This window comes from Panthera tigris, chromosome A2 (assembly GCF_018350195.1).
Source record: "Panthera tigris isolate Pti1 chromosome A2, P.tigris_Pti1_mat1.1, whole genome shotgun sequence".
NCBI classification, from domain to species: domain Eukaryota; kingdom Metazoa; phylum Chordata; class Mammalia; order Carnivora; family Felidae; genus Panthera; species Panthera tigris.
In genome coordinates this window covers 59,153,171-59,441,528 of record NC_056661.1, presented here as the reverse complement: position 1 = coordinate 59,441,528, position 288,358 = coordinate 59,153,171, and the positions used below count along the sequence as shown (strand labels likewise).

General features: G+C 43.9%; 1 protein-coding gene, 1 long non-coding RNA gene and 1 other non-coding gene across 6 annotated transcripts; 1 reads left to right on the top strand and 2 right to left on the bottom strand.

The window, feature by feature from the left end:
- Positions 1-14,251: 14,251 nt before the first annotated feature.
- LOC122232658 lies at positions 14,252-38,480 on the bottom strand. 2 transcript variants are annotated; one of them, XR_006210031.1, is made up of 4 exons: positions 38,450-38,480; positions 28,880-29,007; positions 16,570-16,852; positions 14,252-14,325 (listed from the first exon to the last, which is right to left on the bottom strand). It is a non-coding gene; the product is annotated as an uncharacterized LOC122232658 (long non-coding RNA). The 2 variants fall into 2 exon arrangements; XR_006210029.1 differs by lacking the exon at positions 38,450-38,480 and adding an exon at positions 29,534-29,757.
- A 13,882-nt stretch (positions 38,481-52,362) lies between these two features.
- ALDH1L1 (aldehyde dehydrogenase 1 family member L1) lies at positions 52,363-182,756 on the bottom strand. Of its 3 annotated transcripts, none has more exons than XM_042962562.1 (23): positions 182,704-182,756; positions 135,936-136,087; positions 133,401-133,635; positions 132,468-132,633; positions 130,579-130,680; positions 129,656-129,745; positions 128,575-128,712; positions 125,771-125,896; positions 122,525-122,616; positions 93,644-93,791; positions 91,903-92,022; positions 90,497-90,624; positions 86,390-86,540; positions 85,155-85,225; positions 81,951-82,056; positions 80,392-80,479; positions 66,035-66,128; positions 63,519-63,618; positions 62,134-62,232; positions 59,014-59,179; positions 55,879-55,984; positions 54,507-54,706; positions 52,363-52,702 (listed from the first exon to the last, which is right to left on the bottom strand). In XM_042962562.1, exons 2-23 carry the CDS (start codon positions 136,060-136,062, stop codon positions 52,647-52,649), a joined length of 2,709 nt encoding a protein of 902 aa, XP_042818496.1. In that variant the 5' UTR covers positions 136,063-136,087; positions 182,704-182,756; the 3' UTR covers positions 52,363-52,646. The 3 variants fall into 3 exon arrangements, with proteins under 3 accessions (XP_042818496.1, XP_007097456.1, XP_042818506.1); XM_007097394.3 differs by lacking the exon at positions 182,704-182,756 and adding an exon at positions 182,539-182,647; XM_042962572.1 differs by lacking the exons at positions 52,363-52,702; positions 54,507-54,706; positions 55,879-55,984; positions 59,014-59,179 and adding an exon at positions 59,830-59,975.
- Positions 96,441-96,547, top strand: LOC122236745. Its single transcript, XR_006214997.1, has one exon. It is a non-coding gene; the product is annotated as a U6 spliceosomal RNA (small nuclear RNA).
- Positions 182,757-288,358: the final 105,602 nt, after the last annotated feature.

Sequence of the window (288,358 nt, the reverse complement as noted above, 5' to 3'; positions counted from 1 at the left end):
TCCAGACTCTGATTTGTCAGCACAAAGCCCAACATGGGACTCAAACTCACAAACTGTGAGATCATGATATGAGCCAAGACCAAGAGCCAGAGGATTAAGCGACTGAGTCACCTAGGTACCCCCTTTTACTCTTCTGACAACACACAGCAGAGATTGCCATGCTGTCAGAGAGCACTTAGTGCCTGGTCTCAGATTCTAAACAGCACATATTCCATGCATACGAGGTATGTTCCAGGACCTAGTCAGTGCATACAGTGGCAATTCAAAACCTAATGGGCCACAAGAATGGTTCCAAACACTTGAGCAAAAGCCTGGGGCATGGACCTACTACCCCCAAATCTCTGCTGCTTCTATCCCCTGTAGGGAAGGACAGGAAAAACAGCTAAAGCCAGAAGCTTTCCCTCCTTTTCAGAAGGAAATATGGAGACCTCTTGCAGACTGGGCTTTCAGGAGGTTTCCCTTTAGAGATTTAGTTTGTCTCTGGCCACAGGAGTTTCTTACTCCTTAGACAGGACATTGCTAGGAAATCGTCCTTCTAGACACTTCATTCTACTCTGTGATCATTCTCACCAATAATGAAGCACTTTTGCCTTCCATATTTCCATTTCAATGAATACTTTTTACTGTTTGCAAAGTCATTTCTCCCTGGGTGCAATTCAGAGACAGTGTCTCAGAGAAATATCCTTTCCTTTAAGTTGGGGAATCTGGCAAAGTCCTGATGTCTCTGGCATAGTTGGGACACAGGACTCCTCATTATGTGCCTTTCAGAAGTGTGTGGACAATGGGAGGCATAGGGCCCTTGAAGGTGCCCAGCAGAGTGTCCATGTGTAGGAAATGCCAGGGTTTGGGAGGGAGCTGGCCTTATTTCTGGTCGAAGGAGAAACTATGTTAAACATTTCATTTCCAGCTTTATCCTAACCTCCTCAGGAAGCTTGGCCTTCCTTATAGCCATCCCCATCCATTTTCTGTTTTCATAACTAGGTCATGGGTCACAAACAGGAGGAATTGGTCTGTCAGCCACACAGCCAACAGTTTCTGATGAACTACCACTCTGGGCCTGTGCTATGTGAGGCAATCAGTTACTTTATCCCAGGGAACAATTACCTTCTTGTCCATGAGCCCTTGTTGCTTGACTGGCCCTGGTAATCTCTGTCATGGAGCTTGCCTCCCTCCCCTGGCTGACTGAAATATCTTCATTCTCTAAGGCAGATGGGTCAGGCATGCACAGTGGACTGCAGGATGATTCAATTCAAAAAAAAAAAAAAAAAAAAAAAAAGCCCTCACAGGGAATACTGGATCGTGACTTGGTTACAAAACCTAGAGCCTCAATGGGATCTCGGACCTGCTACCACTGAATCACTGCTCTTTCCTTGCCCTCAGGAGTAGGGCATTCAAAGGAGCCCAGGTAAGAAGCCTTCCTTCTCTTTCTGAACAAAAAGTGTAGGCTTCGTGCCAACCGGGCACCCAGGTGTAGGCAATGGATGGTTCCCTTTGCCCCAGCCCACAGGTGTTTCTTACTACAGACAACACTTAGCTTCTTGGGAGATTGTGCTAGGCACTCCCTTCTCAGCTTCATCCTGCTTTCATTTATAATGAAGCATTTTTGCTCTCTGTGTATTTATTTCCATCATTTTGCTCTTTGTTTTTTCAAACTAGGGTCTCACTGGAGTCCATTCAGAGTCCGTGTCTCAGAGCAATATCCTCCACTTTAAACTGGGGGCTCTGGCTGAGTCCTGGGGACTCTGAATAAACTGGCAACAGGACACCTTCTAATATCCCGTTAGAACTCTGTGCACAATGAGGCCTAGGGCATAGGAAGGTGCCAAGCTGTGTATGGCTGGATGCGTGTAGGCAGTCCCAGAGGTTTAGGGAGGGACTGGCCTTACACATGCAGCTGGGAGAAAGAAGATAGATGTGCACAGCAGCATAACCTAAGTCCCATGTGTAATGTAGAGCCTTGGCCTCCCTTGTAGCCATCCCCACCAATTCGCTGTTTCCTAATTCTTGGGTCACATTCAGGGACAACTGGGCTTCCACTCACTTCACACAAGCAGAGCCCAAAGATTGGTGCTAAACTTCCTGTGCTCCGGTCCTGTGCTCTGTAAGAGCAAACAGTACCTTTATATCAGAGGAAGGATGGCCCTCTTGTCCCTGAGTGCTTGGTACATGGCCAGCTCTGGTGAGTGCAGTGAAGTGCAGAGATGCCTTCATTCTGTGTCACCGATGACTCCCATATGCACATTAGGGCTCGGGACCTGGTCAGCACAGAAAGGGAGGGCCCTTTCAAGATCTACTGCATCAGGTCCAGGTTGCAAACACTTGATCACCTGCTGGCAACGGGAAGCCCTGGCTCTGAATCAATGCTGCATCTATTCCCTGATAGGAAGGACAGGAGAAACCACCCAAACCCCTTTCCCCTCTGTTTCTGAGGGAAGAGTACACAGCTACTGCAGAATATCACTCTCAGGTGTAGCCCATGGAGGTTTCCTTTGACACCAGCCCTCAAGTGCCTCTTACACCCCGGACAGCTAGCCTGCCAGGAGACCAGAGTAGGCACTTCATTCTAACTTTAGCCCATTCTGTTCTGTAAGGAAGAACTTTAGTCCTCCAAGTGCCCATTTGCATTTGATTGCTCTCTGTTCAAATTGGGGCTACCTGGGAGCCATGAGGAGCAAGAGCCTCAGAAGAACGTCCTGTGTTTCAACAGGAAGATTCCAGGACCCATCGGGCTGTGTCAGGTGCACAGCCCGGGTGCACACATTGGTGTGGCATGCCCAGTCAGTTCCTGAGCCAATGGACAGCTCTCAGTGTCTGGAATCCCAGAGGAAAGCAGGCCTCTCTGTTGCTGGGGGCTTGGTGCTTAGTCAGCTGGAGTCATTGCAGGGATGGGTAGCCAGCTGGCCTCCCTCCCCTGGCTGGCAGAGATGCCTTCATCCTGCAGAGTAGATGATTCGTGCATGTGCACCGTGCTCCAGGTCCTGGTCAGGGCACAAAGGGACTTTGAAAGGAATACTGCACCAGGCTGGGGTCTAACCACTTGATCATCAGGCACAGCTGAGTCCCTGCCGCCCCTGTCTACTACTGGGAAAGGGCAAGAAACACACCCAAAGGCAGGGCTTTCTGTCTCTTTCTGAGGGAAGACTGCAGCCCCCTTGCTGACAGGCCTCCCAGGTGTAGCCTGTAGGGGCCTCCCTTCACCAAAGGCCACTGGTGTTGCTTCTTCCTGAGACAGCCAGCTTGCTAGAAAATGGCACTAGTCACTTCATTCTCCACATCATCCCATTCTCATCCCTAATGAAGAACTCTGGCCCTCCATGGATCCATTTTCACCCTTTTGCTCTGTTTCCAAACCAGGTCCTCTCTGGGGTCCATTGCATGTCGTCTCTCAGCAGAATATCCTCGGCATTCTGTTGGGGATCCTGTTGTGACTCTGCAGGTTTCGCCACAGGGCCCCTGGCAGGTGGGTGTCAAAACCATGCAGGCATTCAGAGGCCTAGGGCACTGGAAGGGCCCAGAAGGGAATGTTTGCAATTCAACTGGGCCAGAGGGCTGGGAAAGGAACTGGCCTCCTTTCTTAGTTGAGGGGACGTGAAGTTGCATAGCCCCTTACCAGATTGATCCTAGTGCCACTGGCAATATTGATCTTTGGCCCTCCTTATGGCCACTCCCTTGCCTTGGCCCTAGGTCTAACATTGTCCCCATTGAGACTTAGAAGTCACTTACTCAGCCAGTGCCCAGGGATAGGTTTTCACAGAAGCCTGTGCATATGGAAGGTGGGCACCAAGCAAAGCAGCCCACCCACTGCTAATGGCAGCACTTGCACTTACTCAGACATGGATTTACCTTCCTTCCAGCTGGGGCAGAGGGGCCAGCAGGATCACAGGCAGTGCTGGGTGCAGGGCACGACCACAAGGAGGTTTCTAGGTCAGGTGCCAAGGCATGAACAGCCCTGTGCATTAGGCAGTGCCATAGGTGCTTCAGTGGCCCTGCAAAGTCACCCTGTGGTCATGGTGTGGCAACCATGGTATTGGCCTGTGCAGCCCTGTCCTCCTTCAGCATACTCAACAGCAGCAAGGGTAACAGTTCTGGCTGGCAAGACGAGGTTGACAAGAGCCCCCAAAACAATGGCAGCAGGCAGGGACTGGCAGATAGGGTGGAACCCACGAGGGCAGCACCTGGCCTTTGCCTCCATACCAGTTCACTTCTCCCATCCCACGTTGGAGGACTAATGTGCTCCCACACGTGTACCCTCACATGAAAGGGCTATGCATGATGTGATGTGTTGAACAAGCCAGGAATAACCCATAATGAGGATAAACTGAGTCAAGATGTTGGCCAGTGTGCAATATGCCTGGAAGAAATGCAGAGGGAGATACTAGACCAGGGTTGCCTTGCCTGTTCACATATCATGAAGGTTGCACTGGTTTGCAATAAATCGATCTTGCCCTGATTGTCCTTCACATATTGCAACAACTTCCCATTTTATACTTATTCTTGTCTTTTCAAGATGCTTGAAAGCCTGAGAGGGTCTGAGGGTCTGTCCCTGTGGCAAAACAAAAACAAACACAAAACTACAGGCCTACTTGGCCAGAACTCTGAGTCCTGAGAGTCTTACGCAGAGACAAACCATCATACAGGAAGGACTATCCTGCTGAAGAGCCAAGGGCCCTTTGGTCAAACATGTGCCACAGTCACAGGGAATGGACCCGAATCCTCAGTTGGGGGCCCAGGGTATGACTCTAAGACACCTACATGGAATGGAGCCCAGGGAGGGCTCAGAGTGAAAACAGAGCAAAGGGGTGAAAATGGATAGAGGAAGGGCCAGAGTTCTGCATCAGGGATAAGAATGAGATCAAGTGGAGAGTGACGTGACTAGCACAAACTTCCTCAGCTCGCTGACTGACACCTCGGGAATGAGAAACATCTGTAGGCTTTGGCAAATGGTGCCATCTGTAAGTTCCACCCGAAAGCCCTGACCGCAAGAAGCCTGCCCAGATTCTTCCTTCAGCATCAGAGGGAAAGACCTGGCTCTGGGTTGGTGTCCTGTCCTTGCCATCAGTCCAGAGGGGCAGCAGTGATACAGCTGTAGCAGCGTTGTGCTCTTGGCAGATGAGCAAGTATTTGGAAGTGGGACTTGGTGTGGTATTCCATCCAAAGATACTTTCTGTACTGACCAGATCCTGGAGCATCCCGCCCACACGAAAACCTGCTGTCCTTCCAAAGGAAGGGGGTCGCCATTAGTGAGGGGAGGGAGGCCAACTGGCTACCCGTGCTCGTGCATTCCCTAGCCAGATAATCAGCACCATGGGCTCTGGGATGGGAGGGCCAGGTTTTCTTTGGGATATTAGACCCAGAGAGCCTTCAATTTCCTCAGCAACTGACTGGGAAACTGGCAACATTCATACAGCCATGGCTGTGTAAGTGACAGCCCCATGTTCCTGGAATGTGAACAGAGACCTAACTAGAAAAGCAGCGATGGCATGGGGATGAGTGCGAGCCAGCAGTGCCAAAGTTCTGCATCTCCAAAGGGAGTGGTGCCCATCTAGGAAAGAGATCTCTTTCTGAATTCAGTCTCGATCCAGACAGGAGGCCGGCTCCCTTCCTCAACCCTCGGGCTTGCCTACACACAAGCGTTCTCCACTGGACACCTGCAGTGCTAGATGCCCTAGGCCTGGTGATGTCCACAAAGTCTGAAACCCAATGCCCACGGCCTCCGTGGCCAAACCCCTCACACCCTCACCAGGATTGTACCAGACTCCTCACTGAATAAGAAGAGACATAACTCTGAGACACTGACTCTGACAAGATTCCAGGGAGAACCTTGTTGCCAAGGAAGAGCAATTCCTTACTCTTGCTATAATACCCTGCTCAGCAACAAGAGCTACGGGGCAGAGTGTCAGCTGACCTCTGGGACATCAGACTCTGAGAGCCCTCTATTGACTCGGGAAGTACTGGAAACTCACCTCCAATCCTTGGAATTTGGTTGTGGACAGGGCAGCCCCTCGGTCTTGGTGGGTGACTGTGACCAGGTGAGAAAAGCAGCAACGGGATAGGAAGTTGAGTCCAAGTTCTGCACCCCAATCGGCATGGGTCAAATCAAAGAGGGGCACATGTCTATCATCCCTTCTTCTTCTCCCACACAGGAGGCAGGATCCTCTCCTAACGACTGGCTTCGACTACCCTCAAGCACTCTCCCTGGGTATCTTTACACACATTAGGTGTGGGGGTGGCCACAAAGGAAGACCTATATCACCATCCAAAGGACACCGCCAAAGTCCCAAGCTGAAAGAAAAGGATATTACTCTAAGACACTGGCTCTGCATAAAGTCCATGCAGAAACCCTTTGGACGAAAAAGGCTAAGTGGTAGAAATGGAGACACAGATTCTGAGTTCTTCATCACACTTGAGATTTGGAGAATGCTGAGAATGAAGTACCCAGCACAGTCTCCTATCAAGCTGCTTGTATCTGGAAATAGAAATGCCCATGAGCTTAGGAAAAGGGCACCCTCTGAAAGGGCACACTGAAAGCCCTGTCAGTAAGAAACCTCCATTCATTCTATTGGAGCCAGAGATTTCTGGCTATGTCTGTCCCTCCAACTTTTTGTAGCAGTTGACGGAGGCAGCAGTACTGGAGGTGTCGCTATTGGGTTCTACTGGCTCTTGCTCAGGAGTCTGGAACAAGGACTTGGTTCCCTATTGCTGGACAAGACTCTTCCTGTTACTGACCATGGCCTGGTCCATACTGCCCATGTACAAACTGTGTGCTTCCTGGAATGAAGGCAAATCAATCACCCAGCTCAGGGAGGAAGGTGGCTCCCCCTCACCTCCCATACCCCAGCAAGCCAAGCAACCAGCACTCAGGGTCTGAAGGCCATCTTTCCTTTGTCAGATCAGAGCCTGAGAGCTCTCCCTGAGCACAGAAGCAGAGTGGTAATTTGATGCCTACCCAGGGGTGCCAGCTGAGTGACTGATGGCTCCGTGGCTTTTAAAGGGGAAATAAAGTCAGAAATAAAGATAGGGGAAGGAAATGGACCCAAGTGGTGCCCCAAGCCTGACGTTTTTGGTGGTAATTGAGACCCACTTGGAAAGAAGGTATCTTCCTTCATTGGCCCTTGGCAAAAAGGAGGCCAGCTCCCTGCCCAAATCTCTGGCACAGTCTTCACACAAACATCCGTTACTGGGCAACTAAAAATTCCTGGGCCTATCGAGAGCCACATACTTCTGGAATCTAATGAATTACTGAAGATGGAGCCCTGTGGCCAAAATCTCTCTCACAGTCTCAAGGACTGAGTCAGACTCCGGGTGGAAGGCAGAGGATACGACCATGAGACACTGACTCTGAACAGATTGTGGGAAGAACCTTGTTTCCACAAGAGAGCAAAGATGTATTACGGTGGATAAGGAGGGTCAGAGGTCTTCAGAGATTGAAAGGGGAATTATGTGGAGAAGGGTCCAGCACCAGCTCCTGGCAACCTGGCTATGGGAAAAAGAAGAAACACTAGAAGCCTTAGGCAACATCGCCATCTAGCGTCCGCATCTCGGACCATGGGAGCAACAGGCCTGCGTTCTTCCTTCAGAAGGACCTAGAGAGTCCTGGACTTTGCTTTTCTCACATTTCCAATCATTGAATGGAGTAAGCAGTGACAGTGCTGTAGTCAAAGGCTCCCAGGTCTTCCTCCAAAGTGTGGAAAGGGGCATTTGGGGCCCTCTTCCTGTAAAGGGCTCTTCTTGTGCTGACCAGCTTCTGGAGACTCCTACTCCTGTGTGAACTGTCTGCTTTTCAGAAGGAAGGCTCCTCCATCAGGCAGAACAATGAGGCAAGCTGGCTAGCCTCCCCCACCCCTTGCTACAAACAGCCAATCACCAAGCCCAGGAATTGGAGGGCTATTCTCCTTTCGGATATGCCTTGCTCATGGATGTCACTGAGCGAGGGACTGAGTGGGCAACAAAACCTCATCCTTTGGTGCCCTCTGTGTCAGTGCCAGCTCCATGGCTCAGAAGGGTGAACACAGACTGAGTCAGAATGACAAGAAGGAAAGGGAATGGCTCCAGTAGACCAATGTACGTTCACCATTTCCATCCAATGGGAATGTGATCCATTTGCAAGGGCATGTTAAACTTAATTTTCTATGGGCATCGAGGCCAGCTTCCCTCAGTTACATGTGGCTCAGCCTCCACAGAAACAGTTCTCAGCTGGACCCCTTCGAATGGCCTAAGGCTCTGGATGTCCACGGAATCCTGAAACCAAAATGCCAGGGCCCCTTTTTACTCAACCTGTCCCACAGACACAAGGGCTAGTCCACATTGCACATTTGGGAGCCAGTGCTATGACTCTGGGCAACTGAATTTGTGGGGATCCCAAGAGGAACCGTGGTGAAGAAAGCAATGTCATGAAACTTGGTACACCGAGGGCCAGAGTTGTTCATTAAAGGAGATCGGGTAATGTTTAGAACAGTGTGATCAGCACAATATATTAGCACGCTGGCTCACTAAGGCATCAGAAGAACCCTTGTTGGGTTGGCTAAAGGAGTACCTCAAAGGATGCCCCTTGGAGCCTTGTGAGCAAGAAGAGACCCACATTATCTCTTAAGAAATAGAGGGAAGCTTTGGCTTCTCTTGTCCTTTTGCACATCATGTCGGGAGATAGGGGCAGCAGTTATTCTCAGTCATGAAGAATATGCTTTCCTGTGATGATCAATAGGGTTGAACGAGGCTATGGTGCACCATTGATTCAAAAGGCTTTTTGTGTGCTGATCGGTTCACTGTGCACATTCACTGTCTTTTATTCCAAACGAGGGTATCTCAGGCAATGAGGGTCTGGGGTTCATGTGTCTACCCATTCCCACGATAGTGTGGCCTGCTATGCATCGAGCGCTCAGGGACAGGCGTGCTAGCTGTCCTGTCAGGAATCTGACTCTGAGAGCTCTACATTGACTCAGGAAAGGCCTGGTTCTTCACTCCAATCCTTGGACCTTGGTTGGTATGGGACAGAACGTTGGTCTTGGTGTGTGAACTGAGGAGAAGTTAGAAAAGCAGCAATGGGATCGGAATCACCATGAGGTGAGTCATGGTGCTGCATTTCAAATGGGCATTGGTCAAATCTAGAAAATAGGTATCTGCCTTCCCTTTCTCTTGTCGCACATGGGAGGTGGGATCTGCCCCTAACCACTGGCATAGCCTATCTACAAGCATTCTCCCTGGGAACCTTCAAATAAACTAGTGTTTTGGTTGGCCACACATTTCTGTCCATTTCTTCACTGGATTATTTTTCGGGTGTGGTGTTTGGTGAATTTTTTATAGATTTTGGATACTAGCCCTTTGTCTGATATGTCATTTGCAAATATCTTTTCCTATTCCCTTGGTTGCCTTTTAGTTTCATTGATTCTTTCCTTCGCAGTGCAGAAGCTTTTTATCTTGATGAGGTCCCAATAGTTCATTTTGCTTTTAATTCCCTTGCCTTTGAAGATGTGTGAAGAAATCGCTGTGGCTGAGGTCAAAGAGGTTGTTGTCTGCTTTCTCCTCTAGGATTTTGATGGTTTCCTGTCTCACATTCAGGTCTTCCATCCATTTTGAGTTTATTTTTGTGTATGGTGTAAGAAAGTGGTCTAGTTTCATTCTTCTGCGTATTGCTGTCCGGTTTTCCCAGCAACATTTGTTGAAGGTACTTTTTTTCCATTGGATACTCTTCCTTGCTTTGTCAAATCTTAGTTGGCCATACATTTGTGGGTCCAATTCTGGGGTCTCTATTCCATTGGCCTATGTGTCTGCCTTTTGCCAATACTATACTGTCTTGGTGATTACAGCTTTATAGTACAGGCTAAAGTCTGGGATTGTGATGTCTCCCACTTCGGTTTTCTTCTTCAATATTACTTCGGCTATTTAGGGGCTTTTGTGGTTCCACACAAATTTTAGGAGTGTTTGTTCTAGCCTTGAGGAGAGCGCCCGTGAAATATTGATTGGGATTGCATTGAATGTGTAGATTGCTTTGGGTAGTTTTGGCATTTTAACAATGTTTATTCTTCCAATCTGTGAGCATGGAATGTTTTTCCATTTCTTTGTGTCTTTTTCAATTTCCTTCATAAGCTTTCTATAGTTTTCCACATACAGATCTTTTACATCTTCGGTTAGGTTTACTCCTAGGTATTTTATGGTTCTTGGTACAATTGTAAATGGGATCAGTTTCTTTATTTCTCTTTCTGTTGCTTCATTATTGGTGTATAAAAATGCACTGATATCTGGACATTGATTTTGTACCCTGAGACTTTGCTGAATTCATGGATCAGAATTCATGGATCAGATTCATGGATCAGAATTCATGGATCAGACTTTTAGTGGAGTCTGTCGGGTTTTCCATGTAGAGCATCATGTCGTATGCAAAAAGTGAAAGTTTGACTTCTTCTTTGCTGATTTTGATGCCTTTTATTTCATTTTGTTGTCTGATTGTTGACCCTAGGACTTCCAACACTGTGTTAAACAATAGCAGTGAGAGTGGACTTTCCTGTCGTGTTCCTGATCTCAAGGGAAAGCTCTGTTTTTCCACATGAAGGATGATATTAACTGTGGGCTTTTCATAAATGGCTTTTACGATGTTTAAGTATGTTCCTTCTATCCTGATTTTCTTGAGGGTCTTTATTAAGAAAGGATGCTGTATTTTGTCAAATGCTTTTTCTGCATCGATTGACAGGATCATATGGTTCTTTTCTTTTATTAATGTAATATATCACATTGAATGATTTGTGAATATTGAACGAGCCCTGCAGCCCAGGAATGAATCCCACTTGATCATGATGAATAATTCTTTTTATATGCTGTTGAATTTGATTTCCTGGTATCTTGTTGAACATTTTTGCATCCATGTTCATCGGGGACATTGGCCTGTAGTTCTCCTTTTTTGTTGGGTCTCTGTCTGGTGTTTGGGAATCAAAGTAATGCTGGCTTTTTACATGGAGTCTAGACATTTTCCTTCCATTTCTATTTTTTGGAATAGCTTGAGAAGGATAGGTATTAACTTTGCTTTAAATGTCTTGTAGAATTCCTCTGGGAAGCCATCTGGTCCAGGACTCTTATTTGTTGGAAGATTTTTGATAACTGATTCAATTTCTTCACTAGTTATGGGTCTGTTCATATTTTCTATTTCTTCCTGTTTGGGTTTTGGTAGTGCATGGTGTGCGTGTTTAGGAATTTGTCCTTTTCTTCCAGTTTGTCCAGTTTGTTGATATATAGTTTTTCATAGTATTCCCTGATAATTGGTTGTAATTATGAGGGATTGGTTGTAATAAATCCATTTTTTATTTGTGATTTTATCTATTTGGATCCTCTCTCTTTTCTTTCTCAGAAGCCTGGCTAGAGGTTTATCAATTTTGTTTATTTTTTCAAAAACCAACTCAGTTTCATTGATCTGTTCCTGTGGGGTTTTTGTTTTGTTTTGTTTTGAATTCTATATTGTTTATTTGTGCTCTGATCTTTATTATTTCTCTTCTGCTGGGTTTGCAGTTTCTTTGCTGTTCTGCTTCTAGTTCTTTTAGGTGTGCTGTTAGATTTCTTATTTGGGATTTTCGTGTTTCTTGAGAAAGGCCTGGATTGCAATGTATTTTCCTCTCAGGACTGCCTTTGCTGCATCCCAAAGGGTTTGGATTGTTGTGGTTTCATGTTCATTTGTTTCCATATATTTTTTAATTTCTTCTCTAATTGTCTGGTTGACCCATTCGTCACTTAGTAGGATGTCCTTTAACCTCCATGCATTTGGAGGTTTTCCAGACTTTTTCCTGTGGTTGATATCAAGTTTCATAGCCTTGTGGTCTGAAAGTGTGCATGGTATGATCTCAATTCTTTTATACTTAGTAAAGGCTGTTTTGTGACCCAGTATGTGATCTATCTTGGAGAATGTTCCATGTGCAATCGAGAACCAAGTATATTCTGTTGCTTTGGGATGCAGAGTTCTAAATATATCTGTCAAGTCCATCTGATTCAATGTATTATTCAGGGCCCTTGTTTCTTTATTCTGTGTCTAGATGATGTATCCATTATTGTAAGTGGGGTATTAAAGTCCCCTGCAATTATCAATAAGGTTGCTTACGTTTGTGACTAATTATTTTATATATTTGGGGGCTCCCGTATTCGGCACGTGGACATTTATAATTGTTAGCTCTTCCTGATGGATAGGCCCTGTAATTATTATATAATGCCCTTCTTAATCTCTTGTTACAGCCTTTAACTTAAAGTCTAGTTTGTCTAAGTATGGTTACTCCAGCTTTCTTTTGACTTCCAGTAGCATTATAGATAGTTCTCCATCCCCTCACTTTCAATCTGCAGCTGTCCTCAGGTCTAAAATGAGTCTCTTGTAGACAGCAAATTGATGGGTCTTGTTTGTTTGTTTTTTTAATGAATTCTGATACCTTATGTCTTTTGGTTAGAGCATTTAGTCCATTTACATTCACTGTTATTATTGAAAGATATGGGTTTAGAGTTATTGTGATGTCTATACGTTTCATGCTTGTAGTGATGTCTCTGGTACTCCCCCTTAGGATCTCTTGTAGGGCTGGTTTAGCGGTGATGAATTCCTTAAGTTTTTGTTTGTTTGGGAAAACATTTATCTCTTCTTCTTTTCTGAATGACAGACTTGCTGGATAAAGGATTCTCGGCTGCATATTTTTTCTGTTCATCACATTGAAGATTTCCTGCCATTCCTTTCTGGCCTAAGTTTCAGTAGATAGGTCTGCCACTACTCTTATGTGTCTACCTTTGTAAGTTACAGCCTGTTTATCCCTATCTGCTTTCAGAATTGTCTCTTTATCCTTGTATTTTGCCGTTTTCACTATGATATGTCGTGCAGAATATCGATTCAAGTTACGTCTGAAGGGAGTTCTCTGTGCTTCTTGGATTTCAATGCCTTTTTCCTTCCCCAGGTCCGGGAAGTTCTCAGCTATGATTTGTTCAAGCCACCTTCAGCCCCTTTCTCTCTTCTTCTTCTGGAATTCGTATGATATGGATATTTTTCCATTTGATTGCATCACTTAGTTCTCTCATTCTCCCCTCATACTCCTGGATTTTTTTATCTGTCTTTTTCTCAGCTTCCTCTTTTTCCATAATTTTATCTTCTAATTCACCTATTCTCTCCTCTGCCTCTTCAATCCATGCTATGGCCAGCTACATTTTATTTTGCACCTTATTTATACCATTTTTAACTCCTCATGACTATTTCTTAATCTCTTGATCTCTGTAGCAATAGATTCTCTGCTGTCCTCTATGCTTTCTTCAAGCCCAGCAATTAATTTTATGACTATTATTCTAAATTCTTGTTCTGTTATATTGCTTAAATTGTTTTTGATCAATTTGTTAACTGTCACTACTTCCTGGAGTTTCTTTTGAGGAGAATTCTTCCATTTTGTCATTTTGGGTAGTTCCTCCAGTGGCTCCAAACTGCAGGACACTTCCCCTGTGCTGTCTGGAGTTACTTGTGTTGGTGAGCAGGCCACAGTCAGACCCGATGTCTGTCCCCAGCCCACCACTGGGGCCACAGTCAGACTGGTGTGTACCTTATCTTCCCCTCCCCCAGGGGCAGGACTAACCGTGGAGTGGTGTGGCCCCTGTCTGGGCGACTTGCACACTGCCAGGCTTGTGGTGTTGCTTGGATGGAATCTGGCATATTAGCTGGGGTTGATCCGCAAGGTGCACAGGGGTGGGAGTGGCAGGCTTAGCTCGCTTTGCCATCAGTGGTCACTTGCGGGAGGGGCGCTGCAGCACCGGGAGGGAGGCAGACCCATTGGAGGGATGGATCCACAGAAGCACAGCATTGGGCATTTGCGTGGTGCAAGCAAGTTCGGTGATGGTAACCGGCTCCCTTTGGAATTTTGGCTGGGGGATGGGAGACGGAGATGGTGCTTGCCAGCACCTTTGTTCCCCCACTGAGCTGAACTCTGTCTTCCGGGGCTCAACAACTTTCCCTCCCAGCGTCCTCTTGCCCTCCCTGCTCTCCAAGAGCAGAGTTGTTTACTTTTAACATTCCAGATGTTAAGTCCCACTGGCTGTCAGAACCCATGGAGTCTGGCCCCTCTGCTTTTGCAAGGGGCTCTGCCTTGCCCAGCGGGCTGCCCCTCCACGACCTCGGCTCCCTCCCACCAGTCCGTGTAGCAGGCACTGCCTCTCCACCCTTCCTACCCTCTTCCATGGGCCTCTTGTCTACACTTGCCTCCGGAGAGTCCGTTCTGCTAGTCTTCTGGCAGTTTTCTGGGTTATTAGGCAGATGCAGGTGGAATCTAAGCGATCAGCAGGACGAGGTGAGCCCAGTGTCCTCCTAAGCTGCCATCTTTCCAGGTCTCCTCAATTCTAATTTACAGATTAGAAAACAGGGGAAAAAAGAACAACTTGTGTAAGTGACAAAAGTTGGACTCAAACCAAGTGGGACTAGCTCTAGACTCTGCGCTCTCAAGCAATTCATTTCACTATTGTACTGCCTCTCCCTATATAATTTATAAACCTATGTGTGTACATTCTAAACGAATATGTGTATGCTTAGGGGGTTGATATATATGGATGTATATACAAATATAGAAGTGTGAGGTATGTGTGTGTGTATAGAGGTTACATGCCTCAGTGACACCATACTGAGAACATTCAATAAAATTGAGAATGGACTGCAGGGAATAGCACCTGAAGTAAGTAGGGCGGCAAAGAGGCTGGGACACTGAGGTGCTCTTGAGGCTACCACAGTGCTGACTGACCATGTCACGAAAGATGTGGACTAGGTCACCAAGAAAAAGGAGAGGACTGGGGTCTGGAGGGCACAGAGAGACCAAACATGCAGGCAGGGACTGAATCAGACTGGGATAGGGGCTCTGGTTTAAGAGACAGCCATCCTGGGGCCGGGCAAGGTCCAGGTGGATTCTGGGAGTGAGCTGGTGGTCACTGGTGCTGTGACATCATGAGGAACTAGACAGCTGGGTACTGGAAGGGTCTTTGAGAACTCCAGACTGGGGCAGGGCCAAGCAGGTGACGGAATGCAGTGGGATGGTGGGGACTGTGGCAAACCAGAGAACGTGGCCACCTAGAGGCAGCTGCAACCACCCACTGTGCCATGAGAGGAAGTGGGGCCAATGCTGTGAGAGTTGCCAAGTTTTCAACAGAAAACAGAAATTCAGACTTTTACATGAAATCTCTTGATTTTAGTGTTGGTTTAAAAAGAATTTAGGGGCGGCTGGGTGGCTCAGTCTGTTAAGCGTCCGACTTCAGCTCAGGTCATGATCTTGTGGTGCGCGAGTTTGAGCCCCACAACAGGCTCTGTGCTGACAGCTCAGAGCCTGGAGCCTGCTTTGGATTCTGTGTCTCCCTCTTTCTGCCCCTCCCCTGCTCACACTCTCTTCCTAAAATGAAAAAAAAAAAAGCATTAAAAAAAATTTAGGGATAGTTGGCTCAGTAAGTTAAGCATCCAACTCTTGATTTCAGTTCAGGTCATGATCTCATGGTTCACGGGTTTGAGCCCCACATTGGACTCTACACTGACAGTGTAGAGCCTGCTTGGGATTCTCTCTCTTCCCCCACCCCCCCACCTCTCCCGCACTTGCTGTTTCTCACACTCAAAATAAATAAATCAACTTAAAAAATACTTAAAAAAAATTTAAATCACCAGACTTACTGCTAAGTAGTAGAACTGGGACTTAAATCCATGAGGGGCAGGGCCTAGGTTACCAGGCACAGACACCGTGGAGCACTGAGTGAGGCACAGGCCAGGAACTGTCACACACATCAGCCCTGCTTCTCCCAGCCTGCCTCACTCTAGAAAGCCTTTGTTCTCTGCTGACTGCTAACTAATAGGACAGATCTAGCCAGTTATGAATTAGAATATTCTTAGGGACTATGCCTTTCCAGGAAGAACCTCTGAAGACCACACCAATGAAAGTAATGACAGTAGAAGAACAGGAAAGTCAGGGTACACTGGCAACTTTTTTGTCTGATAGGTAACTCCCAGTTCCTCACTCTGTGGAATTCTGGTAGGGCTGCAAATCAAGGTGCCCTGCCTCCCCTCCAAGAGTGATGACAATGTAAGTCAGGTGAGCCAAACAGAGAATGTTCTCCCTCAGGGAACAGGAACTGGAACAGGAGTAGACCTGACATTAGGATCAATCTTTAGAGGCCGATGTGGACATTGACAAAGAAGTCTCTCTTTTTTCTAAGAACGCATGTATTAAGTTGAAATTAAATGCCAATGGCCATCTTACCCTCTAGGTACAGAATCCTACCTAAAAATAAATCATAGATGAGTGACAGAGAAAAAGCCAGCATCCTGTTAATCATTTAAGCACCTGGATCATGCCATGCCTAAAATCTAACCCCTTACATATTTCAATTATATGAGCTAATAAATTGTCTTTTTTAAGCTTAACCTGGGTTAAATTTAGTCCCTGTCACCAGTAACTAAAAGAATCTTACTCAATTTGTAGAAAAATGGTATTTAAGAAGAGGACGTCCTGTCCCTTGTCCCTCAAGCTGGATTCAAAGTGTAGAGGCCTACTCTTCAGGGATGGCATTCAACAGTGCCCCTGACACCACCATTCCCATTTATTTCCCTCTTACCTGGAAATAGTTCAAAAGCACACCAGCCCCGGACAGTCCCGGTCCTGCAAACTTGAAGGGCACCATCACCTGAAGGCCAAGGGACAAGGCAGTCTCCCTGATGAACTCAAACCCCAGTGGTTCAGGGACCACCCTGTGGCTCTCAGACACACTCATAGGTCCATCATCTGAGGCTCCAGTCTTCCAGGGCTGAAGGCGTGTGGCAGAGCCAGGTCCTCTGGCCTCTGCTGTCGGATCTCTGTCCCATCCATGTGAGCAGAGCTGAACCCCTGGCAGCCTTAACCTGGGAGACACAAAGCAACAACGGCTGATCAGCAAAGTTCCTGACTGCCATACAGCTGACACCCTTTAAGCCCTCAGGCCCTTCTGTCCAGCAGAGGCTGGCATCATTCTACCCAATCAATAGCCCCTTCATGTGTTGGGATGAGCACTGGGTGTTGTATAGAAACCAATTTGACAGTAAATTATATTTAAAAAAATAGTCCCTTGCTCAGGGACTGCTCCACACGGTCTCCTGCAACCTCAATTCAAACAGTTTTTATTTAATATGCACAGGTTTGAGAAAAATAACATATCAAAGAAGAGAGCGCTAAATATTCATGAATTAGAGTCAGCAAAACTGGTGGTATAGGGAACTCTGAAAATTCTTTCCTCCAGAGAAGAACAAGATAGCTAGCAAAAAATGTCAGAATCCACTTTTCAGAACTCTGGAAATTCACCAAAGGCTTAGAACAATGCAGGAGTATTTACTCAATAAAAAAATGCTGAATCCTCAGCAAGAACAGCCACACTGTAGTATCCATGGTGTTTGTGATGTTTTTACTGTGCCTTAGTCCCAACCCCTGCTCTGTGGCTCTGCAGCACCCTTAAAAACCAATATCCTGGAGAGAGCAGAATGGGCTGGAGCTCCTTCAAAGCCTCATTCTCAAAGAACTGTCATCATTTGACCTATCAGGTGGTTCACCTGAAAATGTCACTTACAGACTATCTGTATTTCACCTGATTTATTTTTTTTTTTATTTTTAACATTTATTTATTTTTCAGAGACAGAGTACGAATGGGGGGAGGGACAGAGAGAGGGAGACAGAATCTGAAGCAGGCTCCAGGCTCCGAGATGTCAGCACAGCACTTGATGCTGGGCTCGAACCCATGAGTGAGATCATGTCCTGAGCCCAGGTCAGCAGCTTAACCAACTTAGCCACCCAGGCGCCCCTCACCTGACTTATAAAATTCACTTCGTGTAAAAAGCCTTTTCCCTGGGGGACATTTGTGGAAAACAATCACAGGCACTTCACAACTACCTAAAGCAGTGGGTAATAGCTGAGGTAAATAATATGCAAACCAAAAACCTAAAAGGAAAAGCTGGGGAATGAGATGCCTAAATTTTGAAAAGTTCCTAAAAATTCCTGGGAATCTAGAAGGCCACTCATAGTGATCTGGGCATATGCTCAGGAAATAGCTGAGAAAGCTTGAAACTGTAACCCCCCAGCTGATCTGGAGGCTCTGCATAAGCACACCATGAAGGCTAAGGCAGGGCGGTGAATGACAGCACTATGTACTGAAGGTGTGCCCCAACAGGCACACAGAGCCTCCAGGCAAAGACTGGGGGACTCATCACTTCCACACATGGCATTCAAGGAAATCTCTATTCAAGAATTGCCTGACCACAGAGCAGAGTCCTCAGGGGCGAAGTACAACACAGAATACAAACCAAAGAAGTCACTTAGAAAAGTCGCTAAACCAACAACAGCTACAGAAAGCAGCAATAACAAGAATCCCTGAGAAGGGGGAGAACCTTATTTCCAGAGTCGTCACCTTATAGAATTTTAAGCGTCCAGTTTTCAACAAAAAATAGGCATGCAAGAAAACATGATACTGTGACATATGCATAGGGAAAAAGCAATTAATAAAAAATATGCTGAGGAAGCCCAAATATTGACTAACTAGACGAAAACCTGAAATCAGCTATTTTAAATATGTTCAAAGAACTTAACCATCCCTGAAGAACTAAATAAAGTACAAAAAAACGAAGTCTAACCAAAATGGAGAATATCAAGGAGGAGATAACTATTTTAAAGAAGAACTAACTCAAAATTCTGGAGTTATAAAATATAATGGCCCTAGAGGAGTGCAATGGCTGATCTGAGCAGGGAGAATAAAGAACCACTGAACTGAAAGCTAAGTCAACAGAAACCATCCAATCTGAAGAAAAGAAACAAAACAGAATGAAGAAAAATGAATAAGTCCTCAGAGCCCATGGGACAGCATCAAGCACGCCTGCATGTATAACGGGAGTCTCAGAAAGGGACGAAAGAACAAAGGAGTCCAAAATAATATTGGAAGACATAATGTGCAAAAGCTTTCCAATTATGATCAAACTTCCATATTCAAGAAGCTCAACAAATCACAAGAATACAAGAACACAAATTACAAGAGATCCACCACAAGACACATCATTATCAATCTGCCAAAAGTCAAAGATAGAGACAGAATCTTGAAAGCAGGGAGAAGTGACTCTTCTTGCACAAGGACTCCTCAGAAAGATTAACAGCATACGTTTCATTGGAATCCATGGAGGCCAGAGGCAGTGGGATGACATGTTCCAAGTGCTGAAGGAATAAGAACTTCAACCAAGAGTTCTGATAAGCAGAAAAAGGATCCTTCAAAAATGAAGGACAAATTAAGAGATTCCCAGATGAACAAAAATCAAGAGAATGTGCCACTGGTGTGCACCTGCCCTACAGGAAAGACCAAGACCGAGAGGCTGAAATGAAAGGATCTAGATAGTACTTTAAATTCATATAAAGAGTGCTAGGCAAAGGTAACTACATAGGCAAATTAAAAAAAAAAAGTATAGGGGTACCTGAGTGGTTCAGTCGGTTGAGCATCTGACTGCAGCTCAGGTCATGATCTCATGGCTCGTGAGTTCAAGCCCTGCATCAGGCTCTGTGCTGACAACTCAGAGCCTGGAGCCTGCTTCAGATTGTGTCTCCCTCTCTCTGCCCCTTCCCCAATCATGCTCTCTCTCTGTCTCTCAAAAATAAACATTTAAAAAAAAATTTTTAATAGCCAAAGAAAAGAAAGTATAAATGCACTGTTGTTAGTAACTCCTTTCTCTCTTATCCAATTTAAAGACAACTGCATAATTCAGTAATTATAAATCACTATGTATGGGTACAGAATATATAAAAATGTAATTTGCATGACAGGAGGAGCACAAAGGAGAGCACAGAGCTATATAGGAACAAAGTTTCATATATTAGTAACATTAAGTTGCTATTAATTTAAAATTTTTTAATGTTTATTTCTGAGGCAGAGAGAGACAGAGCATGAGTGGGGGAGGGTCAGAGAGAGAGGGAGACACAGAATCAGAAGCAGGCTCCAGGCTCCAGGCTCTGAGCTAGCAGTACAGAGCACGACACGGGGCTCAAACTCACAAACTGTGAGATCATGACCTGAGCCGAAGTCGGTCGCTCAACCGACTGAGCCACCCAGGCGCCCCAAGTTGCTATTAATTTAAATTGCAATGTTATCTAAGGTGGGAATTGTAATCCTCAAAGCAATCACTAAGAAAATAACTAAAAAATATATATTTTAAAAATAACAAAGGAATAAAAATAATACACTAGAAAATATACATCTAATACAAAAGAAGATACTAATGAAGGATAGAGGAACAGAAAGAAACCATGATATAGAAACAAATGGCAAAATCGCAGATAGAAATCCTATCTTATCAGTAATTATACTAAACATAAATGGATAGGTTGAAAGTAAAAAGGCTTTAAAAGACATACCAGGCAAAGAGTAACCAAAAAAAAGGTAGGGGGGGAGGGTGGGAATGACTTTCCTAGCATCAGGCAAAATAGACATTAAAACAAAATTGTTATTACAGATAAAGAAGGGCATTTGATAATGGTAAATGGGTCAATATTATCAAAAAACATACCAATTATACACACCTAACAATATAGCCCCAAAGTACATGAGGCAAAACCTGACAGAATTGAAGGGAGAGAAATACAATTCAATAATAGAAGACTTCAACACTCTACTTTCAATAATCTACTGAACAATTAGAAGATGGACAAAAAAGGGAACTTTTTATTGCTGAGAAATTAAGGCTATTTGGACCTATTGGAAAACATGCTTTGTACTTAATTGGTTCATGAATTTACCATCTAAAAAAATTCTGATGTAAACACGTCTCAATTGGTTACTAAGTCCTCCACTGGAGACTAAGGTTTCCTAAGAGTTAAAATTCTGCTGAATGTACTTAATACTGATGAAAATAAAGAAAACAACACTGTATGTAGGAAAATAGGAGGTATATAAGAAAGATAGAAGGAATGGAAATACAGTTTTGTTGAGGGTAGAAGAAAGTAATTTTGTCCTAAATGAGACTAGTTATTTGGAAGGAAATGGTTTTGGGACAAAATTTGGAAGGAAAAGAAAGTTGTAGAAGGTTGATATGAATGGAATTTTAAAAGTATACTGGTATAAGGTTGAAATTCTGCTTTTCTTTCTGCTAAAATGACAAAGTTTTCTTGAATTGTTCATCTGCTCTTGATAAGACAAGGCAAAAAAAGGTTTATCCTCCAGGAAAATCAAAGTTTTAGGTCTCCTCTCTATCAGGTCTTTGATTACTTAGTTAAAACTTCTCAATGTTAAAAGACCTAGGTTTTAAAGCAGGAGGCATCACAATCCCAGACTTTAGCCTCTACTACAAAGCTGTCATCATCAAGACAGCATGGTATTGGCATAAAAACAGACACATAGACCAATGGAATAGAATAGAAACCCCAGAACTAGACCCACAAACGTATGGCCAACTCATCTTTGACAAAGCAGGAAAGAACATCCAATGGAAAAAAGACAGTCTCTTTAACAAATGGTGCTGGGAGAACTGGACAGCAACATGCAGAAGGTTGAAACTAGACCACTTTCTCACACCATTCACAAAAATAAACTCAAAATGGATAAAGGACCTGAATGTGAGACAGGAAACCATCAAAACCTTAGAGGAGAAAGCAGGAAAAGACCTCTCTGACCTCAGCCGTAGCAATCTCTTACTCGGCACATCCCCAAAGGCAAGGGAATTAAAAGCAAAAGTGAATTACTGGGACCTTATGAAGATAAAAAGCTTCTGCACAGCAAAGGAAACAACCAACAAAACTAAAAGGCAACCAACGGAATGGGAAAAGATATTTGCAAATGACACATCGGACAAAGGGCTGGTATCCAAAATCTATAAAGAGCTCATCAAACTCCACACCCGAAAAACAAATAACCCAGTGAAGAAATGGGCAGAAAACATGAATAGACACTTCTCTAAAGAAGACATCCGGATGGCCAACAGGCACATGAAAAGATGTTCAACGTCGCTCCTTATCAGGGAAATACAAATCAAAACCACACTCAGATACCACCTCACGCCAGTCAGAGTGGCCAAAATGAAGAAATCAGGAGACTATAGATGCTGGAGAGGATGTGGAGAAACAGGAACCCTCTTGCACTGTTGGTGGGAATGCAAATTGGTGCAGCCGCTCTGGAAAGCAGTGTGGAGGTTCCTCAGAAAATTAAAAATAGACCTACCCTATGACCCAGCAATAGCACTGCTAGGAATTTATCCAAGGGATACAGGAGTACTGATGCATAGGGGCACCTGTACCCCAATGTTTATAGCGGCACTCTCAACAATAGCCAAATTATGGAAAGAGCCTAAATGTCCATCAACTGATGAATGGATAAAGAAATTGTGGTTTATATACACAATGGAATACTACGTGGCAATGAGAAAAAATGAAATATGGCCTTTTGTAGCAACATGGATGGAACTGGAGAGTGTGATGCTAAGTGAAATAAGCCATACAGAGAAAGACAGATACCATATGGTTTCACTCTTATGTGGATCCTGAGAAACATAACAGAAACCCATGGGGGAGGGGAAGGAAAAAAAAAAAAAAAAAGAGGTTAGAGTGGGAGAGAGCCAAAGCATAAGAGACTGTTAAAAACTGAGAACAAACTGAGGGTTGATGGGGGGTGGGAGGGAGGGCAGGGTGGGTGATGGGTATTGAGGAGGGCACCTTTTGGGATGAGCACTGGGTGTTGTATGGAAACCAATTTGACAGTAAATTTCATATATTAAAAAAATAAATAAATAAATTGTATTTCCAAAAAAAAAATAAATAAAAAAAAAATAAAAGACCTAGGTTTTGATAACAACTGTATAATGCTATACATTCACCTATGAGATCTTTTATTGCCACTTTGGTTGAATAAATAAAATTGTAAGATTTGTAATGATCTTTATTTAGGATGCATTTATGACTTCTGGGGTTTTAACAAACTTCTCAGGATTTAAATGGTAAATGAAGTCTTCTTGACCAATTAGGCCCTTTTATTTGGGATGCTAAATTACTTGGAAAAGCACTGTCATACAATGGTAAACCTTAGGTTGTATTGCACAGGTAAATGCAGTAACTGCCCAAATATATGCAATTCCTAAAGTTTTAATGTTTTGATATAAGGTCAACAATATTCTGATTACTTGAGATGTTATGTGTCACAGAAATAACCACATTTCTTTGTCAATTGCATCGTAATGAACTCCCATCAAATCTTTAACGATGTCTATTTCTGAGATTTTGTCATTTATAATTGTTCTTATTCTCTCACAAAACGTATATCTTCTTCAAGGAGATTTATTCAAAGGACTTTGTGGATAAATACAGGTATCTGACATCTTAAAATTAATACTAAAATGGGTAAGAATTTCCAGAACTAAAAAGCTGCATTCAAATTGAACAAGAATTAGGAACATGGGATTAAATGAACTGAGGAAATTTAGTTTTATGATTCTTGTTGAAAATATTGTTGGTTCTCTAATATTTCATCTCCCAGATTAAGGAAACTTTCTCTTAAGATATCTATGATATACAAAAATGTCATAAAGTATGCATTTGTAAACTGAAGCATTTATCTTTTTCTCTACATAACTCCCCTGAAATTCAAAACTCTCAATGAGTATTCTTTCTTTCATGGGAATTACAATTTTTTGCATAAATTCAATAATAATCTGTTCATCATGCAACAGGTCACCATTGGAAATACTGGTTATTTTACCAAGGCTTCACTGGAATGTCATACTTGAGGATGACATTCATAAACTCAGATATGACCAGACAGCTTTAAGGAATTAGGGTTGGCTTTATAAAACATGGAGCCATAATGCCCCTTGGAAATGTTGGCCTGGTGCCTTGCTTGCTGAGTTCCCAGCAGCCTCAACAGGTAGGTAAAGACGGCCACTTCCTGGCAGGTGCAGGAAACTCAGGATATCTTGGGGACCTCACAAAGAGGAATTTGCCCAATTCTACAGGTATTGCAGGCCTGTCTGATGGCAAGTATTTGGCTTGCTCCTGGCCTGGATAGGCTACTAAAAATTCAACGCAGAGATTGGTTATAAAAAGCTCCAACAAAGAAAATTTACAAGATCCTCATGACCAATTGCTATTCTTGCTGAGCTAATGTAAATAATTAGGTCAGATTTGTTAAGACTGGATTTGTTCTACAGATGCATTGGTCTCTATTTAGCTATCTCTGGAAAGGGAGGGGTGTGTGTGTGTGTCTTTAGAGAACAACTGTTTCAACAATGCACCGTTAAGAATGTTAAATTCTAGTCATGATCACCTTTAAATGTTTGGTTTTTGCCTAAACAACTTGAGGTAAACGTCAGAAAATTGTCAAACTATTTCATGTATAGGAAATTTTCTGTGCTTGTTATTCTATAGGGATAAAAATAACACCCCATGGGCATATGATTATTTACACAACTGGAAAACAGGATGGATCCCTAAATATGCAAATCATATCTTCCCTAAACCTGATCTGACAGTTACCAGAAATCCGCCCTTTCCAAAACTTGGAGATAGACTTTACAGACATACAACCAAATAGAGGATTGAGTTTCAGGTATCACCCCCCATGGGACCATCACTCCAGAGCTAAGAAGGACAACTCAGAAGAACCCACAACCTGGCGAAGTGATCCAGATCCAGTCAACCCGCTTAAACTGACCCTCAAAAGGGAAACTGGCCCTTGAGACCTCCAGCCCTGCTCCAGCCACACCCCAGAAGCTGGCTGGCCTGTGCATGGCAGAAGCTTGAGGAATCAATGCGTGAACCTAGCCCAAGGGTTTGGATGCAACTCTGCCAGCCCTTGCCCCTTACCGGTGTCATAGCCCTGATCTTACTTCTTACCATTGGGCTGATAGAGACTGCACCAACAAGCTGGACATGGGACAAAAAGATGCATTCTGGGCCTTGCATACCTCCTCTGGATGGGAGGATTAGTAAGTATTGCCTGTATGCTAGGATAACCTCTCTCACCCTCACAACTGCCACTTACCCACTTTGCCCCCAGGATTGTTATATGACAATAAGGGGGTCAAGGGCATCCAGCGCCTTCACCTCCCTCCACAAAGATCACTACAGGGGAAAAACACGCACTGTCAGTCACCTGGTGTCCCAAGGACTAAGTATTGGATCATAGAGATAACCCGAAATGTCAGGAACCCATGTCACAACAAGGGCCTCTGGAGAGGGAAGTGAGCTTGCTACACTTACCTTCCTCAATGGGGGAATCTCAGATGGGGGAGGGGTGCAAGACAGGGCCCTTCAAATAGTTATAAAGGATAGGGGAATGCAAGCCATAAAGGCGGCCACTCCCCTGGCAGCCTACCAAGGTGTGAACCTTTCAGCCCTCAGTCAGATGCTTACCAATTCCCCACTCCAACGTTGGGCCAACACTACTCTACAAGTCCTCCATAAAATATATAATCACATACAAATCTGCTGGATGTGCTTGCCCCCTCAGCCGGAGGGCTTAACTTAGCCACTCCCATCCCTTTGACCTGGGAAGCTCCTGAAAATCTCAAAACCAACACCTCTGTCTTAATTGGACCCCTGGCCACTGGGATCTATCTCAAATGCCGACAATCTAATCTGTACAGTCCCTGAAGGTATGAATGGTACCTCTCTATGTGGAAGAAATATAACCTTAAAGAGGAATGCAACCCTATGTTCAACCCCTGGGGTGGTCCATCTGTGTTCTAAATCGGCCTACTGATGCCTAGAGCCCAAGTGGACTCAGCTTTGTTATTCCATCTTCCCAACCCCAGAAGTATCTGTATACACTGAAGATCAGCTCTTAACAGCCTGTAGCCCCAAGTCCTGGGCTAAATGGGCAGTCCTGCTACCCATTCTGATAGGCACAGGAATTGCGACAGGAATAGGAACTGGAAGAGGGGGCATAGGTTCATCCATAGGACTATACCATAGACTATCTGAAGAGCTAAGTGAAGACATCGAATGGGTGGAAGATTCTCTGGTAACCTTACAGAGCCAAATAAACTCTCTGGTGGCACTGACCCTCCAAAACAGGTGAGCCCTTGACCTCCTTACTTCAGAAAAGGGAGGGACTTGCATCTTTCCAGGGGAGGGATGTTGCTATCGCGTAAACCAGTCAGGAATAGTCACAACAAAGGTTAAGGAGCTCAAGGAAAGAATTCAACATAGACCACAGGAAACTATCAATCAATGGAAAGGATGGGACCTCACGGATTGGGAATCCTGGCTTCCTGCCCTGGTGGGGCCCCTCCTCTCCATAATTTTACTTGGATCCATTGGCCCCTGGATACTGAATGCTGTGGTACGTTTTATTGAAAACACTGTTGCTCGCCAAACGACTGCACGTATCTTAGTCTTCCAAGAGCACCAACCTGTAAAACTGAAAGATTATGCCTGCTAAAAGTTTTTTAAAGGGCACCAAAGGGGGGAATGTTGGACAAGTGAATAAAGTATGCCAAAGATGGCCAACGGAGCTAAAACAGACTCCGGTCTCTAGCTTCGAGACCCCCTCCTCTGGGTTCTTCTTCCTTTGTTTGCTGTGTGCGCCAAAACCCCCACCCACAGATATGGAAGCTGACAACTATAAATTACCCTCCCCACTTGCATTTGGTGCTCAGATCTTTGGAGAGACAGTCTTCTCTGAGCCCGCTGGTGTTAAATAAATCTCCGATGCACCAAGATCTCCGAGTGCCACTTGGTTGTTCCGCCAGTGTTGCAGCCTGGTTCCGTAACACACTTGGTTCCCTGATCAGGAAACCCAACCACGCTGGCCCATTGTTGCCACCTGTTTGGGAGAACGGCGAGGTGGTGACAGAGCGAGGGATTGCAAGGGAGAAGGTGCGCCCTGCCTGGATTTTGGCAGTCTCCTTCTCGGTTGCCTCAGGCTGGCCCCGCTCCCTTGTTCCCGCCGGACTCAAAGACAGCTGGTAGGTGAGGACCTGGACCCAACATTGGAACCAGTAAGGCTGGGGCCCCAAAGAAGTCAGGCCCACCCAAGAGCCTGGAAGAGGGACGTGATCAATCTCCGGAGGCCTTAATAGGTCTCACCGGTAGAAAATTTTGTGGAAGGCAATGTAATAGACTCTGGTGTGTGTGTGTGTGTGTGTGTGTGTGTGTGTGTGTGTGTGTGAGAGAGAGAGAGAGAGAGAGAGAGAGAGAGAGAGAGAGAGAGAGAGAGAAGGAGAATGAGCAGCTCGGCCAGGATTGCCAGCCGAGTTCGAGTTTGTGGCTCCATGGACAGGCACCCTTAAGGTCCCCAAAAGTCTACGGAGTCTGAATGGGCTCTCCTGTGTCGTGGTGAGAGTATAAGGTCTGGGGCAGTATTGGATCAGATTCTGATCACAAGTCACAAAGCTGAGTCCGCTACGGCCAAACCTCACCTAACGTTTCCCTCGGGAACATGACCAGAGGAGTATCTGATTGGCCCTCTTATCTAAAGGTCATCTCATTTGTCTGTGTTTGTGACACTGAACACGAGATAGGAATTAATAATGGGATCAAAACAGAGTAAGCCTCTGCTTTTAGAGGTCATGCTCAAAAATTTTAAAAAGGGATTTTCAGGTGATTATGGGGTGAAAATGATACCCAGGAAGTTAAAGACCTTTTGTGAACTAGAATGGCCCATATTCAATGTAGGATGGCCCCCAGAAGGGACATTAGATGCTCAAATGGTGCAGTGGGTCGGGCTAATAGTCACTGGGAACCCAGGCCACTCTGATCAGTTTCCATACATCGATTCCTGGCTTGAAATTGCCCAAAATCCCCCACCTTGGGTGCGATTCATCATTAGCAAACAGAACCAGGCACAGGTTTTAGCCACCTTATCCGGAGGCTCACCCAGGGAGCCAACGAAGCAACCTGCCACTCCTCTAAGATTCAAAGGAGACACGAAGGAAGATATTGTCTTTCCACCTCCTTATGACTCATCAAGCTCCCTCCCTGCTCCCCTTGAACCTGAAACTCCTCCCCCATCTGTCTTCCCCCCCACCCCCAAGGCCGCTGGCTGCTCTTGCTGCTGCTGCCAAAGTCGCCGCCAAGCAATGGGCACCACCGCTGCTGCCGCTGCCGCCACCACAGTTGGCGCCACCCATCTCCCTGCCCCTCTCACACCCGGAGAATCCTCCCCAACAGGGGCCAGCAGCCAAACTCTGCCCCAGACCCAGACCTAATGCTCTCCAAATGCCTGTAAGGGAAATGAGAGAGCCTGAAAGACAGAATGAGGACAGAACCATCCAGCCCAGCCATTCCATGACGTATTATCAACCTTTCTCTACAACCAACGTCCTCAATTGGAAACACAACACTCCATCATACTCTGAAAAGCCTCAAGCAATGGCCGACTTGGAGTCCCTCTTCCAGACCTGCCAACGGACTTGGGAATATTGTCACAGTTACTCCGTACTCTGTTTAATACAGAAGAAAGAAGAAAGAAGAAAGAAGAAGGAGGAGGAGGAGGAGGAAGAGGAGGAGGAGGAGGAAGAGGAGGAAGAGGAGGAAGAGGAGGAAGAGGAGGAAGAGGAGGAAGAGGAGGAAGAGGAGGAAGAGGAGGAAGAGGAGGAAGAGGAGGAGGAGGAGGAGGGAAACACAACACTACCTAGAAGATCACGCACCGCCGGGATCAATGACCCTGCTGTCTGGGCTCAAGCTGCCATGCATGAAGAACACCCAACATGGGATTTCACCACAGAAGAGGGGCAGGCTCACATCTGATGACACCAGGAAGCCCTCCTTCGGGGAGTCCTAGTTGGAGCCAAAAAGTCCATGAACATGACTCAAACATCAAACCCAGTCACATAGCACCCTGGGGAGTCTCCCAGAGACTACTATGAAAGATTATGTGAAGCATGCCATGTACACACCCCATTTGACCCCAAGGCACCAGAAAGTCAACAGATGGTAAATACCTCCTTTGGGGCACAGGCTTCCCCAGATATCAGAAGAAAACTCCAGAAGTTGGAGGGCTTTGCCGGGATGAAAATCACTCAGTTGATAGAGGTCGCCAATAAGGTTTTCATGAACAGAAAAGTCACAGCTGAAAGAGAAGCGGAGAGAAGACTAAGAAGCCACCCTTCTCGCAGCAGAACCAAAAGGAACAGACGCTGCGAAGGTGGGAAGACCCCAACCACCAAAAGGGCGGAAGCCCAGAGCCACCTTAGCAAGGGACTGATGTGCATACTGCAAAGAGAAGGGACACTAGGAGAATGAATGTCCAAATCGGAAGGGACCCTCAAAACCCAGCCAATATTGGGAGGAACCTCGAGGTGAGAACCTCGTTGGTCTGGCCAGGGTAGAATCGGACTGAGAGGGGCCGGGCTCTTTCTCTCTTGGCCCCCATGAGCCCACGGTTGAAATGAAAGTAGGGAGCCGAACAATAACTTTCATGGTTGACCCTGGGGCTGAACACTCCGTTGTTACTTCCCCTATGGCACCCTTAAGTCAAAAGGCAACAGCCATATTTGGGGCTACTGGGACACGGGCAATACAGCAGCTCTTCTGTCAAGCTCGACAATGTGGACTTGGGGGGGGTCACAAGGTCCGGCATGAGTTCCTCTACTTACCTGACTGCTCAAGTCATCTCCTGGGCCAGGATCTGCTCTCCACACTTGGGGCCCGGATGACTTTTGAACCCACTGGATGCACTCACCTCCAATTAAACCCAAGGCAGAAGGAAACCCTGGTCTTGGCGATTACCCTGCCAAGCGAAGAAGAATGGAGACTATTCTGCACCCAGGCCTTATTCTGTAACCCCTCAGAATTCAGGCTCACATTCCCCTCCGTATGGGTTGAAGATAACCCACCTGGACTAGCTTGAAATCGGGCCCCCATCATTGTTGACCTGATCCCTGGAGCCCAACCTCAGAGACAAAGGCAGTACCCCCTCCCACTCAAGACTAGAATGGGTTATACAAGAGCACCTGACCAAGCTCAGAGAAGCAGGTATTCGAATTGAGTGCCAGTTGGCTTGGAATACTCTGCTCTTGCCAGTCAAGAAGCCAGGAGGAGGAGACCGACCAGTACAGGATCTGAGGGCCATTAACAAAGTGACTGTTTCCTTACACCCAGTGGTTCCGAACCCATATACTCTCCTCAGCCAAATTCTGGGGTCAGCCACATGGTTTACATGCCTCGACCTGAAGGGTGCTTTCTTCTGCCTCCACCTGGCTCCTCAAAGTCAACCATTGTTTGCCTTTCAGTGGACTGAGCCCGTTACAGGGTGCCAGATGCAGCTGACCTGGATAGACACAACTTCCCCAAGGTTTCAAGAACTCGCCCACTCTTTTTGGGGAAGCACTAGCCGCAGACCTCGCCAACGTTCTGAGGGAAACCACAGGGTGTGTCCTCCTCCAATACGTAGACCACCTCCTCCTTGCCAGCGACACTGAAGACAACTGTATGAAAGGTACCAAGGCCCTCCTGCAGCTCCTATCCTACTTGGGGTACCGGGCCTCTAGGAAAAAGGCACAGATTTGTCAGCAGCAGGTCCGCTACTTAGGCTTCCTCCTCACAAAAGGAAAAAGAGAACTAGGACTGGAAAGGAAGGACGTTATCACTACACCGCCACAGCCCCAAACAAAACTAGGCTTGCATGAATTTTTAGGGGCCGCGGGGTTCTGTCGCATTTGGATTCCTGCATCCTCAGCCATAGCGAGGCCCCTCTATGACCTGTTGGGCGGGCCAGACCGGGAGCCCCTTGCATGGACTGAGGAGGCAAGGACCACTTTCACAGAAATAAAGTTGGCTCTGGGATGAGCCCCAGCCCTGAGTTTGCCTGACACAGAAGGCCCTTTATCCTCTTCGTGCATGAAAAGAAATAAATATCCCTTGGAGTGCTCACTCAGGGCATGGGGCCTTGGCAACAGCCAGTAGCCTACCTGTCAAAAAAACTTGATCCCGTGGCTGCAGGATGGCCACCGTGCCTCAGAGCGCTGGCAGCCACAGTCCTGCTCATCAAGGAGGCAGGCAAACTCACACTGGGACAAACACTTAATGTTAAGATTCCACACATGGTCGTGTCCCTCACAAGCGCTCAAGGATATCATTTCCTCTCCAATTCTCAGCTGACACAATACCAAGGCCTTCTCTATGAAAACCCAGGGGTCACTCTTGAAACAGTAAGAACATCAACCTGGCCACCTTCCTTCCCACGGAGGAGGGAGAACCCGACCATGACTGTTCCAAAGTAGTGGATGAAGTCTACACCAGCCGCTCGGACCTCCAAGACCAGGTTATAACAAGCCCAGAGATCACCCTGTTCAGCGATGGGAGCAGCTATTTACAAGAGGGCAGCCGAGGAGCAGGATATGTGGTAACCACAACCACCGACGTTCTGGAAGCCAAGGCCTTGCCGGAAGGATGGTCAGCACAAGCTGAACTGTATGCCTTAACCTGGTTCCTCATCCTTAGCAAAGGTAAACAAGTTAACATCTACACTGATTCCCATGAAGCTGATGCCTTCGCTACTGTGCAGGTGCACGGGGCCGGCTATAAGGAAAGAGGCCTCCTTACCACTGCAGGGAAAATGATCCAAAGCAAGGAAGAAATACGAAAGCTTCTTGAGGCCACCTGGCTGCCAGACAAGGTAGCCATCCTACACCATAAGGGACATCAGAAAGGAGACAACCCCATAACTCAAGGAAGTCACCCAGCTGACAAAACAGCCTGAGCGGCCACCTGTGGTGACCCGGGTGAAGCTCCTGCCTACACTATGACTCTTGCACCCCAGAGGGAAGCCTCCCCTCCCCTGTATACCAAAGAAGAAATAAGTTGGGCCTCGACAGAAGGGGGCACACTAAGCAAAGAGGGATGGTGGGTCATGCCAAATGGGCACATCTTTGTCCCCTTTGTTTTCTGTGGGAAATCACCTAGTGAAGGAACATCACCAACTCACACACCTAGGAAAAACTGCACTAGAGGCCCTCCTCAAAAAGAACAACTCTGTCAGCCAGCTGCCAGCACTATGCCGAGCTGTCAGTGAACAAGGTGGAACGTGTGCCAAAACAATGCTTCGTCTGTCCCCACAGCCCCTGCCTGGCACGTGATGGATGGGGGCCGCCCCTTTCAAAGACTTAGAGGTGGACTTTACTGACATACAACCAAATAAAGGTTTCAGGTACCTTCTTGTAATAATCTGCACATATTTGGGATGGGTCGAAGCATTCCAGACCAGAATGGAAGGAAGTCGCAAAGTGGCCAAAGCTCTTCTACAGGAGATTGTGCCTTGGTTTGGTCTACCCTTAACCATACACAGTGATAATGGGCCTGCATTTGTGGCAGACATTATACAAACCCTAACAAAATCCCTCAATGTTACCTGGAAACTGTGCATTGCTTACCAACCCCAGAGCTCAGGGAAAGTAGAGCGGACGAATCGCACCCTCAAGGAAACCCTGGCTAAGTTCCACCAAGAGATTAATCTCCCATGGCCAGATTTACTACCGCTGGCCCTCCTGTGTGCCAGGTTTTTCTGCCAGCATTCTAGTCTGGTTCCATACAGATTCACTAGGGCATGAGAGACTCAAGGACTTGAGACTTGCCCACTGTGGTGTCCCCCCCAACCCCTCCTGCATGTGACTTTAGCCCCTGCTCCTTTTCATCCCTTCTCCTCTTTCCTGATTAAGTTTAGTCCATCCTGCACAGAAGAGCTGCTGACTATCAAGTATGATGCCCTGCTCTCATTTCCGAAAATGGCCGCACTGGTGCTGACCCCTTCCTGCAACATCTACAGGAACTCTGACAAATACCTTCCCCCTAAAGCCCTTAAAACATTCTGCCCACCTCCCCCTTGTTAAAAGGCTCTTCTGGAGCTTTCCTGTGTTCAGCACTCTACAATAAAGTCTAGGTTAATTGTGCTGGGACTGATTTTGTTTCTCCTGGGGCTCCTAGTGTGTGCATGTCAAGAAGCCTTTGATTGCTGAGGCATCCATGTCAAAGGCAGCCAGCTCCTAGCAAACCAACCCCACAAGGTCACCCACACACATAAAGCTCCCCTTTTAGCAAGTCCTGGGTAATCTAGATCACTGACTGCTTGAGTGACTCTGCTTCTCCCTTCCCTTATCCTACTTCTTGTTCTCATGTTTTAAGCCATCCAATAATAAGGAACCCATGAAACCCTAATTATCTCATCCCAACAAATGCAGAGCCCCAGGCCCACGCATCCTCCCTCCCTCTCCACCTGAGACTATACTGTGTGGCTGTGTGGCCCTCGCATGTGCCACGGACCTGCCAGGACCTGTGAGTAATAAACCTTGTTCTCCAAAGTTCCCTGATGATTTTGCTGACGCTCTTCCTACAATATAACAAGAACCACAAGGGCTGATCCAGCTTCAACAATGGCTCCAGGAGGGAATCCGCTGGGGAATCATCACAAGTAGTATAGGCCCAGCGGGCATTCCTGGCCTGTAGCATCACTGTGGAAAGGCTGAGATGCCTTCTTCCAGCTTAGGGTTGTCAGATTTCGCAGGTAAAATGGGACATAGTTATGCTGAAAAGTGAGTCACTGTTTCTCTCAAATTCTGTGTTTTATCTGGCAGCCCTTCCCAGGTTTCCATGCATGCCTCATTTTGTCCTACTCCACGGGTGTCCTGTCTCTTTTCCTGGTGTGGCTTCTTCCTCTGATCTCTAACGCTGACACTCCAGACTCTCCTCACTTGTTTTCTGTCTACAGCCTGTGTGTGGACCTCCCCCAGTCCCACAGCCTGAAGTAACAATGATACGCTGCTACTACCTCCCAATCACATCTCCCAGCTCAGCCCTCAGCCCAGGATCCAGACACGGAGAGCCAACTTCCCATTCAGCGGTCTGAGAGGCATCTCAGGCACCCTAGGTCTAACACAGAGCTCCCAGTTTCCCCATTCCACCTCTCAATCTCATCTTTCCCATGAAAGGCATCACAACCACCCAGCCAGTCAACACAAGAGGAGCGGATATAAACAGAAAGGGCTTGGGGTGCAGAAGGTATGGATATAATCCTCTGGACTTTATATGTATGTCTATATTGTTCAGACTTCTTCCCAATGGATGTGCACTATTAAAAAAAAAAAAAAGAAAAAAAACACCTTTATTTTTTAGAGCAGTCTTAGGTTCACAGAGAAATTGAGAGGAATGTACACAGAGTTCCCATATACCCCTGCCCCCAACATCCCACACGAGACAGGAGCATGTTACAACTGATGAACCCACACTGGCACATCATGATCACCCCAAGTCCAGTTTACAGTAGGGGTCACTCCTGTGTGGTACAGTCGATGGGTTTGGGCAAATGTAGAATGACATGCATCCATCATTATATCACACACAGTAGTTACACTGCCCTAAAAATCCTCTGTGCTCCACCTATTCATCCCTCTCCTCCTTTGGTGCATGAATGATTTATCATCCATTCAACAAATGTTTTGTTCCTTCCTTTTATGCAAGGAGTTTTCTAGGCACCAAGAATGCAGTGGAAAGCAAGACAGATAAAGGTCCTGCTCTCAGGAAATTTTTATTCTAGAGGCAGAGACAGAAATAAACAAGAGAACAAGTAAGTGAACAAGATAAATTAAATGCTGTGAATTGACAGGGACTATCCTGGGAAAGTGTAGGGTAGGGTGTGGATGAAGGATCAAAGACTCAAGAAGAGAGGGTGACATTTTAATGAACCCTAAGTATAAAAAAATTTCCCCTGTGCAGGGGTGCCTGGCTGGCTCAGTCAGAAAAGCATGCAGCTCTTGATCTAGGAGTTGCAAGTTTGATCCCCACACTGGGGTAGCAATTACTAAAAAATACATAAGTAAAACTTAAAAAAAAAAAAAGCCAACTGTGCAAAGATCTAGGAGAGGAGCCCTGCAAGCAGACAACAGCGAGTACAGAGGCACTGAGGTAGGGCAAATTTGGTGCTTCCAAGGAAGGAAAGGCAAAGAGGCCAACAAGTCTGGGGTATGTAGATACAAGAGGATGGCAGGAAAGGAGGACAAGGCAGCCGGTCACGTAGGGTCTTACAGGCGAGCAAGGAGTACATGCTTCTTCCTCAGAGTGACTGTTTATGTTTTCAAAAGACAACTCTGTTGCTTCCCCCACTAAAAAGGGATCAGGCCCCTGAGTGACCCCAGATCACCCTCGTGAAGCCAAAGATACACCCCAGCAATCCACAGAACATTGAGAAATGATAAATCACTGTCTGTTTAAGTCCCTAGGTTTGGCAGTACTTTGTTATGCATCAAAAGATAACTGACAATGTTCCAGCTCTGTGATTTCATTTACAGTTTAGCTGCCCTCCTCTGGGGGTGAGAGATGGTGCTGAGCTGAGGACTGCCAATGTGGGAGAAAAATCTTAGCTGCCTGTGACACTATGTACTTCAAAGATAGTTGGGTACAGAGCATCAAACCGCTGGAAGTCCATGTGAACTCTAACCTTAAAACAAGATGTATTTTCTGGCTCTGACACTTCTAAAAGTAGTCCAAAGCAACAACATGTCCCCCTAGCCTGGGGGCCATGTATCTCTGCACTCAGATTTTCATGTCTAATACTCAAAACAGGACTCTTGGAGGACAATGAATCCCATAACTTGGGGCAGGAGAAAAGATGAGACGGCTCTGGAACCCTCTGGGGTTGCTAGAAAATAAGATGCTTTCAAAGGTGTCAGAGGAGGGACTAAAATGACAAAGGAACAAAACTGTAAAGACTACCACTGTCAATCGGTGACAACTTCAGCATCTAATAATAATATAGTATAGTTACCACTTCACAAGTTGAGTCTGCAAAGGACCATGAGTTCATTATGATATCAAAACAGAAAAGTTAAATTAATACAAAATGTATAAAGCCAATAATGAACAAAATAAATCAGCAGACAAAATCATTCACTAATTAAAGTCAGCAAAGGATGAGATACAGCCTACCAGAGAATCCTTCCTTTGTTGACTTTAGTCAGCTGCTTTTGACAACTTAATCACAACTGCTTCACTTCAGAAAGACTCACGCATGTAAGCAGGAAGGAGGGGAAAAGTCAAGACAGCACTGGGAAAAGCAGGAACCAGAGGAAGGGGAGGAGAAATCACCCATCACCACAGTCACAGGATAACCAGGGAGCGGGAAGGCTCACCGGCTGAAGGGCACAGATCAGACAAGATAACCAATTAAAAAGAGGCCCAATGGGGAGCCTGGGTGGCTCAGTATGCTAAGTGTCTGACTTCAGCTCAAGTCATGGTGTCACAGGTATGAGTTCAAGCCCCAGGTCGGGCTGTGTGCTGAAGGCTCGGAGCCTGGAGCCTGCTTCACATTCTGTGTCTCCCTCCCTCTTTGCCCCTCCCCTGCTCGTGCTCCATCTGTCTCTCTCTCTCAAAAATAAACATTAAAAAAAGAGGCCCAAAAGCGTTCACAAACATTAGACAATTAGACAAGCATGAACCACAAAGCTTCGTTCTCTCCTCCCAAAATGAGTGAAACCCTCTGGATGACTCATGGCGGTGGGATTCAGACAGAATACAAATGAATTTCCAAATACGCCAAGAAACCAGGTAGGCACCAGGAGGCAAGTGCCAGCAGCCGAGCTAAACTGAAGGGTTCCCTGACTGCTAAGGAAGAGGCCTCCTCTCAAGGTGTAGGGCAGAGCTATGGGGACCACACAGAACAGTTCCAGAAGAAACTTGTGTGAGGGAAGCACACTGAAGAATGCCCTCTAAACTCATCAAATGTGCACCAGAGGCCCAGTGTGGTCAGCACCCAGCACACATTCCCACCTACCCTGTGCCCCTTACAGTGTGGGGCCTCCGTGATCCCCAGCAGGGACCTCACAACCCTGTGGATGGTAGTCAAGGGCACTCAGCTTCCTTGGGAACGTGGGGGTGTGTCAGAAGGAGAATGTGTTCAGATGTCATTTGCATCGACAGAAATGAGTACAGATGAACACACCAGGTCCTGAAGGACAGGCCTGCTGGTGAAGGCGGCCTCTGTCGGGAGAGTGGGCTGTGGACGCAGGAAAACCCTGTCCTGTAGCCCCCAGAGGGGGGGGCACCTGGGGGGGGTGGCACTGACTCCAGGGCAGAGGTTCCCACCCAGCCTTTCCCCCAGAGGACACAATATGGAGGCGGTGCCCCAGGACAGGCCCCCACAACAAAGAACTACCAAGGTGTCAGACCCTGCCAAGGTGTCAGAGTGTGGAGTGGGAGCCCTGCACAGCCCGTGTGCTTGGAGCCCCTTCCTCGGGCACAGGCCTTGAGAAGGGCTGGGCAGGGGGACCAGGGCCCACCTGGCTGCCAGTCACAGGAATCTGTAAGGTCATTGCTCTTGCAGATGCCTCCTGGAGAGTCTGTACCCATCAGACTGAGGAGGACACTGATGCGGAGCCTCCCCGTGAGTCAGGGAGAAGCTGGCCTTGAATCTAGGGCCTTTGGGCACCCTGGGGCCAACACATCAGGTCTGAGACCTGGTCACCGGGACCTCATACAAACTAGTGCTCACCCCAAGGCAAGAGACAAGGCCAGTTCTAACTCTTCACTGCACAGCCAAAATGCTGGAACCGATCGTCTCCACTCAGCTGCCCACTACCTGCTGTGAGGCCAAACTGCCTCTGGACTTTACAGGAGACCTGGTTCAGTGGGAGAACCCTGGAGCCTACCTTGAGGGTCTGAATCCCAGCTCTTCCTCTTCCTAGATGCTGGTCCTTGGAAAAGTGAAATTTCTGTGCCTCGTCAGTTAAATGGGGACAAGAGCACCAACTTCACAAGGCTGTGAAGATTAAATGTAATAATGCACTTGCATCACAGGGCACCTGGCTGGTTCTCCCACTTCAAATCCCTCAAAGCTCTAATGTTTCAGACCAGTGCCTCTTAAATTATAGCTGCATCAGAATCAGCTGGAATACCCACCTGGGTAGTTTCTGATAAGTAGGTGGGGGGACAGCAGGCCTAGTAAGCCAAGATACTGGATATGCAGGAGAGAGAGCCTCACAAATACCTGAAGACTTGCCCAACCCTCAGTCTGGATTCCCCTCCCCTCTCCCCCCACCCTCCCCCGGACACCAAACCCGCCTTGGGCCCTGGGTTTGTCTCCCTCCACCCCAGGTCCGTCATCCAGGACCCAGCCCTGAGCCCTTACCTGGATACCTCCCCAGGTGCCCCCTCTGCCCGAGGCCCCTCTGGGACCACTTTCTCTTTCCCCTTCCCGCTTTCCCTTACTTTCGCCTATTTGCAGGCCCCTGGCGTCCCACCGGACTCCCCCAGCTCTGGGTTCACGTCCTCTTCTGCGTTGCCCAGGCCCCGGACTTTCCAGGTGTGCCCCACCCCGTCCCGAGGTCCCCCTCCAAAGGCCCTGGGTTTACTCCCTCTACTGCTCATCCCCCACTCCGCGCCCCAACCCCAGCGCTTCCCCAGGGCCGGGCCTCCTCAGTGTGACATGTCCATCCACCCAGACCGCCCCCTTTGGACTCCATCGCCGCTTTACCCCAGACTTCCCGCACCCCTGCCCAGGCCCGCTTGGGGCGCAGCGCCACGCTTACCCGATCCCCTCCCGGGCAGCAGCGCGCAGGAGGCGAGCAGAAGGCGCGCGGGCCAAGGGGAGGGCTCAATGAGGAAACAGGGAATGCCAGATCTTCAGGCCAACTTGCCTGGCGGTTTCAGGACCCGGCGAAAGCGTGACGGGGCGGGGACTGGGCGGGGCTACCTGGAGGCGGGGCCCTGTCGCCCAGGGCCCGAGGGGAGGTGGGGAGGGGGTGTCCCCAGTTCCAAGGTCTCGCTGCTCGACCCAGAGCGCGCCAGAAGTCAGGGCCACGCAGACTCTGCCCCCGGGACCCTGGAGCTTGGCCTTTGTGGTGGGGACACGTGGAGCCAGAAGTCTTTCTGGGCTGTAAACCCGATTGTTTCCTGAGCGTGCCAAGCTCCTCTCCTCCTTTGCTGCAGTTAATGCTCGAAACAGCCCTTAGGGGGAGGTCGTGTGCTGAGGCCTGGTTTACAAAGAAGGAAACCGAGTCTAGGGCTGTAAAACCACCCAGGAGGAAAGGGGGCTTGAGGATCCCGTCTGTAAAGGGTGTGTGAAGACTGGCCATTCTTAAGGGACAGCTGCTTCGCCTGCAGCCAGAGCTCCATCAGCTCTCCAGGACAGCGTTTTGTTCTTGTGTTTTAACTTCTTTATTATGAGAAATGTTCACTCACGCCAAAAGTAGAATAATAAAATGGTCCCATAAACCAATAGGCCAGCTTCCATCATGGTCTGCATCTTGCCCTTTTTTTCCCCCATCTATATCCCTCCCCCTACACACACACTTTTTTTTTTTCCTGGAGTAGTTTTAAAGCATTCTGGCAGACATATTTCACCTTTAAATTCTTGAGCATGTTTCTCCAATCATTAAGGTTTTTTTTTTTCAAACATCCTCAATAATACTAGTATCACACCCAACAAACTTAGCAATACCCAGTCCAGTTCTATTTTTCCTAGTTGACTCAAAACAGTCTTAACTGTTGGCCTCTTCTGACCAACATCTAAAGAGGGAGGAGAGATTTTGGGGGGACACAGCCTCAGGCAAAGTTCATCCTCATGGTTTTTGCCACAAACCTGTTCATGATCACAGAGCCGGAACATCAGTGGAATCAGACAAAAGTCCAAAATGAATGGAAACACAAGGGCATGTGAATGCTAGATATTTAACAAGATTTAGTCCTATGCTATATTATTTCAGCAAAAGACAAATCTGCATGTTAAACACAAATACATATATAGATATATATAGATATATTCTACAGGTTTACAGACACCCTGATTTTCAGCAGGTGTCCTGTCCTATATCTGGGTTGGGTACTGCCTGCACACCTCCTTATCCACCTAGGCTTCCGGGGCCAGCCATCCTCTGGCACCTCCTGCCCTCCCCAAGGAAAGAGGATTCATGTCTACTGGTAGCCAGTAATCCTGCCCTAAACTTTCCAGACAATGCTCCAGCTCCCAGTCCTGGGAATTCTGAATGGCTCCAAGCCCACTGCTAGGATATATACTCAGATCAGTGCCCCAGAGAATGAACCAGTTGTGGGGCATGACCTGTGTCTTTATACAAGAGTCCAAGAATTCTACATTTGAACCTGACCTCCCAAGTTGCTATGGAAGTACATTTGTCAAGGCCAGAAAACAGAATAGACTATTTTACAGCTATGTTTTCCTTGCATATGTATTTAAACATATGGTTTGTGGGGCCCCCATTTGTGTTTTTTTTTAACTTTTTTTTTTTTTACTTTTATTTTTGAGAGACAGAGCACGAGCAGGAGAGGGGCAGAGAGAGAGGGAGACACAGAATGTGAAGCAGGCTCCAGGCTCTGAGCTGTCAGTACGGAGCCCGATGTGGGGCTTGAACCCAGGAACCTGAGCCGAAGCCAGATGCTTAACTGATCCACCCAGGTGCCCCTGTGGGCCCCCGTTTGTAATCTTGCCCTGTAAATTTTGAGGTGGGCTTATCTTGTGTCAATATACTTATGAGTATAAGAAACATTTTATTTTCTACTTACCTCTAATGAAAGAAAAATAAACCATCAAAAGCATGAGGATAAATGGCAACTTAAATAGTAAATAGTAAAAATAGTTGACTTAAATAGTAAAGAAACCATAGGGAGAATGTAGCACTCTTGCAAAGGGGGCAGCCCCAGCTAAGTTCCAAAGGACAACTGCAATACCCGGACACAGGACCCATTCTTCAGGGCCTTGGTAAGTGGCCGGCAGTGTGCACCAAATCCTGCAAACTAGCTCGTGCCCCATTCTCTTCCCCTCACTAACGGGCATCTAGAAGTGCCCAGAGTGCTGCCTTGGGAGTCCACAGGCCTGGCTGAACTTTTGGCAGTGAGTAGCTTTACAAAGAGATACTATACCAAACTGTAGTCCTGGGATGGAAATTTAAGATATATAGACACAAAATACATTTGTAAATGATAAAATGTTAACAGATATTATGGACCGAGTTGTGTTGTTCCCTACCCTGAATTTGTATATTAAAGTCCTAACTCGCAATGTGACCGTACTTGAGGATAATACCTATAAGGATGTTATAAAGGTTAAATGAGGGGCACCTGGGTGGCTCAGTCGTTTGAGCTTCCGACTTTGGCTCAGGTCATGATCTCACAATCGTGAGTTCGAGCCTCTCATCAGGCTCTGTGCTGACAAGGCAGAGACTGCTTGGGATTCTCTGTCTCCCCCTCTCTCTGCCCCTCCCCTGCTCATTCTCCCTCCCCTCTCTCAAAAGTAAATAAACATTTTTTGAAAAGTTTAAGGGGCTCTTGGATGGCTAAGTCGGTTAAGCGGCTGACTTCAGCTCAGGTCATGATCTCATGATTCCTGACTTCGAGCCCCACATCAGGCTCTGTGCTGACAGCTTGGAGCCTGGAGCCTGCTTTGGATTCTGTGTCTAACTCTCTCTCTGCCCCTGCCCTGCTCTCTCTCTCTCTTTCAAAAATAAATAAACTTTTTTTAAGTTTAAAAAAAATTTCACAAGCTGAGCTTAGGAAAGATGTGAACCTCAGTTTTCTCATCTGTAAAGTGGAGTTAATGTTAGTACCTACCTCAAAAGGTTGAGGACGATAGGAAGCAATCCAGGTAAAGTCCTCACATCGAGTGCCTCACATGTAGCAAGGGTTCAATTCATGTTTCCTACTATGTTTACTGTTACTATTAATGTTCTAACAGGACAAATCACAAGCAGGGGTGATTCTAGGCACATGGATGGACTGTTGTAGCAGGCTTGGGGCACAAGGAGGGCCTTACCCTGCCACAGCTTTCTCATGCCTGTTCCAGTTTCCTGCTGTTGCTCTGCCACCATACCGTCCATCCTTCGTTCCCAACCAGTCCTTGTCTTCCCCAAATGGCCTTCAGCCTGGAGGCAGCAGCCCCAGTTCAAATCCTTCCCAGTCCCCTGCTCCACCACTGCACTGTCCCCCACAGTCTCAGAGGCCCGTATGATGGGCTGGCCAAGCCCTGACTGCCCCACTGCCCAGACTGGAGGGCCATCGCCCGGCCTCGCAGACTGACCCCACAAAGACATACTATAGGTACTACAAATCACTTTGGAGTTTAGGAACAGCACCTTCTTTCCACAATCCCACCAACACCTGTGCTGCCACTCAGCCATCCTTTCAGAGACCACACCTTGCAGCAAGGTCAGCCTCCTACCTGGTCCTGCCCTGCAGTGGTTGCCCTCTGCAATGACTCCCTTAGCCTCTGCTCAGGCTTGTCCTCCCCTGGGAAGTGTCAAGCACATGCCCCTCAGCCTCTTTCCTTGGAATCCCCCAACACCTCTTAACTATGTCATTGTGCTATATTAGGTGGGATATTTTTGCCTCTCAGACTGTGAATTCCCCTAGGGAAGAGACCCTGTTCATCTCTGAACATCTCCACTAGTACATAGTAGACACTTGCTTTAGGTTGCCCCCACTCCCAGCCCCCAGAAGTGACCTTGAGATGAAGATTCAAGTGCAAGGAGTTTATCTGGGAGATGATCCCAGAAAACGTTGGTGGGAGAGGGAGGAGGTGAAGCAGGGAAAGGAGGGCAGCCAATGAAGTTTCGTTACCAAGCAAGTTACCTCCGTGGGCATCTGGAGATCAGTCCTGCCTGGAATTCTGGGAGCCTCAGAGATATTGCCCCTGAAGGGTGTACAAATCCTAACTCCCACCCAACTTTACATGAGGACTACTTCCAGGGGACAATAGTGCCCTGGTCCTTCAGGCCTGATGGACTGTCAGGCAAGGTGGGCCAAGTGGCTCCCACAGCAGAGAAGGCTTTCCTGGGAATTGCTGCAGGCCCACATTAAGAAGTCAGACAGGTGTGCCCGGGGCTGGAGGCGGAACCTGAGTGGGGCAGTGGCGGGGACATCTGCAGCACTGGAAAGACATTTGCTGATTGCAGAATAAATAAAAAGGTGCAATGATGGAGGGCAAAGGGTGCCTGCCAGCCACTTACTCCAGGTGCAGATTGCCATCTGCAAATCAGTGCTGACCAAGCCTGTGAGGGGAATATCTCCTACCTTTTTTATGGATGAGGAAACTGAGGTCCTAAAGAGTTCCTCCACTTGCTGGAGGTCACAGCCCTGAGAGGCATAGCCAGAATTCAAACTCCATTCCAATTAAATCTAAAGATGACATTTTCGTGGAGAAACAGGAACCCTCTTGCACTGTTGGTGGGAATGCAAATTGGTGCAGCCGCTCTGGAAAACAGTATGGAGGTTCCTCAGAAAATTAAAAATAGACCTACCCTATGACCCAGCAATAGCACTGCTAGGAATTTATCCAAGGGATACAGGAGTACTGATGCATAGGGGCACCTGTACCCCAATGTTTATAGCGGCACTCTCAACAATAGCCAAATTATGGAAAGAGCCTAAATGTCCATCAACTGATGAATGGATAAAGAAATTGTGGTTTATATACACAATGGAATACTACGTGGCAATGAGAAAAAATGAAATATGGCCTTTTGTAGCAACATGGATGGAACTGGTGAGCGTGATGCTAAGTGAAATAAGCCATACAGAGAAAGACAGATACCATATGGTTTCACTCTTATGTGGATCCTGAGAAACATAACAGAAACCCATGGGGGAGGGGAAGGAAAAAAAAAAAAAAAAGAGGTTAGAGTGGGAGAGAGCCAAAGCATTAGAGACTGTTAAAAACTGAGAACAAACTGAGGGTTGATGGGGGGTGGGAGGGAGGGCAGGGTGGGTGATGGGTATTGAGGAGGGCACCTTTTGGGATGAGCACTGGGTGTTGTATGGAAACCAATTTGACAGTAAATTTCATATATTAAAAAATAAAAAAAATAAAAAAAATAAAAAAAAAATCAAGCAAAAAAAAAAAAAAATAAATAAAGATGACATTTTCCATTCCATCAACCAAGCTGCCTCTCTCACACAAGGGAACAAGAGAATGAAGGCATGAACGGATGAGTGCTTTATAAATACGGGGAGGCTCCGATTCATCTAGTGTTCTGGCTCAAAGATGACTACTGACTGAATTAGCTGCTCTTTGATTTATAATCAAATTTACACAGAAAACTATAAAATTCCAAGTAAGAAATCTGTTGTCTGGTGAGGAAGATATTTTAAAATCAGGGCCTGCCCCTCACCACCCCTGCTTGGCATGCTGAATAATCCAGGGCTGGTTTAGTTGCCCTCCATCCCAGCCTGCCCACCCACACCCAAAGGCCATTCCTGGGCTTCATGCACACGTGGAGAAATGAGCTATTGTTATTGTTGGTCCTGCCAAATCCATGACCCCATGACTCAGTGACAGCAGGACGAAGCACATGGGCCTCAAGGTGGGACAGGACTGCAGCAGTTCTCTCTGCCCTAGGCCCGGACCACCACCCTTGTGTCGAGAGCTGCCAGGAAGGAAGACAGCGCCACTACTCAAAAGCCTCTTGTAATTTGCATAAACATGAACAAAAATATTTATGCTCAGTCAGTTAAGCGTTCAACTCTTGATTTTGGCTCAGGTCATCATTTCATGGTTTGTGAGTTCGAGCCCCACGTTGGGCTCTACGCTGACAGCACAGAACCTGCTTGGGAGTCGCTCTCTCTTCCTCTCCCTCTGCCCCTCCCCTGTTCGTGCTCTCACTCCCCCTCTCTCAAAGTAAATTAAAAAACTTAAAAACACTGTTCATGCTATAATGGAAACAGTACCTTGCGCTTTACTAGGACTTTCCAACACATGCTCACATCCATGATATCATTGAATCATTGTGACAGACCTGGGGGCAGGCAGAACAGACATTACCATTCCCATTTTCCAATGAGGAAACTGAGACTTGCCCCTAGAGAGTGTCTGGCAGTGCTGGACTTACAATGTGAGGGATGATCATGCCTCTGTTAGAAAACCTCCCTACAGCAGACCCTAGGAGTCTTCTCCACCCCCAAAATGGCTTAACAGCCAGGGACATTCTTGTCTTTGTTGAGATTCATGCAAGCAGACTTACAGTGCCCCGGTAGGGGCATGGACTCAGGTGGGCCTCAGTGAAGCTGCTGGTTTTCCCTCCGGGTAGGAATGTCACAGCAACTGGGCTCACATCCAGGCCCCTGACAGCCTGGGGACACAGGAGGGAATAGCCCCACGAAGGAGGATAGCACATGAAGCTGCTGACACCTCAAGGGTTATAGGAACCTCAAAAACAACCCCTAGGCTACTGGGAAGAAGCCTCAAGGCCCCAGAAGGAGGGCTAAGGTCACTGCATCTGCCACTAAAAATAGTCCCACAAGTTTTGTTGATTTCACTTTGAAAAGCAGGTGGCAAAGGGGAAAAGACTAGAAGTCAGCCACTCACCAGACACAAGAGCCTAAGGAAAGCCTGCTTCCTCACCTGTAAGATGCAGACCAGTGCTGGGCCACATGTCTCTTAATCTCTACCAGTCTGGCTCAAGCTTGTTCATAGGGGGGGAGGTAGCTCCAAGCAGAGAGGGACTGAAAGCTGCATATCTTTAAAAGAAAAAAAAATTTAACATTTATTATTGAGAGACAGAGCATGAGCATGGGAGGGGCAGAGCGAGAGGGAGACACAGAATCTGAAGCAGGCTCTGGGCTCTGAGCTGTTAACACAGAACCTGACTCGGGGCTTGAACTCACAAACTGTGTGATCATGACCTGAGCTGAAGCTGGGTGCCCAACTGACTGAGCCAGCCGGGTGCCCCTAAACTCCATTTCCTGATGGAACAGCACCACATATTGAATGGTGTCCTACCTCATTCCCATTTCCTGCGGATTTCTGCTCAGATCCCACCTTACCAGAAGGATCTTTCCTGAGCACCCTGTACAAATAGTGCCTCACCCAACCCACCCTCGCCCACAGACAGCATTCGCAATTCTCTCACTAGTGTATTTTTTCTCCATTTTTCTCCATGGTATACACTAGACTCATTTGCTTATTGGTTTCCTCAGTTTTTGCCCACTAGAATGTATGCTTCATCAGGGCAGAAACTTCCTCTTGGAAAGTGGCACATAATAGGTGCTCAATATATGTTTGTGGAGTAAAGAGATACATAAGTTCTGAATCAGCTATTGACTCAATGCCATGATAATAATAGTAATAGAATCAGCTGGCACTGAGCACTGACATCACACACAAGAAGGTGCTGAATAACACTTCATATTCATTGTCTTAACCTCACAATTACCCTGGGAAGTAAGGATGGTGAAGATTGCACTCTACAGATGTGAAAAACTAAGGATTGGAGAGGTTATATACTTCTCCAAGTCAGAGTTATTAAGTGGCAGACTGTAGATTTGAACACAGGTACATGAAAATGCCCTTTCATTGTCAGTGGAGGGGATTCTATTTTCCTTTCAGCCATCCTTGTATTCCTAGGATGCTAGAGTTTGGTTATAATGAAATTATTCTCTCTATAGAGATGAATTCAATTTATGAGCATGTTATTGCAAACATTAACTATGTTGCCATTTTTATGATTGTTCTATTCATTTGGTTTTATGCTGTCATTGTCATATTTGGACACTAGAGACATGATAGTTCTACAGAAAGAATGATAAAACTTTCATCTTTTCCTATGCACTGGAACATAGATATGAAAATTATCTATTTCTTAATAAAGAAACAACTTTCCTTGTCTGAGCTGAGAGCCTTATTGGAGGTAGTGATTCATCCTGCCCACTGATCCTCAGTTTTCCCACTTCTGGACACATGGAGACTGAACTTCCTGTTCCCTGGGTTGGATGGGTCACTGTGGCTAGCCTGAGCCAGTTGGTTAGGAGCAGAAGTGATGTGTCACTTTCAGTGGAGAGCATCTAAGTGCTGACACAGACTCACCAGGGTGTTTCCCCCTTGGCCATGGCACATGTCAATGTCTTAGACCAAGGAGCCCTGGAACAGAGTCCCTGACCATCCATGATGGACACAGAGCATAAGTAAGAAACAAGTTCATTGAGTTGTGAAGCTAGCCAATCATCAATGATACAGAAGTAACTCCTTGTTGAATCTTCCATGTTTTTCCAAAAGTGAACAAATCTGGTCAGGTTCTTTACTACCTCTTAAAAGAATTGTAGTCATGTATCTTTTTTTCCACAAGATAACCCAATGCAGTGAGAATTTAGAATGATCAGCATACAGATTTATTCATTTGGTCAATAAACATTTATTGAGCACCTATTATATATGAAGCCTGTCCTAAGCACTGGGAATAGTGAAGTAAACAAGCTGTGTGTTCTGCCTTCATTGTTTTCAGTTAGAACTCAACACTTGTTCAATGAACAAATACAAGTTTAATATAACCTAGACCTTGCAATTGATTTAATCCACTCCATGAATCATATGGAAGCTAACATTTATCTTGTCCTCACTGAGTGTTAGGCTATTTTCAAAACACTGTGAGGTTTTACAGATGAGGGTATTGAAGCACAGAGCAAGTTCAGTAACTCATGTAAGGCCAGGATGAGACACGTTTACCAAGTCATTCATTCCTAGGTACTTATCAAATGTTTACTATGTACCAAGACTGTGTTTCCAAGTGAATGGTCTCACATGGGTATTCTGGGCAAGACTGTTTACTAGACAGAAGGAAAGCTTTCAATGTGATACTCTTTGTAGAGAAATGCGTGTCCTCATGCCCTTAATATATTTATTGTAAACTCCTTTACCCATTTGAAACGCAGTTTATAAGGACACTTCACTCCTTGGTCCAGCTCAGTGGACCCCACAACACTAGGGTTGTGGTTATAGTGCCTGCCAGGGACTCACTGCCCAATGCACCTTACACATTCCCTTGGAAGAAGTGGCACTTTTGGAGGATTACCAATGGATATGCAACACAACCTTGTGCCTAAGTTTTTACTCACATAACCAGATGTTCTCTGGAACGTTCTTTGCTCTTGCACTCTGCTCTGCCTGTATCCCCTTGGGCACACAGACCATCTCTTCTTTGGGGTTTCCCCAAGAGGAGCAAGTTCACAGGAAAGCACAGTAATAGTGAGGAATTGTTGACCTTGGAGGGAGAAGGGAAAGGAATTTCCACCACCTATTCCCCGATATATCTCGACGTTTTGCCTTGGCCACCAAGGGATCACCTTCCCCACCTTTCCCCCCGCCTGCCAAGTCTACCTCCTTCCTTTGCCACCTCATTCCTACACACACTTCAAAAATCTTCTTCCCTGTACTACATAGAGCAAGCCTGTGGCCATTTTCTGATCCTGAACATCCCCACCAGCCCCCTTTTACCTAGTCAGAACATTTTTCTGCATGACAGAAGGCACTGCCTGAAATGGCTTCTGGTGAATTCCATTTCCTCTGGCTCATCATGTTTGGATCAAGACAGATCAACAGAATGCTACAGTGGGCTCCAAGGTCTGTCCTCCTCCTCACCCCACCCCACTGTAGTTGGACGAATATGTAGTGTTTCATGCTACCAGGGGGGTCGCTTGTGCCTCCAGTAAGTCATCGTGTGCTCAGCTACCTTGGGGAAGGTCATAAGAAACAGCCATCTGCAGCGTAACGCCCTACTATAAAATAGTATAAGGCAGTGGTCATCACATGAGAAAACATATTATTTTCAGGAGGACATAAAAAATGGATTTCTTTCTGTACTCCAGAAAAACTAGTTTGTTTCTTCTGTCACATGGACACTGTGAATTAGGCCACAGATTAGGTTCCCTCACACTCTTGTCAGCTAGAAAGCTCTGAGCTAAATCGTGCTCCAACTTTAGAATGGTATAAAATTTCACAGAACACAATTTTGATACTAACCACACTCCTGATTTTATCTTTGTGCTGTGTTCCTCCTTGGCCCTATTCACACATGCATATTTTCATTTTGTTCATTATATTTCTTAAATGCCTTTAACATGGAAAGATAAATGCATTTAAAATTACAAAAAGACAAGTTTATTTCTCCCATGTACCAATGACTGCTGGCAGGTCACCTTGGATCATATTCACCTCCATGATGTTGGGGATTCAGATGTCTGCCACTGTGTGCAGCTCCGTCCGCCTCCAAAGGTAGTGCCATATCCGCATGGTCTGAAAATGCCCACCACCCTCTTTCCTGGGTCTACTTCCAGCCAGTCCAAGGGAAGGAAAAGAGGGAGAGCAACAGCATGACTCCCTGCTTTAAGGGGCACGTCTCTGGAGTGAGCACTTCTACTCACATTCTGTCCACTGGACTTGGTTCTATGACCAAGACCTAACTGCAAAGGAGGTTGGGAATTCTGTCTTTCTTCAGGTCAGCCATGGACCCATGCAAACTTTGGGGTTCTAGAACTCAAGAAAGAAGGGGATAAAGGAATGGAAATGCATAAACCGATAGTCTTACCATTCTTACTGTGAGATAATAGAAAATGTGTACTGGTCTCTGTCCATGGTTCCTGGCACAGAGCTCCTGACACCCTTGTAATTTCCTAAGTGATAAGAACGCTAATATTTGTTTCTGACCCTGACACAGTGCTCCCCAAACCCTTGTAATTGCCCGTGAGAAGGGCATAGGAGCATCTTTTATTCTATTGAGGTGACTCTGGGTGGGCTCCTAGATGGCAGCCAATCACCAAAAAGACCAAGCCATGATTAGAAACTTGGCATTTTCACCCCCTCCTGCCCCACCAAACCAATCTCCCGAGAGGGGAGAGTGGCTAGAAATGGAGTTAACGATGAGTCATGACTATGTGAGAAAGTGGCCATAAAAATCCCAGCAGTATGGGTTTTGGAGAGCTTCCAGTCCTGGTAAAGACATCCACACTGTGTGTGAGAGGGCACTGTGGCTCACCCCAACTCCACAGATACAGAAACTCCCATGCTCAGGACCCTCCCAGACCTCACCCTATGCATCTCTTCATCTGGCTATTCATCTGTATCCTTTATCATATCCTTATTAAAGTGGCAAATGTGTTTCCCGAGTTCTGTGAGCTGCTCTAGAAAATTAATGTAACTCAAAGTGGGACTCATGGGAACCTCCGATTTATAGCCAAATCAGATACAAGTTGTGGGTAACCTGGACACCTACTACTTGTGACTGACATCTAAAGTAGGTTGGAACAGTATTTTGGAGTTGAGCTCTTAACCTGTGGGATCTGACACTGTCTGTGATGGATAGTGTCGACAGTTGAGTTAAATTGTAGGACACGCAGCTGGTGTCACAGAGAATTGCTTGATGTGGGAAACACTCCCCACATTTGGTGACCAGAAGCATCAGAAGTGAAGTGTTCTATGTAAATGTAAAGGAGACACAATAGGAAAGAAGTACATAGGAAGGGAAAGCAGGGTAGTTTTTCTCAAGTACTTACCTTATAGTTTCAGAAGAATTCTTGAAGAGAGAAGGTGAAAAAGGTAGGAGCCCAGCTGTGCACATTCAAACCAGAGGTGTCAAGATGGAAGTGTAGTGGGGCAACCTGGCTGAAACCAAGCTCTGTGTGTGTGTCTAAAGAGGGGAGAAGAAGGTTTCTGGGCTCAATTTGGGTTTGGATCAGCCTGCGCTCCAAATGTTTCCTGCTCTTCTACTGTGAAGAGCTGTTTGCAGGGAAGACAAGGCTGACCCCGCCAGACACTGGGCAGGCTTCTGGGTGCATTAGTTGGACCCCCTTGGCCCTGGGGCTGTTTGAGGTGAAACAAAGGGGACCTGGGAAAGGGGAAGATAAGGGACTCATCTTGTTGGATGTGTGTTAAGGCAGATCTGCACCACTTTGGGACAGGAAAATTCTTCTCAGCATGCCTAAATGGCTAGACCAGTTGAACATCTGACTCTTGATTTTAGCTCATGATCCAACAATTTGTGGGATGGAAACCTACATTGGGCTCTGCGTGTAGCCTGCTTAGGGTTCTCTGTCTCTGTTTAAGATCCCTTCTCTCTCTGCCCCTTCCCCACTCACACACTCATGCCCCCTCTCTCAAAATAAATGAACTTAAAATAAGCGGGTGGGGGAGAAGGTCTTCTCTCAGAGAAGTGGTTCTCTGCCATCAATCATCACGATCAATTCCCAGGGAGGAAACAGGGTCCAAGAGGCTTAGGCTGAGGTGAACAACACATTTCTTCCCTTCTGTGGGCACGAGCATTGAGACCACAGTTCTGGTGGTGGGGTGAGCTGGCCCTGCTGCAAGCAGCCAGGTGGGAAATGGGTACAAGTGCCTCCCATGGGGCCTATGCTTCAGGGCTATGGGTCTGGGCTTCGGGGTTCTGAGTTGGCTCATGGAGTAAGAGTTGTCAGTTCTTCATGACCCTCTAAGAAGCCCTCATGAGAAGTTACAGCCTCCTGGCAGTGGTACATGGGGGTTTGATAGAAGAGCCCACTTCCTGCTTGGGCTACAGCAGACATGGGGAGGTAGAGGACCCCCACCCCAAGACGGGAGCAGTAGCCAGTGGATTAGCTTGCTCCCCCCAAACCACAGCAGCTAAGCCCTGTCAAAGAGCAAATCCAAGTGGGCCTGACCCCCAGCAATGGAGGGAGTCAGGAACTCAATACTGAGGGGCTCTCAGAGGGGTGAATTGCTCTGTAGGCAGAAAGGGCTTCAGAGTCCTTCTCACTCAGAAACTAGAGGGAATGCAATTTCAAGTGGTCTTGTAACCTTGGGCAGGTAAATGTCTCTGCCTCAATTTCCTTGTTTATAAATGGGGACAAAAGCAGTTGGGCTAATGGAAGGATTAAATGAGATAAACACATAGTGAGGGCCTGGAACCTCCATGCCTCCAGTTAGTACTACTCAGTGAACTACTGCTTCTCACTACTATTACCACTCACTGTTACCAGGGTAGTCTGGACGGGACTTCTGTAAAAGTGTGTCCTGAAAGGAAGAGAAGCCATCATGGAAGGTAGCCAGGCATAGGGACCTCCCATTGCGGGAGGGAGACAGATTTCATAGGTCCTGGGGGACAGACTTGGCTAAAGGAGGAGGACTGAAGATGTTCCCAGATGAGCAGAGGCTGGGCCAGGACACACCCAGCATGGCCAGGACTTGCAGGGGGAGGAGGGGAATTTCAGAGGGGCAGAGCCGGGTAGGGGTGGAGGGGTGGGATGCCGAGCAAAGTGCTATGTGGGGTAAACTGGGGCAACAGCAGGTAAGTGAGGGTGTAATGTTTGTGCCCTCAGGAGTGGGAGTGCAGAAGGGAGGGCCCCAGAGTCCTGCGGGGTGATAGGAGAAAGAGTGAACAAAGTGGAGGGCTGGGCAGGCAGGGCAGGGCCTGTCCCATCCAGGGAGGCTGCTGCAACACAGGGAGACAGCTGCATCCTGGCACAACGCTTCTGCTGCCCATCCTTCTTCCTCTGCTCTGCATTTCCCAGGTATCGCACCACAAATATCTCACACTCCTAGCTTCATCTCAGCACCCATCTTCTCAGGCTGAAGCTGATGAACATTTTTTACTCCTGCACCTCTCCCCAGGACACCTTCCTTGGGCAATGCCACTCAAGTGCCAGGACTTGCAGGGTCACCAGGGGTACCCACAGAGGGAGTGGAGAGACACGGAAGTCCTGCTGCCACTGGTCAGAACCTTTATTTGCCTTGGGGCCAATTTCTCACCCAAACAAAGGGCACTGTGATTGGGCAAGGGTGGGGCTGTCCCAGCAGAGACAGAGAGTGTGGACAGGAAGGTTTCCAACAGTGTCTCAAGTGGGGTGCTGTGCACTCGGGAGGGGGTGAGAGCATGAGACCTCTGGGGGAGCAGCCTAGGCCTCCCCTTGAGAGGGCAGGCCCGGTTGTGCAGGGCGAGGACACATCGTAGAGAGCGGGGCATTCTCTCAGGATATCTTTCTTCAGTACTCAAAAGTAACTGTCTTGACCCGCAGGTACTCGTTCAGGGCCTCCTCTCCTGCAAGACACCACGTGCCATTGGGAAATATCCTCACAGCAGCCCCTACAGCAGGCCTGACACTGTTCTGAGCACTGCACCCCTGTTGTCACACAGATCCATGCAGCAACCATGTGGGGTCAGCTTAGGCTCAGCCCCAGTTACAGATGAGAAGCTGAGGCCCTGGGGGGTCAGGAATCAGTTGGGTGGATAGGCGGAGGTGAGGATTCCACCACAGGTATCAGAATACAGACCAATCTGGGGCAAATGTTCCAGAAACTTCCCTCCTCTGACTACCTCCTCTCGAGGGATGGCAGCCCCATCAGCCAGAGGGCAGCCAAGAGGCTCTTTTGGGGCCCTTACTAACCAGAGGTGCCTGTCCCCACTGCTGCCCCCCAGCTAATTCCAGGTCATGCCGTTACTAGGAAAGGGAACTCACAGGCACCCAGAAGCTGGCTGTGTTCTGCAGCTGTATGTCTGGCCCCATGACCAGTATGTTGGGTCTGTGGTTGCCTGACATCTCCCCCACCCACTAAGGTTAGCTCCAGGAGCCACACTTCACCAGACAGGGCCTGCTGAGTTCTCTTGGCTCAGCCTCAATGGGCTATTGGGGATGCCTGGTTTATGTGCACAGGACACTGGGGATGAGGTGGCAGCGGAGAGGATGAGCTTGCGGAGCTCGGGGGGCATAGCCTTAAGTGCCAGAGATTAGACCCTGGGGACTTGGCACCCACAGTCTCCTGGATGACAATAGCCCTTGCATATTTCCATGGAGGACACCAAGAAGAGGAGGCGGGAAGAGGTGACAGACAAGGACAAACGGAGCAGGACTGTCCAACATCACACCTGTGCACGTGCATGTGAGCGAGCCCCACCTCTGTGTGCACAGTGTGGTACCAGGCTTTGGGGGGTGTTGTTGGGGTCCCTTTAACCAGCACCTTTGGGGGTTCCCACAGCATGTGAAGGATGGATGGGGGTGGGGGAGAGAAAACAAAATAGCAACCACCTCCCTGAGGATCCTGAGCTGGGTTCAGGGATGGAGTGTTGGGAGACAGCTGCTCTCCCACGCCTTGCCCCCCTCACCACGGCTGGGCCTCAGAGGTAGAATCCCCAACTGGAACCAGTCTTCAACTGCTAGACTCCATAGTGCCAGGATGGGGAGAGTGGCATTCATCCTAAATCATGCAACAGCCCAGGGAAAGAGGAGTGCCAGACCAGATCTCCACTTCTCCTGGCAGGCCAGGCGGGTTGTATGTGGCTACTCACTTGGGTGACATTGTCTCTACACTGGGGACTCACACCACCCCATAGGCCTCCATACTCAGCCTCCATGGCTTCCCCTATTTCTGCGGATGAAGCTCTGACCATGGCCACCAGGACACTGCTCTCTGGCCCCTGCCAGCCTCCCTAGCCTCTTCTCCTCCGGTCCTCCTGTCCCTGAACTGAGGCCCTTCTCTGCAGCTCCAAGACCAAAGCTGGTCTCTCAAGACCTGCTGTCCCTTCTGCCAGGAGCACACACCCTCAGGTCTTTATTCTGCCTCTTCCAGACACTGGTGTCTCAGTGCAGGCACCTCCTCCTGGGAAAGGCCCACCCTGGTCCCCGTTAAAGTCACCTTCCCAGTCTCCCTGGCCAGATCACTCTGTCTTGTCTGCTTCCTGCAGTCCTCACTTTCTAGCAGGATCTTGCATACCGCCTGAATTATCGCTTGTCCCCTCTTGGTAAGAGGTGAGCACTGGCAGCCATCTTGTCAGTGCTACACCCCTGGCCCCCAGGACTGGGCGGGCGGGGGCCAAGAGGCCTTACAGGTGTTCAGGATTAGGTTACCAAGGTCTTTGCCAAAGCCGGACTGCTTGAACCCTCCGAAGGGAGCGGCCACGTCGGTCTTGTTGTATGTGTTGACAAACACGGTGCCTGCCCCCAGCTTGTCGCTAACATACAGGGCCTTGTTGATGTCCCTGGTGAAGACGCCAGAAGCCAGGCCAAATTCTGTCGCATTGGCCCGAGACAGCACGGTGTCCACGTCACTGCGGGGAAAACCCAGGAAGAACTCTGTGAGGAGGGTCATGGGGCCACCCGAGCCATGGGATGCAGGGAGACCTACCCCCCTCCTCCGAGGGGAGGTGCCACCCACTCCAAGCTTCCCATCATGCAGGACCCTCTGAGAAATCATGCTGGGCCGACAGCAAGTATGGAGGAGATAGGGCAGCTGAGAGAAGAGGAAAGAATGACAGGCAGGAGGCAGAGTAAAGTCAGACCATTCTGGTCATCATGGGTGAACCCCTCACTTTATAGACCAGGGGATAGGAGCCCAGAGAGCGGGACAGGCTCAAGCCACACCCACATGGAAAGGAACACCTGTCAGGCATTCCTCATGGAGCTGCCCTGGGGGCATCCCCACCACAGACATTATAGGCTTGAAGATTCAGCACAATATTTGCTTGGTAGATGGCAGAGAAGTGTCTCATTCTAACACAGCATGTGAAGATAATTTTGATAATTTTTTGACAGCTGGAAGTATGGTGTATCGAGGATGAGGTGCCATTCTAGAATCTGCTCAGAAGTGCTACTTTGAAAAATAATAGTCAGGAAAAGAACCTGTGGTAAAGCAATTATGGCCGGTCCCTATTCCTCTCCTGGCCTTGATGACTTGCTGGACCAATAGGAGAGGGGAAAGTGAAGTTCCGGGGTGCCTGAGGCTGACTGATGGTTCTTGAGGAGGCTTACATCTTCCACTGGCCCTCTTTGGGTGAGTGAGGTGCCAAGCAGCAACTGCCATGCCACGGAAAGCCTAAGGGGAGGCCCTGACATGGAGGTAGAGATGGCCAGTCCCATCGAATGCTGACCAAATTGAAGATTCACAAGTGAAATAAGTAACTTGTTATTCCAAGCCACTGGGGTTTGGGATGATTTCTTACACAGCAGTGGATAATGGGAACAGGACCAGCAGGCAGTGAGAGGCATCAGAGAGATGAAGTGGATGCTCTCAGTTGGACCCAGCCCTCCTGGACCTCCTGGGACTCTCCTAACTTCAGTGGTTGACAAGGACTGGGAAGACTAGGCTAGGCTTCATCCTTAGCCTCCACCCCACCTGAATTCTCCTTCTGGCCACACCCGCCACCCACAAAGCTCAAGGGAAGAACCCAGTAAAGCATGGAAGAGGATCCGGTTCTCAAGAGACATAAGCAGGGCACACTACCCATCAGCAAACCGAGAGATGATCATGATGGGCCCAAAGGACTCCTCCTTGGCTATGAACATGTGGTCCTCCACATCCGTGAAAACAGTTGGCTCGAAGAAGAAACCTAAGGGGGAGACAGAGGTCCGTGGTGTGTAGGTGGGTGGTCCTCTCCCAGGCCAGACCTGGTCCTGTTGGCCACCATGCACACATTCCCACTCTGGCACTGCAATTTGTGACACCTGTGTGGTGAAGACCACATGCTGTGGGTGCCTTTCCTGCCTCAGGAATATGAGTCCATGGGATTATCACAACTCTTTCAACTAAACGTTGCTGAGGAAAATGAGGCTAATGCTCAGTGTTGGTCTGTGATAGAACAGCGATTCTGTACCTAGTATAGCCCTTCAGGTGGCTCTCCATCAGTCTCTGTGGAGTAGGTTGAGTAGGGGGAGGTCGCACACGAGTTCTGATAGGATCTCCCAGAACTGCTTCCCATCTCCTTCCAGACACCTCAGTGTGGGAGCTGATGCCCCAGGCACAGAGGCAAGTGCCTCCTGCTCTCCTGTCAACACATGCCCACCACCTACTCCCATCCAGACTGCTGCCCCTACAGGCCCTGGTTCTAGGTGGAACCACCTCTGACCGCAGAAATGCTTCCTCTATTTCTCCTCTAGAAACAGAGTGCAGGGGCCCTGAGACCCTACCTGACTGAGATTTCATTTAGCCTCACTAGGGAAAATTGAGAGACGTGAAATTTTCTCTTTCTGGTTTTTTGAAAAACAAAAAGAAATTAACTTAAAAGTAACTTAAGGGGCGCCAGGGTGGCTCAGTCGGTTAAGCAGCCGACTTCGGCTCAGGTCACGATCTCACGGTCCGTGAGTTCGAGCCCCGCATCGGACTCTGTGCTGACCGCTCAGAGCCTGGAGCCTGTTTCAGATTCTGTGTCTCCCTCTCTCTCTGGTCCTCCCCCATTCATGCTCTGTCTCTCTCTGTCTCAAAAATAAATAAACGTTAAAAAAAATTAAAAAAAAATTAAGAGTAACATAAATAAAATATTCCATATTTTTCACACATTTGTAAATTATATTGTAACATTAATTACAATTTTTAAAACCAAAGTTAGGTATGAGGGGTGCCTAGATGGCTTAGTCGGTTAGGCATCCAACTTTGGCTCAGGTCATCATGTCGTGGTTCGTGAATTCGAGCCCCGTGTCGGGCTCTGTGCTGACAGCTCAGAGCCTGGAGCCTGCTTCGGATTCCATGTCTCCTCTCTCTCTGCCCCTCCCCCACTCACACTGTCTCTCTCTCCCTCTCTCTCTTTCTCAAAAATAAATAAATACTTTTTTTAAAAGTTAGGTATGAACACATATTGGCTCATGTGGTGTGGCCTGTATTCACTCAATCTGCAAACAAACTGTTGCCCATCAGGTGCTGGAGGCTCTGGGCTGGCCAGGCTCTGTCCCTTTCCTGTTCCTTCATATTCTTCTCTGCCCTTCTGGGCCCCATGAGGGGGACTGTATGGCCACGCTCCCTCATCTTCTGGCTTCTAGTAGAGTTTGTACCTCATAGCTCTACCCCTCACCAGATACCAGGAATTCTATGCCTTCCTCTTGGCCCTCAGGCCAGGGGGTGGTGATGGTGGCTCCCCACTGTTCCTGGTTTCGAGGTAATGCATTCCCTCCCCTCACTGCTCTGCAAACCATGCCTTCAGTTCACTCTCTCCAATCAGCCTCTGAACTCTGCAGAGAGTGGCAGTCAGTGGCTATACAATTGTCACTGTAGAAGATGCCAGGGAGCAGCTGTGACACAGGAGCACATATGGTCTGGGTCTGGCTGTTATTTGAGCTGGTTGGTGAATTCACCAGGTGGTGAAACGGGAGCTGGTTGCTCATCAGAGGAGCAGCAAATGCACAGGGAGCAAGAAAAGGGGAGATGTATTCAGAGAGAATAAAAAATGGTTGGAGCATGTGTCATGGGCGAGCAAGTTAGAAACAGATCATGGAAGACCCTGTGTATGAAGTGAGGAGATTGAACTTGTCACTGCAGGGGGATGGGTCCCTGTAGAAATTGCTCCAATGTTGGGGAAGATATAAGCAGACTTCTGGCAGCTACATGAGTGAAGGGTTAGCATGGCTCAAGAGGTTCCTCAGGAAGCAGACATGATGGTCCAGGCAGGACAAGCTGTGGAGAGTTGGCAGGATGGTAGGAGGGATGCAGGGCAGGCAAGAAAGATTTTTAATTTAATAGAATCAGGCAGTTAATTTAGAGTAGGGGATCAAGAAAAGAGAGGAGTCTAATATTCATTGTTTCCTTCCCTCCTTCATTCCATGAAATTAACTCAGGTTTCATATGAGTCTCAGTGCTGGCATGAAGGACCTAATGGTGTAGACAGAGACAGACACAGTGTCTTTCCCCATGTAGCAGGCAGTCTAACAAGGAAGCAGTTCAAATAGTCCATGCTGCAGCTCCTGCTCCTCTGGCTCCAGTGACTTGATCAGATGGAAGATTCCAGAGAGGCAGGTGTATGCTTGGGTCAGGTTGGGGCTGGGGGAACTCAGATGTGACGGATTCGGTACCCATTCAGTTCAAAGGGGCCGTGGACATACAGGTGGAGGTGTCCAGGTGGGCAGGATTTCTGGATGAGGAGGAGCTTGGAGACAGATATTTGGGAGGGTACGAGCCACTGCAGGGGGTGAGATCCTCCAGGGAAAATGTCTGCCATAAGCAACACTCCAAGCTCAGGAGAGACTTGAGTATACCTCCATTTAAGGGACAGGTGGTGAGGGAGGTTCAGTGAAGAGTGGCCACTGAGAAGTAATGCCAAAGATAGAAAGCCATGAAAGCCAGTGCCTTGGAATCCATAGGAGGAGAGAATTTCACAGATGTGGAGAGGTTTATGGCAAATCAAAGTCCACTATGATACACATTAAACCAGCACTGACTGGATTTCAGCTTTGCTGTCTTCACCTTGCCAGTACCACGCCTGGTCTGGCAGGTGTCCAGATAGCCAAGGCCATGGCATCCAGTGTCACAGATGGGCCCTGAGGCCTGGGAGCCTAACCATGGCCTTCACATACCTCCAATTAGAAGTAGACAGGAAACCAGAGGCCATGCTACTGGCCCTTCAGTTCACCCAAGTGGAGTGCTCTGACTGACCTGGCCGAGGGACTTGACTCCCACCACAGACCAACGTGGCCCCTTCCTCCACGCCACGCTGGCAGTACTCTATTAGCTTCCGTAGGTGGGCTTGATGGTTCTGCGGCCCATGGTTGGTGTCCCGATCTAAAGGGTTACCAATCTTCATCCTCTTCACCTCTTCTACCTGTGGAAAGTTCTCCCAGTCAGGTCCTGCTCAGGTGCCCAAGTTCCTGGCAATGCTCCAAACCTGACCCACTGACATTTTTGCATTTGGCCTCCAGCCACTGGCCCCTGAAGAAATTCCACACACCCTCAGGATGTTCCATATTCTGGTTCCAAACCTGCCTTCCAAGCTGAAACCCAAGATGTATCCTATGTGCAAGGAGACCTGAGCGTAGCATCAGATGAGCTGGGAAAACAGAGGTGTCCAGGGATATGGGTGAGGGCCGGACATGGGGCTGGGGGTGGTGTCAACAGAGTGTGTCTCTACACTGGTCCTGTGCCCAGCTTCACAGGCCGAGAAGCTGAAAGAACATTTGTCTGGGGACTCCAGAACATGGGATGGGGATGGGGATGGGGCCAGGAAACACCAGTCCTGCTGCAATGCCCCAGTGGTAAGAGTAGAGCAGAGGGGCCTGGGCCTTGAGTCCACCCACTCCTGCTCCCACTTCTGCCTGCTTCAGGGCCCAGCTTCAGGGCCTCCTCCTTCCAGGAAGCCTTCCCTGTTGCCTCAGCCAACACAAAAGTCTTTGCTACCTGGAGACGCAGGTCTGGGTCTCCACAAAGGATGTGCCAGATGGTGTCTGCTGGATTCTGGGGCTGAATGCAGAGAGTCATAAAAGCCTCTGAGTATGGGATGCTGTGCTATGAAAAAGAACTCAGATGGCATAACCAGTGGGATGTAGACATCAGAACTTCTGGGCTCCAGGCTAGGATCCACCCCTTCCATTTTTCTCTCTCCAGGCTCCTTCCTTGGTTTCCTAAAATCAAACAAGGTCATCTACACCCTCCCTGTGGCTGCATCAAGGTCAGGCCTGACTGGCCATCTCCTCTACCTCTGAGGCGAGGGCTGTCTCACCCCTCCATTCAGGCTCTGCGCACACATTCCAGACAGGCCTAATCAGATGCAGCAGACACTCAAGTCCCCGAGAAACACCCTCTGCCCTTTCACCAAGAACCCCTTCTCTGTGCTGAAGGGGGTTCCCATCTCCTGCTTTGCTCCCCTTCTCTGCTCTCACTTGGCCACCCTCCACCCAATCTCCCTAGGACTCCAAGAGCAATGGTGCTGACCGTCCTGGGTGCACTTCTCCCTTGCTGTATTTGGGAACTGAGATGATCCTGAGAGTTATCCTGGGATTCTGTCCCCTGCCTCACTCTGTGGGAGTTTCATGACTTCCCTGCAGTCTCCAGAAGGGTTGTGCTCCCCATAACCACATCCGCTCAGTGAGCTGCCCCCTCCATCATGATTCTCCATCCGTGTCCCAGGTTCAGCTATTCCTGTGCTGGGCGTGTCACAGCAAAGGACTTGCTCAGCCAGGCTTCCCAGCTCCCAAACTACAGTGGGTTATACAAGTGGACACCACTGTATGCACTTCCCATCGAGGTGGAGCTGGTTTCCCACCCTTTGAAACTGGGGTGGCCTGTGACTTGCTTTGGCAGGTAGAATGTGGCATGAGCAACCTTTGAGAGATCCAAGAGGGCTCTCAACTCCTGCTCTCACTCTTGGGAATCCTGCCACTGGCCCCGCATGTGCCCGAGCACACACTGTGAGAGGAAGCAACACAAGGACAAAGATGAGCCTCCCCAGTGCAGCCACCAGTGCTCCTCCTGGCCGCAGATGCATGAGCCAACCTCAGGTGAACCTGGGTTGGTGCCCACGGTGCCAACCCACAGGACTATGACTGCACAAACAGCATTTACCAAAGCCACTAAGTTTGGGGACTAGCTTATGACATGGAAAAAGCTGTTACACTCCCTTTTCTAGAAGGTCTGCTCCTTTCCTCCCTGCCTTTCATATTTTTACCCATTATGCAAGACCCTCTCCAGGGACACCTGGGTGGTTCAGTGGGTTAAGTGTCCAACTTTCAGTTTTGAACCAGGTAGTGATCTCGCTGTTTGTGGGATCGAGCCCCATGTTGGGCTTTACACTGACAGCATGGAGCCTGCTTGGGATTCTCTCTCTCTCTGTCTGTGCCTCCCCCACTCAAGTGCACATGCACTCTCTCTCTCTCTAAAACAAAAGACCTTCTCCAGAACTCCTTACGAACGCCTGTCCTGCCTTGTCTCAGTCCTGCTCTCTCTTTTTTCCTGGCTTCATACAGTGTGTTTAAACCTGCACACAGGGGTTGTGTTCCAGCATCCCCTCCCTTACCCACTGTGATCAGACTCTCCTTTCCAGGATGTGGGGAAGGGCTCTTGGCTGAAGCTGAGCCAACCAGAGCCCTGTGGGTCCTGCAATCGCTAAATGGACCAGAGATGGACCTGGGACCCAGTCATGCCAACCAACATCCTCCCCCACAGCCTTTTCTAAGAGAGTCAGTGGGGACAGGGTGACTTTCCCTCTGGTTCTATGCTATCAGCGCCATGCCCCTGTGGGCACCCATCCCACAGCAGCTGTGAGAAGTGGTTGCTGATGGTCCCAGGTCCAGGGGGGAACTCCTCTAGTCCATGGACTCTCACAGCCAACAGCTGTTGCGAGGGGATAAATGCCTGGCCCTTGACCCAGGGGTACACCTAAGAGCTGTCCTTCTTGCTCCAGAGCTCCTATGTGTGGGTCAGGCTAGGGCTGGATGTCACTTGAGACCATGTCCTGTCTCTGTCCTCTCCTAGTCCCTCTCACCTCTTAGTCTTCACCTGAGAGCTCATCCTTAGTGAGCCACATGCACCTGAATTCCTGGCTCAGGCTTCACTGCTGCAGACGTGCCCTAGCACAGGCCCTTTCTGGTTATGTCAGTGTGAGCTGCAGGGTTGCTATTTCTTGCTGAAACAATAAAAACCAGTAAAAATGATACGGCTTTGCCTGAGGGTTTCCTTGCTCAGATGAACAGTGCCCGACTCCACCTGGCCCAGCCCTGTCTCCCTGTCCCCAACCCCCTGCAGCCCAAGTCTTCCTGGTGAGGACTCTTCAGCATAACTTACCACCTTCTGCACAAAGTGGTCGTGGATCGAGTCCTCTATGAAGAGCCGGCCCGCCGCAATGCAGTTCTCACCTTTGTTGAAGAAGACAGAGCTCATCCCCTTCAGAGAATGGATAAAGATGCTGGCTTACAACCTCTCCCAAGGCACCATCCCCCCACATCCCATCGGCCCCAGGTAACCCCTTCCTATAAGGAAGGGGAAGAATGTGTATGTCTTGACCTTTGACGGATGGTGGGCCAGACCCAGCCAGTGCTGGGCATACAGGCTCCACTCATTCCTCAGTCACCTCAAGAGGAGAGATGAGTCCTATCCCCTGGGGACACCTGTGTCCACACTGCAGAGAGTGGAGAACAAGTGGGAGTTGGGGAGTGAGCCTGGAGACCCTGTATGCAGGCTTGCTCCCTGGGGTGATACAGGAGGAGTCAGAACTCACCCTCTTGGGGCTGAGCCTGGAGGGTCTGTTAGCTTGGAGCAGGCAGCAGCCCCATGTCTTTGAGGGACAAGGTGCCAGCTCAGGCCTGAGAGAACTCCTGGCAGGGGTCCAGAATGACTGTCCTCAGTGGCTCAAGGGAGCCTGTATTTTGGACCTGGGGAGCCCTATGTGGGGGACCAGGGGAGGAGGGTGAGCCTGACTGCTCTGGGTCAAGCTCAGCTCTCATGGCAGCTGGGATTGCACTGCCCAATGACATGGCCTGAGCCGCTGGCCCTGCAGCAGTGGCCTTGGCACCAGGGTCAAGACCCTTGGGCTGATGTACTTGTCTCCCTCAGTTTCCCTGAGGCTGTACTCTCTTTCCTGTCCATGCTGGGTGTCACATTGTGCTTCAAGACACCTTGAGACTTAGACAGAATGGGGCATATTTGGGCACATGGTTGAACATGGCCTTACTGGCTTGCTCCCAAAGTGTGGAGAGGGGGACTGAGGCGTAACAATGAGTGACAATACGAACATAAGGACAACTGACACACAGCACCTGCTACATCTTCTAAGCCCTTCAGACTTAATAGCATGTTGAATCGCTGTAACAACCATAGGTGTATTCTCCCCATGATACAGGTGAGAATGCAAGGGCCAGAAAAGTTAAGTAACTTGCCTGAGGCTGCCCAATGAGTCAGTGGTGGAACTGGGCAAACAGACATAGCAAAAAGGAAAGGGTTTCATGCTGACCAGAACAGATGGGAACATGGCTAACATTTCCCATTCTGTGAAGCTGATCTCAAATCCTGACAGTTATGAAACATCTTGGGAAGTTTGTTTTTCTGGAAGGCATATGGAATTCTTTGTCCCCTAGGCCCCTTCCTGCCAGTCTAGGCCAATTTTGTGAGTTTGTGGAATCAGCGATGGGCACCCCATGTCCGCCCCCCACCCCCTTCAGGCCGGCCCTCACCATCTGCACAGCCTTGCTGAGGTCACAGTCAGCAAAGATGATGAGCGGCGACTTCCCGCCCAGCTCCAGGGAGACCTTCTTCACGTTACTCAGGGCGCAGCTGAAAGGGACATAGGTTGGTAGGGCTGAGTCCCTGGGAGATGGGGACACAGGGGCTCCAGGTGGAGGAGCCGAGGGAAGCTCCAAAGCATGCTGTACTCAAAGAGCAAGCAGAGGGTCAGAGGGGGCTTCTCCCCACTCCCACACTCATCTGCTCTCCCTGCCTCACTCCTCTCTCCACACCACTGCCTTCCTCCTTCTCCGCACCCAGGCTACGCCCACAGCGGGGTCTTTGCTCTCACAGCCCCTCAGGACCCTTCCTGCTTCACATATCCTTGAACTTCATTCATCACTTTCTTCTGGCCTCTGCTCCAATGTCCCCTTGCTGGGGTGCCTGCCCTGGTTGTTCCCTATAAATTGCATGCTCCTGAGCTCCGTGCCTGATGTGCTTTGCTGTGTGGAGTATTTGTGTCTGACCCTGCCCATCAGAGAATAAGCCCCACCAGGGTGGACAGGCATGTGTCTGGTCATGCAGCTGTGTTTATCCAATGAATAAACCAAACACAGAACCATTTCCCCATTGGCGTGGCTACAGTGTCATAGGGCCTTTGTCCCCTTGGATGTTTAGTGACAGGTGCAAACAGAGAGAAGGTGGGGGTCCATCGCATGCTATATCAGTGGGCACAAAGTGGACTTACTGACACTGTCCTCAAAGGGACACTCACAGGAGTGGGTCAGTGAAACACAAGCATGGCACAGGGTGGGAGTGGTGGGGGGGTTTCCTTGCTCAGGACTTACCCAGGAAGAAGGCTCTCATCTCAGGCGCCAGCCTCAGGGTATTCTTGGAATGTCCTCAGGTGATGGCAGTCCCAGAGCCACAGGACACCCACCCAAGCCCTCCTGCCCTGAAGTCCTCAGAGCTGACATTTACTGAGCCCTCACTCACCCTAGCACATATGTGCTTACATAGGACTATTGCCTACACAGCATTGGGAAGACCAGATGATTTACTTGTAAATCAACTGCTGTGACTACTTGCAGTTAGCCCCTGCCCCCACTCCCTCATCCGTCCATCTGCACCCCAACTATCAGTCTTGCACCACCACCAGCCTCCCTCTCTTCAATGCTGAGGCTTGCTCTGCTGCACTCAAAACACTTCAGAGTTGCTCTTCCTGGACCCATTCACAGGCTGTGATGTCAGCCTCCACTGACCCTAAAGATACACTCTACCAGCCACATTGGCTGTGGCTCCTGGCCCAGAAAAATATGCCATATAAAGCTGCTGTGATCCTCATAAACATGGTGCCCACTTAAGGAAGGCACCAGGGCCCAGGATGCACCCTGTCCCACAAAGGGCATGTGTGGGGCCAAGGGGTGAGAACCCCATCTTGTGGGGGCACAAAGAGGCCCCTGGAAAGCAGGGTCATGGGCTACAGAAGTGTCCCAGGGAAAAAGAACACTGCTCTGCACTGGGGGCTACAATAAGGTGGTGTTTTAACACAAGAGAAGCCTTTCTCCCGTGTAATTGTCATGTCGTAGTTGGACTGCTCTGGAAGGTCTCACACACGAGTCTTATAGCACAGGCAGTGGTGGGTGTTCATGTGACCTCAGAGAAAGGCATCACTATGTCCAACAGAAACTCCAGCTCCTCTCTATTTGTAACTATTACTCAAGTACACATGCCTGAAACCCATCCCCAGAATTCAGCTTCAGTGGGGTGGTGCTGGGGCATCCAGTGTTTGTCTTGGGACAGCCAGGGCTATGAGGTACTGTCCTGCAGTCCAGCCCTGTCTGTAGCCCCAAGCTTGTTGTCTGCACAAACCAGCACCTCGGAGCATGCAAACTCAACTGGTGGGGAAATTGAGGCCTGGAGGGTCAGGGCTTGGCCCTGGTCCTATCATGAATTATTAACAGAGCCAGGGAATAGAAACCCAGGTGGTTTGAGGCAAGTCCCAGGAAAAAGAGACGAAAGGATGTTCTAGAACAGGGCTGTCCAATAGAATAGAACAAAAGCCTCAAAGACCAGCCACAAATGTAAGAGAATTTTTTTTTACTAACCACTAAAAAACAAAAGTAAATTCCTTTTAGCTTTAAAAGAAACACTAAGAAGAAACCAATGAAATTAATTTAAATGTATTTTATTTAACCCAATTCATAAATTATTTCAAACTGCCATCAATATAAAGTTATTAATCAGCTACTTTGGGCACTAAGTTTTCAAAATCCAGGGGGCCTTTGACACTTGAAGCCCATCTCAATTCAGAGCAGCTCTGTCCCAAGTGGCCATGCATGCTCAGGGCCCCAAATCGCATGGAGCCTCCAGCAGCCCCAGGTCTGAGTGTGCTCCGTGGAGCAGCTGCACTGGCCTCCACAGGGGCTGGTCAGAAACTCAGACACTGGGCCTGGACCTGCCTCAAGCTCACACACAGCACTGTCCACATCTTCACACTGTGGCTAGGGGTATCCCCAACACCTACCTTTTCATGATGTGTTTTCCCACCTCTGTGGAACCTGTGAACCCAATTTTCCGCACATCGGGATGGTCTGAGAGTCTCTGGCCAACCAGCGAGCCTGCAGGTTGGAGTCAGTGAGGGAGTCAGGGCAGCCAGCAGGTGCTGAGGGTGAGGTACAAACTCTGCCACCCCTCGCACGTGCCTCTTTAGGCCAGGCCTCTGGGCTGTGCACCCCAAGTACTTAGTACCCTCCATGCCCAGGGCCTATTCCCTCTCTGCTGTGGGCAGAATTGCATGCCCTAAAAATTCATTATGTCAACCTCTAGTACCTCAGATCCGACTGTGTTGGAGACAGGGTCTTTAAAGAGGTAAGTTAAAATAAGGCCATTTTCTCCTTTCTTCAACGCACACTGTCTCCTCAGCTTGACCTCACCCTGGCTCGCCTCTTCAAATGTCATCTTCAGACACATCATCCTCTAAATCTGCCTGCAATCCAGATCCATTTATGATTCCTCTGACTGCTCGGCATCTCCACTTGGATGCCTTGCAGCCTCTCATATTCAACATATTTGACACTGAACTCTTAATCTTTCCCCAGACGTGTTCCTTCTCCGGGTTCTCCATGTCAGTAAACAACCTCTCTTTGCAACCAGTTGTTCAAGCCATGAACTGGGAGTCAGTCTTGATACTTCCCTTCCCCACCTTATCAACTGCCTATTCCTGGTCTCCTCCACCCAGTCACCCCTTCATTTCCATGGCTCCCCTGCCTCTGAGCTTGTAAAACTGCATATGCCCAGGTGCACCTGTGAAGATTCTGGTTCAGTTGGTTTGAAGTGGGACATTCTCATCCTCTACATATACTTAAGAAACTAATTCCATTCCACAATTCTTGTTAAAAAGAAAATAACTGTTTGGGAAAGAAAATATTTGCAAAAGACACATCTGATAAAGGACTGCTATCCAAAATATACAAAGATCTCGAGGCGCCTGTGTGGTTCAGTTGGTTGAGTGTCCAACTTTGGCTCAGGTCATGATCTCATGGTTGTGAGTTTTGAGCCCCACATCAGGCTCTGTCCTGACAGCTCAGAACCTGAAGCCTGCTTCAGATTCTGTGTCTCCCTCTCTCTCTGTCTCTCTCTCTCAAAAATAAATAAACATTAAAAAATATATATATAAAGATCTCAAAAAAAGAATCAACACTAAGAAAGTAAACCACCCAATGAAAAAATTGCACAGGCAGTGTCTGTACACACACCACATCAAGAAGATATACTGATGGCAGATAAGTATATGTAGAGATGCTCAATATATGTCATTAGGGATTGCAAATTAAAACAACAATGAGACACAACTACACAATTATTAGAATGGCCAAAATCCAATACACTGACAGCACCAAATGCTAGAGAGGATGTGGAGAAAAAGGAACTCTCATTCATTACTGGTAGGAATGCAAAGTGGGTCAATTGCTTTGTGAGGCAGTTTGGTCATTTCTTACAAAAGTAAACATAACCTTAGCATATGATCCACCAATCACAGTCCTTGGTATTTACCAAGTGAGTTGAAGGCTTATGTCTACAGAAAACACTACACATAGATGTTTATGGCAGCTTTATTCATAGCTACCAAAACATGGAAGATACTGAGATGTCCTTCAGTAGGTGAATAGATAAATAATCTGTGGCACATCCAGACAATGGAATATTATTCAGCACCAAAAAGAAATGAGCTATCAAGCCATGAGAAGATGTGGAAGAAACTTAAATACATATTACTAAGTGAAAGAAGCCACTCTGAAAAGACTGTATACTATATGAGTCTGACTATATGATGTACTGGAAAAGGCATAGCTATGGAGACAGTGAAAGATTGCCAGGGGTTGGAGGGAGGGAGGCAAAGTAGGTGAAGCACAGGGAAGTCCTAGGGCAGTGACACTATTCCATATGATACCACAATGGTGGAGGCATGTCATAACACATTAGTCATAGAATGTACAACACCAAGCGTGAATCCTGATGAAAACTATGGACTTTGGGTGATAATGATGTGTCAGTGTAAGTTTGTCAATTGTAACATATGTACCACTCTGTTGTGCGATATCGATAGTGAGGGAGGCTGTACACACATGGGGATATGAGGTATATGGGAACTCTCTGTACTTTTTACTCCATTTTTCTGTAAACCTTAAACTGCTCTGAAAAATAAAGTGTATATCATCATCATCATCATCATCATGTTTCAGGCTGTTCAAGAAATATTCACAAGAATGTGTCATATGTCAGACCACAAAGAAATTCTCCATTTTAAGGTCACCTGGGTGGTTCAGTCGATTAAATGTCTGACTTTGGCTTAAGTCATGATCTCACAACTTGTTGGTTTGAGCCCTGCATTGGGCTTTGTGCTGACAGCTCAGAGTCTGGAGCCTGCTTCGGATTCTGTGTCTGTGTCTCTCTCTCTCTCTCTGCCCCTCCCCTGCTTGAGCTCTTTCTCTCAAAAATAAATAAACGTTTAAAAAAAGGACATAAAAAAAAAAGAAAATTTCTATTTTAAAGATTTTGTTTTTAAGTAATATCTACACCAAATGTGAGGCTTGAACTCACAACCCTGAGACTAAGAGTCTCTCACTCCACTGACTGAGCCAGCCAGGTGCCCCAGAAATTCTCCATTTTAGAAAGCAGAATGTTTACAGGCTATTGTGGGTTGGATTGTGTCTTCCCCCATTCATATGTTGATATCCTCAGAATGTGACTTTATTTGGGAATAGTGTTGTTACAGATGTAATTAGTTAAAATAACATCATTAGGGTTGGCCTTAACCCAGTAATGGATTTATTAGGTCAATGGTATCCTCTGACACAATTTGAGAGGTGCCTGGGTGGCTCAGCCAGTTGAGCATCTGACTTTTGGTTACCCATTCAGGGCGTGATCTCATGATTTGTGGGTGTGAGCCCTACATCGGCCTCTGCGCTGACTGTGTAGAGCCTGCTTAGGATTCTCTCTCCCTTTGTCTCTGTTCCTCCCCTGCTGGCGCGCTCTCTCTCTCTCTCTCTCTCTTATCTCCAAATAAATAAATAAATCTTAAAAAAAAGTGGGAGGGAGACTTGAATACAGATACACATAGAGACAAAGTACCATGTCAAGATCAGAGCAGAAATCAGTGATGCTTCTAAAGCTAGGAAAAGGCAAAGAAGGATCATCTCTAGAGCCATTAGAGGGAGCATCGCCTTAGTGACACCTTCCTCTCTGATTTCTAGTCTACTTGGTCAGTATGATTCTGTTGCTTAAGCTACCTAGTTTGTGGTATTTTGTTATGGCAGCACTAGCAAACATGCAAAGGCCATATTCTCTGATCATGACATAATAAAACTAGAAACATAGAAACAGAATTTTAGAAAGAAAAAACAATTGGATTTTTTTAAGTATTACTGAGTCAAAGAAGATGTCAAAACTACAGTTGTATGTTATTTAAGAATAATAAAAATATGAACACAATAAATTAAAAAAGCATGAGGTTGGAGTCACTGCTGAAGATTAGTATGACAATTCCCAGGGAAATAACCATAACTGGTGAAAATGATTTACAAAAAAAAAAAACCAACCATATACAATCTCTGAAAGTTTTCCTAAACTTCCATTTAAGCAAATGAAGAAACATTTATTCAAGTAAATTTACTAAATCTCAGTAAGAACAGTGAGAGTCTGTGGTAACCAAGCCATGAACCATTCTCTCCCTCCATGTGATGGAAACTCTACCCCAGACAGGTGTGGCCACGAAGGCAGGGTTCCTCTCCTCCATTTCCCACTCCAGGGATATAACATCTCACCATTTTTCACCTCCTCCAACTCTTTTAATTTTTTTTAACATTTTTTAAAATTTATTTTTGCGAGACAGAGAGAGGAACAGAGCATGAGCAGGGGAGGGGCAGGTAGAGAAAGAGGGAGACACAGAACACGAAGCAGGTTCCAGGATCCAAGCTCTGAGCTGCCAGCACAGAGTCCTACGCGGGGCTTGAACCCACAGACCGTGAGATCATGACCTGAAGTTGGATGCATAAACGACTGAGGCATCCAGGCGCCCCCAACTCTGTGTTTTAGAGGCTAAATTCTTGCTGACTATGGCTTCCACCTAGTCCCTACTCTAGGGACTAGAGAAGGCTCTAACCCAGGTGTGGCAGGCTGAGACCAGGGGGCCTCATCTGCCTAATCCCAGCTCCCTCATAGGACCCATCACTTGTGCCAGAGGTTCAGAGATTTGGGGCAGGGGGAGAAGATTTCTGTAAGAACCGAGAGCTCCTAAAAAATACTGACTTTATTTGAAACTGTGTGGTGAGGTTGAATTTTAAGGGCATTCTCAAAAACAACGGAGATTTTGGGGATGAGCCCTTAAGAGAAGGCTGATAGCTCTATGACAGCATTAAGGTAAGCATAGGTCAGTTAGTTTACCAGAGAGAACCAGGGGAGAGCCCTCTGGGTAGAGACAAACCTCAAAGTCTGGCCTCAAAAACTACCCCTGCAAAGGGGTCCAAATTTAATTGGATCTTATCATGGAGCAATTGATGTCCCAGGCCATTGTTGAAAACAATAGAGCAACCAGACTAGTTAGTGGAGCTGAACTGCTGAGTATGACACCAAAAGGGCAGATAGCAACACAGAGAACAGGGGAAAAGAGAGTCATAGAGAGCCCTGCTAAAACTGCTATCATCCAATGCTCAAGGCTGTGTCCCTGACGAGTGCCATCACTGGCTACACACCACAGGGCAAATAGACGTCACTCAAATAGCCTGGCCAAGTCATTAAAGACATAAACAAGCAAATAATGAAAACACACTTTGCAAAGGGAAGAAGATATTACCTAAATTGTGCCAGCTTTTAACGCAGCAATGATGCATGCAAAGAAATAGGAAAGCATAACCTATCACAGGATAGAGAAAAATAAGCAGGCAATAGAAGCTGAGAGGGCCCAGACGTCATACTCAACAAAGATGTCAAAGCAGCCATTATATATATGTTCAAAGAACTAAAGGAAACCATGCATAAAGACCACACTTGTCTTCATCTAGTAGACAATATCAATAACAAAATATTTTTATATGTAATTCATTGTCAAATTGGTTTCCATACAACACTCAGTGCTCATCCCAACAGGTGCCCTCCTCAATGTCCATCATCCATTTTCCCTCTCCCCCACCCGCCATCAACCTTCAGTTTGTTCTCAGTATTTAAGAGTCTCTTATGGTTTGCCGCCTTCCCTCTCTGTAAATTTTGTTCCCCCTTCCCTCCCCCATGGTCTTCTGTGAAGTTTCTTAGGATCCACATAAGAGTGAAAACATGGTATCTGTCTTTCTCTGTATGACTCACTTCACTTAGCATAACAGTCTCCAGTTCCATCCACATTGCTACAAAAGGCCATATTTCATTCTTTCTCATTGCCAAGTAGTATCCCATTGTATATATAAACCACATTTTCTTTATCCATTAGTCAGTTGATGGACATTTATGCTCTTTCCATAATTTGACTATTGTTGAAAGTGCTGCTGTAAACATTGGGGTACAAGTGCCCCTATGCATCAGTACTCCTGCATCCCTTGGGTAAATTCCTAGCAGTGCTATTGCTGGGTAATAGGGTAGATCTATTTTTAATTTTTTGAGGAACCTCCACACTGTTTTCTAGAGTGGCTGCACCAGTTTGCATTCCCACCAACAGTGCAAGAGGGTTCCCGTTTCTCCACATCCTCTCCAGCATCTATAGTCTCCTGATTTGTTCATTTTAGCCACTCTGATTGGGGTGACGTGGTATCTCAGTGTGGTTTTGATTTGTATTTCCCTGATGAGGAGCGACGTTGAGCATCTTTTCATGTGCCTGTTGGCCATCTGGATGTCTTCTTTAGAGAAGTGTCTATTCATGTCCTCTGCCCATTTCTTCACTGGATTATTTGTTTTTCGGGTGTGGAGTTTGGTGAGTTCTTTATAGATTTTGGATACTAGCCCTTTGTCCAATATGTCATTTGCAAATATCTTTTCCCATTCCTCGGTTGGCTTTTAGTTTTGTTGATTGTTTCCTTTGCAGTGCAGAAGCGTTTTATCTTCATGAGGTCCCAATAATTCACTTTTGCTTTTTATTCCCTTGCCTTTGGAGATGTGTCGAGTAAGAAATTGCCGCAGCTGAGGTCAGAGAGGGTTTTTCCTGCTCTCTCCTCTAGGGTTTTGATGGTTTCCTGTCTCACATTCAGGTCCTTTATCCATTTTGAGTTTATTTTTGTGAATGGTGTGAGAAAGTGGTCTAGTTTCATTCTTCTGCATGTGGCTGTCCAGTTCTCCCAGCACCACTTGTTAAAGAGACTGTTTTTTTTCCCTTGGATATTCTTTCCTGCTTTGTCAAAGATTAGTTGGCCATACTTTTGTGGGTCCAATTCTGGAGTCTGTCTTCTATTCCATTGGTCTATGTGTCTGTTTTTGTGCCAATACCATGCTGTCTTGATGATGACAGCTTTGTAGTAGAGGCTAAAGTCTGGGATTGTGATGCCTCCCACTTTGGTCCTCTTCTTCAATATTACTTTGGCTATTCGGGGCCTTTTGTGGTTCTATACAATTTTTAGGATGGCTTGTTCTAGGTTTGAGAAGAATGCTGGTGCAATTTTGATTGGGATTGCATTGAATGTGTAGATTGCTTTGGGTAGCATTGACATTTTAACAATGTATTCTTCCAATCCATGAGCGCAGAATGTTTTTCCATCTCTTTGTATGTTCTTCAATTTCCTTCATAAGCTTTCTATAGTTTTCAGCATACAGATCTTTTACATCTTTGGTTAGGTTTATTCCTAGGTAGTTTGTGATTCTTGGTGCAGTTGTGAATAGGATAAGTTTCTTTTATTCTCTTTCTGTTGCTTCATTGTTAGTGTATAAGAATGCAACTGATTTCTGTACATTAATTTTGTGTTCTGCGACTTTGCTGAATTCACGTATCAGTTCTAGCAGACTCTTGGTGGAGTCTATCGGGTTTTCCATGTATAATATCATGTCATCTGCAAAAAGTGAAAGCTTGAGTTCATCCATGCCAATTTTGATGCCTTTGATTTCCTTTTGTTGTTTGATTGCTGATGCTAGAACTTCCAATACTATGTTAAACAACAGCGGTGAGAGTGGACATCCCTGTCGTGTTCCTGATCTCAGGGGGAAAGGTCTCAGTTTTTTCCCTATTGAGGATGATATTAGCTGTGGGCTTTTCATAAATGGCTTTTATGATGTTTAAGTATGTTCCTTCTAACCCGACTTTCTCGAGGGTCTTTATTAAGAAAGGATGCTGAATTTTGTCAAATGCTTTTTCTGCATCGATTGACAGGATTGACATGTTGTTATCTTTTCTTTTATTAATGTGATGTATCACATTGATTGATTTGCAAATATTGAACCAGCCCTGCAGCCCAGGAATGAATCCCACTTGAACATGGTGAATAATTCTTTTTTTACACTGTTGAATTCGATTTGCTAGTATTTTGTTGAGAATTTTTGCATCCGTATTCATCAGGGATATTGACCTGTCGTTCTCTTTTTTTGCTGGGTCTTTGTCTGGTTTGGGAATCAAAGTAATGCTGGCTTCATAGAATGAGTCTGGAAGTTTTCTTTCCCTTTCTATTTTTGGGAACAGCTTGAGAAGGATAGGTATTATTTCTGCTTTAAATGTATGGCAGAATCCCCCAGAGAAGCCATCTGGTCTTAGACTCTTATTTATTGGGAGATTTGTGATAACTGATTCAATTTCTTCACTGGTTATGGGTGTGTTCAAATATTCTGTTTCTTCCTGTTTGAGTTTTGGAAGTGTGTGGGTGCTTAGGAATTTGTCCATTTCTTCCAGGTTGTCCAGTTTGTTGGCATATAATTTTTCATAGTATTCCCTGATAATTGCTTGTATTTCTGAGGGATTGGTTGTAATAATTCCATTTTCCTTCATGACTTTATCTATATGGGTCCTCTCCCTTTTCTTTTCGAGAGGCCTGGCACAGGTTTGTCAATTTTGTTTATGTTTTCAAAAACCAACTCTTGGTTTCATTGATCTGCTCTACTGTTTTTTAGATTCTTGTTTATTTCTGCTCTGATCTTTATTATCTCTCTTTGTCTGCTGGGTTTGGGGTGTCTTTGCTGTTCTGCTTCTAGTTCCTTTAGGTGTGCTGTTAGATTTTGTATTTGGGATTTTTCTTGTTTGTTGAGATAGGCCTGGATTACAATGTATTTTCCTCTCAGGATTGCCTTCACTGCATCCCAAAGTGTTTGGATTGTTGTCTTTTCATTTTCATTTGTTTCCATATAGTTTTTAATTTCTTCTCTAATTTCCTGGTTGACCCATTCATTCTTTAGTAGGGTCTTCTTTTACCCCCATGCTTTTGGAGGTTTTCCAGACTCTTTCCTGTGGTCGATTTCAAGTTTCATAGCATTGTGGTCTGAAAGTGTGCATGGTATGATCTCAATTCTTTTATACTTGGTAAGGGCTGTTTTGTGACCCAGTATGCCATCTATCTTGGAGAATGTTCCATGTGCAATCGAGAAGAAAGTATATTCTGCTGCTTTGGGATGCAGAGTTCTAAATATATCTGTCAAGTCCATATGATCCAATATATCATTCAGGGTCTTTGTTTCTTTATTGATTCTCTGTCTAGATATTCTATCCATTGTTGTAAGTGGAGTATTAAAGTCTCCTTCAATTACCACATTCTTATCAATAAGGTTGCTTATGTTTGTGATTAATTTTTTATATATTTGGGTGCTACCGAATTCGGTGCATAGACATTTATAATTGTTAGATCTTCCTGATGGATAGACCGTGTAATTATTATATAATGCCCTTCTTCATCTCTTGTTACAACCTTTAATTTAAAGTCTACTTTGTCTGATACAAGTATGGCCACTCCAGCTTTCTTTTGACTTCCAGTAGTGTAATATAGTTCTCCATCCCCTCACTTTCAATCTGAAGGTGTCCTCAGGTCTAAAATGAGTCTCTTGTAGACAGCAAATAGATAGGTCTTGTGGGTTTTTTTTTTATCCATTCTGATACCCTATGTCTTTTGGTTGGAGCATTTAGTCCATTTACATTCAGTGTTATTATTGAAAGATATGGGTTTAGAGTCATTGTGATGTTTGTAGGCTTCATGCTTGTAGTGGTGTCTCTGGTACTTTGTGGTCCTTGCAACATTTCACTTACAGAATCCCCCTTGGGATCTCTTGTAGGGCTGCTTTAGTGGTGATGAATTCCTTCCATTTTTGTTTGTTTGGAAAAAACCTTTATCCCTCCTTCTATTCTGAATGACAGATTTGCTGGATAAAGGATTCTTGGCTGCATATTTTTCCTATTCATCACATTGAAGATTTCCTGCCATTCCTTTCTGGCCTGTCAAGTTTCATTAGATAAGTCTGCTACTACCCTTATGTGTCTACCTTTACCTGTTAGGGCCCCTTTATCCCTAGCTGCTTTCAGAATTCTCTCTTTATCCTTGTGTTTTTCCAGTTTCACTATGATATGTCATGCAATTCAAGTTATGTCTGAAGGGAGTTCTCTGTGCCTCTTGGATTTCAATGCCTGTTTCCTTCCCCAGATCAGGGAAGTTCTCAGCTATGATATGTTCAAGTACACCTTCAGCCTCTTTCTCTCTTATTCTTCTTCTGGAATTCCTATGATATGGATATTGTTCCATGTGATTGCATCACTTAGTTCTCTAATTCTCCCCTTGTACTCCTGCGTTTTTTATCTCTTTTTCTCAGCTTCGTCTTTTTCCATAATTTTATCTTCTAATTCACCTATTCTCCCCTCTGCCTCTTCAATCTGCACTATGGCTGTCTCCGTTTTATTTTGCACCTCACTTATAGCATTTTTTAATTCATCATGACTATTTTTTAGTCCCTTAATCTCTGTAGCAATAGATTCTCTGTTGTCCTTTATGCTTTTTTCAAGCCCAGTGATTAAGTTTATGACTATTATTCTAAAATCTTGTTCCATTATATTGCTTAAATTGGCTTTGATCAATTCATTAGCTGTCACTACTTCCTGGAGTTTCTTTTGAGAAGCATTCTTCTGTGTCGTCATTTTGGCTAGTTTTCTGCCCCTGATGTATTTTAAAAGCTTGTGTGCTCTACACCTGAGAGCACTGTTATATTAAATGAAGGTTATACACTGTCCAGGGCCTGGCCCTTCAGGAGTTTTTTCGGGGATTGTTACTTGCTCTCTGTTGTGACTTTGGTTGTTTTATTACCCTATTCATAGTGATAATATGGACCCTCCACCAGATGTGCTTTGATTTGTTCCTTGGAGTAGCCCTGTAAAGGAAAACAGATAGACAAACAGGAGACAAAAACATGCAAATACACAAACAAATAACACAAACAAACAAATAAACAAAAACAAAAAACTAAAGACAAAAAAGAAAAAAAACCCAGAACACCAACTACAAGTAAAGGAGAGGATGGAGGTGGTGCTGATGGAAGAGCACATACAAAGGGAGAAACAACAGGAGCGGGGTGGTGGGGGGGGGAGGAATAAACATTGATTAGGCAGAGAGACTAAAAGGCTTAATCCAGAGAGAAGGGAAAATAAAGAATGAGGCAAGGAAAACAAAACGATAAAGTTACCCAGAGAAACTTATGGCTTAATTATTCCAGAGAGGGAGAAGGGAGTGTAAAGAAGCAGGTGTAGAACATGTATCAAGACAATGGATTAAATATGTCTGTTTAGACAGACTAATAACCAGAGTAACCAGCCTAGGGGAGGGAAGAGATAAGGAAGAGAAATGGTGGGGGAGGAGAATATATCTATATATCCAGAGTGGACCTAGAGTTAATCCAGGTAATGCATTGCTTGTCAGGAGTAGCTGTTTGTAGGATCCGTGCAGCTCCAGTGAATACAGTTACCCAGTGAAAAGGGGCGTGGTTTGGTGTAACCAGGACCCACCTCCACTAAGGACCCCGGGGAGTGATCCCTGAGGCCCAGCCTTGGTGGTGGTGTTGGTGTGGGGGGGAAATGGTGATGCCCCAGTCTCTTCTCCATGGAGCCGACCCGATGGAGTCAGTTTGAGTTGTCCTCACTGTGACAAGAGTGCAGATGGGGTGGTCCTTCTCGCTCCACCAACTCCCCTGACCCTGCACTTGGCTAGCATTCAAAGTCCCGCTCCATGCACTCTGGCACTGGGGAAGTGCCTCTCAGTGTGGTCTGATATGTGGTCCTGGCTGGCTTTGTCTGTGCCACCGCATTTCAGGGAGGACCACCTTCTCCTACTGCGGACTGAGAGCTGCTGCCCTCACCAGGAGACCCCTGGGGTGGCAGACGCAAGCAGCCTTTGTCTTTTCCCACAGCACTCCAGGGAGATGGCCACCTTTTCCTCCTGCAGACTGCACGCTTGGCCCAGCCACTGTGCCCAGGGGTGGCGGACACAGGCAGGTTCTGTATTATCACACAACCCTCTAGGGAGGAACCACTTTTTCCAACTGCGGACTGAGCCTCTGACCTACCACAGCACCCAGGCCTGGCTCCCCTCCTCCCCAGATGCGCGAGCAGGGAGCCGGCTCCAGTTGGAAGAAAGCTCCACAATTAGAGATTGAATCCTTCTCAGTCTCAGTCGATGTCTTTCTCCTGTCTAGATACAGTCTTGCACTTCCCTAGCCGCTCTTTCTCTTCCCTTTGTCTCTGCACAGAAGGGGGTCCCTCCCCTCCATGCCCATCTATCTTTTTTCCAGCTTTCCCATTTTCTTCCTTGTAGTTTCAGTCTATTTTCCTCCCAGGCTCTGGTGTTTTCAAAGTCCTTCGGCTTCTACACTTCTTTGTTTGAGAGACGTGGGAAGTATGGATTCCGCCTACTTCTCCACCATGTTGGCCCCTCCCCCAATAATAAAATTTTTAAGAACCAGCTAGAAATTCTTGAACTACAAAGTACAGTAACTGAAATAAAAGTATCAGTAGAGTGGCTCAACAGTAGGTTTGAACTGGCAGAAGAAAGAATCAGTGAACTTTAAGATAGACATTATGCAACCTAAAAATGAGAAAAATAATTTCTTTAAATGAAAAGAGCCTCAGAAAGGAATGGGTAACCATTAAACACGCCAACATATGCATAATGGGAGTTACAGAAAGAGAGAAAAACAGAAAGGAGCAGAGAAAAATGTTAAAATAAATAACAGCTGAATACTTCCCAAATTTGATGGAAAAACATTAGTCTAAAAATCCATGAAGTTCAGTAAATAGCTCAATCCATGAAGCTTAATGTAGAATAACCATAAGGAGATCCACTCTCAAACACATCTTAGTAAAAATAGTGAAAAACAAATACAGAAGAAAATTTTGGGAGTATCAAGAGAAAAATGATTAATCATTTATAAAGGAACCCCAATAAGATTAACAGAAACAACTGATTGTTCATCAGAAACAACAGAGGCCAGAAGGTAGTGGGATGATACATTCCAAACACTGAAAGAACAAAACTGTCAACCAAGAATCTCATATTTAGCAAAGTTATCTTTCAAAAAATAAAAGCAAAAAATAAAGACATGTCCAGATAAACAAAAACTTTGATAATTTGTTGCTAGCAGACCCACCTTGTGAGCAATACTGAAGGAAGTTCTTCAAGCTGAAAGCAAGTGACTCAGACAGTAATCCATAAGAGACCACCAGGAAAGGTAATTATATAATTATAAAAAACAGCTTAAATGTATATTTTCTTTCTTTTCTTAACTGATTTAAAAAGCAGTTGTATAAAAACAATGTGTATATAATTGTATTGTTGGATTTACAACAAATATAAATGAAATATATTTGACAATAATAGCAGAAAAGAGGTAGGTGGGAGCAAAACTGAAAAGGAGTAAGGAAGAGATACCAGAGTAACTCAACAAGAGGAACAAATGAAAAGAACCAGAAATGTAAATAAGGTTAATATAGCAAACTACGTAATTATATATTTGCTTCCCTTTCTCTTTAACTTCTCTCATAGACATAAAATTATAGCAGCATACTATTGGGTTTATAATGTATATCAATGTGATGTGTGCACAAAAATATGTGGCATAACAGCACAGACGTAATAGAGCGATTAGGAATAGTATTTGTATATTTCCCTGGAGTTAAATTAGCATAAATCTGAAGTATTTTCTGATAAAATCCTAGAGAAACCAACTAGGAAAATAACTAAAAGTTCTATTGTGAAAAAAATCATTAAAAGAATTAAAATGTTACACTAGAAAATATTCACTAATGTAAAGAAAGCCATAAAAGAGACATAGAAACAAAAGACAGGAAACACAGAAAGCAAAAAGTAAAATGGCAGACACAAATCCACTATGTCAATAATCACAGTACATGTGAATGGATTAAACAATCCAGTCAGAAAGGCAAAGACTGTCAAAATGGATCAAAACAAGATCCACATATATGCTGTCCAAGGAGACATCAGATATAAATATATTGCAAGTAAAGGGATGAAAAAAATACATCATGCAAACAAGAACCACATGAAAGCTAGAGTAGTTATGCTAATATCAGATGAAGCAAACTTTAAGACAAAAACTATTAAGGAAATAAATAGAGACATTTATAATAATGAAAATATTAATAAAAAAGTATGAGGTGTTGTCAAAGTTCTATTTAAATACTTTCCTTTAAATGACAAAAAAAATAAATGAATTAAACTTTCAACTCAAAAAGTTACCAAAAAAAAAAGCACACAGGAGGACAGAGAAGAAAATAAAAATGATAAAAGCAGAAAAAAATGACAGAATAGTAATGGGATGGGTAAGGAAATTCAAGAGCTATTTTGTTTGTTTTTTGAGGGGAGTACAGGAACAAGAACTTTTCACAAATTTAATCAATTTTAAAAGAGAAAGAAAAAGTGAAAAGTATAAGGGGATATTATAACAACCAAAGGGAGAATAAAAAAAGGAATTAGTTATAAGAAATTATTAATACGACTCTATGCCAATGTATTTTAAGTGTGTGCCAGAAGGGACAACATTTCCAATAAACTAGACCACTAACCACAGAAGAAACTAAACAAGCAATTCATGTAATACCTCCCTAAATGCTCTAAGTCTAGAATGTTCTACAGATAAAGTCTCTTAAATATAATAATTCCCAAGATATGTAATTTATTCCAGAGCCTGTATATACAACACACAAAAAATGGAAAACATTCGGGGAAACATTTGAAAGCTAGAACCCTTCCAGGTCTGGGTCCCTCCCACGGTGGGAGAGAGCCATCTCCCCAACAGGCTGGCCACCCCCACTGGATCACTGGGCCAGCAATCACTCTTCCCTACTAGAGCACATCATGCAGCAAGCCCTGTTCTGACCAAGTGCATCTCTGACTTCCTGGAGCCCTGGCACCTCCAGATGCCCCTGTCCACATCCCTTACCAGATCCAGGGAGGATGTTGACCACGCCCTTGGGAATGCCAGCCTTCAAGGTCAACTCTGCAAACTTCAAGGCTGTGAGTGGAGTCACCTGGGGAGGGAGGGAAGAAGACTGGGTCAGGAAGGACCAGGAAGTGGGGCTCGGCCTTCCTCTCCCAGCAGCCAAGGTAGCAAGCAGGGAGGAGCAGTCATGGCAGGAGGACCCTCCGGGGTAAGCCCCATCATAGTGGGTACTGCCAACCCAGCCAGCTTCCCCCAGAGCTTCAGTGGAAAGTGGGGAGTAAGGCCTGCTACCTCCTGTGTCTTCTAGTGCCTTCTCCTGGCAGGCTCCAGCCCTGTGGCCAGGCCTGGCCCCTTCCTGAACATTCATACCTTCTTCACTCAAAGAGTGCAGTGTCCCAGGACTGCCTGGAAGCACCTCAGTGCCAGGCAATACCCAGAACTCCCTGGTGGGTGTGAGATTCTAATTACCATGTCGTGGCTGAAGGCCATTCCTCTCCCCTGGCCTGCTAGCAGTGGTTCCTCTTCTGGCCCAGGTAATTTTCCTTGTAAAGTTTGGGTTGTGTCCCACCTACCACCTGGCCTTAGGCTGAGCCTCCAAATCTGTGGGGTGCTGGCGCTGGGAGGGCACAGGCCTGTTACCGGGTCTTCCAGGGACAATTGCCTGGATCTGTGCACAACAAGCCCCCAGTAATGTGAGAGGTTATGGGTCATCTCAGAAGGTTGTTGTCATGCTCAAACAAGCAAATGTGTGCAAATTTTTAATTTTCATGTAATTTGTTATGGACTAAAATGCTGCCTCAGGGTGAATACTATAAATGCTAGCTGTCGCTATTGATGGGTTTTAAATTATAACTTTCTCGGAGCCAAGTTTCCCCAAAGTAGCCAGGACACCTGGGTACGCTGTCCAGAGCCACATGATGGAGCATCTTGCCTTCAGTTCCTAACACCCCTGGGGGCAGGCAGGGGACAGGCTGTTACTTTCAGTATACAGGTGAAGAAGCTGAGGCTCGTGCAAGGGGTTCCTTGTCCCCAGGGGACCCTGCTCAGGCCCTTCCAGCCTGCCTGAGTGACCCTGACCTGTGCAGCTTCCGTGTGAAGGGCTGGCGGGGGTGGGGGGGGGAGGGTGCAGGTGCACAAATCCCACCACTCCCTTGCTCCCTCCAGGACTTTCAGTCTCTGAAGCCAAATAAGCGACCAAAGCTGTCTCAGAGCATGGGGCCTGGACAAGGGACCAAATAGGGTTTCTGCTCCCCCAAATCCAGAGGGCTGGTATCTGTGGGAAAATAACTCTGCTCACCAAGCAGCTGCAGGTACACACACGGCTAACCTGACTCAGCCACCCCATGGTCGAATGAACAGACTCTGCCTACAGCCCACATTGACCCTTGCTGCCTGCTGCCTCTGCTGCTGTGAGCCGGGCCCATGGAAGGCCAGCCCTCATCAGTAGTACCTTTCCTCCCTTGAGGAGGAACCAGTCCCAGGTGGTCAAAGGGCCCAACAGGGCACCTGTTTCCTCCTCTACAGCCCATAGGCCCCACCTGGAACACACCCAGACCCACCTGGGCAGGCTTGATCACCACTGTGTTCCCAGCAGCCAGGCAGGCAGCTGTCTTCCAGGAGAGCATCATCAGGGGGTAGTTCCAGGGGATGACGATGCCACAGACCCTATGGTACAAAGAAGTGTGTCTTCGTCTCTCCACTCATCCTGGGCGCCAGACTTCACCTGCCAACTGCTTCCTCTCCCCAAGCCTGACACCCGTTCCACTCCAAGCATCTTGATATGGTGCCCAAGGTCCCCCTGAGAGAGCTCACCCCTGGCCTTCCAGCCCCTGATGGGGCAGTATGTCCAGCGTGGCAATAGCCCCTCTTCCTGGCATGGCAAAATGCTAGGGAACATGGTTTCTCATCGGAACTGTCAGACCTGTCTAAGGATAGTCCAGTAGGGCATGACACCAGGCAGTGCAGGAGTTGACAGAAGGCAGGGCCAGGGAGAAGGCCAGGGACCACCCAGGTGGGCAGAGAGAGTATGGAAGAGAAGTGGGATCACACGGGTGGGACAGGAGGAAGTCAGTGATGGTCCTCTTGGGTGTGAGGCCAGGGTGAAGTCCCATGGAGAGAAGGAAGCAGTCAGCTGAGGAGGCCTAATAAGGCTTGTCTGCTTTGCATTAAGAGATGGTACCCAGCATCAGTGTGCCCCTTGGTCCCAGAGAAAGCCTCTGGGTGAGCAGAGACTCCATCAAAGGGAAGCCCCTCATGGTCCTGGGGGGCCTAATGATGACACATGTGGTCCCAGCAGGCATGAGGCCCTGCATTTCCCTGACTCCTGTAAAACCCAGGGCACTGTCTTCATCAGTGTTGACAATTAATGAGCCGGTCCACACAGAACTGCTCAGGCTACCTAACTTGTTTTCTTCATCATATTCATGATCATCATCACCACAGAATGTTTCCCAAAAGAGGACTTAGCTGAACCCAGGAAGGGGAAGAGCGTGTGTGAAGGCTGAGGTCAGGACATTCTGGGGACCAGCACACCATCCTGGGAAAAACAGGGTGCACTCAGGGGTTTGGAGAGCCACTCCCCACCCCATGTACACCCAGCAGACCCAACAGGATGAGAAGGTGGAGGGAGCACGGTGAGTTGTCCAGGGAAGAGGGTGAGGTTATCAGGGTTGTGGGGGCTCCAAAGGAGAATGGACGTCAGGAGTCCCACTGTCATGGCTGAACTGTACTCCCCAAAACTCGCAGTTGAAATCCTAACTCCAGAACGTCCTTATTTGGAAATTGGGCCATCCCAGATGTAATTAGGTAAGATGAGGTCATACTGAAATAGGGTGTGTACCTAACCCAATAGGACTGATGTTCTTCAAAAAACAGAGCCATGTGAACAGACAGACATGCACAAGGAGGACACCAAGTGAACATGAGGGCAGAGATTGGGGAACACCCAAGACTGCCAGTAAGCCACCAGAAGCTGGGGGAGATGACTGGAGCAGATTCTCCCTCATACCCTCAGAAGAAACCAACACTCTGACACCTGAATCTAGAACTTCCAGCCCCAGAATGCTGAGGCAACAAATGTGTGCTGCTTGAGTCTCTTAGTTTCAGTACTTTGTTATGGCAGCTCTAGCAGATGCATAAACCCGCCCATATAGGGACAACTTTCCCAGTCCCCCAACTCCCTGGGAGGCTCTGCATTAGTGTCCTCCTCAGTCTGATGGGGACAGACTCCTCGGGAGGCATCTGGAAGAGCAGTGACCATGCAAATTCCTGTGACTGGCAGCCAGGTGGGCCATGGTCCCCCTGCCCAGCGCTTCTCAGGCCTGCGCCCAAGTAAGGGGCTCCAAGCACATGGGCTATGCAGGGCTCTCACTCTACACTCTGACACCTGGGCAGGGGAGTTCCTTGTGGGGGCCTGTCCTGGAACACTGTCTACATATTGTGTCCTCTGGGGGAAAGGCTGGGTGGGAACCCCAGCCCTCAGTGCCACTTCCCTCCCAGGCTGCCCCCTCTCTCTGGGGCTACAGGACAGGGTTTTCCTATATCCACAGCCCACTCTCCCAACAGGGGCTGCCTCACCAGCAGGCCTGTCCTTCAGGACCTGGTGTGTTCATCTGTACACATTTCTGTTGATGCAAATGACATCTGAACACATTCTCCTTCTGACATACCCCCACATTCCCAAGGAAGCTGAGTGCCCTTGACTACCATCCACAGGGATGTGAGGTCCCTACTGGTGGATCCCAGAGGCCCCACGTTTGTAAGGGGCACAGGGTAGGTGGGAATGCCTGCTGGGTGCTGACCACACTGGGCCTCTGATGCACTTTAGATGATTTTAGAGGGCATTCCTCAGTGCGCTTCCCTCACACAAGTTTTTCCTGGAGCTGTTCCATGTGGTCCCCATAGCTCTGTCCCATGCCTTCACACTGCCATAAGCCATGCCCTGGTTAGGAGGCTGCAGTGTTCAGCATGGGTTGTGCAGGGTTTTGTTGTCAAGGCCCCAGCACAGCTGCTGTGAGTGCTCTTGGGCTTGTCTCCTTGTGCACCTGTGTCAGTGAGCCACCATAGTTATGCCTGTGACGGGGTACATTTGGGGACTGAATAGGCACTGCCACATTGCCTTTCACAAAGGTGGATCCTCTGCCCGCCTCCCCCCCACCCCAAAAGGCAGTGTGAGGAGGCTTCTCTCTCCCTAGGCCTTTGGACCATCTGATGGTGAGGCAAGGCCCCTCATGTCTGGGTTTAACATAATTTCCCCAATTCCTAGTCTTTTCTATGTTGACTGGGCAGGTGTCTGTCTCCTGTTGAGCACTGGTTCCTATCCTTGTCTATTTCTCTATTATTTTTACCCTGCTCCTTGGTTCTGTGTAGTTCTTAATTTTTATGCATATTCATTATTATACTCTTTGCAGATAAAATTTTTCAGGTGTACCCTCTGTTTCCCACTATGACCCTGACTGATACAGGGCTATTGTGGGGATTAAGTAAAATTATACTTATAAGGCCACTGAAACAGTGCTTGGCACAGAGCAGCTACTTTAGACGTGAAAGCTGTTTTATTTGCTAGAATATAAGTCCCCTGAGGACAGGCATTCTCATCAGTTTCGATCATTGTTGTATATCCAGCACCTGAAATGTATGGCATGTAGTAATTAGTGAATAAATAGCATTCGATAGATGTGTAAAAAGGGGATGAGCGCTCACACTACAAATTGCGCGAAAAGTGCCTAGTGTGTGGCGAGTCTTCGACCAACGCTGTGACTCACCCAATAGGCTCCTTCCTGGTCAAGGTCAGGTTGCGGTTTGGTCTGGCTTGGTTGATGGGGATGGTGGAGCCCTGGAACAAACAAGGGGAGTCACTGATAGGGGGCTCCATTGTTTCCTTCCCCCTTCCCCCTGGGCAGCCAGACTGTGCTTGGGGCTCAGAAAGGAACAGGATCTTGTCTGCATCCTGAAACCCCCATGACTGAGACAGGCAGGAGACACAAACCTTCCAGATTATGTACAACAGGGGTATCTGAGGACTTCAGGTACAGGTGGAGCAGGCAGCCATCAGGGGCAAGGTGCCTGCTGCACTGAGACTGGCAGAATCCTCAGACAAGAAACTGGTCCTGGTACAGGTAAGGCCTCTGGCTTTGACACTGGAGCAGACAAGGGAGGAGGTGGGGGGCCAAGTTGTCTCTGGAGACTGTGCCGGCCCAGGAGGCCCCAGGTGGGGACTGGCTCCAGCCAACAGTGATGCAACAGTACAAGGAGGAGCAGAAGTTGGGCTTGCCATCATACCTGCACCTCTCAGCCCCATGGAGAGGATAGGAGGCGTGGAGCCCATTTCTGGCAGAGACCCCAATGAACCTTTTGGTAATGGATATCTCTGGGGAAGGGTTGACCCATCCCTGCCTCTGGTGGGCAAACCACTGGGAATGGCTTCCAAGGTCACATCCTGATCCCTGGGATCCAGGAGACGGTGAGCTACCCCTTCTGCAAAGATGTGGAATGGCACAGTTGACCTGATGCAGGTCAGATGATGCAGATGGCCCCAGCATGACCTCGGGAACCTCCATAAAGGCAGAGTTTTCTCCAGTTTAAGAGAGAGGGATGCCAAGTCTGAGAAAGGCAAGGGGGGGGGGGGTGGGCGGTGGCAAGGGCCAGAGTGAGGCCTGCAGTAGCCTCGGCCAGAAGCCGGCAAGGACCTGGACCTTCGGTCCTGCAACAACAGGAGTTGAGTTCTGCCAACACCTGAACAGGCCTGCAGGCAGGGTCTCCCCAGAGCTCCAGATAAAGCCCAGCCTAGACACTGATCTTGTGAAATCCTAGCATGGAACCCAGCCAAGCCTGCCTGAACGTCCCATCTGCAGAAATGTAAGCTGATGGGTTGTTTTAAACCAATAAACTGGGTCATTTTTTATGCAGTATGTAGGCTAACACACTGCCCTAGAGTTTCCTGCTGAGCCCAGCTTGCCTGCGTGAGCTCTCACTTGGTGGGTAAGAGCCTCAGCCCCACCTGAATTTTGTCACACCAGCCAGCAAAGTAGCGGAAGGTCTGGATGGACATGCCCACGTGGGTCTTCAGGGCCAGTGTGTAGACAGCGCCTGCATCCAGAGCCTCGATGGTGGCCAGCTCTTCCTGGTGCTGTTCCATGAGGTCTGCCAACCTGGGCAAGGGGTGGAGTAGGGGAGGGAGATGGGCTCAGGTCAGGACCAGCCTTGCTTATTCTTTTGAGGCCCTTCTTCAATGAACAAGGGCCTCTGCCCTGCACTCCCAGCTCTGTCACACTCAGATGTGCTGACCTCGGTTTTCTGATCTGTGAGATGGGACAGCAAGGTTTACTTTGCTGGATGGGCATGAGGATGATGCCCTTCTGTCCCTCTCTCCTCTCCTCTCTTTTCCTTTCTTCCTTCATAAAATATGGATGCATTAACTACTTTATAATAACACACATGATTCTGCAAAAGCAGTCCCTCTGCCTCTGCAGTAAGGAGGTCACCATCCAAAAAGGTCACCCTGTCTCTGGACAACTTTGACGAGGGGAAAGCATGTCCAGCTTCAAGCACCAGCTGATCCAGTGGAGTGTGCCCCCAAGGATGGTATCTGTGGGGAGGGGGAGGGGAGATGATGGGAGAGATTCAAGGGAAGGTTCATCTACACAGCTCTCCTTGTTAGCTCTCTGAAATCCAGTTGCCCTCCTGTGATTCTGGTGGGTGTGCTGCTATGGGCAGCCTGGGAATTAGGACTGTGCCCCCTTCTCTGATATAAAGGAGCCCCAAAAGCAGAGTGCCCAGGGAACAGGGTGCCTAGAGGAAGGTGGAGGCCACAGACCCAGAGTGGCTCTCAAACTTGTACATGGGGGAGCTCTGGCCCAGAGATAAGTCTGGGACAAAAGACTGCTGACCAGCTCCTCTCTGAATTCAGCCATGGCATGGCCTAAACACCCCAAGTACACACTCTCCCTGGGAAGCCAACCCTAATTCCTGCCCTCTCTACACCAATAACATATCCCTCCAGTGTCCTGATAGCAACCTCTACCTTTCTTCAAACCTTGCATGACTGTTACAGTTATCCACTTAGTTGAGTATTCCAGGACTATTTGCCTCTCCCTGAGGCCTGGGACAGGATTTGGTCTCCTGCTCCCTACTGGACCTCCTACACCCACTGGGCACACAGTCAGTATGTAGCATAAGGCTTGTGAGTGAAACTGTGGGCTGAACAGACATGAGCAATTTAGTGGCATAGCCACATGGTTACTTCAGACACAGTGACACACCCAGGTACTTCTCTAGTTAAGAACAGCAAAGGTGTAAATAACTTTTTGAGAAGCATTATAGACCAAATAATGAAACACCATGTTGTGGCATAGTTGATAGTTCTATCAACTATAAAAAGAGATGTGTCACAGGTATAAATCTATATTATAAATAAGCCAGGGGCACCTGGGTGGCTCAGTTGGTTAAGCACCCAACTTTGGTTCAGGTCATGATCTCGAGGTTTGCGAGTTCAAGCCCCACATTGGGCTCTGTGCTGACAGTTCAGAGCCTGGAGCCTGCTTCGGATTCTGTCTCCCTCTCTCTCTGCACCTCCCTTGCTTGTCTCTTTCTCTTTCTCAAAAATAAACATTAAAAAACTTAAAAAAAAAAATAAGCCAAAGATGGTCTCTGTGTATTGGCCCCTAGGTTCTTCACTGCAGGGTGAGACCTGTCAGCTTAAAAGCTTGCTGGATACACATTTATGTATCCAATTATTTTAAACATAGCCCAAACAAGCAGACTTTTAGCTATTTAAAGTCTTGCTTTACATCCCCTGGGAATCCCACTTGACAGCTATTATCATTGGAGAGATGGACTATGCACTTACAGCTGTTGCCTTCCCAGCCCTCTGACCCAAAGATCCCTGCTCTGCTGCTGAGCAACATTGCCAGGACACGGGAGCCCGCCCCCCTCTGATCCCCCAACCTCCAAGAGTTGCTTTGCACTCTTCCCATTCTGAGTAGAGACCCCCCACTATAGTCTCTGGAGGGTCTCCCACTATGGGGGTGACGCCTCCTGAAGCTTGTTGTGTGTTTCTACTTCTCATAGTCCTATCTTTTCCCTTGATCAGCCCCAAACCCCTCCAATTCTACCAGACAAGGTCACCTGCATGTGATGTGGCCATGTTATAAAACCCTAAAGTAACTATCACCTAAGCACGCCATTTGGAAAGCTCAGTGAGAACTGAGTGGGATTGTTTACTGTCAACTTTGCTGAGCTGTACCTCTGCCTCCAGCATCCTGTCCCCAGAAAGTACGGGGGGGGGGGGGGGGGGAAGGCAGTGAAGCAACCAAAGTCACCCCAGAGGTCCTCAGGACAGCTATGAGGAAAGGCAAGTGTGGGGTGCCACACAGGCTCAGCCTCACTCCCAGCAGCCTGGTCCACCACCAGATTCTTGTCTGTGGACCTAAGGAAGTGTCCGAACAAAAGGTGACAGCTTCCTACAGACTCCGCCACCAGCTCCTGGTGGTCCCTCTCTGGCAGCTGGGGACACTGGCTCTCTAGGTCCCTAAGAGGCTCTATCTTGTCCCTCAGTGGTTCTTGGGGCCCATCTAGTGACTTTCTTTAACTCTCTTTTCTAGATCTTTCTTCCCAGCTTCTCCCACAATTGCATAATGTCTGAACCCTATAATGTATTCTGCATTCCATAATATGTATCCATGGTGGTCTATTTTCCTCATTGAATCAGGGGCTGCTGAGCCAGCAATGGGCGAACCTCCACCATGGGGACTGGGAGGTTGCATGAGGCAGGACCAGGTTCCTAGGAGTTCTCAGGTCTGGGCTTGAGATGTCTGTCAAAGCAGTCCAGGTCTCTACTTAGAGCTGTTCAGGCACCCAACCCTTCACTATCATGTTGCTGGTGGTGTTATTATGACACATGCCACTAGATGGCAGCAGAACTGCTCAAGGGAAACACTCTTGGGTCAGCAAACCCCTACCTCTGGAGTCTGCTTCAGGGCCACAAGGCTCCTCTCTCAGCATCACCAGCCTGGGCTTGCATGTTTCAGTTTTGCCTAATCTGGGGTCACTAGGTCACTAGGCAATGGCTTCCTAAAATTGATAGGCTCTTCAAGGGGTCTTGAAACTAAATTGAGTTAGAGCAGGCTGGGTGCACCCTTGCCTGCTCCAACCCATACCATCTCTATTCCATTTTGAAACTAGACAGGCCCCTCTCTCTCTGGTTTCCTGTGGTGGAGGCTGTCCTGGTGTTTCTGGCCTCTGAATAGGAAAGAAAATGACATTCTAACTGCAAGGCCAAGATGGAGCCTCTCTCCCACCAGATGACAAGTACATTTGGACCACATCATGACCAGACTCTATGCCTGACAGCTTCCCCAGGACCCAGAGCATAAAAGTCAGGTTCCTGAAACTGGCTTGTTCACTAGGCTTTTCGACACTGCTTAGTTCATCTGTGCAGCACCCTCCTTTCTGTAACCATCACCCCACTTCTTTGGGGGGGCAACTGCTCTTCCCCCATTGGGACCACCTATTTCTAGGGGAGTAGTATCTCTCTTCCAGGCCACACTCCCACCCCATGGTCATAAGTGGATAAACTCTACGTCCTTCCCTAATACTTCTGATGAAGCTAAGGGGAGAGAGCCCCTTCTTCCCTGGTTTTAGAAAAAAAAGGAAAATGTGAGATTCCAGCAGTCAGGGAGATCTGAGCAAGGACCAGCAGGAAGAACAGACCCCATCCTTCCCTTGCTGGCTTCTGCATAAAGTAGCTGTGATCCCTCCTCTGGTCCAGTCCACTCAGAGAAGTGTTGTACATGTCTGAGACTGCCCAGGACCATCCATTAACTTTGCCAGTTTGCCACTCCCATCTTATCAGCACTTTCACTTTTGTGCCTCCTTATCTTCAATCACACTGTTCCCTCCACTGAGGACACTTTTCCCTTAAGGCTACTTGTGTCTGGTGAAATTCTTCCTGCATCTCAAGTCACTTCCTCTGAGAAGCTTTTCTGAGTCTCAGGCCTTGGTCACACAACCTGTTTGGGACCCCAACTTCCTCCTGGCAATACCCGAGCATGCAGTTCCAACCCAAACATAAGGTGAAGTAGCTGACAGGAGTTCGTGGGGTTCTCACCTGTACAGGAGCCGGCCTCGATCCCGTGCACTGATCTTCCCCCACAATCCATTCTCAAAGGCATCCTTAGCGGCAGCCACTGCCTTGTCAACATCGCTAACCTGGGCCAGGGACACCTGGCAGATGACCTATGGTGGAGCAGAGCCATGAAGCCCTCCCTGGACTCCGCGTACACAGATGCCCCATGCCGCCGCTCCCCTGGCTACCTGGGATGGCTCAGTGGGGACAGTAGGCAAACAGGAAGGCCCTGGAAGGGTGTGTACAATGAGGAAAGCTAGGGACCTTCAAAGAGGTTTGCTCGTGTTTCTACATACCAGGACCCTTCTTTTCACTTGCCCACAGAGCCCAAACAGAGTAACAGACTCAGGCTGCAGCTATGAGGCTGAGGATCAGCTTAGCATTGTCAAACCAAGAGCAGAAGCCCATGAATTTGGTAAGTTCTAGGCAGAAAGTCTATTTCTTAAGTGAAATAGTCTAGATGTTGAAGGTGACAGGACCATTCCTGTCCCCCATCCTTGCTCTGTGTCCTGACAGTGCCCACTTGCACTACAGTGCAGGTGCCCACACCTCCTGACACCTGGGCATGGCCAAAGGAAAGCCAGGAGGAGAGAGAAGTGGGAGGTGCAAGGCCAGCACCCTTCTTGTTACCAAAGGCATGGTACACCCTCCCTGCCCAAGGGCCCAGCACCCAGGCAACCCTGTCCAGACAGCTTCCCTTCTGGGATTCCCCAAATAGGCCTCAAGGTGGTAACAGCTCATGTTTCTGCCCGAGGGTACTGTATCCCCTTGTTTGTGTCCCCACAGCCAGTACACCCCTTTGTCAATTATTTTCTTTAAACTCCCTTCAAGTGACCCAGTTGAGTGTGCTATGTGCTTTCCGCAGGCCCTGAGGGATGCCATAGGTAGGGCAGAATGGAAAACTGAGTATGCACCTGTAGGAGTAAGTGTTGTTTCAGGTAGGTGTGTATGTGAGAATACAATATGCACATACTGGGTCATGACATAAAAGGGTCACAGTCAAGAAAGTCTGACAAACATGGGATTCAAGGAAGAATTCCCAACAGTGGGGTGTACACATATTCAAGAGGGTAAGGCCCATGCTGAGGTTGTTGATGCGTGGAGGGGGAGGGAATGGCTTCATTTCTTCCATGGGGGATTTTAGCTCTGGTCCATCTCTGAAGCAGTCTCCAGACCTTTGGAATCGTCCTGCCTTCCTGGTCTAGCTCCCCTCTGGGCCATTCCTGTAGGGAGGACTGGAAACTGACTACAACCATTCTGTGTGTGAATAGAGGCCCCCTAAGCAGGGATCCCCAGACACCAGGTGAGGGAGTAGATGAGAGAGAAGAAAAGGCCAAGGAGGGGGCAGGTGGAAGGAGAGCAGAAGGGGGTGCTAAGCCTGCACTCACACTTCCGTCTGTTGGGTTGATGGTCTCATAGGTCTTGGCACCCTCAGCATCCACAAACAGTCCCCCAATGAAGAGTTGGTGGGGCATTTGGAGGGTGAGCTTGTTCACCGCCTTTTCCACCTGGGAAAGGAAGTTTTACAGGGATTCACTGCAGTGTGGATCCTTCACAATGTGCATCAGTGGCAGATACAGACCCACAGAAGGACATAGAAAACACTCAGAGATGGATAGATAACCACTCATGCACACACATGCGTGTGCACTCATGCACACTTGTGCACACTCATGCACACACACACACAGATAGCCAAGGGGCCAGGGCTCTAGGCCCCTTGGCCTTCTCAGGTCTCTGAGCCAAATCCAGTTCTGCTGCCTTCCTTGGCTCAGGGAGCTATTATGTGGGCAGTGGTGGCAGCTGAACAATAAGAAGCGATGAAGAGCACAGAATCTGAGGTCAGCCTTCTTGGGCTGCAACCCCTGTCCTGCCATTTACTTGCTGTGTGATCTCAGGCTGGTTGCTAGGCCTCTGCAAGTAGGAAGTGCCAGTTGGCAGACAGACGCTTGTGAGTCACCAGACATGACACCAACCCCATCGCTCACTTCCCTGTAGACCTGAAATTCCATCCCAAATGGCATCCTCTGGGACACCATTCTTCTCCTGAAATCTGTTCACCAGTCATCTGTCTGCAATCCTAAGGCCAACCTGGTATCCATCCTGGCTGCCTACAATTTCTTCATCAGCTTTTGTTCCAAACTATCCCAATGATAATTCCTGTGGGAGCTCGTAGCCTACCAAGACACCTCAGGATGATTTTTCAAGAGTTTCTTTTAAAAATAAGCTAGCAGGGGTGCTTGGGTGATCTCAAGATTCATGAGTTCAAGCCCTGCACTGGGCTCTCTGTGGGCAACACAGAGCCCACTTCAGATACTCTGCCCCCTGCCTCTCTGTCCCTCACCACTTACACACACACACACTCTTTCTCTCTCTCAAAAATGAATAAAACATTTAAAAATTTAAAAATAAATTTGCAATTACATCATCACACTTCCATATATACAAATTGAATGTATAGGATCACTTGTTTCCCTTATTGAGAAAAAGTTCCCAATTCCTCATTCTCTGTCTCTTTCTCTCCCTCTCTTCCTGTCTAGCTTCCTCCCTCCCTCCCTTCTTCTCTCTCTTTTGGCATTTCAACAAAAGGAATTTAATGCATGCAGTTGGTTGCACAGGTGATGAAAGAGCTGAGAGGCCATGAGTCAACCCAGAGATTGATAACAGCAGCAAGCGCCTGCCATTACTAGATTAGAAGGACAAATGGAGGAAGTGGTGGTACCAGAACTAGGGTCTAGGGTCCCCCAGCAGAACTAGAGTCCTGGAAGGGTGATCTGGTAGGGGCCAGGGCCACAGCAGCAAGGAGGCAACTACTGGGAAAAACCACAAAAGGAGAAAGAGGGTGAGAAGTACTCTGTAAAAGCCACTTCTTAATATCCTACTCTCATATCTTTGGGTGTCAGAATTTGTCCCATAGACAACAATTTCCTCTGTTGCACTGGGCTAACTGGACTGGCAGCCTCAGGCTATCAGGGTTACCAGGGAGAGTTTGGGACACTGAAGCTGGGCTCTTGAGTGCTCTGGTTTCTGGGATGTCCAGGTTTTCCCCATGTGTCATTGTGGATCCACGGATGTGAGTGTTTGAGAAGTCTGCAGAGCCAAGCCCACGTGGAGGGGCCCAGGACTCACATAGTCAATGATGCACTCGCTCTCTTTGTTGTCCCCTCGTAGCTTCTTCACTAATAGTTGGATGAAGTCCCCAAAGGTGGTTGCCATGTAAACATCTTCATTTTCTAATTCCAGTCCATCACACAGCTCCTTCACTTCCTCAACCAGTCTGGAGAAAAGAAGAGGGAAAAGCGGGAGCATGGAAAGAGGCTTGGCAGACCTGCCTCATTCTAGTGGCAGAGGTTATGGTGCCAAACATTTACCCAGAAGGGAAGTTCATATCAACAGCCAAAGTGTGGGTGTTAAGCTAGAACTGGGGCTAAGAGCCCAATCCATGGATTCAGAAGGCCCTAGTTTCAAGTTGTGGCTCCACCACTTACTAATATGTGACCTTGCACAAGTGGAAAACTCCTCTGAGCCTTAGTTTCTTCACCAGCAAAACTGGAATAATACCTCTTCTACTATTTTCTGATAAGCAAATGAGACAATCTACATGTTGATAATAATCAATACGAGATTAATAATAGTCACTGAAAGATATGTTAAAATAATGAAAAGGTTGGGGCGCCTGGGCAGCTCAGGCAGTTAAGCGTCCAACTCTTGATTTCGGCTCAGGTCATGATCCCAGGGCTGTGGCATAGAACCCCACATCGAGCTCTGCACTGAGTGTGGAGCCTGCTTAAGACCCTTTGTCTCTCTTTCTCCCCCTCTGCCTCTCTCCCCTGCTTTCTCACTCTCTAAAAAAAAAAAAATAATAATAAAAATAATGAAAAGGCAAACCACAGATTGGGGGAAAATATTTCCAAATAATATCTGATAAAGGACTTTCATTCAGAATATATAAAGAACTCTCATATTTCAATACTAACAAAAAAAGAAACAATCCAAGTAAAAATGGGCAAAAGATTGAACAGATGCTTCACCAAAGAAGAAATGCAGATGGAAAAAAGCATATGAAAGTATGTTCAACATCACAATTTCCCATCATTAGGGAAATGCAAATTAAAATGACAGTGGGATATGTCTACACACTTACCAGAATATCTAAAATTAAAGTCTGACCATACATATCACTGGGAAAGATGCAGAGCAACTGAGCTCTCATACACTGCTAGTGGGATTGTTTAAAATGGTACTTTGGAAACCATGCTGGAGAGCAGTTTGGCAGTTTCTTAAAAATTAAACATATTCTTCCCATTTTACTCTCAGATATTTACTCAAGAGAAATAAAAACCTACATATAGACAGAAAACGGTAGAGTAGGAAGCTCCAAAGATCCATTCCTCCACCTAAACAGCTCCTAAGCTGGCAGAATTGTCTGAATCAAATATTCTGGAACTCTAGAGTCAGGCAAACATTTACAACACCCAGGGAAGAAGATGATGAAGAGGTTGGTAAATGTCAGCAAATTTCAGCATTTCATGAGGTGTTACTCCCCATCCCTCCTGTAGGAGGCAGTGGGGGAAGCTGAACTTGTTCCTGGTGCAGCTTTCTGGAGCCAGGGTGGGCAGTAAGGACCTTCTCCTCCCTACATGTAGATTGTATGTTCTGAGTGCTGATGTTCCTTTTGATCACTGAGGGGCCAGCACAAAGACTGGCAGCTGCAGTTTTAACCCCCAAAGGCTGAAGCAACTTCCAGGAGATTTTAAAAGGCAGTACTTTCCCCCCTCTTTTGGGAGTCAGACATTTAAGAAAATCCTTGCTAGGCCACTGGCTGATCACAGAGATAACAAAACAGAAACTTCAATTACTACGTACAACAAGGAATACACACTTTACAAAAGAAAAAAAGTTGGGAAAAGTCACAAATGGATAAATGAGACCCTCCACAAGCAAGACTTAGCAATTACTGAGGACTGAGAGGATACATTCTCAGAATTATACAACATAACACTCAAAATGTCCAGTTTTGAACAAAAAATAGTAAAACATACAAAGAAACAGGCAAATATAGCTGATTTGCAGTAAAAATAAAGGAATTTGGAAGCAATCATCCTTAGTAAAACCAGATATTAAAATTATTAGTCAAAGATATTTAATCAACTGTCTTAAAGATGTACAATGATTTAAAGGAAACCCTGGAGAAACAGTAAAGGGAATAAGGAAAATGATGTAAGAAAAAATGAGAATATCAAAAAAGACATAGAAATTTTAATAATAAACCAAACAAATTCTCAAGCTGATGAATACAATAACTAAAATAAAAAACTCACTAGGGAGGTTCAACATCAGATTTGACCAAACAGAAGAAAGGATTGCTGAACTTGAAATTATCCAGTATGAAGAAAAGAAGGAAAAAAGAATGAATAAAAATGAATAGAGTCTGTGGGACATCATCAAACTCATCAACATTCTCATTTTAGGAGTTCCAAAGAAGAGAGATAGGAAGGGCTGAAAAAATATTTGAAGAAATAATGTCCCAAAAGTTCTCAAGTCTGAGGAAACACATGAATATATACATCCAAGAAGATCAATCAATTCCAAGGAGGATAAACTCAAAGAGATTTATGCCACAACACATTACAGTCAATTTGTTGAAACCCAAAGACAAATAAGGAATTTGGAAAATAGTAAGAGAAAACGAACTCATCACCTACAAAGGATCCTCCCTAAAATTAAAAGTTGATTTCCCTTGGGGAGCCTGAGTGGCTCAGTCAGTTGAGCGCCAACTTCGGCTCAGGTCAGGATCTCATGGCTTGTGGATTTGAGCCCACGTTGGGCTCTGCATTGACTGTGTGGAGCCTGCTTGGGATTCTCTCTTTCCCCCCTCTCTCTCTGTCCCTCCCCCACTCTCACTATCTCTCAAAAATAAATTTTAGTGCTCGCTTCAGCAGCACATATCCTAAAATTGGAATGATACAGAGAAGATTAGCATGGCCCCTGTGTAAGGATGACACGCAAATTTGTGAAGCGTTCCATATTTTTTCATATTAAAAAAAATTTAAAAAAACTTCCTGTTAAAAAAATAAACAAATAAATTTTAAAAAACTTTTAAAAAGTTAATTTAAAAAAGAAACACTAAAGAGAACCTTTCAGGCTGAAATGAAAGGACACTAAAGAGTAACTCAAAGTAATAAGAAAAAAGTAAAGAACACTGGTAAAGATAACCACATGGGTAAATATGAAAGCCAGTATTACTGTACTTTTGGTATGGTTTGCAACTTCTCTCTTTTTCCTATATAATAGCCAAATGCAGAACACAATCATTTTAAGTCAATATTAATGGCTATGCAATGCATAGAGATGTCATCTGTGACAATAATAGTTGGGGTAGGAACAGAGATATATAGGATTAGAGTATATACTATTGAAACTAAGTTGATATTATTTAAATTACACTGTAATATGTTAATTGTAATCTCTAAGGTAATTAAGAGATAACTGTTAAAAAGGGAATCAAAGTGGTACACTACGCAGAAAAGGGAGGGCAGTAATAAAGAAACTGAGAAACAAAAAGCATAAAAGACATACCCAAAACAAATAGGTAAAAAGAAGTAAATCCTTCTTTATCAGTAATCTGGTTAAATGAAAATAACTCTCCTATTAAAAACATACATTGAAAAGTTGGATAAAATACATCATCCATCCAGATGCTGCTAGATATTCACTTTAGATGTAAGTACACACAAAAAATTCAAAGCAAAAAGATGGAAAAGGTATCTCATGCAAAGACTAACCAAAAGGCAGCTGGGTTGCTATATTACTGTCAGAAAAAAATAGCCTGTATATAAAAACGGGTTATGTGAAACAGAGACTATTAATAAAAGGTTCAACACAGCAAGAGGATATAACAATTATAAACATACAGGCACCAACAACACAGCCCCCAAAATATATATAGCAAAAACAGAAAGGAAAAATAGAATTTTCTACAATAGTAGTTGGAGACTAAAATGCCCATCTTTCAATAATTAAACGACACTATAAACCAATTATATACGTACAGAACGGACATATACAGAATACTCTACCCAAGAAGAGCAGAATGCACATTCTTCTCAAGTACACATGGGATATTCTCCAGGATAAACTATTTGTTAGGCTACACAATAAGTCTTTTTATTGTTTTTTCCTTAATGTTTATTTGTGTGTGTGTGTGTGTGTGAGAGTGAGACAGAGTGAAACAGGGGAGGGGCACAGAGAGAGGGAAACACAGTATCTGAAGAAGGCTCCAGGCTCTGAGCTGTCAGCACAGAGCCCGGTGTGGTGCTCAAACCCACCAACTGAGAGATCATGACCTGAGCCAAAGTGGGATGCCTAACCAACTGAACCACCAGGTTCCCCAGGATACACAATAAGTCTTAATAAATGTTAAAAGATTTAAATCTCATAAAACATCTTTTCTGATCACAGTGGAATGCAACTAGAAATCAGTAGCAGAAGAAAAATTGGAAAATTTACAAATATGTGGAAATTGAATGGTATGCCCTTAAACAACCAATGGGTGAAAGAAGAAATCACAAAGAAAATGAAAATACCTTTAGTCAAAGAAAAACAAAAACACAACATGCCAAAACTTATGGATTGTAACAAAGGTAGTACAGACAGATAAATCTGTAACTGTAAATGCATACATTGAAAAAGATCTCAAGTCAATACCTTAATTGTACATCTTAAGGAATTTTTTAAAAGAGTAACCTAAACTCAAAGCAAGTAGAAGGAAGGAAATAATAACGATTAGAGCAGATATAGATAAACTAGAGAATAAAAGGACAATACAGAAAATAAAAAATCAACAAAATTGACAAATCTGACTGACCAAGAAAAAGAAAAATAGAAAAAGACTTAAATTACCAGAATCAGAAATGAAAGTGCTTATGCCAATTTTACAGAAATTAAAAGGGTAAGAGAATACTGTGATAAATTATACAGCAAAAAAAATTTGATTACCTAGATTAAATGGACAAATTGCTAGAAACATGCAATCTACATAAACTAACTCATGAAGTAGAAAATCTGAATAGACCCATAACTACTAAAGAAATTAAATCAATAATCACAAAACCACCCAACAAAGAAATCCCAGGGCTGAATGGCTTCACCAATCCTTCTCAAAATCATCCCCCCCCCCACCAGAAGGATTGAAGAAGGAACACTTCCTGACTAATTTGATGAGGCCAAAAATACCCTGATACCAAAGCCAGAAAAAGACACTACAAGAAAAGGAAATTTCAGGCCAATATTCTTTATGAATAAAAATGCAAAAATCCTCAACAAAATACTAGTAAGCTGAATTCACTATGAATAAGTGGAATTCTCAGTTGCAAGGATGGTTTACCTTATGGCCAAGGGGGCAAGGTTTCAGTTATACAGGGTGAAAAAGTTCTAGAGATCTAATGCACATCAAGTTGACTATAGTTAATAATATTGTACTGTGTACTAGAAATTTGGTAAAAGAGTAGCTCTCAGGGGCCCCTGGGTGGCTCAGTTGGTTAAGTGTCCGACTTCAGCTCAGGTCATGATCTCACAGTTTGTGGGTTCAAGTCACATGTCAGGTTCTGTGCTGACAGCTCAGAGCCTAGAGCCTGCTTTGGGTTCATCTCTCTCTCTCCCTCTACCCCTCTCCTGCTCAATGCTCTGTCTCTTTCTGTCTCTCAAAAATAAATAAATGTTTTAAAAAAATTAAAGAAAAAAGTAATTCTCAGATGCTCTCACTGCCAAAAAATAAAAGTGACTATGTGAGATGGATATGTTAATTAGTTTGATTGTAATGATCATTTCACTATATATATCAGAGCATACTATTGTATACCTTAAATATTTACATTTTTACTAAATAAAGAAAAATTAATAAAACTGCTTTTAAGCTATGAAGCAAGAAAAGGCAGTAAAGGAGGAAGAAAGGACTTATTTCCTCACATAATAAGCACAACTAGGTTGCGTCCTCAGCGTCTCTGTGCATGGTCACAGCAAATTACCCCCAGGTTTTTGGTTTAAAGCAGAAATCAGTTAGCCTCAGCCTGTTTTTATAAATAAAGTTTTATCAGAACACACACTTGCAAAGATTTCACACCAAAAAAAAAACCCCTGACATATTATAATTTTTTTAAAAAACTTGACATACATTGGAGCCAATAAGCAAACTCAGCAATGTTGCAGGGTATAAAAGCAATACATGAAAATCAGTTGCATTTCTATACATTAGCACTGAACACTACAAAAAAGAAATTAAGGAAACAATTTCATTTATAATAGCATCAAGGGGAATATAATAGCAATAAAGTAACTCAGGAGAAAACAGAGTTGTGCACTGAGAACTATAAGAAAGAAATTTTAGGGGCGCCTGGGTGGCTCAGTCGGTTGGGCGGCCGACTTCGGCTCAGGTCATGATCTCGCGGTCTGTGAGTTCGAGCCCCGCGTTGGGCTATGTGCTGACAGCTCAGAGCCTGGAGCCTGTTTCGGATTCTGTGTCTCCCTCTCTCTGACCCTCCCCCATTCATGCTCTGTCTCTCTCTATCTCAAAAATAAATAAACGTTAAAAAAAATAAAAAATAAAAAAAAAGAAATTTTAAAGGGCCTGAATAAAATGAAAAAAATATCCATTTTCATGAATTAGAAGATTTAATATTGTTCAGATGAATCACTACCCAAAGTGATCTTCAGTTTCAATGACACCTCTATTAAAATCCCAACATGTTTGTTTTCCTATGTTTTGTTTTGTTTTGTTTTGTTTTTTTCATACCCAGTCCCACTGATCCACCAAGACAGCTCACAGGACTCACTATGTAATCATACTTCTCACTAAGATTTATTACAAGGAAAGGAAATAAGGGAAAACTAGCAAAAGAAGGCATATGATCAAAGCCAGGAGGAAGCCAGATGCAAGGTGCCAAGGACTGTCTCCCAGTGGAGTCACAAAGGACATGCTTATTTCTTCCAGCAATGAATTGTGACAATACAGGTCTTTACACCGTGTCTCCAGAGAATCAGCACCTAAGGTATTTCCTTAACGCTAGCCATCTAGACACCCAATGCTTTGCACTTACCAAAAGGACTCCCCAAAGCAAGGCAAGTGCTGGGCATAAGCCACGTTGTTTTTTTTTTTTGTTTGTTTGTTTTAATTTTTTTAATGTTTATTTTATTATTTTTGAGACAGAGAGAGACAGAGCATGAACGGGGGAGGGGCAGAGAGAGAGGGAGACACAGAATCGGAAGCAGACTCCAGGCTCTGAGCCATCAGCCCAGAGCCCGACGCGGGGCTCGAACCCACGGACCGCGAGATCGTGACCTGAGCTGAAGTCAGACCCTTAACCGACTGAGCCACCCAGGCGCCCCAGCCACGTTGTTTTCATGATCTAGAGGCAATTGATTGCTAGCCTTCCAGATTTTGGTCCAGCATGTAAAGAGTTTGGAGGTCCTCACTCCCATTCTCACAAGAAGAAAAAACTGTAAATCAAAACTCTTCTTAGATCCACAAGAGAATTGAGGTCACAGGGCAGAGTGCTGCCCCCAACACTGGAGAGGCAGAAAAACACAGCTTGCTTGAGCAGAAATGCACAAGTAGAAGCTGCTGATGGGAACACTTTAAAATTGCTGGAAGCACCATGTGAACTAATTGAGAATTAAAATTGTTGAGAAATAAATAAAACTAAATAGAGAACTAGTTGAGAATTAAAAATTCTTGGGGGTCTGGTCTTATGAGGGACCCCATGATTTTGTGAGTTTTACCTCTAGGAGTCACACATCAGGTTCTCAGGGGAAGATCGGAGGCAAATCCCTTAGTGCTTCTGGCAGGAGGAGGGGAAAGTAGTCATTTTGAAATACCCCCACAGCATTCCGCTCTTAACAAGGCCTACCCTCAAGAGAAACTGTTTTATTAGAAGTTAACCAACCTGAGGGAAGGGTAATACCCACCTCTGGCCCTCTCTACCTTTCCTGCAACACCAGAGTACAGAAAGACTGAAAGATACTTGTGAAGGTCATATCACAGGGAGACAGGCTCACTAAAAGACTGAGACCTAATCATAAAACTATCTAAGGCTTCCTTTCATACCACATCTTAACTTTGTATCAAGAGTGCTCCTGCAAAATAATAGGGGGTTGTTGTGAAAAGAAGGCAGATTCTCTTTAGTCTCTAGGAAAACCCAAAGACAAGAGAGAACACACAAAGATGCTAGAAGTTCTATTCTTTGACACCTACAACTATAACACAGCCTAACCCCTAACCAGATAAACATAAAACCTCACAGTAAAGGCCTATCTACTCATTTCCATTACTCAATATAGTATGTCCACCTTTCAACAGAAAATTACAAGGCATACTAAAAGTAAAAATAAGCAGTCAGAAGGGACCAAGAAAGGATGAGACCCAGACTCAAATACGGCAGAGATTTGCGAATTATTATACTGGGGAGTTAAAGATAAATATGTTCAATATGATAAGGGCTTTAATGGGAAAAGTGGACAACATGTAAGAAAGGAATAGTAATGTAAGCAGAGATATGGAGACTTTAAGAAAGAATTAAAAGGAAATGCTAGAAATAAGCACAGTAATAAATGAGGAATGCCTTTGAGGGGTTCACCAGTAGATTGAACACAAGAAAGAAAAGAATCAGTAAGTGTGAAGACAAGTCAATAGGAACTTCTAAAACTAAAACGCAAAAAGAAGGAATGCAAAAGAGCAGAATGTCCAAAACTGTGAGACAATTACTAAAGGAATAACATAAACATAATTGGAATATTGGAAGGAAAAGTGAGAAAGGAATCAAAGAAATGTTTGAAGTAATAATTGCTGAGAATTTTCCAAAACTAGAGAGACATTAAATCACAGATACAGGAAGCTCAAAGAACACAAAGTAGTATTTTTTTTTTAAAAAAACTATATATCTACATAAGCCCACCCTATTCAAACTGTAGAAAATCAAAGATAAAGAGAAAATCTTGTAAGAAATCAGAGGAATGAGAGTCTTACTTATAGAAGAACAAGAATGATATTTACATTGGGCTTCTCTTCAGAAACCATGCCAGTAAGAAGAGAATGGAGTGAACTATCTAGAGTATTAAAAGAAGTCAACATAGAATTCTGTATCCAGCAAGATTATTCTTTTGTTTTTTAAATATTTATTTATTTATTTATTTAGAGAGAAAGAGTACACATGCATGAGCAGGGGAGAGGCAGAGAGAGAGAGGAAGAGAGAGAATCCTAAGCAGGCTCTGCACTATCAGTGCAAAGGCAGACGTGGGGCTCAGTCTCATGAAACCATGAAATCATAATCTGAACCAAACTCAAGATTTGGGCGCTTAGCTGACTGAGTCACCAGGCACCCTGGCAGCAAAATTATTCTTAAAAAGTGAAATAAGGGGCACTTGGGTGGCTCAGTCAGTTAAGCATCTGACTCTTGGCTCAGGTCATGATCTCATGGTTGGTAAGACTGAGCCCCACAATGGGCTCTCTATTGTCAGCGTGGAGCCTGCTTTGCAATTCTCTCTCTCCCTCTCTGCTTCTCACCTGCTCTTGCTCTCTCTCCCTCTCAAAATAAATAAACTTTAAAAAGTGTTTTTAAGTGAAAGAAAAAGAAAGACTTTCTCAGAAAAACAAAAATTGAGGAAATTTTTTGACATTACTTGCTTTGTCTTGGAGACCCTGACACCCTCATGTTTATAGACACAGATATATACTAGATATAGAGGGGAGGAATACAGATACATAAATATAGATATGTAGATATACATGCATATATAGAGAGAATGATAGGTATAGATATATTTTCTGCTCTGTCAGCTGGGAGAGCCAAGAAGCAATAACACACGAGTGAAAATGAGCACACTTAGCACCCATATCTTGGTTTCTAATTCCATTCTCCAATAAAAGGAAACAAGAATCCTAGGAGAAATGCCTGATTCCAGGGCTGTGGCAGGGAATATACAAGAACATCTTGTAGTGCCACAAAGTAAGGAAGAGTTTGTAAAAGGATGGGGGCATGTCAAATGTATACAAGATACAACTGAAAGAGTTTTCAATAGACAAAGCTTAAACAATCTTAGGGAAAAAATAAATTAGTATTGGATTTAACCCAAGTATAAGAAAAATATCTCTAACTCCATACTGTTATAAATAAATGACTGAATAAATAAATAAATGGGGGAAGAGAGACAACTCTCCATGCAGAAGAATTTTAAATAATTTAGGTAAATACTCTTGTTTTCAGGAGACTTAAACACGGGCTGCATATAGTAGCTTCCTTCCAAAGAATACAATAAGGAAATGGGAGGAAAAGAGTAAGTTCACAATACAGACACCCGACAAGTATGAACTCAGCCAGGTGATTATGGTCAACATCAACAGTGATACGTCATGTTGATAGCATGCTCCCTTTATATGTGAGGAAAATGCCACTTTATCTCTGTATTTTCTCAAACCCATACCCCTTACTAATTATGAGGGAAAACATCAGATAAAACTCCACTGAAGGACAGTTTTAAAGGGGGACAAGATGGCTGAGCACCATGGAAGTTCTCAGCTTCTGAAATGCAGCTAGATCAGCTCCAAATCATTTTGCACACCTAGGAAATTGATCTGAGGATTAACACAACAATCTGCATAACTTGAGCCTCAGAATTCAGCAGGTACACACTCCAGAGAGGTGAACTGAAAGAGAGAGAAGCCATGGAGGGTAGGGAGCTGTTTCTGCAGAGAGAAGACAGAGAAGGGTAGGGGGAGAGTGTGGTATAATGGGAGAGTACAGGCAAAGCACTCCCTGCCAAAGTGCTGGAGAGAAAGAGAAAGAGTGGAAACAGTCACAAGGGACTGAATAAGAATCTGTTTCCCAAAACCACTGACAGTGAGAAAGAAGAGGGTTTCAATACCATTAGGGCTCTATAAATAGGGGAGTGCAGAGTCTGAAATTCTGGAGCTCAATACCCAGTGGTGTTCTGGTGAGGAAACAAGGTGAGTCCCCAGAAGCAGGCTGCGAGGTCCAAGGGGCCCATGGACCACATGGGAAAAAGCCCTTCCCCTGCATGGAGGTCATTTTGTAGAAGCCATATTGACTCTCCATAGGCAAAGGTTCCAGCAGACCCCAGAGAACAGCCACATTTGCTGATATTAGAACAAAGACACCAGAGTGTGGTAAAACCTGGCACCAGCTGTGTATTGTGATTTGCCATAATCTCCAAACCTTTGCTGCTGTGTGATCCCACGAACTTTTTTCATGGGCAAGCCAGCACTCAGCCATTGCTCAGCAAGACCCTCCCCCAGAGGGTCAAACTGGGTCCAAGCTGCAGGGTTCTCAGAAATGATGGATTTGGAAACATAGCCTCATCTGAGATAAAATTTGGGAGGGAGGTGCTGCCTCACAGGTTGATGGCTTGAACATGGACATTGTAGAAGTGGGGCATGGACAGAAGCCTAAGACAAAAAGAGGGGTGCTGGATTGCAGGTCAGTGAGAGCAGAGTTCCTGTGCCAGAAACTAGAAAACTGGGTGACACCATTTTCACCTCTCCCACACAGGCTCATACACATGCTCACACACCAGAGCCATCCACCCCAGGAAGCTAAGCAGCACCATCTAGTGGAGAACAGAGCTGTAACACCAAGCCCTGCCCAGCTGCGCCCACCATGCACACACCCTAGAGGACCACCACAAGTCTCTCCACCTGCTTAGTGTATGAACTATCGCGTGCTTCATAGTTTCAGTTCTGGGGAAACTGGATGTAATTCCATTCAGCTTTCATTCTGTTTGCTGGTTCATCTATTCAGGGTTTTTTTGTTTTTGTTTTTTGCTTTTGTTTAAATTGTTTTTTATTCCTCTTTTTCTCCTTTCTTTTCTTGTATAGAGAAAGAGAAAATTTTGTCTTTATTTTTCTTTTTTGAAAAAATTTTAATTCTTTTTGCTACTTTTTTTGGTAAATTTATTATATTTCGCTTTCTTTATTTCATTTAATTCTATTTTATTGCAGATAATTTTTAAAGTTTTTAAACTTTTTCTTACATTTTTTTCTTTTCTTTCTCTTTCTTTTCTATCCTACCAAACTCCTTTCAACAATCAGACCAAACACACCTAGGATCTAACTCCCTTTTTAAAATTTTTTCTGTTGTTTTAATTTCTTAGTTTTTAATCTTTATTTTATAAATTATTTTTATTTATCCAAATGACAAAACAAAGGAATTCACCGCACCCCCCCCCAAAAAAAATAACAGGAAGAATTGACAGTCAGGGTTTTAAATCAACACAGATACAAGCAAGATGTCTGAAATAGAATTTAGAACCATCATAGCAAGAATACTAGCGGGGGTTGAAAAAAGCATAGAATCCCTTTCTGTGGAGATAAAAGAAGTAAAATCTAGTCAGGATGAAATAAAAAATGCTATAGCTGAGATGCAATCTTTTTTTTTTTTAATTAAAAATTTTTTTTCAATGTTTATTTTTTGCAGAGAGAGAGAGAGAGAGAGAGAGAGAGAGAGAGAGCCAGGGCAGGGGAGGGGCATAGAGAGAGGGAGACAGAGAATCCAAAGAACTGTGAGATCATGACCTGAGCCGAAGTTGGACGCTCAACCAACTGAGCCACCCAAGTGCCCCACAAGATACAATTTTGAATGGATGCCACAGCAGCAAGGTTGGACGAAGCAGAACAGTGAATTAGTGATATAGAAGACAAAATTATGGAGAATAATGAAACAGAAAAAAAGATGGAAACTAAGGGAAAGAGCGTGGTACAAGAATTAGAGAACTCATTTATTAAAAAGGAATAAAACCTGAATCATAGGAGTCCCACTGAGGGAAAGATTACAAAATACCTGACCAGTATTCCTAAAAATTGTTAACTCATCAAAATCAAAGCAAGTCTGAGAAATTATCACAGTCTAGAGGAGACCTAATGACTAAATGTAATGTGGCATCCCAATGGGGTACTGGGACAGTACACAGAGACATTACACAGAAAAATAAGGAAATCCGAATAAAGTAGATGAATTTTAATGATCAATAATGTAGCAATATTGGATCCCTGATTGTGACAAATGTACCATACTAATGAAGGATGTTAATAATAAGGTGACTAGATATGGAGTATGTGGGAATGCTCTGTATTATCTTCACAAAGTTTTGGAAATCTAAAACTATTATAAAATAAAAAGTTTATGAAAAATAATAGTCCTCTACTACTTTGTGATGAGTAAATGGGACAATTCATAAATAATAGTTAAATGTAGTTTTATTACTTTTATTTATTTATTATTATTATTATTATTATTATTATTATTTACTGGCTACTTAGAGTTTATTTTCCACTTGGTACAAGGCACACATGCTTACAGAATGTCAGGAAGGCTTGTGTGTGGCTTGGATAGTAAAGAGTGGGGTTCTCTCAACTTCCTTTTTGGTGTTTTGCTGTTTCGATATAAAAGATCCCAACTGCTTTTGCTTGCTGCAGCCTGCCTATCTGAAGGGAGGGAAGCAAAGGGGCTCTGATGAGCCATGTGCTTCCTGAAGCCTGGTGGCTGGTGGTGGCCACTCAGGACTGGAGCCCAGTGTAGGCATTGCCAAGCTGGCCACACAGCTGCTTCCTAATGGTTTCCAGAGCCAAGTCACACATCATTATGCTACTGGTAGCCTGAGGAGATTCTGAGAATTCTGGGGACTCCAACACTGTAGTCATGAATGGGAGAGTGGACTTCCTGAAAAAAAAGCTTGGCCACCTTGGTCAGCCTTGGGGAGACAGGGATGGTGAGGGATGGCTTCCCCAAGATACTCTGCACTTCCACAGGAGCTGTTATTGAAAATGGAACCCAGGCGGTGCATACCACCTTGATCACATCTGATCTTATATGATCTTGGAAGATAAGCAGGGTCAGGCCTGGTTAGTACTTGAATGAGAGACTAGTGTAATTTTAATTGTCTGTTTACTTTGTCTTCCCCAAAGCACTTACAGTCTCGGAATTATATCTGTTTTGTCCCCTACTAAAATCATAACTCCAGCACAATGCCTACTAAGTGCTCAATTTGTTGATGCCACTAATGAATACATGACCTCACATTGTGGTTCTCATTAACACAAATTCTGAGCCACAACCTCCATCCTCCACTTCTAGCAGGTATTTGAGTTTTCTGAGCTCCAAAGAGGACCTTACATTTGTTTTTGATATATTTCATCTGGTTTCAAGGTGACAAGAGTCCAGCTCCACAAAGGGCCTTTACACCCTGATTTTTCAGCCAGTGTGTTCCCATCCTCCCAGCTTTACTGCATTCTTAAGAGGTATCAGTTGGCTGTATAGCACACATATGTAGCAGTGTTGAATAGCCTAGTGTAAAGGAAAGAGCCAAGAACACACAAGTGAGCTTTGGGCAGATGCTGGTATCTATTATTGTATATGCTTTCGGTAGTATTATTCATTCTGTGGTGGATCTTTAATTCTTAATTCTGCATTTTGGATGTAAGAAAGCCAAGGTATTTTTTTTTCATAAGCCTGTTGCAGTCCAGCTCTCACAGTGAGATGTGTGTTTTCCCTCTACTTCTCCAGAATCCCTTTTCATTCTCCTCTATCTTGTGTCCTAGCAGGCTAGATTTTGTGGACTATATTAAAGTCATTTATACTGTAAAGTCACTCGCCTTTGGACCTCTGGTTTTATTTGGCCAATAGAAGATTTTGGTAGGAGACTGGAGGTTAAGAAGAAAGAGATTACGGTATTTATCCTCTTGCTTCCTCACTGCTGGCCCACAGGTTGGGAGGACTGTGTTTGTATTCCAATGGTCACAGCTCCTATCATGAAACCCTCTCTAAAGCTGCAAACTGCCAGGTTCCTTCTTCTTGCCTCTGTAGGCTCTGCCTCCCAACTCTTGTGAGTCTCAAGGTGCCATGACATTCTTTATTGATCCTCCCTGTCCCAACCCTTGTATATAGACCCCTCATTAAACTCTCTTCAGTTGTCCATCTATATTGTGCCATCTGTGTCCTGTGGGGCCTTGGCTAACACACTGGGTCTCTGACATCTCCTAAGCTGCCTGCCTAGAGACACTGCTCAAAGAAGAAATGAGGAAGAGCTTAAGTTTGTTGCTTCTGATTTTTTGTTGTGTTGTTGTTGTCGTTGCTGTTGTTGTTATTGCCTCTGTTCTTAATGCTGTATTTAAGAAGCATGACAAAGAGTCCCACAAGCTCCTTGGTCCACAAATTGAATAAAATACTTTGTCTCCTTTTCATCCTTCTCTTTCTTTTCCTCTTTCTCTTCTCTGTCCTCTTTCCTCTCTTTCTCCTCCTCCTCTGCCTCATCCTGTCCCTTCTTCTTATTTTTGAATTAGGATATTTCCCAGTATTCAATCCCAGAATCACAGACCAAACTCACCTAGTTCAGGAGAATAAGGTCATTAGTTGAGCATTAGGAGAATCTGGCTCATTAGTTGGGTCTCTGTCCCCAACAAGAGGATCTGTGTGTGGATGGAAAAGTTGGAAGCAGAATCAAAGGTAAAGAATCAGAGTTCTTAATGCTCTTGAAGTAACATCAAGAAAATGACAGAATAGAAAGACCCAGATCCTTCTTCCTCCCAAAAAACCACTAACTCAATAATACATGAGCCAATCCCCTTTGTGAGAAATCCAGAGAAAACCAGTTAAAAGGCTCCTATACCTCTGACAAGTGTAAAACCAGCTGAATTGAAGCCATTAGGAAATTTGTGGCACCCTCTTGCCATACTGTCTGTCCCCTGGTACAACACTATGTGATTGGGAGGAAATTCCAAGCCCCCAGCTTCGTACTGGGGAGGGAAAGACAAGCATGGACCACATGTCCAATGTTCTGATCTTTCAGGAGGGCTGCTCAAGGGTCTGGTTTCTGTCTTACCAGTCTCAGAGTACTGATGGGACCTGGCATATTCCAGATGCCTGGCAACCATTGGAAAACAAAACATCTGGGCGATGTGCTGCTGCTCCAGAGGATCCATGGTACAGGAGCCAAAGGCTAACACAGCTCAGCAGCCTCTCCTCCCTCAAGGGGGATGAGAAGAGTGGAATGTGGAATATGCATCCAGTATTCCAACTTTGGGGGGTTACTCAATGGGCTGGTCTCTGTCTAGTCTGACTTAGGGTAGTGACAGGACCCAAAATACTCTAGATGCCTGAAGTCTGTTAGGAACAAGAAAAGAGCTGGGCATCATTCTACTTCATAGAACTTGTGATACAACAGACAGACACCAGAGGGAGCAAAAGATTATGAGCTCCTGAACAAACAAACCAAGAAACACTCAGCAAGTTCCTCAAATTAGAAATTTACATGTACAAGTCCAAAGAAGACACATCCACAGAAAATGTTTGAGAGGCCTCCAGGATCTCTTGCCGGGCTTATGGGTAAAGATCTTTCCCTGTACAAAGTCAGTCTGTAAAGACTTGGAGGGGTGGTTATTTTTTCAAATGCACAAATACAAACCCAAAGTTACAAGAAACATGAAGAAATCACCCCATCAAAGGAATAAAATAAAACTCCATAAATTGGCCCTGAAGAAACAGATGTATGAATTACCTGACAATGAATTCACAATAACCATCATAAAGATGCTCAACAAACTCAGGAAGATGATATATGAATAAAATGAGAATTCCGCAAAGAGATAGAAAATATAAAAAAAGAACCAAGCAGAAATTTGGGGGCTGAAGAATGCAATGACTAAAGTGAACAATTCACCAGAAGCGTTCAACAAAAGACTCGATCAAGCAGAAGAAAGAATCTGTGAACTTGTAGACAAGTCATCTGAAATGACGAAGCCTGTGAAGCAAAAAGAAAAATTATAAAAAGGGAGAAGAAAGACTAAAAGGCTTATGGGAGACCATCAATGGACCAATATATACATTGTGAGAATTTCGGAAGAAGAAAGAGAGAAAGGGAAGAAAGGTTATTTTTAAAAAAATAATGGCCAGTGATGCCTGGGTGGCTCTGTTGGTTGAGTGTCCAAATTCAGCTCAGGTCATGATCTCGTTGTTGACGAGTTCAAGCCCCACATCTGGCTCTGTGCTGACAGCTCAGAGCCTGGAGCCTGCTTTAGATTCTGTGTCTTCCTCTCTCTCTATCCCTCCCCTGTTCATGCTTTGTCTCCCTCTGTCTAAATAAACATTTAAAAAATAATAATAATGGCCAGAAATGTCCCAAATCTAGGGAAGGATTCAGACATATTTAAATCCAAATAATTTCCAAATAAGATGAACTAAATGGACTACCAATAAGAGCCAAAGTATGGAGAGAGCCCAAATGTCCATCAATGGATGAATGGATAAAGAAGATGTGGTATATATATACAATGGAGTATTACTTGGCAATCAAAAAGAATGAAATCTTAACCATTTGCAACTACATGGAGGGAAGTAGAGGATATTATGATAAGTGAAATTAGAGAAAAACAAATATCATAGGACTTCCCTCATATGGGGGCTTTAAGATACAAAACAGATGAACATAAGGGAAGGGAAACAAAAATAATATAAAAACAGGAAGGGGGACAAAACATAAGAGACTCTTAAATATGGAGAACAGAGGGTTACTGGAGGAGTTGTGAGAGGAGGGATGGGCTAAATGGGTAAGGGGCATTAAGGATTCTATTCCTGAAATCACTGTTGCACTATATGCCAACTAACTTGGATGTACATTCTAAAAATAAATTTAAAAAAAAGATGAACTAAATGAAGTCCACACAAAGCATTATAATCAAATTGTCAAAAGTCAAATCCAAAGAGAAAATTTGAAAAGCAGAAATAAAAAAGCAATTTGTTACATACGAGGGGACCTCCATAACAGTCTCAGTAGATTTCTAGCAAGAACATTGGAAGACAGCAAGGAGTATTTCTTTCAAAGTACTAAAAAAAAAAAGAAACTGCCAACCAAGAATACTAAATCCACAAAAACTGTCCCTTAAACATTAAGAAGAGATATTTCCCTAAAAAACAAAAGCTAAGGAAGTACATCACCAAGATACCTTCGTTACAAGAAATGCTAAAGGGAGTCCTTCCAGGTGAAATTAAAAGATGCTAAAGAACAACATGAAAGCATATGGAGATATAAAGCTCACTGGTAAAGGTAAGTATATGGACAAATACAGAACACTGTAATACTGTAACAGTACATAAACAACTTTAAATTCTGGAACAGAAATTAAAGGACAAAATAATTTTTTAAAACTATATGTTAATGGACACAATATAAAAAGATGTAAGTTATAATATCAATAACGAAGTGTGAGGGGGAGAGGTAAAATAGTGGAATTTTTGTATAAAATTAAACTTAAGTTGTTATCAGCTTAAAATAGAATGTTTTATATAAACCCCATGGTAACCAAAGAAAATACTTATGGAAGATACACAAAAGAAAATGAGAAAAATCAAAGCATTTCGCTACAAAAAAAAATCAATAAAACACAAGAAGAGATGACAAAAGAGACAAAAGAGCTACAAGACACAAATCAATTCTTAAAAATGGTAATATTAGGAGCGCCTGGGTGGCTCAGTCAGTTAAGTGTCCGACTTCAGCTCAGATCATGATCTCACAGCTTGTGGGTTCAAGCCCCACATTGGGCTATGTGCTGACAGCTCAGAGCCTGGAGCTGCTTCAGATTCTGTGTCTCCCTCTTTCTCTCTGCTCCTCCCCCACTCATGCTCTGTCTCTCTTTCTCAAAAATAAAGAAACATTTAAAAAAATTAATGAAAATGGTAATACTAGTCCTTCCCTATCAATAATTACCTCAAGTGAAAATGGATTAAACTTCCTAATCAAAAGATAGAGTGGCTGAATGGATTTTAAAAAAAGATAAAACAAGATACAACAATATGCTGTCTAGAAGAGACTCACTTCATGTTCAAGGACACACATAGGCTGAAAGTGAAAGAATGGAAAAAAGGTAGTTTGTGAAAATGGTAACTAAAGGAGAGCAAAGGTGGCTATACTTGTATTAACAGAATCAATTTTAAGGCAAAAACTGTCACAAGAGAAAAGGAGGGACATTATATAATGATAGAAGGCCCAATTCACCAGGAAGATATAATAATTATAAATATATATGAATTCAACATCAGACCACTTAAATTTATAAAGCAAACATTAACAAAACAGAAGAAATAGAATCACTAGACATCGAGGGAAGATGGCGGTGTAGGAGGACGCTGGGCTCACTGCACGTCCTGCTGATCACTTAGATTCCACATACACCTGCCTAAATAACCCAGAAAACTGTCAGAAGACTAGCAGAATGGAGTCTCCAGAGCCAAGCACAGATGAGAGGCCCACAGAAGAGGGTAGGAAGGGTGGCGAGGCAGTGCGCACTACATGGATTGGCGGGAGGGAGCCAGGGCAGAGGGGCGGCCCACCGGCCAAGCAGAGCCCCCGAGTCTGGCTGGCAAAAGCAGAGGGGCTGGATGGAGTGTGTTCAGACAGCAAGTGGGACTTGACATCTGGAAGGTTATAAGCTAACAGCTCTTCTCGGAGAACAGGAGGGCTGGAGGACAACAGGAGGGAGAGTTGTTGAGCCCTGGAGGACAGAGCTCAGCTTGGCGGGGAACAAAGGCGCTCATCAGCACCATCTCCCTCGCCCATCCCCCAGCCAAAATCCCAAAGGGAACGAGTTCCTGCCAGGGAACTTGCTTGCACCACGCACCCAACTCTGTGCTTCTGTGGATCCACCCCTCCAGAGGAGGGTCTGACTCCCTCCGGCTGCCACAGTGCCCCTCCCAAAGCAGATCATGGAAGGAGAAGCGAGCTGAGCCTGCCCCTCCCGCCCCCATGCATCATGCTGATCCACCCCAGCTAATAGGCCAGATCCCCACCCCACAAGACTGGCAGTGTGCAAGTAGCCCAGATGGGCCATGCCACCCCACAAGGAATCCCGCCCCTAAAAAAGGGAAGAGAAGGCACACTCCAGTCTGACTGTGGCCCCAGCGGTGGGCTGGGAGCAGACATCAGGTCTGACTGCGGCCCCGCCCACCAACGCAAGTTATTCAGGACAGCACAGGGGAAGTGCCCCGCAGGTCCTCACCACTCCAGGGACTATCCAAAATGACCAAATAGAAGAATTTCCCTCAAAAGAATCTCCAGGAAATAACAACAGCTAACAAACTGATCAAAAATGATTTAAACAATATAACAGAAAGTGAATTTAGAATAAGAGTCATAAAATTAATCGCTGGGCTTGAAAACAGTATAAAGGACAGCAGAGAATCTATTGCTACAGAGATCAAGGGACTAAGGAACAGCCAGGAGGAGCTAAAAAATGCTATCAATGAGCTTTAAAATAAAATGGAGACAACCACAGCTCGGATTGAAGAGGCAGAGGAGAGAATACGTGAACTAGAAGACAAAATTATGGAAAAAGAAGAAGCTGAGAAAAAGAGAGATAAAAAAATCCAGGAGTATGAGGCGAAAATTAGAGAACTAAGTGATGCACTAAAGAGAAATAATATACGTATAATTGGTATTCGAGAGGAGGAAGAGAGAAAAAAAAAGGTGCTTAAGGTGTACTTGAAGAAATAATAGCTGAGAACTTCCCTGATCTGGGGAAGGAAACAGGCATTGAAATCTAAGAGGCACAGAGAACTCGTTCAGACGTAACTTGAATTGATCTGCATGACATATCATAGTGAAACTGGCAAAATACAAGGATAAAGAGAAAATTCTGAAAGCAGCTAGAAATAAACGTGCTCTAACATATAAAGGGAGACCTATAAGACTTGTGACCGATCTCTCTACTGAAATTTGGCAGGCCAGAAAGGAATGGCAGGAGATCTTCAATGTGATGAACAGAAAAAAAATATGCAGCGGAGAATCCTTTATCCAGCAAGTCTGTCATTCAGAATAGAAGGAGAGATAAAGGTCTTCCCAAACAAACAAAAACCGAAGGAATTCGCACCACTAAACCAGCCCTACAAGAGATCCTAAGGGGGATCCTGTGAGACAAAGTACCAGAGACATTGCTACAAGCATGAAACCTACAGACATCACAATAACTCTAAACCCATATCTTTCTATAATAACACTGAATGTAAATGGACTAAATGCGCCAACCAAAAGACATAGGGTATCAGAATGGGTAAAAAAACAAGACCCATCTATTTGCTGTCTACAAGAGACTCATTTTAGACCTGAGGACACCTTCAGATTGAGAGTGAGGGGATGGAGAACTATTTATCATGCCACTGGAAGTCAAAAGAAAGCTGGAGTAGCCATATTTATATCAGACAAACTAGACTTTCAATTAAAGGCTGTAACAAGAGATGAAGAAGGGCATAATATAATAATCACAGGGTCTATCCATCAGGAAGAGCTAACAATTATAAATGTTTATGCGCCGAATACGGGAGCCCCCAAATATATAAAACAATTACTCATAAACATAAGCAACCTTATTGATAAGAATGTGATAATTGCAGGGGACTTTAACACTCCACTTACAGAAATGGATAGATCATCTAGACACACGGTCAATAAAGAAACAAGGGCCCTGAATGATACATTGGATCAGATGGACTTGACAGATATATTTAGAACTCTACATCCCAAAGCAACGGAATATACTTTCTTCTCGAGTGCACATGGAACATTCTCCAAGATAAATCACATACTGGGTCACCAAACAGCCCTTCATAAGTATACAAGAATTGAAATCATACCATGCATACTTTCAGACCACAATGCTATGAAGCTTGAAATCAACCACAGGAAAAGTCTCGAAAACCTCCAAAAGCATGGAGGTTAAAGAACACCCTACTAAAGAATGAGTGGGTCAACCAGGCAATTAGAGAAGAAATTAAAAAATATATGGAAACAAACGAAAATGAGAATACAACAATCCAACCACTTTGGGATGCAGCAAAGGCAGTCCTGAGAGGAAAATACATTGCAATCCAGGCCTATCTCAAGAAACAAGAAAAATCCCAAATACAAAATCTAACAGCACACCTAAAGGAAATAGAAGCAGAACAGCAAGGATAGCCTAAACCCAGCAGAAGAAGAGAAATGATAAAGATCAGAGTAGAAATAAACAATATAGAATCTAAAGAAACTGTAGAGCAGATCAATGAAACCAAGAGTTGGTTTTTTGAAAACATAAACAAAATTGATAAATCTCTAGCCAGGCTTCTCAGAAAGAAAAGGAAGATGACCCAAATAGATAAAATCATGAATGAAAATGGAATTGAGACAACCAATCCTTCAGAGATACAAGCAATGATCAGGGAATACTATGAAAAATTGTATGCCAACAAACTGGACAACCTGGAAGAAATGGACAAATTCCTAAACACCCACACGCTTCCGAAACTCAATCAGGAGGAAATAGAAAGCTCGAACAGACCCATAACCAGCAAAGAAATTGAATCAGTCATCAAAAATCTCCCAACAAATAAGAGTCCAGGACCAGATGGCTTCCCAGGGGAGTTCTACCAGACGTTTAAAGCAGAGATAATACCTATCCTTCTCAAGCTATTCCAAGAAATAGAAAGGGAAGGAAAACTTCCAGACTCATTCTATGAAGCCAGTATTACTTTGATTCCTAAACCAGACAGAGACCCAGTAAAAAAAGAGAACTGCAAGCCAATATCCTTGATGAATATGGATGCAAAAATTCTCAATAAGATACTAGCAAATCGAATTCAACAGCATATAAAAAGAATTATTCACCATGATCAAGTGGGATTCATTCCTGGGCTGCAGGCCTGGTTCAACATTCGCAAATCAATCAATGTGACAGATCACATTAAGTAAAGAAAAGATAAGAACCATATGATCCTGTCAATCGATGCAGAAAAGGCCTTTGACAAAATTCAGCAACGTTTCTTAATAAAAACCCTCGAGAGTTCAAAAAAGAAAGAAAGAAAGAAAGAATGGTCAACCAGGAAATTAGAGAAGAAATTAAAAACTATATGGAAACAAATGAAAATGAAAAGACAACAATCCAAACGCTTTGGGATGCAGCGAAGGCAGTCTGGAGAGGAAAATACATTGCAATCCAGGCCTATCTCAACAAACAAGAAAAATCCCAAATGCAAAATCTAACAGCATACCTAAAGGAACTAGAAGCAGAACAGCAAAGACACCCCAAAACCAGCAGAAGAAGAGAAATAATAAAGATCAGAACAGAAATAAACAACAGAGAATCTAAAAAAACTGTAGAGCAGATCAATGAAACCAAGAGTCGGGCTTTTGAAAAAATAAACAAAATTGATAAACCTCTAGCCAGGCTTCTCAAAAAGAAAAGGGAGAAGACCCAAAAAGATAAAGTCATGAAGGAAAATGGAATTATGACAACCAATCCCTCAGAAATACAAGCAATTATCAGGGAATACTATGAAAAATTATATGCCAACAAACTGGACAACCTGGAAGAAATGGACAAATTCCTAAGCACCCACACACTTCCAAAACTCAAACAGGAAGAAACAGAATATTTGAACACACCCATAACCAGCGAAGAAATTGAATCAGTTATCACAAATCTCCCAATAAATAAGAGTCTAAGACCAGATGGCTTCTCTGGGGGATTCTGCCATACATTTAAAGCAGAAATAATACCTATCCTTCTCAAGCTGTTCCCAAAAATAGAAAGGGAAAGAAAACTTCCAGACTCATTCTATGAAGCCAGCATTACTTTGATTCCCAAACCAGACAAAGACCCAGCAAAAAAAGAGAACGACAGGTCAATATCCCTGATGAATACGGATGCAAAAATTCTCAACAAAATACTAGCAAATCGAATTCAACAGTGTAAAAAAAGAATTATTCACCATGTTCAAGTGGGATTCATTCCTGGGCTGCAGGGCTGGTTCAATATTTGCAAATCAATCAATGTGATACATCACATTAATAAAAGAAAAGATAACAACATGTCAATCCTGTCAATCGATGCAGAAAAAGCATTTGACAAAATTCAGCATCCTTTCTTAATAAAGACCCTCGAGAAAGTCGGGTTAGAAGGAACATACTTAAACATCATAAAAGCCATTTATGAAAAGCCCACAGCTAATATCATCCTCAATGGGGAAAAACTGAGAGCTTTCCCCCTGAAATCAGGAACACGACAGGGATGTCCACTCTCACCGCTGTTGTTTAACATAGTGTTGGAAGTTCTGGCATCAGCAATCAGACAACAAAAGGAAATCAAAGGCATCAAAATTGGCATGGATGAACTCAAGCTTTCACTTTTTGCAGATGACATGATATCATACATGGAAAACCCAATAGGCTCCACCAAAAGTCTGCTAGAACTGATACATGAATTCAGCAAAGTCGCAGGACACAAAATTAATGTACAGAAATCAGTTGCATTCTTATACAATAACAATGAAGCAACAGAAAGAGAATAAAAGAAACTTATCCCATTCACAACTGCACCAGGAATCACAAACTACCTAGGAATAAACCTAACCAAAGATGTAAAAGATCTGTATGCTGAAAACTATAGAAAGCTTATGAAGGAAATTGAAGAAGATACAAAGAAATGGAAAAACATTCTGCGCTCATGGGTTGGAATACATTGTTAAAATGTCAATGCTACCCAAAGCAATCTACACATTCAATGCAATCCCAATCAAAATTGCACCAGCATTCTTCTCAAACCTAGAACAAGCCATCCTAAAAATTGTATAGAACCACAAAAGGCCCCGAATAGCCAAAGTAATATTGAAGAAGAGGACCAAAGTGGGAGGCATCACAATCCCAGACTTTAGCCTCTACTACAAAGCTGTCATCATCAAGACAGCATGGTATTGGCACAAAAACAGACACATAGACCAATGGAATAGAAGACAGACTCCAGAATTGGACCCACAAAAGTATGGCCAACTAATCTTTGACAAAGTAGGAAAGAATATCCAAGGGAAAAAAACACAGTCTCTTTAACAAGTGGTACTAGGAGAACTGGACAGCCACATGCAGAAGAATGAAACTAGACTACTGTCTTACACCATTCACAAAAATAAACTCAAAATGGATGAAGGAGCTGAATGTGAGACAGGAAACCATCAAAACCCTAGAGGAGAGAGCAGGAAAAACCCTCTCTGACCTCAGCTGCGGCAATTTCTTACTCGACACATCTCCAAAGGCAAGAGAATTAAAAGCAAAAGTGAACTATTGGGACCTCATGAAGATAAAACGCTTCTGCACTGCAAAGGAAACAATCAACAAAACTAAAAGCCAACCAAGAAATGGGAAAAGATATTTGCAAATGACATATTGGACAAAGAGCTAGTATCCAAAATCTATAAAGAGCTCACCAAACTCCACACCCGAAAAACAAATAATCCAGTGAAGAAATGGGCAGAGGACATGAATAGTCACTTCTCTAAAGAAGATATCCTGATGGCCAACAGGCATATGAAAAGACGCTCAATGTCACTCCTTATCAGGGAAATACAAATATAAACCACACTGAGATACCACGTCACCCCAATCAGAGTGGCTAAAATGAACACATCAGGAGACTATAGATGCTGGAGAGGATGTGGAGAAACGGGAACCCTCTTGCACTGTTGGTGAGATTGCAAACTGATGCAGCCACTCTAGAAAGCAGTGTGGAAGTTCCTCAAAAAATTAAAAATAGATCTACCCTATGACCCAGCAATAGCACTGCTAGGAATTTACCCAAGGGATACAGGAGTGCTGATGCATAGGGGCACTTGTACCCCAATGTTTACAGCAGCACTTTCAACAATAGTCAAATTATGGAAAGAGCCTAAATGTCCACCAAAGAAAATGTGGTTTATATATACACAATGGAATACTACTTGGCAACGAGAAAGAATGGAATATGGCCCTTTGTAGCGACATGGATGGAACTACAGAGTGTTAGGCTAAGTGAAGTAAGTCATACAGAGAAAGATACCATATGTTTTCACTCTATGTGGATCCTGAGAAACTTAACAGAAGACCATGGGGGAGGGGAAGGGGAAAAGGTTATAGAGAGGGAAGGAGGCAAACCATCAGAGACTCTTAAGAACTTAGAATAAACTGAGGGTTTTGGGGGGTAGAAGGGAGGTGAAAGTGGTTGATGAGCACTGAGGAGGGCACCTTTTGGGATGAGCACTGGGTGTTGTATGGAAACCAATGTGACAATAAATTTCATATTTAAAAAAAAACGACTCTTTGGCTGATTACTAGTCTGTCTCCTCCTTCAGCTCTTATCAAAAAAAATTGTGGGGTGCCTAGGTGGCTCAGTCCGTTAAGCATCCGAGTTTGGTTCAGGTCATGAACTCACTGCTGGTGAGTTTGAGCCCCACATCGGGTTCTGTGCTGACAGCTCACAGCTTGGAGCCTGATTTGGATTCTGTGTCTGTCTCTCTTCCCCTCCCCTGCCCAAGCTCTGTCTCTGTCTCAATCTCTTTCAAATATAAATAAGCATTAAAAAAATTTTTTTTAATTTGTTAAGAATGTAGAATTCATATGTTTTTTATCATAATAAAAACAAAAGGATATATGGTCTGAAGTATTCTCAAAACAAAAAGTCAGCTTTATCTTCATCCTCCATCAACCTCAGTTCAGAAGCTCTAGACAGCCCTGGGTTGTCCTCAGGACATCATTTTCTCAGATGTCTGATTCTTCTTCTGAGCATAATAAAAACCATTGATTTTATAATTCATACTCACCACCCACACAAGTCAGAGTGAGGTATAAGACACCTGTAGTGCCCAAGGTTTCCAAGCACAGAGGCTCAATTCAGCTTTTATATGTGTGGTAGGTTGAAAAACTGTCCACAAGACTTCCCACCCCCCTTCTGTAGTCCCAGCCTTGAGATGTGACTGCAGCACCTGCCATTGGGAGATGGTGTCCATTTCCTTAATAGGGTCAACTCCATGACTTGATTTGGCTGATACATGTAGTGGATATGATGTGCTCACTTGAACCTTCTGCTTCCTAGGCCCCTACCATGACCATATGAACAAACCTGCACTGGACCTCTGATGGCACTGGCCATCCTGGACCAGCCAGCCCTCCAGCTGACTTGGTAACTGACTGAAAATACGTGACTCCAGCTGACATCAGTGTGGCCCAAATCAACTGAGCCCAGCCCAAACTGTTGACCCACAGAACCACGAACCTAAAAAGTAGTGGTGTTTTAAGCCACTATGTTTTGGGAAGCTTTGATACACTGCAAAAATTAACAGGTAAAATATGTACCCCCAATTCTCATTATCTCACAGTTGCTCTTCTGAATCAAACCCTCCCCAAAACCTTCCCTAGGTGGATGGCATGCAACTCCTTCTCAAATACTATTTACATGATGTTTTTTAAAAACAATTTTAAAATAAAGGAGAGGCCTGTTGTCAGGATGACTGGGCATTACTCAATTCAGCCTTGGGTGGACTTTTCAATTGGGTCAGACAGCAGCTGCATTCTTGGCTCACCCCAGAGTGCAGAGGTTAGTCTCCTCCCTGTTTTTGCCCCAAAGGTCTTGGAAACATGTAAGTCTTCCCTTGTGTTCAGGGGGACTAGAGTTCACACATCCTTTTTCATCCTGGGTCCCTTTCCCTTATCAGTGCCTCCTCTGATCAGCACTGCTCACTCTACAGCCCTACCGAGGGAACCAAAATGCAGAGGGCTGTTGAGTGTTTCTCTGACATTCTCCTGCACACCTTGTCAATATCACAGCTTTGCTTAATTTCCCATGTGAATTTTTCTCTACTTGAGTGAGCTCCACAGAGTTTCCTTTGCACCTTCTTCAAGTACAAGAATCCTCTCCCCACATGTGGTATACATCTCTGCTTCTGCCTTCACAGCACCCACTTCTCCTGCCTCTACCAATAGCACTGACACTTTCCAAGGAAACAACTTTCTCCTCCCTTTCCAGAGATGTGGGTTGAATGTAGTCCTTTCAACCCTTGACGCCAGAGGTAGGCACATGACCCAGCTTTGGCCAATCAGAGCATGCCTGCTCCTGGCCAGCGATTGATTCTTATTGGGGCACATGACTCCACCAGCTCCTGTCAAATTCAAGTCTAGGACTTACGTGGAGACTGCCATGAGAACAACCACCTTTTCACTGGCAATGCTGATAACACAAATTAGAAAAGAACTACTGTGCAGGCAATGTGTCACTATGAGGAGAAATCCTCCCCCAAAATGAAGCAACAGACAATGACAATGTTAACGATGTAATTTGAGTGTTTGGAGTAACCAGCCCTGCCTAAAGAAAGCTACCATGGAACGTTTGACTTGGTTGTTCTTTTTTGTTTAAACCAGACTGAACTAAGTTACTGTTGCTTGCAAAGATGTTCTACCATATCCACATTCTTCCCTTTATACAAATTAGAACTTACTGCTCTTAAATGGAAAGCAGGAGAATACATATGAGGTTGAAGAATGGGTAACCTACTCTGCGGTGATCTCTAGCTGCCCGTTTTCTTTCCCTACACACCTTGGCTTTCACTGGAGGGAGTTGGGGCTTGTAGCAGTTTTAAAACAGAGTCACACAGTCTTTGATCCTCCTCCCACTGAGGCCTGGGTCTCAGTGCCCAGCACTTGCCCTCAAATCTGGTCAGGCTTGTGACTGCTGAAAACAATCAGGTCAATGGCATTGATGTCATGCGTCCCCCAGGCTGGGTCCACATCTACCTTGTTTCCTGGCATCAGCACTCTCAGAGCCACAAGCCACCACTTACAAGTCCAAATCCCAAAGCAGTCACTTTGGGGCCTCAACACATAGGTACCTGGTTGGCAGTAACACCTCAGCAGCCACCAGCCCTCCAGGCCCATGCACCAGGCATGACAGAGAGAGACTAGCTTGGAGGAAGATATCCCTGCCTGTCTCTTCCAGCTGCTACCAGCCCACTCACCCACTGCCATTCAAGATGATCCCCTGAGGCCTGCACATGCAGGTCTTTTATGAATCCCTGACCTGAATGATCCAAAGCATAAGAAATGATGGCTGTTTCCTGCTACTGAGTCTTGGCATTGCTTGTGACATGGCCATTGACACCTGGGGCCAGACCTCTCCAATCCCAGCCTTACCTCACAACATCCACCGATGCAGCCCCTGACTTGAAGAAATCAGTGGAGTCTTCCACCTCTAGGACACTGGGGAGAATCCGTTTCCAGGCACTCTGAAAAACAGGCATGGTGAGAACAGGGCTCCCTGGGGAACCGGGGGCATGTGTCTTCTGGGTGAGAGCAGCCCCTGCTGTGGGCTTGCCCCACCTGCTGCCAGGCTGGGCTCTGTCCACTCCACGGTGCTGCTGCTCCCAGGCTCCTGGGGTGACTGTGCCCTTGGGGAAGTAGGAGCCCAGGGAGTTCAGCTGTCCTCAGCTCCTTTGGGATCCCTACACCATTTCAGTGCAGCAGGAAGAGTATACATGCAGAGCTCAGGGCTTGGCTGTGCACCAGCTGCTCCCCAGCCCCCTTCACACCCAGCCTCGCCTTGGTGCTCTCATCCGGGTGAGGTTCCCAGAGTGATCCTGGTGTTTGGGTGTGTTGCAGTGTAGAAAGGAAAGAAAAGTGGGTGGGAGTTCTGAGGGTGAAAACAAGGTACTTTGATGGGGTTCAGGAGGCCTGGGTCTTTTTCTCACAGACAGGCCAGCTGGTTCTGTGCCCATCTGTCCCACGGCCTGCAAAAGTCAGCAGTGTCCACCAGCCAGCCTTGTGGGTGAGTGTGGAAAGGCCAGTGTGAGTGGGCAACACCATCCAGAATTCTAAGAAGGCCGTCCAGTGGATCAGGATGGGACAATTATTCTCTGGGTGAGCTCCCAGTCAGGCCTATGAGGACAGGAGCATCAAGATGCCTCACACTCTGCCTGAGCTTCAGACAGTGTTTGGCTGGTCACTGGGCCAGATGGAAGTGGTCAGGCCCAATTAGGACCTGGCCCAACCTCTCCCTGGCTCCTTCTTTTGTTCTTTGAAAGGTGTCATGGTTTTGCTCTTCCCATCCTCATTGTGACCATCAGCAGCCATGCTAAGCCATTCCCTGTCCCCACTTGACTACTGCCTGTCCTCCACACCTCTGCCTGGGCCCTTGCCTACCAGTGAGGTCCTTCTCTGGACCTCCAGCTCATGTTTAAATCCTAAGCATCCTCCAGGACCAACTGCCATGGCCCCTCTTCCCTGAACCCTTCCCTGACTGCTCTGCCTGCTCTTCAGACTCAGGTGGCCTAGGGCCACAGGTCACCTGCTGGTATGTGGACACCAGCATGATGCCTATGGGATGCACCAGCCCTCATCAGATGTGTGTGAAACCTCTGAAAGGCAATGGACCCTAAACCCACACGGCCTGTTCACACCATAGCTTGGCTCCTGACAAGCCATGGAGATGCAGAGAGTCTCTCAGTGCCTCTGTTTCCTCATCTGTGAAAGGATCTGATAATGGCTGATAATTCCTCACACGAGGCAGGCAGAGTACCTGTTGTACAGAAAGACCACAACAATGCAAATTTTGTTCCGTTGCTAGGCTCTCTCCACCAACACCAGAGGCCGACACTGGCATCTCCTCCCCAGCCATTTCTGCTCCACCCCAGTCACCTCCAGACCATGCATTCTGAAAGGGCCAGTCCAGCTAGGACCAACAGGTGTAATAATAATGATGCCAAGGATGACCAAGAGGCCATGTGGCATAGCATTATAGTGGTGGAGGCCAGGAATTCAGGCCCACCAGCTGGGCTCCATGCCTAGGCCTGTGCTCATCTCTTGTGACCCCACCTTGGGCCTTGGGCTCCTCTGCTGGGAGCTGAAAGTAATAGAAACACCTACTTCATAGTTGTTACAGTAATTAAACACACTACTGTTCCTGAAGTGATTGGAACACTGCTGCACAGTGTACACACTCTGCAAGCATGTGCTTCTTTTGATGACCCTTAGGCTCCCTGCCCACGTTTACTGAGGTCCTTATAGGTGCTGTTAAACTGCCTGTTTCCATGTGTGTCCTCTCCTCTACCACTCACAACACCCATGGATATGCAGTTTATTCAAGTGCAGAGATGAAGGACACAGTCACAACAGCGTTTGACTCAGGCCTAGCTCTACACACACACAACCTTACCTCACCCCAAGGGCCACTCAGCTGTAAGCCCCAGAAGGCTAGTTTGTCCAGCTGGCCCTGTAACTCCAGGGCAAGTACAGGGCTGGGGCCAGAGCAGCTCCTCCAAAATATTTTTGAATGAACAGGCTTCTCTCTCTCTCTCTCTCTCTCTCTTTTTACAGACATTCAGAAAGTTCAGCTTTCTACTGAGGAAGTGCTTGGTGCCCTCTGGAGCAGAGTAAGCTTCTCGTGTCCCTTCCCTGCTGGGTCCTGTCTTTAGCACTTGTCATCAACACCCACAGTCACCACTGTGGCTCCCGACTGGCCCATGTCCTCTCATCCAGCCCTCCTTCCCCCAGAATTCTCTCCACTCAGGTCTCAGGTCAAACCCTCCCCTTCTCCTGTCCAAGGAAGCCTGCCCTGGTTATTCCTTCTAAAGTTGTCCCCCAGCCTCCAAGGACCTTGTTCCCATCAACCTGTTATTGGCCTGAAATTATCTGTTCATTTATTTGGCTGTTCATTGGCTGTTTTCCCCATGGAAAGGGACACTTCATGAGAAGTGCTGGCTTAGCACTCAGCATTTGATAGGAGCTCATATGTATTTCTTAAGTCATTGATTACATGGTTGAACGAGTGAATGCTTGAAAATTCATCCACAGCCTTCATTCATAAAGGTTAAATACCATCCATACTATGACTTCCAGGGAGAAGGAAGTGGGCAGAGGGAGCAGGAAGGACCAGGAACAAGTCTGGGAGGTGACCACTGACTGGGCTTGCAGTGGAAGGGATTGAGTCTCAGAGAGTGAAGTGCTCTCCTGCATCATCCATGACGGCTGGACTGGAGTCCAGGTCTGCCTGACTATGACACCCGGGCTGGTCACAGTGCAGGAGGCTCCCTCTCAGGGAGATTTTCTGGAAGGTTACACTGCACACATTCTCATCAAAGGGCCATGGATTTGGCACCAACCTTTTCCACCTATTCCAGGGGCTTCTTCATCTGTCCACTCTTGACAGTGAGTCCCTAGAAGAGTCAGACCCAGCTGGCCAAATCCCAGTGTCCCAGTGACAGAGGAAAAGAGCAAGGGGGCATCAGAAAGTCCCAAGACATGATAGAACCAACACGGTGCCCAGGGTCAGCACATACATCTACAGAGGGTGTGCACATCCAACTCCAGGGAGTGTGAGTCAAAAAACACAGATGCAGTGCACAACCTGCAAAACCAGACAGAATCCCTGAAGGGGGCTTTTACCCGCACAGTCTCTGCCATGACCAGTTCTGCCTCTGTCAGCTCAAGGACACTGCTGTCTGCTCCGCTGAAGAAGCGTGAGGCTGGGATCATCCTGCCATCCTCCAGCTGGATGTTCTTCACCAGAAGCTGCAAAAAGAAGGCTTCACAGTACCTGTGGTTGTCTGCATGGCAGGGAAGAGAGCAATTCCACAGGGAGCACTGTGCTGGGCTCCCCACACACTTCGTCTCCAACCCTCACCACAAGAAAGGTACAAGATTAATGAGGAGGGACGTTCACAGTGGAGACACTGCTCTTCCAGGAACACAGAGGAAACTGTAGAGCTCACTTCTCCGTCACCCACCCCCCTTCTCACTTCTTTTTAAGTGTAATGATTTTATTATTTCCATAAAAATGCCTACTTATTAGACAAAAGTAATTCAGGCACTACTCAGAAAATGAATCAAGAAAACAACTAAGGGCGCCTGGGTGGCTGTCAGTTAAGCATCCAACTCCAGCTCAGGTCATGATCTTATGATTTGTGCGTTCGGGGCCCACATTGGGCTCTGAGCTGACAGCTTGGAGCCTGGAGCCTGCTTCAGATTCTGTGTCTCCCCCCCCCTCTCTCTCTGCCCCTTCCCTACTTGTGCGCTCTCTCTCTCTTTCTCTCAAAAATAAACATAAAAAAAAGTAAAGTTATCACCCAGTAGCCCAGCTCCTAGAAACCTCATGGAAAGCTCTGGTGAAGATCATCAGATGCCCCCTAGGGGGCAGAGCTGGGAAAAGGAGCAGACGCGGATGTCTGTGTTTGACAAGAGTGGTTTACAAGAATGGTAGGGGCGCCTGGGTGGCTCAGTATGTTACGCGTCCGACTTCAGCTCAGGTCATGATCTCCTGGTTTGTGAGCTGGAGCCCTGTGTCAGGCTCTGTGCTGACAGCTCAGAGCCTGGAGCCTGCTTCGGATTCTGTGTCTCCTTCTCTCTCTGCCCTCCCCCACTCACACTCTGTCTGTCTCTCTCTCTCTCAAAAATAAATAAACGTTAAAAAAAATTTTTAGTTGGGATGAGCACTGGGTGTTGTATGGAAACCAATTTGACAATAAATTATACATAATAAATAAATAAAATAATAAATAAATAAATATTAAAAAATTTTTAAAAAATTATAAGAACGGTACACTCTCTATATGCCCTGACATAACTGAAGCCAGATTCCCTGCCTGGCCTCCACCCTCTTGACTTTTGAAGATATTCTGGAGCTTTCTGTGAGCTAAAGCCCAGCTAGACCCAGCTAAAAGTTCCTGAAAGATACTTCAACCAAGGGTTCCGCCAAGGCTACTTCCTTTGCTTTGCTGTCCCTGTGGACATCACAGAGGGCACAGTTGTTGCCCCCTACCCAGAGCTCCTCCTAGCCCGTGTTCCCATCCTCCAGCTGCTGCGGTATATATAGGTCATTAGCAATCTAGATGTACCTTCCTCCTCCATGGCTTTTGGCGGATAAGTGCAGCCATGCATAGAGAGGCCCAGGGCTGATGCCTCATTGCCACCTTCCTTCTCCAGGGGCAGCAGAAACCAAGGACTTAGCGATGTGAGTATGCGGGGGCATAATCAGCAGATGCAATTCACACTGCAGTGCCTGGGATCAGACAGAAGATGACAGACTCCAGAACCCTTATATCTTTGCTTAGCACTGTCCTCTGCCCCAGTCTAGCCCTACATTGTATGGGATTTTCCAAGAGTACTCCCTCAATAAGTCACATGCACAAGAACTCCTGTCTCAGACACTGCTTCAAAGGAACTTGACCCAAGACAGATAGCATCTTTCAACTGCATGTATCCATCATGAATACCTAAAACACCCACTCACTATACATTGCAGACATTAATGGCATCCTCAGGCCCTCCAATGGCGAGACACAGCAAGATAGGCACCCAGAGTGAGCTCGCATCCATCCCCAGCAAAGCTGTTCCACATTCTATCTGGTCTATACACACTGATGCAACCAATGATTCCATATCCATGAGATTTGTTGAAATCTCCACAGTGTTTGGAGACCCCTGCTTGTACTCCTTCCCTGCCCCCAGTATCTTAAAGTCCAGACCTGCCCAACCACTGTACAGAGGGAGTATTAACCTGGGCATCAGAGCCAGAATTTTAAGGCTTGAATCCCCACTCTGCCACAAATTAACTTGGTGATGTTGGGAGGGTTATTTAAACCTCTTTGCTTCAGTTTTCTCTGCTGGCAAATGGGTATAATATTAATACATATCTTATATAGTTGTTAGGAAAATCAAATTTAATAGATCTAAATTGTTTTAAAATAGTGCTAAGGCACACAGAAGGCACTGCATAAATAGTAGCTGTTACTCAGAGTCGTGGAGTCTGCTAACATGAGTCAGGGCATGTTGTTTGCCTGGCATGGCTCCAGAGGTTCTCACGATGATGTCCCTGTTCAGAAAGAAGGAAACTGAGGCACAGAGATTCAGTCACCACACCCAGCGGCACCTGGACACTCCACTGGACTGAAAGGAGGTTGCAAATTCAGGGCTCCCAGCACAGAGCCTCTCCCTGATTCTGATACTCTCACAAGGCACCCAACTCTGGCTGGGGGACCTGGTCACAAAGAGCAAGGGGCCAGCCTTCCCCGAACAGGGAAGTGGGTTGGGTGCAAGCAAGGGGTTTTCCGGGGGTTTTCCTGGAGCCTGCGGTCTCACTTTACCATGTTTTCTCCAGAGTAGCCTGGGGTCTGTCAGGGCTGAGCACCTGGACATGTGTGTGTCGCCTGAAGCCTAAAGTACAGACATGTGACCCATAGCAGAACCATTACCATTCTGTCATCATTCCCGAAAAGGATGAGTCCCGCTTTGGTGACTATCCCCGGCTGATGGGCTCCTGGGATAGGCAAGGCTTCTCCCTCGGGCACCAGGCCTTCAGTGTTTAGTGTTGAGTTGAAGAAAGTCAGCTTCTGTTGAGGACAGGAAAACCAAAAGATGGTAGATGAAAGAGGCCCCCACTGCTGGCATTCCAGGCAAGGTTGAACAGGGCTAAGGGGATGAAAGGGAGCTGGGCATGGCTAGGGGGAGGAGAGAGGCAGCTAGGGCAGCCACAACACAAGACTAGTCCTAGGCGACCCCTAGGACTCTGCCTTCAGTAGCACAAACAAGACCTGGAAGAGCCCCAGAGTCCTCAGGGAGCCCTCAAGTTCTATGTGTCCCTAGGATCCTATGTATTGGCCGCTGGCCTCAGACCTCAGGTGGACAGACACTAGGAGAAAATCTGCCCAAGGCATCACAGAGTACCCTGGGGATGCCACTAAGCACTGGTCACATTGCATAGAATCTTGTGGTGATGGGGGGAGCAGAGAGACTCATGGATGGGGTCTGGGGAGTTGGTCAGCAGTCAGGGGTTTGGACAGTCTGAGGCTTTGTGGAGAACAAGACTGCCCTCTGTGGGGAGCAGATTGTTCCCAATGACGGTCCTGCCAAATCCCCATACCTCTTGAGAGCTTGTGAGTGCCAGGGCTCACCATCTGCAGTATCTGGACTGTCCACTGCCCAAGCCCTAGCCTGAGCATGGTACTCCGCCCCACTGGGACCAAGTCAAGGTCACAGCTGGACTTAGGATCTCTGCAAGCCCATGGGTGGGAGTCAAAATATTTTACAACCAACATAGCTTGAACCCAGAGCTGTTGCAGGGATCCAGAGGCCTTGAGCTGTGCTGGAACTTTATCCTTCAGCCACCAGATGGTGGACGGATCTAATGGTCCTAGGAGAGGGACTGAGGTGACTGGGGGCACTTGGGTGGGTTTGGGGGTCTAGGCAGTGACTCTTTGACAGCCAGTTCAGACATATTTTGATAGTAGGGCACACGAGTGCATCCAACCCAATCTTAGCCAAGTACAAACACACCTGCCCACAGGCCTCTGTCCAGGCGCCTGGCACCTTGTCGTTCCCTCGGATCCAGTTATGAATCGCCTCTGCTGACTGCTCCCAGTTGATCTGTTGGACAGGACATGTGTGCTCAGCCAGTCTCTTCCCCACTCCTTGGCCATCCAGACAACACACCTGTTCTCTCCTTCCCTTCCTCACCACCCTCCAACCTCCCACTTCCCACCCTCCCCAACCTGTCCTGCACCCTGATGAACCCTGACTGAGAGGAGCCCTGGGGAATGAGCTGGGACATCTGGCTTCCTGTTGGGCACTGGTCTGAGTCCCTGAGCTGGAACAGGCCTCTCTCTGGTACCCCAGCTCTGGGTGCTCTCTGACCCCAGACTTTCACTGGTTGTGTAAACTTTAGGAGGATGATTGGGGAAGATAACACTCAGTTAAGGTGGCCAAGGCCTGACACAGACTCCCCAGCAGAGTGCAGGCTCATCCCATAGGCCCCCCAACAGCTTCTCATTTGCAGGGCTCACAAAGACCCCTATGCACCCCATAAGCCCTGATCAGAGGTACAGCCCATAAGCTTCCCCATGCCCAAAGCTGCAGTAGCTCTGAGAAACTGAATTACTTCTCAGATCTCATCTTAGAGACTTCCAGCACTGTGGCTGATGTTTTACACACTGCCCCACCTCAGCTCTTCTCCCTGGAGACCCTGCCTGTCCATTCTTCCTAAAGGGGAACAGAGAACAACCCAGAACACACCCTGTTGCCTGCCTGTCCAGGTGTCACAGGAACTTTGCTCACACTTCTCCTGTGTGGGCTGTTCTCTCTTCAGGCCTTCAACAATTATAGCTTGGCTAGTAAGCCTAAACCCCAGTTTCTCTGGGACACCCTCTGCACCCCAGCACATGCACGGGCAGCCTTTGGGGTGGGCAGGGCTCTGCACTCACCTTGGCTGTTTCCTTCTTCTGAATGCCCTCGTAGGTGGCTCCTTCCTCAGGCTGGGGGAGTCTGGGGGCTTTGCCTTCGGCGATCAGCCTCACAGCCTGCACCTGAGGAGACCAGGTCAGTTGGCATCCCCAGCATTACAACCCTCCCCTCACTCCCAGGCCCTGGGTTCACCATGAACCTGGACTCAGCCCCACACTGACCAGACTTGCCTGGCCCCATGCCAGGTACTCCATGGGTACCCAAGGAATATCCCTGATAGGAATGGGTACAGTTAGTCTGAATCTAATTCCAATCTGAAGGAGGAGTACAAAACCCTGCCATTTCTACCAAACACAGTTTTAGAAGATTATATAGAAGATCTTATACCTTCTGAGAACTTAGATTATATAAACTACAAAGCCCTATACAGATGTAACAAACAAAATTCCCATATTTTCATCTAAAACCTTCCCTGTCTGTTAAGGGGAATGGATTCTGAGCCCCATGAGGTGTTTGGAGGTCTGAGATTAAGCAGGAAGCTGTTTTTCTGTGAAGGAAAAGGGGAGATTGTCGAAGAAGGAATCAGGGAAGTGGGCAGGAGAGACAAGGAGCCTAGGTCCATCCTGAGGGGGTCCTGGGGGGACTCCCAGAGATACCCAAACCAAGAAGTGATGAGAATGTCAGAAACATCTAAAGCAGGACTGCCCAGCAGAACGTTCTGGATGAGGGACATGTTCTGTGTCAGAACTGTCCAATACAGTGGCCATCAGCCAGTGTAGTTCCTGTACTGGGGATTTGAAAGGTAGCTATGGGAACTGAGGACCTCAATTTTTAATTAGAATTCAATTTAGTGAATTGAATAGGTGCATGTGACTAGCAGGTGTCATATTGGATGGCACAGCTAGCTCTAAACCACTAAAGTTGTTTCCTGTGGGATATGTCAGATAAGCCCCTTCTCTGTCTCTCCTATCAAATCTCCAGCAAGTCTACTTTGTTCACTATTTTTGTAAGCAGGTGGACTCCATGGGAGGGAATACAAGAGGATCTTGTTTGACATACACGAAAAATAAAAGATGGCTGACATCTGGGCAGCAGTGAGCACTCTCACATCATTGCTCTGCTTATTGCTACTCCCAAACAGGGAATGTTCTCCTCTCTGAGATAGCCTCCTCTTTGACTCCTGACTGCTGCTGGAACCAACCAGAAGTTCATGTGTGTCTCTGCCTTTTGGTCAACTCTGGCTGGCTTCCTTTGGCTCCACCACCAGCAGCCACACAGACACACCAGTCCCTAAGGGGTCAGGTCCCATGGGGCCTGCCTGCTGTACCAACCACAATTGTGTCTGACATCAGTCCTTCTTGTCTGTCTTGCTCTGATAACAGAACCCTGTCTCCTGCAGACAACTTAACCTATATGACTACAGTTGGGCTTCTCTGATTTTTCATTCAGGAATTTTGTGAGAAAGAGGGTTTTTCTTCCTTTGGAATCCAGAGGCAAAAGCCTCGAGCCATCAGTGACTACTTTTCCTCTCATTTGAGGGCAGCCCACCTGAAGATGAAGCTCATCAAAGAGAGAAAAGTAGAATCAGAAGGAAGGCAAAGATACAGAATCCTAAGACATGGCTTCTACCTCTGGACTCAGCCATGCTTGGCACCATCCTTGTCTTTTGTCTTCTATATTAAATGAGCCAAAAATGTTCCCTTTGTGGATAAGCTTTCCGAATTGGGTTCAGTCAGTTGTAAGCAAGAGTCTTGCCTAACAACAATACATTGTATGCCCTAATCCTGCCTCTTTGAGAGCTCTCTCCCTCTAGAATCCTGGAAATGGGGAAAGAGCCTAGGCGGCAGGCTGGGCCTGGATACCAGTAAGGGGAGGCCCACATATGGCATGGCCACTTCCCAGCCCTTACCATCCCTTTGATGCCTTCAGGAAAGAGGAAGCGGTTGTATAGAGTGCTCACGGTGTCATCCGGGAGGATCTCACACTCCTTCTGGAGAAGAAGGTCCCCAGTGTCCAGACCGTCATCTGCCCAGAAGATGGTAAAACCCCCTTTCTTGTCTCCATGAATAAGGGTCCTAGGGAGCACAAGTTTTAAAGCCTGAGTCTAGGGGGCAATCCGGGAGCACCTAGCACCTGCTAGGTGTTGTGGTAAAAGCCCTATATGCTTGATGTGACATAATACCCCAACAGGTATCACAGACATTATATGCCCCTTTTACAGATAAGGAAACTAAGGTCTAAGAAGTGAAAAGACATAACCAAGGAGGTCAGGGAGCCTGACCCTGAGGTCGGTGAGCCTGAATCTCAGTCTGGCTACAAACCCCTGCTCTTCCCAGCTCAGATGCCTCCCCTTGCTGATCACCCAGCTAAACTGCACCATCAGTCACATGGTTCCATTTGTCCCTTTAGCACTTACCATGTCAAACCATCTTGTTCAGATGACATTTTACTCCATCTCTATCCCTTTCCAAGTAGGACGCTGCTGTGTACTGGCAGTGGGTGTGGGTTCAAGCAGGCCTCTGGTCACACTGCCTGGGTTGGTACCCTTGGGCGAGTCCCTTAACCCATTCTGTCCCAGTGACCCTGCCTGCCAGGGTGGGACCACTGATGTGTGTACTTCACAGTTGACTGTAGGAACCCAGAGCACTTAGCAAGGTCTGTCCCTGATTCTCTCTGGCACTCTTGGCACTACTGAGAACATCTCACCAGTCAGCCATGTGGATGCCATCTGGCAGCACAGGAGGGGCCCCTGAATGATGCCTGTTCTGTGGCCCCAGAGCAAAGTTGTGGGCTAGGGGAGGATGACTTCTTGGCAGATGGGGGTGTTTTTGCCCTGTCTCACCAGTTGATGGCCGAGGCCCCTCGGTGTCGGGGGAGCAGACTTGGGTGGTAGATGATGGAGCCGTGGCAGGGGGCATTGATGACCTCCATGGGGATGAACTGGCTGCAGAAGGGCAGGACGTTGAGCTCGGCACCCAAAGCCTGGTATTTCGCCACCACATCGGGCAGAGCCTGTCCTTTCACCCGCCAGCGGGGGAACTTGAACACTGGCACTCCATCCTTCTCGGCCTCCAGGCCTGTGGAACAGCAGGTGAGAAACCGGCCCCTCCCCGCAACCATCCACCCACAGCCACCACTGCCTTCCCAGCAAAGTGACTCCTACATCTTCTTTCCCAGCCTGTCCCTCCCACCCTTCCCCATTGCCCAGCGGGACTCCACTGGGCAGCACAGAGGGAACACAACCCAGGGGACAGCACTGGCCAAGGGCAAGGTTGCAGTGGCTGCTCTGCCTGGACTCACTTCTGCTGACCACCAAGGCATCTGAGCTCCCTGCTCTCCCAGGTTCCTGTCTGACCCCTGAAGGCTAAGCTCTTCTCCTCACCCCTCCCAAAGCCTCGCCATGCTGTCCCCAAGCTTCTGTCCTCCACCCTTCAACCACTTTCTGGGATGGCAGCTGGGACCCTACAAACTGCATTCCTGCTTCGTCAAATACTCCCTGTCAAGCACTGCCAATAAGGGGTGATGGAGGGACACTAAAAGGTTGAGGGGAAGGCGAAAGTGAGGGAGGTGGGGTTTGCTCCTTTCTGTCAGGTTCCTGTCCTGAGAGCCCCACCCAACCATGCCACCTCACTTCTTAACCCCAGCTGCAGCAGTGCTTTCCCAGAGGAGCAGCTGGATTAATTTGCCGTTTTCCCAACATCTGCAGAATTACCCAAATGTACACTTTCCTCCCACCATGTCTGCCTTCCAAAGTCTGGGTCTCAGCTTGCAAGCACCCCCACCTGCACCTGCCCAGTTACCAACACCTAGGAGCACCATTCAGTCCTCATGGGTCTGAATTCCAGCCCCAAGCTTCCGAGATTTAGAAGCCACAGCTTCCTTCTACTTCCCCAGCCTGGGAAGTGGCAGCTGCCAGCTGCATTCACTACCCTGATAGCTTGGAGTTCCCTTTTGCCTGCTCCTCTTCAGCACGTAATGAACACATCCCTATCCTGGGTTCTCTGTTAGAACATCCATCCTGATAACGGGTCCCCGACTAGACCTGACCCACTCTGTAGCCCCCTCTGCCTCTGCCCTGCATTTGGGGACGTTGAGGGAATGTGGGATCAAAGTGAGCCGACTGGACTGTGCTTGCAAAAGCTGTCCACGCTATGACCAAGGAATACTTCTGCAAGACATCCAAGGTCAGGGTCAAGTAGCAGCCCCACCCAGGCTCCATCTGGGTCCAGACTCATAGACTGGTATCAGTGGTCACTTAGTGGCTGGTATCAGGGTTCATTTTGTGGTGAGTTCAGGTTGTATCACAGATCACACTGGGGTCAAGTCCAAGAGTGTGCACTGGCTAGCATCAGGATGATACTGGAGCTGGTTCCACGGGTCAGCCTACGCTTTTCAGTCTAGAGAGATTATTTCTATGAACCATACCCCTGTGCCTGGCCAGCCCCACAAGGCTCCTTTCCCAATCTGGCCTTCCATTTTTTTTTTAATTTTTTTTAACGTTTATTTATTTTTGAGACAGAGAGAGACAGAGCATGAACGGGGGAGGGGCAGAGAGAGAGGGAGACACAGAATTGGAAGCAGGCTCCAGGCTCTGAGCCATCAGCCCAGAGCCGGATGCGGGGCTCGAACTCACGGACCGTGAGATCGTGACCCGAGCTGAAGTCGGAGGCCTAACCGACTGAGCCACCCAGGCGCCCCTGGCCTTCCATTTTTAAGCCCCACTTTATATTCTGCATCCATCTGGCCCAAGAAGGACTTATGAATGTCCCTGGAGGGTCTTTTCATTTGAGCTGAGCACCCCTCCTTCCTCCCCTGGGTTCCTGCTGTGCTGCTGATGTTCCCAGCCCAGAGGCTAGTGATTGTCAAACTGGCTCTTCCAAGAGCCAGAGGCTCAGCCTCACCTGGGAACTTGTTAGAAATGCAGATTCTCAGACCCCACCCATCTCTCTAAACAAACTCCCAGGGCAGGGCTCAGGACTGGGCATAACAGGCACTCCCAGTGACGGGGATATGGTGCACATTCATATCTGAGAACACTGACCTAGCAGCCCTTTCAGAGCCTGATGCTGGGGTCAGAGAAGCCTGGAATAGTCAGAGAGCAGGGCCCTGGGAGCAGGCCAGGCTTCTCCATGTCCCTTCTCCAGGACACAACCCCCACCCCATGATCAGGTGGGGAAGGGACTTTTACTTTGTTCCAGAAAATCCCAGCAGCCAGTTGGTGCCTGAGCAGGATTCAAGGTGGAGTATGTACAGCTGCCTCCAGCCAGGGATGCCCACAAACAACACAAGACCCTGCAATCTTCTGCTCCCACCCACCACCCATTGCTACCTGCCTGCCCAGGCACCCCCTTTCCCTGCTCTTGGGCCACCCACTCACCCAGGGGATCCGCCTTTCCATCCTTGTCTGGGACAGTGAAAACACCCACGACCTCATGTCCCTCCTTCCGCAGGTGACAGTAAACTTCCTGGCCAAACAGGCTCTGCCCAATCACGGCGATCTTCATGGCAGCAGGGATCTGTCAGAAGGATCTGGGGATGGAATAAGACTGCAGCATTAGACAGGGCTCACTGGCCTCGGAGAGCCAACCCTAGTCCAAGTGGGCAGCTGCACAGCACCTTGGCCACCCTGCCCTCCTCAACCACTAGGGGTTATCTCTGGGGCTCCCTGAGTATCAGGATGCTGCAGAGAGTCGTTACTGTGAAAGGGACCAGAGGAGAAAGTTCTGCAAGGGATGGATTTTAGATGCCACAGTAGGTGAGTTGCATGGAGATTGGAGAATTAGGGATTCCTCCTTGAAACTTCCCAAGTTGGCATGGAACACTGAGAGTTGAGTCCCCTGAGATATATATTTTTTAATTGTTTAAATATGTATTCATTTTTGAGAGAAAGAGAGAGAACAGGGCAGGGGCAGAGAGATAGGGAGACACAGAATCTGAAGCAGGCTCCAGGCTCTGAGCTGTCAGCACAGAGCCCAACATGGGGTTCAAACCCACAAACTGCAAGATCATGACCTGAGCCGAAGTCAGACACTTAACTGACTGAGTCACCCAAGCGTCCCTGAACACAGGTTCTTAAACTTCACATAGTACACTTTATCAAAATTTCCCTTTATGATTAGTGGGTTTTGTATTCTACTTAAGAAATTGTTGCCTACTGCCAGTTCATGAAGAAGTTCTGTCTTCTAAAATCTTTATTGTTTGACAAAGGAGCAAAGTCTACTCAATGGAGGAAAGAGAGCTTTTCAACAAATGTTGCTGGCACAACTGGACATCTACATGCAAAAATGTGAATCCAGGCACAGACCTTACACCCTTTTCAAATGTTAACTCAAAATACATCACAGACCTAAATGTGAAATGCAAAATTCTGACTCCTAGAAGGTAACACAGAAGAAAATTTCATCACCTTGGTTATACAGTGAGTTTTAGATACAACATCGAAGGAACGATTTGTGAAGTAAACAATGGATGCACTCTCGCACATTGCTGATGGAATGCAAAATGACACAGTCACTTTGGAAGGCATTTTGGCAGTTTCTCACAAAACTAAACATACCATTACCATATGATCTAGCAACCACACTCTTTGGTCTTTACAAAAGGAGTTGTAAACTTACATACACACGAAAACCTGCACATGGACATGTATAGCAACTTTATTCATTATTTCCAAAACTTGGAAGCAACCAAAGTGTCTTCCTGCAGGTGAATGGATTGATAAACTGTGGGACATTCAGACAATAGGACTGAAAAGCAATGAGCTATCAAGCCATGAAAAGACATGGAGGAATCTTAAATGCATATTATCAAATGAAAAAAAGTCACTCTTAAAAGGCCACATAATGTAGGACTCTAACTTTATGATATTCTGGAAGAGGCAAAACCCCAATTTTTATTGGACACAATAAAAATCAGTGGCTACAGGAGTTGGAGAAGAGGAAAGGGATGAACTGGTGGAGCACAGGATGTTCAGGGCAGCAGAAACACCGTGTGATCCCATAATGATGAGTACGTATATTATGCTTTTGTCCAAACCCATATAACATGCAACACCAAGAGTAAACCCCAATGTACACTATGGACTCTGGGTGACACTGTGTGAGCGTAGGTTCATCAACTGTAACAAATGTATCACTCTGGTGGGGGATGTTGGGATGGGGGGGGGTGCTGTGTGTGGCAGAAGGCAGTGGAGATGTAAGAAATCTCTGTACCTTCCCTTTAATTTTCCAGCAAACGTTAAACTGCTCTAAAAAATAAAGTGTTAATTTTAAAAAGAGAGGTATTAGAAAAAACTTTATTGTTTTACGTTTTATATTTCATTGCATGCAATTCTGCTAGAATTTTTTGTGTATAGCAGGAAGTGGAAGTCCAGAGATATTTTTCCAGTACCATATATGAGTAAATCTATCTCTGGGCCTGTATTCTGTTCCATTGTCAGTTTGTCTACCTTTGTGTTTATTATACCTTAAAAAGTTTTGTAATAATGGTAACAAATATGTAATAGAGAATTTGCCATTTTAATAATTTCTAAATGTGCAGTTCAGAACTCTTTTACATTCACAGTATTGTGTAAGTGTCACAACTATTTCATCACCCCAAACAGAAACTCTATGTTCATTAAGCAGTAACTTTCCATTAGCCACCAGTAGCCCCTGTTGGCCTCCAATCTACTTTCTGTCTCTGTAAATTTGCCCATACATGGTATCACATGTAAGTGAAATCATGTACCTGGCTTATTCCACTTAGCATAATGTTTTCAAGGTTTAAGCATGTTGTTTATAGCAGCACTTTCAACAATAGCCAAATTATGGAAAGAGCCTAAATGTCCATCAACTGATGAATGGATAAAGAAATTATGGATGGAGGAGGAGCCAAGATGGCAGAACAGCATGGAAGTTTTTTGTGTGTCTCGCGTCCATGAAATACAGCCAGACCAACACTAAACCATCCTACACACTTAGAAAACTGACTGGAGGATTAACACAACAATCTGCACAACCTGAACCACAGAATTCATCAGGTACGTGGCACAGAGAAGTGAACTTGGGGAGCAAGAGGTGCAGGAAGGGAGGTGCTTTTGCTAGCAGAGAGAGGATGGAGACTGGGGAGTGGGGAGAGAATATGGGAAAAGCACCCCTCCCCAAAAGCAGCTGGAGATAAAGTGGAAAATTGGAAACAGCTGCAGGGACTAAACTAAAAAGGGAGAAAGGAGAAAGGAGAGGGTTTTAAATTCCATTAAGACTAAACAAGGAGAGTGCAAAGTCTGCAACTCCACAGCTCGATATCTGGCAGTGCTCTGGAGGGAAGGGCAAATCCCCAGGAACAGAGTGGGATCAGGGAGGATCTTGGGCCACACGGGGAAAAGCGGTTCCACTGCTGGAAAGACATTTGGTAGAGACTGTTGAAGCCACCTGGTCCCAGAGGTTCCCAGAAAATGGCCACATTCGCTGGTGCTGGAACAAGGTCATTAAGGGTGAAGCCTAGTGCCAGATGTGTGTTGTGATCTTCCATAATCCCTGAAATGCTGCTGCTACACTATCTCATGAACTTTTTCTGGGGTGGGCTGGCACCTGGCCACAGTGTCGGGGCACCAGCAGCAGAAGGGTCCAGCAGGTGTTCCTGGGTGCAACCAGCATTTGGCCATTGATTGGTGAGACCCTTCTGCAGAGGGGCAGGACAGGTCAAAGCCGCAGTCTTTTGGAAGTAAGGGGCTGGGGAAAGCAGCTGCATCTGAGACAAAACTCAGGAGAGAGGTACTGCCTGGGGCCTGGTCACAAAGAGTGAAAAAGCAGGGAGTGGATGAAAACTGAAGACAGAGGGCAGGTGCGTGATTGCTGATCTGGGAGAACAGACTGGGTAGCTGGGTGGAACCATTTTCACCACCCCTGCCCATGCGCATACGCACCTATGAGCGCCACAACAATCCACCCCAGTAGGCTACCAGCACCATCTAGTGGAAATCGGAGCCATTACACTGAGCCCTGCCCAACTGGGCCAACTTCACTCTTCAGGAACACAAGTCTCACCGCTGGCTTAGTTTATGGACTATAAAGCACTACATAGACTGACTTTTAGGGGAAAAGAAAGTAATTTCAGTCCTATTTCAATCTGTTAGCAGGTCCATCTATTCAATTTTCTTTTTTTTCTCTTTTACACTTCTTTTTCTTGGATACAGAAAGAGAAAAAAATTATTTGAATTTTAAATTTTTATTAAAAATATTTTTCTTTAACTTTTATTACTATATTTTTCACTTTTGTGTAAATTTTTTCAAATTCTATTTTACTTCCATTTTATTTTAGTCTACTTCAGTGTATTGATCTTTTCAAATTTTCAAACAATTGCTTTTTTTCTTTTTCTTTTTTTACTCTTTTTTGTTTCTTTTCTTTTTCTTGAAAGCAGAAAGAGAAAAACTTCATTTTTACCTTCAATTTCTATTAAAAATATTTTTCTTTAATTTTTTACTATATTTTTTGCCTTTATGTAAATTTTTTCAAATTCTATTTTACTTCCATCATTTTTAGTCTACTACAGTGTATTCACTTTTTCAAATTTTCAAATGATTTCCTTTTTTCCTTTATTTTCCTTTTTCTTTTTTTTGTTTCTTTTCTTTCTCTTGAATATAGAAAAAGAAAAAATTCATTTTTATTTTAAATTTTTAATAAAAATATTTCTTTAATTTTTTCTATTATATTCTTTACTTCTGTGTATATTTTTTCAAATTTTATTTTACTTCCATCATCTCATTTTAGTCTACTTCAGTGTATTCATTTTTTGAAATTCTCAAACGATTTCCTTTTTTTTTCCTTTTTCCTCCCCTTTTTTCTCTAATCTGTCAAACCACTTTCAACACCCAGACCAAAACACACCTAGGATCTAGCATCATTTATTCGATTGGGGGGGTTTTAATTTTTTAATTTTAATTTTTTTAATTTTAATTTTTCTACCTCATTAATTCCTTTTCTCCCTTCAAGATGACAAAACAAAGGAATTCACTGCAAAAGAAAGCACGAAGAAACGACAGCCAGGGATTTAACCAACACAGATACAAGCAAGATGTCTGAACCAGAATTTAGAATCACGATAATAAGAATACTAGCTGGAGTTGAAAATAGATTAGAATCCCTTTATGCAGGGATAAAAGACGTAAAAAATAGCCAGAATGAAATTAAAAATGCTATAACTGAGCTGCAATCATGGATGGATGCAGCGGTGGCAAGGATGGACAACGCAGAAAAGAGAATCAGTGATATAGAGGACAAACTTATAGAGAATAGTGAAGCAGAAAAAAAGAGGGAGATTAAGGCAAAAGAGCATGATTTAAGAATTAGAGAAATCAGTGACTCATTAAAAAGGAATAACATCAGAATCATAGGGGTCCTAGAAGAGGAAGAGAGAGAAATAGGGGTAGAAGGGTTATATAAGCAAATCATAGCGGAAAACTTTCCTAACCTGGGGAAAGACACAGACATCAAAATCCAGGAAGCACAGAGGACTTCCATTAGATTCAACAAAACCTGACCATCAACAAGGCATATCATAGTCAAATTCACAAAATACTCAGGTAAGAAGAGGATCATGAAAGCAGCAAGGGAAAAAAAAGTCCCTAACCTACAAGGGAAGGCAGATCAGGTTTGCAGCAGACCTATCCACAGAAACTTGGCAGGCCAGAAAGGAGTGGCGGGATATATTCAGTGTGCTGAATCAGAAAAATATGCAGCCAAGAATTCTTTATCCAGCAAGGCTGTCATTCAAAATAGAAGGAGAGATAAAAAGTTTCCCAGACAAACAAAAATTAAAGGAGTTTGTGACCACTAAACCAGCCCTGCAAGAAATTTTAAGGGGGACTCTCTGAGGGGAGAAAAGATAAATATATATCTCAAGAGCAACAAAGATTAAAAAGGACCAGAGAACACCACCAGAAACTCCAACTCTACAAGCATCATAATGGCAATAAATTCATATCTTTCAGTACTCACTCTAAATGTCAATGGACTCAATGCTCTAATTAAAAGACAGAGAGTAACAGAATGGATAAGAAAACAAGATCCATCTATATGCTGTTTACAAGAGACCCACTTTAGACCTAAAGACACCTTCATATTGAAAATAAGGGGATGGAGAACCATCTATCATGCTAATGGTCAACAAAAGAAAGCCAGAGTAGCCATACTTATATCAGACAATCTAGACTTTAAAATAGACTGTATCAAGAGATGCAGAAGGGCATTATATCATAATCAAGGGGTCCATCCACCAAGAAGACCTAACAATTGTAAACATTTATGCACCAAATGTGAGAGCATCGAAATATATACATCAATTAATCACAAACATAAAGAAAGTCACCAATAGTAATACCATAATAGTGGGAGGCTTCAACACCCCATTCACCGCAATAGACAGATCATCAAATCAAAAAATCAACAAGGAAACAATGGCTGTGAATGACACACTGGACCAGATGGACTTAACAGATATATTCAGAACATTTCATCCTAAAGCAGCAGAATATACATTCTTCTCCAGTGCACATGGAACATTCTCCAGAATAGACCATATACTGGGACACAAATCAGCCCTAATTAAGTACAAAAAGATCGAGATCATACCGTGCATATTTTCAGACCACAATGCTACAAAACTCAAAATCAACCACAAGAAAAAATTTGGAAAGGTAACAAATACTTGGAGACTGAACATCCTACTAAAGAATGAATGGGCTAACCAAACAGTTAAAGAGGAAATTAAAAAGTATATGGAAGTCAATGAAAATGATAACACCACAACCCAAAACCTCTGGGACGCAGCAAAGGCAGTCATAAGAGGAAAGTATATAGCAATCCAGGCCTTTCTAAAGAAGGAAGATCTCAGATACACAACCTAACCTTACACCTTAAGGAAGTGGAAAAAGAACAGCAAATAAAACCCAAAACCAGCAGAAGACAGGAAATAATAAAGATTAGAGCAGAAATTAATGCTATCGAAACCAAAAAAACAGTAGAACAGATCAATGAAACCAGAAGTTGCTTCTTTGAAAGAATTAACAAAATTGATAAACCACTAGCCAGTCTGATCAAAAAGAAAAAGGAAAGGACCCAGATAAATAAAATGAAGAATGAAAGAGGAGAGATCACAACCAACACAGCAGAAATAAAAACAATAATAAAAGAATATTATGACCAATTATATGCCAATAAAATGGGCAATATGGAAGAAATGGACAAATTCCTAGAAACATATACACTACCAAAACTGAAACAGGAAGAAATAGAAAATTAGAACAGACCCATAACAAGTAAGGAAATCGAATTAGTAATCAAAAATCTGCCAAAACACAAGAGTCCAGGGCCAGATGGCTTTCCAGGGGAATTCTACCAAACATTTAAGGAAGAGTTAACACCCATTCTCTTGAAACTGCTCCAAAAAATAGAAATGGAAGGAAAACTTCCAAACTCATTCTATGAAGCCAGCATTACCTTGATTCCAAAACCAGACAGAGACCCCACTAAAAAGGAAAACTATAGACCAAGTTCCCTGATGAACATAGATGCAAAAATCCTCAACAAGATATTAGCCAAACAGCTCCAAATTATTACATAAAAAAAATTGTTCACCACGATCAAGTGGGATTTATACCTGGGATGCAGGGCTGGTTGAATACCTGCAAAACAATTAACATGATTCATCACATCAATAAAAGAAAGGACAAGAACCATATGATCCTCTCAATAGATGCTGGGAAAGCACTTGACAAAATACAGCATCCTTTCTTGATAAAAACCCTCAAGAAATTAGGGATAGAAGGAGCATACCTCGAGATCATAAAAGCCATATATGAACGACCCAACACTAATATCATCCTCAATAGGGAAACACTGACAACTTTCCCCCTAAGGTCAAGAACAAGACAGGGATGTCCACTCTCACCACTGTTATTCAACATAGTATTGGAAGTCTTAGCCTCTGCAATCAGACAACACAAAGGAATAAAAGGCATCCAAATTGGCCAGGAGGAGGTCAAATTTTCACTCTTCACAAATGACATAATACTCTATATGGAAAACTAAAAAGATTCCACCAAAAAACTGCTAGAATTGATTCATGAATTCAGCAAAGTTGCAGGATATAAAATCAATGCACAAAAATCAGTTGCATTCCTATACACCAACAATGAAGTCACAGAAAGAGAAATCAAGGAATCGATCCCATTTACAGTTGCACCAAAAACCATAAAATACCTAGGAATAAATCTAACCAAAGAAGTGAAAAATCTATACACTGAAAACTCTAGAAAGCTTATGAAAGAAATTGAAGAAGACACCAAAAAATGGAAAAAGATTCCATGCTCCTGGATAGGAAGAACAAATATTGTTAAATGTCAATACTACCCAAAGCAATCTACATATTCAATGCAGTCCCTATCAAAATAACACCAGCATTCTTCACAGAACTAGAGCAAATAATCCTAAAATATGTATGGAACCAGAAAAGACCCCAAATAGCCAAAGCAATCTTGAAAAAGAAAACCAAAGAAGGAGGCATCACAATCCCAGACTTCAGGCTACGCTACAAAGTTGTAATCATCAAGACAGTATGGTACTGGCACAAGAACAGACACTCAGATCAATGGAACAGAATAGAGAACCCAGAAATGGACCCACAAACGTATGGCCAACTAATCTTTGACAAAGCAGGAAAGAATATCCAATGGAATAAAGACAGTCTCTTCAGCAAGTGGTGCTGGGAAAACTGGACAGCGACATGCAGAAGAGTGAACCTGGACCACTTCTCACACCATACACAAAAACTCAAAATGGATGAAAGACTTCATTGTAAGAAAGGAAGCCATCAAAATCCTCAAGAAAAAAGCAGGCAAAAACCTCTTTGATCTTGGCCACAGCAACTTCTTACTCAACACGCCTCCAGAGGCAAGGGAAACAAAAGCAAAAATGAACTACTGGGACCTCATCAAAACAAAAAGCTTCTACACAGCAAAGGAAACAATCAACAAAACTAAAACGCAACCGACAGAATGGGAGAAGATATTTGCAAATGACATATCAGATAAAGGGTTAGTATCCAAAATCTACAGAGAACTTATCAAACTCAACACCCCAAAAACAAATAATCCAGTGAAGAAATGTGCAAAAGACATGAATAGACACTTCTTCAAAGAAGACATCCAGATGGCCAACTGACACATGAAAAACTACTCAACATCACTCATCATCAGGGAAATACAAATCAAAACCACAATGAGATACCACCTCACACCTGTCAGAATGGCTAACATTAACAACTCAGGCAACAACAGATGTTGGCAAGGATGCAGAGAAAGAGGATCTCTTTTGCATTGTTGGTGGCAATGCATGCTGGTGCAGCCACTCTGGAAAACAGTATGGAGGTTCCTCAAAAAATTAAAAATAGAATGACCCTACGACCCAGCAATTGCACTACTAGGCGTTTATCCATGGGATACAGGTGTGCTGTTTTGAAGGGACACATGCACCCTCATGTTTATAGCAGCACTATCAACAATAGCCAAAGTATGGAAAGAGCCCAAATGTCCATTGATGAATGAATGGATAAAGAAGATTTGGTGTATATATACACAATGGAGTATTATTCAGCAATCAAAAAGAATGAAATCTTGCCATTTGCAACTACGTGGATGGACCTGGAGAGTATTATGCTAAGTGAAATTATTCTGTCAGAGAAAGACAAATATCATATGACTTCACTCATATGAGCACTTTAAGAGACAAAACAGATGAACATAAGGGAAGGGAAACAAAAATAGTACAAAAACAGGGAGGGGGACAAAACAGAAGAGACTCATAAATATGGAGAACAAACTGCGGGTTACTGGAGGGGTTGTGGGAGGGGTGATGGGCTAAATGGGTAAGGGGCACTAAGGAATCTACTCTGGAAATCATTGTTTCACTATATGCTAACCAGTTTGGACGTACATTTTAAAAAATAAAAAATTGAATTAAATTAGATATCCATAAAAAAAAAGAGAGAGAGAGAGAGAATGAAATCTTGCCATTTGCAATGACCTGCTTAGAGCTAGAGGGTATTATGCTAAGTGAAATAAGTCAGTTTGTGGTCCAGGTTCACTCTTCTGCATGTCGCTGTCCAGTTTTCCCAGCACCACTTGCTGAAGAGACTGTCTTTATTCCATTGGATATTCTTTCCTGCTTTGTCAAAGATTAGTTGGCCATACGTTTGTGGGTCCATTTCTGGGTTCTCTATTCTGTTCCATTGATCTGAGTGTCTGTTCTTGTGCCAGTACCATACTGTCTTGATGATTACAACTTTGTAGCGTAGCCTGAAGTCTGGGATTGTGATGCCTCCTTCTTTGGTTTTCTTTTTCAAGATTGCTTTGGCTATTTGGGGTCTTTTCTGGTTCCATACATATTTTAGGATTATTTGCTCTAGTTCTGTGAAGAATGCTGGTGTTATTTTGATAGGGACTGCATTGAATATGTAGATTGCTTTGGGTAGTATTGACATTTAACAATATTTGTTCTTCCTATCCAGGAGCATGGAATCTTTTTCCATTTTTTGGTGTCTTCTTCAATTTCTTTCATAAGCTTTCTAGAGTTTTCAGTGTATAGATTTTTCACTTCTTTGGTTAGATTTATTCCTAGGTATTTTATGGTTTTTGGTGCAACTGTAAATGGGATCGATTCCTTGATTTCTCTTTCTGTGACTTCATTGTTGGTGTATAGGAATGCAACCGATTTCTGTGCACTGATTTTATATAAGATTTCATTTTCTTTTATGGCTAAGTAATATTCCGGTGTGTGTGTGTGTGTGTGTGTGTGTGTGTGTGTGTGTATACATATATATACCACATCTTCTTTATCCATTCATCAGTCAATGGACATTTGGGCTGCTTCCATAATTTGGCTGCTGTTGATAATGTTACTATAAATATCATGGTGCATGTATCCCTTTGTGTTTTCTATTCTGTTCCATGGATCTATGTGCCTATGTTTGTACCAGTACCATACTGTCTTCATCACAATACCTTTGTAATAGAAGTTGAAGCCTGGAATTATGATGCCTCCAGTTTTCCCTTCTTCTTCAAGGCTGCTTTTAGTTTTGGGGTCTTTTGTTGCTCTATACAAACTTTACAATGGTTTGTTCTACCTCCATGAAAAATACCGTTGGTATTTTGATCGGGGTTGCATTAAATGTGTAGACTGCTTTGGGTAGTATAGATTTTTTTTAATTTTTTTTAATCTTTATTTTTGAGAGAGAGACAGAGTGTGAGCAGGGGAGGAGCAGAGAGAGAGGGAGACACAGAATCCAAAGCAGGTTCCAGGCCCTGAGCTGTCAGCACAGAGCCCGATGTGGGGCTCGAACTCACAAACCATGAGATCATGACCAGAGCCGAAGTCGGATGCTCAACCAACTGAGCCACCCAGGTGTCCCTGGGTAGTATAGATATTGTTAACAATATTTTTTCTTCTAATCCATGAGCAAGGAATGTCTTTCCATTTCTTTATATCATCTTCAATTTCTTCCATCAGTGTTTTATAGTTTTCAAAATACAGATCTTTTACCTCTTTGGTTAGATTTATTCCTAAATATCTTATTGCTTTTGGTGTAATTGTGAATGGGATTGATTCCTGAATTTCACTTTCTGCAGCCTCATTATTGATGTAAAAAATGCAACAGATTTCTCTCTTGATTTTGTATCCTGCAACTTTACTGAATTTTTGAATTAGTTATAGCAACTTTTGGTGGAGTGTTTGGGGTTTTTTTTTATGTGGAGTATCATCTTGTCTGCAAATAGTGAAAGTTTGACTTCTTCCCTGCTAATTCGGATGGCTTTTATCTCTTTTTGATGTCTTATTGCTGTGACTAGGACTTCTAGTACTATGTTAAATAACCATGGTGAGAGTGGACATTGTTTTCTTCTTAAAAGAAAAGCTCTCCATTTTTCCCCATTGAGGATGATATTAGTTGTGGGCTTTTTTTATATGGCTTTTATGATGTTGAGGTATGTTGCATCTATCCCTACTTTGTTGATAGTTTTTATCAAGGATGGATGTGGTACTCTGTCAAATGCTTTTTCTGCCTATATTGAAATGATCTTTCGGTTTTTACCCTTTCCTTTATTACTGTCGTGTATCATGTTGATTGATTTGTGAATTCTGAACCACCCTTGCAACCCAGCAATAAATCCCACTTGATCATGGTGAATGAGTTTAATGTATTTATGGATTTGATTTGGTAGTATTTTGTTGAGAAGTTTTGCATCTATGTTCACCAGGGATATTGGCCTGTAGTTCTCTTTTTTAGTGGAGTCTTTATCTGATTTTGGTATTCAGGTAATGCTGGCCTCATAGAAGGAGTTTGGAAGTTTACCTTCATTGCTATTTTTTGGAATAGTTTGAGAAGAACATTGGTAGAGTTTTTCTTTCAATGTTTAGTAGAGTTCACCTGTGAAGCCAACTGGCCCTGGACTCTAGTTTGTTGGGAGTTTTTTATTACTGATTTAATTTCTTTGCTGTTTATCAGTCTGTTGTTTTCTATTTATTCCTGTTTCAGTTTTGGTAGTTTATGTTTCTAGAAACTTACCTATTTTTTCTAGGTTGTCCAATTCGTTGGCATATAGTTTTTCTTTCTTTTTTTAAATTAAAAAAAAATTTTTTTTAATGTTTATTTATTATTGAGAGACAGAGAGACAGAGCATGAGCAGGGGAGGGGCAGTGACAGAAGACACAGAATCTGAAGCAGGCTCCAGGCTCTGAGCGGTCAGCACAGAGCCCGACGCAGGGCTCGAACTCATAAACCGTGAGATCATGACCTGAGCCAAAGTCAGATGTTTAACCGACTGAGCCACCCAGGCGCCCCGCATATAGTTTTTCATTATATTCTCTTATAATTGTTTGTATTTCTGTGGTGTTGATTGTTACTTCTATCTTATGTAAATTTTTTCTTGTGGTTGACTTCCAGTTTCATAGCAACACTGAATAAATGGTAAAAAAAAAAAAAGAAAAAGAAAGTCCATCTAAATTGAAATGGAAGAACTAAAACTGTCACTATCTGTAGCTGACACAATATTATATATAAAAAGCCCTAAAGACTCCACAAAAAAAAAATAATTAAAAAATTGCAATCCCTAGCAAGATAACACCAGCATTCTTCACAGACCTAGAATAAACAATCCTAAAATTTGCATGAAACCAGAAAAGACCCCAAATAGCCAAAGCAATCTTGAAAAAGAAAACTGAAGATGGAGGCATGACAATCCCAGACTTTAGACTATACTACAAAGCTGTAACCATCAAGACAGTATGGTACTGGCACAAAAATAGACACTCAGATCAATGGGACAGAATAGAGAACCCAGAAGTGGACCCACAAATGTATGGCCAACAAATCTTTCACAAAGCAGGAAAGAATATCCAGTGGAATAAAGGCAGTCTCTTCAGCAAATGGTGCCAGGAAAACTGGACAGCAATATGCAGAAAAATGAACCTGGACCACTTTCTTACACCATACACAAAAATAACTTAAAACGATGAAAGGCTTAAATGTAAGACAGGAAGCCACCAAAATCCTAGAGGAGAAAAGAGGCAAAAACCTCTTTGACTTCAGCTGCAGCAACTTCTTACCCACATCTCTGGAGGCAAGGGAAACAAAAGCAAAAATAAACTATTGGGACCTCATCAAAACAAAAAGCTTCTGCACAGTGAAGGAAACCATCAGCAAAACTAAAAGGCAACCGAAGGAATGGGAGAAGTTATTTGCAAGTGCCATATCAGATAAAGGGTTAGTATCCAAAATCTATAGAGAACTTATCAAACTCAACATCCAAAAAACAAATAATCCAGTGAAGAAATGGGCAAAAGACATGAATAGAAACTTCACCCAAGAAGACATCCAGATGGCCAACTGACACATGAAAATATGCTCAACAGCACTTATCACCAGGGAAATACATATCAAAACCACAATGAGATGCCAACTCATCTCTGTCAGAATGGTTAGCATTAACAACTTAGGCAACGACAGATGTTGGCAAGGATGTAGAGAAAGAAGATCTCTTTTGCACTGCTGGTAGGAATGCAAACTGGTGCAAGAGAGGAGGACAGGATCTGAGGCTGGCTCTGCACTGATAGCAGAAAGCAAAATGTAGGGCTCAAACTCACAAATGATATCATGACCTGAGCCGAAGTCAGACGCGTACCAATGGAGCCACTCAGATGCCCCAATAGCCCAAGCAATCTTGAGAAAAAAGGACAAAACTGGAGGCATCACACTCCCTGATATCGAACTATATTACACAGGTATAGTTGTGAAAGGAGTATGGTATTTGCACAAAAACAGTCACATAGATCAATAGAAGAAAACAGATAACCAAGAAATAAACCCACCCATATATGGTCAATGTATTTACAACAAAAGAGCCAAGAATATACAGTGGGGAAAGGACAGTCTCTTCAATAAATGATATGGGTAAAAACTGGACAACCATATGCAAAAAAAAATGATGGCTAGACCATTGTCTTACACCGTACACAAAATTCAACTCAAAATGGATTATAACAATTTGAATGTAAGACCTGAATCCAAACACAGCAGAGAAGTAGGGGGATCCATACGTCCCGCGTGTCTCAAACAAAGAAGTGTAGAAGTCAAAGGACTTTGAACACCAGAGCCTGGGAGGAAAAGAGACTGAATCTACTAGGAAGAAAATTGGAAAGCTGGAAAAAAGATAGGTGGGTAACTGCGAACTGGAGGAGATTAAAAAAAGGCTATGTGGGCATGAAGGGGAGGGACCCCCTTCTGCGGAGAGACAAAGGGAAGAGAAAGAGTGGCTAGGGAAGTGTAGGACCATTGCTGGACAGGAGAAAGCCCTCAGACTGAGACTGAGAAGGATGCAATCTCTAACTGCTGGGCTTTCTCCGGACTGGGGCCGGCTCCCTGTTCACACACCTGGGGAGGTGGGGAGCCAGGCCTGGGTGAGGTGGTAGGTCAGAGGCTCAGTGCACAGCTGGAGAAAGTGGTTCCCTCCCTGGAGGGCTGCATGATACCACAGAACCTGCCTGAGTCCGCCACCCCCCCCCCCTTGGGCACAGTGGCTGGGCCTAGGGCGCAGTCTGCAGGAGGATAAGGCAGCCGTTTCCCTGGAGTGCTGTGGGAAAAGACAAAGCCTGCCTGCGTCCACCACCTCGGGGGCTGGCGGCGAGGGCAGCAGCTCTCAGTTCACAATAGACGTCAGTCCTCCCTGTAGTGTGGCGGCACAGACACAGCCAGCTGGGACCACATATTGCTGCACTGAGAGGTGCTTCCCCAGCACCAGAGCACATGGGGTGGGACTTTGAGTCCTAGCCAAGAGCAGCGTCAGGGGAGTTGGTGGAGCAAGAAGGACCATCGCTGTCTGCACCCGCGGCATAGTGAGGACGACTCAAACAGAGTCCACTGGGTCTGGCTCTGTGCAAAAGAGACTGGGAAATCACCATTCCCCCCCCCCCACCGGCCCACCACCACCACCACCACCATCACCATCACCAAGCTGGGGCCTCAGGGATAACTCCCAGGGACCATAGTGGAGGTGGGTCCAGAAAACGGCAAGCCACACCCCCTTGTACTGGGTAACTGCAGATCTACCAGAACCGCACAGACCCAGCAAACAACTACACCTGACAAGCGATGCAGCATTGCCTAGATTAACTCTAGGTCCATTCTGGATATATAGATATACTCTCCCCTCCCCCTCCATTTCTCCTCCTTATCTCTTCCCTCCCCTGGGCTGGTGACTCTGGTTACTGGTCTGTCTGAACAGGCATATTTAATCCATTGTCTTGATACATGTTCTCCTTCTTTATACTCCCTTCTCTCTCTCTCTGGAATAAATCAAGCTATATAGTTTCTCTGAGTAATTTTATCTTTGTTTCGTTTTCCCCACCTCCTTCTTTATTTTCCTCTCTCTCTCTCTCTCTCTCTCTCTCTCTCTCTCTCGGAATTAAGCCTTTTTGTCTCTCTGCCGAATCAATGTTTATTCCCCACCCTACCCCTCCAGTTGCATTTGTTTCTTTGTATATGTTCTTCCATCAGCACTGCCTCCACCCTTTTCATTACTTATAGTCGGTGTTTGGGGGCTTTTTTTTTTTTAAGTCTTGAGGTTTTTATTTTTGTTTATTTGTTTGTTTTTTGTTATTTGTGTGTTTGCGTGTTTTTGTCTCCTATTTGTCTATCTGTTTTCCTTTACAGGGCTACTCCAAGGAACAAATCAAAGCACACCTGGTGGAGTGTATAAAATATTACTACGAGTAGGGTAATAAAATAACCAAAGTCACAATAACAGTAAGTGCCGATCCCTGAAAAAACACCTCCTGAAGGGCCACACCCTAGACAGTGTATGACCCTCCATTAATATAGCAGTGCTCACAGGTGCAGAGCACACAAGCTTTTAAAATGCATCAGGGGCAGAAAACTAGCCAAAATGACAAAACGGAAGAATTCTCCTCAAAAGAAACTCCAGGAGGTAGTGACAGCTAACGAATTGATCAAAACCAATATAAGCAATATAACAGAACAAGAATTTAGAATAATAGTCATAAACTTAATCACTGGGTTTGAAAAAAGCATACAGGACAGCAGAGAATCTATTGCTACAGAGATCAAGGGACTAAGAAATAGTCATGATGAATTTAAAAAAATGCTATAAATGAGGTGCAAAATAAAACGGAGGTGGCCATAGCACGGATTTAAGAGGCAGAGGAGAGAATAGGTGAATTAGAAGATAAAATTATGGAAAAAGAGGAAGCTGAGTAAAAGAGAGATAAAATGATCCAGGAGTATGAGGGGAGAATTAGAGAACTAAGTGATGCAATTAAATGGAACAATACCCATATCATAGGAATCCAGAAGAAGAAGAGAGAGAGAAAGGGGCAGAAGGTGTACTTGAACAAATCACAGCTGAGAACTTCCCTGATTTGGGGAAGGAAACAGGCATTGATCCAATGGCACAGAGAACTCCCTTCAGAAGGCAACTTGAATTGATCTTCTGCACGACATATCATAGTGAAACTGGAACAATACAAGGATAAAGAGAGAATTCTAAAAGCAGCTACGGATAAAGGGACCTTAACATACAAACGTAGACACATAAGTGTAGTAGCAGACAAATCTACTGAAACTTGGCAGGCTGGAAAGGAATGCCAGGAAATAATCAACGTGATGAACAGAAAAAAAAATATGCAGCCAAGAATCCTTTATCCAGCAAGTCTGTCATTCAGAATACAAAGAGAGATAAAGGTTTCCCCAAACAAACAAAAACTGAAGGAATTCGTCACCACTAAAGCAGCCCTACAAAAGATCCTAAGGGGGATTCTGTAAGTGAAATGTTGCAAGGACCACAAAGTACCAGAGACACAACTACAAGCATGAAACCTACAGGTATCACAATGACTCTAAACCCATATCTTTCTATAATAACAATGAATGTAAAGGGACTAAATGCACCAACCAAAAGACATAGGGTATCAGAATGAATAAAAAAAAACAAGACCCATCTATTTGCTATCTACAAGAGACTCATTTTAGACCTGAGGACACCTTCAGATTGAAAGTGAGGGGAGGGAGAACTATCTATCATGCTACTGGAAGTCAAAAGAAAGCTGGAGTAGCCATATTTATATCAGACAAACTAGACTTTAAGTTAAAGGCTGTAACAAGAGATGAACAAGGGCATTATATAATAACTACAGGGTCTATCCATCAGGAAGAGCCAACAATTATAAATGTCCATGTGCCGAATTCGGTAGCACCCAAATATATATAAAAAAAAAATTAACCACAAACGTAAGCAACCTTATTGATAGCAATGTGGTAATTGAAGGAGACTTTAATACTCCACTTACAACAATGGATAGAACATCTAGACAGAGAATCAATAAAGAAACAAGGACCCTGAATGATATATTGGATCAGATGGACTTGACAGATATATTTAGAACTCTGCATCCCAAAGCAACAGAATATACTTTCTTCTCGAGTGCACACGGAACATTCTCCAAGATAGATCACATACTGGGTCACAAAACATCCCTTGCTAAGTTTAAAAGAATTGAGATCATACCATGCACATTTAGACCACAATGCTATGAAGCTTGAAATCAACCACAGGAAAAAGTCTCGAAAACCACCAAAAGCATGGAGGTTAAAGAACACCCTACTAAAGAAAGAATGGGTCAACTAGAAAATTAGAGAAGAAATTAAAAACTATATGGAAACAAATAAAATGAAAAGACAACATCCAAACGCTTTGGGATGCAGTGAAAGCAGTCCTGAGAGGAAAATACATTGCAATCCAGGCCTATCTCAAGAAACAAGAAAAATCCCAAATAAAAAATCTAACAGCACACCTAAAGGAACAGAAGCAGAACAGCAAAGACACCCCAAAACCAAGAGAAGAAGAGAAATAATAAAGATCAGAACAGAAATAAACAACAGAGAATCTAAAAACACCGTAGAGCAGATCAATGAAACCAAGAGTTGGTTTTTGAAAAAATAAACAAAATTGATAAACCTGTAGCCAGGCTTCTCAAAAAGAAAAGGGAGAGGACCCATATAGATAAAGTCATGAAGGAAAATAGAATTATGACAGCCAACCCCTCAGAAATACAAGAAATTATCAGGGAATACTATGAAAAATTATATGCCAACAAACTGGACAACCTGGAAGAAATAGACAAATTCCTAAGCACCCACACACTTCCAAAACTCAAACAGGAAGAAACAGAATATTTGAACACACCCAAAACCAGTGAAGAAATTGAGTCAGTTACCAAAAATCTCCCAATAAATAAGAGTCCAGGACCAGATGGCTTTCTTGGGGAATTGTACCAGACATTTATTTATTTTATTTTATTTTATTTTTTTGTTTGTTTTGTGACTTTTTTTTTACTTTTTTTTCAATATATGAAATTTATTGTCAAATTGGTTTCCATACAACACCCAGTGCTCATCCCAAAAGGTGCCCTCCTCAATACCCATCACCCACCCTCCCCTCCCTCCCACCTTGCGTCAACCCTCAGTTTGTTCTCAGTTTTTAAGAGTCTCTTATGCTTTGGCTCTCTCCCACTCTCACCTCTTTTTTTTTCCTTCCCCTCCCCCATGGGTTTCTGTTAAGTTTCTCAGGATCCACATAAGAGTGGAAACATATGGTATCTGTCTTTCTCTGTATGGCTTATTTCACTTAGCATAACACTCTCCAGTTCCATCCACGTTGCTACAAAGGGCCATATTTCATTCTTTCTCATTGCCACGTAGTACTCCATTGTGTATATAAGCCACAATTTCTTTATCCATTCATCAGTTGATGGACATTTAGGCTCTTTCCATAATTTGGCTATTGTTGAGAGTGCTGCTATAAACATTGGGGTACAAGTATCCCTAGGCATCAGTACTCCTGTATCCCTTGGGTAAATTCCTAGCAGTGCTATTGCTGGGTCATAGGGTAGGTCTATTTTTAATTTTTTGAGGAACCTCCACACTGTTTTTCAGAGCGGCTGCACCAATTTGCATTCCCACCAACAGTGCAAGAGGGTTCCCGTTTCTCCACATCCTCTCCAGCATCTATAGTCTCCTCATTTGTTCATTTTGGCCACTCTGACTGGCATGAGGTGATATCTGAGTGTGGTTTTGATTTGTATTTCCCTGATGAGGAGCGACGTTGAGCATCTTTTCATGTGCCTGTTGGCCATCCAGATGTCTTCTTTAGAGAAGTGTCTATTCATGTTTTTTGCCCATTTCTTCACTGGATTATTTGTTTTTCGGGTGTGGAGTTTGGTGAGTTCTTTATAGATTTTGGATACTAGCCCTTTGTCCGATATGTCATTTGCAAATATCTTTTCCCATTCCTCGGTTGGCTTTTAGTTTTGTTGGTTGTTTCCTTTGCAGTGCAGAAGCGTTTTATCTTCATAGGGTCCCAGTAGTTCATTTTTGCTTTTAATTACCTTGCCTTTGGGGATGTGTCAAGTAAGAGATTGCTACGGGTGAGATCAGAGAGGTCTTTTCCTGCTTTCTCCTCTAGGGTTTTGATGGTTTCCTGTCTCACATTCAGGTCCTTTATCCATTTTGAGTTTATTTTTGTGAATGGTGTGAGAAAGTGGTCAGGTTTCAATCTTCTGCATGTTGCTGTCCAGTTCTCCCAGCACCATTTGTTAAAAAGACTGTCTTTTTTCCATTGGATCTGCGTTCCTGCTTGGTCAAAGATTAGTTGGCCATACGTTTGTGGGTCTAGTTCTGGGGTTTCTATTCTAGACCATTGGTCTATGTGTCTGTTTTTGTGTCAATACCATGCTGTCTTGATGATTACAGCTTTGTAGTAGAGGCTAAAGTCTAGGATTGTGATGCCTCCAGCTTTGGTCTTCTTCAAAATTACTTTGGCTATTCGGGGCCTTTGGTGATTCCATATGAATTTTAGGATTGCTTGTTCTAGTTTCGAGAAAAAAGCTGGTGCAATTTTGATTGGGATTGCATTGAATTTGTAGATACTTTCGGGTAGTATTGACATTTTGACAATATTTATTCTTCCAATCCATGAGAATGGAATGTTATTCCATTTCTTTATATCTTCTTCAATTTCCTTCATAAGCTTTCTATAGTTTTCAGCATACATCTTTGGTTAGATTTATTCCTAGGTGTTTTATGCTTCTTGGTGCAGTTGCAAATGGGATCAGTTTCTTTATTTGTCTTTCTGTTGCTTCATTATTAGTGTATAAGAATGCAACTGATTTCGGTACATTGATTTTGTATCCTGCAACTTTGCTGAATTCATGTATCAGTTCTAGGAGACTTCTGGTGGAGTCTATCGATTTTCCATGTATAATATCATGTCATCTGCAAAAAGTGAAAGCTTGACTTCTTCTTTGCCAATTTTGATGCCTTTGATTTCCTTTTGTTGTCTGATTGCTGATGCTAGAACTTCCAACACTATGTTGAACAACAGCGGTGAGAGTGAACATCCCTGTCGTGTTCCTGATCTCAGGAAAAAAGCTCTCAGTTTTTCCCCATTGAGGATGATGTTAGCTGTGGGCTTTTCATAAATGGCTTTTATGATGTTTAAGTATGCTCCTTCTATCCCAACTTTCTGAAGTGTTTTTATTAAGAAAGGTGCTGAATTTTGTCAAAAGCCTTTTCTGCATTGATTGACAGGATCATATGGTTCTTATCTCTTCTTTTATTAATGTGATGTATCACATTGATTGATTTGTGAATGTTGAACCAGCCCTGCAGCCCAGGAATGAATCCCACTTGATCATGGTGAATAATTCTTTTTATATGCTGTTGAATTCGATTTGCTAGTATCTTACTGAGAATTTTTGCATCCATATTCATCAGGGATATTGGCCTGTAGTTCCCTTTTTTTTACTGGGTCTCTGTCTGGTTTAGGAATCAAAGTAATACTGGCTTCATAGAATGAGTCTGGAAGTTTTCCTTCCCTTTCTATTTTTTGGAATAGCGTGAGAAGGATAGGTATTATCTCTGTTTTAAATGTCTGGTAGAACTCCCCTGGGAAGCCATCTGGTCCTGGACTCTTATTTGTTGGGAGATTTTTGATGACTGATTCAATTTCTTCGCTAGTTATGGGTCTGTTCAAGCTTTCTATTTCCTCCTGATTGAGTTTTGGAAGTGTGTGGGTGTTTAGGAATTTGTTCATTTCTTCCAGGTTGTCCAGTTTGTTGGCATATAATTTTTCATAGTATTCCCTGATAATTGCTTGTATCTCTGAGGGATTAGTTGTCATAATTCCATTTTCATTCATGATTTTATCTATTTGGGTCATCTCCCTTTTCTTTCTGAGAAGCCTGGCTAGAGATTTATCAATTTTGTTTATGTTTTCAAAACACCAACTCTTGGTTTCGTTGATCTGCTCTACAGTTTCTTTAGATTCTATAGTGTTTATTTCTGCTCTGATCTTTATCATTTCTCTTCTTCTGCTGGGTTTAGGTTATCTTTGCTGTTCTGCTTCTATTTCCTTTAGGTGTGCTGTTAGATTTTGTATTTGGGATTTTTCTTGTTTCTTGAGATAGGCCTGGATTGCAATGTATTTTCCTCTCAGGACTGCTTTCGCTGCATCCCAAAGTGGTTGGATTGTTGTATTCTCATTTTCGTTTGTTTCCATATATTTTTTATTTCTTCTCTAATTGCCTGGTTGACCCACTCATTCTTTAGTAGGTTTTTCTTTAACCTCCATGCTTTTGGAGGTTTTCGAGACTTTCCTGTGGTTGATTTCAAGCTTCATAGCATTGTGGTCTGAAAGTATGCATGGTATGATTTCAATTCTTGTATACTTATGAAGGGCTGTTTGGTGACCCAGTATGTGATTTATCTTGGAGAATGTTCCATGTGCACTCAAGAAGAAAGTATATTCCGTTGCTTTGGGATGCAGAGTTCCAAATATATCCATCAAGTCCATCTGAACCAATGTATCATTCAGGGCCCTTGTTTCTTTATTGACCGTGTGTCTAGATGATCTATCCATTTCTGTAAGTGGAGTGTTAAAGTCCCCTGCAATGACCACATTCTTATCAATAAGGTTGCTTATGTTTATGAGTAATTGTTTTATATATTTGGGGGCTCCGGTATTCGGCGCATAGACATTTATAATTGTTAGCTCTTCCTGATGGATAGACCCCATAATTATTATATAATGCCCTTCTTCATCTCTTGTTACAGCCTTTAATCTAAAGTCTAATTTGTCTGATGTAAGTATGGCTACTCCAGCTTTCTTTCGACTTTCAGTAGTATGATAAATAGTTCTCCATCCCCTCACTCTCAATCTGAAGGTGTCCTCAGGTATAAAATGAGTCTCTTGTAGACAGAAAATAGATGGGTCTTGTTTTTTTACCCATTCTGATACCCTATGTCTTTTGGTTGGTGCATTTAGTCCATTTACATTCAGTGTTATTATATATAGAAAGATATGGGTCTAGAGTCATTGTGATGTCCATAGGTTTCATGCTTGTAGCGATGTCTCTGGTACTCTGGTACTCTGTAGCGATGTCTCACAGGATCCCCCTTAGGATCTCTTGTAGGGCTGGTTTAGTGGTGCGAATTCCTTCAGTTTTTGTTTGTTTGGGAAGACCTTTATCTCTCCTTCTATTCTAAATGACAGACTTGCTGGATAAAGGATTCTTGGCTGCATATTTTTTCTGTTCATCACATTGATGATCTCCTGCCATTCCTTTCTGGCCTGCCAAGTTTCAGAAGAGAGATCAGTCACGAGTCTTATAGGTCTCCCTTTATATGTGAGGGCATGTTTATCCCTCGCTGCTTTCAGAATTTTCTCTTTATCCTTGTATTTTGCCAGTTTCACTATGATATGTCGTGCAGAAGGTCGATTCAAGTTACGTCTGAAGGGAGTTCTCTGTGCCTCTTGGATATCAATGCCTTTTTCCTTCCCCAGTTCAGGGAAGTTCTCAGCTTTTATTTCTTCAAGTACACCTTCAGCACCTTTCTCTCTCTCTTCCTCCTCTGGGATACCAATTATATTATGCGTATATTATTTCTCTTTAGCGCATCACTTAGTTCTCTAATTTTCGCCTCATACTCCTGGATTTTTTTATCTCTCTTTTTCTCAGCTTCCTCTTTTTCCATAATTTTATCTTCTAGTTCATCTATTCTCTCCTCTGCCTCTTCAATCTGAGCTGTGGTCGTTTCCATTTTATTTTGCAGCTCGTTTATAGACTTTTTTTTAGCTCCTCCTGACTATTCCTTAGTCCCCTGATCTCTGTAGCAATAGGTTCTCTGCTGTCCTCTATACTGTTTTCAAGCCCAGCGATTAATTTTATGACTATTATTTTAAATTCACTTTCTGCTATATTGTTTAAATCATTTTTGATCAGTTCGTTAGCTGTTGTTATTTCCTGGAGATTCTTTTGAGGGGAATTCTTCCGTTTGGTCATTTTGGATAGTCCCTGGAGTGGTGTGGACCTGCAGGGCACTTCCCCTGTGCTGTCTTGAATAACTGGAGTTGGTGGGCGGGGCCGCAGTCAGACCTGATGTCTGCCCCCAGCCCACCGCTGGGGCCACAGTCAGACTGGTGTGTACCTTCTCTTCCCCTCTCCTAGGGGCAGGAATCACTGGGGTGGCGTGGCCTGTCTGGGCTACTTGCACACTGCCAGGCTTATGGTGCTGGGGATTTGGCGTATTAGCTGGGGTGGGTAGGCAAGGTGCACGGGGGCGGGAGGGGCAGGCTTAGCTTGCTTCTCCTTCAGTGATCCGCTTCAGGAGGGGCCCTGTGGCAGCGGGAGGGAGTCTGACCCACCGCCGGAGGGATGGATCCTCAGAAGCACAGTGTTCGGTGTTTGCGCGGTGCCAGCAAGTTCCCCGGCAGGAACTGGTTCCCTTTGGGATTTTGGCTGGGGGATGGGCGAGGGAGATGTCGCTGGCGAGTGCCTTTGTTCCCCGCCAAGCTGAGCTCTGTTGTCCTGGGGCTCAGCAACTCTCCCTCCGGTTGTCCTCCAGCCTTCCCACTCTCCGAGCAGAGCTGTTAACTTATAACCTTCCAGATGTTAAGTCCGGCTTGCTGTCCTAACACACTCCGTCCGGCCCCTCCGCTTTTGCCAGCCAGACTCGGGGGCTCTGCTTGGCCGGCAGGCTGCCCCTCCGCCCTGGCTCCCTCCCGCCAGTCTGTGTAGCGCGCACTGCCTCTCCGCTCTTCCTACCCTCTTCTGTGGGGCTCTCATCTGTGCTTGGCTCTGGAGACTCCATTCTGCTAGTCTTCTGGTGGTTTTCTGGGTTATTTAGGCAGGTGTAGGTGGAATCTAAGTGATCAGGAGGATGCGGTGAGCCCAGCATCCTCCTACACCACCATCTTCCCTAGAATCCCCCTCTACCAGACATTTAAAGCAGAGATAATACCTTATCCTTCTCAAGCTGTTCCCAAAAATAGAACGGGAAAGAAAACTTCCAGACTCATTCTATGAAGCCAGCATTACTTTGATTCCCAGACAGAGACCCAGCAAAAAAAAGAGAACTACAGGTCAATTTCGCTGATGAATATGGATGCAAAAATTCTCAACAAAATACTAGCAAATCGAATTCAACAATGTAAAAAAGAATTATTCACCATGATCAAGTGGGATTCATTCCTAGACTGCAGGGCTGGTTCAATATTTGCAAATCAATCAATGTGATACATCACATTAATAAAAGAAAAGATAACAACTATATTATCCTGTCAATCAATGCAGAAAAAGCATTTGACAAAATTCAGCATCCTTTCTTAATAAAGACCCTCGAGAAAGTTGGGTTAGAAGGAACATACTTAAACATCATAAAAGCTATTTATGAAAAGCCCATAGCTAATATCATCCTCAATGGGGAAAAAACTGAGAGCTTTTTCCCTGAGATCAGGAACATGACAGGGATGTCCACTCTCACCGCTGTTGTTTAACATAGTGTTGGAAGTTCTAGCATCAGCAATCAGACAACAAAAGGAAATCAAAGGCATCAAAATTGGCATGGATGAACTCAAGCTTTCACTTTTTGCAGATGACATGATATTATACATGGAAAACCCGATAGACTCCACCAAGAGTCTGCTAGAACTGATACGTGAATTCAGCAAAGTCGCAGAACACAAAATTAATGTACAGAAATCAGTTGCATTCTTATACACTAACAATGAAGCAACAGAAAGAAAATAAAAGAAACTTATTCCATTCACAACTGCACCAAGAATCACAAACTACCTAGGAATAAACCTAACCAAAGATGTAAAAGATCTGTATGCTGAAAACTATAGAAAGCTTATGAAGGAAATTGAAGAACATACAAAGAAATGGAAAAACATTCTGCGCTCATGGATTGGAAGAATACATTGTTAAAATGTCAATGCTACCCAAAGCAATCTACACATTCAATGCAATCCCAATCAAAATTGCACCAGCATTCTTCTCAAACCTAGAACAAGCCATCCTAAAAATTGTATAGAACCACAAAAGGCCCCAAATAGCCAAAGTAATATTAAAGAAGAGGACCAAAGTGGGAGGCATCACAATCCCAGACTTTAGCCTCTACTACAAAGCTGTCATCATCAAGACAGCATGGTATTGGCACAAAAACAGACACATAGACCAATGGAACAGAAGACAGACTCCAGAATTGGACCCACAAAAGTAGGGCCAACTAATCTTTGACAAAGCAGGAAAGAATATCCAAGGGTAAAAAGACAGTCTCTTTAACAAGTGGTGCTGGGAGAACTGGACAGCCACATGCAGAAGAATGAAACTAGACCACTTTCTCACACCATTCACAAAAATAAACTCAAAATGGATAAAGGACCTGAATGTGAGACAGGAAACCATCAAAACCCTAGAGGAGAGAGCAGGAAAAAACCTCTCTGACCTCAGCTGTGGCAATTTCTTACTCGACACATCTCCAAAGGCAAGGGAATTAAAAGCAAAAGTGAACTATTGGGACCTCATGAAGATAAAACGCTTCTGCACTGCAAAGGAAACAATCAACATAACTAAAAGCCAACAGAGGAATGGGAAAAGATATTTGCAAATGACATATCGGACAAAGGGCTAGTATCCAAAATCTATAAAGAACTCACCAAACTCCACACCCGAAAAACAAATAATCCAGTGAAGAAATGGGCAGAGGACATGAATAGTCACTTCTGTAAAGAAGACATCCAGATGGCCAACAGGCACATGAAAAGATGCTCAACGTCGCTCCTCATCAGGGAAATACAAATCAAAACCACACTCAGATACCATGTCACCCCAATCAGAGTGGCTAAAATGAACAAATGAGGAGACTATAGATGCTGGAGAGGATGTGGAGAAACGGGAACCCTCTTGCACTGTTGGTGGGAATGCAAATTGGTGCAGCCGCTCTGGAAAGCAGTGTGGAGGTTCCTCAAAAAATTAAAAATAGATCTACCCTGTTACCCAACAATAGCACTGCTAGGAATTTACCCAAGGGATGCAGGAGTGCTGATGTATAGGGGCACTTGTACCCCAATATTTATACCAGCATTTTCAACAATAGCCAAATTATAGAAAGAGCCTAAATGTCCATCAACTGACGAATGGACAAAGAAATTGTGGTTTATATAGACAATGGAATACTACTTGGCAATAAGAATGAAATATGGCCTTTTGTAGCAACGTGGATGGACTGGAGAGTGTTATGCTAAGTGAAGTAAGTCATATAGAGAAAGACAGAAAGCATATGTTTTCACTCTTATGTGGATCCTGAGAAACTTAACCGAAGACCATGGGGGAGGGGAAGGAACAAAAAAAGTTAGAGAGAGAGACAGCCAAACCATAAGAGACTCTTCAAAACTGAGAATAAACTGAGGGTTGATAGGGGTGGGAGGGAGGCGAAAGTGGCTCTTGGGCATTGATGAGGGCACCTGTTTGGATGAGCACTGGGTGTTTATGTAAACAAATTTGAAAAGAAATTTCGTATTAAAAAAATAGACCTGAAATCTTAAAACTTCCAGAATAGTAAGTTCCTTGACACAGGTCTTGGTGATGATATTTTGGATCTAACACCAAAAGCAAAGGTAACAAAGCAAAAATAAACATGTGAAACTATATTAAACTAAAAATCTCTTGCACAACAAGGGAAACCATCAACAAAATGAACAGGCAACTCACTTAATGGGAGAAAATATTTGCAAATCATATATCCAATAAGAAATTAATATCAAAAGTATGTTAAAAATTTACAAAATTCAGGTGCAAACTTATTTAACAATAGGCAGATCTGAGAAAGTTAAGATGGCAGAGTAGGGCGACTCTAAGCTTGCCTCCTAACTCAAAAACAGGTAGATAAATATCAATTCATTCTGAACACCCAAAAAAATGATTTGAGGTCTTAAAGAACAAAGCTGCTTGTGTACAAGCAGAAACAATAACCCGTGACAGACAGGACCTGCAGAAAGTTAATTTGAGGAAGAAAAAAAAACCATGGTTGTGGTACAAAGGAGGGAGCCCTAACCACGGAGACAGGAGCAAGAGAGAACAAGAGAAAGACTGGGGAAAAAAAAAGAGTGAAGACATGCACAGGGGACTGCACAAGAAAACTGTTCCCCAAAATTATTGGTTGAGGGAGAAAGAGAGGGTTTCAATACCACCATTTTTTTATAAATAGCAGAGAACAGAGTCTGAAGCTTCAGAGCTCAATGCCTGCTGTACTCGTAGGAGGAAGCAGGGTGGAGCACCAGAAGTGGACTGCCCAATGTGAGGGTCCCCTGGGTTGCTGGGGGAGAAGCAGTTCCCCTGCCTGGAGTGCATTTGGTAGAGGTGATATGGCTGTCTATAGGCAAAAGTCCCTGTAAGCACCATTGAGCTCACCAGACCAGCAGTATAGGAACAAAGATGACAGCTCAGGGCAACAAACCCTGGTACTGGCTGTGTGTCATGACTTACCCTAAACTCTGAGCCACTGCATGGTCACATAACCATTTTCTGGGACAAGCCTGCACCAGCCAGTACAGCAAGACCCTTTCTTAGAGAATCAGGGCAGGTCCAATCCACAGGGGTCTCTTAAGTGTGGGGTTTTGAAACACAGCCAGGCCTGAGATAAAAGCCAGGAGGACAGTGCTGCCCATCAGGTGGATAGCTCAGACACAGGCAGGGTGAAGACAGGGAGCTGATGGAAGCTGGAACACAGGAGTGGTGATGGTTTGCTCAGCTGAGGGCTTCCTAAGGAGTGGAGGGCACAAGTTCCTGCTCTGGAGAAGAGAAAGCTGGGCGAATCCATATTCACCCCTCACCCACCAGAAATGACTGACTTCAGTGAGAAGAAACAGCACCACCAAGCGGAGACTGGAGCTGCTACACCAAACCCTGCCTCCCTATCTACTGTAGACAAATCTCCACTAGGGCAAGACCACTACTGAGAATCAGCCCCACAGGCCCTTCCCCAAGAAGACGACCACAAACCACTCATACATACCAAGTCTACTGATCATAGAGTGCTGCAAAGCTTCAGCTCAGGGGGAAAGAGCACCTAGCTTCCTTTGGGTTTGTTTATTTTGTTTTTTTACTTTTATTTTGTTTTTTGGATATAGAAAGAGCAATTTTTTTAATTTTTTAAAATTTTTTATCTTTTTTTCTTCTATGAAGCTTCTCTGAACAAGCAGACAAAACACAACTAGGATTTAGTTTCCTTTATTTTTTTAAATTTACTTTAATGTAATTTTAATTTAATTTAATTTTACTTTCTTTTACTTTTTAACCTAAGATGGAGGAATTGACCCCCTCAAAAAAGAAGAGATAGATATGGCAGCCAGGGATTTATTCAATACAGATATGAGTAAGATGTCTGAAGTAGAATTTAAAACAACAACTATAAGGATACTAGCTGGGCCTGAAAAAAGCATAGAAGACACTAGAGAATTCCTTACTGTAGAAATAAGAGCTAAAGTGTAGTGAAGCCGAAATTAAAAATGCTCTAACCAAGATGCAAACCCTAATGATTTCCATAACAATGAGGATGGATGAAGCAGAAAATGAATCAGTGATACAGAATAAAATAATATGGAAAATAATAAAGCTGAAAACAAGACAGAAACAAAGGCAATGTATCATGAAGGTAGACCTTGGGAATTCAATGACTTATTAAAACATAAGAATATTCATATCATCGGAGTACCAGAAGATGAAGAGAGAGAAAAGAGGACAGAAGGTTTATTTGGGCAAATTATAGCTGAAAACTTCCCTAATCTGGGGAAGGATGCAGACATCAAAACCCAAGAAGCACAGAGAACTCCCATTAAATTCAACAAAAGCAGGTCATCACCAATCATAGTCAAATTCACAAAATACAGCAACAAGGAAAGAATCCTGAAAGCAGCAAGGGAAAAAATGTCCTTAACCTACAAAGGAAGATAGATCAGGTTCGCAGCAGATCTGTCCACAGAAACTTGGCAGGCCAGAAAAGAATGGCAGGATATATTCAACGTGCTGAATGGGAAAAATATGCAGCCAAGAATACCTTATCCAGCAAGGCTGTCATTCAAAATAGAAGGAAAGATAAAGAGCTCCCAAAGAAAAACTAAAGGAACTTCTGACCACTGATTCAGCTCTGAAAGAAATATTAAGGGGACTCTTTGAGTGGAGGGAAAAAAAAAACACCAAAAGGCACAAAGACTATGAAGGAACACAGAACATCACCACACCAACTTAGCAGGTACACAACTAAGCTCCTATCTTTCAATAATCATTCTGAATGTAAATGGATTAAATGCTCCCATCAAAAGACATAGGGTGTCAGGATATGGATAAACAACCAAGACCCATCTAAACACTGCCTGCAAGAAACTCATTTTAGACCTAAAGACACCTGCAGAAGGAAAGTGAGGGGATGGAGAACCATCTATAATGCTAATGGATGTCAAAAGAAATCTGGAATAGCCATACTTATACCACACAAACTAGATTTTAAAACAAAGACTGTAACAAGAGATGAAGAAAGGTATATTATTAAGGGGTCTATTCATCCAGAAGATCTAACAATTGTAAATATTTATGACCCCAACTTGAAACCACCTAAATATATAAGTCAATTAATAACAAACATAAAGAAACTCATTGACAACAATACAATAATAGTAGGGTACATTAACACCCAGCTTATGACAATGGTCAGATCATTTAAGCAAAAAAACAACAAGGAAGCAACAGCTTTCAATGACACACTGGACTGGGTGGACTTAACAGATATATTCAGAACATTTCATCCTAAAGCAGCAGAATGCACATTCTTCTCAAGCACACATGGAACATTCTCCAGAAAAGATCACATACTGGGTCACAAATCAGCCCTCAACAAGTACAAAAGATTAAGATTATACTATGCATATTTTCAGACCACAACACTATGAAACTTGAAGTCAATCTCAAGAAAAAATTCGGAAAGACCACAAATACATGAAGGTTAAAAAACATCCTACTAAAGAATGAATGGGTTAACCAGGAAATTAAAGAACAATAAATACATGGAAGCAAATGAAACTGAAAACACACAGTCCAAAACCTTTGGGATGCAGCAAAGACAATCCTAAGAGGGAAGTATATTGCAATACAGGCCTATCTCCAAGAAGCAAGAAAAGTTTCAAATATACAACCTAACCTTAACACCTAAAGGAGATAGAAAAACAACAGCAAATAGAGCCCAAAACCAGCAGAAGAAGGAAAATACTATAGACCAGAAATAAATGGTATAGAAACAACAACAACAACAAAAAAAACACAGTAGAACAGATCAATGAAACTAAGAGTTGATTCTTTGAAACAATACAGTTGATAAACCCCTAGCCAGACTTAGCAAAAAGAGGAGAGAAAGAACCAAAATAAATAAAATCATAAATGAAAGAGGCGAGCTCACCACAGAAATACAAACAATTGTAAGAGGAATATTATGAAAAATTATATGCCAACAAACTGAACAATCTGGAAGAAATGGACAAATTCCTAGAAACATACAAACTATCAAACCTGAAACAGGAAGAAACAGAAAATTTGAACAGACCCATACCAGCAGAGAAATTGAATCAGTAATCAAAAATTTCCCAACAAACAAGAGTCCAGAGCCAGATGGCTTCCCAGAGGAATTCTACCAGATATTTTTTATTTTTTAATTTTTTAAAATATTTTAACATTTATTCTTTTTGAGAGAGAGAGAGAGAGAGAGAGAGAGAGAGAGAAACAGAGTGCAAGTATGGGAGGGGCAGAGAGAGGGAGACAGAATCTGAAGCAGGCTCTAGGCTCTGAGCTGTCAGCACAGGGCCTGATGCGGGACTCAAACCCACAAACCGTGAGACTGTGACCTGAACTGAAGTCAGATGCTTGACAAACTGAGCCACCCAGATGCCCCTCTACCAGATATTTAAAGAAGAATTAATACGTATCTCAAACTACTCCAAAAAATAGAAATGGAAGGAAAACTTCCAAACTCATTCTATAAGGCCAACTTTACCATGATTCCAAAAGCAGACAAAAATCCCACTAAAAAAGAGAATTATAGGCCAATATCCGTGATGAACATGGATGCAAAAATTTTTAATAAGATACAAGCAAATCAAATTCAACAGTACATTAAACAGTACATTAAAAGAATTATTCACCACGACCAAGTGGAATTATTCACAGGCTGCAGGTCTGGTTCAATATTTGTAAAATGTTGATTAACATGATGTGCTACATTAATAAAGGTGCAGATAAGAAAAATTCTATACTCCTAGCAGATGCAGAAAGCATTTGACAAAATACAGCATTCATCCTTGATAGAAAAAAAACTCTATAAAGTAGGGATATATGGAACATATCTAAACATCATGAAGGCCATACATGAAAGAACCACAGCTAATATCATTAGCAATGGGGAAAAAAAACTGAGAGCCTTTCCCCTATGATGAGGAACAAGGCAAGGATGTCCACTCTCACCATTACTATTTAACATAGTACTGAAAGGCTTAGCCTCAGCAATCACACACAAAAAGAAATAAAAGGAATCCAAACAGCTAGGAAGAAGTCAAACTTTCACTCTTTGCAGATGACATGATACTCTATGTGGAAAACCCGAAAAGATCCACCAAAACTTGCTAGAACTAATACATGAATTCAGTAAAGTCTCAGGATATAAAATCAACGTACAAAAAATCGATTGCGTTTTTATACACTAATAATGATGCAACAGAAAAAGAAATCAAGGAATTGATCCCATTTGCAATTGCACCAGAACAACAAGATACCTAGGAATAAACCTAACCAAAGAGGTAAAGGATCTCTATGCTGAAAACTATAAAATACTTATGAAAGAAATTAAAGAGAACACAAAGTAATGGAAAGGCTTTCCATGCTCATGGATTGGAAAAAACGTCTATACTACCCAAAGCAACATACACATTTAAAGCAATCCCTATCAAAATACACAAACATTTTTCTCAGAGCTACAACAATCAATTCTAAAATGTCTATGGAACCACAAAAGACCCCAAATAGTCAAAGAAATTCTGAAAAAGAAAAACAAAGATGGAGGCATCACCATTCCCAATCTCAAGCTATATTATAAAGCTGTAATCCAGGCACCTGGATGGCTCGGTTGGTTAAGCATCTGACTTTAGCTAAGGTCATGATCTCATAGTTCATGAGTTTGAGCCCTACATCAGGCTCTGTGCTGACAGCCTACTTCAGATTCTGTGTGTGTCTCTCTCTCTGCCCCTCCCCTGCTCATGCTCTCTTTCTCTCTCTCTCTTCAAACATAAACATTTTTTTAAAAAAAGCTTTAACCATTAATACAGTATGGTACTTGCACAAAAACAGACACGTATATCAATGGAACAGAATAGAAAACCCAGAAATCAACCCATAACTAATCTTCGACAAAGCCAGAAAGATTATCCAATGGAAAAAAGACAGTCTCTTCAACCAATGGTGTTGAGAACACTGGATAATAGCATGCAGAAGAGTGAAACTGGACCACTTTATTACATCATACCCAAAAATAAATTCCAAATGTATGCAAGATCTAAATGAGAGACAGGAAACCATCAAAATCCTAGAGGACCACACAGATAGCAACCTCTTTAACCTCTGCTGGAGCAGCTTCTTACTAGACACCTTGCCAGAGGCAAGGGAAACAAAAGAAAAAAATGAACTATTAAACTTCATTAAGATAAAAAAAACCTTCTGCATAATGAAGGAAACAATCAACAAAACCAAGATATTTGCAAATGACATATTTGATAAAGGGTTAGTATTCAAAGTCTATAAAGAACTTATCAATCTCAATACCCAAAACAAATAACCCAGTGAAGAAATTGGCAGAAGACATGAACAGACACTTTTTAAAGAGGACATCCAGATGGCTAACAGACACATGAAAAGATGCTCAACATTACTCACCATCAGGGAAATACAGACCAAAATCATGATGAGATACCACCTCACACTTATCAGAATAACTAAAATTAACAACACAAGAAACAGCAGGTGTTGGCGAGGATGTGGAGACAGGGGAATCCTCTTGCCCTTTTGTGGGAATGCAAACCGGTGCAAGCCACTCTGGAAAACAGTAAGGAAGTTCCTCAAAAAGTTAAAAATATGAAAAGATGCTCAACGTCGCTCCTCATCAGGGAAATACAAATCAAAACCACACTCAGATATCACCTCATGCCAGTCAGAGTGGCCAAAATGAACAAATCAGGAGACTATAGATGCTGGAGAGGATGTGGAGAAACTGTTGGTGGGAATGCAAATTGGTGCAGCCACTCTGGAAAACAGTGTGGAGGTTCCTCAAAAAATTAAAAATAGATCTACCCTATGACCCAGCAATAGCACTGCTAGGAATTTACCCAAGGGATACAGGAGTACTGATGCCTAGGGATACTTGTACCCCAATGTTTATAGCAGCACTCTCAACAATAGCCAAATTATGGAAAGAGCCTAAATGTCCATCAACTGATGAATGGATAAATATATGTGGCTTATATACACAATGGAGTACTACGTGGCAATGAGAAAGAATGAAATATGGCCCTTTGTAGCAACGTGGATGGAACTGGAGAGTGTTATGCTAAGTGAAATAAGCCATACAGAGAAAGACAGATACCATATGGTTTCACTCTTATGTGGATCCTGAGAAACTTAACAGAAACCCATGGGGGAGGGGAAGAAAAAAAAAGAGGTTAGAGTAGGAGAGAGCCAAAGCATTAGAGACTCTTAAAAACTGAGAACAAACTGAGGGTTGATGGGGGGTGGGTGATGGGTATTGAGGAGGGCACCTTTTGGGATGAGCACTGGGTGTTGTATGGAAAACAATTTGACAATAAATTTCATATATTGAAAAAAATAAAAAAATAAAAAAATAATTTAAAAAAAGTTAAAAATAAAACTACCCTATGATCCAGTAATCGGACAACTAGGTATTTACCCCAAAGATACAAAAATACAGATTCAAAGAGGTACATGCACCCCAATGTTTATAGCAGCGTTATCAACAACAGAAACTATGGAGAGAGCCCAAATGTCCATGATTAATTAATAGAAAAAGAAGATGTGGGAGGGGGGTGGGATAGATAGATATAGATATAGATATAGATATAGATATAGATATAGATACAGATATAGATCAGCCATCAAAAAGAATGAAATCTTGGGGCTCCTGGGTGGCTCAGTCCATGAAGTGTCTGACTTCAACTCAGGTCATGATCTTATGGTTCATGGGTTGGAGCCCCATGTCAGGCTCTGTGCTGAATGCTTGCTCATAGCCTGGAGCCTGCTTCAGATTCTGTGTCTCCCTCTCTCTCTGCCCCTCCCCCTCTCCTGCTCTGTCTCACTCTGTCTCTCAAAAATAAATAAGTGTAAAAAAATTTTTTTTGTTTAAGGATGAAATCTTGCCATTTGCAACAACATGGATGAAGCTAGAGTGTATTATGCTAAGCAAAATGAGTCAATCAGAGAAAGACAAATACCATACGATTTCATTTATATGTGGAATTAAGAAACAAAATATATGGAAAGGGAGGGAAGAAAAAAAAAGAGAGAGAAACAAACCATAAGAAAATCTTAACAATAGAGAACAAACTGAGGGTTGATGGAGGTAGGTAGGTAGGGGATGCACTAGATGGGTGATGGGTATTGAGGAGGGCAGTTTTTGTGATGAGCACTGGGTGTTGTATGTAAGTTATGAATCACTGAATTCTACTGAATCCAATATTGCAGGGTATATTAACTAACTACGAATCAACTAACTAAAAATTTTAAAAGGAAAAAAGAAAAAGAAATAACAATTGGGCAGATCTGAATGGACATTTTCCCAAAGAAGACATACAGAGGCCATAGGTACTTGAAAAGATGCTCAACATCACTAATTATCAGGGAAATATAAATCTAAACCACAATGAGATATCACCTCACACGTGTTAAAATGGTTCTAATCAAGACAAGACATAGTAAGTGCTGGCAAGAATGTAGGAAAAAAGAGAACCCTTGCACACCATTGGTAGGAATGTAAATAGGTCCACTATAGAAAACAGTATGGTGGTGTCTCAAAAAATTAAAAATAGACCAACTGTATCATTCAGCAGTTCCACTTCTGGGTATTTATCTGAAGAAAACAAAAACACCAACTCAAAAAGATATATGCAACCCTATGTTTATTGCTCTATTTATAGCAGCAATGTGTTCAGTGATTATAGTTTGTGGATAAGTGAAATGAATTACAGCAATGATGATAAGGTATGGGAGAGAGGAATCAAGAATACTTTGGTATAAAGTACTTGCACTACCCACAAAACAGTATATTTCTCTACAAGTGGCCCTGGATAGTTGTAAATGTATACTGCAAACACTTGAGGCAAACTAAAAAAAAAGCAAAAAAGCTACAATTAATACATTAAGAGAGAAGAGAAAATGGAATCATAAAAAGCTCAGTGAAAACCTGACAAGTCAGAAAAATAGTGGAAGACTATAAAACAAAAGTAAATACACAAAGAACAAGGAAAAACAGTAATAAATGTGTTATATAAGAATACCTATATTCATCTAATCTATGAACTATATCAATAATCACTTTAAACATCAATGGTCTAAGTATACCAATTAAAACACAGAGACTATCAGAGTGGATAAGCCATCAGGACCCAATTATGATGTGTACAATAAACCCACTTTAAATATAAAAACACAGATCAAAACTAAAGGGATAGAGGAAGATATACCCTACTAACACTTATCAAAAGAAATATGGAATAGATCTGTTAACTTCAGGCAAAGCAGACTTCAGAGCAAGGAAAATTATTAAGAAGAAAAAGGGGCACTACATAATGATAAAGGGCTCAATTCCTTAAGAAGATATAATAATTCTCAATGTGTATGTACCTAAAAACAGAGAATCAAAATATGTGAAGCAAAACTGATAGAATTGCAAGAATAAATAGACAAATCCACTAGTTTAATTGGAAACTTTGACACCTCTTTATCAATACCTAATAACCGAGAGATTGGTCAAGTAGGAAATCAGTAAGGTCATAGGTTAACTGAACAGCACCATCAATTAGCTGGACCTAACAGGCATTTATAAAATACTTCATCTAACAAAAAAATACACATTCACCTCGAGCTTACATAAAATAATCACCAAAACACACCATAACAAACTTAAAAGAGTACAAATCATGCAAAATATGCTCTTAGACCACAATAGAATTACTAAAAATCAATACTGGAAAGACATCTGGGAAAGCCAACAGAAAGATTTGTAGAGAATAAATAATACACTTTGGACAACACATGGATGGAAGAAAAACTATCAAGAGAAATTTTAAAATATTTTGAATTGAAATGAAAATTAAAATATAACTTACTAAAATTTGTGAAATGCAGCTAAAGCAGTATATAGAGGAAAATTTATAGCATTAAGTACATATATTATTAAAGGAAAAATATCCAAAATCAATAAAATAAGTTAGGAAACTAGAAAAAGAGAAAATTAAATCAAAATAAGCAAAAGAAAGGAAATAATAAAATTTAGAACACAGGGGCACCTGGGTAGCTCAGTAGGTTGGGCGTCTGACTTCAGCTCAGGTCATGATCTCATGGTCCATGAGTTTGAGCCCCGTGTCAGGCTTTGTGCTGACAGCTCAGAGACTGGAGTCTGCTTCAGATTCTGTGTCTCCCTCTCTCTCTACCCCTCCCCAACTCATGCTCTGTCTCTCCCTCTATCCCTCAAAAATAAGCAAACATCAAAAAAAAATTTTAACTTTAGAGCAGAGATCAATAAAATTGAAAACAAATAGAGACAATAACAAAATCAAAAGTTTTTTCTAAAAGATGAATAAAATTGATAAGCCTCTAGTTAGATTAACTTAAAAAAAACCCAAATGTCTAGTTTCAAAAATGAAAGGAGGGCCATCACTACTAATCCCATAGTCATTAAAAGAATAATAGAGGATTAGGAATATCTCTATACCCTTAAATGTGATAACCTAGATGAAATGGAACACTTCTTGAAAAGCACAATTTATCAAACTTATACAAGGAAAAACAGATATAATATAAATAGTCCTATTTATTAAAGGCATTGGATCAATAATTAATACCTTTCCAAAACAGAAAGCACCAGATTCACTGGTGAATTCCACCAAACATCTAAGAGAGAAATTTTATCAATTCTGTTACAATTTCAGAAAACAAAAACGGAATACTTCCTAACTCAATGTATCAGGCCAACATTACCCTAATGCAAAAAACAAACACATTACAAGAAAGGAAAACTATAGGTCAGTATCTTTCATGAACATAGATATTAAAATCTTTAACAATGTAAAGAAAGAATTATACATCACAGTCAAGTGGGATTTATACTAGTGGTATTCCAGGTTTAACATTTAAAAATCAATTAGTGTAATAGATCACACCAACAGGAAAAAAAAAAGGAAAATCATAGGAACACATAAATTGATGCAGAAAAACAATTTGACTTCCAAAAAACAAGAGTCCAGGGCTGGATGGCTTTACGGGGGAATTCTACCAAACATTTAAAGAGTTAACACCTATTCTCTTCAAGCTGTTCCAAAAAGTAGAAATGGAAGGAAAACTTCCAAACTCTTTCTATGAAGCCAGCATCACCTTGACTCCAAAACCAGACAAAGACCCCACTAAAAAGAACTACAGATCAATTTCCCTGATGAGCATGTATGCAAAAATCCTCAACAAGATACTAGTCAACTGGATCTAACAATATAAAAGAATTATTCACCAGGACCAAGTGGGATTTATACCTGGGATGCAGGGCTGGCTCAACATCTGCAAAACAATCAATGTGATACATCACATCAGTAAAAGAAAGGACAAGAACCACATGATACTTTCAATAGATGCAGAGAAAGCATTTGACAAGACAGCATCCTTTCTTGATAAAAAACCCTCAAGAAAGTAGGGATGGAAGGATCATACCTCAAGATCATAAAAGCCATATACGAAAGACCCACTGCTAATATCATTTTCAATGGGAAAAGACTGAGAGCTTTCCCCCTTAAGGTCAGGAACATGACAGGGATATCCACTCTTGCCACTGTTGTCCAACATAGTATTGGAAGTGTTAGCCTCAGCAATCAGACAACACAAAGGAATAAAAGGCAGCCAAATAAGCCAGAAGGAAGTCAAACTTTCGCTCTTCGCAGATGACATGATACTCTATATGGAAAACCCAAAAGATCCAATGAAAAAACTGCTAGAACTGATCCATGAATTCAGCAAAGCTGCAGGATGTAAAATCAACACACAGAAATCAGTTGCATTACTATACACCAATAATGAAGCCAGAGAAAGAGAAATCAAAGAATCGATCCCATTTACAATTGCATCAAAAACTATAAAATACCTAGGAATAAACATAAGCAAAGAAATGAAAAATCCATGCACTGAAAACTATAGAAAGCTTATGAAAGAAACTGAAGAAGACACAAAAAGTGGAAAACGTTGCATGCTCTTGGATTGGAAGAACAAATATTGTTAAAATGTGGATACTACCCAAAGCAATCTACATATTCAATGCAATGCCTACCAAAATAACACCAGCATTCTTCACAGAGCTAGAACAAATAATCCTAAAATTTGTACAGAACCAGAAAAGACCCTGAATAGCCAAAACAATCTTGAAAAAGAAAACCGAAGCTGGAGGCATCACACTCCCAGACTTCAAGACATATTACAAAGCTGTAATCATCAAAACAGTTTGGATATTGCACAAAACATACTCAGATCACCAGAACAGAATAAAGAACCCAGAAATGGACCCACAAACACACGGCCAACTAATCTTTGACAAAACAGGAAAGAATATCCAATGGAATAAAGACAGTCTCTTCAGCAAGTGGTGCTGGGAAAACTGGACAGCGACATGCAGAAAAATGAACCTGGACCACTTTCTTACACCATACACAAAAATAAACTCAAAATGGATGAACGACCTAAGCATAAGACAGAAAGCCATCAAAATCATAGGGGAGAAAGCAGGCAAAAACCTCTTTGACCTTGGCCACAGCAACTTCTTGCTCAACATGTCTCCAGAGGCAAGGGAAACAAAAGCAAAAATGAACTATTGGGACTCTTCTGCACAGTGAAGGAAACAATCAGCAAAACTAAAAGGCAACCGAAGGAATGGGAGAAGATATTTGCAAACAACATATCAGATAAAGGGTTAGTATCCAAAATCTATAAAGAACTTATCAAACTCAACACCCAAAAACCAAATGATCCAGTGAAAAAATGGGCAAGAGACATGAATAGATACTTCTCCAAAGAAGACATCCAGATGGCCAACTGGCACATGAAAAACTACTCAACATCACTCATCATCAGGGAAATACAAATCAAAACCACAATGAGATAACACCTCACACCTGTCAGAAAGGCTAACATTAACAACTCAGGCAACAACAGATGTTGGCAAGAATGCAGAGAAAGAGGATCTCTTTTGCACTGCTGATGGGAATGCAAACTGGTGCAGCCACTCTGGAAAACAATATGGAGGTTCCTCCAAAAATTAAAAACAGAACTATCCTATGACCCAGCAATTGCACTACTAGGTATTTATCCACGGGATACAGGTATGCTGTTTCAAAGGGGCATATGCACCCCAATGTTTATAGCAGTGCTTTTGACAATAGGCAAAGTATGGAAAGAGTCCAAATGTCCATCAATGGATGAATGGATAAAGAAGATGTGGTATATATATATAATGGAGTATTACTCGGCAATCAAAAAGAATGAAATCTTGCCATTTGCATCTACGTGGATGGAACTGGAGGGTATTATGCTAAGCGAAATTAGTCAGAGAAAGATAAATATATGACTTCATTCATATGAAGAATTTAAGATACAAAACAGATGAAGTTAAGGCAAAGGAAGCAAAAAAATATAAAAATAGGGAGGGGAATAAAACATAAAAGACTCTTAAATACAGAGAACAAACAGGGTTGCTGGAGGGGTTGTGGGAGGGGGGATGGGTAAATGGGTAGGGGGCATTAAGGAATCTACTCCTGAAGGTAACTAACTTGGATGTAAATTACACAATAAATCAATCAAAAAAGGTTTTTAAAAGAACAATTTTGACAAAATCCAACAACGATTCATGATAAATATTCTCAGCAAAGTAGGTATAGAGAGGAAGTTAACTTGATAAAGAACATTTACAAAAAAAAAACTCAAAAATTATAACATCACATTTTTTTTAAGTAGGCTCCACACTCAGCATGGAGCCCAATGTGGGGCTTGAATTAACCACCCTGGGATCAAGACCTGAGTTGAGATCAAGAGTCAGATGCTTAACCAACGGAGCCACTCAGATGCCCCTCTAACATCATACTTAATGGTGAGAAACTAGAAACTTTCCCACTAAGATCAGGAACAAGTCAAGGGTGTTCCCTTTCATTACTTCTATTCAACACCCTACTGGAAATTCTAGCAAGGCAGTAACACAAGAAAAGGAGATAAAAGTTATATACAGATTGGAAAGCGGGAAATAAACTGTTCACAGATGACATAATTGTCCAAGTAGAAAATCTCCAAAAATCAGCAAAAAACTCTTGGAACTAATTAATGATTATCAGAAGATTACAAGAGAGAATGTTAATATGCAAAAGTCAATATGCCGTCAATAAACAATTGGGGTTTGAAATTAAAAACAGGGGTGCCTGGGTGGCTCAGTCAGTTAAGCATCTGACTTCAGCTCAGGTCAAAGAATCTCATGGTTGTTGAGTTTGAGTCCCATGTTGGGCTCTGTGCTGATGGCTCAGAGTCTGGACACTGCTTCAGATTCTGTGTCTCCCTCTCTCTCCACCCCTCCCAGGCTTTCTCTCTCTCTCTCAAAAATAAACAAACATTAAAAAAATTTTTAAAACACAATACCATTTATATTATCACCCAAAACTGAAATTATTTATGTGTAAATATAACAAAATATGTAAAAGAGCAATATAAGGAAAACCACAAGACTAATGAAGGAAATCCAATAAAACCTAAATAAATGGAGATATTGCACATACATGGATTGGAAACTCAATATTGTCAAGATATCAGTTCTTTCCAATTTGATCTTTGGATTCAACACAATCTCAATGAAAATCCTAGCAAGTTATTTTGCACATATCAACAAACTGATTCTAAAATTTATACTAAAGGCAAAAGACCTGAATTATCCAACACAATATTGAAGGAGAGGAGCAAAGTCAAAATACTGACACTATCCAACCTCAAGATTTACTATGAAGCTACAGAAATCAAGACAGGGTGATACTGGCAAAAGAGTAGACAAATATATCAATAGACAGAATAGAGAACCCAGAAACAGACTCACACAAAAACAGTCAACTGATCTTTGACAAAGCAGTAAAGGCAATTCAGTAGAGAAAGGATAGACTGTTCAACACATTATTCTTGAACTATTTCCACATGCAAAAAAAACAAAACAAAACAAAACAAAACAAAAAACCTCAAAAACCAATCACAGACCTAAATGTAATATCTACATTTTCTTTTAAAGATTTATTTTTTTTTTTTTTTGAGAGAGAAAGCACAAGTGGGGAAGGGGCAGAGAGAGAGAGGGACAGATCTGAAGTGGGCTCTGTGCTGACAGCAGTGAGCTCCATGAGGGGCTCGAACTCACCAGCTGTGAGATCATGACCTGAGCCAAAGTGGGACACTCAACCAACTAAGCCACCCAGGTGCTCCAATGTAAAATCTACATTTAGATAAAACTATAAAACTCACAGAATATAACATAGAAGAAAGTCCAGATGGCCTAGGGTCTTTTTAAATACAACAAAACCATGGAAGAAAAAAAGTAATAAACTGAACTTTATTAGAATTGAAAACTTCTGCTCTTCAAAAGACAAGCCACAGATAGGGAGAAAAATTTACAAAACACACATCTGATAAAGGACTAGTATCCAAAATATACAAAAAATTCTTAAAACTCAACAATAAGAAAGCCACTCAACTAAAAAAATGGGGGAAAGACCTAAGCAGATGACTCAGCAAAGAAGATATACTGACGGGAAATGAGTATTTGAAAAGATGCTCAGCATCATATATCACTAAGGATTGCAAATTAAAACAATAATGAGATACCACTGCAAATCTATTAGAATGACTAAAATCCAAAACACCACCAATGAAAATGCTGGCGAAGATGGGGAGCGATAGGAACACTCATTCATTGCGGGTGGGAATGCAAAATGGTAGTCACCTTGAAAAATTGTTTCGCAGTTTCTTACAAAACTAAACACATTCTCTCCATAAAATTCAGCAATCATACTCCACGGCATTTACCAAAATTAGTTGGCAATTTAGGTCCACACAAAAACCTGCACACAGATGTTTATAGCATCATTATTCATAACTACCTAAACTTGGAAGCAACCAAGATGTTCTTCAGTAGGTGAATGGATAAATAAACTGTGGTACATCTGGACAATGGGATTTTATTCCATGCTAAGAAGAAATGAGCCATTAAGCCATGAAAAGATACAGTGGAAATATAAATGCATATTGCTAAGTGAAAGAAGCCAGTCTTAAAAGGCTACATACTGTATTATTCTAACTATGAGAGTCTTAAAACTAAGAAGATGGGGTGGGGGTGGGGGGGAATCAGTGTTTGACACGGTTTGGGGAGGGGAGAAAGGGATGAACAGGTGGAACACAGGAGATTTTTTTCACAGTTATCTACTGTCATGTCAGACGCAGGTCCTTATACATTTGTCAAAACCCATTGAATATACAACACAAAGAGTGATGTAAGCTATGGACTTTAATTAAGAATATTGTATCAGGGGGTCTCTGGGTGGTTCCGTCAGTTAAGTGTCCAACATGATCTCACAGTCCATTTGTTTGAGCCCCGTGTTGGGCTCTGTGCTGACAGCTCAGAGCCTGGGGCCTGCTTTGGATTCTGTGTCTCCCTCTCTCTCTGCCCCTCCCCCACTCACCTCTGTCTCTCTCTGATTCTCTCTCAAAAATACATAAACATTAAAAAAATAAAAAAGTAAAAGTAAAAAAAAAACAAAAAGAATGTTGTATCAGTATCCACTTATCAAGAGTAACAAATGTACCAGGCTAATGTTAATAATGCAAGGTGTTACTAATAAGTGACAGTGGAGGGGGCAGGGGCTGAGGGACTATATGCAAGCTGTTTGTACTCTGCTCAATTTTTCTATAAACTTAAAACTGTTCTAAAAACTAATTTAAACAAACAAATAAATAAATCTAGGTGTATCGTTCACATCTTACTTCAAAATACAGGTCAATTGGATTAAAATAAGTATTAAAAAAATCAAATACAAGAAGAAAACATCAAAGTATAAGAAAATACCAGTAAGTATGGGGCTTAGAAACTTGACACTAAAGAAGAAATATACAAGAAAGCATGTGATGGCTTTTCATACAGGAAGATTTTACATGTGTCTGAAAGCAATTTGCCAAAAGAAAAAAATTAGAGCCAATAGATAAATAAAAATGTTCAAATTGCAATTAATCGAATAATTCATGCATAATAAAACAAGGGACTATTTTTCTCCTTTAAAATTGGAAGGGGTTTAAGCAATATAAATATCAGCTGTTGTCTAGATTATGAGAAAACAGCTGCGTTCCTGTAGCACTAATGGGACAACAAATTGGTACCAATTCTCTGGAGGAAAATTTGGCAATAAATACCAAAATCCTAGAAAATTCTGACTCAGCATTTTCACTTCTAAATTCTATTTGGATGAGCAAATAGAGGCATGAGTGTTGTAAAATTATGATACATTCACACTGGGTAAACCCAGCGCAGTCAGTTAGAAGTGGCAACACGCTGTTTCACTACCTGGAATATGTAGATCAAAACACCCCCACAGGTGACAAACCACTGTAATTTTTAAAAGTGCTGTGGGGGGCGCCTGGGGGGCGCAGTCGGTTAAGCGTCCGACTTCAGCTCAGGTCACGATCTCGCGGTCCGTGAGTTCGAGCCCCGCGTCGGGCTCTGGGCTGATGGCTCAGAGCCTGGAGCCTGCTTCCGATTCTGTGTCTCCTTCTCTCTCTGCCCCTACCCCCTTCATGCTCTGTCTCTCTCTGTCTCAAAAATAAACGTTAAAAAAATAATAAAAAAAATAAATAAAAAAAATAAAAGTGCTGTGGGTGTGTGTATGTTTGTGCACCTGCAGTGTAAAAACCTGGGAGGATTCCCACAGAAATGTTAAAAGTTACTGAGAAGAGTTTTTTGGATTTGGGGTATATTCAATGATTATCAGTAATTATCTTTTTCTTACCTGAATGTTCTGGCTTTTTCTATACTGAGCACGTATTACTTGTGGGAAAAGAAAGCAATACAAACAAGATCCCTTTGGAAGCAGGGAGGCAGGGTCAGGGTAGCCACCAGGAAGGCTGTGGTCACAGTCCAGGGAAGCTGAGTGTGGCAGGGACAGGTGCGCTGGGCGGGGCCTCAGCCAATCTTGACCTTTGGCCGGCAGAAAGATCAGGAAGCGCAGGGGGCGGGGGTGGGGGTGGGGTGGGGGGGGTGGAGCCGGGGAAGGGAGTACAGAGCCCCACGTGGGCTGCTGCAGCTGGGCTGGCTGAGTGGGCAGCCTGCAAGCCTCCACCTCCTTCCTGTGTTGGCAGGGGCGTGCGCCCCTGTTCCCGGCAGTGCGTGGGTACAGCTGTAGAGCTGTCAGGGCCTCCCACCCCAAGCACCCAGCCCAGACCTGGCTCCCCAGGACCCAGCTATCAGATCCTGCTCAAGAGGGGCAGCCCAGGGCAGGGACAGCAGCTCTGGGCCATCTGTTTTCCTGCTTTGGTCTGGGGACCCACAAAAGAATGCAACTCTAGGAGAGGGCAGAGGCTCAGCCAAGTTGCAGGGCACAGCCACAAGGCATCCTGTTCCACCAGCTGCCCTTCGGGGATGATGGCGGGGGTGGGGGGGAGCTGATTCCTCTCCTGCAGTCAGTCTGTTCCATTCGGCCACTGGCAGGGCAGATGCTTGTCGGTTCCACAGCCAGGGTACGCGGCGGTTCATGTTTCATCCGCTGTCTTTCTCACTATCCTGGGCACACGGGCAGGCCCCCTAGACCACTTGAGCCTGTAGACCTGTATTCAACCTTAGCGAATCACTTGCATCTCTAAGGCTTAAATTCTTGTCTCCAAAATGTCACAGGATTGTCTCCCAACATTGTCGTGAAGGTTGATCCTCATAGGGGGGAGAGTGGTTAACATTCACAGAGGGCCTAGGGCCTTAGTGCATAAACTCATGCCATCCTGAAACAATCTTAGCAGGTAAGGTACTGTTAGTATTTATCCCCCCACCCCAATTTTAGCCAAAGAAACGGAGTCAGAGTTCCAGAAACTTGCCCAAGGTCACTGAGAAGTGAGGGAGTGGGGAGAAAACAGTCACCTGACGCCAAGCCCATACTCTTAACCCAGTGTGTGAGAATATTAAATTCTGTCTCCATCTGCATCTGAGGGAGATTCTTGCCTTTTCTAGGGAGGTGACAAACGAGGGGCCTGCACAGGTGCGGGGGGGGGGGGGGGGAGGGCTGGGTTCCAAGTAGCGCGACCCTGGGAACCCGGGGTTGGGGTCAAGCTGGGGCCCAGGGGTCAGTGCCCCGCTACACCAGGGGAGCTCTCCAATCACAAGAGGTCCTTGTGCACGGCCCCCAGATTTGGCCAATCAGGGGGGATCTTTTCCACACCCGAATGGGGTGAGGGACTTAGCCCCGGAGGCAGACTGCCCCTCCACCACGGACCGGCCCAGTCACCTTCGGCTTGTCCCTTTCTCTCTCGGAGCCTCAGTTTTCTCTTCTGTGAGCTGGTCAGATAACTTCCACTCACTGAGCTGTGCTGGCTCGGTAAAGCACCCCGTTCGCCGGGTCCGGCCCCACCTTCGGCGAGCCCCGCCCCCATACCATGGTCCTTTAGCCTGAGGACCCCTAGCTAGACTGGAGGCTCACCTGCCCCAGGGGGAATCGCGGATCCGGACTCCAGACCCGGCGTCCCTGCGGCAAGGCTCCGGCGTCCACCGGGAGCCCAGTTGAGGGACCTGAGCTCAGAGTCCCTGGAGTCGCGAGTTGGGACAGGCTCCCTCCCTCGGAGCGTCGGGGCTCAGGGGCACTCACCAAGCGCGGGAGGAGGCGCAGGAGTCGCGGGCCAGAAGGGACCTCTGAAAGCGTCGGTCGGGGGACAAGGGGCTGGCCCAGGCCGGCCCAGGGCGGCGGAGAGGTGGGACCAGCCTCTGCCAGTCCCAGGGCCTCGAGCAAGGCCAGAGCCAGGGAAGGGAGGGGCGCCGGGCGGAGGCGAGAGGGGCGGGGGCACGGGGCGGGCATAAAGTCACCCTGGGTGGGGTGGGGAGAGCTCTCAATGGCTGTGTGACAGTGGTCAGGGTGTGTCACTCACCCTCTCTGGGCTTGCTTGCATTTATAGGCGAGAAGACTTGTGATAGACCCTTCAGAATTCACAGGGCTCTGAAAAGGCGCAGGCTCTCCCTGGTTAGGCATTGCTGCAAGGCTGAGTTGGTAGGAGGAAACTCGCCAACCAGATCATTTCACTCTCTCACCCGCTCACTCACTCATTCATTCATCCAAGAATCATGTGCCAAGTTCCTACCGTGTGCCATCCACCGGGCAGAGCCAAACAAGATCCTCACCCTCTGCAAACGCAGTCGCCTGCAGGAGACAGTGACAGTGTGTCCAGATGAATATTGGGGTTTCTGCCTGTGCCCTTCCTGCCTTCTACCACCCCAGGCTTCCCCCTAGGCTACTCCTCTTCTCCTTGCTCCCTTCCACCCAGTCTGGGTGCCGCTGACCCCTCCCCTAGCTCCCCACCTGACCAAGCCTATCTCAGGCAGGGTTATCTGTTCCACTCTGGGCCAAAGTAAGTCTGCACAAATGAATAGAGGAAGATAAATCTGCACATTGTTTCCTGACTGTGAGCCTATGTCCAGTGTATCCTGAACAAGCTGCCAAGAATGTCCTTCCTGCCACTCCTGCCGCTGGACTCTGCTTCCCAGCCTCACTTCTGAGGCTGTCTCTACCTGAACTACAGTTACCTGGACCTCTACTCAGTGCCTGGACACCTCAAGCATGCTCCAGCCTCAGGGCCTCTGCCAGAATATTCCTCTCTCAAACACTACAGAGGCACACCTCCTCCTGTCTTCACATAGTACCTGATATATCCAGTATCTGATGCAGAGCCTTAGAGAAGCTTTTCCAAGTCACACAACCTAAGGAAGTCTCTCAGCCAGTCCCCATCACTTCACCCTGTTTTATTTCCTTCACAACAGTTACTGTACATGTGACATTTTCTAGTTCATTATTTGCTTATTAATCTGTCTCTCCTGCTACTACAACCCTTTGAGGGCAGGAAACTTGTGTGATGCATTCACCGTTGTATCCCCAGGACACAGTGCTAGCACAAAGTAGATGTTAAATGTTTGTCAAATGGTTTAATGCTCACCTGCCTGGATGAAGACCCAGGATTGAGGTGACCTGTCCCTATTGAGCCCCTTAGGCGATTCTCAGGAAGGGTCCTCCTGTTCTTTCCACTCCCACCTCCAGTTCTCCTTCCTGTCCCTCATATACACTGACCATCTTGACTAATGAGCTCACCATGTGCTGTTCATCTTCTTTCTCAAGGGAACCCCACTCCCTATGTACATGTCACATCCTCAGGGAAGCTTTCCCTAGCCACGCACTCACTAGGACAGATCCCCTCACTGTGTGACCACAGAGGGCCACTGATTTTCCTTCATGCACCCCACTCCGTTGCAGTTTTATCACGGCTTCTGGGATTATTTGAGTGACCTGTCTCTCCAACAGAACACGAGGGTAAAGACTAGGAATTCCCCAACACCTAGTGCCTTGTGTATAGAAGAGGATTAATAAAATTTGTGGAATTAATGACTGGATGTCAGGAGCCTGGAATGGGAAAGTAGCATGAGCAGAACTTTGAGGCTAGAATAGAGAAGACAGATGATAGGTGACAGGAACTCCTGAATAAATGGCTTTGAGATTGGACACCCTAAAAAGTGTCAGGAAATCAGAGAAGAGCCCATAGCTTTAGCAGTATATGGAGCTGGAGAGGAGGGAAGTTTACGCAGAAAGTTTCCAGCACTGCCACCTGCAGTAACATGGGAAATGGAAAATGTGCCAGAGGAAACTGATGGTCTGGCTAAGCCTTCCAGGTGAAATGTTGAAGGTGCCTCCTGGTTTCTTCTTGCTGCTCAGATGAAAATGTGAGGGAAGAGAAATAAGCCAAAAGAAGGACTGTTAAATAAAAAGTAACAAGAGCTTGCTGAATTTGAAAATTTCCAGCTTCTACAGATGCCAAATGATGCCAAAATTAACAGTTTAGGTAAAGATGTAATGCAGGGCCATGCTAGGAAAAGATGGTCTCAAAGCCACAGGGTAGCTATAAAATTCTTTGTTAAGTCTTCAAAAATGTCAAATGTGGTGCTACAGAGTATTCCGTTAAACAATAGGACCTTCCAAGAAACTTGACATTGCCATTCAGCAGAAGCCCAAGGTGGAGAAGGGCTTATCTTGAAGACATGCCCATGGGGCTGCCAGTTGGCTAAAAAAATAAAGCTCAATAAGATTCACAGAGGATACACAAAGTTTTCAAAAGAATTACATTGACAAAGCATTGTCAGCTTGGATTGAAATGATCAGAGATAGTACTACATGAAAAAAGACTTCTGGAACCCCCTCCTCTCAAATTCTACTGGCGAGAAGCAGCCAGAGAAAGCACACAGATGCAAACATAGGCTATATTTCAGGGAAACCAAAGGACAACTTGGAGGGGTGCCTGGGTGGCTCAGTTAGTTGAGCATCATACCCATGATCTCAGGTGGTGATCTCGTGATTCCTGAGTCTGAGCATTGAGCTCACTGCAGTCAGCACAGAGCCTTCTTCGGATTTTCTGTCCCTCTCCCTCTAACCCTCCCCCACTCATGCTCACTCTCTCTCTCTCTCTCTCTCTCTCAAAAACTAATAAACATTTAAAAAATGAAGAAAAGGACAACTTGGAGAGCAAACTGAAGAGTCCAAAGGGTGGAACCAAGAGCACGAAGAATCACGTTCAGACCAAAGTTGGCTTGAGTACTAATCAAAGAACTTCCAACATTTGCCAGACTGGGGTTCAGAAGTGTGTGTCTTGGAGATGCCTGTGTGCCTCCCATCCCTACTCCCTTTGAACCAGCATGTCTATGGTGGTCATACTGCACCTGTTCTGCCATTGTATGTTAGGTTGGGTAGGGGGGAAGGGGCACAGATAGCTTGTCCCTTGAATCCACAGTTCTTCAGATAGAGAGTGACTGTACTCAAGGAGCTCCTTAAAAGGAAATATGCCCCAGGAGCCTCCTCCACATCAGGACCTGATTTAGACACAGAGTCTGGGCTCTGAGCTGATTCTGCAGTAGGATAGGACTTTGGGTAGGGGATGTTTGGAAGGGTGAATGTGTTTTGCATACAAGAGGTCAGTAAATAACCTGTGGCCACTGGGTGGACTGTGATAGTTTAAAAGCTCTTTGACACTCCTTGCATTCAAGAGGAGGAGTACCATTCCTTGAGCCCTGGACTCTGGGCTGGACTCAATGACTTGCTTCTAACAAATGAAATACCCAAGGGGTATGGAAGTGACAGTATGTGACTTCTATATCTATCCCTTCATAGACTAGAGAGAGAAGTGGGGCCTGAGTCCAGAGTGGCAAAGCCAGCTCTTCTGTAACCTTGAAGGTTGATACTCTCTGAATGAGTCATACTCAGCCCACCTCTGCCAGTTCTGTTCACTGTACCAAGAATGCCCCTTCACTTCATCTCTGAGCCCCCACTTATGCCTTGGGGATTGGTCTGTGCATTATCTTTTTTGGGAAGCCCTCCCCAGCCCTCCTCCCTTGGGAATTCCCAGAGCCCAGATCACACTCTAATATAATTTCTTTTATGTTTGTCTCTCTGTCTCTCTTTCTCTCTCTGTCTTTCAAATGTTAAGACTCCTGAGGGCAGGAACAGGGTCTACTTCATCTGTGTACCCCAAAGCCTTCCACAGGACCTCACTCAGAAAAGGAACCAGGGTGTGAGTGTGTCCCAACAGAGAGATCCTCTGCCTGAGCTTTCTGCAGGTCCCTCAGTGGCGCACTTTAGAAGATGGCTGAGTCTGGCTCAGGGCCACATGGATAGGTGACCAGATAGATACAGACATGGATTCTCTTTTGGTTGTGTAACGATGATTCAGCTTATCTTCTGGGAACTCAGTAACTGAGTGTTGTGTGTATGTTACAAAGGAAACATTAACTTACCAAGGTCTATGGCCTCTTGGAAATCAAAGCAGGCAGGGTGTATGTCCTGAACTTTCTTTTCAAATCTGGGCCAGTTCTGCCCTTTGCTGAACTCCTGAGGCCTCCCACTCAGAGGCAAAGTAAGACCACTCCACACTCCTCTTAGAACTTGTGAATTGCTCATAGTGTCACTTGATGTCTGATCCCTTAGAATCTCTTCCCAGTGGGAGCTGAGAACTCAGGAGGGTTTTCCTCAATATTCCCTCTTAAAATGGGCAGCCTGTGACTACATATTGTCTTGGTCTGGTCCAGCTGCTATAACACAATGCCACAAACCAAATGGCTTATAAACAAAAGAAATTTATTTCTCACAGCTCTGGAGGTTGGAAGTCTGAGATCATGCCAGCATGATCAGGTGAGGGCCCTCTTTTGGGGGACTTCTTGCTGTGTCCTCAGCAATCTGGTGGAAGGGCCAGAGAGCTCTGTGGAGTCTCTTTCATAAAGGCACTAATCCCCTCCATGGGGGCTCCACCTTCAGTACCTGATCACCTCCAAAGCCCCACCTTCTAATCCTACCTCCTTTGGGGGTTGGAATATCAACATATGAATTTATAGGGGGGGCACAAGCATTCAGACCATATCACATATAGAGGTAAAAGTATGAGTTAGCTTTAATACCACTCCAGGTCTTGAACTAGGGCCCATCTGAGGACCCAGAATTACAAAAAACATGTTTCTGTGGCGCTAAGCCACTGGTCAGGAGGTTCACAGCCATCTCCTATGAGGACCTTGCCAGCCTCCAGCAGAACTTGTTGACTCCTGTGTTAAATCAAACCTTGGGGCTGTTTTGGAGTTGTATCCCAGTGCCTGGGACAGCCTCTAGCCTGAAGATAGCCCCAGGAGCTCATGGCACAAGAATGAATGAGAATGGGGGAGAGGCACGTGCAGTCTCCTTCAGGTGCTTGTAGCCTAGTACAGGACATGAATGTGCAGACCCAGCAGAAATGAAAGTGGGGAAAATGATGTGATAGTACAGCCAGGGCAGACTGGGATGAATAACTAAGGGAAAAGATGAGAAAGATTCCAGCTGGAGAGAAAAGTAAGAATGAATGCAGGGGTCGTGGAGGTGGAAGTGTGAGTGTGAGTAGTTTCTAAGGAACAAGGAGGAAGATAACTCACCATGCAGCCAGTTAAGCCAGACATAAACAGACAAATACTGTGTGATTCCACTTATCTGAAGTCTCTAGAGTCAACAGATTCCTAGAGACAGCAAGTAGGGCGGTGATTGCAGGGGCTGGGGGAGGGGGATAAGGAGTTAGAGTTTAATGGAGATGGAATTTCAGTTTGGGAAGATAAAGAGTTCTGGAGATGGATGGTGGGGATTGCACAGCATCAGTGTACTTAACGCCACTGAAGGGGGCACCTAAAAATGCTTACAAAGGTAAATTTTATGTTATTTTACCACAATTAATTTTTTTAAGTCAGTTTCCATTGACATCTTAATTTCAGAAAAAAAGGCCAGTCAGCATCAAAAAGCCTTGGAAAAATAGGGCTTGTTTGAAACTGCTCAGCTTATGCTGGTTCCAGGCCTGCCATTTGGGAAGTAGCCTCTGGCTGAAGGAGCGGCAGTGTCCATGTTCAAGAAAGAGGTGGAGAGACTATAAGGTAGACCAGGTGAGAAGAATGTGGCACTGGCCCCAGGGAGCACGAGTGGTGCCCAGGGCCAGTGATAGCGGAGGTGTTACTGATGAAGTTTTGGGGTGATGAGGGGTTAGTGGGGCCCAGAGGCAATGGCCAAGAAAGAATTCTTGAAGATGTCTTTGGTGCAAAAAAGTGATTTTATTGACGCATGGGGACAGGACCCATGGGCAGTGGGAGGTGAGCATTTTATGGAGACAAGGTAGATAAAGTCAGGAGGGAGTTTCCAAAGAGACTTTCACATTCTAAAGACTTACTGGAGGCCTAGCTGTTGTCAAGCTAAGGTTGTTTTCCCTTTAGCAAAGTATTAACATTAAGACAGAAGGGAGTTCCTGGACTTTAGGCTATGATGGGATTGTCTTTTTGTGGTAAACTGGTACAGACTCATCAGTTTGACCATTTGTTTTTCGCCCTTTCCCATTTTGGGGTAACCAGGAATGTCCAAGGAATATCATACATGTCCCACCTTGGGGGGGGGTGCTAGTTTGTGCTTTGCCCCTCAGGTTACCTCTTGCTACCTCATCATTACCACCTCTAGGCCCTAAGGAGTTGAGAGAGAGGGCCAGGGAATATTTACTGTACTCAAAGGAGGGTGCTGTAGAGAGAGGACTGTTTGAGAACAGTGACGTTGGGCAAGGACAAAGCCAGCCACCAACATAGCCTAGAGAATTAACACTCTTCTCTTTTTTGATTCCACCTCCCCCAAGTCCATGGTGATGAGGTATTGGGATGATGGTGCAGTTAGTGGGGTCTAGAGCCGAAGATCAGGAAAGAATTATTGAAGACATCTTTGGTGCAAAAAGGTGATTTTATTAAAGCACCAGAACAGGACCCATGGGCAGGAAGAACTGCCCAGGTACCCTGAGGAGACACTGGTTACATGCTTGGGAGTTGGGGGAGGTAAAGTCCAGGGGAAGTTTCCAATGGTATTTTCATATGCTAAAGAAGACTCAAAGGATAATGGAAGCCTAGCTATTGTCAAGCTAATGTTGTTTTTTTCCCTCTAGCAAAGCATTAACATTAGGACAGTAAAGAGTTCCTGGAGAAACTACTCTGCCAGCCTCAAATAGTTGTCAATGGGCTGCAGGTTATAAGGAAATTTAATTTTACCTGCAATTTCCTTCTTGCCTTTGTTCCCCACATCACTATGGAGGGGAAGGTGATGTTGGGGCTCCAGGAAACTGAGTCTACAGGTTTCTGGAGATTAGGCTATTGATACGATTGCCTTTTTCTTGTAATTTGCCAAGACATTTGTAAACTGATGGAGACCCATGTCCTGTATGACTGTGATCTCTACCAGTTAGCCATTTGTTTTCTGTCCTTTCCTTTGTCCTTGGGCAGCCAGGAGTGCCTGAGGAATGTCACAAAAATTCCCCCTGGGGAAGTGGTGCTAGCTTGTACTTTGTCCTCAGCTTGCCCCAAGCTCCCTCATCACATGGTATATAACCAGTTACACTCCACAACCCCAGTGCAGCTCTCCCTGCCCACAGTTCCTGTCCCTGTGCTTTAATAAAATCACTTTTTTGCACCAAAGATGTCTTCAAGAATTCTTTCTTGGCTGTCAGCTCCTGATTCCCCACCATCACCCCAGAACTTCATCAATACCACCCAGTTAGGAGACAGCTCATCCAAGTTCAATGAAGGAACTTAATATATGGTTACAAAAGTGTTAAAAGGGCTAAGAGTGCAAATGAGAAATGATGAAACAACTCAGAGGTTAGCAACAGACAGGAAGCTGACACCACTCTAAAGCCAGATGGATGGACAAAGGAAAGATGAGGTCACCAATGCCTTTCATGTTGCCAAACTTAACGCACACACTTTCTCCCCATTTGACCTCTCCATTATAGTCAAAGCTGCTGGCCCCATGTCAGTCCATGTGCTTGGTTGCTCAAAATCCTTGTCCTGTTCTGCTCTATATAACAGACCTCTGAAGTTGGAGTCTCTCAGCAGAGGAAAAAAACAAAAGAGGACCACTCAGAAACTGGGACTGGCACGGCTGCCCAAGGAGATTTGGATCAAGGAGGAGACACAGCTACTCCTGGAGATGTTGCCTGAAGCAGAAAAGGGGAAAATATCCTGGCTTTGGCTCACTCTCTTCCCATCTACCACCAAGGGCTTCCCAATGCCCAAATGAAGCAGAAGCCATTCACTTGGCAAGGGAGCCTGAGAAATGTGGTTGCTGAGCCTGGGCACCTATAATGTGGAGCAGAGGGGAAAGACACAAGGAACAGACCTGAGAGCAACCAGGCACATGGCTGACACAGGGGGCCAAGGGTACTGACTGCTTTGGAGAGGTTAGGATGAGGAAGAAAGCATATGCATTAGGTTGGCAACATGAAAATCATTGGTGACCTCAGTGAAGACTGTGTGGGTGACAGGAACAGAGCCAGCATGGAGGGAAGGAGAAGTGAAAGTACAGTGAAGACATGGAGACAAGCACTTGTTAAGTGTTTGACTGTGAAGGGAAAGATAATGAGACAGGGCATGATGGACAAAGACCTGGAGTCAAGGGAAAGGTTTTTCATGAGATAGACTTAGTGTAAAAATCCAGGGGGAAGGATTCAGCTGAGAAGGAAAAATTGAATAAAAAGAAAGAAAGAGTTGGGGCACCTGGGTAGTTCAGCCGGTTAGGCGTCAGCTCAGGTCATGATCTCACAGTCGTGGGATCCAGCCTGGCACTGGTCTCTGCACTGAGTGTGGATCCTGCTTTGGATTCTTTCTCTTCCTCTCTCTCTGCCCCTGCCCTGATAGCATTCTCTCTCTCTCTCTCTCTTTCTCTCTCTCTCTCTCTTTCATTCTCTCTCTCTCTCAAAATAAATAGACATTTTAGAAAGAGAAAGAAACAAAGAAAGAAAGAAAGAAGATAATTTGTAGTGCCTGAATTTCCTGAAAAGATGGGAAGAGAAGGCACCCAAAAACATATTCATGGAGTGGCCTTCAATGACACTATAACCAGAGGGAAACAAGGCAGGCAGGCAGGCAGGATGGATGGATGAATGAATGGATGGATGGTAGATGAAATCTAGGGAAGGAGACAGGCAGGGAGGGAAATGTAATGGATAGATGATACATGGATGAATGGACGGGTGGGTGGGTGGATGGATGGTGGAATTGACTTTCAGTTTTTTTTTTTTTCAACGTTTTTCATTTATTTTTGGGACAGAGAGAGACAGAGCATGAATGGGGGAGGGGCAGAGAGAGAGGGAGACACAGAATCGGAAACAGGCTCCAGGCTCCGAGCCATCAGCCCAGAGCCTGACGCGGGGCTCGAACTCACAGACCGTGAGATCGTGACCTGGCTGAAGTCGGATGCTTAACCGACTGCGCCACCCAGGTGCCCCTTGACTTTCATGTTAGTATAAGATGGTAGATCTCACCTCACAGCTTTCCTTCCCTCTGTAAAGAACAAGGTGAAACTATCTGCTGACATGGGATACAGGAAAGTGGGTTGGTTCAGGCAATGGTGGAATACTGACAGCTTATTTGATGTTAGTGTTCATAAATAGGACCAATCTGTATTGTTTTGAGACACTCAGCCAGCAGCTCCAGGCTACTCAAAAAGTAGGCCTTAAGGAAAAGGAAACAGGTCTTTGGGTTCATGCAAGCCTGGAAATTTGCCCAGATGATTTCAGTGAAAAACAAAGGGCAGTAATGAACTTCAGAAGCTAAGCTGGGCAAGGAAAATGCCGGTGGGTAGGGGAAATTAAAAACGTCAGTGAACTAGAGTTCTCATTTATGTCAGTGAACGGTCATCCTGGAGCAGCTGAGCCAAAGACTGAGTGAAAGAACATGTGGACAGAGAATGGGAGGAGAGGGATGCTTGAATCAGTGGTTCTGGAAGTGGAGGGGTTGTAGGCGACCATAGTTCTAAGGAAGTGTCATCATTAGGTTATGGCAGTGAGGGCCCATTTGAGGTTGGCAATTGAAAGAGCCCCATTTTTGTATTCCCTGTAATTGATGTTTGCCTGTTCCTGGGACAGCAGCCAAGCTTTTTAATTGCTATAGCTTTCTAGCTTTATTATTTAAATTATTTTATTAAAAATTAATCACATGCCCTGTCACCCAGCCATTTCACTCCTAGATATTTTACCCCAGAGGAGAAAAACACACATCCACACAAAGACTTGTACAGTGTTCACAGCAGTCTTATTCATGATAGCCTAGAAAAAGACACAACCCAAATCTTCATCAACAGGAAAAATACTAAGGAACTTATAAAAGGTTTATACAGCAGTTTGTGACTTATGGATGAAAGGGAAGGAGGGGCGCCTGGGTGGCTTAGTTGTTTAAGCATCTGACTTTGGCCCAGGTCATGATCTCATGGTCCATGAGTTTGAGCCCCACATTTGGCTCTGTGCTGACAACTCAGAGCCTGGAGCCTGCTTCAGATTCTGTGTCTCCCTCTCTCTCTGCCTATCCCCTGCTCACACTCTGTCTCCCTCTCTCTTTCAAAAATAAACAAACATTTTTTAAAAGGGGGGGATGTGGTTAAAGAATAATTCCCCCCTCCCCCTATGCACACACCCACCCCGTTTGGACTTCCCTGACATACCTAATGTTACTATCATTTATTTAACAACATTGAAGTCATGTGACTATGTTTGTTACTCTGCAATGCCTCTTCCTTTTCTTTTTCCCCCAAATATTTATTTAAATTCTAGTTAGTTAATGTATAGTGTAGTATTGGTTTCAGGAGTAGAATTTAGTGATTCATCACTTACATATAACACCTAGTGCTCATCCCAATAAGTGCCCTCCTTAATGCCCATCACTTATTTAGCCCATCCCCCACCTACTTCCCTCCATCAACCCTCTAGTTTGTTCTCTGTATTTAAGAGTCTCTTACGGTTTGCCTCCCTCTCTGTTTTTACCTTTATTTTTTCTTCCCTCATCTGTTTTGTATCTTAAATGCCACATATGAGTGAAATCATATTGTATTTTTCTTTTACTGACTTATTTCACTTAATCTACTCTAGCTCCCTCTATGTCATTGCAAATGGCAAGATTTCATTGTTATTTGTAACTGAGTAATATTCCACATACATACCACATCGTCTCTATCCATTCATCAGTTGGTGGACACTTGGGCTCTTTCCATAGCTTGGCTATTGGTAATGCTGCTATGAACATTGAGGTGCATATACCCCTTCAAATCTATATTTTTATGTCCTTTGGGCAAATACCTAGTAGTGCAATTGTGGGATCATACATAGTGTAGTTTTCTATTTTTAACTTTTGGAAGGACCTCCATACTGTTTTCCAGAATGGCTATACCAGTTTGCATTCCTACCAACAGCCTAAGAGAGTTCTCCTTTCCCCTACGATGCTTCTTCTCATTAAAAAAAAATGCATTACAGATGTCCCTAGAAGTGAGCAGGTAGGGAATCTAACTGAATTTTGCCCCGTGAAACAATTTTATGGATACTGTGTGAGTGTCTTTATTATCATTACAGGGCCATTGTCTAGTCCTTAACAGGTTCTTCCAGAGCTCATCATCTTCAAATCGGAGCGAAATACAGCAGCTTTAAAATCTGCAATGTCGCTAGAAAATTTTTAAGCTACAAGAACACATTGCATCACATTGATGGGTTTTTAAAAACCCATCATGTATATATTCAGAATTTGTAGAAAAATATTGTAGAATGCTACTTACTGTATTGCTTTTTCAAGTACTCTTAAAAGGCTTAGTTTTGAGGAGATTCAATAGTTAAAAAAGTATTGGCTTTAGAAATTTTTATTAAATGTATGTTACATGTGTTTACCTCCTTTTGGTTGAATTTTTATTATGAAACATTCTAAACATATACATAGAGAAAAGAGTGTAATAAAATCTCATGTTCCCATCATCCCACTTCAAAATTATTAGTTCATGGCCAATCTTGTGCATTTGTGCCCATTTTCTCCTCTCCAACATTAGCTTACTTTGAAGCAAAACCCAGATATCATGTCATGCCATTTATAATATTTCAGTATGTCTCTCTGAAAGATAAAATTCTTTTTAAGAAATAGCCATATCATATCACACCTAAAATTTAACGATAATTGTTTGATATAATTAAACATCCTGTATGTATTAAAATTCCCCCAGTTGTCACATATAGTACATTTAGTAGGTCTGAGTCAGGTTCACATGCTGCAATTTGTTGATATGTCTCTTAAGTCCTTTTCAGCCTCTCTCTCCCTCTTCCCTTCCCCCTTCGTCCTTTCAACCTCTCCCTCCCTCTTTCTCCTTCTTCCTCCCTTCCTCTCCCTGTCTCCCTCCAACACCATTCTGTCAATTCTTTGCAATTTACTTGTTGAAGAAACAGAGTGGATTGTCCTGTAGAGTTTTCTGCTGGACTTGGGGGTTGCATTCCTTTGCTGTAAATCTGTAGCTGGAGCTAGAAGCATTATCAGACTCAGGTGTTTTGTTTTGTTTTGTTTTGTTTTTAAATTTTTTAATGTTTATTTTTGAGAGAAAGAGACAGAGTGAGAGTGGGAAAGGGACAGAGTGAGAGGAAGACACAGAACCTGAAGCATGTTCCAGGTTCTGAGCTGTCAGCACAGAGCCCAACACGGGGCTTGAATTCACAAACCCGAGATCATGTCCTGAGCCTAAGTCAGACGCCTAACTGACTGAGCCACCAGGCACCCCTATTAGACTCAGGTTTGATTTGTTCATGTGTTTGTTGGTGAGAACACTTTTTTTTTGAGAAAACTTCTTAAGTAGTGTTGCTACTTTCATAAGAGATGTGTGATGTCTGATTGTGTCTCTTTATTTATGTTAGTTGTCACCAAAGTTGATAGACAGGATCTGTTATTTCATTTTATGAGGTTCCCTAGCATCTCTAATGGTGACCAATAATTTTTCTTACGCACTGTTATGACCTCACAGAATTGGAGTATTTTCTGTACTCCTATTCTTGCGGTTGGCTATTTTTCATTATTTCCTATTGTTCAGATGTCCTGTCTCAGCCAGTGGAAACTGTGCCATCCCAGAGTGTTTGAAAGTTCCTTGCTTTCTGACATGAGAGGATGTGACAGGTTCATTCTGTACATCCCTTACCTCAGACCAGGAATTAACTATTTCTCAAGAGACCTGTACCCGTCAAATTAGAAAATTAATATGTGCCCAATATGCACAGTCATAGGAAATACTTTCAAGAAGATAGAATTTATCAAAAGTTTATACGGAAACTTTCCATTCAAATTTAGGTTTGCAACACTTTATTGAACCCCTTTGATCTCACATCTGTATCACTTTCTTCCTCTGCTGAAAATCCTGTTCCCAAGGACACCCGTTGTCATGAGCACTTCTTTATCCCACAATACCATACAACCATATAAGGAATAACTGCACTGATACTACCTCTGACAATTTGATGACTGAAATACTTTTAATGTTTTCTTTTAGTATTCCTCTGTGTATCTGCAGACAACTTCACTGAGTTTGTGCACCATCATTTATACACAAGCTCACAGCTGAGGGACATGGGCTCATTTGCTACGGAATGCTCATGGGTGTGTCCTGGAGTATTCAGTCATTCTGACACACATCACCCCAGTTCAGTAATCCCACCTCCCAACAGCCAACAGCATTGTAGTAAATACCCTTCTGTGCCGGAACTTCTTCTCCAGGCTAGTCTTCCAAATGTTGAATTGCTTAACTGACTGAGCCACCCAGGCACCCTTCATAGATATTACCAAATTTGATTTTGTAAAATATAACATTTCATCCACCCTTACAGTCCAGTGTAAGGAAGTAGTGACTTGCCAGCCCTGGATGTTATCTGATTTTTTCATTTTTGCTGATCAGACTTGTGAAACTTGAATCTTACTGTGGTTTTGAGATCACAGTTCTCTGGCCACCACAGGAAATAATCATCTTTTACAGTTTATGGGTGATCTGAATGCCTCTTCTGTAATTTGCCTTTATTTTACTTTTTTCTCTTTGTCTTCTTTTTGTCAATTTATAGAAGCCCTTTGAGTATAAAAGTTAAACTTTTGCCTGTGCTGTGTCTTTTACACATGCACACATGCACACGCACACCTTGAAGAAGTTAGAGACATTGAAGAAGACCCAAAAACGCTCCAAATAATAAATCAATATCAGCCAAGAAATAAGAAAGTCTCTTATGTTCTGAAACAAGATTCCTATGAAGAATAAATCACTTGAGAAAGTCTCAGATCATGGCACCTCCTCTCACCCTCAGAAGGTAAGGTCAACTGCTATGTAGGAATGGAAGGACCAGGACATCAAGATGGAAAGCACTGTACAACCTCAGAACCCAGGAAAAAGAGGACATACTGAAAACCAGCTCCAAACAGGTCAGACATGAAGAAATGGGGGAGCAAATATAGTAATCTTCCCAATGCGAGATTAACAAGATTGTGCTCAAAACAAGGAGGAGAAATTTCTTTCAGTCATATTTTATTCCCACTTCAAAGTGAAACACATGGAGAGAGTGGAAGGAGCACTTTTGAAGACCTGTACCAAATTTACACGTGCACACACACACACACACACACACCACATTCATTTTTAGAAGCCACTGATGTTCGTAAGCTAGGAAAACAACAGAATAAACCAAGAAATAGCAATATTTGCATCAAGGAAGAAGGGGGGGTGGTCAGTACAAGAAATAGGTTAAAGGCGGTCTCAACGTGGCAGGCCAGCCTGGACAACAAGCATGAGCTGGAGGTGCCAGGACAGAAACTGACAGGTTCTCTGCTGGGATGAAGCACCTTAGAAAGAATGTCTTTATGCATTTGACAGGTCTAATAGGGCATTTTTTAAAAACAAAAAATAAGGATTGGTATAGACCTCCCCGCTTAGGGGAAGATATGCTCCAAGACCCCCAGTGGATGCCTGAAACCACAGATATTACCGAATCTTCTTTATACTTTGTTTTTCCTATGCATACATGCCTATGATTAACTTTAATTCATAAATTAGACACAGCAAGAGACTGACAACAATAACAAATAATAAAATAAAACAGTTATAACAATGTACTATAATAAAAGATATGTGAATATGTTCTCCCTCTCAAAATACCTTACTATACTATACCATACTCACTCTTCTTGTTCTTGTGATGAAGTGAGATGATAAAATACCCATGTGGTGAGATGGACTGAGGTGAATGACATAGACATGTGATGTAGCATTAGGCTACTACTGACCTTCTTGAACCACAATAGACAGGGCAAGAGGTGACTAAAACTGTGGAAAGCGGCACCACAGATAATTGGGGACTACTGTACATGGACAATGAAGCAAATTTTTAAAGCCAACTTTAAGAATAACAAAAGTAGGACCAGAAAAAAAACCCCACAGTATACTGCTATTGCCTCTGCAGTGCATAACATTACATAGCCATAGCCATAGCAAATTATTAATTTTATAACAGACTATTAGTTTTACCCAAATTTTTCTAAACCCAAGTGGAGAGATGGGGAGGGGGTGGAGGTTGAGAGAGAGGGAAAATACAGAGAGTGAAATGGGGGTCACGGATAAGGACTAAATCCTTATCTGTCATACAGACTCTCAACAGCTCATGTCAAAAATGTCTCATGGAGTAGTAATAGTATAAGCATATTATTTAGAAATCTTGATCAACTCAGTATTCAACTCATAGTTTGTAAAATGCCTACCATGTGGCAGACACTGTTCTAGGCACTGGGCCATGAGGGCGAGCAAAGCTAGCCCTCGAAGAAGGGGATGTGAGTGCTTCCATAAAGCCGAGCCAGCAAGTGGACAGGTGTGGTGTGATGGGCTGGTCATTTTTATCAGTCACATGCTTTTAGTGCAATTTGAATGTTTAATTCTGTCCACGTATTGTTTCTATAAAAACAAGCGTTAATAATTGTGTCAGAAACTCTAGGCTGGCTCACTTAACACTCATTCTTACTTGCTTTCTTCCTTACTTCTCTCTTCTACAGGGACAAGAAAAGTAAAATACAGGATTTCCCTCCTCCCGTGCCATTCAAGTGTCTGTGGGACACGGTCAGGTGGGATGTGACAAATGTCCTTGGAAAGGACCGCCCACATCCTGTCCCTGATCCCAGCTTGTGCCTGCAATTCCATTGTTCTCTGTCCACCAGGAGGGACAGGGCGCCTGCCTGGGGTGCCAGAGCAGGATCCCTGACCACGGCATTGAGCTCTGGGCTATTTGCCCAGCCTTTTCTTGACTGGAGTAGAGAAACTCCTTGGTTTAAAAACACTGGTTGCAGTGTTTTCAAATGATCTAATGCCACATGCAGGTGAAGATGAAGGGAAGGCAAGGACAGAGTCCAGGCGGGAGCTGAGGTGAGGCCACCAGGTAGATGTGACCCGGCGTGCAGCAGAAGCAGGTTGTTCTGTTACCTGCTTTGGACAACAAAGCAAACCTGACGTCACTCTTGCCGATTATGCTTCTGGGAAATCTCTGTTGCTACAGCAACCAAGGGCATTATTCATAGCCTTGCCGGTTGCCAGTTCCTCAGCAGGAATGCTGAGAGGTATTCCTGAATCTCTGAATCTGTTTTTTACCAAGGAACTAGAAAATCTCCAAAGGCAGATTCAGGCTAACTTTGGTGCTTCCTTACCCCACGTATAGGAATGGAGACCCCCCCTAGAGGTAGCCCCTTAAGCAGAAGGTGTCCTCAAGACCCTCTTTTTCCCCTTTCCTCGAGTCCAAAGTAGTCCCCCGTTTTGCCCCAGTCCAGCACAAGATATGGGGTGCATGGTTCCCTACACTAAATTTCCTTTATAGTAACACACATGCATGAAGATGAGTTTTTGTTTTTGCAGAACAAAGTGGACAGGTATGATGAAAAGATGGTGTTTCTCCCAGTCACAGAAGACATTACCCCCATCATGCAAAAGTTCTGAGAGGTTCTGGCCTCTCCCAGGCCCAGTGGGCCGAGACCACAGCAACCCCATCTGGCCTAGAAGGGGCATGCCCCTGACAGACCCTGTGAGCCCCCCAATGCCCACTGGAGCGCTGGAGGCACTGTGAAGGTGGGCTAGGATTCTGGCAGGTTTATTCAACCCCACACAGAACAATGGGGTGGAATGAGATGGTGAGAACATTCCAATTCAATGTGTAATCAAGGAAGATTCTAAAAACATTGGAGAATTAAGGTATTGTTCACTAATTACAGTTGGGATAAAGAGACAGCAATTAAAAGTAATGAATGCATCAAAGTAAACTTTCATAATTATCAAATATAAGCAGCCAAATTATGTTCAATACTAGTAACAGAGAATGCCTTCACCAGGTGGGTGCCTGGCTGTTCAATGTCCAAAACAGTGAAAGGGGTTCTCCAATGAGAAGAAGGATTTGAAGGATGTCTTTCAACCAAAGTTCTCTGTAACTTCTTTTATTTATTTATTTATTTATTTATTTATTTAGGTTTATTTATTTTGAGAGAGAGAGAGAGAGAGCGTGCGTGTACATGCACATATGAGTAGGAGAGGGACAGAGAGGAGAGAGAGAGAATCTCAAGCAGGCTCCCCCCTCAGCACTCAGCACAGAGCCCAATGCTGGGCTTGATCTCACAAACCATGAGATCATGACCTGCCCTGAAGTCACGAGTCAGACACTTAATGAACTGAGCCACCCAGGTGACCCTCTGTAACTTCTTTTAAAAGTTAAAATAAAGGAAAGTAAAAATAAAGGTCCACACAGAACTGGCCCAGTTCCATGCAGATCAACTAACTCCAAGCTTCTCTTAAGGGCCCCTGAAGGCATGGGGTGCTGTGAGTGCCTAAGAGCTTGCACTCAAACCTGGCCTTCCAGATCATTCTGGAAATATATTTGTCAGAGTAGGAAATAGAAGGTGCTCTGTTAAGCAAGCATCACAATGTTTGCCCATTTGGATGTGGCCTCCTCTTGTTTCTTTGTGAGTGCTGGCAGCATTGCAGTCAGGAAAGGCTGTCAACACCTCCCACCTCCCACCTGGGGGCTCCCAGACAGTTGGCTAAGGGTTGGTGGGCAATCCAGACATGAGGGCTCTCCGTGTCCCATGAAGCAGCCCTTGATTCCCCTCCCCTGAAAGACAAATCTGAGATGCATTGCTGAACGTTCCATGGGATCAAGCAACCAGAAGCAAGCTTGCTCTGCTGCTTTCTCTCCTTTCTGTCCCCTGCTTGTCTCTCAGTCACATGCCAGTCACATTCCCAATTCAAAGACTCTTGCATGAGCCTGTGTCCAGGACACGACAACAACTCACTTGCTCTGGTTGCCTACACAACCTCAATTTATGTTCCTCTCAGTCCCTTGAGTGTGCTCTCCTACTACCCTTGCCCTCTTTTTCTGTTAAACTCTTAGGTCACAGTGGTCCTCTCTGACCTCTCCCTCTCACAGCACCATGTCCCCTCCCTTTGCAGAGCTGGTCTCAATGCACCCAATTCCCACTCATTAGCTGATTGCCACCACAGTCTGTGCTGGGCAGAGTAATTCACCCCAGGTAGGTCTAGCACAAGCACACCTTACTCGAGTACTGAGGGCTCCCCACCACCCCCCCCCCCCCCACATATACTGCTATTTATGGGGTCTTGGAATGCTGAAAGGAATCAGCCAGTTGTATGGGGTCAGGTGGGGGGCCTGACCCCACACAAAGGAGTTGCTTGGCTAGAAGGTCTGTGGACAGCATGCTGGCCATACCAGTGGATGGCTCAGAGGCTAATGACAGTCTATCTCCTTGGGCTCTTCCTCAGGGCACCCCAGGCATGGTGACTCAGGTACTGTTTGGGAGCAGCCCATCGTCACCTTTGAGAATTTCTCTGGTAAGTATAACTCTACCCTTCTTCCTCACCAACCCCCATGCTATGGAAGATTTATTCTGTAGGAAGAGGTAGTGCCTGAGACATTTGCTACTCTCCAAATATCTATGCACCACCACCCCCAGAACCCCATTTGCAACTCCCACGTCCCCAAGTCAGCCCCACTCTTCTAGCCAATGGCTGGGAACAGAAACATCACTTGGAGACTGAAGAATTTGAGAGCATGCATGCAACTCTCTAGCTCCCTGTCCCCCAGGAGAGGAGTGATGAAGTCACAGAACACAGCAGTAGGGTCCTGGAGCCATTGCTTCCAAGAGAGCTACCCTGGAGAGGCATGGCAATAGACTGGAGGAGAGATGCAGGCAAGAGCAGGTGTTCAGTTGTCCAATAGCATGCACTTGTGGGCATATCAGTTAAAGAGTCTCCATATACACTGTAAAAGTCTAGAAATAGATGTTCACCAGCTCACTGTTATATCTCCAGCACCCAACACAGTGCCTGCAGTAGGAAGTGCTCAATAAGTTTTAGAATGAACTAATTAATAGACCCTTGGATATCTCCCTGGGACCCTAGGGACACAGGAATCTCTGCCCTCAGGACCTACCTTCTGGGTGGTTTAATTGCAGTCCCCGCCTGCACCCAGGCTGGGCCCCCACTTCCAGACCCTGAAAGCAACCACACACCAGAAGGGGAAAGGGGCATTCATAGGCCACAGAAGGGCCAGGCCAGGCAGGACCAGGAGAGCCACCTGTGGCAGGCCCTGCTGGCCCAGGAAACAGGAACATGGGTCAGGAAGGAAAGGAAGAAAACACAGGCATTGCAGGCTCTGGTTTCAGTTCCAGATGCGGGCCCCAATGGCCTTTGTTGGAGCAACTAGTATTGCACATACAAAGTCCCACAGCAAACAAACAGGAACATAGGCACCGTGTTCCTGGTCTCGCAAGTCCTCTGGCAAGCTGCCTTGTCAGACCAGGTCTGGTTAAGATCACAGACAGACATCTCTCTACTTCTAGGTTTACCGATGAGCTTGATTAAAGCATTTGGTTCCCTGTTGCTGGGGGTTTGGACAAGGAAGGGCTGCTCCCAATTTCCTGTATTTTTAAGCTCCCCATGATAGTTCCATGACAGAAGACACTGTGTGCTTGTGAAATTTTTTGTTGCTCAAAGTGAGTAAGCCCCAGTGAGGTCATCTAATGAAATGCTGCTAATGGGGCATGAATGAGGCTTTGCGATTGGTGCAGGGAGTTTCCTGTAAGGGTTTTTCTGAAGCTTCATGAAATTATTGGTATCTCCACGCTGCAGCAGATGGGCCACTGACTTCAAACAACATTTAAACAAGTGCCCACTGTGTGTTGACTCTGATAAAAAGGCAAGTTTCCATCATTCCTGAAGTTCAAAGTCAGGGAAGGGAGACAGATATGTCAAAATCCATTCTTTCTCTTGATAAGTATGCACTGAGTACCAGCCATGTGTCAGACAGTCAGACTGGGGATACAGCAAAGAACAGTTCTTAAAAATATACCATACTTTCATGGCGCTTACACCTGATGATTGGGAATGGACAATAAACAAACAAACAAACAAACAAACAAACAAAAAACACATGGAGATTACAGGGTATATGAGGTGGGGGAAATTATGTAGAGGAAGAGGAGCACTGGAGAGGTTGCCTTTTAAACAGGGTGGGAGTGGAGGGAAGCTTCATGATAGAGTGATGGCTGAGCAGAGACCTAAGGCAGGTGAGGGAGCAATGTGCTTCTGGGAAAGGGGACGCCCCAGGGGAAAGATACACCTGGGGGAAGGGCACATCTATGGGAAGGGCCAACTGAACATAGGCTCTGGGGAAGAAGTATGTCTCGTTAGCTTCTGAGTGAACAAGGGTGCACATGGGGTAAATGAGAATCAGGGTGTATCCAGGGCCCAGATCACAGAGGGCCGTGGAGCACACATCATCCTTTCTTCATTCATTTATTCATTAATGGCTCTTAGCACCAACTCTGTATGAGGCCCATGGTAGTCAGGGAGGAGTTACCCAGCAAGGAGAACTCATAGTCTCTGGAGACATAGAGCCCAACCACTTTCAGGGCTTTTGTGCTCACTGTCTGCCCCATGTGGTGCTCTTCTCTTGGGCAACCTCCTTGCTTCATCCAGGCACTAACTAGAAGTGATTTCCCCACCCTCTTTTTTTCCATTCCTTCCAGCACTGAGCAGTGCCTGAAATTGTCCTGTTTGTTGACATAACTTTACTCACTTATATGTCCTATCCAAACTCCTTGAGAGCAGGGACCATGTCTTAGAATAGTACCTAGCACACAGTAAATGCTCAGTAAATGGCATGTGAAGCAATGGCATCCTACACTCTGACACTCATCCCTAAGAACCTGTGCCTGTGAGGGCCAGTGTATACACAAGGTTAGCTATGGCTAGACCAAGGAAGCCCCACCACTCCCTCCTTCTCTCCTTCCTTTTTGTTCCACAGGAGAGATGTCCTCCATCTCCCAGGGGCTTCCCAGCTCCCGGGGCTCTAGATCCCATCCTCTCAGAAGCCTCAGGAGCCTCCTTCCTTCATAGTTGACTTTTTTTCCCACTTCACCACCCTCCACTGATTATTGCCCAACACCATGAAGGCATGCTTAAGCTTCTTCCATGTCAAAAATTCCTCTTTCACCTTTGTCTCACTACTGTCACTTCCTTCCCCTTGTCATACAAACCACTAGAATTTACAGGCTCTTCTCATTATGTAGCTATGGGACAAGATTCATAGAGTCAGAAACCACTAGAGTACTATGCAGGATTTTGTGTGTACTATGCACAGTGGGATCTTCTTCTAGAGAGATTTGCAGCTTTAGTTACAGTCTCACCCCCAAAGGTTAAGAATCTTGGGGTGTTTACTCCATGTTGCTTATGAATGTAATGGTTTATCAAATATCTAAGAATATTTAACAGTTTATTAAAGAACATCCCTTTCTGGAAGAAGGGATGATCAGAGGCACTTGCCAAGCCTTGTGTCAGGAACTCTGCCCTGAAGGCTTCTTGCCTCTTCTTGGGGGGGTCATCCACCCAGATCTGGGCTGAGCACCCAGAGAGGGAGAGGGCTCAGCAGGGTCAGCTGTGCTCATGGGAGCTGACACACAGGCCTAATGAGTCCCACACTTGCAGCTGACTTCATGTTTTTCTATAGTTGGCACGTACTTGAAAGAATTTCTCAATTATAGTCCAATAGGACCAGCTTCCCTACTTTACCATTTTATCTCAACCTCAGCACATACACAGTAAAATTTTAACAGTTCAGAAGAACATTTTTAGTCATTTGGCAGAAGCAGTATGCCTATTTGCAAATTCACTGGAAATTTTCCAATATGCAATCTCTGGTAATGAGCTCATTACAAAACCTCTTCCAGTGTCCCTGGGGAATTGTACCAAAAAACAGATGTATCCAAGGCATTACTGTTGTTTCTAGATATTTTGTTTTTGTTGCTATGACTGTGAATGGGTTCCTTACTCACTTTATAAAGGGTTACTTGCTAGTATATACAAATGCAACTTATAGTTGTGTTTATCTTGTATCCAGCCACTTTCCTTTATTTTCTTACTATTGCTCCTGAATACTTGCTACCCTTTTTGAGGGAAGACTATACTTCTCCACCCTGTGGACATCAGGTTTTGGTCAATGAATTGGGGGTTTGCTGCTGGATCCTGAGAGGGGAAGCAGTGTGTGCCCTGTGGATTGTCTGGGTTCAGTAGTTCTTTCTTGGGGTTTCTTATGTGGTCATAGTCAGTTGTTGGCTCAGGCTACAAATCATCTGAAAGTTCAGCTGGGAAGGACACCTAAGATGGCTCTGTCACATAGCTAGAAGTTAATGTTAACTGTCACCTGGAATCTGAGCTGGGGCTCTTGACTGGAACACTCACATATGGCATCTTCATATAGCTTGGGCTTCTCACAGAATAACAGTTCAATTTCATGAGGGAACATTCTAAGAATGAGTATTCCAAGAGTTAGTGCATTAAGAGAAGCTGCAAGGCCTATCATTGGCCTAGCTTCAGAAGTTCAAGAAAGTTACTTCCAGTCATTAAGGCCAGGCCAGATTCTAGGGATAAGGTAAGAGTCCACCTCTTGGTGTAAGGCACATTGGATGCATGCAGAGGGGAAAGAATTGATGATGGCCATCTGTACCTCAGACTTTAAGGACCATCCTGTTGTTCTACTGTGTTCATGCCCAGCATATCCCAGATAAGAGTTACTAGAACTCCTTCAACTGATTCATTCAGGCATGCATATTCATTGAGTTTATACTATATATGTAAGTATCTGGCCTTACAATCCAATGTACTCTCTAGCTACACCCAAGTCCAAGGCAAGGAAGGGATAAAGGAGATATTGCCTATGCTTGTGAGGCAGACAGGCACAGAATTTGTAGTGATCATATTAAAGAATGATGATAATTACTCTATAACACTTATGTAACACTTACTGTATGCCAAATACTATTTTAAGTGCTTTACACATCAACCAACATCATGCCTAATGGAGATGATCAGCATACTCATTAAATTTAGGAAATAGGAGTTTCAGTGGTCATTTTTATTGTAAATTTTGGCATAATGTAAAGAAATAAAAACAAAATAAAATATTTAGTTATTAGAAGAAATGAACTATTACTATTTTCAGATATATCCACAGAACACCTAAGAGAATAAACTGACAAACTATTACTATTAAGTGATACAGGTTTATGACCTGGGATCAGCCACTCCCTCTCACTTCTCCCTTCTGATTCTCTGCAGAGCCTTCTGAAAATGGGGAGGGGGAGGGTTGATTCCCTGCCTTGTCAGCTCAAAAGTGTGCTGTGAAGAGCCAGAGAGAGAGTGGATTTGGGGAATGTAAAGATGTGTCTTTGACGCTGAACATTATCAAGTAGTTGCATTAGCTTTAACACTCCTCAGAGAGTGCCTGGGACCAGGAGACACAGGATGAAGGGAGTGGTTCAGTCAGAAGAGAAGATGGAGCTGAGAGGTCTAACATTCGGTGGAAGGACCTTATGGTTGCACTCCCTCTCCACCCCACCCCTTTCTCCGGCATTCCCCATATCCAGTCTCACTTCCAATAACAGCAATTTTGCTTCGGGAAAACACAGGTGCATATTGCATTCCATTATTGTGAGAAAACAGTGAAAACATTTCTTGGCCAAGGGCCCATGGCACAAGCCAACGAAACAGGCTCACCAAGGAATCTGAATCTTGAGCAGGGTAATGCAAAGATGGAAAACAACTGACCCACTGTGTCTCTATTGCTGCTCCCTGAGAAAAGTGTTATCAAGTGGTTTTTGTTTTGTGGGAACTGCCTTTGTTCATGTCCTGAGAAATTGATTTTTCACTTTTTGATTCTGTGAGCTACTCAAATTTCTATCTGACTCTTTCTCCAATCAGCCAAATACTGTTTCAGCTGTTAATGGTAGCAACAAGGTAAGACTCCTGGAAAACTGGGGAGTGACACATGCCAGGCCTTGTGGCCCAGAGACACTAAAATATTCCACTGTCTTGATACCATATGGTTTCACTCTTATGTGGATCCTGAGAAACGTAACAGAAACCCATGGGGGAGGGGAAGGAAAAAAAAAAAAAAAGAGGTTAGAGTGGGAGAGAGCCGAAGCATAAGAGACTGTTAAAAACTGAGAACAAACTGAGGGTTGATGGGGGGTGGGAGGGAGGGCAGGGTGGGTGATGGGTATTGAGGAGGGCACCTTTTGGGATGAGCACTGGGTGTTGTATGGAAACCAATTTGACAGTAAATTTCATATATTAAAAAATTAAAAAATAAATAAATAAAAAAATAAAAAAATAAAAAAACAAAAAACAAAAAACAAAAATAAAATAAAAAAATAAATAAAATATTCCACTGTCTTTACACAACAACCCTATGAAGCAGGGATTGTTGCCCCCGTTTTGCAGATGAAAAAAATGAGGTGCAGAGAAGAAAATGATTAATCAATGTCACAGTGAGTGAATGACAGATAGAATACTGCAATCTAGGTCTGAGCCAGGGTTCTGTAGATACTGCCTCATGTACTCAAGAGCCACCAGCTCACCAGATCTCCAGGCCACCAAGAGAAGGCAGGTGTTTGTTCACCAACTAGATTTTCTCTGCTGGTTCAGGCCTTCCCCATTCCCTGTTGAGCCCCTCTGCCCAACCCTGGTCCAGGGTCTGAGCTGTAGAGAGCCCTTGGAAGGTCCTCAGGCATCTGGTTCTCATAAAATGTTAGCCAGGTCTTATTTTTGAAATAATTTTATCATTTGGCGTTTTGACAAAAAAACCAATTTGGCCATGGTTTCATTTTCATACATTTCTCCATTCTGATTGTAATCTTTCCTAAACTGTCAAGATTCCCAAGGCATGGTTTCCTACTTGGAAGTCAGACTTTTAAGCCACCACCCCGCTCACCTCCCCACTAGAGGACTCAAGTACACAATTTGGCTCTTTGCTAATAATTAGAGTCAGGCCAGAGACGTTTCCAAGAGAGGCCAAAGTGCTTGTTGGCCACATTGGAAAATGAGCTGCTGAAGAATTCTAAGGGCTATCCTGCCCAGGAGGAGGGCACAAGCCAGGAGGATGTCCCCCTCAGTGGATGTGGGGCCAATGGAGACGGAAAGGCTGAGCAGTACCAGCCACTGAGGGGAGCCCTGGGATCTGGGCCCAGTCCCTCCCCTCCTGGCCTCAGAGGGGCGGCCCATCATGCCAGACTTGGTCTGAGCCCCAGCTGCACTATTGCCTAGTGGGGAGATCTGCCGCGTTATTTCACTTTGTATTTCACTTTGCTGAGCATCCTTTCTCATCTGTCAGGTGATTTACCTTTATGGGTTTCTCTAACCCAACTCACTTGGTTTTTGTGGCATATTGGTATACTATATGTACAATAATTTAAAATGTTCTTTACTTTTTTTTTAAATTTTTTAATTTTTTATTTTATTTTTGAGAGAGAAAGACTGAACACAAGCAAGGGAGAGGCAGAGAGAGAGGGAGACACAGAATCTGAAGCAGGCTCCAGGCTGTGAGCTGTCAGCACAGAACCCAACATGGGGCTCAAAGTCAAGAACTTCGAGATCATGACCTGAGCCGAAGTTGGATGCTTAACCAATTGAGCCACCCAGGCACCCCTTAAAAATGTTCTTTAAATCAAATTATATCTTTGTTTAAATATATTTTCACAAAGTATGTGTATGTCATCACTGAAAACGTAAAACCACTATCAAATACCATAAATAGAAGATACCTGAAAATAATAACACAACTGTAGAATAACAAATGTAATATAATATATAATTTAATCTTCCCTAACACCAGCTTGGGTAGCACCAGTGATATGCAGACCTGGTTTTGGAAATACTGCTCTAAGGTGTGTGTGATATGACCTTAAATGCCGCCAGCTTGGATGTCCCCGAGTCTTCTAATTATCAAGGATCTCCCTTTCATTAATTTAAAAAACACGCAGCCTGAATCCCCATTCCATGCATTAGGGCAAGACTCTTCCTACGCTCTCTGCCTTACTCTTACTAATACTTTTGTTGCTCTCCAGAACACTTCTGTTTTCCCAAGACTGTGTGAGCTACCTGCTTTCTTGACGGTGCCTGGCTCCTGACAATCTAGGTTCCAACAAGGCCCAAGTTTATATCCCAAAGCTCTCTTCTGAGCTGCAGATTCTTACATCCAACCACATACTTGGCAATTCCACTTGGATATCTTATAGACACTTCAGTTAGTATACTGAAAACAGAACTATTGATCTCTTCCATAAACCTGCTTTTCCCCAATCTTTCCTGTCATGCCAGAGTTATTCCTCAGACTCTCATGTTCCCACAGTCCTGTTCATGGCTATATCCCCCTGCACAGTGCGTGGCTTGGCATAGAGTAGGTTCTTGTATTGGCCAGCTGAAGCTGTTATGCTGCAGTAACAAATGACTCCAAATCCTAGTAACTTAGGACAACAAAGGTTTATTCCCAATTGTATTTAAGTCATTCTCAGCTTAGCTGGGTCTCTGTTCTATGTCACCTTGGCTCCAGCATCAAGGCTAAAGTGGCAGCCCCTACCAGGCCATGCCAGTCTGATGGCAGAGAAGAAAGCCATAATGAAATTACATGATGGCATTAAAGCTTCTGCTACTACTTGCATCTCACTGATTAAGACTAGTCAACGGGGCTGGGAAGCATAGCCCTCCCATGTGAAAATAACACAGTCCACCACAGGGCTTGATCAATATTTATTGAATGTGGACATAATGAATAGCATTAACCATGGGTCTAGGACCTGGATTTCATGTGCAACTAGAAAATGGGTTTCACACTCAGGTTGCAGGTACATATTTGGGACACAGAGCTTACCTACCAGCTTAGGATATTAACCTGTCATGTGGGCCTGGAGTCCTGGCTTCAACACAAGCCTGGGACAAAATTCTCAGTCTCAGCTTTAAGGCAAGGCACAGTGCAGGAAGTAGACCGTCCTTCCTTCTGTGATCATCACTAACCTGAGATCATGCATCTTCCTGATGTCCATTACCCCCTTCTTGTTGGCACAGTCCCTCTAATGTCATGATTTGTCCCATGGAGAAGACCCCTGAGTAAGCTCTGGACTTCTCTGATGCTCTGCCTCAAGCCACGAACCTTCCAGAAGCCATTGGGAAAGGCCAAGTGCCCATCCTGACTGACCCTGGGAGCCTGCTCTGGTTTCATTCTCAGATGGAGGCCTGGCAGCCAGAAGTCACTTTGTCTCCCTTCCATGTCCTTGCCCAGGCTTGCTGGTACCCTGCGCTAATCCTCCTTCATGTCCAGAGAGCCCCAGGTCTGTAGTCCTGTGGGCAGGTCCACCTCCTGAACTCATTTAGCCCACCTCTCTCAACACTGGCCTGGGCCTCTGGCTCACAGCCCAGCTCCCACACCAGACTCCAATCCATGAGGCCTTGGGGGCAACACACCAGGCCAAGGACCCATCACATCTTTGGGCTCACTGCCTAAGACTTTCAGAAGATCCTCACAGCTCCTGGGGGTCAACAGGACTGGAGGAATCACTCTGAGCCTTCTATGGCTTGGTCCTTGGGAACCAGAGGCCCACACTGGGTCCTATCAAAGGGGCCATCCATGAAAGTGGGTCAGGCTATGTCAAATCTTCCCTAAACTGGAGTTTTATGCAGGTGGAGACAGAGAGAATAGGAAAACTTAGAAATCAGGATCACATGACTTACAGTCCTGGCAACATCCCAGATAGCTGGGGCTGGTACATAGCCACAGGGGCCTTGGGAGTCAGTGCGGGATTAGGTCTGGATGATAAAAGCTGGAAAGACTCCTACAGACATGTCTGCATTGGTGCAAAATGTCACACATGCACACCAACATCCTATCAATTGGGTTCTGGTTAAAAAGACGCTGGAGCACAGCAAAGCTCTCAGAAAGAAAAAAAGAAGTTCCCCATGCATGCATAGGGGGAGACTTCTAGAACACGCTATTAAATTTTTTTTAAGTGAGGCAAAGAACAATGAGAAAGGTACGGAATAAACTATATATTCTATATGCTTGCATTTCACATAGTCATAAACTTGCACTAGATATACAGAGAGCTCATCAAGTGCCTACAGGGGCACAGAAGAGCAGGGTAGACCCAGATAGAAGAGCAAATTTTTAGCAGTAAACTTTTTTTATCATTTAGATTTTTGAACCATGTAAACATATTATCTGATCCAAAATGAGTTAACCAGAAAAAGCGAGGGTGCACAGAGCCACCCCCAGCACAGACCAGGAATCTTTGAATCCACAGGCACCTGCCATCACCCCTGACCCCAGCTTTCCTCCCACACCTCTGGGGCTTCACAGAGCCCCCCAACTTTCCAGGATGGAGTCACACTTGGGTCTGAGATTGTGAAGCCTTACAGCAGGACTTGGCCGTGTTGCCTTGTCTAATTTGTATGGTAAGAGGATCCTGCTGTCTTGGCAAAAGGCCTGCTCATGGCCACCCTCTCAGAGAAAAAAAGGACAGCAAGCTTTGTCCTGCTGCAAATGGGGACACAGAAGCCCGGAAACCTGGGATTGGCTCCAGGGAGGAGTTCAGCCAGTGCCCCCAGTTGCCACTCCCGCCTGAATGCCAGAGCCCAGATTATTACCCTGTACCAGGGTAGGTCTCCACTCTCCCATCAGTCAAGGGTGGCCTGAGGGACCAGAGTGCTGCCCCCTCCTCCCAACCACATCCCTGTCTTCTCCCAGCCCTGTCTTTCTTGTGCTGGACACACTTCTTCACCACATCGTCCTCACTCTGAGCTTCGTTCTCTCCTCTCTTTCCTGTCTGCCTGTAGACAATACAGCTCATGGTTCCAGAGAGGCCTCCAGAGCTGCAGCCAAAAGCATTTTGTCCAGAACTCAAAAGGGCTGTCTCCCAGGATGTGGTCCTTCCTGCCCAGTAACTCCAGGGTCTAAAGACAACTGGAGGGGAGAAATGCCTTTGTGGTTCTTGGAAAGACTGCATCCGCTCTGGGCCCCCCACCAGTACTTGCATAATTAGAGGACATGAAGGGACTAGCAGGCTTATCTTTGTGAGGTACCATCTCCCACTCTGAGGCCTTCCCAGGGCACAGACCTTTTTCTTTTTTTCACTTTTTGGCACGCAATATGCACACAGAAAATGAACATCCCTTAAGTGGATGGGTCTTACATGAACATTCCCACATAACCATCACTCAGATCAACAAATCAAACATTACAAGCCCCCAGAGCCCTCCTGGTCTCCCACCCACCTCCAAGGAAAAACCCTTTCTTGATTTCTGGCATCACAGGTTCATTTTGCCTGCTTTGGGACTCTATGTCCCATGTGGAATCACATGGCAGATAATCCTGTGTGTCTGGCTTCTTCCATGCAACATCAGGTAAGCAATCTATGCCGCCCATTCTCACCACTGTATAGTATTCCACTGGGTAAATAAGCCAGTTTATTTACCCACTTAAACCATTGAGGGGCACCTGCCAGGGGCTATTGGGGATAGCACTGGTATAAGCATTCCAGTGTCTGCTTTTCAGTGAGTATATTCCCACACTTCTCTTGAGTGCATTTCTAGGAGTGGAATTGCTGCTTTCTGGAACTTAGGGGAAAAGTCTTGTTGTGACTCTGAAGCTGAAGGAAGCAGATGGACTATCCACATTCATGATCCCAGGCAGGTATATATGGGAAAAGGCACAGAAGAGCAGCCGCACAGAGATGGAGGCCAGACACTGTGCCCTAAAGGGAAGCATCCCCTTGTTGACCACAGGTATGGCCACAAAACCCAGTGGGTTAGGAAGGAAGGCAACAAAGGGTTTTTAGCCCCTTGCCCCCAAGGTCCACATGGACCTTCCTGACTCCTCCCTGTGGGAGAAGGAGTTACTGATTTGATGGATTTAAGCCTGAGCCATTGATCAGCCCTTAATTATTGCAGACAAGACCCAATGCTACCTCTGCATTGATTTCCTGCCTCCTGCTTTACAGGGCTCAGCAGACCCAGCAGAACCTGGGTCCTCTAGGCAAGGTGGTCTCAGTCTCCCTCCTTTCCATTTCCATTTCCTCTCCACCAAGAGAACAGAGAGCCCTGTTGTGGTGACAGTTTGACACACACTCAGCTATGAATAAAGGAAATGAAAGTCTATTTGCTGCTAGTCCCATTGGGTGTCCCCTAGAGCTGAGGATAATGGACAAGGAGGCCTTGGTTAAGTATGTTTGCTGGGCTATAATATTATCAAAATAACTCAAACCACTAAACATTAAAGAAAATGTCAAAAAGTTGAACTTCATTGAAATGAACTTCTATACATCAAAAGACACCATTAAGAGTAAAAAAAAAAAAAAAAAGACAAACACTTCAAAAAGCTGCCTTTTATCCAAAAAGGGCTCATGACCAGAAAATATTCAGAATCCCTGTAAAAATAAGAAAAAGACAGACAACTCAATTAAAAACTAGCAAGAGATTTGAATAGATATTTCACAAAAAAAGGATACACATGAAATAGATATTTGTTTGGCAAAAGAAGATACATATGAACAGGTTACTTAGTATTATTACCCATCAAGGAAATACAAACTAATGCCCCAATGAGATACTGTGCAGCACACCTACCAACATGGCTAAAATAATATTAAGTGTTGCCAAGAACATAGAACAACTGGGGCTTTCATATACCACTGATGGTAGCGTAAGTTGGTGCAGCTACTTTGTAAGTCATGTGGAAGCATCTAATAAGGTGAACCAATACCTGCCATATGAGCCAACAACTCCATTCCTAGTATATATCCAACAAAAATGAGTGCTCATGTCCCTGAAAAGTTACATTCAAGAATATCCATAGCAACTTTATCTGTTTTCTTAGTCCCAAACATAAAATCACATAAATGTCTTTAAACTCTAGAAAGACTTCTCACCAGGGGCCAAGATGGCAGAGCAGCATGGAAATTTCCTGCTTCTCTCATCCCTGAAATGCAGCTAGATCAATGCCAAACCATCTTGCACACCTAGAAAATTGATCTGAGGATTAATACAATAATCTGCATAACTTGAGCCACAGAACTTGGCAGGTATCAGCACGGAGAGGTGAACTGGGGGAGAAAGAAGACATGGAGGGTAGGAAGCTGGTTTTGCTTATGGAGAGAGGACAGAGACAAGGGGGAGGGTACAGGAAAAGCACTCCCCCCAAAAGCAGATGGAGAGAAAAAGAAAAGGTGGAATCACCCACAAGGGACTTAATAAGAAAGGGAGAAAGGAGAAGGTTTAAATACCATAAATACCCTGGAGAACAGCCACAATTGCTGATGTTGGAACAAGGACGTCGGAGGGTGCTGAAGCTTGGCGCCAGATGTGTGTTGTGACTTAGCACAATCCCTGAAACGCTGCTGCTACATGATCGTGTGACCTGGGGCGGGCTGGTACTCGGCAGCAGTATCTGGGCATCTGCAGCAGCACAGTCCAGCAAACGTTCCTGGGTGCGGCCGGCACTGACCATTCCTCTCCCAGAGGGTCTGAGCGGGTCAAAGCCACAGAGCACTCAGACGTGAGGGGTTGGGAAACATAGCCCCATCTGAGATAAAATTCGGGAGGTAGTTGCCGCCTGGCAGGTTGAAGGCTTGCTCAAGGACAGTGTAGAAGCAGGGAGTGGATGTAACCCGGAGACAAAGGAGGGGTGCTTGATTGCCAGTCAGTGATAGCACAGAGTTCTGACCCTAGGGATCAGGTAGCTGGGTGACCCCATTTTCACCCCTCCCAGGCATGCGCACACACAATCCACTGCAGTAAGCTAAGCAGCGCCATCTAGTGGAGAACGGAGCCGTTACTCAAAGCCCTTCCGAACTGTGCCAACTGCACTCTTGAGGAACACCGCAAGTCTCTCGGCCTATTTAGTTTATGGACTATAAAGCGCTTCATAGTTGGACTTCTAGGAGAACCAATGTAATTTCAGTCGTATTTCATTATGTTCGCTGGTCCATCTATTCAATTTTTTTTCTTGTTCTTGAATACAGAAAGATAAAAAAATTATTTTTATTTTCCATTTTTATAAAAAAGATTTTTCTTTAATTTTATTCTACTCTATTTTTTATTTTTGTAATTTTTTTAATTCTATTTTGCTTTCATCATTTCATTTTATTCTATTTTATCGTATTCATTTTTTTAATTTTCAAATGTTTTCCTACTTTTTCCCCCTTCTTTTTCTTTTCTTTTCTTCCCCGTTTTTCTCTATTCTACCAAGCTTCTTTCAACAACCAGACCAAAACACACCTAGGATCTAGCATCCTTTATTTGATTGTTTGTGTTGTTTTTAATTTTTTAATTTAATTTTTAATTTTATTAATTCTTTTTCTTCCTCCAAAATGACAAAATAAAAGAATTCACCCCAAAATAAAGGACAGAAAGAAATGACAGCCAGGGACTTAATCAACACGGATACAAGCAAGTTGTCTGAACCAAAATTTAGAATCACAATAATAAGAATATTAGCTGAGATTGAAAAAAGCATAGAATCCCTTTCTGTGGAGATAAAAGAAGTAAAAGCTAGTCAGGATGAAATTAAAAAAGCTATAACTGAGCTGCAATCTCGAAAGAATGCCATGGTGGCAAGGATGGATGAGTTTGAGCCATGATTCAGTGATACAGAAGACAAACTTATGGAGAATAATGAAGCAGAAAAAAAGAGGGAGACTAAGGCAAAAGAGCACTATTTAAGAATTAGAGAAATCAGTGACTCATTAAAAAGGAACAACACCTGATTCGTAGGGGGGCCCAGAAGATGAAGAGAGAGGAAAAAAAGGTAGGTTTATGTGGACAAATTATAGCAGAAAACTTTCCTAACTTGGGGAAAGACACAGACAACAAAATCCAGGAAGAACAGAGGACTCCCATTAGATTGAACAAAAACTGACCATCAACAAGGAATATCACAATCAAACACAAAATACACAGACAAAGAAAGAACATGACAGCAGCAAGGGACAAAAGTCCTTAACCTACAAGGGAAGACAGATGAGGTTTGCAGCAAACCTATCCACAGAAACTTGGCAGGCCAGAAAGGAGTGGCAGGATATAGTCAATGTGCTAAATCAGAAAAATAAGCAGCCAAGAATTCTTTATCCAGCAGTCTGTCATTCAAAATAGAAGGAGAAATAAAGAGTTTCCCAGACAAACAAAAATGAAAGGAATTCATGACCACTAAACCAGCCCTGCAAAAAATTTTAAGGGGGACTCTCTGAGGGGAGAAAAGATTAAACAAAACAAAAAAGACCAAAGGCAACAAAGACTAGAAAGGACCAGAGAACACCACGAGAAACTCCAACTCTGCAGGCAACACTAATGGTCGTCAAAAGAAAGCTGGAGTGGCCATATTTATATCAGACAATCTAGATTTTAAAATAAAGACTGTAACAAGAGATGAAGAAGGGCATTATATCATAATTAAGGGGTCTATCCACCAAGAAGACCTAACAATTGTAACCACTTATGCCCCCAATGTGAAATAGCCCAAATATATAAATCAATTAATCACAAACATAAAGAAACTCATTGACAATAAGACCATAATAGTAGGGGACTTCAACACCCCACTTACAACAATGGACAGATCATCTAAGCAGAAAATCAATAAACAATGGCTTTGAATGACACACTGGACTGGATCAACTTAGATATATTCAGAACATTTCATCCTAAAACAGCAGAATACACATTCTTCTTGAGTGCACATGAAACATTCTCCAGAATAGATCACATACTGGGACACAAATCAGCCCTCACCAAATACAAAAAGATCAAGATGATACCATGCATATTATCAGACCACAACACTATGAAACTCAAAATCAACCACAAGAAAAAAATTTGGAAAAACAACAAATACTTGGAGACTAAAGACATATTACTAAAGAATAAATGGGCTAACCAAGATGTTAAAGAGGAAATTAGAAAGTACATGGAAGCCAATGAAAATGATAATACCACAGCCCCAAACCTCTGGGACACAGCAAAGGCAGTCATAAGAGGAAAGTATACAGCAATCCAGGCCTTTCTAAAGAAGGAAGAAGGGTCTCAGATACACAACATAACCTTACACCTTAAAGAGCTGGAAAAACAACAGCAAATAACACCCAAAACCAGCAAAAGAAGGGGAATAATAAAGATTAGAGTAGAAATCAATGCTATCAAAATAACAACACAACAGATCAGTGGAACCAGAAGCTGGTTCTTTGAAAGAATTAATAAAATTAGGGGTGCCTGGGTGGCTCAGTAGGTTAAGCATCCAACTTCAGCTCAGGTCATGATCTCGCAGTTCATGAGTTCAAACCCCGCATCAGGCTCTGTGCTGACAGCTCAGAGCCTGGAGCCTGCTTCAGATTCTGCCTCCCTTTCTCTCTGCCCCTCCCCTGCTCACGGTCTGTCTCTCTCTGTCCCTCAATAATAAATAAACATTAAAAATTTTTTAAAAATAATTAATAAAATTGATAAACCCCTAGCCAGTTTGATCAAAAAGGACCCAAATAAATAAAATCAAGAATGAAAGAGGAGAGATCACAACCAACACTGCAGAAGTACAAACAATAATAAGATAATATTATGAGCAATTATATGCCAATAAATTGGTCAATCTGGAAGAATTGGACAAATTTCCAAGAAACATATAAACTACCAAAACTGAAACAAGAAGAAATAGAAAATTTTAACAGACCCCTAACCAGTAAAGAAATTGAATTAGTAATCAAAATTCTCCTCAAAAACAAGAATGCAGGAACAAATGGCTTTCCAGGGGAATTCTACCAAACATTTAAAGAAGAGTTAACAGGGACACCTGGGTGGCTCAGTTGGTTAAGAGTCTGACTTCAGCCTAGGTCATGATCTCACTGTTCCCAAGTTCAAGCCCCGCATCAGGCTCTGTGATGAAAGCTCAGAGCCTGGAGCCTGTCTCAGATTCTGTGTCTCCCTTTCTTTCTCTGCCCCTCCCCAATCCATGCTCGCTGGCTCTCTCTCTCAAAAATAAATAAGTTTTTGAAAAATTTTTTTTAAAAATAAAGAAGAGTTAACACCAATTCTTTTGAAGCTGTTCCAAAAAATAGAAATGGAAGGAAAACTTCCAAACTCCTTCTATGAAGCCAGCATTACCATGATTCCAAAACCAGACAAAGACCCCACTAAAAAGGAGAACTATACACCAATTTCCCTGATAAACATGAATGCAACATACTCAAAAAGATCTAGCCAACTGGATCCAACAATACATTAAAAAAATTATTCACCATGACCAAGTGGGATTTATACCTGGGATGTAGGGCAGGTTCAACATCTGCAAAACAATCAATGTGATACATCACATCAATAAAAGAAAGGACAAGAACCACATGATCCTTCTCAATAGATGCAGAGAAAGCATTTGATAAAATACAGCCACCTTTCTCGATAAAAAACCCTCAAGAAAGTAGGGATGGAAAGATCATACCTCAAGATCATAAAAGCCATATATGAAAGACCCACCACTAATATCATCCTCAATGGAGGAAAACTGAGAGCTTTCCCCCTAAGGTCAGGAACACGACAGGGATGTCCACTCTCACCACTGTTATTCAAAATAGTATTGGAAATCCTAGCCTCAGCAATCAGACAACACAAAGGAATAAAAGGCAACCAAATCAGCAAGGAGGAAGTCAAACTTTCACTCCTCACAGACGACATGATATTCTATATGGAAAAACCAAAAGATCCCATCAAAAAACTGCTAGAACTGATCCATGAATACAGCAAAGTTGCAAGATATAAAATTAATGCAAAGAAATCGGTTGCATTCCTATACACCAATAATAAAGTGACAGAAAGTGAACTCAAGGAACTGATCCCATTTACAATTGCCCCCCGAACCATAAAATACCCAGGAATAAACCTAACCAATGAGATGAAAACTCCATACACTGAAAACTATAGAAATCTTATGAAAGAAAATGAAGAAACAAAAAAATGGAAAAATATTCCATGCTCACGGATTGGAAGAACAAATATTGTTAAAATGTCAATACTACCCAAACGAATCTACATATTCAATGCAATCCCTATAAAAACAACCTGGCATTCTTCACAGAACTAGAACAAACAATCCTAAAATTTGTATGGAACCAGAAAAGACCCTGAATAGCCAAAGCAATCCTGAAAAAGAAAACCAAAGCTGGAGGCATCACAATCCCAGACTTTAAGATGTATTACAAAGCTGTAATCATCAAGACAATATGGAAATTGCACAAAAACAGACACTCAGATCACCAGAACAGAATACAGAACCCAGAAATGGACCCACAAACATATGGCCAACTAATCTCTAACAAAACAGGAAACAATTAGAAAAACTAAAAGGCAACCGAAGGAATGGGAGAAGATATTTTCAAACAACATATCAGATAAAGGGTTAGTATCCAAAATCTATAAAGAACTTATCAAACTCAACACCCAAAAACCAAATGATCCAGTGAAAAAATGGGCAAGAGACATGAATAGACACTTCTCCAAAGAAGACATCCAGATGGCCAACTGACACATGAAAAACTACTCAACATCACTCATCATCAGGGAAATACAAATCAAAACCACAATGAGATAACACCTCACACCTGTCAGAAAGGCTAACATTAACAACTCAGGCAACAACAGATGTTGGCAAGAATGAGGAGAAAGAGGATCTCTTTTGTGCTGCTGATGGGAATGCGAACTGGTGCAGCCACTCTGGAAAACAATATGGAGGTTCCTCAAAAAGTCAAAAATAGAACTATCCTACGACCCAGCAATTGCACTACTAGGTATTTATCCAAGGGATATAGGTGTGCTATTTCAAAGGGGCACATGCACCCCAATGTTTATAACAGCACTATCAACATTAGCCAACGTTCCAAGAAAGAATCCAAATGTTCATTGACAGATGAATGGATAAAGAAGATGTGATGTATATATATATATACAATGGAGTATTACTCGGCAATTAAAAAGAATGAAATCTTGCCATTTGCAAAAACGTGGATGGAACTGGAAGGTATTATGCTAAGCGAAATTAGAGAAAGACAAATGTCATATGACTTCACTCATATGAAGAATTTAAGGTACAAAACAGATGGACAAAAGGGAAGGGAAGCAAAAATGATATAAAAACAAGGACGGGAACAAAACATAAGAGACTCTTAAATATAGAAAACAAACTGAGGTTTTGCTGGAGGGGTTGTGGGGGGGGATGGGCTAAATGGGTAAGTGGCATTAAGGAAGACACTTGTTGGGATGAGCACGGGGTGTTACACATAAGGGATGAATCACTGGAATCTATTTCTGAAATCATTATTGTGCTATATGCTAACTAACTTGGATGTAAATTTAAAATATTTTAAAAATTAAAATAAATAAACTCTAGAAAGATTTCTTAAATGGTGGTATTTTAAGAACACAGTGGAATACTACACATCAACAAAAACACATTACCGATACTTGCAATAACATGGATGAATCTCATATTGAATTTAAAAAACCAAAGTGCAAATAACTATGGATGCTATTATATAAAATACAAAACCAGGCCAAACCAATATAGAGTTAGAGGTCAGAACAAGGGATTGGAGCCAACTGCCTGGGAACAGACACCAGGACACCTTCTGGGGAGCTGTGAGGGTTGTATTTCTTGATCTGGGAGATGATTACACAAGTATATAAAAATTCATCACACTGTACACCCAAGATTTGTGCACTTTAATGTAGTAAGTTGTCCTTCAGGAAAAAGAAAAGAAAAACATGCCAAACTTTACCTTTCACCTTTCTCCTCTAAACAATCAGGTATCAGAGTTGTGGTAGAAACTTCTGGTGCTGGCCATAACCATTCCTGCCCCCTTTGTTGTTAGCTGAAGCCATATGAGCAGTTCTGGTTCTTGGGTTGTGAGGGAAATGAATATCAGTCCTAAGCTGAAACTTTTCATTGCCAGTGCTGGATCCTCCAGTCCATCTTCCCCTCTACTGCAGCAATCCCAATGAAGTCCCAAGATCAAAGTGGCTTAGACAAAGGGGTGCCTGACTGGCTCAGTCAGTAAGGCACGCAACTCTTGATCTCAGTGTCGTGAGTTCAAGCCCCACATTGGGTGTGGATCCTACTTATAATAAAACTTAAAAAAAAAAGAAGGTGCACATAAATAATTATAAAAAATCAGGCAGAGAAAGACAAATACCACATGATTTCATTCATGTATGAAATTTAAGAAACAAAACAGTTAAATATATGGGAAAGGGGAAAAAAGATAAAGGGAAATAAATAAGAGACTCTTTATAATAGAAAACAAACTGGAGGTTGATGGAGGAAGGTGGGTGGGGGGTGGGCCAAATGAGTGATGGATATTAAAGAGGGCACTTGTCATGTTGAGCACTGGGTGTTATAAGTAATGAGTCACTAAATTCTACTCCTGAAAACACCGTTAACTATATGTTAACAAACTAGAATTTTGAAAAAAAAACCCACCAGTGAATTGGTTTAAATAGTCAGTCCTTGCATGGAGAGCTGTCTGGACCTGCAGTGGGCTCTGGGTGGGGGAGAACACAGCTTTATTGTGTGAAGCCATTGCTATTTCAGGGTTGTTTGTTACCACAGCATAACCTAGCCTATCGTAACTAATACAAGGATGTTTAGAAGCTTAACAGAGGAACAATAGTTGTTCATGTCTCCTGAACTTGTTCTTCATCTTGGCCTGGTAGCACATCTGGCATCCGACCACCAAAAGCCTCATCTAGATTTGACAGAATCCATCGTGGCAGTCCCTGGAGTGATATTACAGCAGAGTGAAGCAGTGGTCTCCAACATTTTTGGAGCAAGCCTTCTTGGTATGTTGTATCCTCTCAGTCTTCCTTGAGTTACCAACATTTTGTGTAAATGTTGGCCCACTGCCCATGCCAGAAAACCTCCATTGGTCGTAGTTAGGACTACCAAGTTTCTGGGACTGCTTCCTTTACTACTTTGAACTCTTGTGTCTTGGCAGCAGAATCTGACCAGAATTTTAGGGTTACCAGAAGACACGATTTGGAAAAATGATCCAATACTTTTGAACCCAGCTCTATGATTGGACACAGTGTGGTCAAGAGATGAAGAGGTTAAGAGTCAGACTGCTCAAGTTCAAGCCTCAGTCCCCTTGTTGGCAAATGATGAGATATTGTCAAGTTACTGCTTCAGTTTCCTCATTTATACAATGGGCACAGTGATCATACTAAATGATATTTATTAAATGCAATAAAATTTTTAAAATAGGCTATAGAAAGACTTGAAAATATGTCCTCAATCCTCAAAAATGGTCTTCAAGTTTCCAAATGGAGTAGATTATTTCTTCTTATTTTCTAGAAAAGTTATCTTGGTGACAGATCTCCAGCACCTGTGAAGTAACACAGATCCATTCACCAACCACACTACATTCATTTCAAGTGTCAAACACGGTAGGTCAAAGTGTTCAAGAGGTGGTTGGAGATGAGCAAAGACTTGAATTCAGCAAGCTGGGAAAAGCCCTACATTTTAGGTGACTGATGATAGAAGAATCTGAAACAAAGACTTGTAATGTTAGTCAGTGATGTAGGCATGCTTCTATAACAAGAAATTAAAAGGGAAAATGGTAAGGAATCTACAAATGCAACAGAAATAGCTCCAAAGGCAAGATGCAAGCCCTGGGGGGTGGAATTATCTGGAGAAGAACTGGAAGTCAGTTGTTAGAGTCAAAGCCTGGTAACAAGGTAGGTTTATTGCAAAATGTGAGAAATAAGCCCACTGACCCAATAAAAGGAGGGATGCGGAGACTCAGAGCACAGTGAAGCGAGGCTTTAATGATCTTGCAAGAGTGGGTGTGTGATGGACAGACACACTTGGGGCAGTTATAGCAGGCAATTTGTCTCCTAGCATGCAAGTCCCTCCCCTGATTTTTCATTGGCTGAGTACTACAGAGGTGACAACCTTACCTGGAAGTTGCCTATGCCCATGTAATGCAAAAGCTAGTCTGACTGGAACAAATGTACATTCTTTGAGGTGATGCAGAGACTTCAGTTCTTGGTGCATGCTCATTGCTAAGCCCACAGAAAAAATAAGCCTGCGAAATGAAGAGGGGAAGAAGAACCAGGAAGTGAAGTGCCTAAGGGTTTGGGACTCCACTGTGGGGAGGGGGGTTCGTACATATTTCCAATAGGTTGTTAACCTATTGTTTACTAGACAACACAGTTTTTATTTGGTATTACTGAAAATGAATCATCTCACTTACTTCTCACAAAAAACCCTCCCCAATTTTTACCACTTATCAATGACTGGTAATCCACCCCAATTTTTATTGCTTGCCTTCTTGGCTCCTGTTCTTGAGTGCCTGTTCTCCTATACTGCTTCTGCCAGGCCTCCTTCATGCTAGCTGCCTCCCTTGCTTATTGGACATCATTGGAGGTGCTGATATATACAGGTGAGCTTCCTTTTATAGGATCCTTGTGGCTTCATCCTTGTTAAGGGTTGTTGACATTATGTTGTTATTTCTTTTAACCCAAAAGCTTGATAGATAAAGACACACACAGCTTGCTCCAGAGAATCCCCATTTCACGCTCAACAAGATGGTGAAAAAACACGACATAATCACAGTGTTAATTTTCCTTTCCTGGTTCCACAGATCTATTGAATAGCTTATTTGGGCATGTAATTTTACATCAACCAACATAAATACCAAGTAAAAAGATGGAATCAGGAGTCAAAAACCTCCCAACAAAGAAAAATCCAGGACCAAATGCTTTCACTGGTGAATTCTATCAATATTTAAATCCTCCTCAACCTCTTCCAAAAAACTGAAGAGGAAGTAACACCTCTAAGCTCATTCTATGTAGCCAACATTCCTTTGACATCAAAGGTGCATAAAGACATCACAAGAAAAGAAGTTACAGAACAATGTCTTTTCTGAATATAAATGCAAAATTTCTTTAAAAGTACTAGCAAGCCAAATCCAGGCACATAATCAAAAGATTGCACATCATAACCAAGAGGGATTTATTTTGAACTATGGTTCAACATAAGAAAATCAGTCAATGTAATTCACCACATTAATAGAATAAAGGAGAAAAATCCCACATGAACATCTCAATTGGTGCAGAAAATGCATTTGACAAAATCCAACAGCCTTTCATTATAAAAATAGTAAGACAACTGGAAACAGAAAGGAACTTCCTCAGCATAATAGAGGAAATTTATGAAAAAACAAAGCTAAAAACATACTCAAAGTGAAAGACCATTAGCTTCCTCCCTAAAATCAGGAACAAGACAAAGATGCCTGCTGTGATAGTTAATTGTATGTGTCAATTTGACTAGGCCACAGGGTGCTCAGATTAAACATCATTTCTGGGTACATCTGTGAGTGTTTTCAGATGAAATTAGCATTTGAATCAGTGGGCTCAGTAAAGTAGATTGCCCTCTCCAGTATTGGTGGGCATCACCCAATCCACTGAGGAGCTAAATAAAACAAAAAGTGGAGTACCAAGGGATTCATTTCCTCCCGCCTGCCTGCTGAGCTAGAACTTTGGTCTCCTCCTGCCCTTGGACTTGGATTTACACCATCAGGTTCTCAGACCCTTGGACCTGACTGGAATTACACGACTAGCTTTCTTATGTCTCTAATTTACAGACAGCAGATTGCCAATTCCATATATATGGATGGATCTATTTCTTCAGATAAACCCGACCAATACACCTGTTTCAACACTGCTATTCAACACTGTACTGGAACTTCTAGCCAGAGCAATATGCAAGAAAAAGAAAAGTTATCCATATTAAAAAGGAAGAAGTTTCTATTTACAGATGCCATTATTCTACATATAGAAAATTCCAAAGAATCCACACACAAAAAAAAAACCTGTGAGAGCTAATAAATTCAGCAAAGTTACAGGATTTAAAAAACCAGGTATACAATTCAGTTTTGTTTCAATAAACCAGCAATGAGCAATATACAAAGGAAATTAAGAGAATAATTTAATTTACCAGAGTATCCAAAAGAACAAAATACCTAGTAGTAAATTTACCAAAGGACTTGAAAGACTTGTACACTAAAAACTATAAGACATTGCTGAAAAAAATTAAATAAGACCTAAATAAGTGGGAAAATATCTAGTGTTCATGTGTTACAGAACTAGGCTGGAACGCTGGAGGAAAAATCAAGAGGCACTTGGAGATCTTGGTGGATTGGAGATTTATTTTACACTGGCGGGCTCAGAGGAGACTGTTTCTCCAAAGGTCTGAGCCCGGAATGCAAGTGGGGAGGGTAATTTATAGCCGACAACCTCCATATTTGTGGGGGTTTTCGCGCACACAGCAAACGAAGAAGAAACCGGAGGAGGGGTGTCTAAGCTAGAGACCAGAGTTTGTCTTAGTCCAATCGGCCATCTTTGGTGTACTTTATCCATTCTCCAACACATGGAATAAAAGACTTGATATTGTTATAATGTCGATACTACCCAATACTTTCTGCAGATTCAATGCAATCCCTATAAAAATTCCAAAGGTACTTTTTGAAAAAATGAAAAAAAGGATCTTCAAATTCATATGGAATTACAAGAAGCAATCTTTTAAAAGAAGAACAAAACTGGAGAACTTGCACTGTCTGATTTCAAAACTTACTACAAAGCAACAGTAATCAGATCAGTGGGGAACCAGTATAAGGATAGATATATAAGTATAAGGATAGATATATACAATGCAATGGAATTGAGAATTAAGAAATAATTCCATACATCTAAGGTCATTGGCTTTCAACAAGGGTGCCAAGTCCATTCACTGGGGGGAATATAGTCTCTCTGACAAATAATATTAGAACAACTGAATTTCCACCTGTGAAAGAACAAAGTTGGACATCTGGCTTACATCATATTCAAAAGTTAGCTCAAGATTAAAGGCCAAAACATAAGACCTAAAACTATCAAACTCTTGGAGAAAACCACAAGGGTAAATTTTCAGACCTTGGATTTGGCAATGGATTCTTAGATATCACACACACACACACACACACACACACACACAAAACAAAACAAAACAAAACATGAGCCATTAAAGAAACAAAAGATAAATTGGACTTGGTCAAAATTAAAACTTTTTGTGCCTTGAAAGAATAATCAACAAAGTGAGAAAGGCAACCTACACAATGAGAGATATGTGAAAATCAGATATCTAATAAGGGTCTAATATACAGAATAAATAAGGAACTCCTACAACTCAACAACAAAAGGACAACCCAACTAAAAGAATGGACAAAAATGTGAACAGAAATTTCCCCAAAGAAGATATACAAATGGCAAACAAGCACATGAAAAGATGTCCGACATCATTAATCATTAAGAAAATGCAAATCAAAGCCACAATGAGGTACTATTTTACACTCATTAAGATAGTTAGAGTCAAAACAATGGAAAATAAGTATTGGCAAGAATGTGAAGAAATCAGAACCTTCATACAAGACTAATGAGAATATAAAAAGGTTCAGCTACTATGCTGAACAGTTTGATGGTTCCTCAAAAGGTTTCACAGAGAATTACCATATGACCCTATAATTCCACTCCTAGGCATATAACCAAAATAACTGAAAGTAGGGACTCAAACGAATACCTGCACACAAATGTTTATAGCAGCACTATTTACAATAGCCAAAAGTGGAATGAAATCCAAATGACATTCAGCAGATAGATAAGTGAAGTATGATATATACATACAATAGAACATTATCCAGCCATTAAAAAGAAAAAAGGTACTGATACATGCTCAGAAAAGATGAATCTCAAAAATATTATGGCTAAGTGGAAGAATCCAATACAAAAGGTCACATAATATATTATTCCAGTTTTATGAAATATCGAGAATATGTAAATTCATAGAGAGAGAATGCAGATAAGTGGTTTCCAGGGGCTGGGAGAAAAGAGGACAGTGGGGACAAACTGTAAAATCCTGTTAAGGATCCTTAACAGGATTTTACTTTGGAGTGACAGGAATGTTTTACAGCTAAATAGAGATGGTGGTTGCATAGCATTGTGAAGGTACTAAATGCCACTGAAATAATCACTTTAAAAAGACTAATTTGACCTTTTGTTTGTGAATCTCACCTCAAATTATTTTAAAATATTCTATAAAAAATAGTAAAAGTGACTTCAGGGTTCTGGTTCAAGATGGCCAAGTAGGAAGATCCTGAACTCTCCTCTTCCCACTAATACATCAAACCTGTACCTATATATGTAACAGCTTCCTCCGAAAAAAATCCCTAAAGGCTGGCAATCTCTTTACATCAGGCAAACAGGATGGGGACCACATCAAAGTGGGTGGGAAAGGCTGAGACTCAATCTTGTCATAAATCTCACCACTACCATGGTGACCCACAATCGAGAGAGAACTTAAAACCTGGAGCTTCTCCCTGAGGAATAAAGAGTTCGTACCCACTTTGGGAACCCAACTTTTAGGACTAGTACCTGAGATACAAGCCTCCAAAACATTTGACTTTGAAGACCAAAGTGGCTCAAGTATAGGAATGGCTTTTAAAGGGCTCACATGCATACACACCTACTCCATGGCATATCACAGGAGCAGCCCTTTTTTTTTGTTTGTTTGTTTTTACATTTATTTATTTTTGAAAGACAGAGTGAGACAGAGTGTGAGTGAAGGAGGGGCAGAGAGAGAAGGAGACACAGAATCTGAAGCAGGCTCTAGGCTCTGAGCTGTCAGCACAGAGCTGGATGCGGGGCTCAAACTCATGAACCAAGAGATTGTGATCTGAGCCCAAGTCAGACACTTAACTGACTGAGCCACCCAGGCACCCTGAAGAAGCAGCCCTTTGAAAAGTACACAGGCATTATGTGAACAGACTTATTTTCTAATTTTAAATCACTGCTTTAAGAGGAAAAGGACTTCTGGGATCATCTCCAGGGATGGAGACTGGTGGGAACCATCTTTCTACTCTCTTTCTGGCTTGCTAAAAGCAGTGGCACCATCTTCTCCCACTTTCCTTTTCTGTTTAATTCCATTTACAATTTTTTTCTTTTATTTTCTGTTTTTTCCCCTCCCTTTTCAGTGAGTACCATTTTTACACTCCCTCTTTGTTTTGTTCCAACCAGTGGGTGCCTTCTTTGCCTGATCCTTCCGCCATGCTCCAGAGCACCAGTAATCCTGAAACAGGAGCTTCTACACGTGTCTGGTGCTCCAGTTTTTGTGGTTGCCATCAGGGATCACTTGCCACCCCTTGATGACTTGGCTCTAGAGGCCAGCAGAGTTTGCATTCTTGGGTCCCATGGGACTGTAACAATTAGAGATTCATTTCTTGGCAGACCACCACTATCAGGGCACACAGATAGCAGACTGAAACACACCCTCAGTCTTTCTATGAAAGTGGCCCACTTGTGAGTCCTGGAGCTTTGGCCTCAGGGGCAATCTTCAGGTTTGGCACACATCTAAAATTATGGAAGTACTCTCAGGGAACATAATCCATGGGAAGCCATCTTTGCACTCTTCCTCTACATTGTTAAAGCTCACAGTATCTCCCAGAAAGGAACACAGACACTCTGATTTTTATAACTGTTTTCCAGAGAACATCTTCAAATCACCTGGCTGTAGGGGCCAGAGGGGCTTATCCTTATATTTAGGACTGTGTATATTTGCAACTCCTTAAAAGCTGCTGCTTCCAATCAGCCTCGATCTAGGTGCTGAGATCCTCTTCTTTGGGAAGTAACTGGTCTTGGCACACCCTAAAACAAAAGGATTAAAAATAAAATAGGCTCCTTAGACAATCACAAAGCTTTGAGAAACATTCAAGAGCTAGGGAAAGATTAAACAATAAGTTTCATCTCTTACTTAAACAAGGCCAACCTTTCAAGACTGGGACAGATGGTTATTTCATCTAATGCATAGAAACCAACACAGTCAAGCAAAATGAAGAAACAGAGAAATATGCACCAAATGAAAGAAATAAAACCTCAGAAAAATACTTTAATGAAATGGATATAAGTAGTTACCTGATACAGAATTCAATGTAATGGTCACCAAGATGCAAACTGAACTTGAAATAAGAATGGATAAACATAGTAAGAACCTCAAGTGCTAGAGCAATTAGACAAGAAAAAGCTAAAAAAGGTATCCAAATTGGGAAGGAAGAAGTAAAATTATCTCTGTTCACAGATGACATGAACTTATAAGTAGAAAACCATAGAGATTACATACACACAGGCACACACACAGACCTGTTAGAACTAATAAATGAATTCAGCAAAGTTGCAGAATTTAAAGTCAACACCCCAAATCAGTAGGATTTCTATACACTAACAATGAACCATCCAAAAAAGGAAAAATTTTTAAATAACTTCATTTCCATTAGCATTAAGAAGAATAAAGTACTGGGACGCCTAGGTAGCTTAGTCAGTTAAGCATCTGACTTTAGCTTAGGTCATGATCTCATGGTTCATGAGCTCAAGCCCTGTGTCCAGCTCTGTGCTGACAGCTCAGAGCCTGGAGCCTGCTTCACATTCTGTGTCTCCCTCTCTCTCTGCCCCTGCACTCATACTCTGTCTCTCTTCAAAAATAAATAAACATTTAAAAAATAAAAAAAAGAAGAATAAAAGTACTTAGGAATAAACTTAAACAAGGAGGTGAAAGACTTGTACACTGGAAGTTATAAAACACTGCTGAAATAAATTAAAGACACAGATAAATGGGAAGACAGCCTCTGTTTATGGATTGGAACATTTCATATTATCAAGATGTCCATATACACAAAGCCATCTATAGATTAAGTGCAATCCCCATCAAAATCCCAACAGCATTTTTGTAGAAATACAAATATTCAATATAAAATTTATGTGGAATATCAAGGGACTCCAAAAATCCAAAACAATTTTGAAAAAGAACAAATTAAAGGACTCAAACTTACAGATATCAAATATACTACAAAGCTACAGTAACAAAAAAACAATGTGGTCCTGGTATAAAGACAAACAAATAGATCACCGGAGAGCCCAAAAATAAACCCCCACATATATGGTCAAATGATCTTCAACAAGGGAGCCAAGACCACTCAACAGGGAAAAGACAGTCTCTCCAAGATACAATATTGGGAAAACTGGATATCCACATGCAAAAAAATGAAGTTGAACCCTTATGTTAGACCATATACAAAAATGAACCCAGAATGAATTAAAGACCTAAATGCAAGACTTAAAACTATAAAGCTCCTAGAAGAAAACATAATAGAAAATCTTCATGACATTGAACTTGGCAATGATTTCTTAGATATGACACTAAGAGCACAGGCAACAAAAACAAAAATAGACAAACGGGACTACATCAAACTTTAAAACTTTTGTGCATCAAAGGTGCAATCAACAGAGTGAAAAGGCAATTTACATAATGGAAGAAAATATTCTCAAGTAATATATTTTATAAAGGGCTAATAGCCACAATATATGAAGAGCTCCTGCAAATCAATAACTGTAAGAAAATCAAATAACCAGATGTAAGAATGGGCAAAAGACTTGAATAGATATTTTTCCAAAGATGATATATAAATGGCCAATACATGTATTTTTAGTGTTTTTTTATTTATTTTTTGAGAGAGAGAGAGAGAGAGAGAGAGCGAGCACGAGTGGGGGAGAGGAAGGAGGGGCAGAGGATCTGAAGTGGGCTCTGTGCTGACAGGCTGACAGCAGCAAGCCTGGTGTGGGGATTGAACTGATGAACTGTGAGATCATGACCTGAGCCAAAGTCAGATGCTCAGCCAACTGAGTCACACAAGCACCCCAAAATGGTCAAAAAGCATTTAAGAAGATGCCCAGGGGCGCCTAGGTGGCTCAGTTAGTTGGGTGTCTGACTTCAGCTCATGTCATGATCTTGTGGTTCATGAGTTCGAGCCCCGTGTCAGGCTCTGGGCTGACAGTTCTGAGCCCAGAGCCTACTTTGGATTTTGTGTCTCCCTCTCTCTCTCTCTGCCCCTCCCCTGCTTGTACTCTGTCTCTCTCCCCTCCCCCCAAAACCCACATAAATAAATAAATAAATAAATAAATAAATAAATAAATAAGATGCTCAACAGCACTAATCCAGATAAATTCAAATATAAACCACAATGAGTTATCACCTCACACCCATTAATATGGTTACTATTAAAGAAAAAACAGAAAATTACAAGAATTGATGATGTGGAGAAATTGGAACCCTTGTGCACTGTTAGTAAAATTGTAAAGTAGTAGAGATTGTTATGGAAAATATTATGGGATTTCCTTAAAAAAAACTTTAATAGACTAGCATATGATCCAGTAATCCTACTTCTGGGTATATTCGAAAGAACTGAAAGCAAAGTCTTGAAGAGATATTTGTGTACTTATGTTCATAGCAAAACTATTCATAATAGCCAAGAAGTAGAATGTCCACTGATGGGAATGGATAAACAAAATGTGATATATATGTATAATAGAATGTAATTCAACCCTAAAAAGGAAGGAAATATGACCATACGTGCTATAACATGGATGAACCTTGAGGACATTATGCTAAATGAAATAAGCCAGTCACAAATACTGTATGATTCCACTTATATGAGGCATTTAAAGTAGTCATATTTATAGAAGCAGAAAGCAGAATGGTGGGTACAAGGGGCTTGGGTTGGGGAAAAGGGCAGCCCTTGTTTAATGGATACAGTTTCAGATTTGTAATATAAAACATTCTGGAAATCTATTTCATGATGATGCAGATATACTTAACACCACTGAACTGTGTACTTTAAAATGGTTAAAATGGTGAATTTTATGTTATCTATTTTTACAATTAAATACATATAACATATATATTATATATGTTATATATAAATATATAATATATAAAGGGAAAGTCTTCTATTATTATGCACAGTCCTCAGGCTTCCTTCCCATCCTCACCTCCAGATCCATCATAATTAGCAATTCAAATTTAGTACACAAAATATGCTATCACTCAGTTTAAATGCACAGATAAACTTTATACAAATATGGAAAAGATTTAAGTAGTATCGAATTGCATATAAATGTTTCTGTATCATGTGCTGATTTAAAAAACCCTAAGAATCTAGTCAAAGCTTACATATCTTTCTCATTTTTTCATGCAAAAACTTAATGACCACTTCTGGAAAAAATGTGAGGTAATTCCTTTAAAAAATGAATCAGAAATACTACTTAACATGAGAAGGCTGGTGGTATGTAGCATAATAAAATGCCTATCATCGACACACAGGGAAGATGGCGGCGTAGGAGGACGCTGGGCTCACCGCGCGTCCTGCTGATCACTTAGATTCCACCTACACCTGCCTAAATAACCCAGAAAACCGCCGGAGGATTAGCAGAACGGAGTCTCCGGAGCCAGGCGCAGATGAGAGGCCCACGGAAGAGGGTAGGAAGGGCGGCGAGGCGGTGCGCGCTCCACGGACTGGCGGGAGGGAGCCGGGGTGGAGGGGCGGCTCGCCGGCCAAGCAGAGCCCCCGAGTCTGCCTGGCAAAAGCGGAGGGGCCTGACGGACTGTGTTCCCACAGCAAGCGCGACTTAGTGTCTGGGAGGTCATAAGTTAACAGCTCTGCTCGGAAAGCGGGAAGGCTGGAGGACAAAGGGAGGGAGAGCTGCTGAGCCCCCGGATGACAGAGCTCAGCTTGGCGGGGAACAAAGGCGCTCGCCAGCACCATCTCCCCCGCCCATCCCCCAGCCCAAATCCCAAAGGGAACCAGTTCCTGCCAGGGAACTTGCTCGCTCCGCGCAAACACCCAACTCTGTGCTTCTGCGGAGCCAAACCTCCGGCAGCGGATCTGACTCCCTCCCGCTGCCACAGGGCCCCTCCTGAAGTGGATCACCTAAGGAGACACGAGCTAAGCCTGCCCCTCCTGCCCCCATGCACCTCGCCTACCCACCCCAGCTAATACGCCAGATCCCCAGCACCACAAGCCTGGCAGTGTGCAAGTAGCCCAGACGGGGCACGCCAACCCACAGTGAATCCCGCCCCTAGGAGAGGGGAAGAGAAGGCACACACCAGTCTGACTGTGGCCCCAGCGGTGGGCTGGGGGCAGACATCAGGTCGGACTGCGGCCCCGCCCAGCAACTCCAGTTATACACCACAGCACAGGGGAAGTGCCCTGCAGGTCCGCACCACTCCAGGGACTATCCAAAATGACCAAACGGAAGAATTCCCCTCAGAAGAATCTCCTGGAAATAACAACAGCCAATGAACTGATCAAAAAGGATTTAAATAATATAACAGAAAGTGAATTTAGAATAATAGTCATAAAATTAATCACTGGGCTTGAAAACAGTATAGAGGACAGCAGAGAATCTCTTGCTACAGAGATCAAGGGACTAAGGAACAGTCACGAGGAGCTGAAAAACGCTTTAAACGAAATGCAAAACAAAATGGAAATGACGACAGCTCGGATTGAAGAGGCAGAGGAGAGAATAGGTGAACTAGAAGATAAAGTTATGGAAAAAGAGGAAGCTGAGAAAAAGAGAGATAAAAAAATCCAGGAGTATGAGGGGAAAATTAGAGAACTAAGTGATACACTAAAAAGAAATAATATACGCATAATTGGTATCCCAGAGGAGGAAGAGAGAGGGAAAGGTGCTGAAGGTGTACTTGAAGAAATAATAGCTGAGAACTTCCCTGAACTGGGGAAGGAAAAAGGCATTGAAATCCAAGAGGCACAGAGAACTCCCTTCAGACGTAACTTGAATCAATCTTCTGCACGACGTATCATAGTGAAACTGGCAAAATACAAGGATAAAGAGAAAATTCTGAAAGCAGCGAGGGATAAACGTGCCCTCACATATAAAGGGAGACCTATAAGACTCGTGACTGATCTCTCTTTTGAAACTTGGCAGGCCAGAAAGGATTGGCACGATATCTTCAGTGTGCTAAACAGAAAAAATATGCAGCCGAGAATCCTTTATCCAGCAAGTCTGTCATTTAGAATAGAAGGAGAGATAAAGGTCTTCCCAAACAAACAAAAACTGAAGGAATTTGTCACCACTAAACCAGCCCTACAAGAGATCCTAAGGGGGATCCTGTGAGACAAAGTACCAGAGACATCACTACAAGCATAAAACATACAGATATCACAATGACTCTAAACCTGTATCTTTCTATAATAAAATGCCTATCATCTTTGATAGCCAATTGATTTTGATTTTTTGTTTCAACAGAAACAAATGCACTAAACCCTAGTTGAGAAAGTATGTCAGAGCAAAAAAAATACAGCTAGATGTGGGTTGACTTATGTTTAAGGAACTGCAGGATTCTCCAAGACTCTCAAATGAATTTCTATAACATTCTCTTCAATTGTTCTCAAGCTCACAAAGGAAGAGAGGTAGTTTGGTAACTCTGGAATCAGACATCAAGGTTGTGATTCCGCCACTTACTGGCTGTGAGACCTTGGGCAAGTTATTTAAAACCTCTGCATTCAGTCTTCCCAAGTCTAGGATGGGGGTATTCATAGCAACTACCAGATAAAGTTGTAGAGAGGATTTAATGAGTTAATACTATACACTATTTGGTATAAAGTATCATGTAAGTCTTTGTGCCTTAGTTTGTTAGAGTTGCTATGACAAAGTACCACTGGGTACTTTGGTACAGATACAGAGGGCCAGGATTCTGGCCTGTAGAGAAATCAACAAGGATTATCACTCTTTTTGAAAATTTATTTAAACAAAACCAGTTCACACACTTCTCCCGTCCCTACTTTCCACCTTTGGTAACTACCAATCTGCCTTCTGTATCTATAATCTTGGTTTTATTTTTTATTTTTTATGTTTACATTCCACATGTAAGAGATATCATATGATATTTGTCTTTCTCTGTCTGACTTACTTCACTTAGCACACTGTCCTCAAGGTCCATCCATTTTATCACAAAAGACAAGATGCCATTCTTTTTTATGACTGAATAATATTCCACTGTGTATACGTACCGCAATTTCTTTATTCATTTATCAATTGATGTTCTTCCATATCATGTTCTTTCCATATCATGGCTATTGTATATAATGCCACAATGAACTTGGGGTGCATGTATATTTTTGAATTAGTGTTTTCATTTTCTTAGGATAAATACCCAGAAGCTGAATTGCTGGATCATAGGGTAGTTCTATTTTTAATTTTTTTGAGAACCTCCATACTGTTTTCCCTAGTGGCTGCACCAATTTACATTCCTAACAGTGCACAAGCATTCCCTTTTCTCCACATCTTGTCAACACGTGTTGTTTCTAGTCTTTTGGATAATAGCCATTCTAACAGGTATGAGGTGATATCTCATTGTTTTGATTTGTATTTGTTTGATGGTTAATGATTTAGAGTATCTTTTTATGTGCCTGTTGGCCATCTGTATGTCTTTGGAAAAATGTTTATTCAGATATTCTGCCTGAAGAGGCACTCAATCAGATTATTTTGTCTTGTTTCGTTTTGTTGCAAATGAATTGTGTGAGGTTTTTTTTTTTAATATATTTTGGATATTAGCCCCTTGTCAGATATATAATTTTCAAATATTTTTTCCCATTTAGTAGGTTGACTTTTCATTTTGTTGATGGCTTCCTTTGCTGTGCAGAACTTTCTAGTTTGAAGTAGTCCCGCTTCTTTATTTTTGCTTTTGTTGCTTGTGCTTTTGGTGTCAGATTCAAAAAATCGTTGCCAAGACCTACATCAAGGAAAACATGTTTTCTTCTAAAAGTCTTATGGTTCCAGATCTTACATTCAAGTCTTTAATCTATTTGAGTTTATTTTTGCATATGGTTTTATTTTTTTGTATGTGACTCTCCAATATTCTCAATGCCACTTATCAAAGAAACTGTCCTTTCCCATTGTGTATTTTTGGTTCCTTTGTCATAAATTTATTGACCATTTATTTCTGGGCTCTCTATTCATTCCATTGATCTATGTGTTTGTTTTTTGTTCTAGTACCATACTGTCTTGATTACCAAAGCTGTGTAGTAGAGCTTAAAATCAGGAAGCATGATGCCTCTAGTTTTGTTCATTTAAAATTATTTTGGCTCTTTGGAGTCTTCTATACTTCCACACAAATTTCAGGATTAGTTATTTTATTTCTGTGAAAAATGCTGCTAGAATTTTGCTAGGGATTACATTGAATCTGCAGATGGCTTTGGGTATTGTGGACATTTTAACCATATTAATACTTCCAATCCATGAACATGGAATATCTTTCCAATTATTTGTTTTTTCTTCAATGTTTTTCATATATGTCTTGTTTTCAATATATAGGTCTTTCATGTTCTTGGTTAAATTTTATTATTAGATATTTTATTCTTTTCGGTGTTAAATAGGATTATTTTCTTTTTTAAAAAAATTTAATGTTTATTTATTTTTGAGAGAGAGAGGGAGCAGGGGAGGGGCAGAGAGAGAGGGAGACACAGAATCTGAAGCAGGATCCAGGCTCTGAGCTCTCAGCACAGAGCCTGATGCAGGGATTGAACTCACAAACTGCAAGATCACGACCTGAACTGAAGTCGGATGCTCAACTGACTGAGCCACCCAGGTGCCCCTGGATTATTTTCTTATTTTATCCTTCTGATAGTGCACTATTAGCATATAGAAAAACAACATATTTTTATATTGATTTTTGTATCCCACAACTTACTGAATTCATTTATTAGTTCTAACAGGTTTTTTGATGGAGTCTGTAGCATTTTCTCTATATTAGTATCATATCATCTGGAAATAGTAACAATTTGACCTCTTCATTTCCAATTTGGATATCTTTCTTTTTTTTGTCGCCTAATTGCTGTGGCTAAGACTTCCATTTCTATGATGAATAAAAGTGGTGAGAGTGAACATCCTTGTCTTGTTCCTCATCTTAGAGGAAAAGTTTGCAGCTTTTCACCACTATGTTTTCTGTGGGGGGATTCTCACTCTTGACACCAGCCTTAACAAGTCTTTCCTCCAAGTTACTAAGCAGAGTTGACCATCCCCAAATCCACTCCCAGTGAGCACCTAAGCTGAAGACTTTGTTATTTCTCAGCAGCATCCACAAGGTTCTTGAAACCAAAGATTCCCCTAATTGGCTATAAATAGTTTTGAAAAAAGCCAGATCATAAATGAACCCTGGAAGAGGCTTTCTTTCTCTCCCCACCACCAACCACCCACAAAGGAACACCAAAGTTCAGACCAGCTCTCCAAGGCTTCTTCTTGGGAAAGTCAGAAACCATATAGTACAGAATTGCTGCCTGCCTCATTGGTGGCCCTCAGCAGATTTGTCAAATAAGTATTCTGCTTCCACATTTTGGATGAAGACCTTTGAAAAGAATGTAGCCTTGCATGGAAGAATAAACTAGCATGAGGAAAATACTATCAAATGTTTATCTAATCACAAGGATCCAGAACCCTTTCTATGGATCAATACAAAGGCAAAATCAATATACAATTCATAGACTTGGCCATTTAAAATTAGCAATATTTATATGTCTTAAAGTGCCATAAACAAAATTAAAAGAAAATTACCAAAATAATTATCAGAAAAGAATATATGTACAGTATTCTTCATATATATGTATATATACATGTATATATACATATATATATATACTTAATATAAACAATAAATAGAAGAGAAAACACTAATACAAAAATGATCACAGGATGTGGGTGGGCCATCCATGAAAGATAGAATGGACAAGAAATGCTAGTAGTAAACAAAATTAAAACAACCTTGTGATATAGTTTATCACTTAAACGGGCCAAGAATTCTTAAAATGCCAGTATTCAGTGGTCATTCAGGAGACATACACTGTTCAATACTAATGAATGTAATATGTTATTTTTGGCTGATTGAATATCACAAAGCTGTGAAAATAGGCAAATCTGTTGACCTAGCAGGTCTAATCTAGGAACATATCCTAAAGGTATAATAATGGATGCTGCCAAGATTTATCTATTGCATTGTTTTTATCAGTAAAATAAGAGCAGAAAATATGTCTATCCTGTTCATCACTATAGCTTCAGCTCCTCACACAAGGTACGGTACCCAAAAAATATTTAATAAATTTATCTGTGAATTTACCCTAAATCCAATATTTAGGGATTGTGTAAACATACTGTAGTACATCCCCACGATGAAATATTTCCAGGCATTAAAATAGATGTGGCAAAGCAACAGCCAGAGCCACAAAGACAGAAGTTTTGGTTTGCCTATCTTGTTTTTTCCATTCCTTTATTGTACCTTGGCATTGAGAATTCCTGCCAGCCCCAACTTCTACAACACCACAGCCTCAACACTGTGGTAGTCGCACAGGACTCAGGGTCTCAGTGCTGTATTAGCCAGTAAAAAATAATGAAGAAAGATGAATGTGAATTACATACACAGAATTGGAAAGATAACCATAAAATAAACTAAGTATAGCAGAGAGGGAATTAATAAAGATAAGAACAGAAGCTGATTAATTAGAAAGCAGTAAATAGGCACAACTGGGAAATAGAATCGAGGATTATTATTTTTGCAAAGATTAGTAAAATGAACAAAGTTATTAGCAAGTTTGACAAAGAAGAGGAAGAGAATACAAATATACAATATTAGTAATGTGAAAAAGGAAACAATTGCAGATATTAGAACCAACAATTAATCGGGGATAATGTGTATAGCTTTAGGCAGAAGAATTCTCTTAGAGTTTCCATCTCTCTGCTACATTACCTATCTGTCTTTGCATATTGTCCACTTTTTCCATTGAACTACTTGATCACAGTTGTGTTAAATTCCTGGTCTCAAAATTCCAACATCTCTGCCATATCTCAGTCTGGTTTTGATTCTTGTACATCTCTTCAAACTGGGTTTTAGTCTTTTAGTATGTCTTGTAATTTTTTTGTTGAAAGGCAAAACATGATGCACTGGGTTAAACAAAAAAGCAATTGAGTAAACAGGACTTCATGGTAAGGTTTTATGTTCATCCAGCTGGGAGTTAGGCTGTGTTTTACTGGTTGATGTAGCTGTAGGTGAGGCTAAAACTCTCCACACTCTTCTTATTTTTGTCTCTGATGTTGTGCAGGAGCTCTGTGATGTGGTGGTGCGGTGTGGGAGGGGGGAAGCATTTTAGAGGCCTATAATTACAGCTCAGTTTTTTAGTGAGTCTGCATCCCTGGGCTGTGAGCATCACTACCACTTCTCAACAGTTTTGCGTCCCCTGCCACCCCCAAAACTTCAGTGAGACAGGAAAGCTAGAGGGGGCTGGTGCTGAGTAGTTCGCCTCCTTCAACACAGACAGGCCCTGGTAAAGTTTTCCTCAAGGTCAGGCCTTACTAAGAAGAATTTAATGTTCTGGATGTATTTCAAAATGGTTGCTTTTTTCTCCTCTGCCAGAAGCACAAGGAGATTTTTCTCTGATCTTCACTGTAAGAAGCTGATAATGTTTCTGGAAGCAAAATTCACAAAGACATGCAGACCCCTCCACTTAAGACTTGGCCGTCCCTAAAGCTTTTAACTCTCAAGCATATCCACACTGAGCACCAGCAATTCATCAATTACAGTTCAAGTCTTCCTCTCTGGGCACCTGGGTTTCTATTCTGGTAACTTGTGATTCTCTGTATCCACCTGTCTCTCTGATTTTGGGGGCAGCAGTTTGCTCTGTGATCTCAATCTCTGATGGATCTAATAAGAGTTGTTGATCTTCAGTTTGTTCAGCTTTTTATTTGTGAGGATAGAGTGATGACCTCCAAGTTCCTTACACTCAAGAACAGAAGCCACAAGTCCCAAGACATTTTCAACTTTTTTTTTTTTAATTTATTTATTTTTGGGACAGAGAGAGACAGAGCATGAACGGGGGAGGGTCAGAGAGAGAGGGAGACACAGAATCGGAAACAGGCTCCAGGCTCCGAGCCATCAGCCCAGAGCCTGACGCGGGGCTCGAACTCACGGACCGCGAGATCGTGACCTGGCTGAAGTCGGACGCTTAACCGACTGCGCCACCCAGGCGCCCCCCAAGACATTTTCAAGTATGAATACGATTCAGTCTTTTCATTAAAAATGTAATTGACCAAGAAATGGTAGAAAACACAGATCGGTAAATATGGATGGCATGGAAAACTCTTTTAAATTAGAAGTATCTGTCACAAGCCAACACCCAAAGTCAAGTTTAATGAGTAAAGGTGTCCTTATTTGAATCAGGAAACATGAGTAATGCTCAGTGAGCTGAAGGTGCAGAAGCCTTTCACCAAGATCCTTGGGATCAACTCAACCTCACAGTCGGAGTTTGTCATACTTTTCAAAGCAATATTGAGTATAAACTATATAATGGGTATAAGCCCAGTGGGGACCAGGGCAACACTCCATCATCAAGCACAGTACTATCTCAGTAGCCCAAATGTGCACATAAAGAATATGAGTAACCTGCATTAGTTCAGGTCAGGCTTTGTTTCCCAATGACTTTGCCACAAAAGATGAAAGAACTTTTAGGTTTTAGAACTTTTGGCACTAAAAACTGCAGATGTGCTATTGAAGACCCATGCTGTCTGTCAACATTGTCCAAAAATTTTTAGACAATAAAATAAGACAAAGAAATGAGGCAAAAGCATTGAAAAAGAAGGAGATAAAATGGTTATTGTATTAGTTGTCCATTTCAAAACAGTAGGAGTGCAATAAGACAGCTACATTTTGGAGCTCATTTTTTAATTGAGTATTTGTCCATATATATAACATATATGTGTGCAAACATGAGTGTATGTCTGTGTATGTGTGTAAGAATGTATAACATCCTTTCTTTTCTCCCAGATGGACACCAAGGACAGTCACAGTCCTTGGCTACTAATTTAATCCAGTCTTTTCTGGACTGTTCATTTCTAAGGCTCTCATCATGTTGCTAAGGGAGCAGGCTTTAGAGGAAAGGGGTCTGTGGCTGCTTTCTTACTCTGCTAAGCCTGAAAGGGAAGTGGGAAAGAACAAAAGACTAAATACCCCTCTGGATAATAGTGTGATTTACTGATTCCATGGAAGGGGGAGTGTTCTTTGCTAATTAAGAGCCAGTTAGGAGACATTTTCTTACTCATTGGGACAAGAACTAATTAATGTCTGTCCTTAAGAAGTGCATGTTTGTGTTTAATTCAAAAGACACTGCTGTACCATGCACATATTAATTTCTAGATGTATTAAATTTTAAATAAAAAACATCAATAAAATCATTTCAATAGGATATAGAATAATAGTTATAAAAACTTGGAGTAGAAAGTCTTCTGTTTCTCAGAAGTCAGAAAGGTAAAATATGACTGATTTAACCATGTGGAAATATGAAATCTTTTATGCTAAAAAGCACCACACATATTAAAAGAGGAAAAAGTTCCTGGTGAAATGACCATCAGAGAGTGTTATGGGTGAGATGATGTGCAGCCCCCCAAAAAGGGATTTTTGAAGTCCCAACTCCAGCACCTCAGAATATGACTTTATTTGGACTTTACAGAAGCAATCAACTTAAAATGAGGTCATTAGGGCTAACCCCACCCAATCCAGTATAATTGGTGTCCTTTTAAAAAGGAAACTTGGACAGACATGGACATGCACACAGAGGGAAGGACATGTGAAGACACAGGAATGGAAGGATGCCTCTTCAAGCCAAGGAATGTTAAAGATTTCTGGCAAACCACTAGAAGCTAGGAAGAGGCAAGGAAGGATTCCCTTACAAGTTTTTAAAGGGTGCACAGCCCTCCTGGCACCTTGATCTTGGACTTCCAGCATCTAGAACTTTGAGACAGTAAACTTCTATTGTTCTAAGCCCCCCAGTGTGTGGGACTGTGTTACCCAAGGAAACTAACACAGAGAGTTAATAGCATTTAGTGTAAAAAGTTCTTACATGCCAGTAATAAAAAAGATTAAACAAATAGAGACATGACCACAAGAAGATAGCAAGTAAGGTATTGAATAAGACAGAAATCACCATAAACAAATAGAAGAGGTTTGGGGCAGTGCATACCAAGAGTGAGACACTGGGATATTTCCATCCTCAGCACAGGCAATAGCAGATGACTTTTCTGAAGAGAATGTAAAAAAACCTATTAAAAGAAAGATGGTAGCTACATTTATTGAACACAACATAATGTATAAACTTGTCCAATTACTATGTTATACACCTGAAATTGTGTGTGAACCATACTCAAATAAAAGAAAGAGAGTCTTTTTATTATCACAATGCACTGGCAATTCCTAACATTAGCAATATAATATTCCTCAAAAAAAGTCTACTGTCAATCCAAGACTTACTTGCTGCAGTTACTGATTTTTTAAAAATGAAGTTTCTCTTTTAGAACAGTTTAGATTTACAGAAAGATTGAGAGGACTTTACACAGTGTTCCCAACACTCCCTCATACGACTCTCCCTAAAATTAGCATCTTACATTAGTATGGTGCATTTGTCACAATTATGAACCATTATTGAGTCACGACTAATAACTAAAGTCCATAGTTTATTCTGGTTTCCTTAGTTTTTACCTAACATCTTTTTTCTGTCCCAGAAGACTACATTATATTTACTCATTGTGTTTCCTTAGGCTTGGTTGTGATAGTTTCTCGTATTTTCCTTATTTTTAATGATCTTAACAATTTTGAGGATTGAGAATTTTGTAAGATATTCCCTTATTGGAATCCATGTGATATTTGTCTGATGTTTTTCTCAGGATTAGACAGGGGTTATGGGAAGACCACAGAGGTAGAGTACCATTTTAATCACATCATATCAAGGTTACATGCTATCAACATGATTTGTCACTATTGATATTGACCATTCTGTCAAAGATCAGTTGACTCTATTTATGTGGGTCTATTTGTGTGTTGTTTATTCTGTTCCATTGATCTTTTTGTCTATGCTTTAGTCAACATCAGTCTTGATTACTGTAACTTTATATGAAGCCTTGAATTTGGTTGATATCAGTTCTCTAACTTTGTTCTTCAATATTGAATTGGATATTCTGAGTCTTTGCCTCACCATATAAACCTTAAAGTCCACTTACTGATATCCGCAAACTAAGTTACTGAGATTTTGATTGATAAGACTGACTCTATATGATCAAGTTGGGAAAGATTAACATTTTAAAAAATGTATTTATTTAAATTCAAGTTAGTTAGAGTACAGTGTAGTATTGGTTTCAGGAGTAGAACCCAGTGCTCATCCCAACAAGTGCCTTCCTTAATGTCCATCACCCCTTTAGCCCATGCCCCCACCCACCTCCCCTCTAGAAACCCTCAGTTTGTTCTCTGTATTTAGGAGTCTCTTACAGTTTTCCTCCATCTCTGTTTTTATCCTATTTTTTCTTCCCTTTCCCTATGATCATCTGATGTGTTTCTTAAATTCCACACATGAGTGAAATCATATGATATCTATCTTTCTCTGACTGACTTGTTTTATGTAGCATAATACACTCTAGTTCCATCCACATTGTTGCTTATGGCAAGATTCCATTCTTTTTGATCACTGAGTTGTATTCCAGTGTGTGTGTGTGTGTGTGTGTGTGTGTGTGTGTGTGTGTGTGTATACACCACATCTTCTTTCTCCATTCATCAGTCAATGGACATTTGGGCTCTTTCCATAATTTGGCTATTATTGATAGTGCTGCTATAAACACTGGGGTGCATATGCCCCTATGAATCAACATTTTTGTATCCTTTGGATAAATACCCAGTACTGCAATTGCTGGGTCATAGGGTAGTTCTAACTTTAAATTTTTTGAGGAACCTCCAAATCAAAACCACAATGAGATACCACCTCACACCTGTCACAATAGCTAAAGTTAACAACTCAGGAAATAACAGATGTTGGTGAGGATGTGGAGAAAGGGGAACCCTTTTGCACTGTTGGTGGGAATGCAAACTGGTGCAGCCACTCTGGGAAAGACTGACATTTTTAACAGTATTGAGTCTTCCTATTGATAGATATGGAATGTCTTTCTACTTATTTAGATCTTCTTAGATATTCTTTTTCATCAGAGCCTTGTAGTTGTCCTCTACAAAACTCTAGAGCCTGTTTTGATTTTATTAGATTTCTACCTAAATATCTCATTGCTTTTGGTGCTGATATAAATGGTGTGTTTCTAATTTCAAAATCCAATGTTCATTGCCAGTACATGGGAAAGCAACTGAATTTTTATACAAACCCTGTATCCTGAAACTTTGCTATAATCACTTATGAATTCTAGGAGTTTCATTTGATTCATTGGAATTTTCTACATTAGCTAAGATTCTAGTATGATGTTGAATATGAGTGGTAAGAGGGGACATCTTTGCCTTGTTCTTGATATGGTAAATCATCTAGTTTCTCACCTTTAGGTATGATGTTAGAGGTAGGGGTTTTACAGATACTCTTTATCAAGTTGATAAAGTCCTTGTATTCCTAGTTTGCTGAGAGGTTTTTTTTTTTTAATCATAAACAAGTATTGAATTTTGTCAAGTGCTTTTTCTGCATCTACTAATACAGTTTTATGATTTTTTTCTTTAGCCTGTTGATGTGATTGATTACATTAATTAATTTTCCAATGTTGAACCAGTCTCGCATACCTGAAACAAATCCCACTTGCTCATGGTATACAACTCTTTTTATACATTGTTGGATATGATTTGCTAATATTTCATTGAGGATTTATGCATGCATGCCCACGATAGATATTGGTGTGTAGTTTTCTGTTCTTGTAATGTCTTTTCTGGTTTTGGTATTAGGATTTTGCTGACCCTAAAGAATTGTAGAAAATTGGAGATTTTGCATATTATAATGTGGCAGTCCTGGAACCCTATCCCCAGGGTTGCTACTTCTTGTAGTTGTTGTTTGTTTGCTTACTGACTTATCTGAACTAATTTTGCAAAGTCTGTATTCTTTGTCTAGTGTGGCCATGGAGGTCATGCTTGGTAGATAGCTAGTGATTCAACAAAATTTCCTTAAATGTCTGGGTCAAAAATCTCTCTGTCTTTGCAGATGAACTCTGTGTGCTGGGGCACGCCTTCAACACTCAGCACGCAGTTTACAGCTCTGCCTTAGCCTTCCCTTCTGACTTGCACAGTCTGGAGGTTGGCCAGAGGTCAGAGCTTAGGGCCTTCTCGGGTCTCAAGTGTGCACTGGGCCCTGGGCCTGCACACGGCCTTCTCAGTTAAAATATGTGGGAGTTTTTCAAAGCCTTTGTTCCCTACCATGTCTCATTCCCTGGCTTTTCCTCCCTAGCTTATTGGTTAGCAATTGTTTCCCCCAATTGTTCTTGCTCAGACAGCAGTGGATTTGACATTTGCCTTTAAATGCTTTTGACAGGGGCGCCTGGGTGGCTTAGTCGTAGGGCATCCAACCTCAGCTCAGGTCATGATCTCACTGCTCTTTGAGTTTGAGCCTGGTGTCAACTTGAGTCCCGTGTCAGGCTCTGTGCTGACAGCTCAGAGCCTGGAGCCTGCTTTGGATTCTGTGTCTCCCTCTCTCTGCCCCTCCCCTGCCTGAGCTCTGTCTCTCTCTCTATCTGTCAAAAATAAATAAACATTAAAAGAAGTTTTTTAATTAAAAAAAATGCTTTGGACAGAATAATGAAAGCTGTGGTAGAGCTGAGTTAGGAAAATAAAGGCCAGCCCTTCAAACCACCCCTTCAGAAAATCCTCAGGCAGGGCAAAACAAATGATGATTCTTTCAGAATAAGGTCTGTTCCCCATCCAGCACTAAGTACCTGTCCTGTGAATGCAGTCTGCTGTCTCATGGCCACCACCTTGTCCAGAATGGGACCAGCATAAGACAAAATGCCACAAAGGTTTTGTTGTTTTTTTTCTACTGAGATTTAGCTGGTTTTTCTCAATTAAGCATTCCCCTGGCTGCTATAAGCTTTTGATTAGTTTCCAGCGTTCCTAAATCATTGCTTCTGACAGTTTTTACCAGTTAATTCATTGCTTTTGAGGAGGAACATTTTCATGTTTCCCTAATAAGCTATTTTCACGTTTCCCAACCCTTTATTTTTAACCTACATGTGTCTTTACACTTAAGTGAATGTCCTGTAGTCAGCATATAGTTAGATCTTGTTTTCTTAACCCACTCATGATCTCTGCCTTTTGTGTATTTAAACAGCTTGAATTTAAAGTTATTATTAATACAGTTGGATTGATACTACCATGTTTGTAACTGTTTTCTATTCATTGCATTTGTTCTGTTTCTTATTTTTCACTTGTTCTGCTTTCTGTGGTTTAAATTTTTTTTTTAATGTTTATTCATTTTTGAGAGACAGACACACAGAGCGTGAGTGGGGGAGGGGTGGAGCAAGAGGGAGACACAGAACTCGAAGCAGGCTCCAGGCTCCGAGCTGGCCTCACAGATTCCGACTCAGGGCTCGAACTCACGAACGGTGAGATCATGACCTGAGCTGAAGTTGGACACTTAACCAACTGAACTACCCAGGTGCCCCCTTTCTGTGGTTTTAATCCAGCTTTTTATCTGATTGCATTTTCTCCTCTTTCAGCATATCAAATATACTTCTTTAAAAAATATTAGTGGCTGTTCTAAAATTTGCAGTATACATTAACAACTAATTTAAATCTACTTTCAAATAACAGTATATTGCTTCCTGGATAGTACAGATACCTTATAACAGAGTGTTCCCAGTACCTCTTTATAAAATTACTGTCATTTCTTTTCCTTACCCATATACTTTAATCACCCAAGAGATGGTTACTAGTCTCTTTGAACAAGCATTTATTTTTTAGATCAATGAAGAATAAGAAAAATAACAAATTTTCCTTTACCTTCATTCAGTATTCTCCAATGCTTTTCCTCTCTTACGTAGATCAGAGCTCCTGGTCTGAATCATTTACCCTCTCCCTGAACTTCTTTTAACATTTCTTGCAGGTCATATCTGCTGGCAATAAATTTCCTCAGTTTTTATTTGTCTGACAAAGTCTATATTTCTTTCTATGTTTGAAAGATAATTTCACTTGATAACAAAAGTCTAGGATGATGGGTTTTTTTTCAACTTTTTTTTAATTTTTATTTATTTATATTGAAAAAGAGAGAGAGAAAGAGCAGGGGGTCAGAGAGAGGGAGAGACAGAGAATCCCAAGCAGGCTCTGCACGGTTAGTGCAGAGCCCAGTGCGGGGCTCAATCTCACAAACCGTGAAATCGTGATCTGAAATCAAGAGTTGGATGCTTAACTGACTGAGCCACCCTGGCCCCCCTCTTTCAACTCTTAATATTTCTTTAAAAAAATTTTTTTTTACATTTATTTATTTTTGAGAGACAGAGCACAAGTGGGGGAGAGGCAGAGAGAGAGGGAGACACAGAATCTGAAGCTGGCTTCAGGCTCCAAGCTGTCAGCACAGAGCCTGATGTGGGGCTCGAACTCATGGCCTGTGAGATCATGACCTGAGCCAAAGTCAGACGCCTAACCGACTGAACCACACAGGCACCCCTAAGAACTCTTTCTTAAAAAGACTCTGATCCCTACAGATTTTTCAGGTGTAATCCACTGATACTATACTGGAGGCCTGATAGCGTGATGGTAAGGAGTGATAGAGAGAAAGCATTCTGCAATCTTCTGATTAAGGCTGTCTTAGTGGGTCTGTGTCTCTGGCTATGACCTTCACAAACGCTTCTAAGAGTGCTGTTCTCTCTCCAGCTTAGACGACACAGAGAGCCTAGAGGGGGCCACAGTCAGATCACTGTCTTCAGGCTATATGAGATAAGGATCTGACAAAGTCCTTTCCACTGGAGACTTGGCCAATGCTATGGAGGATACACTGGGCCTGTTTCTAAATGACTACTTTTGCCCACCCCCACCCCCACCACTGCCAAAGGTTCAAGGTGATTTAGGACTCTTTTCATGGCTTTTCACCATGAGAATGTGGTGGATTTCCTGCAGGTAAAATTCATGACAATGTAGAGACTTCCCAAAAAGGATGTCCCATTCCCAATAGCTTCTTATTCTCATCCTAATTCACACTCAGCGTTCACCATTTCAACAGAATACCATTTAAGTGTTCATACCATTGGGCGTCTGGCTGGCTCAGTTGGTAAAGTGTGGGACTCTTTTTTTTTTTTAATTTTTTAAACTTTTTTTTATTTTTGAAAGAGAGAGAGACAGAGCACTAGTGGGGGAGGGGCAGAGAGAGAGGGAGACACAGAATCCGAAGCAGGTTCCAGGCTCTGAGCTGTCAGCACAGAGCCCCACGCAGGGCTTGAACTCACGAACCTCAAGATCATAATCTGAGCCGAAGTTGGTTGCTCAATTGACTGAGCCACCCAGGTGCCCTAAGACTCTTTTTTTTTTAATGTTTATTTCTTTATTTTGAGAGAGAGAGAGAGACAGAGAGAATCCTAAGCAGGCTCTGTGCTGTCAGTGCAGAGCCCAATGTGGGGCTCGATCTCATGACCTGTGAGATCATGACCTGAGCCAAATCAAGAATTCCACGGTTAACTGACTGAGCCACACAGGCACCCTGAGCATGTGACTCTTGATCTCGGGGTTGTAAGTTCAAGCCCCACACTGAGTGTAGGGATTACTTAAAAATAAAAGACTTAAGTGTTCAGGGGCACCTGGGTGGCTCAGTCAGTTAAGCGTCTGACTTCAAGTCAGGTCATGATCTTGTGGTTCGTGAGTTTGAGCCCCAGGTCGGGCTCTGTGCTGACAGCTCAGAGCCTGGAGCCTGCTTTGGATTCTGTGTCTCCCTCTCTCTCTGCCCCTCCCATGCTCATGCTCTGTATTTCTGTCTCTCAATAATAAATAAACACACAAAAAAAATTTTTTTTTAACTTAAGTATTCATACCAGCCCATGGTTCCAGTGGTCTCTGCTCTAGGGAAGTTGGCCCGGCCCCTGCTTCTCTGTGTGTAAGTGTGCTAGGGCAGCCACAGCAGAGTAGTATAAACTGGGCGCCTTAAAACAACAGAAATGTATTCTGTTACAGTTCTGGAGGCCAGAAGTCCTATATCGAGGTGCTAGCAGGGCCACGTCCTGCTTGCAGGGGAGAACTCTGCCTCCTTTCAGCTTCTCGTGGGGGATGTTCCTTGGCTGGCAGCCACAGCACTTCAATCTCCGCCTCCATTGTCACATGGTGTTTTCTCTCTGTGTGTCTGTGTCTCCGTATTTCTTCTGTTTTCATAAGGACACCAGTTATCGTAGATAGAAGGCTCACCCTATTTCAATATGACCTCTTCTTAATGATATCCGCAATAACTCTACTTCCAAATAAAGTCATATTCAGAGATACTGGGGTTAAGAATTTAGCATCACACTCTGTATGCACCTGTCTCTCCAGAGTAAAAAAAAAATATTTTTGAATGTTTATCCATTTTTGAGAGAGCACAAGCAGGGAAGGGGCAGAGAGAGAGGGAGACACAGAATCCCAAGCAGGCTCCAGGCTCTGAGCTGTCAGCACAGATCCCGACTAGGGGCTCAAACTCAAGAACCATGAGATCATGACCTGAGCTGAAGCCTGATGCTTAACTGACTGAGCCACCCAGGCACCCCTTGTCTCTCCAGATTTTAAAAGGGTGGTTTCCAGTCTCAGTTGTCTAATGGCTCAAAAAGAACTCAATGATTTTCAGTTTGTTCCATTTTTTTCTTGTTTTGGGGTGTCAGTGATGACTTTCAAGCTCCTTACATGTTGGAGCTGAAACTGGAAGTCAGTTATTGATTTTTAAAAATAATACAGGGCGCCTGGGAAGCTCAGCCGGTTAAGCGCCCGACTTACGCTCAGGTCATGATCTCGCGGTTCGTGAATTTGAGCACCACATCGGGCTCTGTGCTGACGGCTTAGAGCCTGGAGCCTGCTTCAGATTCTGTGTCTCCCTCTCTCTCTGTGCCTCCCTCACTCACACTCTGTCTCTCTCTTGCAAATAAATAAACATTAAAAAGTAAATAAATAAATAAATAAAAATAATATATATGTATGCTTCAAAATAGTATGTTTTTATTACATATCTTTTAATAAGCATTGAATTTTATATGAAAGTTAACTTGGAGACCTCTCTGCTATGTAGGGGACCCCACCCCCAAACCCTCAGAATCAACCGCACACTTGGTTTTGGCACACGTTCTTTTCATAAGTAAGTTTGTAACATGTTGGGAGTGTTCCATATCAAGCTGTGTGCAGTTCTTTTTTTTTTTTTTAATGTTTATTTATTTCTGAGACAGAGCGCAAGCAGGAGGGGCAGAGAGAGAGGGAGACACAGAATCTGAAGCAGGCTCCAGGCTCTGAGCTGTCAGCACAGAGCCGGACACAGGGCTTGAACTCACGAACTGTGAGATCATGACCTGAGCCTAAGTCACTCCCTTAACCAGCTGAGCTACCCAGGCGCCCCACGCTGTGTGCAGTTCTTGACTCCAATTGCTGTGGCACTATGCATTCTTGCGTTTAAACCATATAATTCAAAACACCAATCATAACTCAGTTTTCATAAACCCAAGTTACTTCAAATGTCATTTCGTGGGACCAATTAGAAGAAGTTTTACTTGTGTTTAAAATTTAAAACAATGAAACACAGTACAACGTCAAGAGGCAATATTTTATTTGGCAAGTGCAATTTCCAGTTTTACTTGGAATATTTTACTAAATCTGAAACATGTTTTAATTGAAATTTTATCTGCTTTTTGTTTTTTCAAACTAAAGAAAGATCAGGAAAATCATGATTATTACCTATAATTATTACTGAAAATAATTTTGTCACATAGAATATAAGGGAAAAGATCTCTTCAGAGTGTCGAGTATACTGTCACAGCAATGATTGGGATTCTGCCTGACTGAAAGCAAGACTGTGGGTGAAGGCATTAGGGCGGGAGAAAAGGAGGCACCAGATGACAAGTGGTGGAGGGAGATTTCTGTTGCTATGAATAGGCTGAGTTCACGATTTAAAAGTGTTTAACAGGGCACCTGGGTGGCTCAGTCGGTTAAACTTCCAACTCTTGATTTTGGCTCAGGTCATGATCTCACAGTTGGTGAGATCGAGCCCTTTGTCAGGCTCTGCACTGACAGTGCGGGGTTCATGGGATTTTCCTCCTCTCTCTCAGTCTCTCCCCTGCCCGTGGGCACACACGCTCATGCTCTCTCTCGAAATAAATAAATAAACTTAAAAAAAAGTGTTTATCAAATTGCAGGATGGACTGATAGCATATCTCAGAAAGATAACAAAATTTCAAGAATGAATAAAAATATTAATAAGTTTTCAGGAGGAAAAACCCATTTCTTACCAATGCAAAGGAATAAAAATTGCTTCTGACTTCTCATCTGCAACATGAGACAACAGAAGACAGGTTAAGACAAAAAGAATCACACACAAGAATTCAGAAAGAATATCGAAGTACGTCACTTATCTGGAACAACACTTAGGAACAGTCTCCTGCCATACAATGAATTAATCAAAACAGAGACCAGAAATGGACAGAAGAGAAAATAATAGTAAATAATTGACTACACACATTTATACATGCCTACATACAAATGAATATGGATGAACTGTCCAAAATGTGTATATGCGTGTGTGCACATGCTAGATAAGCTTCTTAAAGCAAAAAAGTCATAATGAAAAGAAAATTAAAATAAAAATCTTGAACTCACCAAACTATCTCAACAAAACCTCATTTGGGAAAGTCACGATTGGAATTGAAGACCCCCAACACATTTCTCTAAGAACAGAACAGACGTTACAGTAAAAAGAGTAAGTGAAAATTTTATGCACTAAAGGACATAATCAAGAAAGTGAAGACAGCCTAGAGAATGGGAGGAAGTATTTGCAAATTATATATCTGACAAGAATCTAATATCCAAAATATATAAAGAAACCTTCTAACTCAACAACAAAAGCACAATTTTTAAAAAGGGGGACAAAGGACACAAGAAGATATTTCTCCAAAGAAAATGTACAAATTACCAACAAGCACATAGAACGGTGTTCATTATTAGTCATGTGAATCAAAACCACAAAGAAATGCCACTTCATACCCACTAGGAGAGCTATAATGAAATTTAAAAACTAAAAAGAGAAAAAAAAAAACAGAAAACAACAAGTGTTGGAAAGGATGTAAGGAAATTGGAACTCTCAGGAACTGCAGATGGAAATGCAAAATGGTACAACTACTTGTGGAAAACAATTGAGTGGTTCCTCAAAAAGTTAAACACAGAACTATCATGTGATCCCACAATTTTACCCCTTGGTACATTCTTTTCTTTTTATGTTTATTTTTGAAAGAGAGAGAGAGCATGATCAGGGCAGGGGCAGAGAGAGAGGGAGACACATAGTCTGAAGCAGGCTCCAGGCTCTGAGCTGTCAGCACAGAGCCCAACGTGGGGCTCCAACCCACCAAACGTGAGATCATGACCTGAGCCAAACAAAGTCGGACTGACTTAACCGACTGAGCCACCCAGGCGTCCCACCCCTTGGTACATTTTTTAAAAATTGAAAATGGGGGCTCAAAACAAATACTTGTACACAAATATTCATGGCAGCACCGTTCACTAGAATCAAAAGGTAGAAACAGCTCAAACGCCCATCACTGGGTGAGCAAATCGCGTTACATCCACACGGTAGAGTATAGCTCAGCCATTGAAAGGAATGGAGTGCTGTGTCCTGCTGCTACGTAGGGGGAAACTTGAACACAGTACGCTGAGCACGAGAGGCCACACAGAAAAGGCTGCATATTATACAATTCCATTTATATGAAATATCCATATAGGTCAATCCATAGAGATAGATAATAAATGGGTGAGTGCTGGGGGTGGGGACGTTGCCGGGGGGAGGAGTGGAACTGGCTGCTAATGGGTACAGGGTTTTGTTTGGGGGGTGTTGAAAATGTTTTAGAATTGTACTAAACACAATAAATGCTACTGAATTGAGCAGTTGGAAATGGCAAATTTAGTGTTATATGAGGTGCACTTCAATTAAAAAAAAATAAGGGAAATAGGGGAATCAAATTTGATTTTATGCGCGTGTGTTTACACATAATTTTACATCTCTAGACTAGTAATGTATTTTTTTTATATCCATGAAATATTTATAGGGATTTATCATGGAATCCCTTGTGTACAAAAAAGGAGATCAAATAAAATTAAAACCACTAATAAAAAGAGGAACAAGAGTAATATATTTAACATATAACATATATAAGAAGTGTGAAAGCACACTTCTAGATGATCTTGGACCCAGGGTGGTCTGGATGAAGAGTGAAGACTAAAAAGCCATCAGAAGAGGAACACTTTACAACACAACTCTGGGACTTAGGGAACAGAGCACACAAATGATGTTAGCACATACTCCGTCCTCAACTTTGGACATCAAAGGAAATGAGTATTTCATCAAAAGTAAATATGTAAAAAACAAATGGAATTTATTAAAACAGAATAAAAATAGAAATGAGAAGAAAAGACAGGAAAGATGAAAAGAATTATAGGTGAGAGCACCTGGGTGGCTCAGTTGGTTAAGCATCCAACTCTTGATTTCAGTTCAGGTCATGATCTCATCGTTTGTGAATTCAAGCCCTGCATCAGGCTCTGCATTGACAGTGTGGAGCCTGCTTGGGATTCTCTCTCCTCTCTCTGCCCTTCCCATGTCCTTCTTGTGACCTCTCTCTCTCTCTCTCTCAAAATAAATAAACAAACATTAAAAAATAAGAATTATAGGTGAAAACCACATATACACATATACATATGTGGCACAAATTTCAAAATCAAGATGAAATTAATGATTTCCTAGAAAAATATAAATGATAATATGGTGATATTATCCTAGAAAAATATAAATGATAATATGGTGATATGATAAATGATCTATGATCATCATAGAAGAAAAAGTATTATTCATAATGGCCCAAACCAACAAACCTGGAAAAAATCTGAATGTCTATGCATGGAAGAATAGTTGAAAACATACAGTATTGCCACACTGGGGTCTATTATGGGTTCACTAAAGGATATGGATTAGGGATGCCTGGGTGGCTCAGTTGGTGAGCATCCAGCTCTTGATTTTGGTTCAGGTCATGGTCTCAGGGTCCTGGGATCGAGCCCCTCATTGGGGCTCAGCATGGAGTCTGCTTAGGATCCTCTCTCTCCCTCTCTGTCTGCCCCTCCCCTGGGCTCTCTCTCTCTCAAAATAAAGGGGGGGGGGATACTGAATTAGAGGTAGACCAGTTGCCTTAGAAGGATTTCCACAAGTTGAGTGAGAAGAAAGATGCCAAGAAATATATATAATATGATTCCATTTTTGAAAAATGGGTCCCATAGGAGATAGCATATATGCATATTATGTGAGCACACAATACATATATGTCTATATCTAGGTCAGTTGATTCTTATTTGAGCATGAGCAAAAATATGAAAGTACACATGGAAATTGTTATCATGGATTCTTGGAGGGTTGCTATATGGGTGAAGTGGGGATGGGAGAGGAAGGGGCAGAGGAAATCCAGCAAAAATATTTTTTAAAAATAGAGAAAGTGGATATATTTTGCATAATATGCTTGCCATCACACATGTATGGAAAATTATAAATACATGAATATATGCTTTTTCAAATGGAAATGAAATCAATTTTGCAGACAGAGGACTAGAGGGCAGAGTGATGCAGGAGGAGACATGACAGCACAGATTATGTCTGACAGCTGGGACTACACTCAAAGCCTCACACAAAGCCTCCCAAGGTAGGTAAATCCTTCAAAGAACATCTCAACTCAGAATTCATCCCTTATTCATTAGCTGTAGACAAAACCAAGAAGGACTTCAGACTTGTCACATTATTGAAGTCTTTCCACTTCCCTTACTTCTTTCCTCCCTTTTGTTCTTTGAAATGCCACTAGGAGAAAGAACAGTCAGTCTTTGAAACAACCTGAGGACCTCCCCTTTTCTCTCACCTTGGGGCAAAACAGTTTGTTGCACAGAAGCAATTAGAAACTTCCATTAGGAATTTTGAAATTCAAACCCTCTGTTGACATTTAGACAATGGAATAAAGAGGATGAGGAAAGATCTACATGATATATTGATAAAAGTTTTAATCAAGTTGCACCACAGTATGAATAGAATATTTCCATTTAAAATCTATGCTTCTAACATTTTATTATAAAAAACTTCAAACATACAGAAAGATTGAAAGAATACTACATTAAATACTTCTTTATCTGTATAGCTCCCAGTTAGATAACAACTATTAAAGGTTACCATATTTGTTCTCTGTTGGTCTATGCTCTGCCATTTCATTGTAGATTGCAGACATCATTGCTTCACTCCTAAACACTTCAGTCCACATCTCCTGAGAATAAAGAAAATGTCCTGCAAACCATAATGCCATTATGATATCTGATAAAATTAGCAATGATTCCATGTCATTTAATATCCTGTCTTTATTTAAATTTCTCCAATTATACTAAGAATATCCTTTATAGCTTTTTCTTAAAGCAGGAGCCCATCTATATTCATTCATTGCATTTGGTTTTATGACTTTTCAGTCTCTATTAGTCTAGAACAGCCATCCTGCCATTCTTTTATTTATTTATTTTTTAATAGCATTGACTTCTTGAAGATCCCAGGTCAATTTCTTGTAAAATGTCCCACATTTTGATTTGCCTACTATTTCTTTAATGAGATCATTTAACTTATCAGGCTGAATCGCTTATAAAGTGGAAATTAAATTGAGTTCAGGTTAAAGACTTTGGGTAAAAACACTTTATAATTACATGTTCTTCGTATTGCATCCTAGTGGAGACACCCAGTATAAAGTTGTCCCACTATGAATGATGCCTAGTGTGGCCACTCAGTTAAGAAGGTGACTGGCAGAGCTATACCCTAGAAAGCACAATATTTTATATCTTGGTGAAGGAGACCTGGGCAGAGCAGCAATAATGCCCACCTTCAGCACCCAACAAATGGATGTTGGGTCACAAAAGTGTGCCATCCATGTGATGATATACTCTGCAGCTATTGAGAAGAAGGTGTCAGTAAGGCAAAGGCATATTCTGAGATACATAGGATAGTGGAAGATTTTTCTAAGCATGATATCAACCTTATAATTCAGAAATTAAAAGATTGACATATTTCACTATATTTAAGAGTTAAAACATCCCAGAAACGCAAAGGTGGGTCAAGATTTAAAAATCAGTCAATGTAGTACACGATGCTAATAGAATGAAGGGAAATTAACTACACAATCATCTCAGTAGATGAAGGAAAAGCATTTAACAAAACCCAACATTTTAATGATAAAACACACTCAGGAAACTAGAAATAAAAGGCAGCTTCCTCAACATGATAAAGGGAATTTATGAAAAGCCACAGGTAATGTCATACTCAATGGTGAAAGGCTGAAACTTTCCCTCTGACAACACAAAGATGCCTGATTTCACCACTGCTATTCAAAACTGTACCAGAATTTTTATCCAGAGCAATTAAGCAAGAAAAAGGGATAAAAGCCACCCAGATTGTAAAGGAAAAGGTAAAACTATCACTATTCACAGATGACATGACCCTATATATGAACAATCCTAAGGAATTCACCAGAAAAAAAAAAAAAAAAAAACAAAGCTAGTAGAGCTAATAAGCAAATTTAACAAAGTTGGAAGATATACAAGATAGACAAATAAAATTAGGTTGTGTTTCTGTACATCAGCAATGAACAATCTGAAAAAGAAATTAAGAAAATAAATCCATTTAACATAGCATATATAATAATAAAATACCTAGGAATCAATTTAGCCAAGGGCGTGAAATACTTGTATACTGAAACAAGAAAGCATTGCTGAAAAAAATTAAAGATGACCTAAATAAACGCTATGGCAGCCCATGGATCTCACTGGATCTTCACTGCATAGGAACACTTAACATTGCTAAGCTGTTGATACTACTCAAGTGATCTGTAGATTTAATGCAATCCCTGTCCAAATTCCAACAGCCTTTTTTGCAGAAATGGAAACACCAACTCTCAAATTCATATGGAAGTGCAAGGGGCCCTGAATAATCAAAAACAATCTTGTCAACAACCTAAATATAGCAGCTAAAACCAAAAAAACTCTTAGAAGAAAACTCAGGGACAATGGGTTCTTAGATATGACACCAAAAACACAAGCAATGAAAGAAAAACATGGATAAATTAGACTTTGTCAAAGTTAAAAAATTTGCAGCATCAAAGGACATTCTCAAGAAAGAAAAAACAGCCTAGAGAATGGGAGAAAATATCTGCAAATCAGGTATCTGTTAAGAGACTACTACCAAGAATATACAGAGAAGTTTTTATAATTCAACAAACCAATTTAAAAAGGGCAAAGAACTTGAATAGACATTTTCCCAAGGAGGATGTACAATGGCCAATAAGCACATAAAACAATGCTCAATATCATTAGCGATGAGGGAAATATAAATCAAAGCCACAATGAGACATTACTTCACACCCAACAGGATGACTCTAATTAAAAAACAAACAGAAAAGGGCAAGTGTTGGTGAGTGCTATGGTCTGAATGTGTATGTCCTGCCCCCAGATTCATATGTTGAAATCCTGACCACTAATGTGGTGATGTTAGGAGGTGTGACCTTTGGGAGGTTTGTAGGTCATGAGGGTGCAGCCCTCATGAATGGGATTAGTGTTCCTATAAAAAAGAGCCCACAGAGATCCCTAGCTCTTCCAACATGGGACAACACAGAGAGAAGACACCAGCTGTGGACCAGGAAGAGGACTCTCACCCAATCATGCTGGCCTGGACTTAACACTCCAGAACAGTGAGGATTAAATTTCTGTGTTTTTTTTTTAATGTTTATTTTTGAGAGAGAGAGAGAGAGAGACAGAGCATGAGCAGGGGAGGGGCAGAAAGAGAGGGAGACAAAGAATCCAAAACAGACTTCAGACTCTGAGCCATCAGCACAGAGCCCAACACAGGGCTTGAATCCACGAACCATGAGAGCATGACCTGAGTCGAAATCCGACGCTCAACTGACTGAGCCGCCCAGGTGCACTAAATTTCTGTTAATAAGCCAGCCACTCTGTGGTATGTTGTTGTATCAGTCCCAACAGACTAAGGTAAGGATGTGGATAAATTGGAAGCCTCATACATTGTTGGTGGGAGTGTAATTCAACTTCTGTGCATAAATATGTATAGTGGCTCCCCAAAATGTTAAAACATAGAATAACCACATGACCCAAAAATGCCACTTCTGGTTATACACCCAAAATCATCCATTCAAACAAATATCCACTCAAGCAGCACTATTTGCAATAGCCAAAACATGCAAACAGCACAACTGTCCATCAATGGACGGGTAGACAGACAAATTGTGGTATATATACAATGGAATTTTAATCTGGTAAAGACCCAACTTGCTGTGCCACAGTTTAGTTCTGACACTAACGCCTGGAGGTAGCATCAGACTCCACAGGTTCAGGACACGGTCCACAGGACTGCCCCTACCTCAGATGCCAGCTGCAAGTCTCAGGGGTTCCCCAGAGCACCCACATTTCTTATAGACTGGCTATGGATTCAAGGGTTCCCTCTGACCCTTTCAGTTTCCATAATTCCCTAGAATGACCCACTCAGGAAAACCCTATATTTTAAGATGACTTATTATTATCTGTATTGATGATTATTGAATATGCTTTAGTAGAAAAGATACAGATGAGGAACACCAGCCTAATGAAGAGGCATAGGCAATTCTGGGAGATAGCTTGAAGTTTCCATGCCCGCTTCTAGTAGAATGAAGGTGTGTCACCCTCCTGGCACATGCATGTGCTCACCAACCAGAAGCTAAGTAAATCATTGCCCATGTGACCTGACTCAATTCCAGTGCCTCTTGTCCCTGGGCTGAAAGTCCCAACCCTCTGGTCATGCATGTGGCCTTTCTGGTGACCAGCCCCTGTCCCCCAGTTATGTAGGGGCATGAGTCCCTTTGTTAGAATGACAAAGACGCTCCTATCCATCAGAAAATTCCAAGTTGTCTTAGAAGCTCATCCTCTGGGACCAAGACCAGACAAAGCGTTTATTATACCCTAGTCATAACAAAGGAAGGAATAACTGATACCTGCTTGAACACGGGTGAACCTCTGATGCATTATGCTGACTGAAGGAAGCCAGACATAAGGTCACGTATCATATGATCCCTTTCTATGAAATATCCACAGATATCTTATAACAGGCCCATGGGATGGCATCATCTGCTCCATGGCAGGTGCAGGGACTGGAGCTGAGCTCCCTTGTTGCATGACAGTTGGTGGCAGACAGCATTTGAACCCAGGTCTGAAACAAACGTCCACTCTGTAGCCCACACTCATGGACATCCTCCAGGCCTCTCCCAACCCAACAGGAACATTATCACGAAAGCATATATAAATCCACAAAGTCTAACAGATCCAAACCATGCAGCCCTTCCTAGAGTGACAACCGACACTTTCCTTTCACTCCTGTTCCCTCCCCAGAAGACACCTCTGTAAACAAATGTGCGGCATGTGAGACAGTCCCGGCTCTTGAGGTGCAAAGCAGCAGCCAGCTACAGGGGACTGGAGATACAGCTGGTATGATTCATCTGTCCACAGCCGCCACCTAAGCCAGATCCCTCTCTCTGCGTGGGAACAGCTCCCCTTCCATTTCTGCTCTTACAGAGAATGCCAGGTGATCATTTTGGACCATCGGCCAAAATCCCTCATGCAAGTCCTTCCCAGGACAGATTCACACAAGCACAGTTTCTCCGGACCAGGGCCCATGGTGTCTGATTGCCTCTGGCCCTGCTCATGCACAGACCTTTGCATTTTTGTCACTATGATGAATGATGAATGACACAATTTACATTTTTGTTTCTCTGACTATTGGGGAAACTGGGGGGTAGTTTCAGGTGTCCACATCACTTTCAGAACCTGGAAAATCTACAGAAATATCTACATCTTGAAATTTCAAAGTATCAAAAAGAAGCAGAGGGCCAGAGCACCCAGATCCCCAGTTATCCCACCCCGGCCTCCACTCAGGGGAAAGGGCCCCCACTGGTGCACCCTTTCTTGGGGGCTGGGAAGGCGTTCTGTCTGTTCTGAATCTCAGGATCCCAGGTGATGTCAGATCTGGGGGAGTAGAAAGACGTCCCAGGCCAAGCACTCCATTTCATGGATGGCGAAACCGAGGCCCTGGGAGTGACACACCATCTGGCTGGGGTCTCACAGGGTGTGGCAAAGCAGGGACCAGTATCCAGATCTTTCACCTCTCAGGAAGGAGAAAGACAGAACAAGAACAAAGGAAAGGAGGTGGGGGCAGTGAGCCGTGCTTGTGCTCAGCAGGTGCAAGGCTGGGACGGAGGTGGGCCTTCCTGCCCAAGGGAAGGGTGCTTCCCCATCTGACTTAATGTAGGTAAGCATCTGTGAGGCCCCTAAAGGATCTTGTAGCAATTACGACAGATGGCTCTGTAAGGGGCACCTCCGGGCACCAGCCCCTGAGGGATAAAGAGCTTTTTTCCAAGACAGATCAAAGGCCCATTCCCAGGGCACTCTGGGGACAGGGGTGTTTGACACCTCTTTCCCCTGGTGTCCTGTCCCACAGACCCTTGCTCAGGACCTGCAACATGGGCTTCACTGCCTGACCAGAGGAGGGCAGTGGAGTGCAGCAGAAGAGTGTGGACTCCAGGTTCTGCCGGAAACCTCTCCAGGGGACGGCAGTGGTGCCCCCAGGGGTCACTTCTAAGATCAGGCAGAGCCGAACTCAAGACTGATCTAAAGTCCCATGGAAAACACCTAACTAAGGCACCACACTTGAGAGCAACTGGCCTGGCCAAGTCAACACAGTCCGGTGTCCCTCTGCCACCGGATCAGATCGCTGTTTATCTAGCTCAGTCAGGGATTTCAGGACCTGGTATGAGCCATACCTATTTTTACACACTAGAGTCAGCCTCCAGGAGGGTCACAGAGGTCCCTGGGACCGGACACCTACTACGTGAACAGGGGTGCCAGGTTTCTGTGCTGGCGCTGCTGCAGGGTTGTTGACAAGAGCAGGGCACTTAGTAGGTGCTTCAGCACTTAGCAGGTGCTTCACACCCTCCTCATTCCTGTTCTCTCCTCCTGGGTTGCCAGATGTGCACAGCTTGCACAGCAAACCGGCCTTTCTCTCTCCTTCTCTCTCCATCCCAGACTCTCCTTTCAAGTGTGTATCATTGATTTTGACCCAGTTCCACGTGTCATGATGCAAAGCCCCTGTGTGCCTTCCCCTCCCTGATGGCCCTTTCATCCATTGCACAACAGAGAGTGGGGTTACATCAGCTCAGAGGCCCGGCCAACACACAATTCAGCATGTCCAGGGGCCTCTGCTGCCTCTTAAGTAACTCACCTTTGATGGGAGGCATGGTGGGGTGGGTGGTGGGGGGATCCGTGGAGACCCTTCTGCCAAGAGCAGGACCTGAAATGCCCGAGCCTTCTCCTGGGCCTCCATCAATCACTTGGCTGCTGCATCCTCCTGGCTTCCATCTAGCCATCCCCCCTCCCTGCCCCCCACTGCCCGTGTCACCAAAGGTCTGCAGGACCAGCATGTGCACTGTCCCACCTGGGCAGCAGGTGCTCTGTGGCCCCGAAGCTGAACTCCCCCAAATCCAGGACCTGCTACTTCAGCCTCAGAGCCACATGAGGGTTCCTCGGGGGAGGCACTGAGGTCTGCCCAGGCCTAAACGAGAAGTGAAATAATGGAGCAAAGCAAAATCAGCAAGATAACAAAAGCCAGAAGATGATCCTATTCAACAGTGAGACGAGTTCTTTAAAAACTAGAGACTTAAACTCCATGTGGTCAGAATGAATTTCAAGCCATAAAGGTGCACAGGCCATTTTAAACAGAAGTCATTGCTCTAATTAATCTCTCTCATTTCCCATTTTTAAGGTAACCCCAAAATCGCAGTCAGTTCAGGGAACCCCTGATCCTTTCCCGGGTGTCTGTCCATCTCTGTGTGTGTCTAGAAAAAGTTGGCAGGATCCTGGTTACACCTATGTTCATCCCGCCCCCCCCCCCACGCCCCCCTCCCTGCCGGCTCTAGGGTCAAGAACACCAGGAGCCTGGAATGTGTATGGGGATGACTCAGGCCTCATCCTGGCTACCCAGCACCTTCAGGAAGGGGGGGCAGGTGGCCAATCTCATGGGATGGGCAGGGAGGGGAAATGAACTCATAGAGTGTTGGGGATGCAGGACATGCCATACTTCACAAGGAAGTCCTCCTTCCAAGGGGGTCTCTGTCATCCCAGAGTGTGAGGATCCAGACCTTGAGCATTGAGAGAAAAGCTCAACCGTCTTTGGAAAGCAGGATCCCAGCGGCCCATCCAGCAGCGTCCCCTGTTGGCACCACAGTTGTGCAATTATCCAAAGGTCTTGTTGTACTTGGTCCTCGTTATTAAAACAAATGAAGAATGGCATTCAGGGATGCCAGTGCAGATACTGGTGGTGAGAAGTCTAGCTTTCTCGTGGCTGCAAATGGCTTGGGGCCTGAGGAACGAGTGTCTGCAATCACACTCCCTTGGTCTCGGAGCTCAGCCTGCAACTACCTGTCTACATATGAAAGCAAAAGATGACGTGAAAATGCAATTCAGAAATGCTGGAATGTGCCATCAAAACAGAGAAGTGGCTTCCGGGTTCTGTCCTGGGTGAGCTCTCTAGGAATGGATGCCTCCCACCCCCCCCCCCCCCAGACATAATATTGGAGCCTATCAGGCAGTTTGCAATGTCTTCTTTGGGGCGGGGGCATGCATTGTGAATAGAATTGAGCACTTTGTTCCCTTGGCTTCACTTGAAGTCAGCATTTGAGATATTTTAAGCTACGTTCATTTATGAAGAATCCACACAGTTTATGCAGTCTCGATTCCAATTGGCCTTTCTCCAAACACTCACATACCCTGCCTCCTTCACACTTAAAGCACACATGCCCAGAGTTCTGAATTAGAGGAGTTCATCTTGTCCCTCCAGCTGGGGTTGTCCCTGCCTGGACTGGACCCCTGCCACAAATACCCTGTGGGCCCAGCACTAAAGCCTGTTGGTCAAGCAGCAGCCCCAGATGAATCACAGGCTGGCAAGAGGCAGAGGTGGGCTGGGGCGGAAGGAGGGACAAGTTGCATCACCCAGGCCTGTCGGAAGGCGACAGCTAGGCAGCTAACCTCAGAGATTCCCATTTTCCCAAAAAAGACAGAAATCTGGATTTGTATAGGAATTCAAAAGTTTTAAGATTATAACAAGACCAAACAAAGAGTGTCCGTGAGCTGGAAGTCTGCAAAGGATGGGGGACAGGGACTAGGGTGTCCTGATTGACTGGTGTCCCATGCCCACTGGCATGTCATAGGCACTTAGGCAAATGATTCCTGAATGGATGGATGGATGGATGGATGGATGGATGGATGAAAAGTGTGGCAGGATGCCCAGTTCCCAGGGGCTGGAAAATTTGTTTACCTGATATCTTGTGGGAGAACACGGTGTCCAGCAGGGACATGCCTGCCGATGTGCTGGCTCTGACATGGGGGTTGACTGTCAGCCACCATAGCAAGGAGCTGTGGTGGGAAGGGCCAAACTTAGGGTCCCCTACTAGCAACCCAGTCTTCCAGCCAACAGCTTCCACTCCTTAGGCCCTCACATCTGGCTTAACATAAACACAAAGGCACAAACACAAGGGCCTGAGTGAGCTCATCCCCTGAGAACGCAGCGCCTGCCCCTTGCCCTCCATACCCACCTTGTGCAGCTTTTCCCAGGAGGCTTCGGTCCCAAGAGGCCAGGCCAAGCAGGGAGGGGACTGAGCCAGAGAGAATAATCAAGGTGTCTCTCCAGATCAGGGGGCTGCATCCAGGACCTCAGGGCCCTCTGCCTGTCTGCTGAGACTGTTGAGCCGGGGTCCTTCCTCCAAGTGTGGAGGTCTCAGTGTGTACATGTTCTGCGGCGTGTGCATGCTGTGCTATGGATGCATGTGCCCCTTGGATGTGTGTGTACGACCTGTTAGGTTCTGTATGTGCACCACTTCAGTGTGTATGTGCAGGGGAAATGCACATGTGTGCAAGTATCTGGCATGTGAGTGCACGTAGGTACGTCTTCTGCTGTGTATAGCTGCCCGTGAGGAGCACAGGTGGGCGTGTGTGCCACCGTGTGTAGTCTCCATCTGCAGCATTTCCGTGCATGTGCATAAAGGCCATGTTTATCCCTCAGCAGGCGTGCACTTTGGTGTGTATGCACATTCTGCTGTGAGTGCACATGCGCGAACACACACACACACATTCTGCTGTGAGTGCACATGCGCGAACACACATACACACACACACACACACACACACACACACACACATTCTGCTGTGAGTGCCGGGGCACACGTTCTCTGGGTGGAGGCGTCACTGTGCCTGCATGGTGTTCTGGTGGGGTGAGTGTGCTCCAGGCCCCTCTGGCCTTTCCCTGGGCCACCGTTCGGACTCAACTGCAGAGAGCAGGTCCGCAAGTCCTGCCGTGTGGCTCTGAGGGTTGGTGACAATGTTGGGTCCGCTGGGGACGATCCCCGGGCTGAGCCAGATTCTGGGCCAAGCGCCCCGCCCCCGGTTGGGGGTTGGGGGTAGGTCGCTGTGACCGCATTCCTGGGCGCGCAGCGCACAGGCTGGAATTCGTACATTCCATTCATAACATTCCCGCAAGCAAGCGAGAGGAGGGAGGACAAAGGCGGAGGGTTAGTGATTAAAAAGGAAGAAGAAATAGAGCTTCTTGCCGCTGGGGGCTGTGAGTTTCCTCGCCCTGGCCTAGGCCGGGCCCTGAGACGCAGGGCGCACGTGAGCTGTTTACTGAGCAGCCCGGCCAGGCAGCCTGCGTTTCCCCTCTGCAGAGGCCTGGGGTGCGGTCAGAGCACTCAGGAAGCCTGAAGCCGCTCCCTCTCTCCCTCTCACAGGCGGCCTTTATGGTTGTGGCCAGAAAAGGCTCCTCCATGCAGCAGGCCCCCACGGCCAATGAGGGTCAGAGACGATCAGACTACCCTTGGGCTGCAGAAGTACAGGAAGCACCCCCTACCCGCCCCCACCTCGGATCCCCTAATGGGTAGGCTTTATTGTCACTTCCATTTTACAGATGTGGAAACTGAGGCTCAGAGAGATGAAAGAGCATGTGCCATTCATTTTCCCCTGCCCAGGACCTCTCGCCCTCTTACAACAGTAGCAATTGCCTTCGCAAGAGACCTTGCCCATTCACAACGTGCTCTCTCTCACTTGACACGCATGTTATGTCTCCCTCAGCTGAATCCTGCCCTCCTCCAAAGCGCCCTGTGCCCCTGTCCCTCCTCTTAGCCCTGCAGTGCTGTCCTGTTTGCTGCTCCCAGGAGGATGTCGCCTCCCCCACTGAGCCGTGCCTTCCCTAAGGACAGGGGCCCAAGTCCCACCTGTGCTAGGCCAGACTAGGGTCCAGCTGGTAGGGCATTCTGACCTGTGGGAAGATTAGTCCTTGGCCCACTTGAGGCAGTAGCAATGAGGACAGAACAGGAGGAACAGAATCTGATTTGGCTCCTGGATGAGCAGGGAGGCAGGTAGGGTGGAGAAAGGGAGGGGGTCTTGAGGGGTCAACCAACATACACCAACCAACACAACCTTGGATAGGTGGTGCCACGATGCTGCCGGGACAGCTATGGCTGTGTCCCAGAGCTGAGCAGGGATGACACAGAGGAAAGAGGAGTTAATTCGAGATCCTGCTGGTCCTGGCCACAGTTGGGGCCAGAGAGGGTACAGGCTTTGCTCTGTGTCTCTGGGGACACTCTGAGGAGCTGGGGGACCAGGGTAGTTGAGGGATTTTCTGGCCAGGCAGGTCTGGCAGAGGGAACAGCATCTGTATGGGTTGGGGCCACTGGGTGGGCCACAGTCACCCGGCCACCAGATGGATGGTAGATGGCGGAAGCCTACCTTCCGAAGCCAGGGAACAGAGTGACCACTTTTCCACTACGGTCCTTCATTCAGTCCACTGTTCTGTATCTGTTCAATCATCAGTTCTTACTGCCCTTGGGGATTAGCCTGCATAGCACTGAGTTTGATGATTAGTGGAGGAAGGCTGGGCCCAACAGTTGTGCTCAGTCAACCACGGATCAGGCCAAAGTACCAGGTGAGGGCCTCTCCTGGGCTAGCGAGGCCTGGGCTGATCACCGAAAGCCATTCTAGCAGGTCCCTCTGTCTGATCAGTCTTATTGTGCCTACACCCATCCATTTGCTGTGTGACTTTACTTCACTCAGCCTCAGGGAACAACGGTGGCCCTGGTGTCTCTGTCATGGGGTCACTGGAGGCAGTGACAGGAATCCCTCGACGAAGCTATGTTAGCTCCTCTGCTCCCTACTGCCTTCTTCATCCTCCCTCGCCCCATTCCTTATCATAATGAGTTCATTGAGACCCATCCTTCCAGAGCAAAATTTCCAGTCACCCTGATGTAGTGCCCAATTCTCAGCAGTGCAGAGCGTGGTGCAGAGAGCCTTGGGGCCCTGAGACGCTTCAAGGGGTTTTCCACACAACAGCCATACTTATGATAAGACTAAGACATTCCCCTCTCTTGTCCTCCCCTGAGCGCACAGCAGTGTCTTCGGGCATGAGGTGAAATGCCGTCCTATAGCTCTGACAGCCAGTAAGATAGATGCGTGCTGTATATTCTGCTGCTTTCCAAGTCTCTCAGTTCGAATTGCAGAGATATTAAATAACCACAGGTAAAACTCACCTTTTCTAAAAAATGCTCCTCAAGGTCTCCAGTAATTTTTCGTGGATTAATTGCGTTAAGGGAGTCCCGAGACCAAAACATTTGAGAATTGCTGATTTAAACTGTGTTCAAATCCGGGTTCTGCCCCTGAACGTCCGTGAGTCCTGGAGCGAGTTACTTTCAACGTGTGACATGAAGCCACAGTTCCTCTTCCTCAAAAGGGGAGAGTGGCACCTTTCTCTTGTTACTGAGGTGGATGGGAGATGCTGGGAACCAGACACAGTGGTGCATTCAGTCAGTAAACCCACACAGCTCTGTACTGCCGAGGCCTGGCCTCCAGGGGACAGCTGCCAGCTCCCTGGCTTGCACACTAAGGACTAGGGTGCCCAGCAGGATTTGGAGGGACTCTTAGCAGCTATTCAGAGTCCGGCAAACAAGGACAAGCCAAGCCCCTGCCCCATAGCATTCATCCAGCCTGGCACTTTCCCCAGGCGGGCTCCTGGCCAGCTCCCTGAGCACACATTTTCCTACATGTCCAAGGTGTGAGAAAAGTAACACATTTGTTGTTGATCTTGTTGGAAAAGGTCTGGTTTTAAAAAGCAGTGTGTTTTGAACTCGTTGCGAAGTACATTCTGTAATTCCTGACCAAAATACCAACTGACGTAAAAGAAGCTCCTTTATGGAAAAAAATATTTTGCTTGGAGACGGAACCCCTGGGTGCTCGTGGAGGGTTAAAGTGCCTCTTCCCTGAGCTGGAGCTGAGGGCCAGGTGGGAGGGCCAACCGTCCCCCCAGAGTGGCGCAGGAGTCACCTTTATTGGCTGGGCTACTGCTGCAGAAGGGTCCAGAAGCAAAAATGTGCAAAGAAGCCATAGGGGGAAAAATGCTATTCCAACTGAAAAGATAATTTAGTTCAGTGGCCAGTTACAAAATAAATATACAAAACCTTGTGGCTTACCAAACTCCCCAAAATAACTATAACAAAATATATTGAAAAAAGATCCCTTTCACAATTCAACGAGAAATTAGGGATCTTAGGAATAAGATAAACAAGGAAACAGACACAGGACAGGAGACTCCAACTCTTTCCTCAGAAATACAACTTATTTAGTCAATGGAGAGATATGACGTGTCCCTGGATAGAAAAGCATAACACTGTTTTATAGAAAAGGTCCGTTTTCCAGCAAGAAACATTTGAAAAGGAAAACAAGCTAGCAGAGGAATGGGATTATCAGATATGAAAGATAAAATCTTTTAACATTGGATTCCTGATCCAAGAACGGAATGGAAAAGAGTAGAATCAGCCTGAAGTTATATAAACATGAAATACATGCGAAGATGACCTTTCAAATCAGTGGGAAAAGCTTGGATATTTTTCAATAAACAGTGTGGGCAAATGGCCAACCCCTTGAAATTAAATAAAGTTAGATTCCTGTTTCTTGTTCTAGATGGATTACAGATTGAAATGTAAAATGAAACCATAAAAACACTAGAAGCATATTTCAGTGAATATTTATGTAATCTTAGGGGTAAGGAAGAACTTAATACACATGAAACCAAAGATTAAAACAATAAGGGGAAAGGTAAATGGATTTGAAAACAAATTTTAACTTCTGTGTCAATAAACGCAAACAGATCTTTTCTTTAGAAATGGACTCTGTCTAGCAGCTTCAACTGAAACCCTTCCAAATTTTCACCAACATTGGAAAAAATGAAACTCACTGCATCCACCCAGACAGTGAATATGCATTTAGTAGCTATGAAAAATAAAAACGGAAAAGACCCCTGCTAGAATGGCATTGACATCTAAAATGAGAACCAACTAAGAAGGAAGCAAATAAAAAAACTGCCCATTGAAAACTAGGATCGAAATTCAAATTAACAAGTTCTTGGAGAAGCTGCTGGTAATTGGGCAGGAGGCCATGGACTGGAGGATCCCTATCCAAGCTGCAGCTCATAAGAAGACCTCTGATGTCTTCATCTGGTCCTGAAGCAGATCATTTTCAGAGGGATCTTCTTCCTTTGTGCATTTCTTTTTCCCTCTTCACTATTTTTCTCATCATCACATGCCCATTTTCTCTTGTCTCTACTCAACCTGGAAAGGCTGTGTTCAGTGTGTCACATAAATAATTATGTAGGATTTCAAATGGTGCTGGGAAGAAAAGTTCCTGATTACGGGTGGTCCTTAGATGAGTCTTCTGAGTTTTAATAGTTTTCTATTTATTTTATTCTATTAGAAAAACACTGGTTTTGGGGGGCACCTGGGTGGCTCAGTCAGTTAAGCATCCAACTCTTGATTTCAGCTCAGGTCATGATCTCACAGTCATGAGATCGAGCCCAGCGTCGTGCTCCTCACTGGGCATGGGATTCTGTCTTTCCTCCTCTCTCTGCCCTTCTGCTTGCTCTCCTGCATGTGTGCACACGCGCTCTCTCTCTCAAACGCACATGCACACACGTGCTCTCTCTCTCTCTCTCTCTCAATAAATAAACAAGCTTCTTAAAAAAGAAAAACATTCCTTTTCCATTTATGGGAGAGCAAGTGGCATTTCCTTTTTACATAAATATATTTATTTAAGTAAGGAGTTGATTTGAAAAATAAGGTTAAATACATAGGTGGTTCAAGTACACACCAAAAAATCATAACTTTGACTAGAGAAATGACTGCGGTTTGGGAGATGCTGTTGTGGACAAGGGACAGCTAGGGAGTACTTTGCTCAGGCTGTGTTCTAGCACTTACCAACAAGAAGCATTGATAGATTAGGGGACACCTGTGAAGAGATGCACAAAACAGTAAGGCTTGAGCTGGGCAGGAGAGGAAAGAGGTCATTCTGGAGAGACTGAGGGCAATCAAGACAGTGGATGTGGAGGATAGGAATGAGGGCATCTCAGTTATGGCGAAACCTTTGGAGGGGATCCCTTGACAAGACCCCTAGACACCCAGGGAAGTTACAGGGCAGCAGTTAGGGGCCCAGAATGCCGGACTTGTGGATTCAAGTCCAGGTTTTCCTCCCAGGCAAGGCACTGAATCTCTCTGTGCCTTGGTTTGCCCAGGAGTTACAATAGTGAGGATGAGAGTGCACACCTCATGGGATATTGACCATACCTCCTCTTCCTCCCCTATGAAGCAAAACCACAAATGGCCCTCACTCACAGGAGTGTGTGAGCACTGAAGGGAATTTATAATGTGAAACACACACATAGCACTTGACAGTCAGCTCTCCATAGACATCAACTTTCATTCTCTCCTCAGGCTCCCATCCTGACCACCCTCCCATCAGATACTTTGTGTTATTAGCATTTGCCCATGTGTTCTTCACCTGCTCTGACCTGTTCAGTGTCCCGGGAGGTCACCTCTAGGATTCCATGCTCCTTCACCAGGATTCAAGGCACCCCAGCTGTGGGAAGATGGGATCAACACCCCACTTCCCTTTCCACCCACCCCTGTGCTGGGGGGCAGCCAACCTCCAGTGACCTGGTAAGTAACCTGTTCGTGTGAAGCTAGAATCTGCCTCACTGTGGGGGCAAATCAGACCAGGAAGACCCTTGAATGCCATGTTAACCTGGATGTGGTGGGAAGTGCGAGAAGTATTTGAGCAACACAGGTCAGGATGACCCTAAAGAGAAGAACCTGGTCACAGATACAGTGTTTTTAAAAAGATCCATAACTTTGTCACCCAGTCTTTCTATTCCCAGCCGCCTCAGCCTGCTCCTTCCCATCTCTGCCTCCCTCCCTGCCACCCCTCTTCCCTCCCTCCATTTTTCCCTTTTTTCTTTCTCTCCATCCCTCCCTCCCTTCTTCCTTTCCCACCCTTACTTCCTCTTCTTCCTTTCCTTCCTTCCCACTCTCCCTTCTTCTCTTCTATCCTTCCTTCCTTCCTTTCTTCCTTCCTTCCCTTGCTCCCTCTTCCTTCTCTTCTTCCTTCCTTCCTCTCTCTTTCCTTCTTTTCTGGTGGTGGTGGGGGAGACATTTTCTGTTTTTAAATAAATACAGTTCTGTACTAAGTGTTGATAGCAACACTTTGGCCACCCATGACACAAGCCTATCCAGACATTGCAGAGGCAATGCTTGTGAAACACAGAAAGTTTCAACAGTGTTGGAAATTAGAACTATTGCCCAACGGCCCATTAGAAACCTCCTCTGCAATGCTGAAATTAAGCCGCCGGGGAGAGAGCAAAGGGTGCTGACACCGGTTTGCATCACAGAACCAGGTGGTCCAGAGAGACCAGAGCCTCCATGGGGGTGCAAGTGAGGTTGGAAGCTAAAGCGTTGCTTGAAAGGTTTCAAGACTCTCCCCTACAACTACCTATCTCTCCAATCCTGGCCCCCGCCCCTACTCCACCTGGAACATCCTGTTCTTATCCTTGGGAGAAACTAGAGGGCAAGCATCTCTGAAGGAAAGGTGTCAACCTGTGATCTAAGGGCCATGTGAAAAGAAGGAAGTGGAGAGCAAGGTTTTAGGTCTAGGACTAACTTGAGCTGATTTGCATTTTAGAACTCACCCTGGTGACTGTGTGCAAAGTGTAGAAAGTGGAATGTGGGGGCCAGACGGCCAGTAGATACTGGCTGGAGAGCCTTGCAGCCAGCCAGGAAAGGGGCGAGCACTGAGATCCACCCCCCCACCCCCCCGGGGCAGGCACAAAGCCACTTCACGTGTCTGCTGCAAACAGACAGACAGATATGTGTGGGCAGCTGAGTAGTGAGACTCCAGGATAGCACCAGACTTCTTGAATGAGAAATAGCCTGGAGGGAAGCACTACCTCTTGGATGGAAGCTGTGGTAGAAAGATTAGGAGCTGGTTCCTGGTGTAGGATTCCCAGGTTTGAATCCCACCTTGACCACCTGCTAGCTGAATGATGGTTTGTACATCACTTAATCTCTTTGGGTCTCAGTGATAGCCAGATGAGTTAGTTTTTAAAAGTACCTGGAAATGGAGTCATACCAAAGAACCCTCCTTTCCTTATAGGGTTTCTGCTAAGATCCCTCCTTATGGACTTTCATGTGGACCCCATAGCTTCACACTCTCTTCACACATGTCTCAAAGTAATGAGCACATGCCTTGCTGAAAATCTTTCAAATTCATTTAAAAAATCCTGTGATGGCAAACAAAGATTCTTAATATTTTATTTATTTATTTATTTTTAAAATTTTTTTAACGTGTATTTATTTTTGAGACAGAGCATGAACGGGGAGGGTCAGAGAGAGAGGGAGACACAGAATCTGAAACAGGCTCCAGGCTCTGAGTGGTCAGTACAGAGCCCGACGCAGAGCTCGAACTCACGGACCACGAGATCATGACCTGAGCCGAAGTCGGACGCTTAACCGACTGAGCCACCCAGGCGCCCCTTAATATTTTATTTTAAATTAAAATAATTTTAAAATAAAATGTTTTCATTTTATGCTGAATTGTATTTGAAGAGTGCATATCTTTTTCTTATTGGATTTTAAAGCGTTTTATATACTGCAGATTTTAAAATACCCTCAAATGTTGAAATTATTAAGCTATTTTTAATTTCATCATTTCACTTTATTTGAAGGCCCTTTGCCATGTGGAAATTTTCGTTTTTATGTGGACAGATCCATCCAACTTTTCCTCTTGGCTGGCCGAGAAGGCCTCTCCCCATGCCAAGTTTATAGAACTAACTTCCTGTCCTTTTTTCCAATTCCTTTAAGGTTTTATTTTTCACATTTTAATATTTAATTCATCTGGAAGAAATCTGGTTTTTATGATTTTGGTCATTGAGCCCAACATTATTTACTAAATAATCCATTTCATTCATCTGGAACACCACTTTGACCATTGACTAAAGTCTGTGTATGCACGTGCCTGGTTCATATTTCTATTGCTTTCTCCCACACCCTGCAAGATTCTTTTAATCCCTAGACCTCTAGAACAGATATTTATGCCTGATAACACAAAAAAACTCTCACTGCTCTTTTTTACTCCAAAAATGTCTCTGCTATTCTTAAACATTAATTCTTTCTGGTGAAATTTAGAATTATTTTATCAAATTCCAAATAAATTCCACTCAAATTTTGAGTCACGCTACAACACTATCATAATACCTCTGACTATATTCTCTATGCTGTACCTTTCATCCCATGTTATTCAGTCCACAGCTGGAAGCCTGTATCTCCCATTCCCCTTTGCCCATTTTCTCCATTCCCACACCCGGCTCCTCCCTGGCAACCATCAATTTGTATATATGATTCTGTTTCTCCTTTTGTTTGTTTGTTGGTTGGTTGGTTGGTTTGGAGTTTTAAGATTTTACATATGAGTGAAATCATATGGTATTTGTCTTTGACTTATTTCGCTTAGCATAATACCATCTAGGTCCATCTATGTCACTGGAAATGGCAAGATCTCATCATTTTTATGGCCAATATTCCATTGTAAATGTATACCACATCTTCCTTATCCATTAATCTATCATTGGACTCTTCAGTTGATTCCGTATCTTGGCTATGGTAAATAATGCTGCAGTAAACATTGGGGTGGATGTATCTTCTCAAATTAGTGCTTTCTTTTTCTTTGGGTAAATACCCTGTTCTGGAATTACTGGATCATATGGTAAGAAATTGCTGTCTTTAAAATGTCAAGGCTCCCGGGGCACCTGGGTAGCTCAGTTGGTTAAGTGTCTGACTCTTGATCTCGGCTCAGGTCATGATCTCACATCCATGAGATTGAGCCCCGCGTCGGGCTCTGTGCTAACAGTGTGGAGCCTGCTTGGGATCCTCTCTCTCTCTGTCTCTCCACCTCTTGCCTGTTCATGTGTGCTCACTAGTTCTCTCTCTCTCTCAAAACAAAATAAACAAACTCTAAAAAAATGTTGAGACTCCTTTTCCAGGAATCAGGAAAATCACTGCTTATTTAGTGTTTTTTATGTCCTTAGTTGACTTTTATTGCTATTGTTTTCCTCTCGCAAGTGTTTGCATTCTTTTTTGTGTGTGGCAAGAGCTTTATTGAGATATAATTCATGTACATACATACCATTCAGCCATTTCTAGGGTATAATTCAGTGTGTTTTAGTGTATTCATCACATTAAATTATAGAACATTTTCATCTCCTCAATAAGAACCCTATACCCTTCAGGTAGCCCCGTCCAATCTACTGCTCCCCCCCAATCCCAGATAATGACTTATCTACTTTATGTCTCTACACATTTACCTCTTCTGGACATTTCAGAATGGAATCATCTAATTTATGGTCTTTGGTGATTAGCTTCTTTTGTTTTGTATAATGTTTTAAAGGTTCAGTTGTGTTTCAACATGTGTCAGTATTCCACTCCTTTTCATGGCCAATGATGAATATTCCATTGTATGCATAGACCACATTTTGTTTATCAAGTGATAGATATCACTTGATAGGCATTTTGGTTGTTTTCACCTTATGGCAATTATGAATAATGCTGCTGTGAACATTTGTGTACAAGTTTAATTTTTTTTTAATCTTTATTTATTTGAGAGAGAGAGAGAGAGAGAGAGCCAGTGGGGAAGGAATAGAGAGATAGGGAGACACAGAATCCAAAACAGGCTCCAGGCTATGAGCTGTCAGCATGGAGCCCAATGTGGGACTTGAACTTAAGAACCAGGAGATCATGACCTGAGCCGAAGTCCAACTCTTAACTGACTGAGCCACCCGGGTGCCCCTGTGTACAAGTTCTTATGTGGACATATTTCAATTCTCTTTGAAATGGAATTGCTGAATCAAATGGTAACATCTCTATTGAACTTTTTTAGGAACTGCTAGACTGTTTTCCAAAGTGGCTGCACCATTTTACATTCTCACCAGCAGTGTATGAGGGTTCCAATGTCTCCACATCTTTGCTAATACTTGTTATCGTATGACCTTTTGATTATAGCTATTCTACTGATTGTGAAGTGGTATCTCACTGAGGTCCTGATTGGCATTTCCCTGATGACTAGTGATGTTGAGCATATTTGCATGAGCTTTATTAGCCATTTGTATATCTTTTGGGGGAGAATGTTTCTTCAGGTCCTTTGACCAGTTTTAAATTGGATTATTTGTCCTTTATTATTGACTTGTAAGTATTCTCTATATATTCTAGATACAAGTCCTTTTCCAAACATGTATGATTTGCAAATATTTTGTCACACTCTGTAAGTTGTCTTTTTACCTTCTTGACCGTATCCTTTGAAACACAAATGTTTTTGATTTTGAAGTCCAATTTATCTATTTTTTTTTCATCTGTTGTTTATGCTTTTAGTGTCATATTTAAAATTCCGCTGCCAAACCTTAGGCCATAAAGATTTACTCTTATCTTTTCTTTCTAAGGGTTTTATAGTTCCAGTGCTTACATTTAGGTGATTTATCCATTCCTACTTAATTTTTATATATGACATAATGTAAGGGTCTAACTTTATTCTTTTGGATGAGGCTATCTTGGTGTCTCAGCACCATTTGTTGAAGAGATTACTCTTCTCTTGTTGAATGGACTTTGCACTCTTGTTAAAAATTAGTTGACCATAGATACATGGTTTACTTCTGGCCTCTTGATTCTAGACCTTTGATCATATGTTTGTCCTTATGCCAATACCACACTGCCTTGATTACTGTGGGGTTTTGGTAAGTTTTGAAGTCAGGCAGTGTGAGTCCTCTAACTTTTGTTCTTCTTTTTGAAGATGGTTTTACCTATTCTAAATCACTTGAGTTTCCACATTAATTTTAGGATCAGCTTGTCAAGTTCTACAAAGAATCCGGGGATGAGTTAAATCTGTAGGCCAATGTGGGTCTTAACCATATTAAGTCTTCCAATCCATGAACATGGGATGTCTTCTTATCTATTTAGATTTTTTATTTCTTTCAGTGGAACTTTATAGCTTTCAGAGCATAAGTTTTGTACTTCTTTTGTCAAATTTATGCTTAGATATTCTATTCCTTTTGATGCTATTGTAAATGGAATTATTTTTGTAATTTCATTTTTAGATTGTTCATTGCAAGTATATGGAAATGCAATTAATTTTTATATTAATTCTCTTGCATTTTGCAACTTTGCTGAACTTGTGTTTTAGCTCAAATAGTTTTTTAGTGAATTCCTTAGGAATGTTTATGTACAACAACATCACGTAATCTGAAAATACAGATAGTTTTACTTTTTTCTTTACATTTGGGATTTGAATTCAGAATTGTATGTACAACTTATGTGTGTTACTCTGACTCACCTCCATATAATTCAGAGACCTTAAGTCAGGGCCCATAGACATCTAAAGGGTCCACTGATCTGCTTCAAGCAGCACATAAGACCCTTGAAAATATGTACAAAATGTTGAACATATGCTTACATGTTTATTCCTTTTTTTAATTTAATTTAATTTTTTTTAATTTACATCCAAGTTAGTTAGCATATAGTGTAACAATGATTTCAGGAGTAGATTCCTTAATGCCCCTGACCCATTTAGCCCATCCCTCATCACACTACCCTTCCAGTAACCCTCTCACATGTTTGTTCCTAATCAGCAAAAGCTTTTTATACAAAATATGGTATTAAATTATATGACATATTTCTTGGGCATTTTTTGAGGTTATAATTTCTCATTTTGCCTAATAGTCTAATGAATTACATTAATGAATTTTGTAATGATGATCCATGCCTACATTCCTTGGATAAATCTTTTTTTTTTATCATGGTGGATTCTTTTCATATTCTGCTACATGTGCTTTGCTAATATTTTATTTGCAACATGCATCCAAATTCAAGTTCTTCTCCTACCTATCTTTGTTACATCTTGAGTCACTTTTGCTACTTGCCGTTTTCTTAGAAAAGTATTCGTGCCTTAAGGGCTCTAAATACATTAGTTTAACATTTTATACCATATTTTCCCAGATTTAAAAACTTCTTTGGTTTGCTTTGCATGATACCTATGGCATGTTTCCAATAACTTTAGTCTCCCCTTGCATGGCCATGGCAGTGATCACTGTGACTTTGGGAGTCCTGGAGTTGTCCTGGGCTGGTGGCAGAGGACTATGGCCTGAGTCCTGGGTTCTGGGCCTGAAGCCTGAGGACTGGGAGTGTCTGAGCCTCTTGCTGGCTGTGCGATGCTGGCCAGTCCCCCTCCCTGCCAGAGCCCTCTTTTCCTTTCTTTCTTTGAGGGAGAGGGACTGAATGAGCAACCAGATCACTCACTTCTTTATCTTGAGGCTGGCTGTCCATGCCAAGCCTGGGGAAGACAGAGTTTCTTTGAGCTCAGGCTGCAGGCAGGGGTGCTGGAGTCCCAGGCTACCTAGGGGTCCAGAAGGGAATGCTTTAAAAAGGCCCATCCTGGGGCGCCTGGGTGGCTCAGTCAGTTGAGCGTCTGACTTCGGCTCAGGTCATGATCTCACAGTCCGTGAGTTCGAGCCCCACGTCAGGCTCTGTGCTGACGGCTGGGAGCCTGGAGCCTGCTTCAGATTCTGTGTCTCCTTCTCTCTTCCCCGCTCATGCTCTGTCTCCCAAAAATGAATAAACATTAAAAAAAAAAATTTAAAAAGGCCCATCCTTCCTGGGGTTCCCACTCAGCTCCCATCACCTGTCAGGGATTCCCATTCTGGTGGGACAGGTCTATTCTTCCCAGTAAGCTACTGTGTACACTTTCTCCCGCTCACCCTCCATCTGGCCTGGATCCTCCACAACCCCTTTGTGTGTGCTGACTGGAGCTAGAGAGTAAGGACATTCCCTGGTCCAGAGCCAAAGCAAATTCCAACTTGCTCCAGAACCTGGATTCCCCACTGAGGACTCTATCACCAGGAGGATCTGTGCACAGGAATCTGCTCAAGAGGAATCCCTAAGTTTCTGACCACAAGGCAATGAATTTTATTGCCCTAGCAATTGCAGCACTGAGTCAGTTCTCAATTTCACAGGAGGAGAATGAGGCCTCAACGTCAACATTCCTTCTTCTAGATCGTTGGAGAGGCTGAGGCAAAACCAGGGCAAGCACAAAGGCCTGTGGTTTCCAGCACCATACTGTCTCTTTACTAGTGTCTGGCCCAGAGAAACCACCAGTGGTGGCCAAAAGTGGTTTGAGGTGGCAGAGGGATAAACACATCATATTTCAATAGTTGTGTTTTATTTCCGTGTCCGTTGAAAGACAGCTGGCATATCAAATCCATGCTTTCACAGGTACTACAGCTTAAAATGAGACTGAAAGGGATACTTGAATGACTAAAACCGAGTTAGTTAAACTAAATATTAAGAAATCAGTCTAACAGAGACATGGAAATTAGCAAAAAGGGAGTATGGAAGGAAATGATCTGCAAGAAAATTCAGGCTCCATCAAGTTGGTGGTTTTAAACTTATCCATGTGCATATCAGGGACGTGAATAAATCCCTGGGCAAAAAGGAAGACCAACTCAGGTCAAGTACTGGCAGTGGGCAGGTGCCAAGGTTGAAAGCTTAGCATCCCAGAGCATCACCCTTCTCTCAGTCACACCAAGAAGTGCGCACGCCCCACCTGCGGAAGGCAACCGGGGAACTTGAGAGGAAGTGATGCCCAGAATCCAGAGGCCCCATGGTGGTGACTTGTCCACTGGTCAGCCTTGCAGCCCCAGCACCGCCCAGCCTTCCCCCACCTCACTCTCTGCCTTTTCTGCGTGTGCTGCTCATCACTGACTGACCTCCTTCTCTCTGGTGGAAAGAGTTGGAGTCGCCATTCTGGGTATAGGTCTGCTCACTGCTGGGCAGAGCACCTGGCTCACAGTTTTGGACACACAGTCGATGCTGGACAGCCAGCAGCCCCTTCATGCTGCTAACACTCCCCCAGCTTGACCCCAAGGCCATCAGGCCTGACAGCTTGGCATGAGGACAGCTTGATACCATCTAGAAACAAATCACTTAAAATTATTTCCCCCCAAATTACAATAAGGTTTGTTTTTTTTTTTCGGCCTGCAAAAATCTATGAATTCAGTCCAGTTTCAACCAAAATCTCAATGGGGTATTGAAACTTGAGAAGCTGATGTGAAATTTCATCTGAAAGAGAAAATACTTATGAATACTTAAGGTGTTTTCGAAAAGCCCCCAAAAGACTTTGGCAATTAATGCAGGCAATCCAGAAACAGATTCACATTCATGTGGAAATTTCTTGTTGGATAGAGGCAGCATTTCAAACCACAGCTGAAATGAAGGGTCAAGACATGTTTGGGGAAACTCACTATCGTTTGGAAACCAGTAATATTAGGTTCTTTTTCACACCAGTGGCAAGAATAAATTTCAGGTGTATTAAAGAGATACACATAAAAAATGTATAAAATGTTTGGAACCAAATATGAAACATTTTAAAAATTGGGTTGTGAAGAAGGCTTTACTAAGCAAGAAAGGAAACCCAGCCACAAAAAAGTAATGAATCGTGCATGAAACAAACTAAAAACTAATTGCAGACAAAATAATTTACTGAAGATGCAATGAACATGTTGCGTAAACATCTCCTACGAACCAATAAAAAAAGGTGATTAGGAAATGGGTAAAAGGGTCAAACAGGCAATTCACAGAAGACAAAGGTAAAGGGGAACTCAACCCCACCCATAACCAAGAAAATGAATTTAAAACAAGACATCGGTTCTCATTCGTTTGTTTCTTTGTGGCCACTTTCTACCTGTGGTTCTACACCCTGCTTTTTCACCCTAACATAAGCATAAATTAACCAACACAGGTCAATAGCATGTTAATACCTTCTTTCTTTGCATGCATATATTAGTTTATCTTTCCCTCTAGAATGGAAATGTTAATTTCTTTCTATTTCACCCTTTTTAGCTCTGCTGCTAGGAGCTTCCCTACAACACATCCTCAGATTAGACCCCCAGAAGGGAGATGGTCGGGCCAAAGGGGAAGCACATTTTGATGCAGAAGGACAAACCTGGTCCCAGAGGCCTGCACAGATGGAACCCTCACCTCCACCCCCACCCTCACCCTAAAGCTCAAGGAGCCTTATTTGCCACTTCCTGGCCCATCAGAGTATTCTCATTCTTTTAGAATTATTTCTAGTCATTTTGTCATATCACAATATGCAAATATTGAAACATTATGGGGTACACCTGAAATTAATATGTTCTATGTCAATTATGCTTAATTAAAAAAATTATTTTCTTTGCTTATGTTTTATTGACTTTCACGAATTCTTAGGGGCACCTGGGCAGCTCAGTCTGTTAAGCATCGACTTTGGCTCAGGTCATGATCTCGCAGTTCGTGAGTTCAAGCCCCACGTTGGGCTCTGGGCTGACAGCTCAGAGTCTGGAACCTGCTTCAGATTCTGTGTCTCCCTCTCTCTCTGCCCCTCTTCTGCTTGTGCTCTGTCTCTCTCTCTCAAAAATAAATAAGACATTAAAAAAAGAATTATTCGTATAGTTTATCACTTATCATTTTATGTGGTCAAATCTACCAAACTTCTTCTACTTTATGTGTCCTGGCATTGTTGCCAGGCTTAGGAAGCCCTTTCCATCCCAAGACTATGGAAACATCCACCTAAATTTTATCTTTGTGTCTCACCAACCACAGTACTTTCCACTTTGGAGAAGGAATCACTAAGTTCGTTCAGAACAGCCCTTCCTGCCCTTCCCCCACAGTAGGTCCTGGAAAGGAAAAGGGGGTACTGGCAGTCCTACCAATGCTTCTTTCACATATCACTTACTAATTTAAAAATGTATAGTTTTCCCCTTTTAATGTAGCCATTTGAGGAAACTGTTTCAACATTGTTATATGAAATTGGCCTTATCTAAACACGCTGTTCATGCATTTTTCCCATCCTGTACTAGTACAATTTTTTTTTTTTTTTTTTTTTTTTTTACCAAGAAGAAAACTTTCCTTTTATCCTTGTCCAATTTTACCTTGTTAGGAGCTACTGACTTCAGAGAGGATGGCAGAGTGCCATGTCTGCAACATTTTCCCCGCAACTCCAAAACTCTCATCCGTAATTCATTTCAAAGGTTCTAGGTAAATGGAGAGAAGTGTGGTTTCTGGGCCCTGGTCAAGCTATCCCACAGGAAAGGAGCAGTGTCCTCAGACATTTCAGTGGCTTCCCTATTAGGGACAAAAAGAGATTTTGGAAGGTGGCTTACTGTTTACAAGATAAAGGCGTTTTGAAACAAGACCTGGCCGTGGTTTCTTAAAATGAAGGTAAAAATGTGAAACATGCAAAAGATCCGTGTAAATCATCCCTGGAAGCTGCAAAATTGAATCGATGCTACCAAAGAGAAGGTCAGCTAAAAAGAAGAGATGTTTGAGAAACATGCAGAAAGAAGTAGACACAGACATTAAGGCAGGGGGAAAGGAGAGGAGCCCACACAGAGTGAACAACCAAGGCCAGAACAGAAAGAAGTTTGCCAGTATCAAACAGAACTGAAATAAGAATTTAAGATAAAGAGTAAGACTAAAGAGACCCCCATGCGGGGGCTCAGTCTGTTAAGCGTCCAACTTCATCTCAGGCCATGATCTCATGGTTTGTGATTTCAAGCCCCTCATTGGGCTCTGTGCTGACAGCTCAGATCCTGGAGCCTGCTTCAGATTCTGTGTGTGTCTCTTTCTGCTCCTCCCCCACTCGCACTCTGTTTCTCTCTGTCTCTCTCTCTCTCAAAAATAAACATTAAAAAAAATTTTAAATAAGGAGTATTATTTTAGATTATCAAGTCTTGTCAAGGCACAGGCTGGTAAATAAGTAAACCACAAACACAGGATCCTGCATGTTGCTCAACTATAGCAGAAATAATAACCCACATGACAGAAGGAAGCCTGTGACCGAGAGTCTCTCTGAGACTCCAGATGCTCCACTGAGCCCTCTGTCCATCCATCTCCCGGTTCACAGTTGTTTCCCGGGGTGATATTTGCACCCAGGACTTCTGGGATGCAGTCACTTAGCCAGGCTGAGCCATCAGCTGCTCTCCAGTGGAGAGCTAAGGATGAACAGGGGTCTGGAGCTCTGACTCTTCGCAGCACCAAGAAATGAGGTTTCAAACCCTGCAGCTGGCTAGCCACCCAAGTGTCTGGAGTTGTTCCGTGCCTGCTACTTCCAAGGCTTGGCTTCTTCTTCTTCAGCCCATGAGTCCCCCACTAGCCACTCAATAAACCCCCCTTCCCTCAGTTTTTTGGGGAGAAAACTAAACTTTCCCTGATTGACTCCTTCCACACTGTAAATACCCATGGAAATGGCCAGAAAAATATAAACTCAAAGAAGCATCTAGTCCTGTCCCTGGGAAGCCCACTGGTCTCTTTTGCACCAGCCATTTAGTCAGCTCCCTCTTTCTCAGACTTCCCAGGACCATGGCCAAGCCAGGTCCAAAGTCAGTTAATGGTTCACCAGGCCCAACTCCCCAGGAGTGCAGGGCTGGGGTCTCTGCCCCCACACTGCCCCCCATTCCCTAGCACCTGGGAAGAGTTTGGCTGCTGCTGAGGGTTGGGGGCTCTCAGGTGACCCCTTGTAAGGTATGTGAGGCTCCCCCCTATAAATCAGCCACAGGATCAGTGCTTTCCTACTAAGTCTTCCCACTCGAGTAAACCTCCAGGACTGCCTGTCCTGCCAGACTTCGTCTCTGCCCCACAAGAGGGCTACAATTAAGGAAAGGAAGCAACTAATTGGCTGGTAAATTCAGCAAGTGTTTACTGAGCAGCTATTGAGTGCCAACTCCATCCTAGACTCAGGAGATGACCACGTGGAGTCTGTCTCACATGGAGAGGACATTCTGGAAGAGCAAGGTCAGTAAACACAGGGATCAAGAGTGGACAGTGGCTCCTTTGACCTAGCAATGGGGGAGGCCACTGCAATTCCGTCCTGAGTGACAGAGGGACAAACTGGGGAGACAAAGCAGGTGTGCCCAGTGCAGAGGGCCCAGGGCTCAACTGAGGGATATAAAGACACCCAGGGGTGATGACACAGACGGCGAGGAGGAGCACAGGAGGTTGAGGTTGGTAGGACCCTGTGGACCCTGGGGAGGAGTGGGATGGACAGGTGCTGGAGGGTTCTAATGAGGAGTGGGCTAATCTGTTGGATGGATCAACAGGTTCAATTGTGTGCTAGGTGGAGAGTGGTCATTGCAAGGGGACACAGGGGGATGTGAGGAGAGGTTGAAAATGTGATGCAATGAGGACAGATTTTGGAGACAGAGCCAACAGGGGACAGTAAAGCAAACAGGGATCCAATGACAGCTTTTCAGTTTGGAGCCTTTTTCTGAAATGGGAAGAACAGAAGAGGAACAGGCCTGGGGGTGTTGGGAGGGATTCAGAGATCTCTTCTGGCCAGTGATGAACTGAACTGTGTCCCCCCAAAGTCCACATGCTGAAGCTCTAAGTCCCAGTTGGGGGGGGACGGTATTTGGAGACGGGCCTTTGGGAGGTAATCGGGGTTAGATAAGGTCACGAGTATGTCCCTCATGATGGGACTGGTGTCCTTATCAGAAGGGACTAGAGAGCTCTCTGTCCTCCCCCTGAGGACACATCAAGAAGGTAGCTGTCTGCAAAGCAGGTTGAAGGGCCTCCCCAGGAGCCAAATCTGTTAGCACCTTGATCTTGGACTTCCAGCCTCCAGAACTGCGAGGAATCAATGTCTGTTGCTGACCCCCAGCCTGTGGTAGCCTAAGCAGACTAAGGCAGCCAGTTACATCCCAGATGCCTCCTCAGCCCAGGTGTGTCCGTATGAGTGAGGCATTACTGCCCCTTGTGTGAGCCTCCCCTCTGGTGACCATAGGGCCTCGATTTCCCAGGAGAGGCTTGATTTTATATGGGCTGTTAGCCATCAGACTTTAGACGTCATCCTTGGTTCAGAGCCATGGTCACCCACAGGCCTCATGCAGACCCTTCCACGCCCCCCAGAAGGTCACACAGTGCGTGCCTCATGACCACATGCTACCTTAACCTCCACACTCATCCCTGCCACATGGAGGCCTGGCACAGTCTGTGCGGGCCCCAGGGGAAACCGCCACCCCCCCCCAAGCGAAGACCACTGAGCACATTTGGTGAATCACACCCACACCCACTGCCTGTTGCATTTTGCGATGTGCATTTTGAGATTTATAGAAAAGTTGCAAAACCAGCACAGATAGTTCCTCTACACCCTCCACCCAGCCTCCCCTCCTGTTGCCATCTCCCACAATCATAGCACATTTACCAAAACTAGGGAGTGATCATCGCCTCTGCCCGAGGAGGAGGGAGTGGACTGCGAGCTTTATCTGGATTTGACCAGTGCCCCACTGTTGTCCCTTTTCTGTCCCAGGGCCTTGTCCAGGATCCCAGGTTGCATTTGGACGTCACACTCCTTAGTCTCCAGCACTCGGTGTCAATTCGTCACCTTCCCTTGCCTTTCATGATGCATTTGAAGAGGGCTTGTCCTTTACTCTGGAATGTCCCTCCATTTGAGTCTGGTTCTCTCATGACTGGACCGAGGCTATGCATTTGCAGCAATTGTATGTCAAGAGAACCGAAGCAAGGTGTCCTTCAGGTGTAGTCTATCAGAGGGTGCTTCGTGTCACTGTGGCTTCCACCTGTGATATTAACCTTGATCCCCTGACTACTGGTGCCAGTCCACATTCGCCACTGTAAACTTACCTTTGTCCTCTTGGTACTTATTAAATACTTTAGGGGTGATACCCCACGTCAGTGCAGACATCCTGTTTCTGCATCAGCTGTCACCCACTATTTTTTTTTGATGTTTATTTATTTATTTTGAGAGAGAGACAGACAGACAGAGAACAGAGGAGGGGCAGAGAGAAAGGGAGAGAATCCCAAGCAGGCTCCACACCGTCAGCACAGAGCCCGACATAGGGCTGGATCTGACGACCTGTGAGATCATAACCTGAGCAGAGATCAGGAGTGGATGCTTAACCGACTGAACCGCCCAGACAGGTGCCCCTCCCCCACTAATTTGAATATGCACCAGTGGGCCCTACCTGCAGCAATTATTACTGAGCTATTCTAGTGGTGATCTTCTTGTCCTCTCAGTCCTTCTACATTGATTAATTGGGCTTTTTCTGTCAGAAAGAAGTTAATGCACTTTAAACATCAATAATTAAGCCAGACTCCAGGCTTTAGAGCCTGGAACAGGAGGAAGAGCAGAGCCTGCAAGGACGAAGGGTGGCCCGAGTCACTTTTTAACTGAGCACTTCTCCCTGCTCAATGTCTGACCCTTTGTTCCTTTTGGCTCCCCCCTGCTCCCTTCCTGGCTATGACTGATCTCTGCTGCTGAGCTGTCAGCGGTCCCTGCACGGACCCAGCCTGTGCTTCAGCAGGGGTCTCTGCACGGAGCAGGACCTGCTTCCTTCTTTCATCCGTGAGGAAACCTCCCTCTCAGAGCCTATTTCTCTTACAGCCAAGAATTTTGTTAGCGCCCCTCCCCCTCCATGCAAACACACACAATGCACACAGGCATATACACACGCACGGAGACACACACGCACGCACACACAAGGTGGATGTGATATGCACACAGGTGTATGTTGCACACACCGGCACATGTGCCCACAATATGACACACGCACACGTGTGGGCATGCATGCACGTGCACCCATACACGTACACATACATAAGTGCATATCCACACACATAAACATGCACACACATGCCATGAACACACATACATACGTGCATGTTCTGATTACACATGTCAGGTCATTGTCTTTAAAAATCAAACAATAAAAGAAGATGATAACAATAGCTTAGGCTTCTGGATAGCCGGATTAGTCCTCAGAACAGCTTGAGAGCAGACACTGTCAGTATCCCCCTTTAAAGATGAAGCTGCAGCGTCAGGAGTCCAAGGTCACACGCCCGCCGGAGACAACAATAGGCCCACAATCCGGGCCTTTCGGACGCACGGACTCATGACCTGTGTCTTCAGCCTCATCCCTGTGTGCTGCTCCGAAGGTGACCCCTGGACTTGTCCACATTTGTGTCTCAAGTACCTCGGCCAGATCAGGTCCTGCTCCCTACCCCACCCCACCCCACCCCCACCCACCCCTTCCGGAAAGGATGTCCGCTTCACCCCTTCACCAACAACGACTGAGACTGCCGGTTTGCACAGAATCACTGCGTGGTATTCACAGCTCATGTTTCTCAGCCCGATGGGACTAGAAAAATCGCAGCACTGTTTTAATGCGTGTTAAACTTGTATAAATTTGCACTTAATTTGCATTGAATATCTCAGTGATTGAGACAGCTGCTCTTGTCTCTGCATGGGGGCCTTGCTGACCAACGGCAGATACCCTGGTTCCGCCAGTCCTTAGGGTGACCTTGGGGGGCTGACGACACTCCCTATTCCTTATCTCCAAGTGTAGAAAACGCAGTACCTACTTCAAAACCTCATTCTGAGAGCACAAATTAATCCATTAAGGAGGCTGGCATGTTCAAATAGCAAAAGTTGGCTGCTATAGTTGCCTTTTATTTTCAGGGGGTGCTCATCCTTTTTCTCACTGGTTTGTAAAAACTCTTCATATTCATAGGGTATTAACTTTTGATAAAAAAAAACATTTAGTTCTGGTTGTTTGTTTATTCTCTTTCTTTGTGGTGTTTAAGCCTAAACTTAATTTCTAAAATTTTATTAGTCAAATGTACTGATATTTTATTTTATAGTTTCTGACTATGGTGTTATGCTTATAAAGACCTGCCCCATTTTATCTTTATTAAGCATCACAACTTTTTTCCTAGTACAGTATTTTTTTATTTAAAAAAAAATTTGTTTAAGGTTTATTTATTCTTGAGAGAGAGAGAGAGAGAGGGACAGAGAGAGACAGAGAGCAAACAGGGGAGGGGCAGAGAGCGAGGGAGACACAGAATCCGAAGCAGGCTTCAGGCTCTGTGCAGTTAACACAGAGCCCGATGCGAGGCTCGAACTCACAAACCATGAGATCATGACCTGAGCTGAAGTCGGATGTATAACTGACCGAGACACCCAGGTGCCCCCTGGTACAGTATCTTAATGGCCTTATTTATTTTTACACTTAAATAACGAACCTGGAATTCAATCTGATGTAAACCATCCAACTTTAATTCTCTTGCAAATGATTCTCTTCCTTGAGGACCTAACAGCACTTTCTCATTAATTTACTCTCACCTCACAATTTTAAAAGATTACTTTCCATCACATGGTAAGTTTCCCAGACATTTGAATCCTTTCGTGGGTTTGCAATCCATTTGCTCTTCTACTAAAGAGGCAGAGCGGCTTTACATTGAGACTTCTGGCTGGGCAAGTCCCCACCTCGTTACTGTGGGGCCATCCGCGGGGTGGTAAGGCAGCAGCTGCACAAGCGTGCACGGAGTCCATTCGGGGGGCAGCGCTGGGAGGGCTTCTGTGCACGTCTGACGCCAGCGATCTCCGTGAACCCAGCAAACACTCCACGCCGGTTTCCTGATATGCAGAGTGGGCGAGAACCAAGCCCACTGTCTTTGACAGGACCAAGCAGGATGACCCAACACCAGTCAGAGCCCACAAGGGTTACAACGGCTGTACTTGGGGTGTGTTATGCACTGAACTGTATCCCTCAGAAGTCACATGTTGAAGCGCTAACCCCCAACACCTCAGAATGTGACTGTGTTTGGAGATGGGGGTCTCTCCAGAGGTGATTAAGATAAAATGAGGCCATGGGGTACCCCTATCCAAACTGACTGGAGTCCTTAGAAGAAGAGGACACAGACACACACAGAGGGACAACCACGTGAGGACACAGGGAGAAGATGGCCATCTGCAAGCCATGGACAGGGACCCCAGGAGGAACCCACCCTGCCAACACCTTGATCTTGGACTTCCAGCCTCCAGAACTGTGAGAAAATAAATTTCTGTTGTCTAAACAGTGCAGTGTGTGGTACTTTGTTAGGCCCCCTACAGACAAATAGAGGACTTGAGCTGGGGGCTCCTGGTTCTGGTGACCCGCCGGTGTAGCATGGGGTCTCAGAAGCTACCTGCCCTGCACGGACACAAGAGCTTCATGATCACCTAGACATCTTGCTCAGTATCAGACAAAAGACCCAAGGACCCTGACCACAGTGAGTCAGGATGCCCTCCACTCCAGCCAGGAACATATTAAAGCAGGGTGGCTCCACTTTCAGGAGTAACAAGCTGTGGTGGACAGGAAAAATGGGTCCATATGGCACCTGGACTGCTCCCTTTTCTGGCCTCTGCCCTTTGCTTGCAGGTAGTGTTGCTTGTTTGCGGTTCTCTAACAGCTGGACCTGACCATGGCAAGCCTCTAGCCAGCCCCTCACCAGGACTGTCCTCTGCCCTGCACATCTCCCCATCCCACAGCAAGGACAGGCTGGTCCCCTCGGCTGGTGACTACCAGGGTGCTTATGAGGCACATCCAGAGCTTCCCGTATTTCTACCAGTCACGCAGTAGGTTTGGACAGATGTCCCCAACATGGCTCCACTGCGCAAAACTCCATAATGAGAAACCAAACATTTCCAAAAACACAAGCAAAGATTTGAAAAGACTTTTCACCAAAGAAGTTACAAAGGTGGCAAATGAGTACGTGAAAATGCTTGAAATCAGTTAGCTCTGGTCCTCAGACTTGTTTTGACTATGCTAGTTCTGCGTTTCCCTATGAATGTTAGGACCAAGCAGTCAATTTCTATGACAGAGTCTGCTGAGAATTTGATTGAAATCGCACCAAATCTATAGATCAATTTGGGCACAATTGACATCAAAACAGTTTTATCTTCCAACCAGTGAACAATGTCTACCTACTTAGGTCTCCTTTGACTTCTCCAAAAATGTTTTGTAGTTTTCAGCCCCTTGTGGATTTACACCCAAGTTTTGGATTTTTCATTCTATTATAAATGGTGTTGATTTTTTCTGCCTCTCGGAATTTATCTCTTATGATTTTTTTTGATATTTTAATTATTTATTTTTAAATTTACATCCAAGTTAGTTAGCATCTAATGCAACAATGATTTCAGGAGTAGATTCCTTAATGCCTCTTACTAAATGGTGTTAATTTTTTTATTTCAATTTCTGACCATTACCAGTATAGAGAAACTAATTTTTGCATCAGATCTTGTATTCTGCAACCTTGC

Bases quoted from the DNA above. Each gene is read 5' to 3' on its own strand.
- ALDH1L1 (XM_042962562.1), bottom strand. From the start codon at position 136,062: ATGAAGATCGCCGTGATTGGGCAGAGCCTGTTTGGCCAGGAAGTTTAC. The intron at 133,636-135,935 runs GTGAGTGGGTGG...GCTGTTCCACAG, and splicing joins TGGAAAGGCGGATCCCCTGG to GCCTGGAGGCCGAGAAGGAT. The intron at 85,226-86,389 runs GTGGGGCTGAGG...TGTTTGTTCCAG, and splicing joins GCTGGTGTGACAAAATTCAG to GGCTCCACCATCCCCATCAA.